This window comes from Neoarius graeffei, chromosome 3 (assembly GCF_027579695.1).
Source record: "Neoarius graeffei isolate fNeoGra1 chromosome 3, fNeoGra1.pri, whole genome shotgun sequence".
NCBI classification, from domain to species: domain Eukaryota; kingdom Metazoa; phylum Chordata; class Actinopteri; order Siluriformes; family Ariidae; genus Neoarius; species Neoarius graeffei.
The window spans coordinates 80,268,768-80,548,887 of NC_083571.1; the positions used below are offsets into that span (position 1 = coordinate 80,268,768).

General features: G+C 41.6%; 3 protein-coding genes across 8 annotated transcripts in view; 2 read left to right on the plus strand and 1 right to left on the minus strand.

Moving 5' to 3' along the window:
• The first annotated feature begins 19,409 nt into the window (after window positions 1-19,409).
• pde4dip (phosphodiesterase 4D interacting protein) lies at window positions 19,410-182,115 on the plus strand. 5 transcript variants are annotated; one of them, XM_060917440.1, is made up of 43 exons: window positions 19,410-19,837; window positions 28,324-28,376; window positions 29,815-29,885; window positions 65,028-65,141; window positions 67,326-67,402; window positions 76,803-76,923; window positions 78,401-78,439; window positions 79,349-79,491; window positions 79,590-79,746; window positions 82,387-82,440; window positions 98,625-98,762; window positions 101,884-102,003; window positions 108,702-108,794; window positions 108,903-109,112; window positions 109,585-109,743; window positions 109,890-109,994; window positions 110,100-110,237; window positions 110,321-110,500; window positions 112,372-112,566; window positions 112,675-112,941; window positions 114,915-114,981; window positions 121,127-121,239; window positions 131,281-131,453; window positions 131,552-131,756; window positions 137,316-137,409; window positions 137,510-137,623; window positions 139,987-140,323; window positions 141,883-142,118; window positions 142,202-142,256; window positions 150,300-150,535; window positions 153,363-153,503; window positions 156,767-156,985; window positions 157,074-157,205; window positions 161,174-161,293; window positions 161,453-161,645; window positions 161,757-161,881; window positions 161,967-162,077; window positions 163,892-163,978; window positions 168,189-168,361; window positions 170,115-170,246; window positions 173,331-173,469; window positions 173,632-173,678; window positions 178,687-182,115. In XM_060917440.1, exons 1-43 carry the CDS (start codon window positions 19,812-19,814, stop codon window positions 178,735-178,737), a joined length of 5,760 nt encoding a protein of 1,919 aa, XP_060773423.1. In that variant the 5' UTR covers window positions 19,410-19,811; the 3' UTR covers window positions 178,738-182,115. The 5 variants fall into 5 exon arrangements, with proteins under 5 accessions (XP_060773423.1, XP_060773420.1, XP_060773421.1 ...); XM_060917437.1 differs by having other exon boundaries at window positions 19,410-19,833; XM_060917438.1 differs by having other exon boundaries at window positions 19,410-19,833; window positions 76,806-76,923.
• Window positions 182,116-183,469: 1,354 nt separating this feature from the next.
• On the minus strand, window positions 183,470-239,470 carry slc25a24 (solute carrier family 25 member 24). The gene is made up of 10 exons (XM_060917443.1): window positions 239,025-239,470; window positions 222,544-222,670; window positions 213,193-213,280; window positions 204,742-204,853; window positions 195,701-195,859; window positions 195,386-195,538; window positions 189,747-189,854; window positions 189,463-189,630; window positions 184,432-184,582; window positions 183,470-184,168 (listed from the first exon to the last, which is right to left on the minus strand). Exons 1-10 carry the CDS (start codon window positions 239,205-239,207, stop codon window positions 183,987-183,989), a joined length of 1,431 nt encoding a protein of 476 aa, XP_060773426.1. The 5' UTR covers window positions 239,208-239,470; the 3' UTR covers window positions 183,470-183,986.
• Window positions 239,471-260,256: 20,786 nt separating this feature from the next.
• The window catches only part of elp3 (elongator acetyltransferase complex subunit 3), a 98,081-nt gene continuing 78,217 nt past the window's right edge, over window positions 260,257-280,120 (plus strand). The window contains exons 1-3 of one of the 2 annotated variants that reach the window (XM_060917444.1): window positions 260,257-260,415; window positions 261,518-261,617; window positions 270,754-270,892. In XM_060917444.1, coding sequence (XP_060773427.1) covers window positions 260,394-260,415; window positions 261,518-261,617; window positions 270,754-270,892 — 261 coding nt within the window. In that variant the 5' untranslated portion in view covers window positions 260,257-260,393. Of the gene's footprint in view, window positions 260,416-261,517; window positions 261,618-270,753; window positions 270,893-280,120 lie in introns of those variants that run through there. The other variant, XM_060917445.1, reaches the window with a different exon arrangement.

A 280,120-nucleotide genomic window follows, 5' to 3' on the forward strand; every position in this document is an offset into this window, starting at 1 on the left:
TGCCTCCAGGCAACATGAGAAATGTTGGCTTGCTGCAACAACAACAACAACAATAATAATAATAATAATAATAATAATAATAATAATAATAATAATTACTAGAAAAGCACTCGGAGAGCGCAGACCTCCACCAAGAATCCTTTAAAAAAAATCCTGGATCCAGAAGGTGATCCAGATCACCACCAAAATTTAATGGATTGTTACTTGTGCCCAGTCACACCTCTGGAAAAAATTTCAGAGCAATCCATTCATTACTTTTTCCGTAATGTTGCTAACAGACAAACCAACCAACCAACCAACCAACCAATCAACAAACAAAAAAACAAACAAACAACACTACCAAAAACATAACCTCCTTGGCGGAGGTAATAATAATAACTAGAATGCATTTCCAGAGAAAATGCGAAAGTGTGCTTGCTCAGGTACGCTGCCATGGCGACCCAGCAAGAGAGGTGACCGCACACCCACACGACAAGTTTTGTGTCAACACGCGAAAGTTTGGCCAAGACCAGAGGTGGAAAAACTGGATTGACAAAGTAAAAGTCCTGCTTAGGTTTTCCTTCTGCCTGTGCTCTCAACACAGGTGATTTCACCAATTAGCTCATCAACCTGGTTTAGGGGATGAGGTAATTAGGATCAGCTGGTTCATTGAATTGGCTGGAGCAAAAATGTGGCAGGGTTTTTACTTTCTGCACCCGGGTTTTTCCACCTCTGGCCAAGACACAAGGCAGATTCTCATACGGAGATGACAGGCTGGCAAGGTTCTTTACAGGGACATCCCAGAGCATCACTAACATGAAAACTTAGATGTAATTCTAAATCCATAAAGAGACATGACCCAAAGCATGTTCTTCCTTATTGTGGCGCCCCCTAGTGGCCAAATGACACCAAATTTGATGAGGATACATGAACTGGTGCCAAAAGTCATCTCAACAAATATGGTCTTGATACGTCAAAGCGTTTCTGAGATATGAGCCAAAATGCGTTTTTGCTAATTGTGATGCCCCCTAGTGGCCAAATGACACCATATTTGATAATGGTAGTTTGGATGGTATCCAAAGTCAGTCATGCCACTAAATATGGTCTTGATATGTCAAAGCGTTTCCGTGATATGAGCTCACTTCCTGTTTGGTGGCTTCACAATCGATTTTGATTGGCTGCCACGGGCGAACGCTTCAACATATGAGAGCGAAACGAATATCATTCATTAGGCATGGACTGGAGATCATGTGTGCCAAGTTTCGTGATGATCGGACAAAACATGCGACCAGGGTCACTCTAACTTCACTTTGGACAAAATTCAAAATGGCGGAAAATCTAATGAGGCGGAGAATGACGTCATAGGGTGCGTTGGAATCGTCTAGCTCCAAGGATTCCAATGGCACCAGACTTATGAAAATCGGACATATGGATCAAAAGTTACATGCATGAATGCATGTAAGACTGTGATCAGTTGGTGGCGCTAGAGCATGAGACGTACCAACATGAACTTGATGAAATCAATCAGAGTCCACTCCTCTATCAGTGTACCAAGTTTCATGACTTTACACCTTATGGTTTGGCCTACAGAAGGAAAAATCTGTTTTTTTTTTGCGTCGCGCGCCCATTCATTTCCATGGAGAAAAAATTAATCCTTTAAAAAAATCCTGGATCCAGAAGGTGATCCGGATCACCGCCAAAATTTAATGGATTGTTACTTGTGCCCAGTCACACCTCTGGAAAAAATTTCAGAGCAATCCGTTCATTACTTTTTCCGTAATGTTGCTAACAGACCAACAAACAAACAAACAAAATAAACAAACAAACAAACAAACAAACGCTACCGAAAACATAACCTCCTTGGCGGAGGTAACAAACCAACGCTACCAAAAACAACCTCCTTGGTGGAGGTAATAATGTCCTTAGTCCAAACTCCAAAACCCATCAAAATTACCATATTTAGAAATTAAATCTTGATTATGATTAAGTACTTTATTCTGTTTTAAAAAGAAATTAGCAGTACAAACAATGCAATAATACAATACAATACAATACAATAATAATAGGCGGCACGGTGGTGTAGTGGTTAGCACTGTCGCCTCACAGCAAGAAGATCCTGGGTTCGAGCCCCGGGGCCGGCAAGGGCCTTTCTGTGCGGAGTTTGCATGTTCTCCCCGTGTCCGCGTGGGTTTCCTCCGGGTGCTCCGGTTTCCCCCACAGTCCAAAGACATGCAGGTTAGGTTAACTGGTGACTCTAAATTGGCCGTAGGTGTGAATGGTTGTCTGTGTCTATGTGTCAGCCCTGTGATGACCTGGTGACTTGTCCAGGGTGTACCCTGCCTTTCGCCCGTAGTCAGCTGGGATAGGCTCCAGCTTGCCTGCGACCCTATAGAAGGATAAAGTGGCTAGAGATAATGAGATGAGATAATAATAATAATGTCCTTAGTCCTTTCTTCATACAGAGTTGAGTACCCAATACTAACCAACAGGTTGTTGTTTTTTTTTCATAAAAATATCACTTTTTTTCAATACTTTCCATTATGGCACAATGTTGCCTCAAAGCAACAAACTCCAAAATCCATCAAAATTACCATATTTAGAAATTAAATCTTGATTATGATTAAGTACTCTATTCTGTTTTAAAAAGAAATTGGCAATACACACAATACAATAATGCGGAACATAAAGGTGTAGGTTCCCAAACCATCAATGAAGCCAGATATAACTTGTTTTTAAGATAACCATAGCATTTTTCTTCAGTCTGTCTGAGTGCCAAATAGTTCCCAAATGGACATTTTCCTAAGTGCACAAGGTAGAAGTGTTTTTTTTTTTTTTTTTTACAGTATACTGATAGTGTGTAGGATGTAGGGGGATTCATATGAGAGCCACTCTGTATGTTTCATTTTCAAACTCAAGCTACAACATGGCCGAGGGGGGACTATAGATGCCTCGATGTTCAAGTTTTGTTTGTAGCAAGCAAGCTAGCTAGCTAGCTGTGATGAGTGTATATGTTTTCCTCTTCAAAACAGCAAACTACGTAGTCAATATATGTCATAGATTTAACAATCTAATACTGTATGTCTGAATGTTGACTGGTTGACTTGTATATAGAGGGTAACTCATTTAAAGGTAAGAAGTGTTGCTTTGTTTATTGCTGATGCTGTGAGCAGCCATGTTGATGTGAATTCGGGATTGAGGAGAATCTCTGAGTAGAAATTCCTAGTTGAGGGGGCGTTTTCTTTGGGTTTTTCTTAGTCTGAGGTCGTCTTATGAATTTCAAAATGACAAGTTATGACCTTTAGTTGATTGCTGCATTACATTTCCATATTGGAGCTCACAGGCCTGCTTGGGAAATTCCGATGATGTAGTGATATATAGGGTGGGTGGGTGTGCTTCTTCAGCTGTGCATTCAAGAGATGACAGCTTGCATTCTACTGCACTTTTTCAGCCCTCAAACAAATGGCAGGTTGACCCAAGAATGGAAAGATTAAAATAGTTGTGTTTATTATGGAACAGGGAACTGAGCGAAGGTAAGCTGAGACTGTTTATTCATTTCATAACTCTGAGATTTAAAAAAAAAACAACAACTTGAAATTAGGGATTTGAATACTGCATTTGAATCTTTCCCAGCATGCTTAGCAGGTAGGCTTAAATGCAAGCCAATTTTATGCACTGTTTATACATGAGGGTTAGACTTGTTTTTGACATTTAACAGTTATTCCATGAAATCGAGTTGTACATGAGCTGAAAGCCAATGAGGCACATAGCACCGAGTTGGCTATAAGCCATATACGACAAGACTGAGCGGAATAACTGTTTTATTCTGTCCACATTCACTGGATTTTGAGAAACAGAGCATTTTTATTTGTATTTTTTGCAAATTTGATAAATAAAAACTTTCTAAAAAATGTCCGACAAAAACATTTCTGCTTAGAATGTAAACAAACTGGCGAAATGACAGTAGCAATTTGTGAAAAATTCTATAATAATAATTCTTGAAAAAAAAATGATACGTTCTTGCCATCAAATACTTTTATTCCATATTTTGTTGCTTTTTTGTATTTTTTGGGGTTTTGTTTTTGAGTAGAGCTTTTATTTTGTCCTTGGTTGGTTCAGCAAAACACTCCACCATTTTGTTTTTCTCTAGTCATGGTATATGAGCTGATAGCCTAGTAGTAGAGTAGCCAATCAGAGCACACGATTGCTCATATCCAGTGAATGTGGATGGAATGATACAAATTATATCAGAATAGCTTCTGGTTATTTCTGGCAAAGGTTTATGACACAGTAAAGTCTTTAAGCTAGAACACACATTGCTGTAATGATGAAACACACGGTATATGCACAGCAGTAAACAAACTCGTTTTGACTGACTTACAATTTTGAAATGAAAGCATTCGTTTATAAATATGAGAAATGCTCTATCATCATAATTGTTATTCTCAACATTATGTCATGCTATGGTTTACACGTCCACCAAATTATAGTCCTCATGTCCACCTTGCTGTTTATATAAATACAGTGGATATAAAAAGTATACACACCCTGTTAAAATGACAGGTTTTTCTGATGTAAAAATATGAGACCACGATAAATAATTTCAAAACTTTTCCCACCTTTAATGTGACCTATAACCTGTAAAATTCAATTGAAAAACCATCAAATCTGTTCTGTGAAAAAAAAACATAAAAAAATTAAAAAATGTACAATAAGCTGGTTGCATAAGTGTGCACACCCTTAAACTGATACTTTGTTGAAGCACCTTTTGATTTAATTACAGCATTCAGTCTTTTGGGTTCACACCTACCATCCAATTAAAATGACTCTGATTAACCTCCAATAAAGTTCAGCTGTCCTAGTAGGATTTTCCTGACATTTACTCAGATGCATCCTCCAGCAAAAGCCAGGGTTCACAGAGAGCTTACAACGCATCAAAGGGATCTCATTGTTGAAAGATATCAGTCAGGAGAAGGGTACAAAAACATTTCTACGGCATTAGATGGAGCACAGTGAAGACAGTCATCAAGAACTGGAGAAAATATGGGACAACAGTGACATTACCGAGAACTGGACATCCCTCCAAAATTGATGAAAAGACAAGACGAAAACTGGTCAGGGAGGCTGCCAAGAGGCCTACAGCAACACTGAAGGAGCTGCAGGAATTTCTGGCAAGTACTGGTTGTGTACTACATGTGACAACAATCTCCCGTATTCTCCATATGTCTGGACTATGTGGTAGGGTCACAAGATGGAAACCTTTTCTTGCAAAGAAAAACATCCAGGCCAGGCTGAATTTTGCAAACAAACAAACAAACAAACAAACAAACAAACAAACAAACTCTCTCAAAAGCATGTAGGAAAATGTGTTATGGTCTGATGAAACCAAGGTTGAACTTTTTGGCCACAATTCTGAAAGGTATGTTTGGTGCAAAAACAACATAGTGAAGCATGGTGGTGGCAGCATCATGTTTTGGGGTTGTTTTTCTTCAGCTGGAACAGGGGCTTTAGTCAAGGTGGAGGGAATTATGAACAGTTCTAAATACCAGTCAATTTTGGCCCAAAACCTTCAGGTGTCTGCTAGAAAGATGAAGATGAAGAGGAATTTCATCTTTCAGCACAACAATGACCCCAAGCATACATCGAAATCAACAAAAGAATGGCTTCACCAGAGGAAAATTTAAGTTTTGGAATGGCCCAGCCAGAGCCCAGACGTAAATCCAATTGAAAATCTGTGAGGTGACATGAAGAGGGCTGTGCACAAGCGATGCCCTCGCAATCTGACAGATTTGGAGCGCTTTTGCAAGGAAGAGTGAGCAAATATTACCAAGTCTAGATGTGGCAGGCTGATAGACTCCTACCCAAAATGACTGAATGCTGTAATTAAATCAAAAGGTGCTTCAACAAAGTACTAGCTTAAGGGTGTGCACACTTATGCACCCAGCTTATTTTTTGTTTTTTTATTTTTTATGTTTTTTCCCTTAACATATTTGTTTTTCAGGTGAATTGTACAGGTGGGAAAAGTTTTGAAATTATTTATCGTGGTCTCAATTTTTTCTTTTTACATCAGAAAAACCTATCATTTTAACGGGGTGTGTACACTTTTTATAATATTTCTGGTCTCTGGTGATGTCCTGGCAGAACAAGCCCATTGCGCATTGATGTCTTGATGTATACGTACCTTGACGTTTACACATGAGATTTCCCAGGTGCTTTCATTACACCTGAGGATGAAATGGAACTTTTGGTAATCATTATTTGCAGAAACCTTACAATTTTGCTAGATCATATTTAACTGTTTTTTGTTCTTGTGTGTATTATTATTATTTTTTTTGTCAAATACCTTGGATTTGCCCACAACTGTAATTAAATTGTCATTCTCATGGCATCGTATCTGCTTCCAATTCCCTATAACAGACAGACACGGAGGGCTGCATGCACATGTTGTAAGAGTTAAAGAGCCTCATTAACAGCTTGTAAAAATGTGACAAAGTTAATTAGGGAGTACATCTCCTCTTTCCTCCATGCAGGAATGAAGGACAGGTCCTGTTTCTAATCAGCCTAAACGTCAGCCGTGAGGAAATCGCCTGGGTTTCATTTGATACAGATGGTTTAGAGTCATATTCTCTTGGTCTGATGTACCACAGCTAAACAGTTAACCTGTACCACCGTGTGCTTGTACCAGTGGATATACTGTACAGTACGAGTCCACTAACCCTGGCCTTTGTACTGTTGTCGACAAATTTCCAATGTCGGAATGAAATCCCGAGAGTTTTGCTAGAGTTGGGGCGTGCTCCCGTCATTACAATCATTTGGTGTAAGGTGGTCAGGATATCTGTCTTAAGTCGGTCTTTTGTTGTCTTGACATTCCAACTGTATTTAATAATATCTTTAGTCTTGGCTCATGCAAATAGATCCCCAGTCTTTGCAAAATCAAAGATAAAGTCATAAAATTGTTTGGTATAAATCGGGCATAACTCTGTGACTAATGACACATTGTGTTTAGATGTGAAAGGGTGTCAGACTTCAGGCTTTTAAAAATCTTTTTGGAGTCTTTCAAAGTCTTCTAATGTAAGACTACTTAGAAAAAAAATGACTGCAATTTCCTCTCTTATTAGTGTTATCAGTTTGAAGTAAAGCCGCAGATTATTCAAAATTCACTTGGTATCTTATCAGTACTCAGTTTTGGCACCATAACATCTGTACTTTACAACCTTTACTGGATTATCACAAAACTATGTATTCATTACTTACAAACATGTCGATCTTCTAATCTTCTTCTTTAATCTTCTTGAACAATCCATCCACTCCTTCAGATCTCCACCTTATTTCTTCACTTTGGTGACTGGGCCTTTTCTCAAGCAGCTCCCTTACTGTACAAGCCTCGTTTTTCCCCCTCACAATTATAGCAGATTTCAACCACAAAGTACAGAAACAAATTCATTATTTCCATTCACAAGTGTACCTACAGAAAGTACCAATGCTGAATTTATGACGTTAGTGCAAATCAATAATTGGTTTAAAGCAGTCATGACAGAAATGTGATGATATTTTCTGTGGCTAAAATTGGTTTTCATCTGGACTGTACACTGTTCAGCCCATCGACTGATAATGCTCCCTGCCACGCTGTAAAATTGTTTCAGAATGGTTTGAGGAACATGACAAAGAGTTCAAGGTGTTGCCCTGCCTCCAAATTCCATCCATCATCCATAACCACTTATCCTGTGCAGGGTCGCAGGCAAGCTGGAGCTGATCCCAGCTGATTATGGGCGAGAGGTGGGGTACACCCTGGACAAGTCGCCAGGTCATCGCATGACTGACATATAGAGACAAACAACCATTCACACTTACATTCACACATACGGTCAATTTAGAGCCACCAATTAACCTAACCTGCATGTCTTTGGACTGTGTGGGAAACTGGAGCACCCGGAGGAAACCCACGCAGACACGGGAAGAACATGCAAACTCCACACAGAAAGGCTTCCATCGGCCACTGGGCTCGAACCCAGAACCTCCTTGCTGTGAGGCGACAGTGCTAATCACTGCACCACCTTGCCGCCTTCCTCTGAATTCCCCATATCTCAATCCGATCAAGCATTTGTGGAATGGGATGGACAAATATGGCCGATCCATAGAAGCCCCACCTCACTGCTGCTTCTATGGTGCCAGATACCATACCACACCTTTACAGGTCTTGTCGAGTCCATGCCTCGACCTCTCAGAGCTGTTTTTGCTACACAATATTACGCAGGTGCTATTTTAATGTTATGGCTGATCAGTATACATTACAGCTTTATTAATACTGATTATGCAAAACTTTGTTCAGGTCGACTAATTTGATTGGATGAGCGGCATTCCATGAGTGCTTATATTTAGTATATTTGCACTGGGATGGTGGACATTGAAACCCTTAGCAACAGTGTGTTAACAACATTATCAGCAAACATGGCAAGAGATACATGTTTCATGAACATAACTTTGGACTTAAAATATGAAAGCAAGTCAGAGGAAGATGAAAAGAAAGACGGAAGGCAGTTTCATTTGCTGGATGTGCCTCTAACAGGAAGGGAGAAATGAACATGAGCTGGCTACCTAGCTAGCTAGCTGATGGGATAAAAGTGAATGTAGCTTCTTCATGGGAGCTTTGTATTTTATTTTCTCTCTCTTTTTTCCTTTGTGTTTGTGTAGTTTGATGTTTGTTTTTGTTTGAGTGTGGGATGGGCTGTCTATGAAATTTGGTTGTGGTGTAGCTCCGGACCCAGTTTTGGGCGTCGGTTCCCTCCAGGCCTTGGTTCGCTGTGGGTGATGCCTGTGCTCCCAGCTATGGACTGCAGTGAGCTCGTTGCTCATTTTAACATCGTGGTTGTCCAGCGCTCTGTGCAGCAGAGCTTTAGTGCTTGGCGTAATGTTCCGAGCGATGTTGCTTGGTGGCATCACGGCGGCTGTGCAGGCAGTTTGGGACATACCAGCGCTCTGCATGGCAGTGCATCTGTGCTCGCTTTGTGGATCCATGGCATGGTGTTCTGAATTATGTTGCCCGGTGGCGTCGCAGCAGCTGTGCTGGCGGTGTGGGACTTGTTTTCGTGCACCTTTTGGTGGGACTGTGGCTACTACACCATTGGAATGACATCTTGACCTCTATTTGGTGGACTTTTCTTTCTCACCATAATTGTAAAGGGACCTTGGGTTTTGAGAAAGGCACTATATAAATTGAACTTAATAATAATAATAATAATAATATTATTATTATTTTCAGGATCTGTTTTTGCTAGCAGTGCAAAAAAAAAAACAACAAATTTGGCCATATTGTGTCCAAAAGGTCACTTAGTCAACATTAATTGTTTTAAATGATAAAACTGTTATATAAAGGTGGCACAGTGGTGCAGTGATTAGCAAGAAGGGGAAGCAATGGCCTAATGGTTAGAGAAGCAGCTTTGGGAACAAAAGATCACCAGCTCGAGTCCCCAGACCAGTAGGAATGGCTGTCCAGGGTGTATCCTGTCTCTCATCTGAAGTCAGCTGGGATTGGCTCCAGCTCATCTGCAACTGACAACAGATAAGCGGTGTAGATAATGGATGGATGGTTGTATAAAGGCAATATTCCACTCACTATCATGCTGTTATACAGAATATTGGCACAGCTGTGATTACCTGCAGCTAAATCACAGCCATGCCAATATTCACTATAACCACACTCTAGCTTGTGCAAAATTTCTTAAATAATACATTGCATTATTGTGTTATACAGTATAGCGTGTACACTCACTTTAATAGGAACTCGTTCTTGGTTTTAAGATTCCTGTTCTTGGCTGCAGGTGGAACCCAATGTGGTCTTCTGCTGTTTCATGCTGAGATGCTTTTCTGCTCACCACAGTTGTAAAGAGTGATTATATGAGTTGCTATATCCTTCCTGGCAGCTCGAACCAATCTGGCCATTTTCCTCTGACCTCTCATCAACAAGACGTTTCCACTCACAGAACTGTTACTCACTCAATGTTTTTTGCACCATTCTGTGTAAACTCTCGAGACTGTTGTTTGTGTGTGAAAACCCCAGGAGATCAGCAATTTCTGAAATCCTCAAACCAGTCCATCTGGCTCAAATCAACACCCATGCCACAGTGAAAGATAGTCACACTTTGAGATCACAGTTTTCCCCATTCTGATGTTTGAAGTGAATATTAACTGAAGCTTTTGATTTGTATCTGCATGATTTAATGCATTGTGCTGCTGTCAAGGGATTGGCTGATTAGAGAACCGCACCAAACAGCAGGTGTATGGGTGTTCCTAATAAAGTGGATGGTGAGCATATAATGTATATCTCAGATTTATTTTTTTGCTTTATTTATTTACTATTTATTTAATATTTAGCTACCTGGGATATAGTGTATAGGGTCGTCTGACAAAGTTTTGGATTCTCATCTCATTATCTCTAGCCGCTTTATCCTGTTCTACAGGGTTGCGGGCAAGCTGGAGCCTATCCCAGCTGACTATGGGCGAAAGGCGGGGTACACCCTGGACAAGTCACCAGGTCATCACAGGGCTGACACATAGACACAGACAACCATTCACACTCACATTCACACCTACGCTCAATTTAGAGTCACCAGTTAACCTAACCTGCATGTCTTTGGACTGTGGGGGAAACTGGAGCACCCGGAGGAAACCCACGCGGACACGGGGAGAACATGCAAACTCCGCACAGAAAGGCCCTCGCTGGCCACGGGGCTCGTTCATCACTATTCTTGAAGGCCAACCAGCTTGCTGTGACTCCTGTCAGTACAACATGTGACTGTACTGCTTGCTAGCTATATTCCTGTAACTTTTTTGTTTGTTTGTTTTTGTATTGCATATTGTACTGCGAATTCATTAGTAGTTAGTACCCACAACCTCCAGAGAACTCCTCCTGCTTCGATGGGATATTGTTATTTGAAGAGAAATGGACTTGACCACTATGAAGATAGTGCTGAATTCAGATTATTGAGCTGTTCTTTTGGGGGATAGACATTATGAGACAATCTCCAACATGCCTAATGTATATTCGTGTTAATGATATGCATGATATTATTATTGCAACACCAATTCTCAGTTTCAACATTTGATACGTTGTCTCTGTACTATTTTCAGTGAAATATAGGGTTTCCATGATTTGCAAATCATCGCATTCTGTTTTTAATTTATGTTTGACAGAGCGTTCCAGCTTTTGTTTGGAATTGGGTTTTTGTTATTGTGCTCCTGATGGTGCAACAGAAAATAATCCGTCTTATTGTCAGAGAAACAGGCAACTTATGGATGCAATTGCTGGGAAGCGTCTGTAGCAAACTGGTAAACAAATCCAAATTGTAATCTAGAAGAGTGGTCAGATGAAGCGAATGGTTGAGTGAGGCACAGTTGGAGTGTCAGAGGAAAAGCAGAGATCAAAGTCGAGAAAGGCGGAAACAAAGTCGTTAACTGAGAGTCGTACAGAATTAAGTCAAAGGCTTGGTATGGTTAGGTGTGAAAATGTTGAACAATACTTCGCAGAAAGCATGCGGAAGGAGAGTGCTTAAACATGTTTCATGTTGATAGGGAAACATGATTCTGGTGTGGAACTGATTAGAATTCGGGAGAGGGAGGGCGGTGTGGAGCTTGCTGGGAGTTGTAGTCCACGGCGGCCATGTTTGGGGGTTCCACAAACTCGGAGCTTCTGCATTATTCATGACACCTATCATCTCATCAGGAGATTGCACATTTGAACATCAATCATGTTACAAGCAAAATTGGCCATGGGAGGGAAGGCATTTATTGTCTTCCCTGTCAATCACAAATGATCATGCATGCATGGCCATAGCCAGCTATGAGGCCACCGAGGTCTGGACCTCGGTCATTTTTAAGAGCTGAAAATCTGTCTTCTGTGTCTCTTTGGTGCATGCAGCTCTGAGACCAAGAACACAAAAACGAATGAGTGCGCGACTCGGGGGAGGAATGCAGTGCAGTAGACATGTTTTTTTCATGGTAATCATCAGCGCACGTTCATGAAGCTGTTAAATTTACATTTTCGAAGCAGCGCAGTTGTAGCCTACCTTGTTTGTGATTTTAAAAATAAATCATTCGATTAGCCAAAGCAATAGAGTGGAAAGTTTCAACTTATGTTTGCCTTCATCATCATCATCATTCACTGGTTTTCTGCATCTACAGTCATGGAAGCGTCCTACAGCTGCATTCAGTCTTTCTTCATCTTCTTCCACTGTGTCTCACATCCTGCAAGCTCCCTTAGCTCTCGGAGTTTCTTTTCTGTTGTAGGGGGACCTCGTCCTCTGTGCTTGAGGTTTGCCTTCAGCGTGCTGAGCAGATTTACACAATGCCTTCCTTTACGGGCCTTGTATCTGCTGGAGCCTAATACTGCAAATTCCAAAGCTTTTTGCGCAGGTGTGTCTTGTGGCATTCTAAAGATGTGTCCAAACATAGACCACCTGAGTTGATCGACTTTTACGGAGAGAGGTATTGTGTTGCAGATTCTGTATAAGGTGTCATTTGTTACCATACTCTTAGGCCACTGATGACCTATGATAGCACACAGGTGTTTACGGTGGCAGATGTCAAGCTTCTCTATAACTGCCTTTGGTGTTGCACAGCTGTTGCAGTTATATAGCATGAATGAGCCACAACAAGCATTGTATAGTTGTAGCTTCTTTGCCAAAGGAATCCTAGATCTTTGGATCCAAATCTTCCAGAATGATCTAAATGCAATGTTACCCATGATGCAACATGCCTCTACATCAGCAGAGCTACAGAGGAGGGAACCCAGGATTTTACTTTTCCTCCATTCCTCTTCTCCTCGTAGTGATTTGTCGTTCTCATCTTTCTCTGATGTATCAGCCAGGTAGACATGAGTGAATTCTGTTTTACCTTCATTCATGAACAGGTTTGAGTCCTTTAGGTTTTTGGCAGCAACAGGTAGAAGTCTTTCTAGTGGATCTTTTTCTTCGTCTAGGAAATCCGCATCGTCTGCATACTCCATTTCTAGGGGCATGCCCAGTTTAGAGAAGGGTGGATTAGGTCTCGTGGAAGATCTCCGTACAGTTTCTAGTGCAGCTGCAAGGTAGCAGGTGAACAACACTGGGGACAAGCTGTCTCCTTGTGGTGAACCGATGGTTGTTTCAAAGTCTGCCGAGTGTGTTGATCTGACTCGTACCTTCAGCTTGGTACCTGACAGCAGTAGCCTTACCAGTCGCACTTCATCATCACTGCACCCAGCCTGGTATAACACTTCTTCCAGGATTTTCGAACATTTTATAGTGTCAAAGGCACGTGACATGTCTCTGCCCATTTTGTGGAAGTCCCAGTGTTTGGACATGACAACAGAGATGAGCATGCGTTGGGCCCACACAATGTCTGCACAACTACGTCCCCTTTTGAATCCACTCTGATATGGCCCAGTGAAGTTGTCAATTTTGTCTCTGATGCGGTGGAGTGTGACAGTGGACAAAATTTTCCAGATACTGTTCAAGAGGGCAATAGGACGCAGGTTTGCAGGTGGACCAGGTGGTTTTTTGGGTTTGGGCAGAGCAGTGAGTGTTCCTTCACCGATGGCTTCTACTGGATGGTGTTGTACGAAGGCATAGTTCAAGATGGATGTAAAAACTGGGGATTTAATGTCGCTCCCATATTTGAATAATTCATTGCTGACTCCGTCAGGTCCTGGTGAACGCCCATTTCTCAAGGATTTTTGACTTTGTCCTCTGTAATTGGGGTTTCAAGAGGCCTAGGGTTACCTTGGAAAGGTTCTAGTTTTTCTAGAACTACCCAAGGCAAACATACAGTAGTTTTTCTATGTTTGCCTTGGGCCAGATTAAACCATTAAACAAGCTTAAATTATTCTTAGTCTTGCCACATACATGATTTTTTTTTCAAAACTGATGATATTCAGTTCAAACACCATTAAAAGTAATTTCAGGAATAGATGTCTTGTGTGACGTGTAATTCACCCCTCTCAGATTTAAATATGTTGAAAAATTTTCGGCGCGCACCATCATGGACCTCGGTGATTTTAAAATGCTGGCTATGGCCCTGCATGTATATATTTGAGCACATGTATGCGGAAGAGGGCAGTCAGTGCTTACACTATACAGGAACCCTGTGATGTGTGATGTAGCATGAGCAACAGTTCCAAAAGCTTGTGGCTTTCCATGTCTTGGAGAAAGCATGTGATATTCCTCACCCTCGCTAGCTGTTGTGTGATAGAGGAGAGCTGGGTAAGGGTAAAGGAAGGAAAGTGGGACCAAATTGGGAGAAAATTTATTTACTGACGATGCTCTGAGCAGATATGTTGATTTGACATCACTTGCTAAATTCAGAGTTGAGTAAAACATCCCAAGTTCCCAAGTAGGAATTCCAGGCATTTTCGTTGGGTTTTTCCTGGTTGGATGTTGGGAATTGTGAGTTACGACCTCTAGTTGATTGCAGCATAAATATAGGTTGCTAATGATGACTACTTTACCTGTACTGGGATACAGCAGTGTACATACATATCAACCTTTGGTCAATCAAACCTGTATAACCAACCTCCAAAATCCTTATTTCCCTTATAAAATCCTTATAAGATGCAAATTAAAATAATTTACCTAAACTTTGAATGATAATTAACAATGATATATCCCAGTTACTTTTTATTCAATATTAATAACAATAAACCTTCAGAATGAATACAAAGCTCCAATGTTTGACAAAAACACAAAGTGTCACTCTAATGTTCTGAATTGTACTTCATGACAGCTTTTTTAGCACTCTGCACCAATACCTCACTAGGCTGCACGTCACAGCAAATGTCTGTGTTGCTCTTACACTGCAGTAGGCCAGGTCAGTGTGTCTGCATTCAGGTTCTTTCTGCTCTCTGTGTGTATCTTCCTGACTTGAGAGAAAACTCTCTCACAGTCAGCATTACTGTGGGGTAAACAGAGCACTGCCTAACTTGAACTAAAACGCCCACTAACCTTGTGTTTTCTGTCTTTTCCAGTTGTTGGCATATCAGGTTTTGAGCGCGTAAATACTGTCATCAGTGGCTGATTTTGCCTTTGGCTTGCATTCCGCTGATGTAGTTTCGATTTGAAATGTTCTTTCACATCATACACTCCTGATGCTGCAACTTTGATGTCACGCACACACAGTGTGCAGTGTGCGTATGCGTTGTTTTTGGAGGCTGCTGGTTGGATTATGCCATTGAAAAGGTCCTTCCATTCAGGGAGAAACCTACCGCTGTATTGTGTTTTGAATTTCTTTGCTGGAGTGCCCATTCACAATCTTTTCAGTCGCTATTGAAAGTCGCTCAGGTGGAAATACGTTTTTCAAACAAAATGTTACTTCACGGCTGGCGGGATTCTCGCAATGCGGTGTGCGCATGATCAAAAGTGGAACGAAGTCTTGCTACCACAAGATAACGCGCGATTTCATAAGACTCTTTACTGGCTGTCTGTGCTTTCTGTGGTGTACAGTACGTTTGTAAATGTTATGCGCTCTTTTATCATCGAGGAAATTGATTATAACTCTAAATAAATATTGAAGTTTTTTTTAAAGAATCCGTATAACTTTATTTGTACGCCCGTATACTACGTTTATTGAATCAAATCCGTATAAAATACGGACATTCCGTATAGGTTGACATGTATGAGTGTAAGAACCCTGATTTTGCTGATGATTTTCTTTCTGTAAAACATGCCACAGCTGTTCAAACATTGTGACTTGCATTGGAAGTTTGGCTGCACAGTACAGACCGACGTCTTGGTAATTACAGGGTCACGGTAGCTCCTGGATTTCACATGCACACGTGTACACTCCTTTAAAAAAAAACTGTTACAAAAAGAAAAAAATAGAACCTATAGGCTTTTCCAAATAGCTTCCACTTCCCGTTTGTCCAGACTAGCCTTAATCTAACTATTATTATGAGCGCAATAAAACTGATCTTAGATCAGTGCAAACTTCATTCTCAGCATTCTTACAGTTCATAATGCTTTAAAGCAGCTGAGGACATACAATACCTCCATTCTCTGGAGTTAAGAAGAGTGAGATTTCACAGCCCGGCTTCCAAAGGCAGAATTACACACAAAGCTGGCCATCATGGGCTGGTGACTGAAGTGACTTTACTATCACTTTCATAAGAGGTGGATGAAGGAGCAAGAGAGGGCAGATGGTTATTTTTTACTTACTGATGTTTTTATGGTTGCGTAACAATGTCATGCCAAGAAGACGTTGAACACACAAACTGAGCTTCGAGGAATTTGTTCTCTTTGCTCTGGAATGAACCTCGGCTACTGCTTAGAAAATATCTACTGTAATATGGTGTGAGCAGAACTTGCCTGTGTGTGTTGTCGTGTCAAGGCATGTTGATTTGTCATTTGCGCAGTATGTCAAGGCAAACTCATGTACATGTTTATGACAAAGCTCACATAAATTATTTACAGTACATGCACATTATAAGGCACAGAGCACACAAAACACAAGAGCAACAACTGTCAACCTTATTTAAACAAGTATGAGTAAAAGAATAAAAATAAGTACAATATACAGAAATATGAATCCAAAATGTGCATACTTTTGTAAACAAAACAAAGTATTGCACTGTGCTAAAGTGACTCAGTAGCCTTGTTTCCATTAACCTGCTTTGAAACTGCGAACTAAAAAAATGAGTTATGGAAACACATGAGGTGGTTTCTCAGATGATTCAATGAAGCAACAGTTCACAAAATTGAAACGGAAAATTTTTTCACATTTAAGTCACATGACATGACACGAAGAGCAAATGGAAATGCTACTTTTCTGAAAAAAAAAAACAGCGTTCTATAAGAGCTATCACGAGAGGAGAAAACCAGCTTTAATCGCGTAACATCACTTAAAGGCCAACTAAGATGACAATTACTCTACCTGTTTTTTCTTATTTTAAACAAACAAATAGTGGTTTTCAAGCACATAAGAGCCCATTGTCTGACCGTTTACGACAGTAAACAACTTTAGTTAGCCAATTACTTTCGCATATTTTACACGGTATCGCTGCTCAGTTGATGATAGGAAATGTTCGTAAGCCCCCGACAGGTGACGTCACTCACAGTACACACCGCCATAATTAAGAGAAATAAGAACAGTGAGGATCGTTTGCGTTCACATTTTTTAAGCTTATTTGAGGTAATGGTTGGATCCAAGTGTTGTGTGGGAGGATGCAACAATGGCAGAAGTGAAAAAACTCGCCTGCATCAATTCTCAAAGGACAAAAACGTAAGAAGGTAATGGATAAATGCCATTTGCCGCACAGGGACAGACCTCTCACAGAGTGACTGGAATGGTCTTTCGGGTGCAAAAACAGCACATTCGCAGCTCATGTGCTCGGAACATTTTGAAGAAAATTGTTTCACTCAAACAACTCGGATGCACCGGGGATTAGGAATACCATACAAGCCAGTGCTGAATCCAGATGCGGTTCCCACAATCTTCAGCCAAAAAACGGACAAGACAAATGAGACAACATGGTCAGTAGTCCGCAAAAGAGAAGTTCAAAGGGTAAGAAAATGCTTTTTATGGCTTCCCTAACTTTTAATTAAGTGTGATACATTATTTTGAGTTCCTTTGGGCATAAACGTAATAATTGCTGATGCAGCTAAGCAGCTTGATGTTTGTTGTATGATGGGTGTCTTGCTTTGACTTAGTGTTGTCAAAAAAGCCTCGGTAATGACTCACTAAAACAACTCTATAAATATTATTCACTTGTGTGTAATCACATTAGTAATCGTAGAAAAAAAATCTAAAAACATCCTCTCTGTTGAAGACTGTGATTTGTATAAAGCCTAGACCTAGGTGACAGAATACCAGTATATGGCCTTCCGGTTACAAGTAAACGACTATACTTATTTCGGTATGATATATATCTAACGTTTCCATTAATTTGTCGCTTTAAATACATCATAAACATTTTCTAATAATTATTGGAAATATACTAACAACAGCTTGTACCATTAATGAGCAATTTTATTGAGAATATATTGAGAAAAACCCTTACCAGTAATTTTGACACAGTCAAATTTTGACACAGTCGCTGGTGCTGCGATTCTGACCCGTCATTCCCAGAGGACTTTTCTGTGTTCCTTTCTTCTGTAGGAATTGCACAAGGCTCGAATCGATAAGGTAATGCAATCATCGCTATTCGTGTCATTGTCCGAAATACTTGAGGAAATCAGTGAAGAAATGTCGCTGGCGCTATGATCCATTTTGTCGAATATGGCCGTGTACTGTAAGTGACCTCACACTTTACGGAAACCATTTGGAAAGCAGCTCGGGTGTCTCATCTCATTATCTCTAGCCGCTTTATCCTGTTCTACAGGGTCGCAGGCAAGCTGGAGCCTATCCCAGCTGACTACGGGCGAAAGGCGGGGTACACCCTGGACAAGTCGCCAGGTCATCACAGGGCTGACACATAGACACAGACAACCATTCACACTCACATTCACACCTACGCTCAATTTAGAGTCACCAGTTAACCTAACCTGCATGTCTTTGGACTGTGGGGGAAACTGGAGCACCCGGAGGAAACCCACGCGGACACGGGGAGAACATGCAAACTCCACACAGAAAGGCCCTTGCCGGCCTCGGGGCTCGAACCCAGGACCTTCTTGCTGTGAGGCGACAGCGCTAACCAATACACCACCGTGCCGCCCCCAGCTCGGGTGTTTCCGGCAACATTTCCACCTTTTTCCGTACAAGTGTGATATAATGCATAGTTTCAGCCTCATTTTACAAGTAAAGAGTTCGGGTTTGTGCGTAAGTCAGGGTTGCATCTCATTAATACACTATTTCAGATGTATAGTGAAAAAAAACGACACTGTCACCTTCGTAGAGCTTTAATGGAAACACAGAACATTCGCAATTGTGTTTGGTCGAAAATTTTTAAATATCGTTTCTATTTTGTGTAAAACTACAATGGAAACCTGCCTACAGACATAATGATCTTATATTTAGTTTGCGGTAATCTTAATAGGAAATATCAGATATATTGGACCACATTCAAGATTCCTAATTTTTATTTTTTTATTTATTTATCTATTTATTTATTTTGCAGTGTGTGTTAAAAGATGGTATATATACTGTAATTTCTTCCATTTCACCATATAAAATCACTAAAGTGTGTATTAATGTATCTTCAGCTGGGTGCTGTGGGTCTGTTCCTAAAAAGAGCAGCATAAGAAATCCGCATCACAGGCAGGAGGATAATGTGCATAAACCCTGTGTTTTATCTGTTACAAACCTGCCTGAACCTGTCTCTCTTCTCCCTTTCATCTCTCCACCCCCAGTACACACGGCCAGCGGTGAATAATCAAATGGCTGACTCTCATGCCTGAGCAAGAAGGCCCTGTATGGGTTGCACTCACACCTACACAGAGAGAATCCTGTCTATTGAGACATGCTAGAACAGATCAGCCTTTCAGAGAGAGCCAGGCGTCCTGTGAGCATGTGCGTGTGTGTGTGTGTGTGCCTGCCTTCACCTCACTGTTGTTTACCCCTCGGCACGTGTGTGTATGTGTGAGAGCGAAGCTTGCCAGGACTGTAGCTGCCCTCAGGTCTGAATCTGCCACGTCAGTTGACCATCTCTACTCGGCTGACCTGTGAGAAAGTCAGGCTGTACATACTCTGTGTGTGTTTGTGTGTATGTGTGTGTAGCCTGCGTGGTCAGTGGGAACTGGAATAAAGAAATCTCCTATAAAGGACTGGCCTGAGATCAGAGCGAAGGCAATTTTCTCTAAAGGAGTTCCTAGCTGGAGCTTGGTCTTGTCTGCACTTATTCAACCCTTCACACATGTGGTTTGGATTCAGCGAAGATGAGTGGCTTTCTCTACCGAGGCAGGTGAGACATTTACCGTCAGCACTCTGAACATGACTTCAGACAAAATGGCTTTTTTTTTTTTTTTAATTGCTGTGGTGTGGGTTGTCATTGCTGTTTGTGGGCAGTAATAGGGGAAAAAAGAAACAATTCTGAAGGGTTTTTTTTGGGGGGGGGGGGGTGAAGAATACAGATGTTATGATAACCTTATGAAGAAGTATATACTTGTGCAGAAAAGCTCTATATAATTTTTATGCGCTCACCCTGAACTCTAAAAGTTCTTACTTGCTGAAATATTTGCCAGAAGAGATAAAGCCATATTTGTTCAGTGCGCACACACACACACACACACACACACACTGATGACAGTCTTCTGTGAGATTTGACATTTCAATGCAACAGCACTGTTTTTTGTTTTTTTTGTATTTGGTTTTATTTGGCAGGGTTTACAGCTCGAGTGTTCTGCAGGTGATCTGAAATTATGATTTATGATGATTTTATTTGTGGGGAGAAGAAGATCTGATGAAAAATTAACTCACACACACATATACATGCTGACTCATACCTGAGAGGCTGGATCAGCAGACATCCTGAGACAACTGACACACTCTTTCTGTCAGCTGTTGATGTTCTTTTTCTCTTCTCATTCTTTAAATGAGATCTTCTCTAGCTTTTCGAGCTCTGATATGGCTCATGTAAATTAAGGCTAGTGTGAAGCTCTTCATTGACTCTGAGATCGAAGGCAGATGAGTTAATGGACACATTTTCACAGCGTCTGGTGGCTGTTATCATCTCAACAAGCCACATTTACGATGTGATTGTCGTGACTCAATCGGCTCTGAGGACGACATAATTAAAAGGAAGACAGGAGAGATCTTTATTGAGATTAGTGCAGCATTTTTCAGCTCTGTTTGCCATGTCTACTGGGTTGTTATTTGATATTAAACGCCACATGAATATGGCCTATTCTATAATTGCGGTTACATTTCAAGTGTTGACACGGTTAGTCGTCGTCAACTCTGTTGTCGCTCAACTGGGCGATCCATGGCCAGAATTGACGGTAACAGGGTTGACATTTCCCGCCATTTTGTCTCTTAACTCCACATGCTAACCTCCTCAAACTAGCTACCACAAGGCATGTATAAAAACAGAATTTTATGGATTTGAATCATATTATTGTTTTTAAAAAATGAATAAGAGATTCACTTCGATATCACGATAATAGATTTGATGAATAATTAATCTACTCTTGGTGTATCCTCAACATTTTTCTTCAAATTAATGACCAAAGAAACATAACATACCTCACTGCTTTTCAGAAGTTTCCTGCCAGAGGAAGTGACATCTCTTGGTGCAGGTGTCATGCGTATGATTTAAAAGTCTTTGTGGATTTTATCCATCTATCCATCCATTATCTCTAACCGCTTATCCTGTGCAGGGTCACAGGCAAGATGGAGCCTATCCCAGCTGACTACGGGCGAGAGGTGGGGTACACCCTGGTCAAGTCGCCAGGTCATCGCAGAGCTGACACCTAGAGACAAACAACCATTCACACTCACACCTACAGTCAATTTAGAGTCACCAGTTAATCTAACCTGCATGTCTTTGGACTGTGGGGGAAACCGGAGCACCCGGAGGAAACCCACGCAGACACGGGGAGAACATGCAAACTCCACACAGAAAGGCCCCCGTTGGCCACTGGGTTCAAACCAAGAACCTTCTTGTTGTGAGGCAACAGTACTAACCACTACACCACCGTGCTACCTCTTTGTGTATTTTATGCGGTTTTATAACAGCATTAACAGAGTTGACAAGAACATCGGGGTGGATAAAAAATATATTTGTTATGACTGAAATTTTACATAATACAGGAAATAGACTTTCTATGAAGTTGATTTTATAACAGTTAATAAAATAAGGGCCGGTATGGTGGTGTAGTGGTTAGTGCTGTCGCCTCACAGCAAGAAGGTCCGGGTTCGAGCCCAGTGGCCGGCGAGGGCCTTTCTGTGTGGAGTTTGCATGTTCTCCCCGTGTCCACGTGGGTTTCCTCTGGGTGCTCCGGTTTCCCCCACAGTCCAAAGACATGCAGGTTAGGTTAACTGGTGACTCTAAATTGACCATGAATGTGAGTGTGAATGGTTGTCTGTGTCTATGTGTCAGCCTTGTGATGACCTGGTGACTTGTCCAGGGTGTACCCCGCCTTTCGCCTATAGTCAGCTGGGATAGGCTCCAGCTTGCCTGCGACCCTGTAGAACAGGATAAAGATTTCTTTTGTGGAAAATAACAAAAGGTTTATCTCGGAGACGCAAAATATACCCCGAATTCAAGAATGAACTGTATGTGTGTTTTACACACACACACACACACACACACAGTTGCACTAGCATGTCTAAACATTATATTCAGTTCTGAGGAATACAATCATTCGACAAAAATAAGACATGTCCAGTCACATGTTTGGTCATGAGACAAGTGACATGCAGAAGCAAAGGAACTGTTATCTGACTCATGTCCTCCACCGAGTTCTCACTTGCAGCAGCGATACTGAGCTGATGGCCGTGATTCATCGAAGCTGCATGAAAATGAGCCAATAATAATAAGACAATGATAAGGAGACAATGAAAGGAAATCATTCAGCAGGCTTCAAGTTTCCAAGATCCAAGGAAGACAGGAGGAGAGAAGACGCTATCCTGGGAGCTGAAGAAAAAAGTAACACATTTTTAAAAAATGTAATTCAGCTAAGCTAATGCTACATTTGACTTCAGCTTGTAACTTGAAATTTCCAACCTATAACAGTAATTATGTCATGCTTAGAGCCGAGTGATTCACACTCATGAGAGAAGAGTGGCTTGAGACAATAACAGTGTGCACATGATGTGAAAATGCATCCATTAAATCCTTTTCTTTAAAATCATATTATAGTAGTACAGTATTTGCTTTAAATCTATCAATATACAGACATAATAATTGGTTAAATCTATGACATTGACCGAACAGTTAGTTGTTTTAAAGAGATGCAGTGGATGTAAAGAGTCTATAATGTCCCAGGTTACTGTAACGTAAAAAATGATACCAAGCTTAATCATATCAGATCTTTTCCCTCTTTTTTAATGTGAAATAGTGAAACCAACAACTTCCAAGTGAAAAACAAATAGAAAAAATGAAATATCCGGGGGGGGGAAGAAAACACTTGCAATAAGCTGGTCGTATAAGTATTCACACCCTATAACTAATACATTGTTAAAGATTAGATTAGATTAGATTAGATTAGATTAGATTAGATTAGATTAGATTAGATTAGATTAGATTAGATAAAACTTTATTGATCCCTTTGGGCGGGTTCCCTCAGGGAAATTAAGATTCCAGCAGCATCATTACAGATAAACAGAGAAAAGAAATAGAGAAAAACTTCTAGATAAATTAAAATAAATTAAGTATTTACATATACAAATATAAAAGAATAAGATATGGGGAAGAGAGGAAAGGGGGATGGGGAGAAGTAGGGTTAGGGTAAGTGTGCGTGTGTGTGGGGAGGGGGAAGCAGGAAAGATATTGCACTTTATATTGCACATTTTATTGCACATTGTCCGGTATTGCTTATTGTTAGGCTAGGCTAAGCTACTGCTCCTTCCCATCCTCTGTCCTCCTGTCACCCCTCTTCACCCCCAGAGAGGAGTTGTACAGTCTGATGGCGTGAGGGACAAAGGAGTTTTTAAGTTTGTTCGTCCTGCACTTGGGAAGGAGCATTCTGTCACTGAACAGGCTCCTCTGGTTGCTGATGATGGTGTGCAGAGGGTGACTGGCATCGTCCATGACGTTCAATAGTTTGTCCATAGTCCTCTTCTCTGCCACCATCACCAGAGAGTCCAGCTTCATGCCGACCACAGAGCCAGCCCGCCTGATCAGTTTGTCCAGCCTGGATGTGTCCTTCTTGGATGTGCTGCCCCCCCCAGCACACCATGGTGTAAAACAGGACACTGGCGACCACAGACTGATAGAACATCCACAGGAGTTTCCTGCAGACGTTAAAGGACCGCAGCCTCCTAAGGAAGTATAGCCTGCTCTGTCCCTTCCTGTATAAGTGATTGGTGTTACAAGTCCAGTCCAGCTTGCTGTCCAGCCACAGCCCGAGGTACTTGTAGGAATCCACAGCCTCCACCTCGACTCCCTCGATCAGAACTGGTCGTGACCTTGGTCTGGACCTCCCAAAGTCAATGACCAGCTCCTTGGTCTTCGAGGTGTTGAGCTACATATGGTTCCTGCTGCACCACACAGAAAAGTCCCTCAGCAGGCTCCTATACTCCTCCTCTCTGTCATCACTGATACACCCAACGATGGCTGTGTCATCTGGAAACTTCTGAATGTGACACAGCTCCGAGTTGTAGCAGAAGTCCACGGTGTACAGGGTGAAGAGAAGAGGGGCCAGCACCGTGCCCTGGGGTGCTCCAGTGCTGCTAATTACAGTGTCAGATGTGATGTCCTTCAGCCTGACGTACTGCGGCCTGTCAGTGAGGTAGCTGGAGATCCAGGTGACCAGGCAGGGGTCCACTCGCATCGCAATGGTGCATGACAAGCACCTTTTGCTTGTCATGCAGTACTCCAGTCTTTTTCAGTAAGAGTCTACCAGCTTGGTACATCTTGATTTGGCCATTTTATTCCACTCTTCCTTGCAAAAAATGCTCCAGATATATGATTGTGAAGGGATCTCCTGCACACAGCCCTCTTTAAGTCATTCCACAGGTTTTTGATAGGATTTAGATCTGGACTCTAACTAGGCCATTCCAAAACTTTGATCTTCTTCTGAAGCCGTTTCTTTATTGAATTGGATTAATGCTTTGTGTCAGTCTCGTGCTGGAAGGTGATTTTTCTTTCTTTCTCCATCTTCAGCTGTCTCACGGAGGCCTGCAGGGTTTTTTTTTTTATGGAGGGGGTTTCATGCTACCCTGAAATGCAATCGTGACTTTTTGGATGCTGAATGGAGAGTGTTTACATTTCTTGGTGGCACGATTTCAGTATGTACATTTCAAAAAATTAAAATAAGCCGATAGAGCGTTTGCAGAAAAGCAAAGGCGCCTATTGGATTTCAGTGTGGTATGGCATGATTTCATCATTAAATTGTGTGTAATGTAATCCCTTTGCATTGGCATTCTGGTTAGCGTTTGAACAAAATACAAAACAAAGAAATGATGATTTTGCCATTCTCTTAATGTCACCCAGTGACTGATATTGATGAGTTATGATTTGTCTGTACTGAAGAAGGTTGAATTGATAAAGTATGAGTGATCTAGAAATATAAGTTTTCTGTTGCCTAGGAGATTCTGCCTCACGGATATCCGGGAGCAACAATCACTGATGCAGACACAGTTGTTCAGAGATGTTTCTCAGTTTATTGTAGGACAAACATGAGTATATATATCTACATTCAAGAGTGTGGTATAGTGATATGATTGGAAGATTTAATTTCAGGAAGCTGAGTTGGCTGAGTGTGATAGGGTAGCTTCAACAGGTGATGGAAAATTACTGAGCAGGATAACCTTATGAAAAACTGAGAGCAGATGTGCAAGCAAAGATAAGTTTCAAGGATTTAACTGAAACTACTCAAAACAAGTTGCAAGCAGGCCAAATAAATATCTCTATCAGATATCCATTGCATTTCCACATGGCACAGTTTCTGCATGCTGCTCACTGTAACAATACACTGTGACGATTGTTTTTCTCTTCATCCCAAAAGTCATATTTGCATTTCAGGGTAGTATGAAATCCTCGCCACAGTTTTACCAAAATAGACTGGTATTTAAAGCTACCCATGATTCCATAGACTAGATTAGAGTCCCAGCTGAAAAAAAAGCAGCTCCATAGCATGATGCTGCCACCACCATGCTTCACCACGGGCATGGTGTTTTTTGGGTGATCAGCTGTCTTATTTTTGTTGTGCCAAATTTATCTTGGAGAATTATGCCTAAAATGTTCTACCTTGGTCTCATCAGATCATAAAACATTTTGTCACATAGTGTTGACAGCTACCCATAGCTCAGACAAGAGATTGTTATCACAAGCAAGAGGTGATCAGAACTTCCCAGATATTCCTGCAGCTCCTTTAATGTTGCTAGAGTTCTTTTGGCAGCTTCCCTGATATGTTTTCTTCTTCCCCTTTCATCAATTTTGGAGGAAGTTCCTGTCCTTGATAATGTCAGTGTGGTGTCTCATTTTCTCCATTCGTTGATAATGGCCTCAGAGGTGGACAAAGTACCCAACTTCATTACTTAAGTCAAAGTACAGATCACACTGGTCAAATGTGACTCCGATACAAGTGAAAGTTGTCCAGTCAAATTTTTACTTAAGTTAAAGTACTGAAGTACTTGATTTTAAAAATACTTAAGTATTAAAAGTACATTTTCTGTCAATGCATTGTTATATTATTGCCACAACACTTACAAAAGCCTCTGAAGCAACCTACTGGATTCACAAAATGAACGCATGCTGTGCCATCATGGTGGTTTAACGTTAAGCTAGCTAGTCAGTGACGCTCCACCTGACATGCTAGCAAACGCTTTTCAAACTCAAAATCATATTGGTAGCTAAGGTTACTAGAAAAGAAAGATTTCTAAATTTTTTTATTTGGCAAGATTATGCTAAAACATAAGCAGGTTTAACAAAAGCATGACTGGGTGAAAAGTTGGCAATATTACATCCATAGAGAAAAACTTCTGAAAGATATTTGTAATAAATTCCTCATATAGAAGAGAGTACATTAGCATCATCATTAAAAGTCTCATAATGTACTATTTAATGATCCTGAAAGATTTCTGAGCTTCCTCCATAACGACCTAAATGAGACATAGAGTCAAAGGAGTTTCTATTCAGACACATACTGTATGGTCAAAAGTCTATGGACACCTGCCCATCACACCAATATGTGGTTCTTTGGCCTCAAACAATTGCCACAAAGTTGGAACCACACAATTGTATAGAACGTCTATAGAATAGAGGCCCAAACCTGTTCCACCATAACAGTGCCCCTGTGCACAAAGTGAGCTCCATGAAGACATGGTTTGTTGATGTAGAACAGCTCTAGTGTCCTGCACAGATCCCTGACCTCAACCCCACCAAACACCTTTGGGATGAACTGGAGCACCGACTGCACCCCAGACCTCCTCATCTAACACCAGTACCTGATCTTACTAATGCTCTTATAGCTGAATGAATGAATCCACACAGCCATGCTGCAAAATCTAGTGCAAATGCATCCCCAAAGAGTGGAGGTTATTATAACAGGAAAGGGGGACTAAATCTGGAATGGTATGTTCAACAAGAACATATGCGTGTGATAGTCAGGTGTCCACATACAGTATGTCTGATGTGAATATAGAAGAATTGAAAAGAGGTTGTAGGTATAATGTAACTATATAGCTCTATAACTACACTGTAAAAAAAAAATAGTTGAGAATACTTGAAATTTCAAGGCAACCGTCTGCATTAAGAATTTTATGTTTTGCCAACGATGTGCCCATGATAATCCAAACTATGATAAAACTGTTATCTTTATTAAGAATTCTTAATTAAGTAAATTTTCAATTCCTCATTCTGCCAACATAGATTTCTCTTTTTGCTGAACAGTGGCATTCACAGTAGTGCAAGAAGGCAATTGAGGTTATCACAATTTTTTTTTTTAGATTTTTTTGGGGCTTTTTTCACCTCTATTTGGATAGGACAGCATAGAGACAGGAAATGAGCGGGAGAGAGACGGGGAGGGATCGGGAAATGACCTCGGGTCGGAACCGAACCCGGGTCCCCGGATTTATGGTATGGCGCCTTATCCACCTGAGCCACGACACCCCTGAGGTTGTCACAATTTATCATTAAACTATACATGCCTTTTTTCATTGTTCTACACAATTACAAAACTTCAATATTGAAATAAAGTTTTTAAAACCCACATCATGGGTATGGTGTCGTGGCTCAGGTGGCTAAGGCACTGTACCATAAATCCTGGGTTCGATTCCGACCTGAGGTCATTTCCTGATCTCTCTCCCGTTCATTTCCTGTCTCTACACTGTCCTATCCAAATAAAGGTGAAAAAAGCCCCCCCCAAAAGTCTGATAACCTCAATTGCCTTTTTGTACTACTGTGAATGCCACTGTTCAGCAAAAAGAGAAATCTATGTTGGCAGAATGAGGAATTGAAAATTTACTTAATTAAGAATTCTTAATAAAGATAAACAGTTTTATCATAGTTTGGATTATCATGGGCACATCATTGGCAAAACATACAATTCTTAATGCAGACTGTTGCCTTGAAATTTCAAGTATTCTCAACTATTCTTTTTTTACAGTGTATATAGAAGAGGCCTATGAAAGAAAAAAAACATGCAATTCCAGTAAGACTTGGGTCATGACAGATACTCCAGTGGCTTTTTCACATAAATAGGAGAATGTTGCTCAAAAAAGGATCTGCTATTACTAGAAAGTAAACAAGATTAAGAGAATAACTATGTTAATTTTTTTTCCCAGACACTCCAATGGGAATAGTGAGGCCATTCCTAAGAGCAGAACTCATATGAATGGTGAGTTTTCAGCCCCATTGACTTCTCTATTCACATTGCACTTCACTTCTTCCATGCGGCCACTCCTTTATAGAGATGAAGTGATGGTATTTCACACCTACACGTTTCTCACATGCACTCAGTCACTTTTCCAGACTCTCTCTCTCTCTCTGCCTCTCTCACCTCATTTTCACACCGAATAACATTCCTGTCCTACCACTGTAATTTTGCCAGTATGCGTTTGTACTTTCGGTAATAAGCTAATGGTTAAGAGTTACTTGTGTGAAAATTCTACTAAATAACGCTCGTTAATACAGTCACTTTTCTGGCCTGACACTGTGCAGCAATTCTTTACCTTGCACAAGGCTATGGTCGAGCGCTAGGCGCACTTCCAGTACACATCACTGGCACATATTAAAAAGACCTTTAATAAGTTCTAATGAGGTCTCTGTATGGGCTTTTTTTTTTAAAGAACTGTAAGAAATCCCTGCTCTGCCAATACTGCCGTGATTATGCACCCAGGGACCTCTCTTCTCCTCCTTTTTAGGAAAAAAAGAAACACATCATTGTAGCCCATTGAGGCCCTTCCTGGAACTTTCCCTAGTGGCTTTTTTAATGGTTTGGCATTATTCGGCTGTATACTCCTGGTTCTGTTTATAGAAAACTAGATGTGTGCATGAATGATGAGCTGACCTTTGTGTCCTGTTGTACCATTGTGTACATAAATCTGAAAGGAATTACAATATTCATTGGGGTGCCGCCTGGTACACACACTTCCTTTTGTAATCAGTGGATTAACTTGTTGTTTTGGTTTGTTTGTGTTGCATTGATCCACACCCACTTAAAAGTGCTTTAGTTTGGTGGTTCATTACAAATGTAATCATTTAACACGACTGAACGGAAACATTTGGTGATATTGGCAGAGTACTGGTTATTAGCATGCTAGACAACAAGTAAACTTTGTGCGAAACCTTACAGTAAATCTAGTTTGTGGTTTGTTGTGTTACTGATGGTCAGATACAAGTAGATATGAAACCAACTGCAAACAAATATTATAATTTTACAATTGGTGGTGCAGTGGTTAGCACTGTCACCTCACAGCAAGAAGGTTCTAGGTTCGAACCCAGTGGCTGACGGGGGCCTTTCTGTGTGGAGTTTGCATGTTCTCCCAGTGTGGGTTTCCTCTGGGTGCTCTGGTTTCCCCCACAGTGCAGGTTAGGCAAATTGGTGGCTCTAAATTGACCGTAGGTGTGAGTGTGAGTGTGAATGGTTGTGTGTCTCTATGTGTCAGCCCTGCGATGATCTGGTGACTTGTCCAGGGTGTACCCCACCTCTTGCCCTTAGTCAGCTGGGATAGGCTTCAGCTTGCCTGCGACCCTGCACAGGATAAGCGGTTACAGATAATGGATGGATAGAATTGTGAAATATCACAAAGTAAGAAAATATATTTCCCACACAGAATTCTCCAGTGACGAAACTGAGAAAGGACCTCCGCTGCTGCAGACCCACAGCCTGAGGGAGTTTGAGAAGGTAAGTTCTCGTATCTGCTTTTCCGCATCCAGTGTGTGAGTTTTCACAGTCTTGTATGTTTTGAGAGCAAATGTGGAGACAGAGCTTCCAAGTTCACGGTTTGCAACAACGAGGCACTTGTGTTGATGTTTTAAAGAAAATCCGTCCCTGATCTAAAACGTTCAACACGATCAGTATCATCAGCTGCATTTCATCATTTAGTGAGTCGTTTTTACTTCCATACCCAAAAGACATGGTGAAAAGTAAAATATCAGCACTGGCAAGTTCTTTCAAATCTTGTCACTTCTGCTCAAACTCAGCTTCAAAATGAAAGATTGCTGGAATCCCTTCAGCTTCCCTTCAGCTTCCCAGCAAATGGACTTGCACAAATATGCCTAACCAAATGGGTCTGATTTGCTATGACCTTCACAGCTGGATTCCGTAGAATGCACAGCTGGGTTCTAAGGGACGTCTCCTGAACAGAGGGGGATCAGCCAGGTCTAATGCACTGAACACATGACTGGATCTGCATGCAGAATGCCTTCTGGGAAGAGAGCCAGCGTATTATGGCTATGATATAACTTCAGTGGTGCTCCCTTCAATTGCTGGAGCCCTTGGTGGAAGGGTGCAATTTTTCTTTTTTGGCGGAACGTGAATGTGTGTGTGCGTCGATCTTATTTTCTTTTCTTTGTACTGCTTTCATGATTACAGAAATATATGCATGGCGTCGTCCTATTTGTGCAGAAGAGACAAAAACATGAACTTCCATTTTCATTATTTTGACAAACCTTTCGAGTGAGTAATTAATTTCTGTTTCAGAAATGTTCACATTGCTGTAGTTTTATCCATACACACATACATGGACACATACAGATAAGTGTTTTAGTTCATGTGTGTGTGTGTGTGTGTGTGTGTGTGAGATGCTATAAATAGACAGCAGTGATTTTATCCTGCTGGATGATAGAGCGGAATTTTGATTTGGCTTGAGCTAATGTGACACGTTCAGTCTGTAACCTACAGTCTATGGATCTGTCAGGGTAAAGAGACAATCTTTCCCTCCGCTAGCTCAAAAGAAACACAATCTTGCCAAAATACCATTTGTAAATGTCAAACATCTCTGCGGTGTGATGGAGAACTAGTTGGGGGGAAAAAATCAAAAGTCAAAATACGCTTTCTCAAATAGCACTTATTGCTGTGTTTAAGAAATATGCATATGGAAAGCATATGGCTACCTAAGAGGTGGACCTTTGGAGGTGACCACAAAAACATTTCGGCTGATATGAAGAGAAGGTTTGCGTATAATTTTGTCTCTTAAAACTTTAGGACAAATTATAGTTGTTAATCTGTTATTTTGCCCTTATTACAAAGGTTTGCCAGGAAGCATGAATTTTTGACAGGCTCTGTCAAGACCAGATTATTGCTTGCTTTTGCGGCCTGGCCGTGAACCATTCTACATTGAGCTGTCGTAATCAGCGTGGCTTTCGGGTACAGACAGAAAGCATAAAATTACTTCGACTTGAATGTTGCTGGAGCATTCAAGCTCACGTTAGTATCCTTCTTTCATTTTTGTTTGTTATTCATGCAAAATTAGGTCACTTTTTAAGCACAAGCCTTTTTAAGCAGCAGCTGTAATACTCATTTCTGCATCGCAAAATGTACTTCTGATCATCTGTATTTCTAAGATGGTTATTCCTGCCTGTGGATAGCTTAACCTCAAACCAACTGATCCAGAGAGGAGGCGTATAATGACTCGTATAACATGTAACCCTGTGTGTGGATCCTCTTCTCAGCTTATACATATGGAAATCCTTCCGTGCCCTCCAGCGCTTTTTTCCCCTTTCAACCATTACATTCGCTTTCCTCCAGCTTCCTCAAATTGGTCTGGATTGCTGGGTTATTATTCTCTGACATGAACGTGATACCTGATATGCTTGGTCTAAATTGCCTTCATTTCTAATATCGTACAGAACAGGAAAGACACAAAGGGGGTCAGGGAAGGGGACAGAGAGACATGGGAGGACATTTAGAGAGAGAGAGAGAGAGAGAGAGAGAGAGTGTGTGTGTGTGTGTGTACATACACACACACACACATATATATATATATATATATATATATATATATATATATATATATATATATATATATATATATATATAGTACTGTGCAAAAGTCTTAGGCACATATAAAGAAATGCTGTCGACCAAAAATAACTTGAAAATAATGAAATGAAATGCTTCAACATTTAAAAAAAAAATACTATAAACAGCAGTAAGCCATAATAAATGAAACAAAGTCAGTATCTGGTGTGAGACGACCCCTAGCTTTAAAAAAACAAACAAACACAGTCTCAGGTACAGTGAGTGCAGTTTGATAAGGAACTGAGCTGTAGGTTTTACTGAGCGTCTTACAGAAGCAGCCCCAGTTCTTCTGGACACTTTGACTGTCACACTCGCTTCTTCATTTTGCACCAAAACCCAGCAGCCTTCATTATGTTTTCTTTTTTAATCTGAAACGTGCTCTCTTATGGAATATGCTGCTCAGATGCAAACATCTTTTGTTCTGTAACATTTAATTTGTGCTGGAAAATGAACATTTGGACTCTAAAATGTTTTTGTACCGACTCGATAATGTAGAAGTCCATCCAGCCATTATCCGTAGCCACTTATCCTGTGTAGGGTCATGAGCAAGCTGGAGCCTATCCCAGCTGACTATGGGCGAAATGCAGGGTACACCCTGGACAAGTCGCCAGGTCATTGCAGGGCTGACACATAGAGACAAACAACCATTCACACTCACATTCACACCTACACTCAATTTAGAGCCACCAATTAGCCTAACCTGCATGTCTTTGGACTGTGGGGGAAACCGGAGCACCCGGAGGAAACCCACACAGACACGGGGAGAACATGCAAACTCCACACAGAAAGGCTCTCGTCAGCCACTGGGCTAGAACCCAGAACCTTCTTGCTGTGAGGCAACAGTGCTAACCACTACACCACCGTGCCAGTGTAGAAGTCATAAAATAGAAATCTATAACAAAGTTTGTATGAAAAAAATAGGGGACCTAAGACTTTTGCACAGTACTGTGTGTATATATATATATATATATATATATATATATATATATATATATATATATATATATATATATATATATACATAATGAGTACTTGCACCTCCTGTTGGTTGCAGGTTTTAAGATCTATCAGTGTTCACATTACACTGCATGCACCAGTCTCTGTCATCTCTCTGGTTCTTATATGTTGTGCAGACGGAGGGAGAGAGTAAGACCAGACCGCTTAATTGAAGCCAGGGACATGCAGTAAATCTGTAGCCTTCATCAAAGGGTCAGAGCCACCATGCAGAGTAAATTATGGAGACAGTCATTGTTGATAATGATAATATAGTGTTCAGAGCTAATCTAGCCCATAGCTCGGTATGGGAGAGACGTACCGTGGTGTTTTCTTTCTCTATACAACACAGGCCACTCCTCTGGGCTCTGAGGTTTAATTAGTGAGGGTGAATTAACGGTGTGGTGTTAAAAGAAACATTTTTTTATCATTCTTTTTTTCTGCATGCATATTCTAAACATATAGAATTGGCAGAGAGCTCAAAGTTAATTGAGAGCTTATACAGTACACCGACATTCAACTCTGTTTGTGTGTGTTTGAATTATTAAGCTGTTCTCTGTCTGTTTCTTTTTTACTTGAGGGGAATATGGAAATAATTAGAAAGAAAAATGCACAGATGGAACAGAAGGGAAAAATAGATATTGTATGAATTGGTTCGGCACTCGGTGGCCAACGTAACGCAGCAATTACTGTATGGTAGAGCACAGACGTTTACTGAGGTCAAACAGCCTATGGACCAAACTCTACTCTGTAAATCTTACCGACCACAGCCAAATTGTGCAGCAAAAGCAAGATAATAATGAAGAAAGATTTCAAATTTGCAGATTTAATGGGACCCCGGATGATGAACGGGCCGCGGTCAAATTCCTGAGTGACAGCCAGATCGACCGAGTCTTTTCCTCAATTGAAAATGCCACTAAATCATGGGGCAAACTGCTTTTAATTAAATGTAACCTGTCTTTCCTACATGCCAGTTTTCATCCATCAATGTTCTGAGTCATTGTACAGACACTGCAGGCTGGACTTTAAGCCCAGCTCTGACCCAACTCCTTCCCTCACAGCAGTCACTCTCCAACCCATCTGTCTGAATGCCTTGTTCCACTACATCATTCACTTTCCCTCTTCCTAATGATTTCCCAAAATACATTTTTGGATGAATATTTCACCCAAGTAATGCTCACATGGCATGAATGAAGCATTGTAACTAGTCATTAGTATGCTAATTGGCCGTTGCTCATTTTCACTCATTATTAGTAATATTAGGATTTTTTGGATGAGGTACATGTTTACATGTTTTAAATATATAACTGTGTGTGTGTGTGTGTGTGTGTGTGTGTGTGTGTGTGTGTGTGTGTGAGATGGCTGTGTGTAGAAAACCTGAATCAAATTTAAAAAAAAAAGGGGGTCCAGGTTAACAGATTGTATGTTTTTACAATGACTCACTTTTGTCCTGAATCGAAGTTCACAGCTCATAAATCTTTTCCTGATGGGCCGTTTGGCTTCTCTTTCCGCAACATAGAAATATGTGCTGTATAAAGCTTTTCAGTTCCGAACAAATCTCTTTATGCTGGACTGTCAAGACAACGGCTTTGAACTAAGAAAATGGAAAGCTGACTCGTGACATGGCAGGTGTGTGTGTGTGTGTGTGTGTGTTTCTTTACAAAAATGAGATTTGATTAAAGATTAAAAATTAATGATTTTAGCTAAATGTAAAAAAAAAAAAACCATGCAATATTGTGTGTCATTTTTCAAGCAGGTGTGAGATTTATGAATAAAAGTTTGGACCACGATTTTTATGCTTTTAGCTGATCCATTTAATCAACAACTCCAGTCGTATTCCTGAATTCTTTTCAGCTGGTATTCCTGTTTCATGCTATATTTACATTCTCATTTGTTCATACAACCCCGATTCCAAAAAAGTTGGGACAAAGTACAAATTGTAAATAAAAACGGAAAGCAATGATGTGGAAGTTTCAAAATTCCATATTTTATTCAGAATAGAACATAGACAACATATCAAATGTCGAAAGTGAGACATTTTGAAATTTCATGCCAAATATTGGCTCATTTGAAATTTCATGACAGCAGCACATCTCAAAAAAGTTGGGACAGGGGCAATAAGAGGCTGGAAAAGTTAAAGGTACAAAAAAGGAACAGCTGGAGGACCAAACTGCAACTCATTAGGTCAATTGGCAATAGGCCATTAACATGACTGGGTATAAAAAGAGCATCTTGGAGTGGCAGCGGCTCTCAGAAGTAAAGATGGGAAGAGGATCACCAATCCCCCTAATTCTGCGCCGACAAATAGTGGAGCAATATCAGAAAGGAGTTCGACAGTGTAAAATTGCAAAGAGTTTGAACATATCATCATCTACAGTGCATAATATCATCAAAAGATTCAGAGAATCTGGAAGAATCTCTGTGCGTAAGGGTCAAGGCCAGAAAACCATACTGGGTGCCCGTGATCTTCGGGCCCTTAGACGGCACTGCATCACATACAGGCATGCTTCTGTATTGGAAATCACAAAATGGGCTCAGGAATATTTCCAGAGAACATTATCTATGAACACAATTCACCGTGCCATCCGCCGTTGCCAGCTAAAACTCTATAGTTCAAAGAAGAAGCCGTATCTAAGCATGATCCAGAAGCGCAGACGTCTTCTCTGGGCCAAGGCTCATTTAAAATGGACTGTGGCAAAGTGGAAAACTGTTCTGTGGTCAGACGAATCAAAATTTGAAGTTCTTTATGGAAATCAGGGACACCCAGTGGCGATCCTAGAGTGATTTACTCCCCGGGCGAAACCCCCTGCTGGCGCCCCCCGCCCGTCTTGTTTTTTTTTCCGGGTTTTTTTGGGCGGGACCTTTTTTTTGGGGGGGACCGTTTTTTTTTGTTTCGCGCCCGCGCTCGTAAAGCGCCCCCCCCCCCCCCCCCCCCCCCCCCCATGTTGGGCTCTGTATTAGCCAACAGAATGTTAACAGCTTTACATGGTCGTTTAAACATTTCTCGTCGTGTGTTGTACGTCGCAGACACGGCCCGTCATAAATTTGCTGTTACCAGAATGGCAATGATCAAGTCGTAATGTATTACTTAAGACTCTGTGTAATGTCATAGTAGTGTAGTACTATGGTAGTAAAGTCTTTTTGATGACTAGTACAACGTTCCGCTGGCAGGATTGTGCATATTATGGGGCTACGACAAGTTAGGCACACACACACACTGATGACATCACCTGCGCAACTTTGGTATTGGGCTTCCCCATCCAAAATGTTCACCCCCCCGCCCGTCTTGTTTTTTTGGGGGGGGGTTTTTTTGGGGGGACCTTTTTTTTGTGGGGACCGTTTTTTTTTTCGCGCCCGCGCTCGTGCCCCCCCCAATGCCGCCCCGGGCGGCTGCCCGGTCGGACCGCCCCCAGGACTGCCCCTGGGGACACCGTGTCATTCGGACTAAAGAGGAGAAGGACGACCCAAGTTGTTATCAGCGCTCAGTTCAGAAGCCTGCATCTCTGATGGTATGGGGTTGCATTAGTGCGTGTGGCATGGGCAGCTTACACATCTGGAAAGACACCATCAATGCTGAAAGGTATATCCAGGTTCTAGAGCAACATATGCTCCCATCCAGACGACGTCTCTTTCAGGGAAGACCTTGTATTTTCCAACATGACAATGCCAAACCACATACTGCATCAATTACAGCATCATGGCTGCGTAGAAGAAGGGTCCGGGTACTGAACTGGCCAGCCTGCAGTCCAGATCTGTCACCCATAGAAAACATTTGGCGCATCATAAAACGGAAGATACAACAAAAAAGACCTACCGTAAGACAGTTGAGCAACTAGAATCCTACATTAGACAAGAATGGGTTAACATTCCTATCCCTAAACTTGAGCAACTTGTCTCCTCAGTCCCCAGACGTTTACAGACTGTTGTAAAGAGAAAAGGGGATGTCTCACAGTGGTAAACATGGCCTTGTCCCAACTTTTTTGAGATGTGTTGTTGTCATGAAATTTAAAATCAGCTAATTTTTCTCTTTAAAGGAACAGTCCACCGTATTTCCATAATGAAATATGCTCTTATCTGAATTGAGACGAGCTGCTCCGTACCTCTCCGAGCTTTGCGCGACCTCCCAGTCAGTCAGACGCAGTCAGACGCGCTGTCACTCCTGTTAGCAATGTAGCTAGGCTCAGTATGGCCAATGGTATTTTTTGGGGCTGTAGTTAGATGCGACCAAACTCTTCCACGTTTTTCCTGTTTACATAGGTTTATATGACCAGTGACATGAAACAAGTTCAGTTACACAAATTGAAATGTAGCGATTTTCTATGCTATGGAAAGTCCGCACTATAATGACAGGCGTACTAACACCTTCTGCGCGCTTCGGCAGCGCATTGATACGGAGCTCAGATATCAATGCGCTGCCGAAGCGCGCAGAAGGTGTTAGTACGCCTGTCATTATAGTGCAGACTTTCCATAGCATAGAAAATCGCTACGTTTCAATTTGTGTAACTGAACTTGTTTCATGTCACTGGTCATATAAACCTATGTAAACAGGAAAAACGCGGAAGAGTTTGGTCGCATCTAACTACAGCCCCAAAAAATACCATTGGCCATACTGAGCCTAGCTACATTGCTAACAGGAGTGACAGCATGTCTGACTGCGTCTGACTGACGGGGAGGTCGCGCAAAGCTCGGAGAGGTACGGAGCAGCTCATCTCAATTCAGATAAGAGCATATTTCATTATGGAAGTATGGTGGACTGTTCCTTTAAATGATACATTTTCTCAGTTTAAACATTTGATATGTCATCTATGTTCTATTCTGAATAAAATATGGAATTTTGAAACTTCCACATCATTGTATTCCATTTTTATTTACAATTTGTACTTTGTCCCAACTTTTTTGGAATCGGGGTTGTACATTACAACACAGTCAGGTGGAGAGAGAGCTGATGGAGTTGTTGGAACAGTTGGGTTTTCTGGGGTTTGTTTAGTTTTTTAGCAGAGTGAATGTATTTGGGTAGTGGTGGTGGCGGCGGTGGTGGTACCGGTATCACCAGGCGCAGTTCTTTTAGAGACCGTTATGATCAGGTTGTAATGGAGGCAGTGATGAGTGACTCCATATAGGTGGTGAAAGTCCACCGGTTACTCTCCAAGCGAGCATCAAAGACTTCAAATGAATACAAGCAGATTCAGGAAGCCAGTGAAGTCAACTGGTATAATAATACACTATCGGCCCCAAAGTATGTGGACACCTGACCATTACACCCATATGTAGCTCTTCTCCAATCTGTTACCACAAAGCTGGAAGCACACAATTGTAAAGAATGTCTTTGTATTCTGTAGCATTACAATTTCCCTTCACTGGAACTAAGAGACCAAACATGTTCCAGCATGACAATGCCCCTGTGCACAAAGCAAAGTCCAGGAAGATATAGTTTTGCCAAGTTTGGAGTGGAAGAACTCAGGAGCCGGACCTCAACCCCACTGAAAACCTTTGGGATGAACTGCAACCTAGGTCTCATCATGTCTCTTCAAAATCGGTACCTGATCTCACTAATGCTCTTGAGGCTGGATGAACACAAATCCCCACAGCCATGCTCCAAAATCTTGTGGAAAGACTTTGCAGAAGAGTGGGAAAGGGAGAATACATCTGGAATGGGATGTTCAAAAAGTACACGAGTGTTATGGTCAGGTGTCCACATGTTTTTGACCATATAGTTTATTTCAATTCAATGCAATATTATTTTATTTTATCTGCATAGCATTTAAAACAGTAGATGCTGTAATGAAGTAGCTTCGGGATATCGATTTAAATTTTGATCTGTAATGAGCGAAGTTAATAATGGAAAAGAAAAACCCCCTTAAGTCCATAAGGACACAATCAGGGCAGTGGTAGCTAAGTGCTTAAGGCATTGGGTTGCTGATCAGTAGGTTGTTCATTTAATTCCTTACAGTGCCAAGCAGTCGCTGTTGGGCCCTTGAGCAAGACCCTTGACTAACAACTGCTCACAGGAAAGCGTCAACCAAATAAGATAAATGTAAATGCAAACCTTGAGAGAAACCAGACTTCTGGGCGACACCAAATAATAGGATTATGAATCATTACAGTATATTGCTTCTTCTATTATTATTTTCTGATTTGTTTATTTTCTTTTTTCTTTTTCTTACTCTGACTCTGACTTTTCTGTCACAGTTCACCAGCAGGTAATGATACTGATTTCAGTGGGACATTTCTGTCCCTAAGAGATTGTGTATTGCATGTGAGATCATGCTTGGAGAACAGTTTTGCAATCTCGAGCACTGGTCCATGAGTGGCAGTAATCTGATTTCGAAAACCTTTCGTCTACTTTAACGACCCCACTCGTACTCGCTCACTCCTGTGAAAATGCTCTGACTGCATATGAAACACAAGAACTGAACGATCAAACCCTTGTTAAATTGCTTAAGCCTGGAGCAAATTAAAGTACAGTGGGCTAAAAAGCTTATTGTATGTTGTAGCAGGTACTATAGGCCTAACGGAGAGCCTGTAAGGACTGGACTGGCTAGCAGTGTTTGTAAATACCGCTACAATTATCAGTAATGTGCCACTAATAAGAAACAGATGAGAGCTTATTTAATTTGTCAGGAAGGGTAAGATTAAGCAAAGTGATGCTTGTCCTCTGCCAGGACCGTTAGGATGTGTGCCTGTGAATTAGACGCCAGCACGTTCACGTTGTTCTTGTTGCTGGTTTATTAAACTATAACCAGGCACTCAGCCAATCAGGAAATGCCGGCGGGTGGACACACTCTGGCTAATCAGATTTCAGATGGAGAATTTTCCAAAACTCCAGACTGGAATATGGCACACTGCTGGGTCACAATAAATCAAATCAAGGTTTCTTTGTTTCCACCAAGAGCATAATGATATAATGTATCTTGTGAACTCCCCAAACAATCATTTTATTATGATGTATACGAAAGCCAAATTAGTCCTGATTTTCTTATAGTGACATAAGTCTTGTTTTCATTTGAAAAGATTAGTGGTAAAAGACAAATTGCTATAAATCCTGCTAAGTAAATAAAGGCTTTAAAATGTGTGAGTACTTACGATATGTACAGTATATAGTAACCCTAATCCTATATCTAAAGTACCAGTCAAAATTCTGGACACATCTTCTAATTCAATGTTTTTTCTTAATTTTTATGAATTAAAAGTCACTTCGTGTCTTAAAGTAATGATGGCTGTCGTTTCTCTTTACTTAGTTGAGCGGTTCTTGACATAATATGGATTACTACAGTTGTGGAATAGGGCTATTTACTGTATATTTATTATTTACTGTTTGATTTTAAACACATTAAGAAGGCAAGAAATTGCACTAATTAGCTTTTGATGAGGCACAGCTATTAATTGAAAAGCATTCCAGGTGACTACCTCATGAAGCTGGTTAAGATAATGCCAATAGTGTGTAAAGGCCCTTATCAAAAAGAAGTATACTTCAAGTTCATTTTATTAAGTATACTTAAGTAAAGTTAAAGTATATTGCCTTAAGTATACTTTTGTGTACCAAGTATACTGATATTAATGTACTTACAGTGGAGCTTGAAAGTTTGTGAACCCTTTAGAATTTTCTATATTTCTGCATAAATATGACCTAAAACAACATCAGATTTTCACACAAGTCCTAAAAGTAGATAAAGAGAACCCAGTTAAACAAATGAGACAAAAATATTATACTTGGTCATTTATTTATTGAGGAAAATGATCCAATAGTACATATCTGTAAGTGGCAAAAGTATGTGAACCTTTGCTTTCAGTATCTGGTGTGACCCCCTTGTGCAGCAATAACTGCAACTAAACGTTTGCGGTTACTGTTGATCAGTCCTGCACACCGGCTTGGAGGAATTTTAGCCCATTCCTCCATACAGAACAGCTTCAACTCTGGGATGTTGGTGGGTTTCCTCACATGAATTGCTCGCTTCAGGTCTTTCCACATTTCGATTGGATTAAGGTCAGGACTTTGACTTGGCCATTCCAAAACATTAACTTTATTCTTCTTTAACCATTCTTTGGTAGAACGACTTGTGTGCTTAGGGTCGTTGTCTTGCTGCATGACCCACCTTCTCTTGAGATTCAGTTCATGGACAGATGTCCTGACATTTTCCTTTAGAATTCGCTGGCATAATTCAGAGTTCATTGTTCCATCAATGATGGCAAGCCGTCCTGGCCCAGATGCAGCAAAACAGGCCCAAACCATGATACTACCACCACCATGTTTCACAGGTGGGATAAGGTTCTTATGCTGGAATGCAGTGTTTTCCTTTCTCCAAACATAACGCTTCTCATTTAAACCAAAAAGTTCTATTTTGGTCTCATCCGTCCACAAAACATTTTTCCAATAGCCTTCTGGCTTGTCCACATGATCTTTAGCAAACTGCAGACGAGCAGCAATGTTCTTTTTGGAGAGCAGTGGCTTTCTCGTTGCAACCCTGTTATGCACAACATTGCTGTTCAGTGTTCTCCTGATGGTGGACTCATGAACATTAGCCAATGTGAGAGAGGCCTTCAGTTGCTTAGAAGTTACCCTGGCATCCTTTGTGACCTCGCTGACTATTACACGCCTTGCTCTTGGAGTGATCTTTGCTGGTCGACCACTCCTGGGGAGGGTAACAATGGTCTTGAATTTCCTCCATTTGTACACAATCTGTCTGACTGTGGATTGGTGGAGTCCAAACTCTTTAGAGATGGTTTTGTAACCTTTTCCAGCCTGATGAGCATCAACAACGCTTTTTCTGAGGTCCTCAGAAATCTCCTTTGTTCGTGCCATGATACACTTCCACAAACATGTGTTGTGAAGATCAGACTTTGATAGATCCCTGTTCTTTAAATAAAACAGGGTGCCCACTCACACCTGATTGTCATCCCAATGATTGAAAACACCTGACACTAATTTCACCTTCAAATTAACTACTAATCCTAGAGGTTCATATACTTTTGCCAGTCACAGATATGTAATATTGGATCATTTTCCTCAATAAATAAATGACCAAGTAGAATATTTTTGTCTCATTTGTTTAACTGGATTCTCTTTATCTACTTTTAGGACTTGTGTGAAAATCTGATGATGTTTTAGGTCATATTTATGCAGAAATATAGAAAATTTTAAAGGGTTCACAAACTTTCAAGCACCAGTGTACTTCTTGGGACTAAATTGGCCCACTTTTAGTTTATAAAAAGTATACTTTAAGTCTAAGAGAAGTAAACTTGGGTGGCATGGTGGTGTAGTGCTTAGCACTGTCGCCTCACAGCAAGAAGGTCCAGGTTCGAGCCCCGTGGCCAGTGAGGGCCTTTCTGTGCAGAGTTTGCATGTTCTCCCCATGTCCACGTGGGTTTCCTCCGGGTGCTCTGGTTTCCCCCAAAGACATGCAGGTTAGGTTAATTGGTGACTCTAAATTGACCGTAGGTGTGAATGGTTGTGTGTCTATGTGTCAGCCCTGTGATGACCTGGTGACTTGTCCAGGGTGTACCCTGCCTTTCGCCCGTAGTCAGCTGGGATAGGCTCCAGCTTGCCTGCGACCCTGTAGAACAGGATAAAGTGGCTAGAGATGAGATGAGATTTTATAGCATATTGGAAATATACTATTAGTTACTGGCTATATACATCTAGTCCACTTTTTAGTTTTGAAGTATACTGCAGTGACCCTTCTAGGTATACTATTAATTTTCTAGCCCTAACCCTTACCTCATGCACACTACCAGTAGACAACTTAAGTGTTTTGTACCTTAAGGTACAATGAAGTTATAAAGGTAAGAATTCACAAAATAACAACAGATAGTCAGGATTAATAACATATTCATTTTCTTTAAAAATCAAAATTTAAAGCAAGGTTGTATTACATGCCAAAGCATAAAAACATGGCAATGACAACTGAAATTAACATCCAAGCTCTAAAGAAAAATAAATAAATAAATAAATAAAATAATTATCCCACTCAGGGGGCGGCATGGTGGTGTAGTGGTTAGCACTGTCGCCTCACAGCAAGAAGGCCCTGGGTTCAAGCCCAGTGGCCAACGGGGGCCTTTCTGTGTGGAGTTTGCATGTTCTCCTCGTGTCCGCGTGGGTTTCCTCCGGGTGCTTTGGTTTCCCTCACAGTCCAAAGGCATGCAGGTTAGGCTAATTGGTGGCTCTAAATTGACTGTAGGTGTGAATGTGAGTGTGAATGGTTGTTTGTCTCTGTGTCAGCCCTGCGATGATCTGGTGACTTGTCCAGGGTGTACCCCGCCTCTCGCCCATAGTCAGCTGGGATAGGCTCCAGCTTGCCTGCGACCCTGTTGAACAGGGTAAGCGGCTATAGATAATGGATGGATATCCCTATCAGGAGAAATTTAAAAAAAAACTTTGATGAAATTTGACTTGTTTTTTGATTAAATTGTAAAAATTCAGATGTATTTTGGTGATGGCGTATAATGACAGCCAGTATGATTCAAGCCTGTCACAATATTCTCACCTTTGTTTTCAAATTTGTTGGCAAATAAAATAAGAGAAATGATTATCTGTCTCTTTGTGGGTTAATAACACTGTGTACATAAAAGATAAGTTTAAGTTCCAACACTGTTTACTCTTAAGCTATTCCACCCCAGAGCTGACCACAAACTTATGGGACATGTAGGTTTAAAAGATGGGATTTAGAACATGCTGCCATATATCACAAAGAAGCCAATATGTGTGAAAAAGAAGTATTTTATCGGCTACTATCAAAAGGATAAGCACAACTACAGGGCAAGTACACTTAAACATAAGGCACAAATATTTTAATACTTTATTACACTTTTGTTAAGTATATATTGATCAAAAGTTTAAGTTTAGGCTTAATATACTTAGACTTTTCTATATGCTTTTCAGTATAAGCCAAGTATACTTATGTATAACTTTATTATTCATATATGGGCGCTGTGTGAGATGGCTGCCTCTCCAGTAGCTCTGTAGTCCTTAGCTCTTTAAACCTCTTTTTTCCACCTTTTTTTTACTTTTCTGCTCTTCTTACGAAGACATAGTGTGTTTTACTTATATAACATGGATATTTTTAACTTTAACACGCAACCAGGAGCCAGTTTTCTCACTTATTCGAGAGAGGAGCTGCTGGCCCTGAAAACAATGGGACGAGCCGGGATACGACACCCCATCCCGGCCGAGTTGAGGAGGAAACCCAGGGGCTGCAAAGCTGGAGCTAAGCTAAAGGCTAGGCTAGCGGACAACCGGCGGCTCTACAAACCATCCATCCCCTCCGTTATCATGGGGAATGTGAACTCTCTGCCGAATAAAGTCGACGAGCTTTCCGCTCTGAACAACCAGCGGATTTACCAGGAGAGCAGCTTATTTATCTTTACGGAGACATGGCTAACACACCTTGTACCGGATGCTAACGTGGACCTGCGGGGATTCACTGCTGTGAGAGCCGACAGAGACGCTAACACATGTGGGAAAAGCAAATGTGGGGGACTCATCATTTATGTTAACAATCGCTGGTGTAACCCAGGACATATCTCCGTAAAGACAGTTTTATGTTGCCCGGACTTGGAACTGCTAGCCATTAGCCTGCGGCCATATTATCTGCCGAGGGAGTTCAGTCACGTGATCACCATCTGTGTTTACATCCGTCTGAGGGCAGACGCAGCCGCTGCATGTGAGAGGATTCACTCTGTCACAGCAAGGCTGCAGACACAGCACCCTGAGGCATTTATCATCATTTCTGGGGACTTTAATCACGCTACTTTGGACTCTACTTTGGCTGCTTTTTACCAGGCTGTGGATTGTCCAACAAGGAACAACAGGATAATTGACTTGCTGTATGCTAATGTGAGGGATGCATACAGAGCCACACCCCTCCCCCCACTAGGGAAGTCTGACCACAACCTGGTTCTTCTACAGCCGAAGTACACCCCCCTGGTTCAAAGGCAGCCTGCAACAACTAGCCCCATCAGGAGGTGGTCCCCTGAAATGGAAGATGCCCTCAGAGACTGTTATGACATCGTGGACTGGGATGTGCTGCTTAGCCCACACTATGAGGACGTAGACGGGCTGACACACTGTCTGATGGATTACCTTAACTTCTGTGCAGACGTGGTCTCCCCCGCTAAGACTGTACGGTGTTACCCTAATAATAAGCCATGGGTAACACAGGAAGTCAAAGCTGTCCTCAACAGGAAGAAGGCTGCCTTCAGGAGCAGGGATAGGGAGGCGATGAAAGCAGCGCAGCAGGAGGTAAAACGCTGCGTGAGGGAAGCTAAGGACAGCTACAGGAGGAAGGTGGAGCAGAAGCTGAAGGAGAACAGCATGAGGGAAGTCTGGGAAGGTGTGAAAACCATCACAGGCCACAATACAAAGACCAGAGTCATTGAGGGGACAGTGGAGAGGGCGAATGAGTTGAATGACATTTTCAATCGGTTCAACCAGCCCACATCCCCCCCCACCCTCTCCCTCACTGCAGCCATCTCTCCTTCTTCCCTCAACACACCTCCCCCCCAGTCATCACAGCAGCTCCCTCCTCCCCCTCCTCCCCCACCTCAACACAGACTCCTCCATGCATTACTGTAGACCAGGTCAGAGGTCAACTGAGGAAGCTTCACCCCAGGAAAGCAGCAGGCCCAGACAAGGTGTGTCCCCGACTACTGCAGACCTGTGCTGCTGAACTGGGTGAACCACTCCAATGCATCCTCAACCTTAGCCTGCAGCTGGGGAGAGTGCCCACCCTCTGGAAGACATCATGTATCGTTCCAGTTCCCAAAAAGAATCAGCCCAGCGAGCTGAACGACTTCTGACCGGTGGCACTCACTTCACATCTGATGAAGATGTTGGAGCGGCTCTTCCTCAGCCTCCTCAGACCCCAGGTACAACATGCCCAGGACTGTCTGCAGTTTGCGTACCGGGCAGGTGTTGGTGTGGAAGACGCCATCCTCTACCTGCTACACCGAGCCCACTCGCATCTGGATAAGGGAAATGGCACAGTGAGCATCCTCTTCTTGGACTTCTTGAGTGCCTTCAACACCATCCAGCCCCTATTGCTTCAGGACAAACTGAACAGGATGCGAGTGGACCCCTGCCTGGTCACCTGGATCTCCAGCTACCTCACTAACAGGCCGCAGTACGTCAGGCTGAAGGACATCATGTCTGACACTGTGATTAGCAGCACCGGAGCACCCCAGGGCACAGTGCTAGCCCCTCTTCTCTTCACCCTGTACACCGCGGACTTCTGCTACAACTCGGAGCTGTGTCACATTCAGAAGTTTGCCGATGACACAGTCATCGTTGGGTGTATCAGTGACGACAGAGAGGAGGAGTATAGAAGCCTGGTGAGGGACTTTGCTGTGTGGTGCAACAGGAACCATCTGCAGCTCAACACCTCGAAGACCAAGGAGCTGGTCATTGACTTTGGGAGGTCCAGACCAAGGTCACGACCAGTTCTGATCGAGGGAGTCGAGGTGGAGGCTGTGGATTCCTACAAGTACCTCGGGCTGTGGCTGGACAGCAAGCTGGACTGGACTTGCAACACCAAACACTTATACAGGAAGGGACAGAGCAGGCTATACTTCCTTAGGAGGCTGCGGTACTTTAACATCTGCAGGAAACTCCTGTGGATGTTCTATCAGTCTGTGGTTGCCAGTGTCCTGTTTTACACCTTGGTGTGCTGGTGGTGCAGCACATCCAAGAAGGACACATCCAGGCTGGACAAACTGATCAGGCGGGCCGGCTCTGTGGTAGGCATGAAGCTGGACTCTCTGGTGACGGTGGCAGAGAAGAGGTCTATGGACAAACTATTGAACATCATGGATGATGCCAGTCACCCTTTGCACACCGTCATTAGCAACCAGAGGAGCCTGTTCAGTGACAGAATGCTCCTTTCCAAGTGCAGGACGAACAGACTCAAAAACTCCTTTGTCCCTCACGCTATCAGACTGTACAACTCCTCTCTGGGGGGAGGAGGGGTAACAGGAGGACAGAGGACGGGAAGGAGCAGTAGCCTAGCCTAACAATAAGCAGTACCGGACAATGTGCAACATAAAGTGCAATATCTCTCCTACCACCGCCCCCCTTCTCCCCACCTTTTTTCCCCCTCCTTCCCCCCTTCCTCTCTTCCCCATATCTTATTCTTTTTATATATTTGTATATGTAAATACTTAATTTATTTTAATTTATCTAGAAGTTTTCTCTATTTTTCTCTGTTTATCTGTAATGATGCTGCTGGAATCTTAATTTCCCTGAGGGAACCCTCCCAAAGGGATCAATAAAGTTTTATCTAATCTAATCTAATCTAATCTAATCTAATCTAATCTAATCTAATCTAATCTAATCTAATCTAATCTAATCTAATCTAATCTAATCTAATCAGTATATTTCTGATAAGTAAATAAAAAGTAAACTGAAAGCATACTCTCTTGGTTTTAGTTTAAAAGAAGTATACTAGAAGCACATTTGAATAAACTTCTTTTTTGTAAGGGGCGTCATCATGGTAAACACTGGCTACTTTGAAGGCGCTAAAATATCAAACGTTTTTGTTTACCACATAATTCCACATATGTTCCAGATGTTATTTCATAGTTTTGATGACTTCAGTATTGTTCGACAATGTAGAAAATACAAAATACAGAAAAAACCCATGAATGAGTAAAAGTGTCTGTATACATATCCATCCATTATCTATACTGCTTATTCATTAGATGTTGTGGGTGAACTCGAGGTGAGCGGTGAGGTTCACCCTGGACACGTCACCACTCTATCACAGGGCTAACACAGAGATGAACAACCATTCACAGCTATGGGCAATTTAGAGTAGCCAGTTGAACTAATCTGCATATCTTTGGACTGTGGGAGGAAACCCACCCAATCACAGGGAGAACTCATAAACTCCACACAGAAAGGCCCTGGTTAGCCACAAGGTTCGAACCCAGAACCTTCTTGCTGTGAGGCGACAATGTTCACCACTATACACTGTATATAGGATATAAGATATAGTAATCATATATACCATGCACTGAGAGGCACCGGTAATTATGGATTTCCTGGCGTGACTGGCATAGTACTATTTTGTGAGGGGCGCAGCCCCAAATCCATAATTACCAGCAGTGCCTCTCAGTGCATGGTATATTTGATTTACAGTTAAGCTGGAAAGTCTGCACACCCCTTTCACCTTCTCCACATTTTATTATGTTACAGACTTATTCTACAATAGATTGTGTTCATTTTTTGTCACAAAAATTCTACACAAAATAGCCCATGATAAAGTGAAAGCAGGTTTTTAGAAAATATGCAATTTTATTTTACTGACAAAAATAGGTTACTTTGGGGTTACATATCTGTACACACCCTTAGCCTAATACTCGGTTGATGCACCTTTGGCAGCAGTTACAGCTTCAAGGCGTCTTGGGAAAGAAACTATGAGATTGGCACACTTGTTTCTGGACATTTTTGCCCATTCCTCTTGCCATATCCTTGCAAGCTCCATCAGGTTGGATGGGGAGCATCGGTACACAGCCATTTTCAGCTCCTTCCACAGATGTTCAATTGGATTCAGGTCTGGGCTCTGGCTGGGCCACTCAAGGACATTCACAGACTTTCTCCAAAGCCACTCCTTTGTTCTCTTGGCTGTGTGCTTCAGGTCATTGTCATGCTGGAAGGTAAACCTTCACCCCAGTCTGAGGTCCAGAACGCTCTGGAGCAGGTTTTCTTCAAGGATCTCGGTGTACTTAGCTCCATTCATCTTTCTCTCTATCAGGACTACTCGTCCCATTCCCGCTGCTGAAAAACATCCCCAGATCATGATGCTGCCACCGTAGGGATGGTATTAGCCAGGTGATGAGCGGTGTCTGGTTTCCTTCAGACGTGACACTTGGTATTCAGGCCAAAAAGTTAAATTTTGATTTCATCAGACCAGAGAATCTTGTTTCTCATGATTTGAAAGTCCTCTAGGTGCCTTTTGGCAAACTCCAAGTGGGCTGTCATGTGCCTTTTACTACGGAGTGGCTTCCGTCTGGCCACTCTACCATAAAGTCCTGATTTGTGGAGTGCTACCTGGATGGTTGATCTTCTGAAAGGTTCTATCATCTCCACAAGGATATGCTGGAGCTCTGTCAGAGTGAACCTTGGATTCCTGCTCACCTCCCTGACCAAGGCCCGTCTTCCCCGATCGTTCAGTTTGGCCAGGCGGCCAGGTCTAGGAAGATTCTTGGTAGTTCCAAACTTCTTCCATTTACGAATGATGGTGGCCACTGTGCTCTTTGGGACGTGTAAAGCTGCAGCAATTTTTCTGTACCCTTTTCCAGATCTATGCCTTGACACAATCCTGTTTCTGAGGTCTGCAGATAATTCCTTTGACCCCATGGCTTGGAGTTTGCTCGGATGTGCACGGTCAACTGTGGGACCTTATATAGGCAGATGTTGGCAATCCCCAATCATATCCAAGCAGTTGAATTTACCACAGGTGGACTCCAATTAAGTTGTAGAAACATCTCAAGCAGTATCAATGGAAACAAAATGCACCTCAGCTCACTTTTGGGTGTCATATCAAAGGGTGTGCACACCTGTGTACATGTGATATTTTACATTTATTTTTTAATAAATTAGTACAAATATCTAAAAACCTGCTTTTGCTTTATCATGGGCTATTTTGTGTAGAATTTTGTGACAAAAAATGAACTCAATCTATTGTAGAATACGTCTGTAACGTAATAAAACGTGGAGAAGGTGAAAAGGGTGTGCTGGGGGGAGTTGTGGCTCAGGTGGATAAGGCGCCATACCATAAATCCGGGGACCTGGGTTCGATTCCGGCCTGAGATCATCTCTCAATCCCTTCCTGCTCATTTCCTGTCTCTACACTGTCCTATCCAATAATAAAGGTGAAAAAAACCCCAAAAAATATCTTAAAGAAAAGGGTGTGCAGACTTTCCGGCTTGACTGTATATCCCTTATCAAAAAATTCCAAACTAAAATTCCCAACCCTTCATAATTCACTTAAACAAGATTGCAGTATTCCTTAAAGATGGCTAATCTATACTTTTTTTTGTATTCTTACTATCAGTTGATTCTATAAAATCCTCCAAATCCTCATCGTCTATGAGATTGAATCTCGGCATAAACTCACTAGAGGCAGCCATGTTTGTTGTTTACGTCAGAGCGACCTTCGATGTGCGCATGTGCAATGTACCATGCTATTGCCTGCCTTGCTAGGCATGATCATGATGCATAAATCTACACACATAGAAATGCTCGTGGAGCCACAGCTGTTATTCGAGTCGGCCATAGAGCTTGAAACTGTGATGTCAGTTCATGGTATATCTTGGATATACCATGACTGACTCGCACCATATCCTTTTTTTTTTTGACATCACGAGATACATTGCTTAATCAATGGTGGAACTATTTTATGTCACGTGAGCCATCCTTGGTCAATCCCTGCACTGGATTTTTTTTTTTTGATTAGGTATATAATTGCTAATATATTTCATTGAGACAGGAAAACTCTCTTCAAATAGCTTTTTATGTGTATGTGCATAGAGAAGCTAATATATATAGGTTATTTATGTTTAGAACCTCTTGTTCAGGTATTATTTCAGGGATGAAACCTGTTTTGTATCATAATTATACTCATAAAGACCTTTTTATAAATCTGCAGACATAGTCAGCCTTCTCAAGCAATCATCTCTCATCTCATCTCATTATCTCTAGCCGCTTTATCCTGTTCTACAGGGTCGCAGGTAAGCTGGAGCCTATCCCAGCTGACTATGGGTGAAAGGCGGGGTACACCCTGGACAAGTCGCCAGGTCATCACAGGGCTGACACATAGACACAGACAACCATTCGCACTCACACTCACACCTACGGTCAATTTAGAGTCACCAGTTAACCTAACCTGCATGTCTTTGGACTGTGGGGGAAACCGGAGCACCCGGAGGAAACCCACATGGACACACGGACATGGGGAGAACATGCAAACTCCACACAGAAAGGGTTTGAGCCACGGGGCTCGAACCCGGACCTTCTTGCTGTGAGGCGACAGCGCTAACCACTACACCACCGTGCCGCCCCTCAAGCAATCAAAACCAAATAATCATTTGGTTATTGTAGGTTTTGCATCGGTGTGTAATTATAAGACAGATAACCATTTTTGACACTCATGAAGAAAACAGCTTTGTTAAACACAAAAATGTAGCTTTAATGTAAAAAAAAAAGTTATAATTCGGATAAGTGTTAGGAGTAGAACAGTAGAACTGACATTATTTAACTGCAGTAATACACACGTCATAATTCGCAAAGAGTAATATGTGTGTGTGAGTAGAGTGGAGAGTGAGTATACAGACTGAATAGTGACAGTCAGTGCAGTGTAAATGACAGTAGGCCTGGAGCTTAACTGACCATAAAAAATCCAACTGAACCCATCACCTCCATTACTCTAGCACCCCCCTCTGGATTTACTGTACCTGTGCAACAGAGCAGCACTGATCACCTCCATCATTTATCGCTTGTCTCAGTGCCATGTACAATCTTTTATAAGCTGACCTTTAAAGGAGAACTGAAGTCATTTTTAAACTTGCTTTATTTCTTAATTAATGTGTTATTCAATTACTTTTTCGGTTTTAGTAACCTTATATTGTGACTCATATTGGCAACTAATTGCAATTAAATATTATACTTATTGGCCTGTTCGGTTTTTAGCCATGTTGAATTTAGTTCTTTTGGTCGATGGCAGGCGTCACTTATCCGCGCGATCCTCACGAGACTTGTGCGAGACTTCAAAACATGAAGTATCAGCCAGGTGTCAGTGCCACCATTTTGAAAACTGTTTTCCAAACGAAATATTGCACAAAAACGAGTTTAAATGACGATTACTGCCTACTTTTTTCAAACTTTCCTGATTGCTATCAAAACAAACAAAACTTCCGGCTTGATTACGTCAGCATTCGAAGGAGGGCACGTGCGTCTTTTGACAACTTTGGCAGATGTCGGTCACTTTGATTTCCGCTGTACGTTTTATTTCCGCCCTACGATGTCTCTCACAGGTCTCAATAAATCTCATTTACGGCCATTGCTTTGACATATGGACTGATATATTACAGAGCATATTTCAAACACTCATAACTTGCTATAGCAGCGACAAAATAGCTATCAGAAATGCATTTCTATATTTAATAAAATGAGATAAATATAATTTTGATAATAAAAAATTGCGGGCGGCACGGTGGTGTAGTGGTTAGTGCTGTCGCCTCACAGCAAGAAGGTCCGGGTTCGAGCCCCGTGGCCGGCGAGGGCCTTTCTGTGCGGAGTTTGCATGTTCTCCCTGTGGGTTTCCTCCAGGTGCTCCAGTTTACCCCACAGTCCAAAGACATGCAGGTTAGGTTAACTGGTGACTCTAAATTGACCGTAGGTGTGAATGGTTGTCTGTGTCTATGTGTCAGCCCTGTGATGACCTGGCGACTTGTCCAGGGTGTACCCCGCCTTTCGCCCGTAGTCAACTGGGATAGGCTCCAGCTCGCCTGCGACCCTGTAGAACAGGATAAAGCGGCTAGAGATAATGAGATGAGATAAAAAAATTGCCTTCAGTTCTCCTTTAAAACAAATAGAACACAACAGATGAAGCAGTCAGGCATGTGAGGTGTGTGCTGTTGTCCAGGTCACTGCGGACGTGTCTCCAGTCAGGACGTTTTTGCGGTGGTCTGTCTCAGACTGCATTTATAAGGCTTTATTTTGAAACGTGTTCTGCCACGGGCGATTCCTCTGCTTTTTAAAGAGTAAAGACTGCCTTTTGTTTCTCCATCCTGTTTGTTTAGCAACCACTCTCTTGATCGGGGCAACAGAGAGACCCAAGAAGACACTCAGAGAGAGAGAGAGAGAGAGAGAGATTTGGACATATCCTGTTTCATGTCTGTATAAGACAAAAGTGCTGGTTGGAAGAGTTGGCAGTGGTTTTGGTACTGGGTGAATTTGATCCCATAATTTAGACCCACCATAAACACATTGAATTAAAAGCAGCTTTGGGCTTTTGATCTGCGTCTAAGAAACCAATGCTCTGCTTGTCCTCGGTTAAACAGAACTTTGCCTCTAACATGAAAAATGCAGAGGAGGCCCTGTTTATGGTTAGGTCTGGGAAAATGTTTTGCTGGATTCGTTCAGTATACACAAAGGTGAACAATGATGCGTATTATTTCCATGTAATCCATGTTGGTTTATGTAAATCACAACACTGACATTTTTTGCTCTGAAAAATCAAACTTTTGTTCATGCAGTTACCAAATAGTGATGTCATTGCGATAAGATTTGGATGCTGGAGATACTCACTTCAATCAGACATGATTTTAACCTTCAGTGGAGGTTTAGTGGAGGAGGCCCAGAGTAAAAACCTGTAGTTATAAGACCAAGGTTGAAGATGAACTCCTATTTCTTTCACTCAGGCCTCCATTGGCTTTCTCAGCAAAGTTTACTGCAATAAATAAGGCCTTCCAGTGACTGACACACACACACACACACACACACACACACACACACACACACCTCATCCCATTTTTCCATTTCTTTCCATTGAGGTCACTTCCTGTTTGGCGGATGGTCAGAGCTAGCACCTCTGTATGTGCTCTGAAAGATGAGAAAAAGAGAGAGAGAAAGAGAAATGGAAAAGGGGATCACTGGAATACAAAAGCCAAGCCTCAGATGTCCTGCCAGTGGAGTAACACTCCAAACGCTTTCTCTCCTTTTTTCCTTTGGGTCCTCCTATATTCTCAAGCTTTAAAGAACCAGAGCTTTAGACATTTTGAACAGAAAGCCATCAGTTCATCATATTAATCAACACAGTGAGCAGCATTTGAAAAAAAAAATATGCAAAAACAAAACACAGAGACACCAAACTCACAATTTTTAGCTTTAGCGTGTGTTGAAAGAACAGGAAAGCTGATATAAGACTGGGATGGCGTCACTGTGTTCTCAGCCAGGCCTCATGATGGAGTGACCCAAGGTTTCTTCGAAGGCTTTATGGATTGTATGGTGGAGCTGAGCCATTTAAAATCCCTATCATCATCCTCTCTCATCACTGAAAACAAATGTGCATGTAATGTATGGGATGTTAACAGAGTGCTACTGATGATGTCCAATCTGAGGTGATGAACGAGATGATCTCCAGCCTTGATGGAAGAATCAGAAATAGAGATTATGGTGCTCTTGCATATAAGAGAGTAAGAGAGCACATCAGAAGAAGCTCTTAGTGGAAATTCTCTGCAAATTAACTAGAAAGTGGGCGGCACGGTGGTGTAGTGGTTAGCACTGTTGCCTCACAGCAAGAAGGTTCTGGGTTCGAGCCCAGTGGCTGACAAGGGCCTTTTTGTGTGGAGTTTGCATGTTCTCCCCATGTCTGCGTGGGCTTCATCCGGGTGCTCCAGTTTCCACCAAAGACATGCAGGTTAGGCTAATTGGTGGCTCTAAATTGAGCATAGGTGTGAATGGTTGTTTGTCTCTATGTGTCGGCCCTGCGATGACCTGGCAACTTGTCCAGGGTGTACCCCGCCTCTCGCCCATAGTCAGCTGGGATAGACTCCAGCTTGCCCACGACCCCGCACAGGATAAGCGGTTACGGATAATGGATGGATTAACTGGGAAGCTGATCGGAAGGGTTCTGAATAAAATGACAAAAGACGTCCATGTTTTTTTTTTTCCACTTTTAACCTCAGAGGTTGAAAATGACATCATGCTCCACTTCTGAGGTAAATCGAATGCCACGTTAGCCTATATTCTAGTTTACTGGTGCTATGGCGGTGTTATAGTGCACAGGTAAGAGAGAAGGAGTCCAAGCCTAAATCCTAGCCTCTCACTGGGAGTATCAATCCCACACAATGGATCTGAGCTATACTATAAGGCCATGTGTCATATAGCGTACTCAGGACCGGATGCTCTTCCTCTGGTAAGATATCACGAGCCAGAGTGGAACCGAGGCAGCAATGTCAGATCTTGGGCCAAGAATCCACAGGTCTGGCTTTGGGTTGCAGCTCGAAAAGCCATTTGGATGGTTTTGGATGCTTTGAGTTGCACCATGCTGGACTGTGAATTTGCTTGAGGTTATAAACAGTGGAGGGGGAAAAAAACGGAGTGAGACAAATAATGGCTATTGTGCTGTGTGTGAGTACCAGATGGATGAAATATTTCTGTTGAAGCTTTTCCAAGTCACTTTGGTGTGTCAGGTTTTGTAAAAGACTCAAGAAAAGCGTGCTAGATTTTAGGGCAGCCGTATGTCCCTGGTGTGGGTCCACGCCTTCTCCGTGCAAACCCTCCTAACACGCAGACTCACATACAGTATACACAGACGTTTCACTCCGACGTAGTCATCACTGCAGGGAACAAGGGTGTGGGTGTCTGAGTCAGACTCTGTTTTTCTGTCTGCACTGCGTTGTGCTGTGTGTGAATGTATGAGTGTGCGCATGTGTGTGTGTGTGTGTGTGTTTACACCGCTGTGCAGCTGGCACACTCTCTGGAAAAGCTCTCCTCCTGTCTCAGTAAGATGTTGGCAAAGGGGTAAAGTGCTCTCTCTCTCTCTCTCTCTCTCTCTCTGTCTCTCTCACACTCACACACACACACACACACACGCTACTGGCAATCTCCCTTGCCACCACATCTGGGAGCAATTTACCCACCGAAATGAAAGAGAAATGGGGGTAAAGGTTGTGCAGAAGAAAAGAATGGGTGTATTGGAGGGAAGTGAGACAGCAGGAAGGAGAAAGACAATAGTATTGAAGAAGAATCGCGTACTTAATCTCATTGTTGTCACAGAATCATAGCCGGCATGAAAAGGAACATCTTTCAATTGGTGTAGAAAATACAACAGAGATATGTTTCGAGTAACGTATATAACTGGGTGATATTATAGGTTACTGCGACCGAATTCCTTGCCAGTAGTACAAAATACATTAAAACGTGGTTTTTATTGTCCTTCCATGACATCCTGTATCCAGTAGACATAAGAACCCAGGATCATGGTGCGACACATAAGAATACAGTGGCACAGTAGCCAAGACTACATAAAGTGTAAATACAGTACATGACGATGTGTGACCAAACAAAGAATGCAAACAATAAATACACAGGACAATGAATGTCAGTGAACCAGGACATGAGAAACAGTGTGAAATCACCTCAGCAGCAATGCTACCTGATTACTTCAATTAAAAACAGCAAGCTACGGCTCCTACGGTACTCCTGTGTCACATGTTCACCACTGATTTCATGCCTGATTTACGTTGCTGTTCAATAAAGACACAGCAGTCTTCAGCATTTCAGTGTGTGTGTGTGTGTGTGTGTGTTTTACGTGAACATGTGTAGCATGCCCTTCAGCAATTTTAAAACCAACACTGGAAAATTGATATAAAGACAGAAGTTACTTCCAAACAATACTGTTTTACTGGACTGTAAAAAAAATTATAGCTTCTGGATTTGGTTTGAGACAGTCAGTGAACTTTGACCTTTTTTTTTTTTTTAATTAGGCTTCCTAATAAGTTGTCATTCTTAAACAGGTCCTTTGCATCATTTAATTGAACACACAGTATGTACACAGGGCGGCACGGTGGTGCAGTGGTTAGCACTGTCGCCTCACAGCAAGAAGGTTCTGGATTCGAGCCCAGGGACTGACGGGGGCCTTTCTGTGTGGAGTTTGCATGTTCTCCCCATGTCCACGTGGGTTTCCTCCGGGTGCTCCGGTTTCCCCCACAGTCCAAAGACATGCAGGTTAGGTTAACTGGTGACTCTAAATTGACCATAGGTGCGAATGTGAGTGTGAATGGTTGTTTGTGTCTATGTGTCAGCCCTGTGATGACCTGGTGACTTGTCCAGGGTGTACCCCGCCTCTCGCCCATAGTCAGCTGGGATAGGCTCCAGCTTGCCCGCAACCCTGTAGGACAGGATAAGCGGCTACAGATAATGGATGGATGGATTTGAAAGCATAGCCGATTGTCTCTTATTGGTCCCTGAAAGCTGTTCCGAGACATAATTTTCTGCTTTCTGGTCTTTTAAACAATGACCTCCTGAATTTATCAAAGAATTTTCCGACATCTGGTGAGCACATCGACGGGCTCAGCTCAATACATCACTTGAGTTCAAAAGAAAGAGGTCATTTGCAATTGTTTACAACTCAGAGACGTGGGAATGCTCATTTATTATCCTGATGCGTGTTTTATTCTGAAGTTTTGCTGCTTTTGAATAATAAAGATAATTTTAGGAAGCTTGTATTAATAGAAATAGTCCTCATGTTATTTAATGCTTCTACTTGAACTCTCACATCATATTTTAGGTTGTTTTTGGTTTGCAATAATTAAAAATATATTTTAAAAAATATGTAATAATTCCAGTGGATTACTGCTTGAAGTGAAACATTCAGTAAAAGGCAGTGGTGGATGAAGTATTCAGAGCCTTTAGTGAAGTAAACGTACTATTACACTATGGAAATACTCCACTACAAGTAAAACTCCTGCATTCAAAACCTTAAGTAAGTTTACCAGCAAAATGTTCTTAAAGTACCAAAAGTAAGTAAAATTGTCCTTGTTAGTGTTTTACGATATATATCCTCCTGGGAACCAAGAAAAAATGTGTCTCTCAATTTCTCTTTTGTTGTGATTTCCTTGCTAGGAATTTCCCAGCAACCCTCCTAGTCACGTGATATATCATTGGAAAGCCCAGGATGTACTCTTTACAAGACACCAGGATTCAAGTGAATAGCTTGAAAGAGGGTGTGCATGTAAAACAAATGTCAACTACAGAGGACACAAGTCTATGGGCTGGTTCTCAGGAGGATATATATATATATATATATATATATATATATATATATATATATATATATATATATATATATAAAATGTAGTGAAGTCAAAAACTACAATCTTTGCCTCTGTGCCGTAGTGGAGTAGGCGTATAAAGTTGGATAAATTGGAAATATTCATGTCCAAGTACTTCGAATTCGTACTTAAGTACAGTATTTGGGTAAATGTAGTTACACTCCACCACTGGCAAAAGCATATGTTATAAGAGTTCTGGAATCTCAACCACTAGATGGCCAAGATGACCTGGTTAAGGATGCACTGCCAAAAAAAAAGTAATCTTAGCAAGTGAAAAGATCTTGAATTCTCTTGTAAAATATCTTGTATCTAATATTTCCTATTATATGGTTACAGTAAACCAAATATAAGATGATTTTCCAAACTGATTTATAGGCATTTTTTAACCTAATTTCAAGCTTTAAAATGTTCTTAATCTATCTTCAAGAGCAATGCTTTCAAGCTTGTAATGAGTCAAATATCTCTCGAAACAGGTTTAATTATCTGATATTTGGTGAATTGTAATCTTATAATCTGATATTTTGTGATAACATTTTTTGCATTGTATTTACAGATTTACAAACCTTTGCATGCTGAAGTACAAATACAAGTCAATAATTAAAAAAAAAAGGGGTTTTGAGCTTTAATGGTTATCTGGGAGTGGAAAAGTAGAAATATGAAAGTGTGATAATCAGAAAATCAGCAAAAATATAATGGTGTAATTCATAATGACATATATACAGTACCAGTCAAGCATTTGAACATGTTCTAATTCAATGGATTTTCTTTATTTTTATTGATTAAAAGATATTTCATGTCTTAAAGTAATGATGGATGTCATTTATCTTTACTTAGTTGAGCGGTTCTTGACATAATATGGATTACTGCAGTTGTGGAATAGGACTATTTACTGTATTTTTATTATTTATTATTTACTGTTTGATCTCAAATGCATTAAGAAGGCAAGAAATTGCACTAATTACCTTTTGACGAGGCATAGCTGTTAATTGAAAAGTATTCCAGGTGACAACCTCATGAAGCTGGTTAAGATAATGCCCATAGTATGCAAAGCGTCATCAAGGTAAATGCATTCTACTTTGAAGAATCTAAAATATGAAAAACAGTTTGCTTTTTTAAACACTTTTTTTATTTTGAACATAAATATGTTATTTACCAGCTGGGAGGTCCATATCGTGAAATACTGTGACCGAGGTCTTGAAAGTACTGACTGAGGCCCTCTGGGCCGAGCAACAGTTACAGGTTTTTAGCTTTCTCCTGAAATGTTTTATTTCTTCTTCCTCAGGGTAGTAAAACTCGCTTTCGCTGTGAACACTGTCATTATCGCTATCCATGCTGTAAAATTAATGCTATTCTCCTGAAAAATGCGAAAATAAATGTTGATAAAAACTGCTACGATGTTTGTTGTTGTTGTGAATGAGCGAGTCTCCAGAGGTCCATAACCGGGGTCCGTAACTGGGGTCCGTATCGTAGGATACGGACCCGCTCGCCAGCCAATCAGAGCGCAGGATTTGATGGAAACCGGACCACAAAAAAAAATAATTCAATTTATTACATAGACATAAGTGTTTTACTAGGAAATACTCCACTCGTATTTTGCATACGATCTACATCTGGGACATGGAGAACCAAAACCATGACATAAATCTCTATGTCACTCGTGAGGAAATCGATGAATTGTTTTGATAACTTTGAGTACTTTTTGATTGTGAATGTGTCGATATAATGAAAAGAATATCACACGTTGGCTTGAAGATATGAAGTTTATCTCCACTTGTTGAAAAACTTGCATTTTTCATACGAAATACATCGTGGATCTGAGTGACATATTTAAATAACATTGGCTGGTATTGAGTGGTATATCAGATATATTTTGTCTTCGACTCGTTCAATATCATGCTAGCTGAATGGAATATATCTGATATACCATGAAAAAAGCCATTATTATTATTATTATTATTATTATTATTATACATACACAGTCGATGAAACAATTATAGATTTTAACAAAGAACAAAGAAATGCTTGTGTACATGCGGAGCAGAATCCTCTCTCATTGGATATTCACATCAGCTCCGACGTGTGACATCATGTTGTCTTGACAATCATACAATATAATAAACCATATTCAATGCTCATTCTCCATTGGGTAGAGTGATGTAATACACATAGGATAAGTGATGTGCTAACAATATTGCATGCTATCAAAACAAATGAATGAAACCCATTAGAAGGGAATAGAATACATGCTTTTATTCCATTGAAAAAGTGTCCTGTATGTGTAATAATTCCCAATATTTCACTCCCAATGATGTCATCAAAGTGAAATATTGAAATAGTGCTTTTCAAATAGCAGGTGTGCCTCGTCAAATGTTAATTAGTGCAATTTCTTGCCTTCTTAATGCATTTGAGATACACTCCCATTAACTTGTGTATTTTTTTTGTGGATGTGTCCATATAACATAATACAAAGAACATTACACAGTGGTATGAAGATATGAAGTTTATCTTCTCGTATTGAAAAATATATCACTTGTTCAATTCACTCACTCGTGAATATACAGTTAGGTCCATAAATATTTGGACAGAGACAACATTTTTCTAATTTTGGTTCTGTACATTACCACAATGAATTTTGAACAAAACAATTCAGATGCAGTTGAAGTTCAGACTTTCATCTTTAATTCAGTGGGTTGAACAAAAATGATTGCATAAAAAATGTGAGGAACTAAAGCATTTTTTAAAACACAATCCCTTCATTTCAGGGGCTCAAAAGTAATTGGACAAATCAAATAATTGTAAATAAAATGTTCATTTCTAATACTTGGTTGAAAACCCTTTGTTGGCAATGACTGCCTGAAGTCTTGAACTCATGGACATCACCAGACGCTGTGTTTCCTCCTTTTTAATGCTCTGCCAGGCCTTTACTGCAGCGGTTTTCAGTTGCTGTTTGTTTGTGGGCCTTTCTGTCTGAAGTTTAGTCTTTAACAAGTGAAATGCATGCCCAATTGGGTTGAGATCAGGTGACTGACTTGGCCATTCAAGAATATTCCACTTCTTTGCTTTTATAAACTCCTGGGTTGCTTTGGCTTTGTTTTGGGTCATTGTCCATCTGTATTATGAAACGCCGACCAATCAGCTTGGCTGCATTTGGCTGGATTTGAGCACAGAGTATGTCTCTGAATACCTCAGAATTCATTCAGCTGCTTCTGTCCTGTGTCACATCATCAATAAACACTAGTGACCCAGTGCCACTGGCAGCCATGCATGCCCAAGCCATCACACTGCCTCCGCCGTGTTTTACAGATGATGTGGTATGCTTTGGATCATGAGCTGTACCACGCCTTCGCCATACTTTTTTCTTTCCATCATTCTGGTCAAGGTTGAGCTTGGTTTCATCTGTCCAAAGAATGTTCTTCCAGAACTGTGCTGGCTTTTTTAGATGTTTTTTAGCAAAGTCCAATCTAGCCTTTTTATTCTTGAGGCTTATGAGTGGCTTGCACTGTGCAGTGAACCCTCTGTATTTACTTTCATGCAGTCTTCTCTTTATGGTAGATTTGGATATTGATACGCCTACCTCCTGGAGAGTGTTGTTCACTTGGTTGGCTGTTGTGAAGGGGTTTCTCTTCATTCTGCGATCATCCACCACTGTTGTGTTCTGTGGGCGTCCAGGTCTTTTTGCATTGATGAGTTCACCAGTGCTTTCTTTCTTTCTTTCTTTCTTTCTTTCTTTCTTTCTTTCTTTCTTTCTTTCTTTCTTTCTTTCTTTCTTTCTCAGGATGTACCAAACTGCAGATTTTGCCACTCCTAATACTGTAGCAATTTCTCGGATGGGTTTTTTCTGTTTTTGCAGCTTAAGGATGGCTTGTTTCACCTGCGTGGAGAGCTTCTTTGACCGCATGTTTTTTTCACAGCAAAATCTTCCAAATGCAAGCACCACACCTCAAATCAACTCCAGGCCTTTTATCTGCTTAATTGAGAATGACATAACGAAGGAATTGCCCACACCTGCCCATGAAATAGCCTTTGAGTCAATTGTCCAATTACTTTTGGTCCCTTTAAAAACAGGGTGGCACATGTTAAGGAGCTGAAACTCCTAAACCCTTCATCCAATTTTAATGTGGATACCCTCAAATGAAAGCTGAAAGTCTGGACTTTATGTCCATGTTGATTATATAATTATAACTTGAATATGTTTCAGTAAACAGGTAAAAAAACAAAATTTGTGTCAGTGTCCAAATATATATGGACCTAACTGTATTCGCCATTCAAAACTTAATATCTTCATACCACCATGTAATATCCTCTCTATATGTTATGTTATTTCATAGTTTTGATGTCTTCAGTATTGTTCTGCAATGCGAAAAATAGTCAAAATACAGAAAAACCCATGAATGAATGAGTAGGTTAATTAATATATATATATATATATATATATATATATATATATATATATATATATATATATATATATATATATGTGTATATATATATATATATATATGCAGTTATTCCATGAAATCGAGTCATACATGAGCTGATAGCCATGTACAACGAGATTGAATGGAATAATTGTTTTATTCTATCCACATTCACTGGATTTTGAGAAACAGAGAATTTTTATTTTTTTACAAATTCGATAAATAAAAACTTTATACAAAACGTCCGACAAAATCATTTCCGCTTAGAATGTAAACAAACCGGCAAAATGACAGTAGCAATTTGTGAAAAATGTTATAATAATAATAATAATAATAATAATAATAATAATTCTTGAAAAATAAAAAGGATACGTTATTACCATCAAATACTTTTATTCCATATTTTGTTGTGGGGTTTTTTTTTGGGGGGGGGTGGTTGTTTTCAAATAAAGTTTTTTATTTCTTCCAAGGTTGGTTCAGCAACACGCGCCACCATTTTGTTTTTCTCTACTCACAGTATATGAGCTGATAGCCTAGTAGTAGAGTAGCCAATCAGAGCACATGATTGCTCATATCCAGTGAATGTGGATGAATAAATACATACATCTATATATATAAACATATATATAAACCTTCTTAGTGAGACTCACAGGGATGGTATTTTGTTTGAAAGTAATGGTGTGTAATGGTGTACTCTGCATGCTTATTTCTTTATCTCATATACCCTTTACGTTTCCTCGTGTACATGTGCATACACTGTCTCTATTCATACTGTGTCCAAACAAGCCAAACTACAATTTTCATTACTATAGCCAAAGGGAAAAAAGAGCTGAAGATCTTCAACTGATCACAGGCTACTCCTTTACTTCACTGAACAGAGGGTCTTTTATACATTTAGGATTTGATTAAAGACAGAGAGACGATATTTTAAGACATGAATTCATCTAATAACTGAGATATGAGGATATCTTTAACTTATTAATCTCACTGCATGCTTAAGAAAGACATCATAAAGGTTGTGTTTCTGTTTTATTTGAGAAATTGGAAAGGCTACAAGCTGTTTTTCAAGCTGCTCATTTTTTTCTGTCGTAACCACAATGAAAATTACTTAGAGCTGTTTTGGCGAAGATTATAACTGTTGCTATTGATTTCCAAGCTATTAGGCGCTGACACAGGATTCATATTATTGATATTATACATGTAAGTATGTTTTCGATTCACGATCACATGAATCACTTTCCATGACATTGTCCTCCTGTGTCACGATAAATAGGTTAGTTGCTTTACTTGTTCACGACAGGCTGTCACTGATGGTAAGGGAGTGAACCCAGATCAGAATTCCACAGTGACAGCTGAAACAAGATGCTTGGCAAAAAATAACTCAGTGCTCCTGTCTGACAGGGCCTGCTTCGTACACACTCGAGCCTTTTTAATACCATACTGCCCCCTTATGCTGAAAGACTATAGCAAGGTAACTAACTAACCGCACAAATAAACACATAAAATGTACAGTGGGGTCCAAAATTTTGAGACCACAATAAAAATTTGGGATTTTTGTTTTCCATTTAAAACTTAAATGAAAAATAAACAGTTTGACAATTCTTTAAAAAAAAAGGAAAGAAAAGAAATGTACAACATCTTGGCTGTTCGATATTCAGTATTCATGTTACGCAATTTCGAGGTCACTATTTAAATTTATGCAAATGACAATAAATAGTGACCACAAACTTGTAGAGTCCACGTCAGCTCAACATGCACACTATCAATAAAGCAGAAGGGGGGAGAAACTAAATCCTGAGAAACTCTGAAATTCACGTAAATATTTCAAAGATTCTCCTTTTCACTCAAGTTGTTGCTGATAATATCATTTTGTCATGAAATTCTTTGTGCATGATACACTTCATGTTCGACAGCCGGCTCTTCAAACCTTGCAGGAAGATTAAACCACAGCTCATGGAGACATTTTCATTTCATGCATTCGATTAATCAGATGCACGTGTGCAATATGATATCCGAAACATCTGAAACAAGCTTTCTCTTTTAAAACATATGAAACACAAACCAGACTCTATATCTGGTGCTGATTAATGACCACTCTGACATGTTCAATGCGTCATTTTATTGTGCTGTGCTTACATAATTGTGTTAACACTGTGTGGGTGCAAAACTGTGCAGAATGTGCACTATAAGCTGTGGTGACCTACACACACACATACAGTACACACACACACACTTATACACACACATGCATGAAGAATACGGTCTCGTGAACCAGATAGAGAGACGGAGAGAGTGTGGGCCCCACATCCAGTTGTCTCCTGTTTGGTTTGGTGAGTTTAATACGTAACAGGATCAGCTAACACCAGGTGTGTGTGTGTGTGTGTGTGTGTTCGTTCCCTGGCAGAGATCCTTACGTTAAAAAAAGAAACACACCCTAAACCCTCCACCCTCCTAGACACCCCCCCCAAAACACACCAAACTTCTCTGAGCAGGAGGTCCCTCTATCTCACTTTACATCACTGTTGTTGTTGTTGTAGTTGACATTGATGTACAGTTAGACAGCACACAAAGTGTCGCGATTGTTTGTTTCATTTTGTCTGTTTTCTTAATTAATTTAATTACTATAGATTATTATTCTATTTTTTCCCCATTCATTTTGAGTGCCTTAGCATTTTATAACCAGTTTTTTTGACTTCTTGAGGCAGCATGGTGCGGAGATGAGGGGTCTGAGGACCCCACAGGGAAACACAGAATGACATTTAACGGCTATCGTACCATCTCGCAGCACCTCAATGACCTGAAGAAGGAGAACTTCAGCCTGAAGCTGCGCATCTACTTTTTGGAGGAGAAGATCCAGGGGAAGTTTGAGGACGGCGGCAGCGAGGATGTTCACAGGAAGGTCAGTAAAGCCGAATAAATCTAGTGGAGCAGCCAGTGAGATAGTAGAGTGTGTTACTGACTCCTGGTGGCATGGAATTTCCAGATTTTTTATCTTCGGTTATGTGTCTGTCAGTTATGCGGGACTTCAAAACTATCAAAAGAGTTCAATATTAGTGGAATGCAGGCTTGTTTGTGTTACAGATAATTTTTTTTAGTTGTTTTTGTTTAGTCTTGCTGAGAGACCCTTGTGAACGAAACATGAAAGGAGTTCTGCAGCCAGTTGTGTACATACTGAAAAATGGATGTGCTTTAGAAATGATACTGACACCAGGGACAGCAGGGAGCCATTTCATTGGTTTACTGGTCATTTCAAACTGCATCAGTGGCCAGAATACACAACTTTCATACACACTCTGCTGTATTCACACTTGGTCATGAAAATTTACTCTGATTTATACAGTAAGTAATGTAATTAATTCATATATAATTAAGAGCTCTCCCTGCTTTACCTTTGCCAAACTGATCTGCTCGAAATGCTTCGAAATGAATAGAGGCCCACTGACCCACATGCACTATATCAGAGCTAGCAACATAAAAGTTATTCTGGAGTGTAACTGTAACGGTGAATTTGGAGAAGGAGATTAGGAGAGACAGTACATATATGTGGTGGGGGTGAGCAGGTGGTTCCTGTCTATCCATCTATTTTTGTCCCACCTTATACCCAGCAGACTCTACTGCATGTGCACAGCTTTAGTGAGCAGTAACTAAGTAAAAACATTAATTTGGAGAAAAAAAAACCAACAACCCTGTGTGTATTTTGCAGATTAAAGCTAGACAACCTTTCGATTTCATAAAATCGGTGAAATTTAGTTCCCTCTGAAATTTGGTCATTGTGATATATGTTTATTTCTGTAATATCTCACAAAATATCAGGCCATTCTGTGGCTGGGAAGTTATTTAATTTGAGGGGATTCCCGAGCAAATAATGTGCATGAAATCGCTCGTTTCACGCAGTCAAGCAGACAGATGAAGTCCGTGTGTGCGCATGCGCAGGTTTACCTTTGACCATGCACTGACAGTTCCATCATTCTGTCGCTAAATGAACAGCTGATCACACCGAGGTGCTCGCTGACCGCCAATATTTATTAGTTTGGTCCTGTGTTTCCTTTCCTTCGCAACATAACGTCTTTTCTTCTCGTTTTTCCGTTACTGTAGTCGGTCTTCCATGTTTCATTCGCACACTCACGTCCACCATTGTTCTCTCCTGTTTCGAATTTGTATCCCACAATGCCTTGCATGAACTGGGAAAGCCCACCACGTGATGCATGACGTAGTATCTTGAATTGGGTCATGGTGAAGCAGGAAAAAATAGCGAAGAATTTAGAGCCACATGGCCCTAAATTCATTAATTGTTCTATTAAAAAAACCTTGGAAGTTTGTGATTCGAATTCAGTAGCTTTCAGTCCACTAAACAAAAATAATTGGGTGTCTGGGAAAATTCTTTTTATGACCTACACTTGAAAAATCTGAAAGGCAGTCTATCTTTAACCTGAACATTGCACTGCAGCTTGAGAGAAACAAACTAATGATTGTTTGCAACCTCTGTGAAGTTGGTGCTTGGAATAAAAATTTGTGCTCAAACGGTTTTCCAGAAATTAAACCATTACATGTTTGAATGATGTTTTAATGACAAGAGTAACACCTAAATGACCCTAAACACATCTAATTCATTTGTGCATGCAAAATAAACATATGTGCTTCATTAAAGGGGTTCCAGAGTGACATCATGTGTCAAGAAAATTGCTTTTAATAACATAAGAAATAATGAAGCCCATATGTTTAATTTGGAAATCGGACATGTTTGGAGTCATGTGGGTGTTAACTGGGTGCTGGGTCATTAAAATATCATTAAAACATTGAACTACTTCTCTAAAACTCTTTGAGCACAAATTTTTATTTTGCATGCATAAATGAATCAAAGTACTTTTATTCACATTCTTATCCTATGGGGTGTCAACTGCAAAAATGTGAAATAATAGTCTCATGCCACTTTTGGATATTTATTTTGCTCAAATAAAATGCTCAATAATAACACCACTAATAATGATAATACTAATAGTGTTTTTGGAAATGAGTGGGCACTTAAGTGTTAAATGGCATGGTGTTGCCAGATGATGTCCTGAAGCTCTATTGTGCTTTGCAGAACATTGAGCTGAAGGTCGAGGTGGAGAGCTTGAAGCAGGAGCTCTTGGAGAGGCAACAGCAGCTTGATAAGGCTCTGTAAGTACTGAGTTAGTCTTAAGGAGTCAGTATACAGTATATACAGTATATTTACACTTTAGTACATATGTACTGTACTTGTATATATGCAATGTTGCTGATACTAGTTTTGTACCACTTTGAGGGGCACTAGACTCTATTTTCACATTAGAAATGAACACACTTTAGAAATGAGTTATTGCCTGTGTCCGAAATCACTCACTCATTCACTAATGAGTTTATAATCTGTTTCTTCTTCCGTCCATTCACCCCAACACACTTTTTTTTCAGCACGACCACAATGCATGATGGTATATATTGCTTGGCTAGTGACCATCAGTTGTACACTACTTTTCACGGTATATTGTGGGATACTATGAGTCCACTATACAGAGTGTAATGATTCTCACTATACATTCAGAAAGCACTACAAAATGCCGAACTCACTATATAGTCCACTATATAGTGAGTAGTGAGTGATTTTGGACACAGGGGTTGTGTCTTAAAAAGTAAAAATGCTATACAACCCCGATTCCAAAAAAGTTGGGACAAAGTACAAATTGTAAATAAAAACGGAATGCAATGATGTGGAAGTTTCAAAATTCCATATTTTATTCAGAATAGAACATAGATGACATATCAAATGTTTCAACTGAGAAAATGTATCATTTAAAGAGAAAAATTAGGTGATTTTAAATTTCATGACAACAACACATCTCAAAAAAGTTGGGACAAGGCCATGTTTACCACTGTGAGACATCCCCTTTTCTCTTTACAACAGTCTGTAAACGTCTGGGGACTGAGGAGACAAGTTGCTCAAGTTTAGGGATAGGAATGTTAACCCATTCTTGTCTAATGTAGGATTCTAGTTGCTCAACTGTCTTAGGTCTTTTTTGTCGTATCTTCTGTTTTATGATGCACCAAATGTTTTCTATGGGTGAAAGATCTGGACTGCAGGCTGGCCAGTTCAGTACCCGGACCCTTCTTCTACGCAGCCATGATGCTGTAATTGATGCAGTATGTGGTTTGGCATTGTCATGTTGGAAAATGCAAGGTCTTCCCTGAAAGAGACGTCGTCTGGATGGGAGCATATGTTGCTCTAGAACCTGGATATACCTTTCAGCATTGATGGTGTCTTTCCAGATGTGTAAGCTGCCCATGCCACATGCACTAATGCAACCCCATACCATCAGAGATGGAGGCTTCTGAACTGAGCGCTGATAACAACTTGGGTCGTTCTTCTCCTCTTTAGTCCGAATGACACGGCGTCCCTGATTTCCATAAAGAACTTAAAATTTTGATTCGTCTGACCACAGAACAGTTTTCCACTTTGCCACAGTCCATTTTAAATGAGCCTTGGCCCAGAGAAGACGTCTGGGCTTCTGGATCATGTTTAGATACGGCTTCTTCTTTGAACTATAGAGTTTTAGCTGGCAACGGCAGACGGCACGGTGAATTGTGTTCACAGATAATGTTCTCTGGAAATATTCCTGAGCCCATTTTGTGATTTCCAATACAGAAGCATGCCTGTATGTGATGCAGTGCCGTCTAAGGGCCCGAAGATCACGGGCACCCAGTATGGTTTTCCGGCCTTGACCCTTACGCACAGAGATTCTTCCAGATTCTCTGAATCTTTTGATGATATTATGCACTGTAGATGATGATATGTTCAAACTCTTTGCAATTTTACACTGTCGAACTCCTTTCTGATATTGCTCCACTATTTGTCGGCGCAGAATTAGGGGGATTGGTGATCCTCTTCCCATCTTTACTTCTGAGAGCCGCTGCCACTCCAAGATGCTCTTTTTATACCCAGTCATGTTAATGACCTATTGCCAATTGACCTAATGAGTTGCAATTTGGTCCTCCAGCTGTTCCTTTTTTGTACCTTTAACTTTTCCAGCCTCTTATTGCCCCTGTCCCAACTTTTTTGAGATATGTTGCTGTCATGAAATTTCAAATGAGCCAATATTTGGAATGAAATTTCAAAATGTCTCACTTTCAACATTTGATATGTTGTCTATGTTCTATTGTGAATACAATATCAGTTTTTGAGATTTGTAAATTATTGCATTCCGTTTTTATTTACAATTTGTACTTTGTCCCAACTTTTTTGGAATCGGGGTTGTATATTATGGATATATTTCCTGTAGTCCAGTGCTGATGAATTGTGCTGGCTGTAACACACTCGTACTAATATGCTGTTATTTCTATAATAACACCTGATTCACAGACACCTCTATGGTAAACACTTTGCATAAGTGGTTTTTATTAAAAGTATATATTGTATCACTGATATATAAAGTTTCATTGAGGACACATTCATTCAAAGGTGACATATTATACCCCGTTTCTGCAAGCTGACACAGTTCCCTGAGGTCTTAAGGAAATGTCTGTGATATGATTTGGTCAAAATATCACAAGGATAAAACACCACAACTCCCTTCTCACACTGTCTAAACAGCCTTGTTCAAAACAGCCAATTTGTGAGCCTGTTCCTTTAAATGATAATGAGCCACTGCTCACCCCACCCCCTTTTTTGCCAGCCAATCAGGTAGCACGTTCCAAATGAATATTCATTCACAAAAAAGGCAGTTCTCAAACCATGAGTGTAGATACTCAGATGAAGGGGCGGGATCATTTTAATGATCTCCCCTTGTGACATCGAAAGAGGAAACAAATCTGAATGGCTTGTTGAAGCACATGTTATCTGAAACATACAGCTGAAATGAAACTGACTGGGTGTCTTATTTCAGAGTTTGTGGGTTGGTAGGCTCTAGAACCCCAAATATATGTGCGCAAGCACTGAAAAATTGAGTTGTTCATTTTTTCTTATGTCCCTTTTAACATAAAGCATGTATCTGTAACTCTAAGTCTTCCAAATGGAGCGGTGTATGATGATAACAAGCTGCATTTCTTGTCTCTTTAACTTCATGAGAGAGAAACAGGAGACTGTGGAGTGACTGGGGGTGACTGCTTATACAGTGCCTTGCAAAAGTATTCATCCCCCTTGATGTTTGTCGTTTTGCATTAAAAGCTGGAATTAAAATGGATTCTTCAGGGGTTAGCACCATTTGATTTACACAACGTGCCTACCACTTTAAAGGTGCAATTACAGCTGCAAGTCTCTTGGGGTATGTCTCTATTAGCTTAATCACATCTAGCCACTGGGATTTTTGCCCACTCCTCAAGGCAAAACTGCTCCAATTCCTTCAAGTTAGATGGGTTGCGTTGGTGTACAGCAATCTTCAAGTTATGCCACAGATTCTCAATTGGATTGAGGTCTGGGCTTTGACTAGACCATTCCAATACATTTAAATGTTTCCCTTTAAACCACTCCAGTGTCACTTTAGCAGGATGTTTAGGGTCATTGTCCTGCTGGACTGTGAACCTTCATCCCAGTCTGAAACCTCTGGCTGACTCAAACAGGTTTTCCTCCAGAATTCTCTTGTATTTAGTGCCATCCACCTTTCCTTCAGTCTTGACCAGCTTTCCTGTCCCTGCAGATGAAAAACATCCCCACAGCATGATGATGCTGCCACCATGCTTTACTGTAGGAATGGTGTTCTCAGGGTGTTGGGTTTACGCCACACATGGCATTTCCCATGATGGCCAAAAAGTTCAATTTTTGTCTCATCTGACCGACCAGAGAATCTTCTTCCATGTGTTGGGGAGTCTGCCACATGCTGTTGGGCAAACTTCAAATGTGTTTTCTTCAGTAATGGCTTTTTTTGGCCACTCTTCCATAAAGCCCCACTCTGTGGAGTGTACGGCTTAAAGTGGTCCTGTGGACAGATACTCCCATCTCCGCTGTGGATCTTTGCAGCTCCTTCAGTGTTATCTTTGGTGTCTTTGTTGAATCTCTGATTAATGCCCTCCTTGCCTGGTCTGTGAGTTTTGGTGGGCGCCCTTCTCTTGTCAGGGTTGTAGTGGTGCCATATTCTTTCCATTTTGCTATAATGGATTTAATGGTGCTCCCTGGGATATTCAAAGTTTGGGATATTTTTTATAACCCAACCCTGATCTATACTTCTCCACAACTTTGTCTCTGACCTGTTTGGAGGCTCCTTGGTTTTCATGTTGCTTGCTTAGTCGTGTTGCAGAGTCAGGGTCCTTCCAGAACAGGTTGATTTATACAGACATCATGTGACAGATCATGTGACACTTTGATTGCACACAGGTGGATCTTAATCAACTAATTATGTGACGTATGAAGTGAATTGGTTGGACCAGCAATTATTTAGGGGTTTCATACAAAAGGGGGTAAATACCTATGCACACTCCAGATTTCTGTTTTTTCATCTTCATTATTGTTTGTGTCACAATAAAAAAAAAAAAAGTGCACCTTTAAAGTGGTAGGCATGTTGTGTAAATCAAATGGCGTACCCCCCCCCCCCCCCCAAAAAAAATCCATTTTAATTCCAGCTTGTAATGCAACAAAACAGGACAAACACCAAGGGGATGAATACTTTTGCAAGACACTGTAGCTGTTATAGTGTGAGGAGATTCCATAATGTTAAATGTAACCATAAATGGATAAAAAGTACAACATTGTTCTTTAATAAATTGAAATAACCAGCATTGGCAAATTGCTGAGGTATAAGAAGAATAAAACACTTTGGGATATACTGTTATAAAAAAAATTAACAACTTCAGGATGGTAAGAGTGATTCTGGTTTGTTTCAGACCATGCCACATCACTCAGGTGTTGATTATTTTCCTAAAACAACACATCCCAAAATGTTTTATTTCTTACATATTATGTCCTTTTTTTTTTAATAACGATGAATATGGTATGAATCCGAATCATTATCTAAAAACTTATAATCACACCTACAGTATGAGGCATATATGAATGAAGTATGAATCTTTTTTACATACCATTCTTATTAGATATGCATTATTAATGATTATGCTTTTTTACCACTTGGAATGTTTCTACAGTTATGAATGTGATGTAATCAGCGTTACTTGACATCCATGAGTAAAGTGACACTCCTGAGGAAAGGCAGAAAAAAAACAGCAAATATTTCTGTGATTCAGTCTAATAAAAAGCAGCATGTGGGTCTCAGACACCAGATTTCTGTCCCTGCTTCTCAGAGGTATTTCAATCTGCTGCTGAATTTAACTGCTGATAAACTGATGCAAAAGGCCACAGGATAAGTGCCAGAACTACTTTTATCAGACACTTCTGCAGTGAAGTGGAAGCGGTGACATGATCCAACAGTTGCCTGATATTTCACTGTGGAACACGATTTGAACTTTCCCACATAAAAACACACACAACTGTACGGAAAACTGACCTTCTCTATCTCAACTGTCTCCGCATATACTAACCCTATTTCCAGAAAAGTTGGGATATTATCCAAAATACAATAAAAGCAAAAATCTATGATTTGCTAATTCACCTGAACTTTTATTTAACTGACAAAAGTACAAAGAAAAGATTTTCAGTAGTTTTACGAACCAACTTCATTGTACAACCCCGATTCCAAAAAAGTTGGGACAAAGTACAAATTGTAAATAAAAACGGAATGCAATAATTTACAAATCTCAAAAACTGATATTGTATTCACAATAGAACATAGACAACATATCAAATGTCGAAAGTGAGACATTTTGAAATTTCATGACAAATATTGGCTCATTTGAAATTTCATGACAGCAACACATCTCAAAAAAGTTGGGACAGGGGCAATAAGAGGCTGGAAAAGTTAAAGGTGCAAAAAAGGAACAGCTGGAGGACCAAATTGCAACTCATTAGGTCAATTGGCAATAGGTCATTAACATGACTGGGTATAAAAAGAGTATCTTGGAGTGGCAGCGGCTCTCAGAAGTAAAGCTGGGAAGAGGATCACCAATCCCCCTAATTCTGCGCCGACAAATAGTGGAGCAATATCAGAAAGAAGTTCGACAGTGTAAAATTGCAAAGAGTTTGAACATATCATCATCTACAGTGCATAATATTATCAAAAGATTCAGAGAATCTGGAAGAATCTCTGTGCGTAAGGGTCAAGGCCGGAAAACCATACTGGGTGACCATCATCTTTGGGCCCTTAGACGGCACTGCATCACATACAGGCATGCTTCTGTATTGGAAATCACAAAATGGGCTCAAGAATATTTCCAGAGAACATTATCTGTGAACACAATTCACTGTGCCATCTGCCGTTGCCAGGTAAAACTCTATAGTTCAAAGAAGAAGCCATATCTAAACATGATCCAGAAGCGCAGACGTCTTCTCTGGGCCAAGGCTCATTTCAAATGGACTGTGGCAAAGTGGAAAACTGTTCTGTGGTCAGACGAATCAAAATTTGAAGTTCTTTATGGAAATCAGGGACACCGTGTCATTCGGACTAAAGAGGAGAAGGACGACCCAAGTTGTTATCAGCGCTCAGTTCAGAAGCCTGCATCTCTGATGGTATGGGGTTGCATTAGTGCGTGTGGCATGGGCAGCTTACACATCTGGAAAGACACCATCAGTGCTGAAAGGTATATCCAGGTTCTAGAGCAACATATGCTCCCATCCAGACGACGTCTCTTTCAGGGAAGACCTTGCATTTTCCAACATGACAATGCCAAACCACATACTGCATCAATTACAGCATCATGGCTGCATAGAAGAAGGGTCCGTGTACTGAACTGGCCAGCCTGCAGTCCAGATCTTTCACCCATAGAAAACATTTGGCGCATCATAAAACGGAAGATACGACAAAAAAGACCTAAGACAGTTGAGCAACTAGAATCCTACATTAGACAAGAATGGGTTAACATTCCTGTCCCTAAACTTGAGCAATGTGTCTCCTCAGTCCCCAGACGTTTACAGACTGTTGTAAAGAGAAAAGGGGATGTCTCACAGTGGTAAACATGGCCTTGTCCCAACTTTTTTGAGATGTGGTGTTGTCATGAAATTTAAAATCACCTAATTTTTCTCTTTAAATGATACATTTTCTCAGTTTAAACATTTGATATGTCATCTATGTTCTATTCTGAATAAAATATGGAATTTTGAAACTTCCACATCATTGCATTCCGTTTTTATTTACAATTTGTACTTTGTCCCAACTTTTTTGGAATCGGGGTTGTATTTTGTAAATATAGTTAAGTTAGAAGTTAGAACTTAATGCCTGCAACACACTCAAAAAAATTTGGGACAGAAGCAAAATAAGACTGAAAAGTTTATAAGATATTCAAGTTACACCATTTTGGAAGTTAGTTTATTTGTATAGTTCTTTTAACAACAGACATTGTCGCAAAGCAGTTTTACAGAAAAATACAGACTTTAAACATACAAGTTAATTTTATCCCTAATAAATGTATTTATCCCTGATGAGCAAGCCTGAGTGAGACAACAGCGGGAAGGAAAAACTCCCTCAGAAAACATGAGGAAGAAACCTTGAGAGGACCCAGACTCAAAAGGGAACCCATCCTCATCTGAGTGATAACAGATAGTATGATTACAAATACCTTGGTTCTATAACGTTAGGTCTTTCAAAATCTACAGTCCATAATATTGTGAAAAAATTCAGGGAATTCAGAGACATCTCAGTGCATAAGGCAAGGTCAGAAACCACTGTTGAATGTGTGTGACCTTTGAATCTTCAAGCAGCACTGCCTGAGAAACCATCATGCTAATGTGACAAATATAGCCACATTGGCTTAGGAGTACTTCAGAAAACCGTTGTCACCTAACAGGGTCTGCCTTTTTAACCAGAAATGCAACCTGAAAATGTATTACACAAGGAGCAAGACATTCATCAATTCTATGCAAAAACGCTGCCGATTTCTCTGGGACCGAACTCATCTCAGATGGATTGAAAGATAGTGGAAACATGTGCTGTGGTCAGACAAGTCCACATTTCAGCTTGTTTTCGGGAAAACTGGATGTCAAGTTCTCAGTGCCAAAGGTGAACATGAGAAAGGTGCATCTGTGATGGTATGGGGGGCATCAGTGCCCATGGCATGGGTGGGTTGCATGTGTGTGTGTGAAGGTACCGTTGATGCGGAGGTGTATATTGGGATTTTAGAGAGACATATTCATCAAGGCAACGTCTCTTCCCGGGAAGTCCATGCTTATTTGAGCAGGACAGTGCCAGGCCTCATTCTGCACAAGCTGCAGTAGCGTGGCTTCATAGACAGAGTGTGTGTGCTTGACTGGCCTGCTGCCAGTCCAGATCTGTCTCCTATTGAGAATATATGGTGCATCATGAAGAGGAGAATTAGACAACAGCAACCACGGACTCATAAGCAGCTGAAGTCTTGTTTCAAGCAAGAATGGACAAAAATTCCAATTGTAAAACTGCAACAATTAGTATCCTCAGATCCTGTATGATTAAAAAGTGTTATTAAAAGGAAAGGTCATGTAATACAGTGGTAATAATGCTTCTGTCTCAACTTTTTTGAGTGTGTTGCAGGTATCAAATTCTAACTTTGTTTATATTTACAAAATACAATTAAGTTAAGTAAAACTATTGAAAATCTTTTCTTTGTACGTTTGTCAGTTAAATAAAGGTTCACGTGAATTAACGAATCACATATTTTTGTTTTTATCGCATTTTGGAAAGTATCCCAGCTTTTCTGGAAATGGGGTTAGTAGGTTTTAGGGATTTAACCTGACCTCTTTTCAACGAGCTTACGTCTTTAACCTTACATGTGATATCATTAGGTTGTACAGTATTGTTTGCTAAGTCACATTGCTTTCAAATGCTGCATTTAGATTGAATTGCTGATGGTGATGATGGTGAGGTGGTGAGGTGGATGATGACTCTTGCCAAACTCTTATTAATTCACCCAGCTGTGTTTCTGATAGACCTAAGAGCTGAAAGTCAGGGTCAGTTCTGATCCCGTTTTCTCAGTAAGTGGACAAGTTCAGTTTTCCCTTTATAGAGTACTAGTCTTTATGAAATAGTGCCTTGTTTGGTACTATAGGTCCAGTCCAACAGATTGGGACTAGGGACAGAGCTCTGATGGTTGTTAGGAGCAGACAGACGCAAGTCTGGAGAAACAACTCAACTGGAGCTTACCGATGAGAATCTCTCTCTCTCTCTCTCTCTCTCTCTCTCACTCACACACACACACACACACACACACACGAACATGAACACTAAGTCTGGTTGAGCCATGCAGAATGACAGCATTGGCCAGTCATCATGTTACGATGCTGATTCCCACACTGTTCACCATGGATGTGAAAATAGGGTCTGGATATTTTCTAGAATCTTAAAGATCTGATTATAGACATATACAATTTCACAGCTGTGCATTATACAATTACAAGGCTGGGATAGTTAATTATCAGATTCTTCCCAACAGCCATTTTTCACATTCCTGATTTTATTGTGTATTCCTTGAGTTGATTCAATGCCCCCCCCCGATTCACATCAAGGTTTCCTAAAGTTCATTTAATTCTTTGCCCTGAAAGCAGAACAGAGACGCCGACTAATCAGAATGGATCTGATGTGCCGTGTCACTGTGAGGAGAAACAGCAGGAGATCTCCCACATTCAGGAGGTCCTGGAGAACAAGATCCAGCTGTTGCAGGAGGTATTGTATATCACTATCAATGTGACAACCCTCCATTAACATAATTATTAAAGGGGCCAGATCACCCTTCCCAGAATCCTCTCCTCCAAGTAGCGTGACGCTATTTTCAATGCTCACAAAAACAATCTGCAACAATCCTTAACAATGTGCATAGATCTTAAATTGTAACGTGAAATTGAAGACATTTTTTCAAAATATTTACATTTTAAAGTTTTTCAACTGATCCATTCTGTTTTTGTTTGGTTATTCCGTTGTAATGGACCAGAACTGGCCTCGGCTAGTGGCACAGGAAGGGAAAGATATGGGATTTTTGTTCAAAGCTTCTACAAATAAGACATCGATGAAGAAAAAGTTCAAGATGGGTTTTGAAGGGATCACTAACAGTGACTTTGCGGAGGCTTTATTGAACAGAGCTAACAGATAGTGGTTACGTGCTTTCAAAACAAAAACAATGAGTTGGATTGTGGGAAATGTGAGCTGGTCTTTGTCTACATCTTAATCTAAATCTAACCTAAACATTGGTAACCAAAAGAAGAAGAACTTAAGCACAGTCAAATTCCTCTCTGCGTTTAACCCATGTAAAGCAATGAACACACACACCCAGAGCAGTGGACAGCTATGCTACAGTGCCCAAGGAACAGTTGCGGGTTAGGTGCCTTGCTCAAGGCCACCTCAGTCCAAGGCCGCCCCATGTTAACCTAACTGCATGTCTTTGGACTGTGGGGGAAACCGGAGCACCGGGAGGAAACCCACGCAGACATAGGGAGAGCATGCAAACTCCACACAGAAGGGCCCCTGTCGGCCGCTGGGCTTGAACCCAGAACCTTCTTGCTGTGAGGTGACAGTGGTAACCACTACACCACCGTGCTGCCCAACCTTTGGCTCTTTTAGTCTTTAGAAATAGATGCTACAGTATTTGTTTATGAAAAAAAGTGTTTTTCCTCATGAGGAACAGCCAGATTTTGGCACCAGGATGTAAAACATATATATATTAGTGGTGTCAAAAATGTTGCGTTATTAACGCATTAACTTGACTCAATTTTAACGGCGATAATTTTTTTATCGCGAGATTAATGCTCTGTGACATGATGCCATGCCCCACACAGCCAGAGTCCTCTGCCCTCCCCCGAAGAGCCATGGTGCTCGGCTTAGGTTTCGTTTTCCCATCGGCAGCTCCAGCCCCACTTTGCAGTGGCTGTGACAAGACGTGTTATGCTCTGCAATAAAAAAAAAAAAAACATTGGTACAACCAGTGTTCGAACTATGCCGATATTTTCGGGGGGGTCCCTTTTTTTCCCTTGGGGGGGTGCTTGCGCTTGTCTCAGAGCGCGGCTCTCCATCGCGCGCTCACTTCGGATATGCAAATGCTTCCCGTTACACACGATTGCTATGTCAATAAACATCATTTTGCCAATATTTTAGAGACCCCCCAACATTTCCCAAATCATGTTTTCAAGGGATCTCATGTCTGTTTCAGGGGATCTCGGATCCCCCGAGTACCCCCGTAGTTCGAACGGTGAGCAAGCCCATTCACTTTTTTATGCTGATAAGAGAATTACAATGGTTTTTCATGTGACAAAAATGTGCGATTAAATTGCGATTAATCGCGAGTTAACTATGACAGTCGCGACATTAATCGCGATTAAATATTTTAATCGCTTGACAGCACTAATATATATACATATATATATGTATATATACATATGTATATATAAACACACACACATATATATACACAGTACTTTGCAAAAGTCTTAAGCCCCTTATATTTTTTCATACAAATTTTATTATAGATTTCTATTTCATGACTTCTACATTATCAAGTCAGTACAAAAACATTTTTGAGTTCCAAACATTCATTTTCCAGCACAAAATTAAACGTTACAGAAAAATAAAGTTTGTATCTGAGCAGCATATTACACAAGAGAGCACTTTTCAGATTAAAAAAGAAAACATAATGAAGGCTGCTGGGTTTTGGTGCAAAATGAAGAAGCGAGTGTGACAGTCAAAGTGTCCAGAAGAACTGTGGCTGCTTCTGTAAGACGCTCAGTAAAACCTACAGATCATTTCCTTATCAAACTGCACTCACTGTACCTCAGACTACTATTTTTTTCAAGTAAAAGGCTCATCTCACACCAAATATTGACTTTGTTTCATTTATTATGGCTTACTGCTGTTTATAATATTTTTTTAAATGTTGAAACATTTCATTTCATTATTTTTAAGCCATTTTTGGTCTACAGCATTTCTTTACATGTGCCTAAGACTTCTGCACACTACTGTATATATTACAAGATCCATCCATGTCTCTAGTCAGTATTATATATTTGGAGATATTAAAACATCTATCCTTGTCTCCTCCCTCCATAACGTGCAATACACTTACAGAAGGAATTACTGACTTTTTTTATGATCTGGCTGTCAGGAGGCGAAACTTGCACAGAGTGAAGCTGAAAAAATGGCTTCTCTGGCTACCTCAGAGTCCCAGCGCTGTGTGGATCTGGAGAACAGGATGATGGTGATGGAAAGTAAAGAGACACAGGAGGAAATGCTGGCTGAAAAAGAGAGGTGAGCAGAGCAACAGTGAGTCAGAGTCATGTGAAAAGGTAGATCTAGGGTCGGTATACTGCATTCACATCTGCAAATCTGTAAATCTGTGCTCTCAGGCTGATTCAGGCATTAACAGAGGCTCTGGTCAGGAAAGAGGAGGAAGTAACATCTGTGCATGAAGAGAAGGACTCGCTTACACACAAAGTAAATCAGCAGGAGGAAGAGCTGCAGGTCTTCAGAAAGTCGCTTCAGCAGAAAGAAAAGGATGTAAAGGTATATGTTGCTGCGGCTAACTTGCTGAATCTCTATACCGTTAATGCAGCACTGAAATTTTGGAATCCATAACATAACATGACATTATCATTATCTGATGTTCCATGTCATATTGTGGTGCATATCATTAAAGAAATAAGATGCAAAAAAAAACCACTCACAAATACACCCACTTTATTAGGATGACTGCATCTGCAGGTTCAGGCATTTATCCAATCAGCCAATCATGTAACAGAAGTCAAAAGTCAAAGTCCCTCTCATGCCAGAATCTGGTCTTCCTAGGCAGTCTCCTATCCCAGTACTAACCAACTCTTTGAGGCATGACACCGATCTTCGTTTCTGTAGCCCTCAGCCTCTTGTCTATACAGCTAGGGTTACAGTGGGGGGCTAGTCCTCTGGTAACCGCTCGAGTTTGACTCCCCACTCACATCTGTATTGCAGCGTGCCTCGCCAGATGGTAGTAGGTGCCATTTTTATGATGGTCTTTAGTATGACCCGACCGCGAGTAGAAATCGCGATCTCCCTATAGAAAGGCAGACACACTAACCAATAGGCCAACTCGCGGTCATGCAACAGCAGTACGATGCATCAATTCATGCAGATACATATCAAGAGCTAGAAAATCAGCAGTTTCTGGAATACCAACAACCATGCCATGGTCAATGTTTCCGCTATTCTCATGTTTGATGTGAACATAAACTAAAGCTCTTGATCTGTGTCTGCAAAAATAAATCATACTATTTTTTTTTTTGCGGTCCAGTTTCCATCAAATCGTGGCGACTCGTTCATTCACAACAACAACAAACATCATAGCAATTTTTTGTCAACATTTATTTTCGCATTTCTCAGTATCTCATCTCATCTCATTATCTCTAGCCGCTTTATCCTTCTACAGGGTCGCAGGCAAGCTGGAGCCTATCCCAGCTGACTACGGGCGAAAGGCGGGGTACACCCTGGACAAGTCGCCAGGTCATCACAGGGCTGACACATAGACACAGACAACCATTCACACTCACATTCACACCTACGGTCAATTTAGAGTCACCAGTTAACCTAACCTGCATGTCTTTGGACTGTGGGGGAAACCGGAGCACCCGGAGGAAACCCACGCGGACACGGGGAGAACATGCAAACTCCGCACAGAAAGGCCCTCGTCGGCCATGGGGCTCGAACCCTGGACCTTCTTGCTGTGAGGTGACAGCGCTAACCACTACACCACCGTGCTGCCCTGTTTGAATTTGGTAAAGAAAAAAATAAATATATTATTTACCAGCTTAAGGTCAGTCCGTATTGTGAAATACCATGACCTCGGCCTTGAAAATACTGACCTCGGCCCAGAGGCCTTGGTCACTATTTTCAAGACCTCGGTCACGGTATTTCACGATACGGACCTCCCAGCTGGTAAATAATATATATTTATTGTACCTTTAGGTGTACAGTGACTTGTCACTGAGGCAGTACCCTCTAAGGTAGTTATTTGTACCCTTTATATACTGCTTGGGAACATATATGAGTATGCACCTTTTTGACCCTAAAAAGGTACACATAGTTACCTTGAGGTCCAATAATGAGCCCTAGGGAGTACATTAGTGTAGATTGTACCTTGGGGGACAGAAATGGACTCTGAATCTACCCCTATTTCTGCCAGTGTGGATTATGTTATACTGTATGTTGTGCTGCTGCCTTGTGATTGGCTAATTGGATAAGTGGACAGGATGGTGAGGGTATATGTCATCATTTTATGTCAATTCATTTTCTATACCGCTTATCCAGTGTGGGTCACAGGGGAGCTGGTTCACCCTGGGCATGTTACCAGTCTATCACAGGGCTAACACAGAGACGAACAGCCATTCACACTCACATTCACACCTATGGGCAATTTAGAGTAGCCAGTTGACCTTGGGGACTGTGGGAGGAAACCAGAGCACCCGGAGGAAACCCACACAGGCATGTGGAGAACATGCAAACACCACACAAAAAGACCCGAGTCTGCCGCATGTTTCGCACCCAGAACCTTCCTGCTTCTTTTAATTTCTTGTGGGCAAGAAAAACTATGAAACCCAAGAGTCAGAAAGGAAGAAAGTGTTTATTATCAGTGACACAATATTAAATGTGCAGTGTATCATTTATGTATAAACAGTTTCTGGTTCGGAGTCGAAATAAAACTCAAATGTAGTGTCAGTGTGATTACAGGCCAGTGCTCAACATTATTCTAACATTTGCCAAATGGCTGCGACGGCTCAGATATCTGCATGTATTTATAACCCCACACACACACACACACACACACACACACACACCACTGTATGTAGGTCAAGTGAGCACCACAGCATATACAAGACTACTGCAGTGTTTTGGGATTTTTTTCACAGATGAATTTATAAATATGTACAGCGGCTCTGTTTTCAATTCCATATGCACCCATTCAATTCCATATGCACCAAATATAAGGTACAATAATAATAATAATAATATTATTATTATTATTATTATTATTATTATTATTATTATTATTATGTCAAAACAGTCCAGTTCTTTGCCAGGATGCACTTTGTACTTTATGTTGCACATGAAAACAGATGGTTTATTTATCTCTCTCATTTTAATCAATTAGTAAAAATGTCACAAATCTTTTAACAGATTCTCAAGGAAGAACTGGAGTTTGGGAAAACTCTCAAGCAACTTGAATTGCAGGTCAGAACTGGTATTAATTTATCTATCGCGCTACAGTCATGTGAAAAAATGAGTACGTCCCATGGAAATTGTCGAATTTTCTCAACATATTGAAACAAACAAACGTTTCACTCTCTTTGATACAATGCCTAGAGAGAAAGGTGAAGTACTCCAACAAACAACATGTAAAATTGACATTTTATAGTAATTTTCATCATTTAAATTAAAAAAACAATCAAAAAAAGTAAGTACACTCTTACATTTATCACACTTTCAAGTCCATAAAATTAGACTCAGGTGTTCTAGATTATGTGCCATTGATTAGAACCTCCTGCAGGTGAAGGTGCAAGTGGAACCCGTATTATTTAAACCTGACATCTAGGGTCTGGTGTTCTCTTTGATATTGAAGAAGAACCCTTTATTTTGTCATATGCACACTCAACCACAGTGAAACTCATCCTCTGCATTTAACCCATCTGAAGCAGTGAACACACACACACACACACAAGTGAGTAATGAGCACACACACATACCCAGAGCAGTGGGCAGCTATGCTACAGTGCCCGGGGAGCAGTTGGGGGTTAGGTGCCTTGCTCAAGGGCACTTCAGCCCAAGGCCACCTAACTACATGTCTTTGGACTGTGGGGGAAAACGGAGCACCTGGAGGAAACCCATGCAGACATGTGGAGAACATGCAAACTCCACACAGAAAGGCCCCCATCATCGGACACTGGGCTCGAACCCAGAACCTTCTTGCTGTGAGGCGACAGTGCTAACCACTACACCACCGTGTATTGTGTCATCATGCCAAGATCTAAAGAGCTCTCTAGATCTAAAGACCTTAGAAAAAAAGGTTGTGGAAGCCTATGTATCTGGCGAATCTGGGATTTAAAAAGATCTCTAAACTATTACAAATAAATCATTCCATTGTAAGGATAATCATCAACAAATGTCATAGATTTCAAACAACTGCCAGTTTATCCAGGACTGGTCATTCCATTAAATTCAGCCCAAGAGCAAACTATCTGATGCTGAAAGAAGTCTCTAAGAAACCCAAAATTTCATCACTGTATCTACATGTAACTCTTGCAACTTTTGGTGTAAAAGTGCATACATCTACAATCAGAAAGAGATTGGACAAATTTGACCTGCATGGGAGGCATGCCAGGAAAAAGCCTTTGCTGTCCAAAAGGAACGTTAAAGAAAGACTACGGTTTGCCAATAGAGGCAAAGACCAGGCCTTTTGGAATAACATGCTCTGGACAGACTAATCAAATGTGTGGCGCAGACCAAAGATGGCTTTTCAGGAGAAGAACCTCATACCAACTGTGAATCATGGTGATGGAAATGTTATAGTTTAGGGTTGCTTTGCTGCCTCAGGGACTGGGAAGCATGCATTCATTGATTCAACCATGAATTCTTAATCATATCAAAGAGTGCTTGAAGATAATGTGAAGCCATCTGTTCAAAAGTTGAAGTTGAACCAGTGGTGGACTTTTCAACAAGATAATAATCTTAAGCACATGAGCAGATATACCAAGGAATGGCTCAAAAAGAAGAAATGGAGGGTTATGGAATGGCCAAGTCGAAGCCTAGATTTGAACCCTGTTGAAATGTTGTGGGGAGATTTGAAAAGGGCAGTAGATGCAAGAAACCCCTCAAACATTGCAACTGAAGAAATTTTTGCATGGAAGAGTGCTCAAAAAGTTCAGCAAGCCGATCTCAGAGACTGCTGTACAATTATACAAAATGCGTGCAAGAAGTCCATCCATCCATCCATTATCTGTAACCGCTTATCCTGTGCAGGTTCGTGGGCAAGCTGGAGCCTATCCCAGCTGACTATGGGCGAGAGGCAGGGTACACCCTGGACTAGTCGCCAGATCATCACAGGGCTGACACGTAGAGACAAACAACCATTCATACTCTCATTCACACCTATGGTCAATTTAGAGCCATCAATTAGCCTAACCTGCATGCCTTTGGACTGTGGGGTAAACCAGAGCACCTGGAGGAAGCCCACGCAGACACAGAGAGAGCATGCAAACTCCACACAGAAAGGCCCTCATCGGCCACTGGACTCAAACCCAGAACCTTCTTAGTGCTAACCACTACATCACTCTGCCACCCCACCTGCAAGAAGTGATATCTGTTAAAGGGGTCAGTACTAGCCTCTGCAGCCAAGGGTGTATTTACTTTCTCCACAGAAGAATATTACATCTATTGATATTTTTGTGAAAGAAATGATTGAAAGAGCTAATTGTCTTTGTTGTTTTGTTCAAGTATATCACCTTTATCTGCCAGATTAAATATGCGGATCATGATGATCCACTGTGGCGACCCCTAAGGGGAGAACCAGAAGAAGAAGAAGAGGAAAAAGACTGTATCAAAAGGGTGAAACGTTTGCTTGCTTAAAAATGCTGAGAAATGTCCACAATTTCCATGGGATGTACTTAATAATAATGAATATGAATGGGTTGTTAATAGGCAGTGAGAGACATCTAGTGGACTTGTTTTTAAGAGCAAGTGATTGATGATGCAGCAGGATTTATAAAACACACACAATCTCTTCAAACACCAAACCCTTCGGATTTGTCCAAACACTTAATTTTTATCTTTATCTTCTTGTATTTTTGTGGTTTTGAGATTCTAAGTCAAAGCATGAGATCAGTTAAATGTAGTGTTGCTTTAAACTGCTTGCAGAAAATGGTCATCTCTTTATCAAAAAAAAAAAAAATCCCAAATTCTTTTCATAAATAAAAGCATTTTCCACAGAGAGAGCCAGGCCAGTGTAAAAGTCATCATTTATCTACGCCAATGTAGCATTCATATGAAATATTTACATGACCTAACGTGAGTGCCATTTGTAATGTTTTGTCAGCAATTTTTTTTCTTGCTTTTCAAACATTGTGGTCACACTTTGCTTGGCCTTTTTAATTGGGACACGATAGAAGAAACAGTAGGCAGCTGAGACGGCCAATGAGTTTCTCCAACTCTTTGCTATTTCTGTCAACTGAAGCAATAAACAGTGAGATCATGTTAGTAAAGAAAAAAAAAGGCACTGATGCATTTGCTGATGAGGATAAATAGTTTTTTGATTAGGGCTTGTTTATGGGGGAGCACTGTTATGGCGTCCTGTCTCTTTTACCTAATAACCAGAGGCACTTTGGGTGATAAATTCACATAGTGACACCAAACAAACCTCCAAAATGTCCAAACTTTCCCTAAATACAAATGATATCCTTCTGTATGCAGTGGTTAATATGATACATACAGTATAACCATGTGCTTGGCTTGTCAGAAATGTATTTGTGAGCTGTATGTTAGCAAATGTGTCAGTACTGCTGGTGAAGTCATTTGTGTAATGAAGAAAGCATGAATTGCACTCATTTTCCTAGCGGAGACAGATATAAACGAAATAAAAGTCATGGTTAAATATAGACCTCTGGTCTGTCACACTGATTTAACACGGGAACATTTCCCTGAATTAACCCATCTTATATATATACATTTTTTTCTATCCACATTCACTGGATATGAGCAATCGCGCGCTCTGATTGGCTACTCTACTACTAGGCTATCAGCTCATACACTGTGAGTAGAGAAAAACAAAATGGTGGACCGTGTTGCTGAACCAACCGAGGATGAAATAAAAACTCTATTCGAAAACAAAACCCAAAAAAATACAAAAAAAAGCAACAAAATATGGAATAAAAGTATTTGATGGCAAGAACATATCTTTTTTATTTTTCAAGAATTATTATTATAGCATTTTTCACAAAATGCTACTGTCATTTCGCTGGTTTGTTTGCATTCTAAGCGGAAATTATTTTGTCAGACGTTTTGTATAAAGTTTCTATTTATCGAATTTGCAAAAAAAATAAAAATAAAAATGCTCTGTTTCTCAAAAACCAGTGAATGTGGATAGAATAAAACAGTTATTCCACTCAATCTCATCGTATATGGCTTATAGCCACTGTCAGCTCATGTACGACTTGATTTCTTGGAATAAGTGTGTGTGTATATATCTAATCTCATTATCTCATTATCTCTAGCCGCTTTATCCTGTTCTACAGGGTCGCAGGCAAGCTGGAGCCTATCCCAGCTGACTACGGGCGAAAGGCGGGGTACACCCTGGACAAGTCGCCAGGTCATCACAGGGCTGACACATAGACACAGACAACCATTCACACTCACATTCACACCTACGGTCAATTTAGAGTCACCAGTTAACCTAACCTGCATGTCTTTGGACTGTGGGGGAAACCGGAGCACCCGGAGGAAACCCACGCGGACACGGGGAGAACATGCAAACTCCGCACAGAAAGGCCCTCGCCAGCCACAGGGCTCGAACCCGGACCTTCTTGCTGTGAGGTGACAGCGCTAACCACTACACCACCGTGCCACCATACATATATATATATATATATATATATATATATATATATATATATATATATATATATATATGAACTAAAATATTTCCATCACTGAGGTTTCATGCAGAATTATTATGATTATTATTCTGTCATGTCACCATGTTGTGAATATCTGGTTCAGGACACAGGTTTCCAACCCTGGTCCTGGTCTACCCCCTGTCCTGTGCATTTTCCCAGTGATTTATTGGGTACCATAGTAGTCTCACAGCTCCAGGGCTCCCGGTTCAATCCTTGTCTCTGGTTACTGTTTGTATGGAGTTTCTCTTGTTCTCCTTGTCTATCTGGGTTTCCTCCAGATTCTCCAGTTTCCTCCCACTTCCCAAAAATATCCCAGTGGGTGAACTGGGTATGTGACATTGCCCTGGGTGTGAATGTGTATATGCAATAGACTGGCATCCCATCTTGAGTGTGTTCCTGCCTCATGCCATGTGTTCCTGGGATGAGCTTCAGATCTTTTTTTGTTTGGCTGTTCACATTATTTTTTAAATGTGGCCAATATCAGCTTCCAGTGTGAACTTGTTACGGTCCTGAACTGCCCCGGAAGCGCAAAAGAACAATAATAAAGACATCACATATAGCACTCTGTCATAGCTAAGTAAGCATGGAAGCCTGTAAAGTCAGCGTTTATGATTTAATTTATAAGTTGATGTGAAGTAGAAGCCAGTGAATTTGTGAGTAAATGAGGATAAGAACAAGGATGAGGAGAATGTGCAAACACAAAGAAATATCAGCAATCTGGATGTGAATTTTACATTTATAAATTTATGCCTAACGAGCAAGCCAGAGGCGATGGTAGAAAGGAAAAACTCCCAGAGATGCCATGAGGAAGAAACCATGAGAGAAACTAGACTCATTAGGGAACACAACATCAATTTTCATTTGATATTTCAGGATGTTAATGGTTAGTTTTGACTACATTTGTCAGCGATGTGATTCCCGCCAGCCCAGAATTGTGACGAATGTCGATCTAGAGCAGCATTTCTCAACTGGGGTGCCATCTGGCAGTGTCAGGAGTGCCGTCAAAATATCCTGATGTTGTTGACATAATAAAATAAAAAGAAATAATATAGATATGCTATTTCTTAGCTGCATCATTAACATAAAGTAAATTGAGGTCATATATCAAAGAAAATGGTTCACATTCCTTCCTCATGTCAACCCTAGGGTCAGTATGAAGATCTGTCGTAAATAGTTTTATTTACCACGCAATGCGTTACCAGAGCGTTGTTGTGTGAAGGTGCATAACTACTAACATTAGCAGTATAGAACGGTTTTTGAAAAGACTCTGGGTCTGAGCCATCAACATCATCATCTTGTGGTAGCTCAGCAGCGAGGGAGGTGGAGACCACCAGCAAGACGAAGAAAAGACAGTATGATGACAGCTACTTGTCGTTTGGGTTCATCTTTCCCGAGGATCCATCATACTCTCTGCCTATGTGCCTGATATGTGGTATGAAATTGTCCAACCAAGCAATGGTTCCAAGCAAACCGAAAAGACACCTGGCAACAAATCATCCATCACAGACCAGCAAGGGTGTGGAGTATTTTGTTTGTTTGAAAAATCAACACAGTCGACAAGAGCAAGTGATGATGAAGTGCGCAAAAGTGTCAGAAAATGCACTGGAGGTTAGCTACCTAGTGGCTGGGATGGAAGCTAAGGCTAAGAAGCCACACACGATTGCTGAGACAGTCATATTGCCAGGATGCACAGCCATCATAGACAAAATCCTCAGCCCACAAGCAGCAAAAGAAATTGCACAGGTACCACTGTCGGACTGTACAATTGGAAGGCAAATCAATGATATGTTTGCAGATATTGAAGAGGTGGTTTTTGAAAAAAAAAATCAGATTAAGTGGGAAATTTTCTTTACAAGTTGATGACTCAACAGACGTGAGTGGCCACGCACAGCTCTTGGCAAATGTTCGATTCACTGATGGGGACCAAATCAGAGAGAATTTGAAACAAAACAACAGAAGAGGAGATTTATCATGTGACAATGGCGTATCTTCAACGGGGGGGTTAAATTGGAAGAACTGTATCAGTATCCACACTGATGGCACTGCTGCCATGACGGGCAGTGCCAAGGGTTTCATCACTAGAGTCAGAGCGCAAAACTCAGAGGTCCGAACCACTCACTGCTTCCTTCACAGGGAGGCACTAGTTGCAAAGACTCTGCCGAAAAAACTTCCAGATGTACGGGACAGGAGTCTCATCTCATTATCTCTAGCCGCTTTATCCTGTCCTACAGGGTCGCAGGCAAGCCGGAGCCTATCCCAGCTGACTACGGGCGAAAGGCGGGGTACACCCTGGACAAGTCATCACAGGGCTGACACATAGACACAAACAACCATTCACACTCACACTCGCACCTACGGTCAATTTAGAGCCACCAATTAGCCTAACCTGCATGTCTTTGGGGGAAACTGGAGCACCCGGAGAAAACCCACACAGACACGAGGAGAACATGCAAACTCCACACAGAAAGGCCCTCGTCAGCCACTGGGCTTGAATCCAGGACCTTCTTGCTGTGAGGCGACAGTGCTAACCGCTACACCACTGTGCCGCCCCCATTGCAAAACACTAGATCTGATTTAGGATCACATGTGAAAGTGGGGGGCGGCACGGTGGTGTAGTGGTTAGCGCTGTCACCTCACAGCAAGAAGGTCCGGGTTTGAGCCCCGTGGCCAGTGAGGGCCTTTCTGTGTGGAGTTTGCATGTTCTCCACGTGGGTTTCCTCCGGGTGCCAGGGATCCCAGATGTCTGCTATTTAGCGGAATTCCGCTATTTTTCTAGCCAAAGTGGTGTTGTTGTTTTTTTTAAAATCTCTTGTATATCCGTTAAAAATATGTTTAAATAAAATGATCAGCAGAATACGTTCTGATTTGGTTTGCTTGTTTAGCGAGGTTTTTGTCAGCTTCGTTTGTTCTCGTTGACATTCGGGAACACTCGGAAGTTAAATTGATGTAAATACCACGAGACTGTACGCAATAGAACGAGAAAACAATATGGCTGCACCCATTTGCTAGAAAATGTGTTTTAACTCCGTTCGTGCTTTTGTTTCTAATGCGTTGAACTTAATTCAATATGCAGGGCTGTGAAATTTCCGCGGATTCTGTTGCGAAAAATATCATCTTCACAAAACGTCTATTTTTGCATTAAAAATCATTGGGGGGGGGGGGGGGTCTAGTCGGTTTTAATCATAGGTTTTAATCGCCTTGCACGAGACCGGTGGCTCAGCCGGACTCGCGGAGTTTTATGCCAGCTGAGCGTGGAACACGTCTTGACTGCGACTCAGGAGCAGTGTTGCCAGATTGGGCGGTTTCAAGTGCATTTTGGTGGGTTTTGAACATATTTTGGGCTGCAAGATCAGACATAGTTAAGATGCCATCAAAAAGGAAAGCTAAGGAGGTGTTTGAGAGAGATGCAAAGAGGGCTAGAAAAGAACACACACACAGACAGACTGAAGGAAAAGATGAAAAAGAACAAGTTTGCAAAACTGAAAGAGATGGTGTTAAAGAAAAGAAAATTAAAAGACTTTCATTAGATGCTGTTTGACAGACTATGAACATTTTGTAAATAGCTTTAATAGAGGAATGCAAATACTATAGAACTAATAACTAATAGCCTTACTGAAAGATGAATTGAAAGAAATAGCTGGGAGTGATGCAAAGAGGAATAGAAGGAGCCAGAAGTAAAAGAAAAGATGTAAATAATAGAAACATTAGTTTTTTTAAACTTTTGCTCTGTAGACAAGAGACATTGTGACAGATTCTTGGAAAAAGCCAGGACATAATACAAGAATTAAGTGTAATTTGGAAGACAACAGGTATCTCTCACTTAAATATTGAGCATGATTTTTCACAAAGTCATTTTGAAAGGCCCATCAAAGTTTTCTTTTATTAACATTTCTTTAAATTGTTATTTACACATTTTTTTTTACTTTTATTTTGATTAAGAGATAAAATACATAGGCACTTATTAGATATTTCAAGGTATTTTACATGGATCTTTCATTTTAAAAGAGAAAACTGTTGATAGGTATTTTATATGGCAAAATGAAGACCAAGACAAATATTTACTTGTTGAGATCAATTTTTTACTTGCAGGAAATGCTCAGAATACACCATATAACACCTAAAATGGCTTGGTGTCCGGCTTATGCTGGGGGGCTGTGCCCCCCAGACCCCCCCTTTTCCTCCGATTTCTTATTTACAATTTCACAGCCCTGAGTATCTCATCTCATTATCTCTAGCCGCTTTATCCTTCTACAGGGTCGCAGGCAAGCTGGAGCCTATCCTAGCTGACTACGGGCGAAAGGCGGGGTACACCCTGGACAAGTCGCCAGGTCATCACAGGGCTGACACATAGACACAGACAACCATTCACACTCACACCTACGGTCAATTTAGAGTCACCAGTTAACCTAACCTGCATGTCTTTGGACTGTGGGGGAAACCGGAGCACCCGGAGGAAACCCACGCGGACACAGGGAGAACATGCAAACTCTGCACAGAAAGGCCCTCGCCAGCCCCGGGGCTCGAACCCGGACCTTCTTGCTGTGAGGCGACAGCGCTAACCACTACACCACCATGCCACCCCAGCCCTGAATATGTCGTGGAAAAAAAGATATCGTCCATAAAAGAGATAGTGGAACAGTGTCCGGGTTAGAAGTATATTCTTCAAAGCTACATTTTCATCTAATTTTTATAAATAACAATTTTTTTTTTGCCACTTATGTCATTCATTACAAAATACGGTATCAAATAGATACACATTATTGTTAAATTCTGTTGCTTTTCTATGTTAAATCTATGTAAAAAATGTGTTCTATAGCATCTTTAAATGTTAAAATCTCAACAGCTTCAGGGGGCTTGCAGCGCCCTTGACCCCTGCTGATAGTTTCTTACATTCCTCTATTTTTTTCAATTACTGCCGGGATCCCTGGGGTGCTCCGGTTTCCCCCACAGTCCAAAGACATTCAGGTTAGGTTAACTAGTGGCTCTAAATTGACCGTAGGTGTGAATGTGAGTGTGAATGGTTGTTTGTCTCTATGTGTCAGCCCTGTAATGACCTGGCGACTTGTCCAGGGTGTACCCCGCCTCTCGCCCAAAGTCAGCTGGGATAGGCTCCAGCTCGCCTGCGACCCTGAACAGGATAAGCGGCTACAGATAATGGACAGATGGATGTGAAAGTGGCTCAGATCAGAATGGAAAAGATCAGTGCTGAGTTTCCCAAAAGCATCGTCGCACAATGAACACTCTTTGTCCTAGTTAAGATGCTCTTAGCGTTAAGAGGCTTTTGGGAAACCCACCACAGATTGTGTGTGGTTTGTAGTGTTCAGAAAACAGATCTGAGTCACGTAGGAACAAAAAACAAAGCAAAAAAAATCAGATTTGCACTCTGAAGGTAGCCTTATCTTAGAGCACTAATGTACAGACAGCACCAGGGTGAGGAGGATGTGCTTTAGGGAAGTAAGCTTCTCTCTGGACCATGTGACATAAAAAGGCACGAAAAGTATCACTTTCACTTCTCTGTTAGGAGAAAAGAAGCTAAAAAAGCGTATATGTTCAAATTTCGCTGTTAAAATCCTCATAAACCAGTACAAACGTGATTTGTAACGCAGCCATGATGTGCACTCTGACTCAGGCAGCGTCATTTATGTGTGGAACGACTGACTAGCGGTTCCGGCGTCGTCCATTTCCCTGCAGAGGGGAAATCATAGCAAAGAAATACTGCTAAACGCGGCTGTGTGTTTAGTATTAGGAATAAACCAAGTGGCAAAAGTATTATCGGGTAGGACATGTAAAGAATACTATTAGTAGTAGTATTTTTACTATTTATTAGTAAAGAAAACGAGAAATAAAAATAAAACGCGCCCCCATTTTTGTGCGAAATGGTACGTGCTGCTTTTCTGGCTGCTCTCGCGCTGCTGCTGCTTTAATGCCACATCACTGTATCTGTCAGCTGTGGGATTCGATCAAAAATATGAAGGTGTGTTCAGAAATCGGAGTCGCTGTTCAGGTTTGAGGTTGTATTATCAAGAAAGCGCTTTATGGGAGACTTCTGCTGCGATTCATGTCGTGTTTTGAGATGTGATGTATTGTGGGAGATGATGATGTGGAGAAGAACCTGACATGTCCTGTCCATGATGAGCTCACGCTCTAAATATGAATGGAAGGTGTGGTGAGAAGACAACAATAACAACAACAACAACAGCCGAGATTGTTATGACATCATCATAAATAACTTCAAGAAAGTATCTGAGAAGGTTATGAATGTTCAGGGACGAGTTCTGACATTTATTAAATGTGCCTTGGGACTGAACTGAAATGTAAAAGTGGACTATTTTAGTTGTATACACACATTACAAGCTGTAAAATTAGGTCTCCTCCTGATTATTTCGACCCAGCCGTCTACAGGATACCAAGATCCTACCAGAAGCTATAATGCTGGACTCCAAAACGAAGGACTTGTGTCGTATCTGTGCACGGGAGCTGTACGGTAACCAGCGCAGATGGATCTTCAACCCGACAGCCAAGCTGAGCCTGCAGGTGTTGCTGTCGCACGCTCTGGGAAGGCAGCTGGGCCGGGACGGGCGCCGAGAGTTTGCGTGCAGTAAGTGTGCCTTCATGCTGGACCGCATGTATCGCTTTGATACAGTGATAGCCCGGGTCGAGGCTCTGTCCATCGAGCGAATGCAAAAACTCCTGCTTGAGAAAGAGCGGCTTCGGCAGTGCATAGGCGGGCTCTATCGCAAAAACAACCCGGAGGAAATTGATTCTGAAATGGTTAAAAGCACAGCAGAGGCTTCACTTGTGGACACGCCGGCCCAGTCTGATATCAAGTACAGCTCTCTGTTAGAAGAGGATCTGACGTACTCTGTGTACGAGTGCTGGGCTGAGCATGATTCTCAGGAATGTGCTACAGGTCCACACCAACAAGCTGCACATCACCATCACCACCACCACCAGTGCCATGCTGGATCGGAAACTGGCACAGCACAGCGCTCCAGGAAGTGCAGGGGATGTACCACATTGCGAGTGGCTGACTCCGATTACGAAGCCATCTGTAAAGTGCCCAGGAAAGTAGGCAGAAGCACCTCATGTGGACCCTCAACCCGCTACTCCGTTAGCAATCTGGCCAGCACAGAAGAGACATGCCCTGAATCAGAACCTCGAGAGCCAGCCGCTCAGTCATCAAGTCTGACAGAGATCAGCCAAACTGCAGAAACTGCTGTCGAGGAAAACGTCAGTCTCAGTCCGGCAACATCGATCGAGTCTCTGGACGCTACGGGTGACGTCAGTCAGCCCTGCTCACTAGTCCATTCAGACCTCCTGCAGGGACAGATGGAGGAGGAGAAAGTCATGACCCAGATCTCCAGGTCAGAGCAGAGCCCCAAAACAGGACTGGAGCTGGCTCTCAGCCTGGTCAAAAGTTTCGAGTGCCGTCCAGTGCGGGTTTTTCGAGGCAGCCGACTGCCTGTCCCAATCAAGCCTGTAGCCACGCACCAAATCCCTCAGGCAGCAATGGACTGTTCGTTCTTTCTCCAACCTGCTGATATGGTTCCTCTCAGCATCCAGCTGGACCTGGCTGAGATCGAGGCACTTTGGCTGGATGATTTTGTTCCATGTGGAACTCTGGGCTTCCAGGAGGTAGTTGAGAAAATCACAAAGCAACTAAATTTAGTATGATACTCGTGATTATATTTCAACTTCATATCTGCTTGAAGCAGGCGGCACGGTGGTGTAGTGGTTAGCGCTGTTGCCTCACAGCAAGAAGGTCCTGGGTTTGAGCCCCATGGCCGGCGAGGGCCTTTCTGTGCGGAGTTTGCATGTTCTCCCCGTGTCCGCGTGGGTTTCCTCCGGATGCTCCGGTTTCCCCCACAGTCCAAAGACATGCAGGTTAGGTTAACTGGTGACTCTAAATTGACCGTAGGTGTGAATGTGAGTGTGAATGGTTGTCTGTGTCTATGTGTCAGCCCTGTGATGATCTGGCGACTTGTCCAGGGTGTACCCCGCCTTTCGCCCGTAGTCAGCTGGGATAGGCTCCAGCTTGCCTGCGACCCTGTAGAAGGATAAAGCGGCTAGAGATAATGAGATGAGATGAGATCTGCTTGAAGCATTGAAAAGGAGAAAGTTCTGGGGCATAGGGTCATCTTTTGCCTTTTTAGACGTTTGTGTGTCTGGAGAAGCCTCTTGGCTATATTTCCTAATTCGTTGATCACTCAGTGTTCTCTTAACAACACATTCACTGCCATGACAACTGTTGTTGCAGGCAACAGTGCTTACTACTACAAGCCAGTCCTTAGAGGAGTTTTCCCTTGTTGTGTCTTTAAATACTCACATACATACACACACACACACACACACACACACACCAAAAGTGTTTACTAAAGTAGTAGCACGTATAAGATTGCCTTTTCTTTCATCATCATCATTACCATAGTAACGCACTGGTCTTAGTATAAACCAGGGCCCAACCTAACTGATAAGGTATTTTTGGCAACGATACTGATTTTAAAAAAAAAAGGTCTATGATTTCCGATAACCGATATTATCGACCGATACCCACCTCGAAAAAAATCAAACATCTTCATTCATCTCATCATCTCTAGCCGCTTTATCCTGTTCTACAGGGTCACAGGCAAGCTGGAGCCTATCCCAGCTGACTATGGGCGAAAGGCAGGGTACACCCTGGACAAGTCGCCAGGTCATCACAGGGCTGACACATAGACACAGACAACCATTCACACTCACACCTACGGTCAATTTAGAGTCACCAGTTAACCTAACCTGCATGTCTTTGGACTGTGGGGGAAACCAGAGCACCCGGAGGAAACCCACGCGGACAACATGCAAACTCCGCACAGAAAGGCCCTCGCCAGCCCCGGGGCTCAAACCCAGGACCTTCTTGCTGTGAGGCGACAGCGCTAACCACTACACCACCGTGCCGCCCCACATCTTCATTCAAATAGAAATATATTAAAATATTACGAATAGTACAAAAATAATCAAGAAGGCCTAAATGTACATGGGGGAAAAACATTATGAACTGTGTATACAGCAAAATTACTTTAATTAGGCTGATATACATAACTATTGAAACTGGAAACATGCACATTTATTAGTTATGCATTTTTCAGGTATAGCTTACTTAATGAGAAAAATAATGTTGAATCCATCTCCATCACTCAAATATAGCATATATGCAATTTTAATATAACTACGAAATAATTTAGGAGACTTTATTCATTTATTTATAGAGGAACTGTACAAAATAATTTTACTTCAACTTTTTAAAAAATGCGATTTGTACATTTGTATGATATTTATTTGTGTGTACAACTGCTACTCCACTGCACTCTGCTTGGGTCAGCTGATTGTTGGGATTTGTGGCGTTCCAAACATTGTGTTGCCAACAGTGGAGTTGCAGTGTGCCCTCTGGTGGACAAACTAAGCAATGACAACACTCATAACATGGTTAAAACATAACATCGTCTGTCTTTTTGTTTCTTATTGTCATGTATCAGCTGTTATAAACGCCGATACAGATTTATCAGCAATTAGCTCAGATTGGCCGATAATATTTATCAGGTTTATTGGTTGGACCTTGGTATAAACCATGTGTTTAGATTATGGCAGTGCTACATTGGTGATAAAGCAGCAGGTGGGCATTAAAACTAGACGGCCTTTCAATTTCATAAAATCTGTGAAATTTAGTTCCCTCTGAAATTTGGTCATTCTGATGTATGTTTATTTCTGTCATATATATATATATATATATATATATATATATATATATATATATATATATATATATATATATATAATATAAAAACCCAGGCCATTCTGTGGCTGGGAAGTTATTTAATTTGAGGGGATTCCCAAGCAAATAATGTGCATGGAATTGCACGCTTCGTGCAGTCAAGCAGACAGATGAAGTCCGTGTGCGCATGCGCAGGTTTACTTTGAGCGTGCACTGACAGTTCCATCATTCTGTCGCTAAACGAACAGCTGATCACACCGAGGTGCTCGCTGACCACCGATATTTATTAGTTTGGTCCTGCGTTTCCTTTCCTTCGCAACATAACGTATTTTCTTCTCGCTTTCCGTTACTGTAGTCGGTCTTTCACGGTTCATTCGCACACTCATGTCCTCCATTTTTCTCTCCTGTTTCAAATTTGTATCCCACAATGCCATGCGTGAACAGGGAACACCCACCACATGATACATGACGTAGTATCTTGTATTGGGTCATGGTGAAGCAGGAAAAAATAGCGGAGAATTTAGGGCCACATGGCCCTAAATTCATGAATTGCTCTATTAAAAAAAAAAAAACCTACTAAAATTGGAAGTCTGTGATTCGAATTCAGTAGCTTTCGGTCCACTAAACAAAAATAACTGGGTGTCAGGGAAAATTCTTTTTATGACCTACACTTGAAAAATCTGAAAGGCAGTATAGCTTTAACACTGTGTCACTCATTCAAGATCCAGTGTTGGCTCTGGGTCTCTGGCTCTAGACTGGACTATCCAAGGCCAGCTTTAATCCATTAACACCACAGCATGCAGCACAGGACAATATCCCTTATACACTCTTCCTCCTTTGGGAGAGAACATAACCCTTGATCTCTGCTGTCTGAAATATAGATGAAAAGCAACAGACCACCATTAGGCAAATATATGCACAGGAATTACAAAAGACTTTTGCCATGAAGATAATTTTATGAATTTATGGATTTGGGCAGCCTGAGACACTCCTGAGAGGAGTGAAAGTAAGCGCAGATAGAGTCCGACTGAAAATAAGGAAATGAATGACGTGCCATCCAGGAAAAAGGGACTTCCTGTGGAAGGCATAGAGAGTGACTGTATCAGCGTAGTGTTAGCAACAGTGTAAACATACACACTTCTGAGATACCGTGCTATCTTTTAATCAGTAAAAAATTTAAATAACTGTAACTCAAAACAAATTTGACGAAGAAGTTTTTTTCCACTATTTTTAATGTTGTAAAATGAACATTAAAAAGAGATTATTTAAAAAACTTCCTTTCATTAAGTCATTTTAAACATGGCAAATAAGAGTATCATTTATTATTATTATTAGCATCCCTGTTTTCCTGGCAGTTTTTTTTAAAGAAACCTGTACATCATGTATCAGAGAAATGGTTTGAAATATCATGATATGATATTTTTTGTCATATCACCCAACTCTAATGCAGTCTGGGTAGTGTTGAGGATATGCATCGATATCTCATCTCATTATCTCTAGCCGCTTTATCCTGTTCTACAGGGTCGCGGGCAAGCTGGAGCCTATCCCAGCTGACTACGGGTGAAAGGCGGGGTACACCCTGGACAAGTCGCCAGGTCATCACAGGGCTGAAACATAGACACAGACAACCGTTCACACTCACATTCACACCTACGGTCAATTTAGAGTTACCAGTTAACCTAACCTGCATGTCTTTGGACTGTGGGGGAAACCGGAGCACCCGGAGGAAACCCACGCGGACACGGGGAGAACATGCAAACTCCACACAGAAAGGCCCTCGCCGGCCACGGGGCTCGAACCCGGACCTTCTTGCTATGAGGCGACAGTGCTAACAACTACACCACCGTGCCGCCCGTGCATCGATATGTATCTCAGAAAATATATTATGAATATTCATTAGGAAATTAAATCTATGAGAATAATGTGCAAAGGTAAATGAAATAAGAACGTACAGATTGGAGAATTTCATCTCTGAAACGTGTGTATGTGTGTGCGCTTATCAGAAGCTGATTGCGGAGCAGCAGGTTCAGTTGGTGCAGTATGAAAACGCAGCTGGTCAGTGTGTGACTGAACTACAGAAGGCCCAGCTACAGGTCCAGTCTCTCCAAACTAAGATCCGAGAGAATGAAGCAAAGAACAAGGTACCCAACCGTGTTATTGTTTCGGCTTTATTACAATCTTGATATGTAAAAACGGCTTTACCTCAAAGTTATTATTAAGTTGTTGTTCAGTTTTTTGTTAAAGTGCATTTCACGGGTAAATTCAGGAGCAAGATCAGTGGCGGCTCCTGAATTTTTTTTCAGGGGGGGCAATTTTCCCCCGTTATGTCTACACGGACCGTAAATGTCCACAGGACTGAAGTAAATTGACCTAGGTAGCAAATCAATTGGCCGAACTTGTTTTTGCCTGGTAAATTCAGATATCAATATAGACAATATCTCTTCTCTCCACTAGGTGGCAACACTGAACAAGTTAAAGGTGGCAAACTAAGATAGCCTAGTAAACTAGACCCACCCGCCTAGCGCCAAAAATATTTTTGCCCACGAGTGGCAAATATTCACATTTAGTCTGGCTTGCCAGGCTAAAACTAAGGAAGATTCATCGTGAAGCCTTGAAAGCAAAACATCACAATCAATTAATATTACATTACTCATTTATTTTCTCATATTATTCCAGTATTCTATAATAAGTAGACACAAATTCTTAATCTCATCTCATCTCATTATCTGTAGCCACTTTATCCTGTCCTACAGGGTCGCAGGCAAGCTGGAGCCTATCCCAGCTGACTACGGGTGAAAGGCGGGGTACACCCTGGACAAGTCGCCAGGTTATCACAGGGCTGACACATAGACACAGACAACCATTCACACTCACATTCACACCTACGGTCAATTTAGAGTCACCAGTTAACCTAACCTGCATGTCTTTGGACTGTGGGGGAAACCGGAGCACCCGGAGGAAACCCACACAGACACGGGGAGAACATGCAAACTCCACACAGAAAGGCCCTCGCCGGCCACGGGGATCGAACCTGGACCTTCTTGCTGTGAGGCGACAGCGCTAACCACTACACCACCGTGCCGCCCACAAATTCTTAATTATAAACATATTCTAATTTCTTCAATTCTAAAGAATGCAATTAAAGTGGCAGGATATAAATCCAAAACAAGTGTTTATTTAAGTTTTGAAAAAGATGAAGAAAAGCATAACCATCAAACAAACATGTGCAGCTTAATTATGTGTTTTTTTATATGGAATTGCACCATTTTAACAACAAATAATAATTCTAAATAAATTCTGCAGTTTTTTTTCCCAAGAATTCCTCCAGAAAGCCATGCCTTAAAAGGAAATTTAAAGTATTACAAGCATGTCAATGAACACAAAAGGCTTTAGTTATTTAGCTATATACACACAAGGTTACACAAGGTTTTGTAGTCAGTGCAACTTGGCTTAACAAGTTGGAAAAAAGGTAAGGTGCTGCTGGCTCCAATGAACACATACTGTACAATATATAAAAACTGAAAATATGCTTAATTTACACCAAGTCAGAGAGAACTTGAGGCTACTGAAATATTCCAAGCATGGCAATGTTAAACTGCCATTGGTAAAACAAAAACATGGCAATGTTAAACTGCCATTGGTAAAACACACACACAACTTTTGCCTAGTAAATTCAAATATCAGATATCACTGTACCGTCTGCTGTGCTACTTCCAGGGTGGAAGAGAACGCAAGGGTAGCAAAAAAGAGCACTGACTACATCACAGCCAGCTCGCCAAGTTTTCCGGTGGTACCAGTTCTTGTTAAAACCTCTTGAGTAGGTCTTTTCCCCCTTCGTAGACACTTGCTTGATGTTTAAATTGGGTCTAGGAGGTCCTAGCTGTTTGATTGCCGTTTTCTCCTCATTGGTACGACGACTAAAGGGAACTTCTTTCAGAGACGCTATCGTATTGTTGCACTCAACACTCGCCATATTCTTCATAGAATGTTCACACATTTCCCGCGCAAGTTACGTTTTCCAGCCCAAAATTATGTTCAAAACCCGCCAAAATGCACTTAAAACCAATCTGGCAACACTTGCGCGGCGCAACAGGCGTATGACGTAAGCATGCTGCTTGTGCGAGCACATAAAACCTAATAGAAAATGCATTGGGAGCAGGATTTTCGAAAAAAAAAACGTATGTACCATTAGTGTCAATGGGAGATTTTGGGGCAAATCTGAACCTGACAGAAATTGCCCCAAAAGGGCGTGGCTACACCAGGCGCGACCTTAGCCTGATTGGACAATGACATTACTGTTGGTAGTAGGAGTAGATAAAAAAAAAATCTCCCTCCCTGTTTGGGAGTGCGTCGCCCAAATCGCCCCTATTAACGAGCCGCCAGTGAGCAAGATCAATGTAATTCTCCTATTTTATATTAAACTTTGGTCAAATATCTGTAACATTCTGCATTTTGTGCAATTTTTTTACCTTGCGCAGTACCAGAAAAATTCAGCTGAAATCAAGCCATTTGAGGCGAATTGGTCCGCCTCTGAAAAAACTTGCCATTTGGATTTCCCGGCAAACATTGATTTTCGTGACGTCGCGTGTGGGATGCCTCCCTCTGAATCCTACGTCAGCGCTGGTTCGTTTATGAGAAAACGACCTGGTGGTTTTCTGCAAATTTCTTCAACGTTATCGCGTAATTATTAAAATGGTTAACAGATGTATCATAGGAGGGTGTAGCAACACCAATCTTGATGGGATTAGTACTCATCGTTTCCCAAAAGACCGGACAATGAGAGAGAAATGGGAGCGCTTGGCCTACACAGGCTGTGCACTGAAACCATGCAAAGCTCGCGCAGCCTGCTGGCGCTTCCGCAGGTAACGTCACAAATCTGGCTCCAGACTCCCTTGGGATTTTTCCAGATGCGTTTTGTTATTTTATTTTTTTCTGCTGTAGACAGATGGCCTTGTGCAAAATTACCCTTCTGGATGAGTGTGTAAAGGGACATACTTTCATATAAAAAAAAAAACAAAATTGGTCCAGAATATGCACTTTAAGCGTGTAACTAGTTTTGGGGTGAAAATTCCACTGAGACCTGGCAACCCTTTGAATGTGAATGCCTGGTCTGACACCTAATGTTGAATTAAGCATGTTTAATTTTTGTTAAAATGATTCGCTGCATGTGACACAGATAACCTTAAGGATGTGTTTTTGGTATCTAAGGAAGTACAGGATGTATACATGTCAGCTTTTCCTGATATTTCTGTGGATGTGCAGGAGCTGCAGCAGCGACTTGCAGTTATGGAGTGTGAGCTGTTCTCTTTCCGGGAGACAGCACGAGGACAGGAGAGGACTATCCAGACTCTAAGCGACTCTCTTAGCACCAAGGACAACGAGGTGTGTTCTCCTCCACAACTCGTGTCTCTTCGGGTATCTTCTGAACTGGACCACATGCAGGCGACACCACTGAAGATAATGCAGTCGTAAATCAAACAAACAAACAAAAATAGGTACCCTATGGGTACATGTGGCTACTGCTTATAAATAAAATAGTTTTCTGATACCATATCCATACAGTAAATATATATAATATATATAAAATTTACCAGCTGGGAGGTTCGTATCATGAAATACCGTGACCGAGGTCTTGAAAATACTGACCAAGGCCTCTGGGCCAAGGTCAGTATTTTCAAGACCGAGGTCATGGTATTTCACAATACGGACTGACCTTAAGCTGGTAAATAATATATTTATTTTTTTCTTTACCAAATTCTAACAGAAAATGAGAGCGCCCGAAAGGGAAACCATATTTATAACAAATCTGCTACAAGATGTGAGCGAGGACGACTCGTACACCTCGCCATTTTTCTTTGTTGCGGACATGAAAAAGTTGCACAGCAACATGTTTAGTTCTTCGCCAGGTATGTCTTCCACCTTTCGACGTTCAGTTAGGTTTCGACAGAACTTCTCAAAGACATCGAGGTTGTAGGTCGTCTTTTTTGTTGTATTTTCTGCCCTTTGCTCCTCAATAAACTACTGTATTTGGGGGCGTCATGGCTCAGTTGGATAAGGCGCCATACCATAAATCCGGGGACCGGGGTTCGATTCTGACCCGAGGTCATTTCCCGATCCCTCCCTGTCTCTCTCTCTCCCGTTCATTTCCTGTCTCTACACTGCCCTATCTAATAAAGGTGAAAAAAAAAGCCCCCCAAAAAATATAATATATCTTTAATAAACTGCTGGATTTGCTCGGCATTAGCAACAGTTACAGGTTTTTGGCTTTCTCCTGAAATGTTTTCTTTTATTTCGTCTTCATCAGGGTAGTAAAAAGACTGTCGTTATCGCTATCCATGCTGTAAAATTAATGCTATTATACTGAGAAATGCGAAAATAAATGTTGACAAAAAAATTGCTACTATGTTTGTTGTTGTTGTGAATGAGCGAGTCGCCAAAGGTCCGTAACCGGGGTCCGGATCGTAAAATATATATATACCCGTATATATATCGTGAAAAAAATAAATACATGTTATCAATTATACTCGCCTCATCTCTTGCAAGCATCACCAAGCTGTGAGCAGCATCAGGGCTTTGTTACAGTGCTGTGAACTATATCTATTTTCAAAATAGTAAGAAAGCACTTGTTCATGAATTGTCTTAGCCTAAATATCGGACAAAAAGCTCAAAAAAAAAAAAAACAACTTACAAAACATTTCATTTTACCTTTCAGAAGAACCAAACAAAAGCTGTGATGATCAAAACGTACAGCACCCTCCACAATTATTGGCACCCCTCGTTAAGATATGCTCTTAGGCTTCTAATAAATTCATTTTTTTAAATAATATAGGACAGTGCAAAAAAAGAGAAAAATCCAACCTTTAATTCAAGTGCATTTATTCAGTGGGGAAAAAAATCCCACATTAAGAAATAATTCTTTTACATGAAATCATGTGTGCCACAATTATTGGCACCCCTGATGTTAATACTTTGTACAACTCCCTTTTGCCAACAAGACAGCACTTAATATTCTCCTATAACATTTCACAAAATGGGAGAATACAGAGAGAGGGATATTCAACCATTCCTCTTTGCACAATCTCTCTAAATCGTCCAGAGTCCTGGGTCCTCTCTTATGCACTCTCCTCTTCAGCTCACCCCACAGGTTTTCAATTGGGTTGAGGTCTGCGAGACTGAGATGGCCATAGGAGGAGCTTGATTTTGTGTCTTGTGAACCATTTTTGTGTCGATTTGGCCACATGTTTAGGGTCATTATGTTGCTGAAAGACCCAGTGACGACCCATCTTCAGCTTTCGGGCAGAGGCCACCAGATTTTGATTTAAAATGTCCTGGTATTTCAAAGAGTTCATGATGCCATGCAGCCTAACAAGGTTCCTGGGGCTTTTGGAAGAGAAACAAGCCCACAGCATCACCGATCCTCCCCCATACTTCACAGTGGGCATGAGGTGCTTTTCCGCATACTCATCTTTTGTGATGTATTAGAGTGTTTGTTGCCAAAAAGCTCTATCTTGGTCTCATCTGACCAAAGCACACGGTCCCAGCTGAAGTCCCAGTACCGCTTGGCGAACTCCAGTCGTTTACATTTATGCTTGTAAGTGAGAAAAGGCTTTTTCCGTGCATGCCTCCCAAACAGCTTGTTGGCATGTAGATAGCACCTGATGGTTGTTATGGAGACTTTGTGACCCCAAGATGCTACTCTCTGATGCAATTCTCTAACAGTGAGCTTTGGAGAACTTTTTACTTCTCTTACCATCCTCCTCACTGTGCGTGGTGGCAAGATAAACTTGCATCCTCATCCAGGCTTGTTTGCCACTGTTCCGATTGTTTTAAACTTCTTGATGATTCCTCTGACTGTAGATATGGGCAGGTGTAGGCGAGTGGCTATTTTCTTGTAGCCATTGCCTGACTTATGAAGGTCGACACACATCTGCCTTACTTGAATGGTGTGTTCTCTTGTCTTTCCCATGTTGAAGAGTGGATAAGAGAAATAGGCCTCTGTGTCACATCATATTTATACCCCAGGGAAACAGGATGTGATGAATTACTAATTAAAGGTTCCTAGATACTCCGATCAACTTTATAAACTACAGTAGAAATGACAGAAATGCTTCAATTACATTTATTTTCTAGGAATTGTTATGGGTGCCAATAATTATGGAACAGGTGATTTTATGAAAAATAATTATTTCTTAGTCAGGGATTTTTTTATTATTTTTTTAATTCACTTGAGTTAAGGGTTACATTTTTCTACAATTTTCAGTGTGAGATTATGCTTCTGCAATAAAAATTGAATTTATTTTAAGGCTTTTAATGCATCTTAATCAGGGGTGCCAATAATTGTGGAGGGCGCTGTAAATTTTCTTAAAATAAACACCACTTACTTGATATCGAATCAGTAGCCTTGGCGAACCACAAGGTGAATTTCATTTATCTTTTTAATCTGTTGATTATCTTCCGATACTACGAAGTTATAACGAGGTTTTTCTTTTCGTTTCTGGTTCTGATTGGTTCCGAAGTTTATCAAGAAATAGAACGCATACATGTCAACCTTTGGTCAATCAAACTTGTATAACCAACCTCCAAAATCCATATTTCCCTTATAAAATCCGTATAAGATGCAAATTAAAATAATTTATCTAAAATTTGAATGATAATTAACAATGATATATCCAAGTTACTTTTTATTCAATATTAATAACAATAAACCTTCAGAATGAATACAAAGCTCCAATGTGTGACAAAAACACAAAGTGTCACTCTAATGTTCTGAATTGTACTCCATGACAGCTTTTTTAGCAGTCTGCACCAATACCTCACTAGGCTGCATGTCACAGCAAGTGTCTGTGTTGATCTTGCTGGAGTGCCCATTCAGAATCTTTTCAGTCGCTAGTGAAAGTCTCTCAGGTGGAAATACGCGTTTCAAACAAAATGTTACTTCCGGGTTGGCGGGATTCTCGCAATGCGGTGTGCGCATGATCAAAAGTGGAACGAAGTCTCGCTACCACAAGATAACGCGCGATTTCATAAGACTCTTTACTGGCTGTCTGTGCTTTCTGTGGTGTACAGTACGTTTGTAAATGTTATGCGCTCTTTTATCATCGTGGGAATTGATTATAACTCTAAATAAATATTGAAGTTTTTTAAAGAATCCGTATAACTTTATTTGTACGCCCGTATACTACGTTTATTGAATCAAATCCGTATAAAATACAGACATTCCGTATAGGTTGACATGTATGAGAACGGGTAATTGAACTTGATCAGGATAAGCGCTGATTGGTTACGAAGTTTTGCTATTGTTACGCTCATTCTTACATTCTTATACTTGTTCTTGTGCACCTTTGATAACGTAAGATCAACTGTTCATATCGTGAGATCATGATTCGCTGTTCTGGTGATTGTAATACTTATGCGCATGCACGATTGTTGCACTCTTCCATTCATACAGCACGATGACATAGTGGCTACCGCCTCTATATGAGGCAGTAACCACAAAAACTAGTGTGACAAGTAACTGCGTGCTGATTTAAAGGTGCAGGAGTCAGGATTATTTAAGACTGAATCTTTAGCTGTCAGGTAGGTGAATTGTCAAAATACTGGACAGACGTTTTTCTTTCTTTTCCAATAACGATACCCATACTGAAAACCATCCCATGTGTTTTTAAAAACTCCTGAACTTTTTAAATTATATTTTCATATATATATATCACTTCACTTATGGTCTGCATCACGTGTGACGACCGGAGGCTCTCATATGACGTCGCACGCGGCGCCTTTTGGAACGGTTGACTAGTGCATCCTCGGATAATTGGCGGCCATCTCTCAGTCTGCTGCGCCAGGCATCCCTGTCTTTAGAGAGATTGAACCAGGAGGAAAGGTCGAATCCGAAGGCTTTCAGGTCCTCCTTGATACAATCCTTCCAGCGCTTCTTCGGGCGGCCTCTGTTTCACTTACCGAACGCTAATTCGCTGAAGAGAAGCTGCTTTGGGATATGGCAGTCCTCCATGCGGCAAACATGGCCCAGCCAATGGAGCCTATTGAGGCGGCTCATAGTCTCGATGGATGAAGTTTTTGCTCTGTCAAGGACTTCCAGATTAGTTACCTTGTACCACCATCTGATATTCAAAAGCTGGCATAGGGATCGCTGGTAGAATCCTTCCAAGCTTCTGAGCTATATAATTTTTTTCTTTTTTAATGAAGAAATAAATAGCTAAAATATGACTTACACAAAACTGCAGATAAAAAAAAAAATATTTTAAATGCTTTCACTTCCATGACAAATATAACATAAAAGATAAAGTATAAATATAATCAGGGCGGCACGGTGGTGTAGTGGTTAGCGCTGTCGCCTCACAGCAAGAAGGTCCGGGTTCAAGCCCCGTGGCCGGCGAGGGCCTTTCTGTGCGGAGTTTGCATGTTCTCCCCGTGTCCGCGTGGGTTTCCTCCGGGTGCTCCGGTTTCCCCCACAGTCCAAAGACATGCAGGTTAGGTTAACTGGTGACTCTAAATTGACCGTAGGTGTGAATGTGAGTGTGAATGGTTGTCTGTGTCTATGTGTCAGCCCTGTGATGACCTGGCGACTTGTCCAGGGTGTACCCCGCCTTTCGCCCGTAGTCAGCTGGGATAGGCTCCAGCTTGCCTGTGACCCTGTAGAACAGGATAAAGCGGCTAGAGATAATGAGATGAGATGATCATCTGTCCATCCTGCAGAAGGGGGAGGAGTTATACAGTTTGATGGCCACTGGTAGGAAAGACCTCCTGTGGCGTTTTGTGGTGCTCCTCGGTGGCCTCGGTCTCCCACTGAAGATGCTCTGATATGACACCCCTGTGTCATGCAGGGGGTGGGAGGGATTGTCCAGAATACTGAGACGTTTCCTCAGCATCCTCCTGTCTGACACCTCCACCAATGACTCCAGTTCCACTCCCAGGACAGACCCAGCTTTCCTGATGAGCTTGTTGAGTCTATTGGCATCAGCTGCCTTCACCCAGCACACCCTAGCATAGAAAATGATGCTGGCCACCACAGAGTGATAAAATATCTGCAGCATGGAACGCCTGAGTCTCCTGAGGAAAAACAGGCGGCTCTGACCTTTCTTGTATAAGGCATCTGTGTTTTTTATCCAGTCCAGTTTATTGTTTATATGGACGTCCAGGTACTTATATGTTAGGACTTTTAAAAATTAAAAAAGTGATTACATTCTTAAATTTATTTATTATTATTTATTTTTATTTAAATTTGTGAAATCCAATCCCAATCTTTTCCACTTGTTAGTCGGACTGAATTCATTTCTTTTTTCCCCACCAACCCACCTCTCATTCTGGCCCATGTACACGAGCATGGCTCAGACATTCAACCATCCAAGTTCTAACAACATAAACTAATGAAATTCGGCTTGTAGCGATTTGCGAGGATGCTCTCGCTGTCTTGTTTTTCTTTGTAATGAGCTCTCATGGGATTTTCAGCTGGCCTTCCTTACTCTTCACATCGTATCACTAGCAGTATTAGCTGCTCAAGAGTTTGATGTATGTAATCTAGCATCACATACATTTCTATGAAGGTGATTCATCCAAAGTAAAACTAAGGAATAAAAATGTATCGATTCAATCCGTGATTTATGTAAAAGCAGCTATTCAGACAGTTCAATACTTTAGACAGATTGTGTTTACAAAGAAGTCCTGGAGGAACACCGCTAATCCTGCGTACAACTTCAAGTCCGGTAATAAACTCGCCAGCATTAAATGGTGCCATCTTGGATAAGCGCTTGCACTGGATTCCAATATATATTCCTTCCTGAACAAACGAAGTGAAGACGCACTGGGGGCGTGTCTATGTCTAAAAAAGACTGATGGGGCCAGTGTAAACCCAGACGAGCACTTTGCACCAGATTGCAGTTTTCCAAACAGCTACTGTACATGATATACTCGTGCTGATGCCAGAACATAAACAACGTCTTTTTGATCATGTCCTATTATATTTTTGCACATTTAAGGACGTATCAGTTGAGGGAAGATCAGTCTGTGTGAATTTCAGTGTAATATTTTTGAACGGGAGTGTATTTGTTTGTATTTTATTGGCCTAGATTGCTGACCTCCACCAGCTTCATGAAGAGCAGAAGCAGCTTTTGGTTTCTCTGAAGCAGCAGAACCAGCAACAGCAGCTGCAGAAGTTGCAGGCGAGAAGTTCATATGCGCTTTCATATACTCTTTCATGTACATTCTCATACACACTCATTTCTCAAAGTCAAGCATCTCTGAGAAACAATTTAAATGTGTGTGTGTAGACGTCCACTACAGCACCTAGTCCACTGCAGGCCGAGCTATTGGAGCTTCAGGCCTCTTTATTTTCAACCCAGCTGGAGCTGCAGAGCGTCCAAAGATCCCAGCGCCAGGCCCAGAGAAGAGAGGACGAGCTGGCACGTGCCAACCAGCGCCTCTTCGCCGATCTCCAGGGGGTGCAGCGCCATCGCCAGGAAGCTGAGAAACACAATCAGGTGAGAGCTGAAAAAGCAAAAGTAGGTATCTTCGTCTGTGTGTGTGAGAGATCTCATCTCATCTCATTATCTCTAGCCGCTTTATCCTGTTCTACAGGGTCGCAGGCAAGCTGGAGCCTATCCCAGCTGACTACGGGTGAAAGGCGGGGTACACCCTGGACAAGTCGCCAGGTCATCACAGGGCTGACACATAGACACAGACAACCATTCACACTCACATTCACACCTACGGTCAATTTAGAGTCACCAGTTAACCTAACCTGCATGTCTTTGGACTGTGGGGGAAACCGGAGCACCCGGAGGAAACCCACACGGACACGGGGAGAACATGCAAACTCCACACAGAAAGGCCCTCGTCGGCCACGGGGCTCGAACCCGGACCTTCTTGCTGTGATGCGACAGCGCTAACCACTACGCCACCGTGCCGCCCTTTGTGTGAGAGATATTAAATTAATTTGTCATTCCTCCATAGGAGCTGCTTGCGGCTCTGCAGAGAGCACGCTCAGACCTAGAGCAGATGGAGGAGAAGTGGAACGAGGGAGAGCGAGACAAGGAGAGAGAGGTGGAGGAAAGAGAGAGAACCATCAGGGAGCTGAAGACCAAACTGCAGCACAAAGAGCGTCTGCTGCACGTGAGCCGCAAACACACACAGCGCACACGTTAAGCGGTAGTCAGACTGGACTTATCTTCTCTCTACATTAATCGCAAAAAACATTTGATTCATGTTTAAGTACTGATTATTGATTTATGCTTCTTAATTCTACTCCTCCTCCAAAGGACTACACTGAACTGCTGGATGGACAGAAAGAAGCAGGCGGAAACAGAGACATTCTCGTCCACAAGCTCAAGCTGCGCATTCAGGAGAGAGACCGAGCCCTGGAGGTAGACACCTGTGCATAAACATACAGGACAAAAACGGTTTTCTGCTAACTTGGAATATGACAAAACAATAAAAAATACCTGTGATGGTTGTGTCCTTTTCTGAAGCGTGCAGTAGACGAGAGATTTGTGTGTGTGGAGCAGAAGGAGGCCGAGGTGCGCAAGCTGCAGCTGCTCCTCCGAGAGAAAGAGAGGGACCTGCAGAAACTGCGCTGTGTGCTGTCCAATAATGAGGAGACCATTACGGTATTATTCTCTCACACCCTTGTCACCCAGATTTAACTTTCTAGCGTGTCGTTTAAATGTCATATATGTTTGTTTTGTGTTAGAGTTTGGAGGTGTTGTTGCGAGGTAAATGTGTAGAGTTGGAGCAGGTGAGTGAAGCCTGGAGAGGCAGCCAGCGTGTCCAGCGTGAGTGTGAGGACAGACACAACTGCAGCATGAGTGAGAGAGACACACTCATCAGCCAGCTCCAGACAACACTACAAACACGCACGAAAGAGGCTGAGGTAAAGACTGGATTTATTTTGGTCTCAGCAACATGTATTTGTCAAACGAGGTCCTAATTGCTGTCATTCGGAGCCCCTAAGTCCCTTTTAAAAAAAAAAAAAGTTGATGAAGGGGCGGCACGGTGGTGTAGTGGTTAGCGCTGTCGCCTCACAGCAAGAAGGTCCGGGTTCGAGCCCCGGGGCCGGCGAGGGCCTTTCTGTGTGGAGTTTGCATGTTCTCCCTGTGTCCGCGTGGGTTTCCTCCGGGTGCTCCGGTTTCCCCCACAGTCCAAAGACATGCAGGTTAGGTTAACTGGTGACTCTAAATTGACCGTAGGTGTGAATGTGAGTGTGAATGGTTGTCTGTGTCTATGTGTCAGCCCTGTGATGACCTGGCGACTTGTCCAGGGTGTACCCCGCCTTTCGCCCGTAGTCAGCTGGGATAGGCTCCAGCTTGCCTGCGACCCTGTAGAACAGGATAAAGCAGCTACAGATAATGAGATGAATGATAATAATTATTTATTTATTTATTTATTTAAATTTATATATCCTTTTTTTATTTATATATCCATCTGTACAGCCAATCAACTGTCAGAAACATCTCATCATATTTATGGAGTTCAGGCTTCTGAATTTATTTATTCAAATATAGGATGTCCAACAATTAAGGAACATAATAATAATAATAAATATTTTTTTGAATGAATAAATAGATAGATAGATAAATAAATAAAGGATATATAAGTAAATAAAAATCAAACATTTCTTGCGCACCAGAAATGTGTGACTTTTATTTATTTATATAGCCTTTGTTTATTCCTCTATCTATTTATTTATTCATCCAAACGCATTTTATTTATTATTTTTATTTTATTTATTTATATATACTTTATTTCTTTATTCATTTATCTATTTATTTATTCATTCAAACACATTTATTTATTTATCCATCCCTTTATATATTTATATATGAGAGAGAGATCTGAACGGCCAATCAATTGTCAGAAACATCTCATCATGGGGTTCAGGCTTCTCTCACAGAGTTTCTTGTGCACCAAAAATGTTCAATTTTTATTTATTTATTTATCTGTGTTTTATATACGTCCCTTTTGGGGCTCCGTAGTGTCCTGTCCCACCCACCAATTAGTTATCATTGTACTGTTTGCACCCGTCCGTCATTTTTTCTGACAAATTATTTCTTCAAATGCAGGATGTCCAACAACCGAGGAACATTATGAAAATTAAAACTACATGTAGTTAATTTCGTGTTTATTATTTACAGCGTATGCTCTACACGCTCACCCTTACGCATTCTTCTCAGCCACTGCAGCATGCAAGAAAGTAAAAAATGCCCACTCTTTCATTTATTAAATACATTTGAATTCACACTTGTGATTTTTATTAAACCTATCCAGCCCACCTCTAGAGAAAAAAGAGAGAAGAAAACACCATGCATAAGAAGTGAAATATAAATCCTTAGGGAGAGCTAGGAATGTCCATGTCTAAGTGCAAGAAGATTTTATTGTTTGCTGTTTGAGAGTCAATCTAGTGTTTCCTAGATCTAAGAAAAGACTGACGTTGGTCAGCGAGTGCAGAAGTGCTGGATTCCAGTAGTAATGCACACCTCAGACATGAAGGATATGAACAGTAAAAGTGTATTGAAGTGTATTCACTTCACTCTGAAAGAGTTTAACAGGATATTCAGATTCAGTTGGCTGCAAAACTGTGCATCCTGAATGAAAAATTAAAAATGCATCTTTATATTTTACAATTCCAGTATGAGAATTCCAAATGATTAAAAATAAAATTTGCAAACACCAGTTCAAAAGGCAAAATGAATGTGTGTGTGTGTGTACTTAGTTATTGGAGTAACCGTGTCTCATGTCTCGCAGGAGTTAACAGCTGCTCTCCTCAGTAAGGTGCCACTGAGCTCCAGTGAAATTGTGGAGAAGCTGAAAACCCGGCTGCACACAAAGGAGCGTCTTTTCCAGGAGCTGCTTGCGGAGCACAGCCGACAGACACAGGAGCACCACACACACATCCAGGAGCTGCTTAACGCCATTCACACCAGGGAGCAGTATATCAAGGTGATGCATCACCACGCACCTCCACATATCCCAAAAGAGATCCCTGAAGGTTACAGATAAGACTGTAGATTCAGATGATGCTCCCTAAACTTCCACTCCATTTCCCAGGATTCAGCGGAGCGTGCGGGTCAGGTGATGTCAGAGCAGGCGGCGCGTCTGCAGGAGCTGCGCAGGCAGGTGGTGTCAGCAGGAAGCAGATCACCGACTCCATCAGAGCCTCCTGAAGATGCACAGCTCATCAAGGAGGAGCTCCAGTTGGTGCTTTCCAAAGAGAGGGAGGCGCAGAGGGAGCTGTCTGTCCTCCGCTCCACCTTAGCAAACAACCAGGAGCAGCTCCAGGCCCAGACTGCACAACTGAACGCTTTGAACCACACGGTCAGCACAGGCATCTAAACCAGTACCTAGTGAACTAGTAAATACGTGCCAGCCAGAGGAGTTAGGGTTAAAGCTGTTAGGTATTCACAGTAAACACAGGGAACTAGGATTATAATAATCAAAGGTTTGTTTGGGTTTTTTTTCCCCATGCCCGACATTAGAAAGTCAGTTTTACTATATGCAGTATTAACTACCTACATGATTGCATATGTGTATTTCATTATTAGAAAATGTACAGGGGTGGACAAGTCATTAGCCGGGTGCCTGGAACAAGGAGTGTCTAGCCTATAGACCGGTTTCACCCTCCTTGACAACCGTCGTCAAGGACGAACTCAGAGGACAAACAGTTACTCTGTTTACAGAGTTTAACTGCACGCAAAATCTTCTGACGTCAATGCTTTTTTTTTTCGTCCTACGTGGCTAATAAGAGCTTATTATCCAGATATTTTAATAAAATAGGTTATAAAGAGTCGAAGGATCGTTATTTGGGAAAAAAAATCTTATATTTCGGGAAAAGATCCATACGAGATTGGAAGATGATGTAGATTCATGGCCGAGCGTGACCTATATCCACGTGGGAATGTATTTGCTCTTCAAAAACAGCAGCTTTAAACCCAAGACTGCTGAATGAGCTTGAAATGCTATGAGAACTTTGCTTATGGATGGGTCAGAGAGGTGATCTGTAAGGTTTTCGGAGACAAACGATTGCTGATCGCGAAGGTAATTCTAAGGCCTTACGTGACTGTTCTCGCGGAGTGTATGTCCAAATCAAATCTTTATTTTCTTATGAATGCAAATATTTTCCAGGTTAACTATTTTCAGAGAATGTGCAGGCTATTTAGACCATTTTTACCTAAAACACTGACTTCTCGTTCATGAATTTCCTTAATATACATGTGGATACTATGTAAAATACTAATTATTAATTTACCTGATGTCAAATGGTCACTGCAGACTTGTATAAGGTTAACATTTTTCGAGTAAACATCGCTCAAGAGGTCTGCTCGGGATATGCGATGTAACCACGTACGTTGTATAAATCTTGCTGGGTTTTTTTAATTTTATTATTATATCTTTCAGCAGGAACTGAAGGTAAGCAGTAAAAACTTTGTTTATCGCTATTCAATCGATTTGAACACCCGTAAACCACACAAAAAACACTGTTTGTCCTCTGAGTTCGTCCTTGATGACAGTTGATAAGGAGGGTGAAACCGGTCTATTAGGGTTTTATTCACAGTTGCCTATAAATATTATATAAGAGAAAGCACTAGAGCTCAAGGACTTAAAGAAACTTTATCAGGGCTCTCTATTGCCGGGAGATTGCAAGTTCGAATTACAGATGATGCCTTTGCCATCCCGGGAGTCTAGAGAGCAAAACTGGCCGTGCTGTCTGTGTGGGCGGGATCTTGTTACTCTCCCGCCTGTCAGTCAGAGCAGCACTAGCCAATCGTGGGCTTCTGTGAGCTCATGTATGCAGAAGAGGGTAGATAGCTCTTTCTTCTGATTGTGTTGCGAAAGCTTGAAAAGATGCATAGGTTGACTTTATGTCTTACAGAAACACGTACAGTATTTTCGCCACCAACTGATGTTAGGACTTGTCATGTGATAGGTAGTGGGCGGGAACTGACAAGATGAAATTGTGGGGAAAATGGGGAAGTAAAAGGAAAAAAACGCTCTTACGAGAGGATAAAGACTGCGGGTACGCAGTTGTCCTTTCCACAGGAAATCATATACTTGTTTATTGTGTATTAGTGCACTTAAATAGCTAATTAACTGATTATACGTCATTATGTTTGATGCCAGTTCGGTTTTCAGGGACTGCTCAGAACCCTGGAGTTTACACGGTCTCTATGATCTCACAAATAAATGTATCATTGGTCCACCTCTGAACCGATAAACATATCGATTGTATGGAACACAGCTTGGCTTGGACTCTGCACTTTGCTGTATGTTTGTTCATCTGTCTTTAACAGAGTAAACCTGAGCATCCGGTATCTATGGAGACGGAGCAGGCAGCCAGCTCACACACAGATACTGGAGGTGGGCATGAGGACACTCACCTGTTTGGGCTATAATGACTTCTCCTATACTTACATTTTAGAGTGATTGTGTGTTATACTGCCTAAATAGTTTGTAGTCACTATAATGAGCTGCAATGACAACATACATGACGCATGTTCTGAGATTCTGTGTATGACTAACCTGAGTAACTGTTGTGTAAATGTTTATGGTAAAGACGGCTAGCGTAGGTTTAATTTTGCACAGTGTGATCTTTGATTCCGAGACTGAATATTCGCTGACTTAAATGATCTTTTTTTTTTATTAATGTAAATCTGTTGTGTTTTCCTTTATCTAGCAATGCTGTCATTTTTAAAGTTATATATTTATTTAATATATTTAAGTATAGAATTATCAGGCTAAGTTAAAATGTACTCTGCATTTTGTTTCTCGATTGCTGTTTCCTGCTTCAGTATGAACACTTTATGGTGCACTTAAGTGAATGATATATTTTTACATTGTGTTAAAATCTCGATGGCACGTTAGGGCCGTTGTAGGTAAAAAAAAGAAAAGGAAAAAATAATGGAACTGAGTGAGGAGGTAATATTACCAAAAAAAAAAAAACACTCAGAATTTCCGAGATTAAAGTCATAAAAATTTAGGAGAAAAGACTCGGATATTCTCTGAGATTTAAACAGTCTTTTTTTTTTAACTTAAAGGAACCAGATTGCTTCACTTTGCAAGGTTGGATCAATATTATTACACCACTGACATCACAGCTGAGCCGAGAATTATAGGAAGTGCGGTCTTTCCTCCTCGATCGTGCAATATGAAAAATTATTATACATACAGGACACTTTTGCCATGGAATAAAAACATCCTACGTGTATTACGTCACTCTACCCAATGGAGAATGAGCGCTGAATATGGTTTGCAATAGTGCATGGTTGTCAAGACATCACGTCACACATCAGAGCTGATGTGAATATCCAATGAGAAAGTTTTCTGCTGCGCATGTGCACAATCATTTCTGTCTTCGTTGGGAAAGAGAAAGACGCGTTGAACACCCGAAAGGCTACTAAAACTTCATTAGATATTCTTCACACATATTTACAAGAGAAAAACATACCAATGGACATCGAAAAACTGGAAAAGAGACACATCGGAGATGTAAAACTTGCACGCTAGTGAATGACTGTGACAATTTGTAAACAAACGTGGCTGCCAGGTTTGCTTCATTAAAAAGTGAAGATTTTGAGAGAATTTTGGCTGCCAGGTTGCTCCGTTCTGTGTAGCTGTCGATGTTGATTATAAAAATAACTAAGTCAATTACATTGGGAAATGAATACTTAAGTCTGAGTGAAAAATACTGTAGTGAGTATGCGTGGAAGAAAAGTCTGGAGACAGAGATCTTAGTTTCTCGGTTGTTAGCCTGTGCTACTTGCTCTTGATAGCACTGACTTGACTGCTTTATTAGGATTCGCTAACATGACTGATGAACACTACACCGGCTGGAAGGTTACTTCACTGCCGTTCTGACAGCACCGACTCGTGGGTGAGCTAGCATTGGCCTTTGAGTATGCTGATATGAAGATTATATTGATATAATAATAATAATATTCTCATCCCGTTCTCATTATCTGTAGCCGCTTTATCCTGTTCTACAGGGTCGCAGGCAAGCTGGAGCCTATCCCAGCTGACTACGGGTGAAAGGCGGGGTACACCCTGGACAAGTCGCCAGGTCATCACAGGGCTGACACATAGACACAGACAACCATTCACACTCACATTCACACCTACGGTCAATTTAGAGCCACCAGTTAACCTAACCTGCATGTCTTTGGACTGTGGGGGAAACCGGAGCACCCGGAGGAAACCCACGCGGACACGGGGAGAACATGCAAACTCCGCACAGAAAGGCCCTCACCGGCCACGGGGCTCGAACCCGGACCTTCTTGCTGTGAGGCGACAGCGCTAACCACTACACCACCGTGCCGCCATAATAACAATATTGGCTGGCTTTTTTTTGTGGTATATCAGATATATTCCATTCAGCTAGCAGGATACTGAACTTGTCTTTGACTCGTTCACTATCATGCTAGCTGAATGGAATATATCTGATATACTACTCAACGCCAGGCAGTATTATTTAAATACAGCTCAACTACATTTCTCAGAATGCACTGCAGCCGGGGAGCATGTGATTGATTCTTATGCTTCTTGGATGCACTAGGAGACGAATATACAAACCGCACAGTTTTGTTTATCCATGGTTTTTTGTTTTGTTTTTTTGTCTTATCTGTTTATAAATGTATAATTATTGTGCAAGAGCAGATTCCCGTTTCTTTCAGTGCATGGATTCTTCTCATCTGCCCAAATCTCAGTTACATTGAAACATCTGAGCCGGGAGTTATAGGAAATGCGGTCTTTCCTCCTTGATCGTGTAATATGGAAGTAAAAAGCTCTCACAGATTTTCAACTACATTTCCCAGAATGCACTGCAGCCAGGAAGCACGTGATTGTTATCTGAGAATATCCAAGTTTTTTTCTCATAAATATGTGACTTTTTAATCAGGAATTCCTGAGGGTTTTTTTTTCTTCTCACAAATTTACAACTTTATAATCTCTGAGAATATCAGAGTTTTTTTCTCTCAAATTTACAAATTTAATTCTAAAATTTTCTGAAATATTACCTCCTCACTCAAATTATAATTTTTTTTTGCCACTATATTCTAATCACTGGGACAAAAAAAAAAAAAAAACACCTTCTGTCTTGCAATTGCATTATTCTACCTATCCAGTCTTGTAACTTAGACACGAGATATGAACATACCATTATTTTAAAGCTTCTTTGTGAACTTGTGTATTAGTCAGATTCATCCTTAATATAGTGAATGGTAAGTGGTATGAGCTTTTGCATGTGAAATAACAGAAGCTGTTGTCACATGCATGTATGACTGTCAGTCATTTACAGGGTGAAGAAGTTTATTCCTGTAATAGAATTCATCATTTTAATACTAATATAGTCAATACTTGTGGTTCTGCTTTGTAATATGGCTTTGTAATTCAGAAAAAATGAGGAAAAAAAGATTGTCTGTCTGCTTCAGAGATCTGTCTGCACCTGTTCATACCTTAACTAATGTTTTGAGAAAACCATTTTACATCTATTTTTTTTTGCATAAATTGAAAACAGACACCAAACCTTCTTTGTGCATTTTACACCTTTTAGAGCTAACAGACATTGTAATAAATATGTGTGATTTTTATCATAAGTGAACCAAAGGTGCAAAATCTATTTTGAAATCCTTTCCTGAACCTTTTTTCTCCCTATATACACTATATGGACAAATGTTTGTGGACACCTGACCACAATACTCATATCTCTTTGCTGTTATAATAACCTCCACTCTTCTGGGAAGGCTTTCCACTAGATTTTGCAGCATGGCTGTGGGGATTAGTGATCATTCAGCTACAAGAGTATGAGTGAGATCAGGGACTGATGTTGGTGAGGAGGTTTGGGATGCAGTCAGAGTTCCAGGTCATCCCAAAAGTGTTCAGTGGAATTGAGGTCAGGGCTCTGTGTAGGACCTTCGAGTTCTTCCACTCCAACCTTGGCAAACTATGTCTTCATGGTGCTTGCTTTGTGCACGGGGCATTGTCGTACTGGAACAGGTTTGGTCCTCTTAGTTCCAGTGCAGGGAAACTGTAATGTTACAGTGTACAAAGACATTGGATACAGTTTGGGTGTGATCATCAGGGGTGCACAAACCTTCGGCCATATAGTGCACTCTATCCACAGTCACAAGCACAATCCATCAATAAACCCAATAAACTACACTGGAAACAATGTTTGTTCACAATCCACTCATAACCCACTGGCCCATATTACTACTATTTTATTATTATTATTATCTCATTCATCTCATTATCTGTAGCCGCTTTATCCTGTTCTACAGGGTCGCAGGCAAGCTGGAGCCTATCCCAGCTGACTACGGGCGAAAGGCGGGGTACACCCTGGACAAGTCGCCAGGTCATCACAGGGCTGACACATAGACACAGACAACCATTCACACTCACATTCACACCTACGGTCAATTTAGAGTCACCAGTTAACCTAACCTGCATGTCTTTGGACTGTGGGGGAAACCGGAGCACCCGGAGGAAACCCACGCGGACACGGGGAGAACATGCAAACTCCACACAGAAAGGCCCTCGCCGGCCCCGGGGCTCGAACCCAGGACCTTCTTGCTGTGAGGCGACAGCGCTAACCACTACACCACCGTGCCGCCTATTATTATTATTATTATACCCAAATAATCAAACAATAAGTTTCATTTATATCACACCTTTCTCAAGGTCACTTTAAAAAGCCCAACTTTAGTCAAATTAGCAAAGTTTCTCGAAGCCTTGCTCACTTTTCCACTGCAAATTTTCTCGACATGTTAAGTTCTCAGAAGCACAAAGGATTCTCCTAGCTAGTGATTTTAGTCCATTATCTCATTTGTACAACCACTGGTGTCAATTATTTTTGAAACAACACGCTTGAGAATTTCAACTATGTTTCTCTTAAGTGCTGAAAAAAAACCCTGAATGATCTGAAAATTTCTGACACTCCTGTATACCAGCTGTAACTGTATAGTAAAAGTAGCAGGGATTTATTTTCTTCTTTCAGTAGCGCAGTATTCATTATTATTATTATTATTATTATTATTATTATTATTATTATTAATAGCTGCAGTACAAAAAAAGATCAAGTGAAAATATCTTAAAATAATAGTCAAATGTAGGCATGTAACGATTCACCCTATTCATGATTCTATTTTCACATGATATTTAAAAAAAATAATAAATGAAGACATGATTACCAAAAAACTCAAGATTTATTTTCTTATTCTTTATAAACTTAATATTCTTTTTGTTCAATTTAAAAAATATTGTTTCACTTTCTTAATAACCAGCAATAATTACTTCCCCACATTTGTAAAGGTTGGAGTAAAATATAATAGCCTACTAACTAAAATATTCCTTTTATTAAAAATGAAAAATTAATAGCAAATAGACCTTTTATTAACAAACTTTGATGAACATTTTGTTCCCTCTATTTGCTTCTCGTTTCTTTAGCTTTCAGCAGTCTGTAAAAAGAGAGCTCTGATTTCTTGTTAAATCTACTTGTACAGTCAATCACACAACAGCTCTTTCCCATTTTAGATCTGTTTATTTTGTGTGTTTTTTCACGGCATTAGAGCTGTGTTACTTCTGCCTACAGTGAAGTCACATGCATTCCTACTATTGTACATTATTGTCTAATGTCTGTCTACTGTCTAAACAATGCAGTTACAGCTAGAAAAAAACTAGGAGATTATGCAGCATGATCATAATCGCAATTCTTTTTTTTTCCATCAATTCAAATCATCGTAAATTTGTATCACGGTTTATCGTCGCATTATATATCGTTACATGCCTAGTTCAAATGTTTCTAGTATTTTCTGTTATAAGATTACAGTAAACTTAATATGTGATTATTAAACCTATTTCGAGACATTTGTGCTACTTCCAAGCTTGAAATTTTGTTGGCAGATAGTTTTGTTAATTTTTTTTTAATCATTTATTTCTAGAAAGAAGCAAAATGATTTTGGAAAAAAACTGTAGCTTGAAATGTTGAAATGATTCAGAAATTTTATCACTGATTTTATAGTAATCTTATCAGAGGAAATGCTAAAAACAAGTGACTATAACCAAGATATTTTCACTCATGAAGACAGCTTATTTTTTTTGCAGTGTATGTTGGCACATATTAACAATACTAAAAGCACAATATGTCATTTACAGTTTTGTACTGCTTTTTTGTGGAATATCAGGACAGGAAATCACTCGTCAGGAAATATCTTGCTTCTGTGTACTCTTTCTTCCTGTCTGTGTGTAAACACCACTCTGTAATGAGACAGATTTGGCTTCAGCCAGGGTTTTAGTAGTTTGTGTGGTGTGCAGTGTGTTGAATGGACGGTGGGCTTCGTTGTCCAAGTAAGCCAAGAAACCCTGGTGGATCATGTTATCCTGTTTCCATGGTGATAAAACACTAGTATTTTCTATATTTGTGTGTGTGTGTGTGTGTGTGTGTGTGTGTGTGTGTGTGTGTGTGTGTGTGTGTGTGTGTGTGTGTGCTAACAGTGTCACACTGTCCTTCCAGACTCCACTTCAGACATAGACGAGGAGGAAGACGACTGCAATAGTGAATTCACAGAGAGTGCTGAAGAAGACGAGGGCTGCAAACTGACAGCACAGGCTTTAACCAATGCGCAGGTAGAACCCACAAACTGCACAAACAAAGATATTCATTCACAATGAGCTGACCATCAGTTTGTCTAATCTCACAAACCAGCTTTCACTGGAACTGTTCATTACTTTTACAAGCAGAAGCTTTTGACTGACAATACAATCAGCCCATCATGTTTATGGGTCCGTCTCAGAAACTGCTCTCTCATTTGGGACATTATGGTCAAAAAATAAATTTTCTAATATGACTTTTTTTTTTTTGCATTTACCTAACACTCAATGTTTCTTTTGTCATGTGTAATAAGAATAAAGATAGTATCTTGCTTTATCTGGCCTCCACTATGGAAATTTTTTTGATTACAATTCAAATGCTTTTGTAAAATTGATTTCCATATAAAATAACTCCATCATGAAGAATTAAAGCCCCTCCTTTACAGATGAGTGAAAATATTGAATAAATTTCATCTTTTTGATTGCTTGGTTTAAAAATGCCAAGTTATGATGACTGAATTGATTATTCACTTAAATATGAATAATATGATACATTTTGGGTATTTGATATGGCGAAATAGGACACAATGCAAAAATCAAGAACACACCGGAAAGATGAGAATAACGGCGCTGGTAAAAGAACAGCGACTGTACCGGCTGAAGGTCGCGCGGGTCTCTGCTGCAGCACGCGAGCAACAGAACATCACTACCGCACCGGACAGAGCGTGAGGCGGGGGCGGGGCAAAATGACTGGCTGTAGATTCTATCCAAAAGTTGGATCTAAATTGACCGTGGTTGCAAAATATTGGCCAAAAATACACAAACACTACGAAATATGAAAGTAAAATGAAAAAGAAACATTCTATTTCCTTATACTGCAAGACTAAAACAAAATAAAACTGTCGAAACTCGCCTTTTCAGTGATAACGTCCAAACAGATCACTCGCGTAACAGAGAGACCGCAAATGGAAGCGCGATCAACTTCTAACTGTTGGAGTGGAAAATTCCATTCTACACATGCAAATTGTTAATGTGTGTCCTTCCCCGCACACAAATAACACGCTACGGTAAAAAATAGACCACAACTCATTTTATAGCTCAGAAATTCATACAGGACCAGCTACCATCGTAACATATTCTGTAAGAAACATATTCTATACCTAACTTTCAGCTTTCGTTTTAAAAAACAAAATCGCAGATTTATAACTAAATTTTTATATGGCGTAGTGATTTTAAGTTACTACTTTTGGTGAGGTAGTGACCTTGACCCTGAGGCTTTCTGTTTAGATCAAAACACACGATTGTATTGGTTTTGGGTATGAGGAAAATGGAGTTACAACGGTGATCAAATATTTTGCCTGATGTTTTATTACGGTTATGATTATTCTGTGAGTGCACCAGTCCTTAGGTGTATAAAGTTACAACTTAAAATACAATTAGTGATAACTGTAGACTTTTCAGTGGACTACAACCTTTTTAAGGGAACGCAATGTAGTCAACCATTTATCATGTCCCAGATCAAGCCACCATTTTTCCACAAATTTGCAGGATTTTTGCCAAATTCTGAATAGAGTATTCACATCAAAGATTTGGTTTTATCTGTATTATTTCTTTCATCATTTTATTTCAAATTAAAACCATCACCGTTCAAAACCGTATAGTTTATTGACTGTGAGTATATTTAGTGGGGTACCCCCACAGTACCCAGTTTCTGAGTATTATATTAGTGTTGACTATTTACAGACCACCAAGACTTTCTGCACCACTGTTCCTAGAGGAGTTTGGGGAACTGTTGTCAAATATTTGTTTAGAGTTTGACAATCTTATTATTTCTGGGGATTTTAACTTCCATGTTGATAATCTAGATAACACGTATGCAAATGAATTTCTTACACTGATTGATGCCTTCAACCTAACACAACATGTACAAGGGCCAACACACTCCCATGGCCACACCCTCGACCGTGTCATCACTAAGGGTCTTAATGTATCTACTAGTGTCATGGACCTGGGTATATCTGATCATTTCTGTGTTTTCTTTGATGTTTCCATTTCCCCTCACTTTCAAAACAAGTCTGTGACTGTAAAAAAGAGGGTAATTACCAATGGCACAGCAGCTCTTTTTGAGCAGGCACTCTCAGAACTCCCATGTCAATCTTTAGATTGTGCAGATGATCTAATGGAAATTTTTAATTCAAGAATGAATCATATTATGGATGCTATTGCTCCTTTTAAAACCAAAAGAGTCATAGACAAAGGAAAAGCACCCTGGAAATTAAATCCAGCAGTTAAAATGTTAAAGAGGGAATGTAGAAAGTCTGAAAGAAAATGGCGTAAATCTAAACTCCAGATTCATTATCAAATCTACAAAGGGATGTTATGTAAATACAACTTAGAAATTTCTAAAGCAAGACAGTCTTTTTTTGCTGACATTATTAATAGGAATATCAACAATGCCCGTGTGCTATTTTCTACAGCTGAAAAGCTAACAAACCCATCAAGACAAATGCCTTCTGAATTTCTCTCAGTTAATACATGCAACAACTTTGCATCTTTTTTCAAAGGAAAGACTGATAAAATACGTATGAATATAGCCACACAAGTGCAAACACTTCAAAATCTGGAACCACTGGATAAAGAGAGAGGGGGTCGTAATACAATGTCAACATTTAGTTTAATTGATGTTGAGACTCTGAGAAAAGCAGTACAAAGTCTCAGCTCCTCCACATCTGAACTGGACATTTTACCTACAGTCTTTTTCAAATCTGTTGTTCACCTAATATCAGACGAGGTACTTCAGATTATCAACACCTCCTTACGAACTGGCATGTTTCCCTCATCTCTGAAAAAAGCAGTTGTAAAACCCCTACTGAAAAAGAATAACCTGGATGTCTCAGTACTCAACAACTACAGGCCCATATCCAATTTGCCATTTGTTGGTAAAATAATTGAAAAAATTGTTTTTAATCAATTAACTGCCTTCCTGACATTAAACGGATGTTTTGATAAGTTTCAGTCAGGTTTTCGTGCCAATCATAGCACTGAAACAGCTCTTACTAAAGTCATGAATGACCTACGTCTTAATTCTGATGCTGGTAAAACATCAGTCTTGGTGCTTTTAGACTTAAGTGCTGCATTTGACATGGTAGATCATTTCATACTGTTACATCGACTGGAGCATTGGGTTGGATTTACTGGTATAGTAATCAACTGGTTAAAATCTTACCTACAACAAAGATTTTTTTATGTGGCCATTGGAGGCCACAGTTCATCACCCGTGTCCTTGAACTGTGGGGTTCCCCAGGGCTCAATCCTGGGACCATTACTATTCAACCTTTATATGCTCCCACGTGGACAAATTATTAAGAATAACTCAATAAACTTCCATAGCTATTCAGATGACACTCAGCTTTACTTAGCTATGTCACCTAATGACAATGCCCCTCTTGAGTCTCTTCATAGATGCATTGACCAAATTAACAAATGGATGTCTCACAATTTTCTTCAGCTGAACGCAGATAAAACTGAAGTAATTATATTTGGCAAAAAGGAAGAAAGGCTTAGGATTGCCACTGTTCTTGAAACTAAGGGGCTTAAAGCAAAGGATACTGTCAAAAACCTTGGTGTCCTTATTGACAGTGAACTTAACTTCAACAGTCATATGAAAGTGGTAAAAAAAGTCTGCATTCTATCACCTAAAAAACATTTCTAAACTCAGGGGTCTCATGTCAAAGCATGATCTAGAAAAACTTATTCATGCTTTCATCTCCAGTAGGGTTGATTACTGCAATAGCCTTTTCACAGGTCTTCCAAAAAAGACCATCAAAGAGCTTCAACTAATCCAAAATGCAGCAGCAAGGGTTCTTACAAGAACAAAAAGGGTAGCCCATATCACTCCAATCCTAAGGTCTCTGCACTGGCTTCCAGTGAGCTATAGAATTGACTTTAAGGCATTACTTCTTCTATTTAAATCATTAAATGGGATGGGACCCAGCTACCTACTGGATATGTTTCAATTATATGCACCAACTAGGTCTCTAAGATCACAGGAGAAAAACTTGCTAGTAATACCAGCTGTCAAAACGAAGTGTGGTGAAGCAGCCTTTAGTTGCTATGCTGCTAAGCTTTGGAACCAACTTCCAGATGATATCAAAAATGCTCCTACTGTTGTTAGTTTTAAATCCAGGCTCAAGACAAAGCTGTTTTCAGATGCTTTCACTTGATTAATTTTTACCTAAAGTGTAATTAATTTCCTTTAACATAATTTCTTTTAATTTTGATTTTAATGATTTTACTTTAATTCTTTATTTTAATTTCTTTTTAATTTTGGATTTTAATGATTTCACTTTTACTTTAATTCTTTGTTACTGTTCTTATGCTTTTATTTTTTGTGAAGCACATTGAATTGCCTGTGTGTATGAAATGCGCTATACAAATAAACTTGCCTTGCCTTGCCTTCTGAGACAGACCCTTATACAACCCCGATTCCAAAAAAGTTGGGACAAAGTACAAATTGTAAATAAAAACGGAATGCAATGATGTGGAAGTTTCAAAATTCCATATTTTATTCAGAATGGAATATAGATGACATATCAAATGTTTAAACTGAGAAAATGTATCATTTAAAGAGAAAAATTAGGTGATTTTAAATTTCATGACAACAACACATCTCAAAAAAGTTGGGACAAGGCCATGTTTACCACTGTGAGACATCCCCTTTTCTCTTTACAACAGTCTGTAAACGTCTGGGGACTGAGGAGACAAGTTGCTCAAGTTTAGGGATAGGAATGTTAACCCATTCTTGTCTAATGTAGGATTCTAGTTGCTCAACTGTCTTAGGTCTTTTTTTGTTGTATCTTCCGTTTTATGATGCGCCAAATGTTTTCTATGGGTGAAAGATCTGGACTGCAAGCTGGCCAGTTCAGTACCCGGACCCTTCTTCTACGCAGCCATGATGCTGTAATTGATGCAGTATGTGGATTGGCATTGTCATGTTGGAAAATGCAAGGTCTTCTCTGAAAGAGACATCGTCTGGATGGGAGCATATGTTGCTCTAGAACCTGGATATACCTTTCAGCATTGATGGTGTCTTTCCAGATGTGTAAGCTGCCCATGACACATGCACTAATGCAACCCCATACCATCAGAGATGCAGGCTTCTGAACTGAGCGCTGATAACAACTTGGGTCGTCCTTCTCCTCTTTAGTCCGAATGACACGGCGTCCCTGATTTCCATAAAGAACTTCAAATTTTGATTCGTCTGACCACAGAACAGTTTTCCACTTTGCCACAGTCCATTTGAAATGAGCCTTGGCCCAGAAAAGACGTCTGCGCTTCTGGATCATGTTTAGATACGGCTTCTTCTTTGAACTATAGAGTTTTAGCTGGCAACGGCGGATGGCACAGTGAATTGTGTTCACAGATAATGTTCTCTGGAAATATTCCTGAGCCCATTTTGTGATTTCCAATACAGAAGCATGCCTGTATGTGATGCAGTGCCGTCTAAGGGCCCGAAGATCACGGGCACCCAGTATGGTTTTCCGGCCTTGACCCTTACGCACAGAGATTCTTCCAGATTCTCTGAATCTTTTGATGATATTATGCACTGTAGATGATGATATGTTCAAACTCTTTGCAATTTTACACTGTCAAACTCCTTTCTGATATTGCTCCACTATTTGTTGGCGCAGAATTAGGGGGATTGGTGATCCTCTTCCCATCTTTACTTCTGAGAGCCACTGCCACTCCAAGATGCTCTTTTTATACCCAGTCATGTTAATGACCTATTGCCAATTGACTTAATGATTTGCAATTTGGTCCTCCAGCTGTTCCTTTTTTGTACCTTTAACTTTTCCAGCCTCTTATTGCCCCGTCCCAACTTTTTTGAGATGTGTTGCTGTCATGAAATTTCAAATGAGCCAATATTTGGCATGAAATTTCAAAATGTCTCACTTTCGACATTTGATATGTTGTCTATGTTCTATTGTGAATACAATATCAGTTTTTGAGATTTGTAAATTATTGCATTCCGTTTTTATTTACAATTTGTACTTTGTCCCAACTTTTTTGGAATCGGGGTTGTACAACATTAATGCATTGAAAAAAAAGACAGTAAATATATCTTCAATATAGTTAAAGACTTCTAGAATTTCAGATAATATTTAAATCAACCAAATGTAAGATGATTAAACTCATTTCTTGTCATTCTTACTCATTTCAAACTTTTAATATTAATTGTTATTTTTAATCAAGCAGTTGATTGATTGTTTTATTTGTAGAAAGAAACAAAATTATTTGGGGAAAAAAAAACCTAAAGCTTACAATAAGCAAAAATGTCTATAATAATAATATAATCTTGTATTTGGTTTCTGGTAATCTTATAAAAGAAAATAACTCGAACGATGTAGGATTTTTAATACCTGAATAACAATATATCGGTCGATTATTCTTTTTTTTTTCCAGAAACACAACACAAAAACAAAGATGTTTTCTAACATTTGTCACCAATATAGCATTCAGTTTAAAAATAAACTTGTTTTATTGTCATAAATAGTATAACTATACTTACTAGTACTAAAACTAACATAGTAACAGTAGTACAACAAAATATATTAAAGTTTTGACACATAAGAGTCAAATGTATAAAAATATAAAAAAGTTATAAATTATAAACTATAATGTACAATGACTAATGAACATGAACATACATGAGCTCTGTTGTGGGCTACTCTGCTCAACTCTGCTTGGGTCAGCTGATTGTTGTGATTTGGGATGCTCCAGATGTACACTGATCAGCCATAACATTAAAACCACTGAGAGGTGACGCGAATAGCATTGATTATTTCATTACAATGGCACCTGTCAAGGGGTGGGATATATTAGGCAGCAAGAGAACAGTCAGTTCTTGAAGTTGATGTGTTGGAAGCAGGAAAAATGGGCAAGTGTAAGGATCTGAGTGATTATTTATTTATTTTTTATTATTTTTTTTTTTTAACAAAGGCCAAATTGTGATGGCTAGATGACTGGGTCTGAACATCTCCAAAATGGCGCATCTTGTGGGGTGTTCCCGGTATGCAGTGGTTAGTACCGAACAAAAGTGGTCCAAGGAAGGACAACCGGTGAACTGGCGACAGGGTCATTTGTGTCGAAGAGTTACTGATTTGCCTGGGGCACGAAGGCTAGCCCATATGGTCCAATCCCACAGAAGAGCTACTGTAGCAGAAACTGCTGAAAAAGTTAACGCTGGCTAAAACAGAAAGGTGTCAGCATTAACTTTTTCAGCAGTTTGTGCTACAGTAGCTCTTCTGTGGGATTGTTGGTAGATTGCTGTGGTATAAGGTATAAAACGCAGCACCAGGATAAGCTGTTATTAATCAACTTTGGAGTAGTAATGGATTGATTATTTTCATAAAACAGCAAGCCCTGTGGTGTTTTATTCCTTATTTAATCTTTTGACTGGGCGACACAGTGGTGTAGTGGTTTGCACTGTGCCTCACAAGGGAGTTCTGGGTTTGAGCCAGTGTTGTAGTCGAGTCACTAAACCTTGAGTCCAAGTCCAGTCTCGAGTCTCCAGTGTTCAAGTCCAAGTCAAATCCAAGTTAAAAAAAAATTCGAGTCGAGTCCAACACTCCAATTGCACCATTTGACGGTGGCTGTTTGAGCCCCATCAATTGTGTTGTGTTTGTTCCTGAACATGACGTATGAACAGGTGAACGTGCATTCTCTTTGTCAGGGAGTGTGAAGTATTCTGTCAGAGATGGTTGGGAGACGGATGTAAGTGCAGAAGGTGTGTTTATTAATACAAGTGAAGACAGGTAAACAATCCAGAACGGCAGGCAAAATCGTAAAATGGTGAAACAGGCAATAGGTTGAGCGAAGCACAAATAGGCTATTGTAGACTCGGCAGAATCAAAGACGAGAAACAGGAAATCAGGAAACCAAACAAGGAAATAAGGCTCGGTAATGTATCAGCAATGCAACTCAATACTTCGCAAAGTAAGTGTGTTTTCACAGTTTTTATATCGGTGTGCTGCTTGCGCCTTAATCCTGTGCAGGTGCGAATCGTTTACGGCACGCGAGAGTCTGCTTGGTGCATGCGCGCTGTCTGGAGTGCGCCCGAGAGTCTATCTGATGCACGTGCCAAGGCGCGCAGGTGTGACACTCTTATATGAAATTAGTACAAAATTACTGGAGATACACTACGGTTCAAAAGTTTGGGGTCACCCAGACAATTTTGTGTTTTCCATGAAAAGTCACACTTTTATTTACCACCATAAGTTGTAAAATGAATAGAAAATAGTCAAGACATTTTTCTGGCCATTTTGAGCATTTAATCGACCCCACAAATGTGATGCTTCAGAAACTCAATCTGCTCAAAGGAAGGTCAGTTTTATAGCTTCTCTAAAGAGCTAAACTGTTTTCAGCTGTGCTAACATGATTGTACAAGGGTTTTCTAATCCTCCATTAGCCTTCTGAGGCAATGAGCAAACACATTGTACCATTAGAACACTGGAGTGAGAGTTGCTGGAAATGGGCCTCTATACACCTATGGAGATATTGCACCAAAAACCAGACATTTGCAGCTAGAATAGTCATTTACCACATTAGCAATGTATAGAGTGGATTTCTGATTAGTTTAAAGTGATCTTCATTGAAAAGAACAGTGCTTTTCTTTCAAAAATAAGGACATTTCAAAGTGACCCCAAACTTTTGAAAGGTAGTGTATAAATATCTTATGCCAAATTATTATGGCATGTTACAAAAAAATAAAGAAAAAATCTGAGTCCTCATCTCCATTTTCTGAGTCTTGATGCAGTTAATGCACGAGTCCAAGTTCGAGTTATCAGTGCTCAAGTGTGAGTCGAGTCACGAGTCCTTAAAATTAGGGCACAAGTTGGAGTCCTGGACTCGAGTACTATAAGCCTGGTTTGAACCCAGTAGCTGAATGGGGGCCTTTCTGTGCGGAGTTTGCATGTTCTCCCCGTGTTTGTGTGGGTTTCCTCTGGGTACTCTAGTTTCCCCCACAGTCCAAAGACATGCAGGTTAGGTTAACTGGCTACTCTAAATTGCTCATAGGTGTGAATGTGTGTGAATGAGAGGAGAAAACCTCTATAAATTATCCAGTAGAAGGCAACAGGAAGCTACTACTGTAATTCTTCCCTAGTAACTCGGACCTGCCATCAGGCAGAACGCTGAAGAAGAAGAAGAATCTTGTGACTGTATCCTACTCCAGAAAGCTAACCTGTCACTGTGTGAAATTTTGAGAATTTGTTTTCCCACCAGAAGCTGGTGCACCAACATTGGCAGGTCACTTTATTAGGAACATCTGTACACCTGCTCTATCATCCAGTTACGCTGAAATCCATCAGACTCAGAACAAGGTCATATTTGTTTATCTATTATCTGACTTTGATAACCATATTAATAATATCTACATGATTAATGAAGAGCAACGGTGTACACTGTCAGGTTAACTGTCCTCGTCTTTGCTCATAACGTTATTACAGATCAAAACTTACAAAGCTGTTCAAACACAAAAGCTACATATCTACACCGTATAATAAAGTTTAGTTAAATAGAAAATAACTCAAAGGAAATTCTGGTTATCGTTGACTATGTGCTCGTTGCCATATTGCTGTCACGTCAGGTTTGTTTATGTCGTGACAAGATGAATGTTGCCAGACTTTCCAACTTGGAATTCCGAGTTGAATGACTGCACTTTTCAGTGTCAGAGGTTCGAGTTCCATACAATGGATTGCACCATTATCCAATCAGCCAATCATGTGGCAGTGGTCCAATACATAACATCATGGTCAGAGCTTCACTTAATGTTCACATCAGAATGGAGGAAAATTTGATTTCTGTGACTATGAAGAACATCACCTGGTCTTTGTGTGCACAGGTGTTCCTAATAAAGAGGACAGTGAGTATATGTGCAAATATGGGATTACAATCCTGAAGCTTGTGGACATCTAGGTAGAACGCCCCATCAGACACTCCATGGGCTGTAGGTAGAGCATGTGATCCTGAGACAACTGACCATCCAGTGAATCATTCTCTCGTCTTCTAATGTTGCAGGGTTCCGAGCAGTATGGAGGACCCATGCTATCTCAGAGTCCTACAGAGGTGGAGGGCCAGGGGCTGGCTGAGGTGAAGCTGCTAGTGGGACAGAAGCAGGCGGTGGAGCGGGAACTGTGGGAACTGAAGATCCAGCTGGAGAAAGCTGGCTTCACCTCTTTCTCACAGATGAGGTGTGTGTGTGTCTGTGTGTCTGTGCATATTGATTAAAACTCTAGAGATCACCATCATCCTGATGCGAAATGATGAAGCTGTCTTGATGTTGTCATAGGAAAGCATTGCTCAGCTTGCGTTCAGAGAATGAAGAGCTCCGAAACTTAGTGAAAACGAGTGAGGCAGAGAAGGAAGCACACAGAGCCTCAGATGAGAAAAGAGGAAGAGGAGTGCAGTGGCAGCCTCAACCCTGTGAGGGCAAGAAGAGATGCAGCAGAGTGCTTTGTCTCGACCCGGGAGTACAGCTTTCCCACTCCACACAGGTAGACATCGCTCAGAGAACTGTTTCTGTCACACGTTAATGAGAAGATATTTCTGATTTTTACTCGAGCTAATATAACAGGGTTTCTTCACCAATAATAACATGGACTGGAAAGCAGCCCCACAAGATTTGGAGGCTTCATGGGAACCAATAATACAGTAGTGTGCAAAAGTCTTAGGCACATGTAAATAAATGCTGTAGACAAAAGTGGCTTAAAAAATAATGGAATTAAATGTTTCAACATGGGGCGGCACGGTGGTGTAGTGGTTAGCGCTGTCGCCTCACAGCAAGAAGGTCCTGGGTTCGAGCTCCGGGGCCGGCGAGGGCCTTTCTGTGTGGAGTTTGCATGTTCTCCCCGTGTCCGCGTGGGTTTGCTCTGGTTTCCCCCACAGTCCAAAGACATGCAGGTTAGGTTAACTGGTGACTCTAAATTGACCGTAGGTGTGAATGTGAGTGTGAATGGTTGTCTGTGTCTATGTGTCAGCCCTGTGATGACCTGGCGACTTGTCCAGGGTGTACCCCGCCTTTCGCCCGTAGTCAGCTGGGATAGGCTCCAGCTTGCCTGCGACCCTGTAGAAGGATAAAGCGGCTACAGATAATGAGATGAGATGTTTCAACATTAAATAATACTATAAACAGCAGTAAGCCATCATAAATGAAACAAAGTCAGTATTTGGTGTGAGACGAGCCTTTGCTTTAAAAAAAATAGTAGTCTGAGGTACAGTGAGTGCAGTTTGATAAGGAACTGAGCTGTAGGTTTTACTGAGCATCTTACAGAACCAGCCCCAGTTCTTCTGGACACTTTGACTGTCATATTCGCTTCTTCATTTTGCACCAAAACCCAGCAGCCTTCATTATGTTTACTTTTTTAATCTGAAACGGCTCTCTTATGGAATATGCTGCTCAGATACAAACATTATTTTTCCATAATGTTTAATTTTGTGCTGGAAAACGAACGTTTAGACTCTAAAATGTTTTTGTACTGACTCGATAATGTAGAAGTCATAAAATAGAAATCTATAACAAAGTTTGTATGAAAAAAATACAGTGCCTAAGACTTTTATACGGTACTATATAGGATTATTTTTTTAAATAAAATAAGTTTAGGTCTTAATGATACTGTATATCAATCTTTCTGTTAAATTAAATTTAATTAAATTTGTGTAAATCTTTTTTTTAACACAATATGTAGATCTAAATGAAAGGTCCATTTTAAAAAAATAATATTAAATCATGTTAATTGTGGGTCTTTCAATGATCTGTCAATCTTTTTTTCAAAGACATTTAAATTATGTTAGATCTTCAAGCATATGAGCTGTCAATTTGACTAAAATCAAAAAGCTCACAGGTTCTTATAGATAGTTATTATATTCATATGTGTTGAGTCTACCGTTTCCCCGCTGCTCCTTGTTTTGCTCTTTTCTGGGGCCCAGTGTATGGAAACCATACAAAATCATTTTGAAATGGTCCTTAAAGGGGAAATACAGTGAGGGGAAATAAGTATTCAGACACGTTTATTTTTGTTGTTTACAAAAATAAACGTGTTTTTGTTGTTTACAGTAAAATACATCCAGTGCGTAACGTACAGTAGGGTGCATCAGTTGCCCCCTAAAAATAAAAAGTTCCTCCGATCATGATGCATTTTTGTTTTTATGTTCCTTTTGGTAAGAAAACACACTGGGTGAAATATTTTGACAAAATTCAAAAGTTTAATGGTGGCACCAGGAGCTCAAAGTTATGGAAAAAGCTGCTATTTTATGACTTTTATGACAAAAATTCGATCACTTTTCATGAAACATTATGGCACCTTATAGAGTATACCAAATATCTTAGATACACATTTTTAGTACATATTCTAAATATATTATCAAGCACAGTTTGAGTTTTAGCTGTTCACTGAATCATTGTTCAACTACTTTTAAACAATACAAATGTATTATGAATCACATTAATGCTTCTCAATCCCTTGCAAAGGTTCTTAACATGATCTCTGGGTCACAAGAAATCAATAAATGGAGTCCAACATTGTGATTCAAACCTTACGCGAAAACATAAAATAAGCGGGTTTTTTTGGCAAAAAATGAACCTCATGGTACCACCATTAGACTTTTGATTATGGTCAAAAAATTTTACAGGATGTCTTTATTGGTGAAAAGGAACACCCAAACAAAAATGCATCAGATTTTATGAAAGTGAGGGCAACTGATGCACCCTAACGTACAGTGCTGTGCAAGAGTCTTAGGCACTGTATTTTTTTCATACAAACTTTGTTTTAGATTTCTATTTTATGACTTCTACATTATTGAGTCAGTAGAAAAACATTTTAGAGTCCAAGCATTCGTTTTCCATCCATCCATCCATCCATCCATCCATTTTCTACCGCTTATCCTGAACCAAGTCACAGGGGTAGCAGCCTAAGCAGAGCAGCCCAGACTTCCTTCTCCCCAGCCACTTCCACCAGCTCTTCCAGGGGAATACCGAGGCGTTCCCAGGCCAGCCAAGAGATGTAATCTCTCCAGCATGTCCTGGGTCTGCCCCGGGGTCTCCTCCCGGTGGGGCATGCCCAGAGAACCTCCCTTGGGAGGCGTCCAGGGGGCATCCTAACAAGGTGCCCAAACCACCTTAACTGACTCCTTTCAATGTGGAGGAGGAGCGGTTCTACTCTGAGTCTGTCCCGAATTACCAAGCTTCTCACCCTTTCTCTAAGGGAGAGCCCAGCCACCCTGCGGAGAAAACTCATTTCTACCGCTTGTATCCACGATCTCATTCTTTCGGTCACTACCCATAGATCATGACCATAGGTGAAAGTGGGAACGTAGATGGACCAGTAAATTGAGAGCTTTGCCTTTTGGCTCAGCTCTCTCTTTGCCACAACAGACCGGTTTAGCGTCCGCATCACTGCTGATGCTGCCCCGATCCGTCTGTCCAACTCCCGCTCCCCCTTACCCTCACTCGTGAACAAAACCCCAAGATACTTAAACTCCTCCACTTTAGGTAGCAACTCCCCCCTGACCCGAAGTAGGCACTCCACCCATTTCTGTCTGAACGCCATGGCCACGGACTTGGAGGTGCTGATCCTCATCCCAGCCACTTCGCACTCAGCTGCAAACCTTCCCAGCGCATGGTGTAAGTCACAGATTGATGAAGCCAACAGGACCACATCATCCACAAAAAGCAGAGATGTTATCCTGATGCCACCAAACCGGACACCCTCTGCCCCTTGGCTGCACCTAGAAATTCTGTCCATAAAAGTTATGAACAGAACCAGTGACAAAAGGCAGGCCTGGCAGAGTCCCACATGCACCGGGAACAAGTCCGACTTACTGCCAGCAATGCGAACCAAACTCCTACTCTGGTCATACAGGGTCCGAATGGCCCGCAGTAGGGCCCTGAACCCCATACTCTGGAAGCACCCCCCACAGGACACCACAAGGGACATGGTCATAAGCCTTCTCCAGGTCCACAAAACACACGTAGACCGGTTGGGCAAACTCCCATGCACCCTCCAGTACCCTTGCAAGGGTAAAGACCTGGTCCAGTGTTCCACAACCAGAATGAAAACCACATTGTTCCTCCTGAATCCAAGGTTTGACTATCGACTGGACTCTCCTCTCCAGCACCCCAGTATAGGCTTTCCCAGGGAGGCTGAGAAGTATGATCCCCCTATTGTTGGAACACACTCTCCGATCCCCCTTTTTAAAAAGGGGGACTACCACCCCAGTCTGCCAATCCAGAGGCACTGCCCCCGACCTCCACGCAATGCTGAAGAGGCGTGTCAGCCAAGACAGCCCAAGAACATCCAGTGCCTTCAGGAACTCGGGACGAATCTCATCCACCCCCGGAGCCCGGCCACTGAGGAGCTTTTTAACTACCTCGACAACCTCAGCCCCTGTGATGGGCAAGTCCTCCCAAGCACCCTCAGACTCTGCATCCTCCTCAGACAACATGAAGGTGGGATTGAGAAGATCCTCGAAGTATTCCTTCCACCGCCAGATGATGTCCGTTGATGTTAACAGTACTCCATTCTCACTGTAAACAGTAGGGACAGAGCACTGCTTCCCCTTCCTGAGCCGCCGGATGGTTTGCCAGAATCTCTTCGAGGCCAACCAAAAGTCACTTTCCATGGCCTCTCCGAACTCCTCCCACACCCGAGTTTTTGCTTCAGTGACCGCCAGAGCTGTGTTGCGCTTGGCCCGTTGGTATCTATCAGCTGCCTCTGGAGACCCCCAGGCTAACCAAGCCCGATAGGACTCCTTCTTCAGCTTGATGGCTCCCCTCACTGCAGGTGTCCACCACCGGGTTCGGGGATTACTGCCACGACAGGCATCAACGACCTTGCAGCCGCAGCTCTGCATGGCCGCCTCAGCAATGGAGGTGCGGAACGTGGTCCACTCGGACTCAATGTCCCCATCCTCCCCCAGTATGCAATTGAAGCTCTGCTGGAGGTGGCAGTTGAAGAGCCGACGGATGGGATCCTCTGCCAGACGTTCCCAGCATACCCTCACTACACGTTTGGGCCTACCAGGTCTGTCCGGCCTCCTCCCCCACCATGTGATCCAGCTTGCCACCAGGTAGTGATCAATTGATAGCTCTGTTCCACTCTTCACCTCTCTTCATTTGTTTTCCAGCACAATAATAATAATAATAATAATAAACTTTATTTAAAGATGGAGCCAATTTAGTACCACTAATCTTACATTGGGCCATCTGATAATAAGAAATATACAATATATAATATATAAAATAAAATAAAAATAACTCAAGAATGCAAAAAAAATTACAAAAGAGAGAGTGAAAAAAATATATATATATGCACATGATTATGTATATGTGTGTGTGTGTATGTGTGTATAATATATATACACACACATATACATGTGTGTATATGAGATGGAGAGTGTGTTGTGAAATTTTGCATGGTGCACCTGTCCAGGTGTTTGGCTCCATGAAATTTAGGAAGCCTCTTTACCTTCTTCACACTATATTTGAAATCTTTCCAACCAATGAAAACATCTTTTCTAATGGGTGGCACAGTGGTGTAGTGGTTAGCATGGTTGCCTCACAGCAAGAAGGTTCTGGGTTCAAACCCAGTGGCCGGCGAGGGCCTTTCTGTGTGGAGTTTGCATGTTCTCTCTGTGTGGGTTTCCTACGGGTGCTCCGGTTTCCCCCACAATCCAAAGGTTAACCTGGGGTGGCCTTGGGCTGAAGTGCCCTTGAGCAAGGTACTTAGCCCCTGACTGCTCCCTGGGCACTCTAGTGTGGCTGCCCACTGCCCTGGGTGTGTGTGTGTGTTCACTGTTTCAGATGGGTTAAATGCAGAGGATGAATTTCACTGTGCTTGAAGTGTGCATGTGACAAATAAAGGTTCCTTTTTAATGACACCTGTTTGCTGGAATACTTATTTCCCCTCAGTGGAGCAAAGCCAAGCCAATGACGGTGCGACAAAAATAGTATTAGAGGAGAAGGATGGTGTTTTCCGATGTTTCCTTCTATAAGTTGGTGTATAATTTTTTATTTATTTATTTTGTGTCTGTGTGTGTGTCTGGATTTGGACCTGAAGCCAGTGCAGCAAAAGCTGCAGGAGAGACTTCTGGTGTCTAAACCCACCATGCAGACCCAAGCAGAGAGGCTCAGAGACTACAGAGAACAACTCAGTAAGTTTTTTCTTTTCTCGAGCTGTCAGGCTGATTTTAGTTGATATGCTACACAAAACAGTGCAATTTGAATTTAATGTCTTCTTTTCCACCCCGATAGAGATGCCAGTGCAGCATGACAGTAAGCAGGTACAGGTGGACCTGCAGGATTTGGGCTACGAGACGTGCGGCCGCAGTGAGAATGAGGCTGAAAGAGATGACACCAGCAGCCCAGGTCTCCTTACTCGTTCTTCTTTTTGTTAATCTTAATTGAGCCAAGTCGAGTGGGTTTTACTGTCATATTTCCAGCCAAATACACACACACACAGGATAAGAGCCAACCAGTGCAAAAACAACTGTATGTAAACTGTAGACTTTGGAGGAAGTGTCTGGAGAAAAACCATCAAAGTCTATAGTAATGAGTCTGTCCTGAGCAGTATTATGAAATCCCAGTGTGCATTGAATGATCATGGTAGTATGTTGTTGGGCAGGGTTTGATTAGACCAGGTGTGTGTTCGGAAGCAGCATTGTGTTGAATCCTCTGTTTGCCTTATGGAGGTACCTGTTGTGAAGACTGGTGGTGGTGGCATGGATGTTCTGGTACCTTCTACCAGACTGCAGGAAGGTGAAGAGTCCATGATAGCAGGGTTCTAACTAGACCAAAATATCAATGTAGTGGCACCAGTCATAATGGCTGGGGGTTCAGGGGCCGCCTTGGGCCCCCGAAAGCTCACAGGTTCTACATGCTCAGAGATGCATTCTCGTGCATTTCCTGGCACTGGCAGGCCTCCCTGAAAGTCACTCTTTTTTTGGTAATATTAATGAGTGGGGTTTTTTTGCCAAAAGTTGCTGTGATTGTTTTTGACTGAAGACTGATTATAATTAATATTCAACTATATTAGTGACATATTTATGGAATATGAATAAAACAACCAGTTGATGTTCACCAAGTATCAACTTTATTTTCAGCTTCAGCCATTCAATTACAATACATGACTATCCAGATCTAACTCATATCATACCTTCTCCTACTGACCGGTACTCCGACAGTTTCAATGCACTGTGCCAGGGACCGGCACGTATTACATGCATGGTGCATAAGCACCTCTTAACACGGATGGCACTTTACCGCAAACACAACATTAGGAAGGAGGTAAGCCGGACTAGCATGATCAGCTGCTTGGGCAGCTACTCACCGAGCGCTTACATGGATAAGGAGTGGAGTATGTCCGACTGTAGAACATTCGCATGGCGGCACGCTGTTGCCGCCACATGGGGATCACAAGAGAAAATAAAACAAAAGGCCACATTTTCAAGATTGACAAGTCTTTTTATTAGGTCAAATGTCACTGTGTCGGCAATATTATGAGTGTAGCAGTAAGGGAACCTTGCATATCGGCTCGATACGCTGAAAAGGCCTAGTTAGAACCCTGATGATAGGACTGGGAGGGGTCCACAATGCTGGTGGGAAAAAAGTGTCAATGGGGGGTAAAAAAAGACCGTGATGATCTTCTCAGCTGTTCTCATCATTCATTGTAGGATCTAGCAGTCTGAGACTGTCCAGTTTACAAACCAGACAGTCAGACAGCTGGCGAGGACATTAGCTCTTGCCCACTGCAGAAGGTGGTGAGGATGATGGATGAAAAGAGGTTTGCTGCTGAGCTTCCTTAGCTAGGCAGGTAGGGTTATGGGTTCAAGTGAGGTTCTCCATGATGTGCACACCAAGGAACTTGGAGCTTTTGATTCTCTCCACAGTTGTGTGATGATTGATATATATACATCAAAGGTGAATGTAAAAATTTTATTTTACTCTGATTGGTCAGCAAATGAACCTTATCTCTATTTGTGTCATACCTCACTGACTTCTTGTTTATATAAAATTCATTACGACAAATGATTGTTTTGAAGGTTGTGTCATGGCTGTGTGCAGACACTAGGGGGCGCATGAACCTAATCTATGACTATTACACAGTCACTGGGCACTTTAATAGGAACTTGTTCTTGATTCTAAGATTCCTGTTCTTGGCTGCAGTAGTGGAACCCAATGTGGTCTTCTGCTGTTGCATGCTGAGATGCTTTTCTGCTCACCGCGGTTGTAAAGAGTGATTATATGAGTTGCTACATCCTTCCTGGCAGCTCGAACCAATCTGGTCATTTTCCCTCTGACCTCTCTTATGAACAAGGCATTTGTTTCCACCCACAGAACTGTCGCTCACTCAATTTTTTTTTCTTTTCTTTTCACACCATTCTGTGTAAACTCTAGAGACTGCTGTGTGTGAAAACCCCAGGAGATCAGCAGTTTCTGAAATACTCAAACCAGTCCATCTGGCTCAAACCAACACCCATACCACAGTGAAAGTCACACTTTGAGATCACAATTTTTCCCGTTCTGATGTTTGAAGTGAACATTAACTGAAATTCTTGATTGGTATCTGCATGATTTGATGCATTGTGCTGCTGTTAAGGGATTGGCTGATTAGAAAACTGCATAAACCCGCAGGTGTATGGGCGTTCGTAATAAAGTGGCCGGTGAAAGATTTCCTGATATATAGAGAGTAGATATAGGTTCCTGACATCAGTTCCTCCATCTCTGTACAGAATTTGATGATCTCGAGCTGTGCACATCTCTCTCGTGCCGAGATGGCGCGTCCCAGTGGTGGTCTGGTCAGAGTGTGGCGCACCGGGCAGAAGGTGATGTTGTGTCTCTGCAGCAGCAGGTGGAAGATCTGCAAGTGCAGCTGTCTCGCTCCCAGGCTCTGGTGCTCAGCCTGCAGTCTCGCCTTCAGGATGTCACTCCAAACTCCACCCCCCGAAAGTTGAACCAGGATGGCAGGGAGCTGCAGGAGCTGGTGACTCGCGTATCCTCTCTGGAGGAACAGCTGAGGAAGGGCAAAAGTCATGCTGAGGAGGAGGTCAAGAGCTGTACCAGGACTGGGTGAGTAATAGATGCTTACATGCAGGTTGATAGTATACTTTTGTATTATCATTGCTGGGTGTAATTATTCCCAGAAATTTGAAAGGTTTTTGTTCACAAGTTTGAAGAAAAAAAAAATTCCAGTTATAAGAAAACATTCTGAAAAATTGTTTCTTAAACAAGATCACGCCACGTTCACTGCCTAAAGCTGTAGCATGTGACATACAGATATACATACTGCATCAATATTATATATTTGTCATTATTTCTGTTATATTTAATCTTACAATAATTAAAACACTTGATCCATGGTATGATAAAGTTTGAGGCTTAGTTAGTGTTAATGTAAAATCGATCTATAACAAATTAGAAGTAGTTGCAACCCCAAATTGAATGAACCTTAGTTGAAATTAATATTAAAACGTTCCATTTTAGGCCAGTTGTAGTAGCAGTTGTATTACACAAGATGCCACCAAGCAGCTGTTGCTCATTTTTCTGTCATTTTGACGTTGATTTTGCCCGAGCGAGGTTGTTATATTCGGTAAAGGAAAGTGTTACTTTAGTGATATGAGTGATATGAAAGAGTAGCGAGATCTAGCTTCTTATCCAGACCTTCCAATGCATCAGCTGACCAATTACAGTCCCACACACCAAAGAGCTGCTTAATAATTATATATACAACATATAAACCCACACAGTTGCACACAAAACCCCACTCTTTACAGCATACTACTCAGATGGATGACTTTAGACCTCAATGCTTCACGAAAGAGATCACCAACAATCAAATGTAAGTTCAAAACATGTTTGTTCAGATAAATGAGTATTGATTTGGTACTTAAATTTTAAGCTGGTTCTATAAAATTGAGAACTGAGTCACTGAAGTGAGAACTGAGTCACTGAATGAAGAACTCAGTCATTAATTGAGGCCTGAGTTACCAAATCAAGAACTGAGTCACTGCAGTGAGAATTGAGGCACTAAAATGAGAACTGAGTCACTGAGGTGAGAAATGAGTCACTGAATCAAGAACTGAGTCATTAAATTGAGAACTGAGCCACTGACTGGAGAGCTGAGTCACTGAATCGAAAACTGAGTCACTGAGGTGAGAACTGAGTCATGAAATTGAAAACTGTCTCGCTGAAGTGAGAACTGAGTCACTGAGGTGAGAACTGGGTCATGAGGCTCACTGAAGTGAGAACCGAGTCACTAAATTAAGAACTGAGTCGCTGAGTCACTAAATTGAGTACTGAGTCACTGAATCGAGAACTGAGTCACTGAGGTGAGAACTGAGTCATGAAATTGAAAACTGTCTCACTGAAGTGAGAACCGAGTCACTAAGTTAAGAGCTGAGTCACCGACTCAAGAGCTGAGTCACTAAATTGAGTACTGAGTGACTGAGGTGAGAACTGAGTCATTACATTGAGAACTGAGTCATGTAAGTTACTGAAGGTAGGTTTGGGGAAGATGCTGAATCAGCCGTACAGATCAAAATTGTAACAAATATTCTAGATTGTCTAAACCTATCTATCTCTATTTATTTATTTAAACAGGCTTTATATTCTTTCTCTGTGTATTGTAGGAAGTTTGACACACTGATCCAGGCTCAAGCTCGAGAGCTCTCTCACTTAAGGCAGCGAATGCATGAGGGCCGGAGTGTGTGTCACATCCTCACACAGCACATGGGAGACACCACCAAGTCCTTCGAGGAGCTGCTGCGGGCCAATGACATCGACTACTACATGGGCCAGAGCTTCAGAGATCAGCTCGCCCAGAGTTCAGCACTGGCCCAGAGAGTCAAAGCCAAGCTCAGTAGCCGTGAGTACACACACACACACACAAGCATAATTAATTCCCTCACACCATTTTGTAGAATGAAGATTTTCCTTTTTTTAACACAGGGGATTACTCTGAAATACCAGATGACAAGACGGGTCATGAACTGCTTGCGATCCGGTAAGTGCTACAACTACAGTACATGCACCCTGAGAGATACCCTGATGGGAGTTTCTCGATTGCACTGAGCTTCCTGACTTCTGTGGCTATTTTTTTTTCATGCCAAAATTCAAACAATCTTTGAATCCATGAGCATTGATTGTTTTGTTCTCAGACAAAATTAAATGTATACACTCAAACTGGGCGGCACGGTGGTGTAGTGGTTAGCGCTGTCGCCTCACAGCAAGAAGGTCCTGGGTTCGAGCCCAGCGGCTGGCGAGGGCCTTTCTGTGTGGAGTTTGCATGTTCTCCCCGTGTCCGCGTGGGTTTCCTCCGGGTGCTCCGGTTTCCCCCACAGTCCAAAGACATGCAGGTTAGGTTAACTGGTGACTCTAAATTGACCGTAGGTGTGAATGTGAGTGTGAATGGTTGTCTGTGTCTATGTGTCAGCCCTGTGATGACCTGGCGACTTGTCCAGGGTGTACCCCGCCTTTCACCCGTAGTCAGCTGGGATAGGCTCCAGCTTGCCTGCGACCCTGTAGAAGGATAAAGCGGCTAGAGATAATGAGATGAGATGAGACACTCAAACTGACACTGCCTTGGAAAATGGATTTACTTTCAACGGTTAAAATACTGTGTGCTTGACTTTCAGAAGGTCCGTAACATCTCACAATGCAGGATAAACTTGCACTACAAACCCTTCTCATTTACTCAGCTCTGTCTTTTCTGCTTCTTTCACATCTCAGCTGGTTATGGACAGAGCGACACACTGCATTATGTGTTTAGCGGTTTGTCTCTCCCTTTTGCATAATGCCTGGTTAGGTCACAGGGTTGATGCTTAGTGGAAAGATCACAGAGCCTTAAGGCACATTGCATTAACTCGTCTGATCAGCCTGAAGCGGTTCTCAATCCATCTTCACTGTGTGCATGGACACTGTGTGCAGGACTGTGTACTGGATCAATGATTGGTGGTCAACAGGAATTTCAGCAGAACTGGACTATAGATTAAATGAAATGATCTTTTTCCCCAGATAGAGAAGCCAGTCAATATTTAACCAGAAAAATCAATCCTCAAATATTTAATCAGCTGTTTCACTGAGCTAAGGGGAAAATGGGTTTGCACACAACATATTACATTTAGTAATAATAATAATAATAATAATAATAATAATACTGTATACTATGATGACATAAAAAAATACAGAGGGAGGTGGTAATATATTGCAAAAAAAACAGGCATAAATTTGTGAGAGGGTGGCACGGTGGTGTAGTGGTTAGCGCTGTCGTCTCACAGCAAGAAGGTCCTGGGTTCGCGGCCAGCGAGGGCTTTTCTGTGCGGAGTTTGCATGTTCTCCGCGTGGGTTTCCTCCGGGTGCTCCGGTTTCCCCCCACAGTCCAAAGACATGCAGGTTAGTCCGTGGGACAGGTGAGAGGGCTCGTCTGCAAATACTGGTGACGTTGCAGATGCAGCGCTTGTTATACGAGGTGTCAGTGTGGGTAGATTTCAATAATCTGAACAGACTGCCAGGAAAGGAAATAAAGCAAAGCAACTACATGAAGACATATGAATAGGTTAACTTGTAGCACTGTGTAAAAGTCTGCAGCACTCTGTATTTTTCCATACAAACTTTGTTATAGATTTCTATTTTATGACTTCTACATTATCAAGTGGCGGCACGGTGGTGTAGTGGTTAGCGCTGTCACCTCACAGCAAGAAGGTCCGGGTTCGAACCCCAGGGCCTTTCTGTGCGGAGTTTGCATGTTCTCCCCGTGTCCGCGTGGGTTTTCTCCGGGTGCTCTGGTTTCCCCCACAGTCCAAAGACATGCAGGTTAGGTTAACTGGTGACTCTAAATTGACCGTAGGTGTGAATGTGAGTGTGAATGGTTGTCTGTGTCTGTGTCAGCCCTGTGATGAGCTGGCGACTTGTCCAGGGTGTACCCCGCCTTTCGCCCGTAGTCAGCTGGGATAGGCTCCAGCTTGCCTGCGACCCTGTAGAACAGGATGAAGCGGCTAGAGATAATGAGATGATGAGATGAAACATTATCAAGTCAGTACAAAAACATTTTAGAGTCCAAACATTCATTTTCCATCCATCCATCCAGCCATCCATTTTCTACTGCTTATCCGGATCCAGGTCACGGTGGTAGCAACCTAAGCAGAGCAGCCCAGACTTCCCTCTCCCCAGCCACCTCCACCAGCTCTTCCGGGGGAATACTGAGGTGTTCCCAGGCCAGCCGAGAGATGTAATCTCTCCAGCGTGTCCTGGGTCTGCCCTGAGGTCTCCTCTCTGGGGCATGCCCAGAGAACCTCCCTTGGGAGGTCCTGTGGGCATGGGATTTTCTAGCTCTTGATATGTATCTGCATGATTTGATGCATCGTACTGCTGTTACATGACCATGAGTTGGCCTAATGGTTAGCGTGTCCGCCTCTCGATCGGGAGATCGCGAGTTCAATCTTTGATTGATTTGACATTATCAAGTAGGTACAAAAACGTTTTAGAGTCCAAACGTTCGTTTTCCAGCACAAAATTAAATGTTACAGAAAAAAAAGTTTGTATCTGAGCAGCATATTCCATAAGAGAGCACGTTTCAGATTAAAAAAGAAAACATAATGAAGGCTGCTGGGTTTTGGTGCAAAATGAAGACGCGAGTGTGACAGTCAAAGTGTCCAGAAGAACTGGGGCTGCTTCTGTAAGACGCTCAGCAAAACCTACAGCTCATTTCCTTATCAAACTGCACTCACTGTACCTCAGACTACTATTCTTTTTAAAGCAAAGGGTCGGGGTGTCGTGGCTCAGGTGGCTAAGGCGCCCTACCATAAATCCGGGGACCCGGGTTCGATTCCGACCCGAGGTCATTTCCCGATCCCTCCCCGTCTCTCACTCCTGTCCTGTCTCTACACTGTCCTATCCAATAAAGGTGAAAAAAAAGCCCAAAAAAATATCTTTAAAGCAAAGGGTCATCTCACACCAAATATTGACTTTGTTTCCTTTATTATGGCTTACTGCTGTTTATAGTATTTTTTTTAATGTCAAAACATTTCATTTCATTATTTTTAAGCCGTTTCTGGTCTACAGCATTTCTTTACATGTGCCTAAGACTTTTGTACAGGACTGTATGTAATAATGTAACACACTTTGTAGCATGTATAAGTGAAATTATATCAAATCAGAAAGGATTCAAAGTTTTTTTTTTTTTTTTTTTTTTTGGGGGGGGGGGGGGGGGTGTTTGTAATATTTGACATGGTGTTTCTTGCCATTCTGAAGGTATGATCATTCTGTTATCCAAATTAATAGAGCTGAGACATACTGTATACTGTCTTTTGGTCTCTTTTACTCTCCTTATTCATCTGCTCATTTCATACAAACGGTGATGTGACATAAACTAATTTGACTTTGCCGGTCACGTAGTGAATGATAATCTGAAGAGCACCAGTTCCATTATGTCACCAACAGTGCAATTCAGGGCACAGCTAAAGATTGGGTTTCAGGGATGAACTAGTTATTGGCGAATTCTTTTCTCTTGACCATTGTCAGAACCCCAGGGGCAGATGTCCTCTATCTCCTCCGATTGTGCATCTGTGTATGGCATTGACACATGGAGGCAGCGTCATTATTCAGAGTTGGGATTGTTAGTATACCGGTGGTTGCAGGAGATTCTAGATGATGGGAATAAGGTTAAGCTTAGCATTTTGGGAAATTAGAGAAGTTAAATGACAAGGGGAGGGAGGGGGACAGAGAGAGCGAGAGATCAACAGCATTACAGGACAGATGGTGAGCCAGATGAGCAGCTGGACGCCACCATATTTTAGTGCCAGTGCATTCGTTTTAGTCAGATTCGGAGGCTTATGTGCATTGGTTTGATGTCCTTTTGTGCCCCGCTTCATGAGACCATTTTGTCACATGTTTGCTGCTACAGTTACACTCACGCTGCTGAGATTAGGACAGTCTGTTGACTTAAGCACTAATCAGGTTAGATTATTAAACCTCACAAGAGAGTGAAATAGGTCAGAGGAGGCTAAACCAGAAAGGTAGAGAACAAAGAAGAGAGCAACTGGATGGCAGGACGAGTGAATATAGCGAGAGTATCAGGATTATTCTGGAAAGCAAGCGGATCTCTTTCTCGTTTCTCTTTGTTTTGTCTGTAAGAATCACATCCAGGGTTCCAGCTGTCACTCCTACAAGGATCGGCAAGAGCCGAAATCATTTAATTTACCCGAGGCGTCTCTAAGAACTTCATAAAAGCTTGTTTGGATTTTGAAGCTTGACTGCGTTTGACTGTTCAGCGTTTAAACGGATCATTTTTCTCCTTCACTAAAGCTTTCTGCTTCAAACCAGGAACTAAAACTGTACAGCCAAGAGGTTTGTTGTTTGAGTTCATGGAGAAGGATGTTATGCTTTAAGAAGAGCCACTTAGGAGCAACTTCCTCTGCAGCTAGCTGAAGGATCAATGAATCCTTAGGACTTGAGGCTTTTTACGTAAGCAAAAATCAAGTATACACCATCCATCTTTTCTTGGATATACATGAAGCCCAAACAACCAAACATCATCTGGGAATTGTTTGCTGTTTCTCTTTCTGAGAACAAAAGAAAGGAAGGGACACTCATTCTCCGCTCGCCGTTAGGCTAATCACCAGCTAATCGGCGTCACACAGCCTCGCAACAAGCTTCCTGTTCTGCATGTTCCAGCCGTCTAATGGTCGAGTCATTTGAGCCCGGGACAGGAGACGATGGTCCCGCTGTATCCCGGATGCCACAGCACACAGGCAAGCAGTTGGGCCGAGGCACCATGGGTCCACTCTGGAGATCCATGCTGTCTAAGTGCAGCCCGCTGTACCGCAACTCACTCTTCTCCTTCACTCTGTGGGAGAGTCGGGTGCAGGAGCAAGAGCTGGTATTGCTCAGAAAGCAGGTGGAGAGAGAAAGGAGGGCACTGCAGCACCACATGGACAAGTAAGAGAAGTAGGGAAAAGTGTACTTAATGGAAAGTTCGGTGATGGGAGTACGGTCGGTTATTTTGTGTGTGTGTGTGTGTGTGTGTGTTAGTTCCAGATTTATTGGCACCCTTTGTGGAAAAAAATGAACATACAACATGAACACATGCAACAAAAAGTTATATAGTGATCTTAAAGGAGAACTGAAGTCATTTTTAAACTTGCTTTATTTCTTAATTAACGTGTTATTCAATTACGTTTTCGGTTTTAGTAACCTTATATCGTGACTCATATTGGCAACTAACTGCAATTAAATATTATACTTATCAGCCTATTCGGTTTTTAGCCGTGTTGAATGTAGTTCGTTTGGTCCACGGCAGGCGTCGCTTATCCACGCGATCTTCACGAGACTTGCGCGAGACTTCGAAACGTGAAGTGTCCGCCAGGTGTCAGTGCCGCCATTTTGAAAACTGTTTTCCAAACAAAATATTGCACAAAAACGAGTTTAAATGACAATTACTGCCTACTTTTCAAACTTTCCTGATTGCTATCAAAACAAACAAAACTTCCTGCTTGATTACGTCAGCATTCGAAAGAGGGCGTGCGTGTCTTTTGACAGCGCTGGCAGATGTCGGCCACTTTGATTTCCGCTGTACGTTTTACTTCCATCCTACGATGTCTTGCACAGGTCTCAACGCATCTCGTTTATGGCCATTGCTTTGACATATGGACTGATATATTACAGAGCATATTTCAAACACTCATAACTTGCTAAAGCAGTGACAAAATAGCCATCAGAAATGCATTCCTGTATTTAATAAAATGAGAATTTTGATTACAAAAAATTTTTCCTTCAGTTCTCCTTTAAACATATAAAGATACTGTATAGTTTTATTTGAGCAATTTGTTCTCAACTAGTACAATTTTTCTTTTGCAAAATGATACTTTAAAAATTATTGGCACCCCACTACTACTACTATTGTTGTTGTATAATTTGGTGACGTCTCCCCAGGAAAGAACAATAACACTGAGCCTCTTCCTGTTTAATTTTTTCGGTGCATTACCTGATTTGTGCAGGTCAACAACCATCTATCTCTTTTATACTAAAAGCTGTAATGGATAACAAGCAGATTTTAATAGCTCGTATTTATGTCCAGGGCGACACAGTGATATAGTGGTTAGCACTGTCGTCTCACAGCAAGAAGGTCCTGGGTTCGAGCCCAGCGGCCAGCGAGGGCCTTTCTGTGTGGAGTTTTCATGTTCTCCCCGTGTCTGCATGGGTTTCCTCTGCGTGCTCCGGTTTCCCCCACAGTCCAAAGACATGCAGGTTAGGTTAACTGGTGACTCTAAATTGACCGTAGGTGTGAGTGTGAATGGTTTTGTCTCTATGTGCAGCCCTGCGATGACCTGGCAGCTTGTCCAGGGTGTACCCCGACTCTCGCCCATAGTCAGCTGGGATAGGCTCCAGCTTTCTCACGACCCTGCACAGAATAAGTGGCTACAGATAATGGATGTATGGATATTTACGTCCAAACAGAACATGTCATGGTCTGGAAGACTGACAACAATCCATATATTTTATATATAATATTCTTTAGAGCTGTCAATAACTTATTAATATCTCTAATTAAAAATGTTTATCAGAGAAAATATTACCGACGGCACTGATCCGATACTCAGGAGCAGTATCAGGCCGATCCAGCCAAAAAAACCCTGTGGATCGGAGATCAGAGAAAATCTGCCAGATATCCCATCCTGTAACACATGGTGAAGATTAGATTTTGATTTGGAAAAGAAATGAGGTTTTGGAATTGGAAATGTTCACAATGTGAGTGTATTTTTGTTTGAAAGAGTTTAACTACGAAGTGGTTCAGTTAAAAAAGAGAGAACGTTTTAAATGCTTAGTGGTTTTTAAGGAAAAAAATATTTGATAGTTTCCTACAACCTAGGGTCATATTTATTTTCTATAACAATTTTTCACTTTTGAGTTGATTGTACTATAGTACGTATGAGTGTAAGAAGAACAAACACATTGCATGAAAGACAAATAAGAGCAATACAGAAGACTGTGTGTGTGTGTGTGTGTGTGTGTGTGGCAGGAAGTCTGTACATATATACAGCATATATAGATGTCTGCCCTGCCTGCCATCAGTACAAGCTGGACTAAACCTTTTAAATAAACTGCAGTGAGTGTGAATGACTCCAGCTCTGAATGAGCTTGCAGTCCAAAATTAGCCTGAAGGAAATTATGCGTGTGCCATTATGTCCAGTATTATTCTATCCACATTCACTGGATATGAGCAACCGCACGCTCTGATTGGCTACTCTACTACTAGGCTATCAGCTCATATACCGTGAGTAGAGAAAAACAAAATGGCGGAGCGTGTTGCTGAACCAACCGAGGACGAAATAAAAACTCTACTCGAAAACAAAACCCCGCAAAAAAGTAACAAGATATGGAATGGAAGTATTTGATAAGAACATATCCTTTTTTTTTTCAAAGAATTATTATTGTAGCGCTTTTCACAAATTGCTACTGTTATTTTGCCGGTTTGTTCACATTCTAAGCGGAAATGATTGTCGGACGTTTTGTATAAAATTTTTATTTATCAAATTTGCAAAAAAGAAAAATGCTCCGTTTTCTCAAAATCCAGTGAATGTGGATAGAATAAAACAGTTATTCCACTCAATCTCGTCGTACATGGCTTATAGCCAACTCGGTGCTACGTGCCTCGTCGGCTCTCAGCTCATATACGACTCAATTTCGTGGAATAACTTAAATATAGCTTTGTCACATTTCATTTCATTCAAAACAGCTACAGCTAAGTACTGTACTTTGCTTTCATTACCCAAGTCAGTTAGTGATTATGCATGTTTTAAAGGAGGGATGTGGGGGAAAATGGATGTTTTAGATATTAAATAACTTTTTCATGAGATCCTTTTTGTCCACAGAGTTATTAATGCAGACAAAATGTCAGTGGAATCTCCTTCACTAATGAGTTCTGGAAATGTGGAGTGTAAATGGTTGTGCAAAGCTGTCTTGCAAAACCAGTGACGAATTCAAAAGTTGAATTCTTTTGACGTCTCTTGCTCTGTAGTTGTTTTGATCCCTGCTGTATTCTGCTCCACAGGTTAAGTAAAGAGCTCCAACAGAAAGACAAGCTCATTGAGTCACTGCGCTCCAAACTTGAGCAGCAGCAGCCCCATGCAGACCCACCCGGCAGCAGCCACTCCCTCTCAGGAGATGCTGACCATTTGGAGCGTTCATCCTTTGTCATGGACGAACAGGGTTCCACCAATGAAGACCTGGACTTAATCTCAGAACTGGACACTGTCAGTGAGTTTGGCCAGGAGGAGGTAGCTGATGGTACGCCACTCAAGCACACACAAACACAGTGTGTTACAGAAACACAATATGTGCAACGTTATTATTTTTTTTTATAATGTGCACATATACCATCCCAATTCCAAAAAATATGGGACACTGTGTAAAATATAAATAAAAACAGAATGTGAAGGTTTGCAAATCATGGGAACCCTATACTTCATTTAAAATAGTACAAAGGCAACATATCAAAACTTGGGACGGGGCAACAAAAGACTGAAAGTTGTGTAATGCTAAAAAAAACTAATTTGGTTAATTGGCAACAGGTCAGTAACATGATTGGGTATAAAAAGAGCATCCCAGAGAGGCGGAGTCTCTCAGAACTAAAGAAAGGGAGGGGTTCACCGCTCTGTGAAAGACTGCGTGGGCAAACAGTGGAACAATTTAAAAATAACGTTCCTCAATGTAAAATTGCAAAGAATTTGGGGATCGCGTCATCTATGGTACGTAATATCATTAAAAGATTCAGAGAATCTGGAGAAATCTCTGTATGCAAGACACAAGGCTGAAAATTGATATTGGATGCCTGTGATCTTCAGGCCTTGATGCGACACTGCATTAAAAGCAGACATGTGTCTGTAGTGGAAATCACTGTATGGGCTCAGGGACACTTCAGAAAACCATCATCTGTGAAAACAGTTCATTACTGCATCCACAAATGCAAGTTAAAACCAGATATAAACAATATCCAGAAACACCGCCACCTTCTCTGGGCCTGAGCTCTTTTACGATGGACTGAGGTGAAGTGGAAAATTGCCCCGAGGTCTGATGAATCAAAAGTAGAAATTCTTTTTAGAAATCATGGACACCATGTCCTCCAGGCTAAAGAGGAGAGGGACCATCTGGCTTGTTATCAGTGCGCAGTTCAAAAGCCAGCATCTGTGATGGTATGAAGGTGCATTAGTGCACATGACATGGGGAGCTTGTACATCTGGGAAGGCATCATTAATGCTGAATGATACAAACACGTTTCAGAGCAATATGCTGCCATCCAGACAAAATTTTTTTCAGGGAAGGCCTTCCTTCTTTCAGCAAGACAATGTCAAACCGCTTTCTGCACATATTAAAACTGCATGGCTCTGTAGTAAAAGAGTCCGGGTGCTAAACTGGCCTGCCTGCAGTCCAGACCTGTCTCCCATTTAAAACATTTGGCGCATTAGGAAGCGCAAAATACGACAAAGGAGACCCCGAACTGTTGAGTAACTGAAATTGTATATCAGGCAAGAATGGGACAACATTTCTCTTTCAAAACTACAGCAACTGGTTTCCTCAGTTCCCAAATATTTACAGAGTATTGTTAAAAGTAGAGGTGAAGCAACACCGCGGTAAACATGCCCCTGTCCCAACATTTTCTGAAATGTGTTGCTGATATCAAATTCAAAATGAGCATATATTTTTCAAAAAAACAATACAATTTCTTAGTTTCAACATTTAATATGTTGTCGTTGTACTATTTTTAATGAAACATAGAGTTTCCATGATTTGCAAATTATTGGGTTGTAGTAGAACACACTCAAAAGTGAGCAAGGTTGGAATTAAGTGTCGGTTTTGGGTGGCATGGTGGTGTAGCAGGTAGTGGTGCTACCTCATGGTCCCAGGTTCAACCCTGACCTTAGGTTATTGTCTGTGTGGAGTTTTGCATGGGCGTTGTGGCTCAGGCGCCACACCATAAATCCAGGGACCCGGGTTCAATTCCGACCCAAGGTCATTTCCCGATCCATCTCTCTATTTCCTGTCTCTACACTGTCCTATCCAATAAAGGTGAAAAAAGCCCAAAAAATATCTTTTAAAAAAAAAAAAACTTGCCAGTAGGTGAATTGGTAACTTTTTGGTATGAACGCGCGTGTGCGCATGGCACACCATCAAAAGTGTATTACTACCTTGTGCCCAGTGCTCCCAAGATAGGCTCCAGATTTCCCTTGATCCTGACCCTGACATTTGCTTAAAGTGCATATTCTGGACCAATTTCATGTTTTTTTATATGAAAGTATGTCCCTTACACACTCATCCAGAAGGGTAATTTTGCACAAGGCCATCTGTCTACAGCAGAAAAAAATAAAATAACAAAACGCGTCTGGAAAAATCCCAAGGGAGTCTGGAGCCAGATCCGTGACGTTACCTGCGGAAGCGCCAGCAGGCTGCGAGAGCTTTGCACGGTTTCAGTGCACAGCCTGTGTAGACCAAGCGCTCCCATTTCTCTCTCACTGTCCGGTCTTTTGGGAAACGATGAGTACTAATCCCATCAAGATTGGTGTTGCTACACCCTCCTACGATACATCTGTTAACCATTTTAATAATTACGCGATAACGTTGAAGAAATTTGCAGAAAACCACCAGGTTGTTTTCTCATAAACAAACCAGCGCTGACGTAGGATTCAGAAGGAGGTGTCCCGCACGCGACGTCACGAAAATCAATGTTTGCCGGGAAATCCAAATGCCAAGTTTTTTCAGAGGCAGACCAATTCACCTCAAATGGCTTGATTTCAGCTGAATTTTTCTGGTATTGCACAAGGTAAAAAAATTGCAGAGAATGCAGAATGTTACAGATATTTGACCAAAGTTTAATATAAAATAGGAGAATTACATTGATCTTGCTCCTGAATTTACCCGTGATATGCACTTTAAAATGTTTTGGGAACTGCTGCTGTAGACTGTTGTCCAGGAGAGATCTTGAAAAGATTTTTTTTTTTTTGAAGTTTCAGTAAAGTTTTCCTGGCTAAATCAAGATTATATGTATCATTTTAATGACACATTCTCACTTTTGCATCTTTTTGAAACTTCTCATCTCATCTCACCCTCTTCTTTATAGACTCCCTGCAGCCTGCGCCGTCACATCCATATCCATCCAACCCGCCATCCGTCACTTCTTCACACGACCACCAGTCCTCCAGCAGCTGTCCCAGCATGCACTGCAGCCCTCACAGGTTCATGGATGGCCAAATGAAGACAGGTAGGACACAAGAATGAACAACAGGAAGTTCAGTTGAATATTGGAACCTGTTCTCCAGGAACATTTGATGAGTTGTCACTCAGCGCGTTTTAACACTAAATGTGAGGTTCGGATCAGCTCATCCTACAATAGAGAAGTTTGACCAATACATTCTTCACTCTCAGAAAATAAAGTACATTATTCTGCCTTTAGAGGTACAACGGCTTGTCACTGGGGCAGTACCCTCTAAGGGACTTATTTGTACCCTTTATATACTTATTGGGATCATGTATGTACCTTTTTAGCACTAAAAAGGTACACATAGTTACCTTGAGGTCCAATAATGACCCTTAGACGGTACATTAGTGTAGACTGTACCTTGGGGAACAGAAATGGACTCCTACTCTACTCCTGTTTCTGACAGTGTTGGCCCCCACCTTTTCCACAGAGCTCAGTTCTGCCCCCGTACCCCAGAGCCCCCAATGCCTTTCTGCTCAGATGGCTTTTCTGCCATTTGACCCCCAAACACAACACCCAAGACCCCGTTCTAGCATCGCAGGGGGCTTCTCTCTAGCTGAGGTGCACCAGGAGCTGCAGAGGCTGCAGAAGCAGTTTGTGAACAGTGAGCATCTGCGTGTGTGCGTGTGTGTGTGTGTGTGTGTGTGAGAGAGACTCATTAACATAGACCAGCCTACCCTTATAAATTTAACATCCCTATCATTGCACTGAAATGACCTTTTCATACACTTACACACCCATGTCTGACAATTAAGCTGCTTCCCTTCTAGCAAATTAATGCAGGAATATAAAGCTATTAGTAAAGCAGAAATGGTAAGCAAATCAATTCTTTTATTTATTTTACAATCCAGCATGGCATGTTTCAAAAGGTTGTTCATAATCTTGCATTTTGTGTAATGATTCCATGGTCATGAATTAATTCAGACTAAATTTGGGTCATTTCAAATGGGGTTATGAAAAACTCACAATCTCCTCTTGAAATATGAAAGATTGATTTTGAATGCTAATAGTTTAAAATGTTACTGGGAGTGACATTCAGACGATAAATCGTGTATCAAATTTGATAATTTGAATCGACGAAATAAGAAATGAATCGTGATTATCATCAGGCTGTGTAATCTTAGTTTTTCCTAGTTGTAATTGCATTGTGTAGACAGCTGAAGGTGCAGTAACGTACAATTGCGGGAATGCATGTTACTTCACCATAGGCAGAAGTAACACAGCTCTAATGTCACCAAAAAAAAACCCAAATCTAAAATGGGACAGAGCTGTTGTGTGATTGACTGTACAAACAGATTTAACAAGAAGTCCAAGCTCTCTTTTTACAGACTGCTGAAAGTGAAAGAGAAGAGAAGCAAATGGAGGCAGTACAAATGTTTATAATAGTTTATTAAGGCATATTTGTCATTAACTTTCATTTTTAATGAAAGGAATATTTTAGTTAATAGGCGATTATATCTTACGCCAACCTTTACAAATGTGGGTAAATAATTATTGTTGGTGATTAAGAAAATTAAACAAGTGGGTTTTTTTTGTTTTTTTTATTTAACAAAAAGAATATTTAAGTTGATAGAGAACAGGAAAATAAATGTTGCTATTTTTGGTAATAAAATATTGTGGGAAAATCGAATCATGAACCCAATATAATGAATCGAATCGCATCGGGAACTGAGTGAATCATTACACCTAAAACCTATTATTTTTTTACTCTCCTGACAACGCTGCACTAGCATAGTTAGCAAATGAACAAATGTCCTTGTCTATTTACCTCTGCTAAACAGCGTTGTGTCTCAGATCACATACTTGCGTACGATTCCAGACCATTATTGAGTACTAACACTAACTTAGTGTTTTAATTTTTTAAAAACCTCTTCTTATGTCACGTTTTAAACCTACTGAAAGGTTTGGTTTGCATACCAGCCTTCTGAATTTTCTAGATTTAGTAAATACCTTTGAATGTAAGGTCAGCGTTTCTGATTTGAGACACGGCTCATGACAACGACAGCTGAAAGCTTTAAGAGAAACAAAGCACTTTTATCAGGAATATTCCGTTGGATTTTAATCACTTACGTCACACGTCCATTTGTTATGAACATGATAAAATGTTAATGTTGTATTAGCAGTGGGATAAAACAGTTATCTAGAGTGATCAAGGCTTCGTGTTGCAGAAAATTCGTAATATCCATTTAGGGACGTTTGCAAAAAAAGTTTAGGAATCCCTGAATTAATTGCAGGCAATAAATACAGATCACTAATCTGATATGTTGGTTTGTTTATCTGAAATTTTTCATGTTGCTTAACTAATGATTAATATGATTAGTCCTTAATAAGGGTTGTGATTTACACTGCTGATTGAAAAGCTAACACACGTGCACTGATTTAATGATTTCTTACAAGCTGTTTTGATCATCTTTACGACTCTCTCAACGCTTGTGTCAGTGATTAGACCTGTGACAGTGTCTTTCTAAACCATTAACCATGTTTATGTACTTATGTATGTGTGTATATTATATATATATATATATATATATATATATATATATATATATATATATATATATATATATATATAAAATATACACACACATACAGTACTGTGTAAAAGACTGAGGCACCATATTTTTTCATATAGACTTTGTTATAGATTTCTGTTTTATGACTTCTACGTTATCGAGTCAGTACAAAAACATTTTAGAGTTCAAACATTCATTTTCCAGCACAAAATTAAATGCTACAGAAAAATAAAATGCTTGGACGGTGGCTGTCACCTTACAACAAGGTTTTGGAAAAAGTGTTTGCATCTGAGCAGCATGTTACTGTACATAAGAGAGCACTTTTCAGATTAAAAAAGAAAACATAATGAAGGCTGCTGGGTTTTGGTGCAAAATGAAGAAGCGAGTGTGACAGCCAAAGTGTCCAGAAGAACTGGGGCTGCTTCTGTAAGACGCTCAGTAAAACCTACAGCTCATTTCCTTATCAAACTGCACTCACCGTACCTCAGACTACTTTTTTTTTTAAAGCAAAGGCTCGTCTCACACCAAATACTGACTTTGTTTCATTTATGATGGCTTACTGCTGTTTATAGTATTTTTTTTAAATATTGAAACCTTAATTTAATTATTTTTAAGCCATTTTTGGTCTACAGCATTTCTTTACATGTGCCGAAGACTTTTTCTCAGTACTGTGTATATTATATATCCTTCTGTTAACATTTGGTATTGTCCCTTAAAAATGTCTACATTTTCCCCTTTTTTCCCTTAATGCAGGTTTTAGCAGTGCTCACGTCAAACCCCTGCCACGTGTCTTTCACCAGACTGACCGCAGTGACTTTCCCCGACCATCCCAGAATGCCTTTCAGCAATCTCCTTTTGCTAGCCTTCATGCTAGCCCGAATATGGCATATGGGGCACAGCAACCAAGAGGAAGCGCTTATAATGATGTTTCCTCAAGCTCATCGGGTTATCAGTCTGGTGCACGTCACGCAGGTACTAACACTGTCGGAAACCTGTATGGAAGCTGATCCTTGTTCTTGCTGAGCTGATCCTTGTTCTTGCTTTCCATGGTGTACCACAGGAACAGACTTAATGGAGGAGCACCTGAGGGAGATTCGCAGTCTCCATCGACGTCTGGAAGATTCCATCCAGACCAACGAACGTCTGAGACAGCAGCTGGCAGAGAGACTAGACTCCAAGATACAAGATGGAGGTCTGAGAATCACGTTAACTATCAAACATTAGTATCTGGTGCTTTTGGTGGTTAGCGCTGTAGTTACAGTAAGACCACCTAAACCAAGACCAAGCCATGACCAAGACCAGAGTGTGCGAAGGGAGGTTGGGGAGGGGTGACAGCCGAGGGATAACAGGAAGAAAAATTTTTAATTAGCAATGAGTTATGTCATTGGTTGCATTTCAAGAAGGATTTGCATCCAATCACAGTAATGTTAATAAATAAATCAGACAATGCATGGGCAATTTAGTGAAATCCCACAGCTGTGGTCTTGGCAACCCTTATCAAAAAGAAGTATACATACTTCAAGTTCATTTCATTAAGTATATTTCCTTAACTATACTTTTGTGTACCAAGTATACTGATATCAATGTACTTACGGTATACTTATAAGTAAACTAATCTAATACTTTTTGGGACTAAATTGGCCCACTTTTAGTTTATAAAAAGTATACTTTAAGTCTAAGAGAAGTAAACTTTGAGTATACAACTAGTATTTTTTATTTTGTACTGCAAGTATACCACAAGTAAACTTCTATACTAATAGTTTACTAGTTCTATACTTGTAGTCCACTCTTTAGTTTACAAAAGCATACTTCATAGTATACTGGAAATATACTATGCGTTTACTTGTTTTATACTTCTAGTCCACTTTTTAGTTTACTAAAGTATACTTTGTAGTATACTGGAAATATACTGTTGGTTTACTCATTACACAGTTCTAGTCCACTTTTTAGCTTATAAAAGTATACTTTATAGCATACTGGAAATATACTATTAGCTACTGGTTATACATCTAATCCACTTTTTAATTTTGAAGTATACTGCAGTAACCCTTCTAGGTATACTATTAGTTTTCTAGCCCTAACCCTTACCTCATGCACACTACCAGTACACAACTTAAGTGTTTTGTACGTTAAGGTACAATGACGTTATAAAGGTAAGAATTCACAAAATAACAACAGGTACTCAGGATTCAGAACATATTCATTTTCTTTAAAAATCAAAATTTAAAGCAACTTTGTATTAAATGCCAAAGTATAAAAACATGGCAATGACAACTGAAATTGACATCCAAGCGCTAAAGAAAAAGAAATAAATACAAAAATGTAATTATCCCACTCAGGAGAAATTTAAAAATAAAAATTATATGGAACCACAGACATACCTAAGAGTCAACAATGCTGTCTAACCCAGCAAAGAGCAGTGACAGAAAACATGCTGCCGTATATCACAAAGAAGCCAATATGTGTGAAAAAGAAGCATTTTATAGGCTACTATCAAAAGGATAAGCACAACTACAGGGCAAGTACACTTAAATATAAGGCACAAATATTTTAATACTTTATTACACTTTTGTTACGTATATCTTGATCAAAAATTTAAGTATAAGCTTAATATACTTAGACTTTTCTATATAATTTTCCAGGACTCGACATTAACTTTTAAACCCACTTGCCCTGGGGGGCAAATATTATGATTTGCTCTGTATTTTGCGAGTACTCCTTTTTTTTTTTTTTTTTGGAAAACCATCAAATAGCTGTGAATTGCAACATAAAATGAAGATCACACATTGAGTTGAAGTTTGGTTATCGATTAAGTTTATTATGAAGTTTGGTTATTGGTTGCTTTTTACTTGTAATGGACAATAACAATTTTATCCAAAATAGTTTTTCCTGCCTTAGTTGATTTATTTCCATTTCACATGCATGCAGCTGTTGTAAAGTTCAGTGTGTGTAGAACTCTCTCAGACTGTACTGTCCTTACTCGATAATGTAGAAATCATAAAATAGAAATCTATAACAAAGTTTGTATGAAGAAAACAATAGGGTGGCAAGACTTTTGAACAGTACTGTGTTTGAGAATATATATAATTTCTTTTTTTTTGGATCAACGCCGTCACACCACAGATACCACGGCTGAGCCAAGCGTTATATGCAGTCTTTCCTTCTCAATCACGCAATATAAGACAACAAAGCGCTAAGAGATTTTTAACTGCATTTCCCAGAATGCACTGCAGTCGGGAAGCATGTGATTGTGGTCTCAAATAAAATCTAAGTACTTTTTCTTGTAAATTTGTGACTTTTTAATCTTAGAATTTGAGTTTTTTTCTCATAAATGTATTATTTTATAATCTCATAGAATATTTGATTTTTTTTTCGCTTTTGTAAATTTATGATTTTAATTTTGGAAATTTTGAGGTATTTTTTTTAAACCTATAATCGCCCTAATTCTCCATCCTAGTTTAGTTATCCAGAAAAATATCCAGTTTCAATCTGAACATATGGAGTGCTAAAGAGATACAGAAACAGATACACGTCATGGCATTGTGTTACACCCCTCATGCACACACGCCCGCACACACACACACGCACGCACGCACACATTCAATAAATGATATAGAAAAACAAAATAAATCTTTTCATGGTCTGTCTGGAACTCTCACCAGTAGATACAGATTAATAGATAAATAGATGTTCCACCCCTGTTTAAAGCTAGACGACCTTTCGTTTTCATAAAATCGGTGAAATTTAGTTCCCTCTGAAATTTGGTCATTGTGATTTATGATTATTTCTGTAATATCTCACAAAATATCAGGCCATTCTGTGGCTCGGAAGTTATTTCATTTGAAGGGATTCCTGAGGAAATAAAAATCATGAAATTGCCCGGTTCGCGCAGTCAGGCAGACAGAGGAAGTCCGTGTGTGCATGCGCAGGTTTACCTTGACCGTGCACTGACAGTTACATAATTCTGTCGCTAAACGAATACGTGATCACACCGTGGTGCTCGCTGAACGCCGAAATTTATTAGTTTGGTCCTGCGTTTCCTTTCCTTCGCAACATAATGTCTTATTTTTTTTGCAGTTCGGTTTCCATCTAATCCTGCGCTCTGATTGGCTGGTGAGCGGGTCCATATCCGACGATACGGACCCCAGTTATGGACCTCTGGCGACTCGCTCGTTCACAACAACAGCAACAAACATAGTAGCAATTTTTATCAACGTTTATTTTCGCATTTCTCAGGAGAATAGCATTAATTTTACAGCATGGATAGCGATAACGACAGTGTTCACAGCGAAACCGAGTTTTATTACCCTGAGGAAGAAGAAATAAAAGAAAACATTTCAGGATAACGCTAAAAACCTGTAACTTTTGCTAATGCCGAGCAAAAACATGGCTGAATCCTGAATGACTCAATTTTGTATAAATAGGGAACTACATAGGCGGCAAAATGTAGTTGTTTTCCTGCCATGGAAGTGCACTTGTATACCGAGGAGGAAGCCATTTGCATTACAGCCATGAATGAGGATTCAAAATGGCGGCTCGACTCGGTTTTCCCTTTCGGGCGCTCTCGCTTTCTGTTAGAATTTGGTAAAGAAAAAAATAAATATATTATTTACCAGCTTAAGGTCAATCCATATGGTGAAATACCGTGACCTCGGCCCGGAGGGCCTTGGTCAGTACTTTCAAGACCTCGGTCACGGTATTTCACCATACAGACCTCCCAGCTGGTAAATAACATATATTTCTTCAGGCTTTCCGTTACTGTAGTCGGTTTTCCACGTTTCATTCGCACACTCACGCCCTCCATTGTTCTCTCCTGTTTCAAATTTGTATCCCACAATGCCTTGCGCGAACAGGGAAAGCCCACCACGTGATGCATGACGTAGTATCTTGAATTGGGTCATGGTGAAGCAGGAAAAAATAGCGGAGAATTTAGAGCCACATGGCCCTCAATTCATTAATTGTTCCATTTAAAAAAAAACCTAATAAAATTGGAAGTCTGTGATTTGAATTCAGTAGCTTTCAGTCCACTAAACAAAAATAACTGGGTGTCTGTCTGGGAAAATGCTTTTTATGACCTACACTTGAAAAATCTGAAAGGCAGTACAGCTTTAAGCTTCACAGAATGTTACGTTTTGGTTTTCTATGTTTATCACTTATTAGGTGCTCCTACAAACATCTACATTCAGGGACTTGACTCTGTCAGTCAGCTGTCTAATGAGGTTCGAGTCCTTAAGGAGAAGAATCAGGTTCTCCAGAATCAGCTCCAGCAGGCGAGCAGAGGTGCAGCACACATCACATGCAGCAGCTACAGCATATACGTCTGACTCATGATCAAACACTAATTATTTGTATCATTATATCAGCATAGTCCATGCCGAATTACGTTGTGGTTTTGTGTTTAGTTCTGTCTGACCTGTAAATGTTTCTGTTCTTCTGAAGATGGCATGAAACAAGCAGAGAAACAGTTGCGGGACGCAGTCTTATTAGAGCACACCAGGATGAAGCAGGCAGAGCTGGAAGCGGAAAAGTGGGCGGGGCAGTTCAGGCAGTTGCAAGCACAGATGCGAGAGCAGACGCAGGTGGTTCTGCAGCTGAAGCAGGACAAACAGATAAACCAGGAGAATGCTAACCGGTATGGCTGTATGACATTGCAGCCATATTTAGCAAAACACAATGTTTTTTTGTTCTGGTGATCAAATGTGAAATCATTGACGCTTGACTGGGTGCGTGTTGGTGTATTCAGGCTCCAGCACGAAGTTAACATTCTCCAGCAGCAGCTGAGTGAGAGCAGACGACTTGTGTGTGAGCTACAGTGCAAATTACAGATTGACCAAAGGTCGCGTGACACCACCCAAAATGGCAGTGAAGGTAAACTGCACGAATAGACTGTATGTATTATCTACAACTTGGATCCTGATTGTTCCATGACACATTCTTATCTCTACACCTTTAGGAGCAGAAGTGCAGGAGCCGCTGTCTTACATGCACATGCTGGAGCAGCAGCTAAGTGACCGGGTTGAGCCAGACGTGCTCCAGTTTTTAGCTGGAAAACGACTCGTCCATGGTGAGAGAACCAACCAACCGGCCTCACTAATGACTTTTAAACCAAGGCGTAATAACACAGGAATGTATGCTGGCTCAGCGGATAGCGTTCACAGCTCCAGGGTCCCCAGTTTGATCCTGAGCTCAGCTTGCTGTCTATGTGTGGAGATGGACTGGTGTTTAGGCATGTAACCATTCACCCTGGTCACGATTCGATTTGATTCACGATATTGGGTTCACAATTCAACTTTCCCATAATATTTGTGAGAAAAAAATTAAATGATGAAATTTTTATTGCCCAAACCCCCCCCCAAAAAAACCCACACATTTATTTTCCTATTCTTTATAAATTAAAATATTCCTTTTGTTAAATTAAAAAAAAAACAACTTTTGTTTCATTTCCTTAATAACCAACAATAATTATTTACTTCCATTTGTAAAGGTTGGAGCAAAATATTATAGCTTATTAAAGGAGAACTGAAGGCAAATTTTTTATCATCAAAATTCTATATCTCATTTTATTAAATATAGGAATGCATTTCTGATAGCTATTTTGCCACTGCTATAGCACGTTATGAGTGTTTGAAATATGCTCTGTAATATACATCAGTCCATATGTCAAAGCGATGGCCGTAAACGAGATTCATTGAGACCTGTGCAAGACATCGTAGGACGGAAGTAAAACGTACAGCGGAAATCAAAGTGACCGACATCTGCCAACTTTGTCAAAAGACGCGCGCGCCCTCCTTTGAATGCTGGCGTAATCAAGCCGGAAGTTTTGTTTGTTTTGATAGCAAATCAGGAAAGTTTGAAAAAAGTAGGCAGTAATCGTCATTTAAACTCGTTTTTGTACAATATTTCGTTTGGAAAACAGTTTTCAAAATGGCGGCACTGACACCTGGCTGACACTTCATGTTTCAAAGTCTTGCACAAGTCTCGTGAAGATCGCGCGGATAAGCGACGCCTACCGTGGACCAAACGAACTAAATTCAACACAGCTAAAAACCGAATAGGCCGATAAGTATAATATTTAATTGCAATTAGTTGCCAATATGAGTCACGATATAAGGTTACTGAAACCAAAAACGTAACTGAATAACACGTTAATTAAGAAATAAAGCAAGTTTAAAAATGACTTCAGTTCTCCTTTAATTAAAATATTCCTTTTATTAAAAAAAGTTAATAACAAATAGGCCTTTTCTTAATAAACATTGACGAACATTTGTACTCCCTCTATTTGCTTCTCTTTTCTTTAGCTTTCAGCAGTCTGTAAAAATAGAGCTCCAATTTCTTGTTAAATCTATTTGTAGTCAATCGCGCAACAGCTCTTTCACATTTTAGATCCGTTTTTTGTGTTTTTCTTGTGACATTAGAGCTGTTACTTCTGCCTCCGATGAAGTCACATGCGTTCCTGCTATTGTACGTTATTGTGCCCTCTGCTGTCTAAACACCAAAATTACAGCGAGAAAAAAAAAAAAAGCTAAGCGATTATGTTGCCTGATAAAAATCGTCATTCGTTTCTTATTTCATTGATTCGAATCGTTACAAATTTGTATCGTGATTTATCATCACACAATATATCATTACATACCTACTGGTGTCCCATCAAAGTGGTCCTGGTTTAAGCTCCAGATCCAAGAACATGAACGAATCAATGTACAAATGAGAGGAGCCAGGACAGAAATGGGTGTGCTTAGTATTATCAAAAATCATGCTCAGTAGCAGGACAAGATCACACTCAGACCAGATCACGTCAAATAATTTGTGAGTTCCAGCTAGTGTTCAATTACATATTTGTACCACACATGTACAGGATTATGATTTTGATTCTTACAGACTCATCTCGCTCTATTCCTGTTTGGGACACGGGACTCTTAAATCCAGCCTCACCCGTCTCTGCTCAGCTTCAGTCTTCTTTTACTGGTGAGTAGTTGGCTCTTTCCTCATGAAAGATATAGAATATACAGTATATAAAGCACCTAGTCTTAATTAACCTGAACTTTCTGGAGTTTAGCTCCATGGACATGTCAAATGCGTAATCGTACTATTTATATGTAGATATTTGCCTGAGTTAGGATTGGGAGTTTAAAAAAAAATGGGGGAAGTTTCCCTAACATTGCCCTTTAGGGCTAAAAGATGAAATAAGAGATTCTCTAAAGCAAGAAACGTTGTCTCTGTACATGGTTTTCCCGAACTCACTTGTAAGAAAGTGTCTTCAGAGCAACAATACAAAGAGCCTCTTTGCAATGCGTGTCCCTGATATAGGCATTAGTCGATGCTAAATCCAGTCGATGAGGTCACATGGCGTTCATTTTTAACCAAAATACAATTAAATATAAAGTGTTTAAAATATGTTGATATTTTGTATCATCATTAAGAATTACATATAAATTGGCAATAAATATTTGAAACTATTTTATATTTTGGGCAATTTTTTTTATTCCAAGTGTCTTTTTAATTAAATAAACAAACATTCACACCGAAGAATGAGCAAATAAGCTAAATTAAGTAAATGTGTTCCCGTGCCCGCTCATTTCACTGTTATCCAAACATACAGTCAGGATTATTTCAACTGTTATCCACAATGCCAAGTTAGCAATATTCTGCCTTATATGAGTGCGCACAGAGCGAGAGAAGTTTTGATCTATGTGTACCTAAGGAGGTTAAATCATATTATATATATATATATATATATATATATATATATATATATATATAAATAAAATATCTCATATAAAAACAAGAGTGCTCTGGCAACTAGGCCATAACTCTGACAAAATGCAACGGAATTGAACGAAATTGGAATATGCATATTACCGACATATAACAAAGAATCCTGCCAAGTTTCATGAAATTCCTCCAAAAATTGTGAGAGGAGTTGATTTCAGAAGGCGAGTACCCTTCCCAGGATGGACGGACGGATGGATATCGCCACGACATAATCCCCCTTTGGGCCTTTCGGCCAGTGGGGGATAATAAAAATTGTGAGGGAATTTGATTTCAGAAAGCAAGCACACCTTGATGAAATTGCCAAAGTACAAGTTTGTTAATAAACAAGGGCATAATCCATCCATCCATTATCTGTAGTCGCTTATCCTGTCCTACAGGGTCACAGGCAAGCTGGAGCCTATCCCAGCTGACTACGGGCGAAAGGCGGGGTACATCCTGGACAAGTCGCCAGGTCATCACAGGGCTGACACATAGACACAGACAACCATTCACACTCACATTCACACCTACGGTCAATTTAGAGTCACCAGTTAACCTAACCTGCATGTCTTTGGACTGTGGGGGAAACCAGAGCACCCGGAGGAAACCCACGCGGACACGGGGAGAACATGCAAACTCCGCACAGAAAGGCCCTCGCCAGCCGCTGGGCTCGAACCCAGAACCTTCTTGCTGTGAGGCGACAGTGCTAACCACTACACCACCGTGCCGCCCACAAGGGCATAACTCTGGTAAAATTTTCCCAAATTAAATGAAATTTCAGTATGCGTATAACTGTTGTATAACAAAGCCTTTTGCCAAGTTTGGTGAAATTCCTCCACAAATTGTGAGAGGAGTTGATTTCAGAAGAACGTACGCCCTCATGAAATTATCAAAGTACAAGATATTTCATCAAGGGTCAAAACTCTGGTAAAATTTTCACAAACGAAATTCAATCGCAATATGTGTATTACCATCATATAACAAGGCCTTTTGCCAAGCTTTGAGAAATTCGTCCAAGAATTGTGAGAGGAGTTGATGTCAGAAGGCGAGCACACCTTCATGAAATTGTCAAGGAACAAGGTTGTAGGGATCGACCGATATGTTTTTTTCAGGGCCAATACCGATAATTATGGAATTGGGATGCCGATAACCGATATGTGCAACCGATAAATGTAAACATTATAATTCACATGAAATTAAACATGGCACACACTGACACAGACCTTCATATCCATGAAATGTATGTTTAATTGTAAAATTGAACATGAAATTTTGTGCAGGGAGATGCCAGCAGCATTTGTACAATAAAGTCAAACATTAGTTAGAATAAAATGAGAAATAAAATAAATATTCACCATTAAAAAAATAAATCCCTCCCTACTATATTACAGCTCACCATTTTCAGTGGAAAATAAATTAAAATACACTCTGGATTCTTTTACACTAAGAACTAAGTAAGACTTACCAACTTCAAGTAGTTTTTAAATAACAAATCAAGTGTAGGGAGCTGCCTGCAGCATTTTTTAAAAAGTAAAATCAAACAAAGTAGGCTATCACTCCCTATTAGGAGTCGCTGTTCCTTTAAGAGTATATCGCTTTCCGAATCAGAAGCGCTAGCGAGGAGAATCACTTGCGCAAGAATTATAAATACTAGTCACACCTGGCTTGTTTAAATGTTCAAATAGCGCTTTATAAAGTTACCTAACATATACAAGTGCAGTGCGCTTTTTGAGCACGAGTCACGTCATGAAGTTTACTCATCACCATAACAAATAGCCAGTAGGCTTGCGCTAGCCTACAGAACACAAACACTACGTTTTATTTTGTCTTCCCTTGACCACCTCTCTGTATGGTTTCCAGACGGGGATTTAAAAATGACTGCAGCCTACGTTATGCTGGGGACTGCTTACTATGGACATTATATGTAGTTTCAGCGAGACTAGTTGGTTGTAGGCTAATTCAAGTGCTTCCTTACGTAAGCTAAGTTTGCCTGGCTACACAGATGCAAATGGACAATTTTAACGAGTAGTAGATGAAGAATGTAAACATATAATGATGTTGTGCTTTTGCAACTTGTGTGTTTGTGACTTATTGCGGCAAAAGCAGCGTGTCCTTACCTTGAAGTGGGATCTGCTTCTGCCCGAGTGCCCATACGGCCGCCTTGAAACAGTTCACAGCGTTTAGCTACGCGTGTTGATTGGCTGTATCCCTTGTGCCGCTTCTGCCCGAGTGCCCGTACAGCCGCCTTGAAACAGTTCACAGCGTTTAGCTACACGTGTCGATTGGCTATATCTCTTGTGCCAAACAAATCAGATGTTGTGGTGGGCGGGACCGTGTTCTTGAACTCAGAGAGGCGAGTGCAGGAAAGGACGTGCAGTGACAGTCGCGTTAGGAACGAAATGGCTGCAAAAAGGCATGTTATCGGCATATCGGTGGAAATTATGGCTGATACCGATAACCCTAAAAATGCAGAATATCGGCCTGATATATCGGCCAGGCCGATTGTCGGTCAACCCCTACAAGGTTGTTAATCAAGGGCCACAACTCTGGTAAAATGTGACCGAATTGAACGCAATTACAATATGCATATTACCGACATATAACAAAGAATCCTGCCAAGTTTCATGAAATTCCTCCAAAAACTGTGAGAGGAGTTGATTTCAGAAGGTGAGCACCCTTCCCGAGATGGACAGACGGACATCGCCATGACATAATCCCCCTTCGGGTCTTTCAGCCAGAGGGGGATAAAAAAGGAGGTCAATTCAACCTCCTTAGGTACATGGAGATCAAAACCTAACTCTCTCGCTCTCTCCCTCTCTCTCACACACACACACACACACACACACACACACACACACACACACACGTTACAGGTGCAGAAATGTGTCTCATTTATGACACTAAATGAGAGAATCACTCGCCTAATGGAGTTAAATTTGATTAAAATGTAGCGATATCAATGTGACATTCCGATATCTAGATGTAATTCCATAACTTACTGAAATATATTCATAATGTTTTGCGAATATTTATTTAATAATTAACTCGATATACTTGCAATGTACAAGAAAAATAATTGAAGACCAGCAGCATATTCATTCAACACCAGTTTCCCCCGCTGACTGTGAGAGTCCCTCGGAGGCGTAGCACATTCTGTGTATTCGGCTGTGAGGATACAGTCTTTATTTTGAAAGCGTGGTCCAGGTCCATCATATATTCAGAGCCAACTAGAGGATTACTTGGGCTATGATGATGTTCGGGAAAACATTAGATCCACATTAGCTTGCCGAGGTAATTAAAGACACTCTTGGCCTTAAGAGGCTTTCGGGAAACTCACCCCAGATTGTGATAATGATGTGAGAGTATGTTAAGGGAAGTACTGAGTGATCTGTAATCGGAACAAACAAACCAAACCCCTGTACAGGATGTCACAAGGGTGAAGTCCAAGATGGCTCGTTCGCCTGCAGGACAGGGAGTCATGTTGTGGGCCACTGGGACAACTTCAGCGCCCTCCAGCAGCAGCTCCTGGAGGGCAAAGTGCTCATCTGCAAGATGGAGGCAGTGCTGCAGTCTAGCATGGAGATCAATCTGCATGAGGTCAGTCAGAATCCCAGCTATCCAAGAGATTCATGGGTGAGAAATTAAATTAAATTAAGAAGAAGAAACCTTTATTCGTCACATGCACACTTCAAGCACAGTGAAATTCATCCTCTGCATTTAACCCATCTGAAGCAGTGAACACACGCACACACAGAGCAGTGGGCAGCCACACCAGAGCACCCGGGGAGCAGTCAGGGGTCAGGTACCTTGCTCAAGGGCACCTCAGCCCAAGGCCGCCCCACGTCAACCTAACTGCATGTCTTTGGATTGTGGGGGAAACCGGAGCACCCGGAGGAAACCCGTGCAGACACGGGGAGAACATGCAAACTCCACACAGAAAGGCCCTCGCTGGCCACTGGGTTCAAACCCGGAACCTTCTTGCTGTGAGGCGACCGTGCTAACCACTACACCACCGTGCCGCCCAGGTGGGGTGGCATAGTGGCACGGCGTCAAGTAGCTTTGCTGCCCGACGGCTCCAAGGTCCCTAGTTCAATCTTGAACATGGATTACTGTCCATGTGGACAGTAATCCATGTTTTTTCCAATATCAGGTATTTATCCATGAGAGGATAAATACCTGATACTCCCTACCAGTCAGACAGAAGTGAAGAAGCCTTTCGGATGAGAGGTGAAACGTCTTCAAGAATCTTCAAGCAAGTCCAGTTGCTCTCTTTTACCACCCACAGTTACTATGACCTGGATGACTGAGAATCTTCACAGACATGTCCATGTGGACTTTCTCTGCATGTTCTCCTCATGGCTGCATGGGCTTTCTCCAGGTTCTCCGGTTTCCTCCCACCTCCCAGAAACATCCCAGGAGGTACAGTTGGCTAATTTAAATGGCTGTAAGTGTGAGTGTATGTGTGTGATGCCCTGTGATGGACTGGTCCCAGGATCAGCTTTGGATCCACCATGACCCAGACCAGAATAAAGCAATTACTGAGAGTGACTGACTTTCATGGATTGCTCTTCTCCATGGAGTGGTTTGGGAAGCCAAAGTTTGGTGACTTTCATGTCTTGTGAATTGAGGTAGAGGAGCTTCAGGCTTTGAATCAATCATAGTGCTTAGAGATACTGTATGGTGTTTGTCCAGTAAGCAGCAGCAGCACCTTTCTGGAAACATCACATTACATCTTGGTGTTAACACCGTGTTAACTAATTTCTTCAATTCAGGATCTGATTTCCGGGGCGGCACGGTGGTGTAGTGGTTAGCGCTGTTGCCTCACAGCAAGAAGGTCCTGGGTTCGAGGCCCGGGGCCGGCGAGGGCCTTTCTGTGTGGAGTTTGCATGTTCTCCCCGTGTCCGCGTGGGTTTCCTCCGGGTGCTCCGGTTTCCCCCACAGTCCAAAGACATGCAGGTTAGGTTAACTGGTGACTCTAAATTGACCGTAGGTGTGAATGTGAGTGTGAATGGTTGTCTGTGTCTCTGTGTCAGCCCTGTGATGACCTGGCGACTTGTCCAGGGTGTACCCCGCCTTTCGCCCATAGTCAGCTGGGATAGGCTCCAGCTTGCCTGCGACCCTGTGGAAGGATAAAGCGGCTAGAGATAATGAGATGAGATGAGGATCTGATTTCCATTTTTCCGGTCTGCAAATTAGCTCCGCCCACTGGCAGAACACAGCTTGCTTAGTTCTTTGTCTTTTCCTTACATAGGTTCAGCAGACATGGTGGAAGGCTTTTCAGTGTTTTTCTCTAAAATGACAGACTGCTCCTTTAATGTTTGGTTACATGTTCATGTTGTTCTCCATTCAGGGTTGTTTAAGCAACTTGCTGAGCAACACCAAGACCTTAAAGCGTATTCTGGAGGAGGTGGCTTCTGTCCTCAAAATATTCTGGAGGGCTGCTCTTCCTAGTGCTGAGACCACAACACCAGAGCATCAAAAGGTAGATTCCTAGTGCTGAGACCACACATACCCAACCAACACTGTGTCTTTCATGATCCTCTGTGATATAATCTATGCACTGGAGAAAGGACACATTTTCAAGAGAGAGAGAGAGAAGCAACTGCTACAATTATCGACACCTTAATCTTTTGGCTATTGCAAAAGTAGAATAATAGAATAGTAGAATAGTGCATGAATAGAATAGAATAAAGTGCATGAATAATTACTCAAACGTCCACTGGGGAAAAAAACAAGTTGAGTCCCGATTACTTAGCGTATCAGATCACATGACACCGTTCCACAATTCTTGACCACTTTTGTCCAGTTATCGACATCCAGATGATTATTTATTTTTTTAAAAATCAGTACGCGGTATTAAGTTAGCAAAACATAGTTTTTATTTTAAATTTGTTTTACACAGACATATTTAGTACAAAATATCTTTTATATAAATATATCAGTGTCGGTGCTTACATGAATGAGGAAGTAATTCTAATGTTTGTAAACAAATGAACTGATAATGTTTAACCTGTCAGAAAATCTTTTTGTTCCATTTTCTAAGTATTTTCATAGATCACATTTTGTTAATCATTCGTTGTTTGTATTAATTTCTAGTTTAGTAGTTTACCAATAAATGTCAACAGGCAATTGACATTGTGACCACATGAAAATCCAGGTCAAAGGTCGCATGTCATTCCTCGAACCAAAATATAAAATGTCTACTGATATTGTAATACATGGTACAACCCCGATTCCAAAAAAGTTGGGACAAAGTACAAATTGTAAATAAAAACGGAATGCAATAATTTACAAATCTCAAAAACTGATATTGTATTCACAATAGAACATAGACAACATATCAAAATGTCGAAAGTGAGACATTTTGAAATTTCATCCCAAATATTGGCTCATTTGAAATTTCATGACAGCAACACATCTCAAAAAAGTTGGGACAGGGGCAATAAGAGGCTGGAAAAGTTAAAGGTGCAAAAAAGGAACAGCTGGAGGACCAAATTGCAACTCATTAGGTCAACTGGCAATAGGTCATTAACATGACTGGGTATAAAAAGAACATCTTGGAGTGGCAGCGGCTCTCAGAAGTAAAGATGGGAAGAGGATCACCAATCCCCCTAATTCTGCGCTGACAAATAGTGGAGCAATATCAGAAAGGAGTTCGACAGTGTAAAATTGCAAAGAGTTTGAACATATCATCATCTACAGTGCATAATATTATCAAAAGATTCAGAGAATCTGGAAGAATCTCTGTGCGCAAGGGTCAAGGCCGGAAAACCATACTGGGTGCCCGTGATCTTCGGGCCCTTAGACGGCACTGCATCACATACAGGCATGCTTCTGTATTGGAAATCACAAAATGGGCTCAGGAATATTTCCAGAGAACATTATCTGTGAACACAATTCACCGTGCCGTCTGCCGTTGCCAGCTAAAACTCTATAGTTCAAAGAAGAAGCCGTATCTAAACATGATCCAGAAGCGCAGACGTCTTCTCTGGGCCAAGGCTCATTTAAAATGGACTGTGGCAAAGTGGAAAACTGTTCTGTGGTCAGACGAATCAAAATTTGAAGTTCTTTATGGAAATCAGGGACGCCGTGTCATTCAGACTAAAGAGAAGGACGACCCAAGTTGTTATCAGCGCTCAGTTCAGAAGCCTGCATCTCTGATGGTATGGGGTTTCATTAGTGCATGTGGCATGGGCAGCTTACACATCTGGAAAGACACCATCAATGCTGAAATGTATATCCAGGTTCTAGAGCAACATATGCTCCCATCCAGACGACGTCTCTTTCAGGGAAGACCTTGCATTTTCCAACATGACAATGCCAAACCACATACTGCTTCAATTACAGCATCATGGCTGCGTAGAAGAAGGGTCCGGGTACTGAACTGGCCAGCCTGCAGTCCAGATCTTTCACCCATAGAAAACATTTGGTGCATCATAAAACGGAAGATACGACAAAAAAGACCTAAGACAGTTGAGCAACTATAATCCTACATTAGACAAGAATGGGTTAACATTCCTATCCCTAAACTTGAGCAACTTGTCTCCTCAGTCCCCAGACGTTTACAGACTGTTGTAAAGAGAAAAGGGGATGTCTCACAGTGGTAAACATGACCTTGTTCCAACTTTGAGATGTGTTGTTGTCATGAAATTTAAAAATCACCTAATTTTTCTCTTTAAATGATACATTTTCTCAGTTTAAACATTTGATATGTCATCTATGTTCTATTCTGAATAAAATATGGAATTTTGAAACTTCCACATCATTGCATTCCGTTTTTATTTACAGTTTGTACTTTGCCCCAACTTTTTTGGAATCGGGGTTGTAGATATTTACAACAAACTGAAAAAAATCATCTGAATGGAATAGAAAAATCTGAATATTTCAAGCATGTAATTTTTTATATGCTAGAAATTTAATTCTGGTCTAATTTTATTTATTGCAATATGATTCCAAATACTCTATAAACATTCCATTCTGTTATGAATCAGAAAATATATATATATATAAATCACAGCACTTTTATTTTTTTAAAGCACTTCATCTACTTCAACAATGTTACACAAAGCTCGATCTATAACAGTTGTAAATGTCACTTAATTCCACAGGGTGTCGATAATGGTGGACATCGGTGAAAGTGATCACTTATCGACACCTCACGTGACTTCTCAAATGCACGTTTAGATACAAAAATGGCGACTGTCAAATGAGAGAGTAAGAAACAAAGTAGGTTTCGACAAGGAGATCATGAAATATTGGTGAATTTGATCAGTAAAAACATGTCCATGATCTTTCCACCATGCTTACCTGCAATGATAGCATCTGGGTTTTCCTCAAATTGCTGATCGTGCTAAAAAAATTCCATCTTTGGTAACGAGCTGCGTCATCAGACGACAAGATCAAAGGGCGAGGGGGGTCTTCTGGTTGATTAATTAACCAATAATAACTGTTGTAACTGAAACTCACTTTTGTAAAAATTTTTTTATTGGTAAATCTGAAAAGGTGTTGATAATTATGGACTGTTGATAATTGTAGTCGCCTCTGTCGTGTGTGTGTGTGTGTGTAGGAGCAAACTTTGAAAGAAGAACTTGTTTCTCTGAAGCACAAACTAGCTGAACAGGAACAGACCCTTAGAGATACGTTTGAGACCCTGAGAAATTCCAACCGCACCAAAGACAGCATGGAGCAATTCATCCTCAGCCAATGTGAGCTGTGATCACATCTCCTTCCTCTTCTTTTTTCCTATTTACACTGATGAGAACTTTGTTATTATTAATATTGCATGCACGACAGCGTTTGAGTGACTTCTCAGCTCTGGTTGTTTGTCACAATGCTCTATTCAGTGGCCTCACTTTGTCTCTTCGCAGTGTCCAGGACACGAGACGTGTTGAAAAAAGCTCGCACAAACCTTGAGGTGAGTCCATTCTGCCACACCTTCACAACCTCTCGTGTCATAAGCAGAGAAAGTGTTGAGGGCTGTGACACACCAAGGAAAAAAAAATCAGTTACTACAGAATATAACTGTAATAACCTTAACATATAGACCCCTTTCACTGACGTCACCCGAAACCGGAAGTAAACAGACCCTGCGCCATTTTGGAAGACCAACAAACTCGTGATTAGGGGGAAATAACGGCAGCGGTATGTGAACCCACGAGAATAAAGTGGAGTGGCAAACGACTTAAACAAATCTGAGCTGTTTTATTTATGATTTATTGGCCCAACAGTAGACTTGAAAGAAACCTGTGTGAGACTTGGCAAAAAACTGTGGATATAATGGATAAGTCTGTGCATGATCTGCGGACACTTTGAGGTAAGCAAACGCAAGAAATTCAGATTTAAAACATGCTAAAGTGGCCCCAAGTTGATAACTGTATGAGGAGCAAGCCTCCCAGACTTCTACAATTTATTAATAATAATAATTTAGGATGGTTTGGGGCTTGCTCGCTGCTGCCAGGTTGGTTGTTGAGTAGCCTGACTGTTTGTTTTTGTTTTTCTTGCGTGTGGTATCATTGTTGACGCGAGGTTGTTTTTTGAACATGCCAATGCAGACACGATTTCCCCTGATGAGTTATGACTTCAGACACGATGCGTGTGTGGAGGTGTGGAGTCCGCGTGATATGTGCGTAAGATAGGCTTCTCATGTGTTTGGAGATCCGCGCTCCGAGACAAGCGCAAGCACACACACCCCCAAGGGAAAAAAAGGGGCCTCCCGAAAATATCGGCATAGTTCGAACACTGAGTGTAGGCACTGGGTGTAAACAACAAATAGTTTACAATGTCTGGGTAGCAAACAGATGGCAGAATTGGTGTCAGGTCCTCCTTATGTTTCCATTCTCCCTTGCCCTGAGTCTTATCATATGGGTCAAACCCATCAATCACAGCCAGTTTCTCCACATACCGTGCCCTTTCTGCAGCTGGTAATGTACTCACATAACCAGAATTATCATCCATCGTGTCACTTTACTCTCGCTCGTACTTTGTTTTATATTGTGAGTGCATGTACTTGGTCTTCCAATATGGCGCCTAACAAAATCTCGCGGCGCGGTGACGTCATGTGAAAGGGGTCTATAGAACAGAAAACCTTCAGGGACCAGGTGTCAGCTCTCAAATTGAGAACTGAACAGAAACCACTGTCCTCCTTCTGACCTAGGAAGTCCATTGAGTAGAACCTCTTGTAATGAATTGTGGGTTGCACTTTTTCGGTCCCTGTGACAATCTCATGACAACCCAGTAATGTGATGAATGTTTTCACGCATCGGACCAGCTATAGGCCCAGTGAGTGATGTTTCAGTTCAAAGAAGGAAAAAGAGAAGACGAATGCCTTTATCTATCAAATATTCTTTACAATACAGTGAAAATGCTTTTCTTTGCATATCCCAGCTTGTTGGGAAGTTGGGGTTACCGTGATATGGTGCCCCTGGGGATTGGACCCCTGACCGCCTTTCTAATCAGAAACCCAGAACCTTAACTACTGAGCCACTACTTCTCCAAAAGTACCCCAAATTTAGGAAAGTGCCCCTCCTGCTGGTAATCCTGGTTCCTTCATGGGCAGGACGCACAATACTCTTTAGTGGTAGAGGGAGGAGGTGCAGTTTGGAGCCCCAATCTAAACACTTTGTTGACGGTCTTGGTCTGTATGCACATCTGGACAAGAAAGTATCAAAGTGTGCTCCCGAGTGGTCCAACAGAAAAGCATTCGCTGAATCCCAAGAGAGTAAAATTGGCCATACTCTCAAGGAGAGAGGAGTATCATAACCTCTCTTGTCAGTTACAGCCAATTAGTGAATCATGGGCATCAGTCAGCTCATGCATACGGAGGTGGGTGGATAGCACTTTCCTCCGTGTTGCATGAGCAAGCAGTTTGAAAAGATGCATCCGGATAGCCTTCACCCTCCCTGGTTGGTAGCTGTCGTGTGATATAGTGGAGAGCTGAGGTCATGGGAGAAAATCAGGAAAAAGTTCCGAAAAAGTATCAAAAAGTGATTTTCGCTGCCCCCAAAGATCAAATGGGTGAAATACACTCACCGGCCACTTTAATAGGAACCTGTTCTTGATTCTAAGATTCCTGTTCTTGGCTGCAGGAACGGAACCCAATGTGGTGTTCTGCTGCTGTATGCCGAAACGCTTTTCTGCTCACCACGGTTGTAAAGAGTGATTTTACGAGTTGCTATATCCTTCCTGGCAGCTCAAACCAATCTGGCCATTTTCCCTCTGACCTCTCATCAATGAAACGTTTGTTTCCACCCACAGAACTGGCGCTCGCTCAATGTTTTTTTTGTTTTTCGCACCATTCTGTGTAAACCCTAGAGACTGTTGTGTGTGAAAACCCCAGGAGATCAGCAGTTTCTGAAATACTCAAAGCAGTCCATCTGGCTCAAACCAACACCCATGCCACAGTGAAAGAAAATCACACTTTGAGATCATAGTTTTTCCCATTCTGATGTTTGAAGTGAACATTAACCGAAGCTCTTGATTTGTATCTGCATGATTTGATGCATTGTGCTGCTGTCAGATGGATGGGTGTTTCTAATAAAGTGGCCGGTGAGTGTATAAAACCAGCGTCAACTGACGATCACCTTCTGTTTGCTCGCGGTTTCATAAAAATGTTCTTGAACTCACTGATGTCATGCGTGTACAATCTACGTCCAAGTGAAAGGTTATACGACTGCAGGAGTCTGTATCCGTGAGTCAGTGTCACCCAAGTCGTAAAATTTGACTAAACAAAAAAATGCCTGTCAGGATCAGTATCAGAATTCAGTGCATTACTATATTGTCATCATTTTCACTGTAGTAATATACAGTATGCTTTGGAATACGACAGTCAGTGTATTTAAATGCTCTGCGCAAACATTTTCATCATTATGAAAGTAACAGAAGCGAACACAGCGTAACATCTGTGCAATGCCGTGTCCCTTTGTTCAATTTCACTCCGATTTTCCATTCCTGTTTCTCTTTTTCACTGTGAGTATTTCCAGAAGAACGAGCTCAGGATCAACTCTTTAGGCTGCTCCTTTTCTTCTCCCTCTCCCTCGTCTTTGTCCTTCACTCCTCCCTGGGCTACTAGAGGTACACCCCGGGCCTGTTTGGCCTGTGGGAGTATGCATGTGTGTGTCTGCGTGTTGGTGCACTTTGACATCATTCCATCCAGCCTTCACATAATTTGGCTATTGTTTTAAACTCTTGGCTTCTAAATTATGTGAGCAGAGACACTAGAGTTGCTTTGTCCATAAATTACTACAGAATGCTGATCTGTTTAATAAATCGCTGCATTGCATGTGCTGCTGATTAATTACAACCCCGATCCCAAAAAAGTTGGGACAAAGTACAAATTGTAAATAAAAACGGAATGCAATAATTTACAAATCTCAAAAACTGATATTGTATTCACAATAGAACATAGACAACATATCAAATGTCAAAAGTGAGACATTTTGAAATTTCATGACAGCAACACATCTCAAAAAGGTTGGGACAGGGCAGTAAGAGGCTGGAAAAGTTAAAGGTACAAAAAAGGAACAGCTGGAGGACCAAATTGCAACTCATTAGGTCAGTTGGCAATAGGTCATTAACATGACTGGGTATAAAAAGAGCATCTTGGAGTGGCAGCGGCTCTCAGAAGTAAAGATGGGAAGAGGATCACCAATCCCCCTAATTCTGCGCTGACAAATAGTGGAGCAATATCAGAAAGGAGTTCAACAGTGTAAAATTGCAAAGAGTTTGAACATATCATCATCATCTACAGTGCATAATATCATCAAAAGATTCAGAGAATCTGGAAGAATCTCTGTGCGTAAGGGTCAAGGCTGGAAAACCATACTGGGTGCCCGTGATCTTCGGGCCCTTAGACGGCACTGCATCACATACAGGCATGCTTCTGTATTGGAAATCACAAAATGGGCTCAGGAATATTTCCAGAGAACATTATCTGTGAACACAATTCACCGTGCCATCCGCCATTGCCAGCTAAAACTCTATAGTTCAAAGAAGAAGCCGTATCTAAACCTGATCCAGAAGCGCAGACGTCTTCTCTGGGCCAAGGCTCATTTAAAATGGACTGTGGCAAAGTGGAAAACTGTTCTGTGGTCAGACGAATCAAAATTTGAAGTTCTTTATGGAAATCAGAGACGCCATGTCATTCGGACTAAAGAGGAGAAGGACGACCCAAGTTGTTATCAGCGCTCAGTTCAGAAGCCTGCATCTCTGATGGTATGGGGTTGCATTAGTGCGTGTGGCATGGGCAGCTTACACATCTGGAAAGACACCATCAATGCTGAAAGGTATATCCGGGTTCTAGAGCAACATATGCTCCCATCCAGACGACATCTCTTTCAGGGAAGACCTTGCATTTTCCAACATGACAATGCCAAACCACATACTGCATCAATTACAGCATCATGGCTGCGTAGAAGAAGGGTCCAGGTACTGAACTGGCCAGCCTGCAGTCCAGATCTTTCACCCATAGAAAACATTTGGCGCATCATAAAACGGAAGATACGACAAAAAAAGACCTAAGACAGTTGAGCAACTAGAATCCTACATTAGACAAGAATGGGTTAACATTCCTATCCCTAAACTTGAGCAACTTGTCTCCTCAGTCCCCAGACGTTTACAGACTGTTGTAAAGAGAAAAGGGGATGTCTCACAGTGGTAAACATGGCCTTGTCCCAACTTTTTTGAGATGTGGTGTTGTCATGAAATTTAAAATCACCTCATTTTTCTCTTTAAATGATACATTTTCTCAGTTTAAACATTTGATATGTCATCTATGTTCTATTCTGAATAAAATATGGAATTTTGAAACTTCCACATCATTACATTTTATTTTTATTTACAATTTGTACTTTGTCCCAACTTTTTTGGAATCGGGGTTGCAGGAGTAAATACTGTATTATTCTAAAACACACATCCTCCTGTCCTAGGTGAAGTCTCAAACACTGGACGCAGCTCCTGTCAAGGACCGAGTACTGTGAGCGCACAAGGTCATGACTCACACATGCGTGTCTCGCAGCGATTTGGCTTGCAGCGCCCTCTTCAGATGTTCTCTGGCAGTGCGCGATCAACACTCCACACCTCTGCACCGACCCTGTGCTGAACGAGCTCACAGCTCCGGCCTGTAAAGCTTCCTCATTTAAAGCTTTTGAAACCTGTGCTCAGGTATCATCAGCGGGTCCTGTAGCTTCTGCTGTAGTTTAGATCTCAGGTGGCTTGATATACGGGTGCCTTTTCTTAAAGTGGTAACCATGAACAAGAAATAAGTGGTCTTATGACAGGCTGCTAGCTCAGACTTTGGTTATAGAAGATGAAAATGGTACATAGCTGTATTTGTTTGTCTGTGTAAAGGTGGAAACAAATTGCTATTTTCTGTTAACGTTCTGTTCTACTGTTAATTACGCATACAATGCCTTTAGATAGGGCAGTGCTGCCCAAACTGGTTCCCTTTTCTTCTACACAGGCCACTTTTTTACCCCCCTTACGTGAACCAGATCTTGTTGATAATTGCTGTGGGTAGACTGGGAGCAAAAAAAATGTGTTCCTGGAGGTGGGGCTGAGAGCCAGCCTGGAAAACACTGAGATTAGATTAGATTAGGCACTTGAACCCTATTAGAATCTCTCTGGATTAGGATTTGTTTAGGTTTAAGAGAAACAGCTATACCATTGTGTGTGCGTGTGTGTGTGTGTCCCGTTTTGTTACATTACAAGCTGGAATTAGAATAGATTTTTTGGAGGGTTAGCACCATTTGATTTACACAACATGCCTACCACTTTAAAAGGTGCACATTGTTGTTTTATTGTGACACAAACAAGAATTAAGATGAAAAAACAGAAATCTGGAGTGTGCACAGGTATTCACCCTCCTCAAAGTCAATACCTTGTAGAGCCACCTTTTGCTGCAATTACAGCTGCAAGTCTCTTGCGGTATGTCTCTATTAGCTTAATCACATCTAGCCACTGGGATTTTTGCTCATTCCTCAAGTTAAAACTGCTCCAACTCCTTCAAGTTAGATGGGTTGCGTTGGTGTACAGCAATCTTCAAGTTATGCCACAGATGCTCAATTGGATTGAGGTCTGGGCTTTGACTAGGCCATTCCAATACATTTAAATGTTTCCCTTTAAACCACTGCTAAAGCTACGCTGGAGTATGTTTAGGGTCATTGTCTTGCTAGACCATGAACCTTCGTCCCAGTCTCAAACCTCTGGCTGACTCAAACAGGTTTTCCTCCAGAATCGCCCTGTATTTAGTGCCATCCATCTTTCCTTCAGTCCTGACCAGCTTTCCTGTCCCTGCAGATGAAAAACATCCCCACAGCATGATGCTGCCACCACCATGCTTCACTGTAGGAATGGTGTTCTCAGGGTGTTGGGTTTGCGCCACACATGGAATTTCCCATGATAGCTAAAAAGTTCAATTATTGTCTCATTTGACCAGAGAATCTTCTTCCATGTGTTTGGGGAGTCTGCCACATGCTGTTGGGCAAACACCAAACGTGATTTTTTAAGCAATGTCTTTTTTTGGCCACTCTTCCATAAAGCCCCTCTCTGTGGAGTGTATGGCTTAAAGTGGTCCTATGGACAGATACTCCCATCTCCGCTGTGGATCTTTGCAGCAACTTCAGTGTTATCTTTGGTGTCTTTGCTGCATCTCTGATTAATGCCCTCCTTGCCTGGTCTGTGAGTTTTGGTGGGCGACCTCCTCTTGTCAGGTTTGCAGTGGTGCCATATTCTTTCCATTTGGCTATAATGGATTTAATGGTGCTCTGTGGAATATTCAAAGTTTGAGATATTTTTTTAACCCAACCCTGATCTATACGTACTTCTCCACAACTTTGTCTCTGACCTGTTTGGAGGCTCCTTGGTTTTCATGTTGCTTGCTTAGTCGTGTAGCAGAGTCAGGGTCCTTCCAGAACAGGTTGATTTATACAGACATCATGTGACAGATCATGTGACACTGACTGCACACAGGTGGATCTTAATCAACTAATTATGTGACTTATGAAGGGAATTCGTTGGACCAGCAATTATTTAGGGGGTGAATACCTATGCACACCAGATTTCTGTTTTTACATCTTAATTATTGTTTGTGTCACAATAAAACAATGTGCACCTTTAAAGTTGTAGGCATGTTGTGTAAATCAAATGGTGCTAACCCAACCCAAAATCCATTTTAATTCCAGCTTGTAATGCGACAAGGGGGACGAATACTTTTGCAAGACACTGTATATATGTGTGCGTGTTTTAAAATAAGACTAACAACACTGATGCGTTATGCTTTAACTACAAAAGAGACCGATTGTGCAATGCTATTATATACACAACTTCTTCCAAAGAGCAAGGACGCTGCTGCTCACTTTTTAACACTAACTCTGAACAGGGTCGGAAAAAAAAAAAAAGACCCTAAATAAAGAATTCTGCTGTTACTTCACAGACTTAGATCTGTGTTTGGTGCCGAGGCTCGGAGCCTCCCATTTCTGTCCCCGTATCGCGTTTAAGTGGATTGTGAAAAGCCTCCGTATTGATCAGTTTTGGAATGCTCAAATATCCTTTTAATATTTGGTCCAAAAGCAGTATCGTTTTATATTACTAATTGTTGTGTTATTGGATGAATTTTCTTGATGGACCATTTTTTGCTTTGCTTTTATTTTATTTTTTGTACCCAATGCCTATAAATTCCACATAGTAGAAAACAGATATAGTTGCGAAAGCCATTTGCCCTAAACTATTCGCAAGACAATCAGTGAGCGAAATTGGTAACGATGAGTTGAACCCAAGGACGGGATACAATTTATCTGCTGTTCAATATCTCATTAAGCAGGTAATCGACTTCAGCTTGAAGATATACAACCAAGTGCCATGAATGATATACTGTATTTACTGGGAGGCTCAACATGAACTCCTCTACTGTATAGTACACAGACCGGGAACAAGTGTTTACTACTGCACTTTACATCAAACGACCACTTTCATCGAAGAGTCCGTTCAGTCAAACTCACTGGTGAAGTTATGCCGATTCATACCAATTCATCTCAAAACACTAGACTCGTTTTTTTGCCAGTCATGCTTTTATAAAAACATTTAAAATCAATCCCACACGACTAATCAGCTCTAAGTACAATACAAGCAGTAAATAAATCGTAAGCAACAGAGGGACCCACGGATCAGTTGTGCTTTAGAAACCTAAACGTCATCACTGACGTGGGAAAGATGAGATGTGTGTCTGTGTATGTATATATATGTGTGTGTGCGCGCGCGCTCCGCCTGTCACTGTGGTTTATTCTCTATGCATGTGTTCTTTACAGAAACGGAGGTGTGTATATGGTCGGAGTTGTTTTAATAAAAACAGGACGATCACACTGACTTGCCTGTTCTTTATCTGATCGAATGAGCAGCACTGATGACTTCACACTTACACTGTTATGAAATCCTGCACCGTAAAACTCTCACAGCACTTTAAATTCTTCACATCAGTCAACTGCGATGAAATATTCAATAAATGATGGAGTTATAAAATCCTTACCCCAATAGATGGCACCACAGAACAGATGTCTCTCTTGACGCTCTTAATCAAGAGGCTGGATATTATCAGTTACGTACACAAGATGAAAATGAAACATCATGTTTATTGAAAAATTTTAAATATTCACTGTAATGTAAACAGGATTTTCTGATAATGAGGAAATAATTTGGATCAGTTTATATAAGGCACATTAAGTCTTTCTTTGGCAAGTGTGCAAAATAATCAGTAAGTGCATTTTTTTTAACCAACATGGACACATTTCTCTTTTAAACATTAAAGGATTGTCAACTAGAAGACGACTTCCAGAGTTTTTGGCTGTTTGCTATTTGAACTAGAACTCTGTTTATCTTTTAAAGAAAACCTCTAAACCTGAGAAAACTTGGACTGATTTTTTTTTTTAGGACGTAAAAAACAAACCAGAGGAAAAAAACCCTGCTTCACAACATCTCTTCCATGAAAATCCTCCAGCACAAAAGGTTCAAGGAACAGAGTCAGACTTTAAAGGAACAGTCCACCGTATTTCCATAATGAAATATGCTCTTATCTGAATTGAGACGAGCTGCTCCGTACCTATCCGAGCTTTGCGCGACCTCCCAGTCAGTCAGACGCAGTCAGACGCGCTGTCACTCCTGTTAGCAATGTAGCTAGGCTCAGCATGGCCAATGGTATTTTTTGGGGCTGTAGTTAGATACGACCAAACTCTTCCACGTTTTTCCTGTTTACATAGGTTTATATGACCAGTGACATGAAACAAGTTCAGTTACACAAATTGAAACGTAGCGATTTTCTATGCTATGGAAAGTCCGCACTATAATGACAGGCATACTAACACCTTCTGCGCGCTTTGGCAGCGCATTGATACGGAGCTCAGATATCAATGTACTGCTGAAGCGCGCAGAAGGTGTTAGTACGCCTGTCATTATAGTGCGCACTTTCCATAGCATAGAAAATCGCTACGTTTCAATTTGTGTAACTGAACTTGTTTCATGTCACTGGTCATATAAACCTGTGTAAACAGGAAAAACGCGGAAGAGTTTGGTCGCATCTAACTACAGCCCCCAAAAATACCGTTGGCCATACTGAGCCTAGCTACATTGCTAACAGGAGTGACAGCACGTCTGACTGACTGGGAGGTCGCACAAAGCTCGGAGAGGTACGGAGCAGCTCGTCTCAATTCAGATAAGAGCATATTTCATTACGGAAGTACGGTGGACTGTTCCTTTAAACACTGGCAGATGTGGACAATTTGGCGTCGAATAATTTACATCATGACACTTATATATATATATATATATATATATATATATATATATATATAAAAACTACATTATGAGACATTTTTCTTTAAATGTGAAAGTTCTACTTGGCAAATTCGGCTTACATGCAATAAATCCCTCAAATTGAAATCCAGCCTAAAAGTAGACCAATGTTTCGGGTATAAAATTTTCTATTTTCACAAGATATATGCGAATCATATTGCCTACCCCGAGTGGATACTCTGGGTTAGATGTTATCACGATGAATGATTGGAAAACTGGTTTGTTGGTATTCAGGAACTGAGCTCAGTTCCACTCAGGTGGTGATACGCTTTCGAAATGCGCTTTGGCTCATGCAACTTCCCAACAGTATTACCCCAACACACACACACCCCTTCCCCAACCACCCTCCACCCCTGGCTACACCCACCAATACACGCACACATACACCTCACTTTGAAATGCCTAGCCCAGTCTTCATGTACTCGTACACCACATAGCTGATGCTGACAGCAGGAATCACTTTCATGAAATTGGGCAAAATGCCACGGTACAGGCCAAAGAAGCCATCCTTCTCCAGAATCTTCTTTGTCAGTTTGGTCATGGACGCCTGCTCTGAGCCCTCCACGGACGCTGGATAAGAAACAGACAAGAATCACTCTCTCCACCTTCCCCCCCCCAACTGAACACATTTTAGTATCAATCCAAACAGGATTAAAAAGTACAACTTCTGAAAGATTACACAATAAAAATCAGCACACTGAGACACCCAAATTTCAACATGTTTTCCAACTAAAGTGTTTCTAGATCACTATAGTTTACTTGCAGTAAGATCTATACGTTGTATATGAATGTGCCTATGAATTTGTAGATTAGTACGCAAGGTGAAAGTTTACCCTGGGCCTGCATACGTGTCCGGATCAGGGCAAGAGGGTAACTGGCCAGCTGACCGCATGTGCTGGAGATCGTACCACACCCCAGCAGGACCAGTACTCCAGGGTTAGCAGAGTCTGTAGCATAGTGTGACAACCAGGCATTCTTCAGGGTCTGTGTGGAGAGAGGGAATGAAAAACAGAGAGAGAGAAAATAAAAGTCACCAATGTTTCTATTTTTTTTTTTCTTGTACTACAATAAAATGGCTTGGGACGAGAAAAGAAAACAAAAAGAAGAAGCACCAAAGATTCTAACAATATGCCATTTCTCTGTAACCCCTGCATGTACCCGCCCTCTTGTCCTCCACTGCTGCGTGGCCTGAATTTCTTTATTGGAACAGGCTTTTATATTTTATGACATATCTGCTTGAAGCAGGCGGCACGGTGGTGTAGTGGTTAGCGCTGTTGCCTCACAGCAAGAAGGTCCTGGGTTCGAGCCCCGTGGCCGGCGAGGGCCTTTCTGTGCGGAGTTTGCATGTTCTCCCCGTGTCTGTGTGGGTTTCCTCCGGGTGCTCCGGTTTCCCCCACAGTCCAAAGACATGCAGGTTAGGTTAACTGGTGACTCTAAATTGACCGTAGGTGTGAATGTGAGTGTGAATGGTTGTCTGTGTCTATGTGTCAGCCCTGTGATGACCTGGCGACTTGTCCAGGGTGTACCCCGCCTTTCGCCCGTAGTCAGCTGGGATAGGCTCCAGCTTGTCTGCGACCCTGTAGAACAGGATAAAGCGGCTACAGATAATTGGATGTTTCCAAGTTGGAAATACAATTATTTAAAAAAAAAAAAGTATACACACCCCTGTTAGAATACAAAAAAAAAAAACAACAAAAAAAAACAGGTTTTTGTGATATATTAAAAAAAAAAAAAACATACAGTATATCACATCATCTTTTGCCACCTTTAATGTGATTATAACTAACAAATTTGAAAAAAATTGTAATATTTTGTTGGGGGGGGGGGGGGGGGGGGGGACATTTAAACTATTGATTAGGAAAGTGGTACAAAACGATTTACAAAACATTCCGTGCACCATGGAACACTGTCAAGGCCATCATCAACAAGTGGAGAACACGGGGCACTACGGTGACGTTACCAAGAACAGATCCTCCCTCCAAAATCGACAAAAGGACAAGAAGAAAAATTATCATCATGGAGGCTGTCAAGAGACCTGCAGCAACACTGAAGGAATGCAGAAATATCTGGGAAGTACTGCACACTCCCTGCATATGACAACAATCTTTCATCATCTTCACATGTCTGAGCCATGGGGTAGGGTGGCAAGGCAGAAACCCTTTCTCACAAAAATAAATAAATAAATAAATAAATAAATAAATAAAGCCTGGCGGCACGGTGGTGTAGTGGTTAGCACTGTTGCCTCACAGCAAGAAGGTTCTGGGTTCGAGCCCAGCGGCCAACGGGGGCCTTTCTGTGTGGAGTTTGCATGTTCTCCCTGTGTGTTTGCTCCGGTTTCCCCCACAGTCCAAAGACATGCAGGTTAGGTTAACTGGTGACTCTAAATTGGCCGTAGGTGTGAATGTGAGTGTGAATGGTTGTCTGTGTCTATGTGTCAGCCCTGTGATGACCTGGCGACTTGTCCAGGGTGTACCCCGCCTTTCGCCCGTAGTCAGCTGGGATAGGCTCCAGCTTGCCTGCGACCCTGCACAGAACAAGCGGTTACAGATAATGGATGGATGGATGGAAAATAAAGCCTAAAGTCATATGGAAAAAGGTGTTGTGTTTTGGTGAAGCCAAGGTAGAACTTTTTGGGCATAATTCCAAATGATACGTTTGACACAAAAACAAGACAGTCATCTAAAGCAGCGTTTCTTAACCTTTTTTCAGTCATGGCACCCTTCAGAAGTATGCAAATTCTCAAGGCACCCCCATATAAAATATACGCAGTCACGCTGACCCCGGCAGTGACATGGGAAAGGGGGCCGTGAGACAAATTTTGATGATGCATGAGCCCGCGATGATCTGCATTAGTGTAACTATTGTTTTTTGGAATTTTAATTCATTTTATTTATTTAAATGTTAGAATATATAATTTTTTGACGGCACCCCTAACGAAGCCAGACAGTACCCCAGGGTGCTGCGGCACCCCGGTTGAGAAAGGCTGATCTAAAGAACACCATAACCATGGTGAAGCATGGTGGTGGCAGAATCATGCTATGGAGCTGCTTTTCTTCAGGTGCGACTAACTCCATCTTGACTAGAGCTCTAAACACCTGAAGATAAAGAAAATTTTCATCTTCTAGTACAACAACCACCACCCAAAGCGCTAATCCAAGTTAACAAAGGAATGGATTCAGAAGAACATCATGATCAACGTTTAGAAATGGCCCAGTCAGAGTCCAGATCTAAATCCTACTGAAAACCTGCGGAATGACATGAAGAGGGCTGGGCGCAGGAGATCCCCTCACACTCTGATAGATACGGAGTATTTTTGCAAGCAAGAGTGGAATAAAATTACCAAATCTAGATGTTTGTAGACTCTTACTCAAAAACGCTGTGTTACAGGAAAAAGATGCTTTAATTAAGCATTAGTTAAGGGGTGTGTACACTAATACAGCTAGGCTATTGTAAGCTTTTTCTTTGTCTTTCCCTCAAAGGTTTCTATTTGTTTCTCACTTGAATTTTAACGGGAGCTGTAATCATATTAAAGGTGGCATGTACCCTGGTTTAAATTTTTTTAATCACAAAAACCTGTCATTTTAACAGGGCTGTATAGGTATATCAACTGCTTTCTGACTTCGTGATCAGTAGGTTGTTCAGTGAGTGTAATGAATGCATTACGAATAACCGTGAAAGCAAAACGTTCTCATAGGTGGGAAATAATATACATCGCAGTGCTGTGCAAAAGTCTTTAGGCACCCTATTTTTTTTTTTTTCATACAAACTGTGTTATATAATTTCTCTTTTATGACTTCTACATTAGGGCGGCACGGTGGTGTAGTGGTTAGCGCTGTCGCCTCACAGCAAGAAGGCTCTGGGTTCAAGCCCAGCGGCCGGCGAGGGCCTTTCTGTGTGGAGTTTGCATGTTCTCCCCGTGTCCGCGTGGGTTTCCTCCGGGTGCTCCGGTTTCCCCCACAGTCCAAAGACATGCAGGTTAGGTTAACTGGTGACTCTAAATTGACCGTAGGTGTGAATGTGAGTGTGAATGGTTGTCTGTGTCTATGTGTCAGCCCTGTGATGACCTGGCGACTTGTCCAGGGTGTACCCCGCCTTTCACCCGTAGTCAGCTGGGATAGGCTCCAGCTTGCCTGCGACCCTGTAGAACAGGATAAAGCGGCTAGAGATAATGGATGGATGGATGGACATTATCAAGTCAGTACAAAAACATTTTAGGAGTCCAAACGTTCGTTTTCCAGCACAAAATTAAATGTTACAGAAAAAAAAATGTTTGTATCTGAGCAGCATATTACATAAGAGAGCACTTTTCAGATTAAAAAAGAAAATGTAATGAAGGCGTGGCAGCGAGGGCGTGGTCGAGCATTGGTTGTGAACGTCAAGGATGCAGGGTGAACCGGCACATAACGTGATGAAGTGCACCTGTGTCAAGTTACTCGCTGTATTAACGTGTCTCTTTCAGACAGTCAGGAATATATGAGAGAGAGAGAGAGAGAGAGAGAGAGAGAGAGAGAGAGAGAGAGAGAGAGAACGAGCGAGTGCGAGCTATGATACCCCATTGCATGTGTGTTTGTTCTGTGAATGGTTACTGAAAAGCATACTAAAATAAAAGAACTCTCCTGTTCTGACGCCTGCTTCCCGTTCCTCAGTCCCGGGTTTTGGCACCAGTGTAACAACTTTCTAACTTTGGGAAACAGAGGAACGGGAAGCAGGCTTCACAACAGGGGAGTTCTTTTATTTTAGTACAGTTTTAACTAACCATTCACAGAACAAACACACGTACGCGACGGGGTGTCACATCTCTCTCTCTCATTCCTGACTGTCCGAAAGACACAGGTTAATAGACAGCCAGTAATTTGACACAGGTGCATTTCATCACGTTATGTGCTGCTTCACCCTGCGTCATCATCGTTCACAGCTGACGCTCGACCATGCCCTCGCTGCTACAGAAGGCTGCTGGGTCTCATCTCATTATCTCTAGCCGCTTTATCCTGTTCTACAGGGTCGCAGGCAAGCTGGAGCCTATCCCAGCTGACTACGGGCGAAAGGCGGGGTACACCCTGGACAAGTCGCCAGGTCATCACAGGGCTGATACATAGACACAGACAACCATTCACACTCACATTCACACCTACGGTCAATTTAGAGCCACCAGTTAACCTAACCTGCATGTCTTTGGACTGTGGGGGAAACCGGAGCACCCGGAGGAAACCCACGCGGACACGGGGAGAACATGCAAACTCCGCACAGAAAGGCCCTCGCCGGCCACGGGGCTCGAATCTGGACCTTCTTGCTGTGAGGCGACAGCGCTAACCACTACACCGCCGTGCCGCCCAGGCTGCTGGGTTTTGGTGCAAAATGAAGAAGCGAGTGTGACAGTCAACGTGTCCAGAAGAACTAGGGCTGCTTCTGTAAGACACTCAGTAAAACCTACAGATCATTTCCTTATCAAACTGCACTCACTGTACCTCAGACTACTATTTTTTTTTAAAGCAAATGGTCGTCTCACACCAAATATTGACTTTGTTCCATTTATTATGTCTTACTGCTGTTTATAATGTTGAAACATTTCATCATTTTTAAGCCATTTTTGGTCTACAGCATTTCTTTCCATGTGCCGAAGACTTTTGCACAGTACTCTGTGTGTGTGCTGAAAAAGACCAGACAGCTAACACCTTGTCTCACACTACCGAGATATTCCGTGAGCCATTTTTCAACTGAAATTAATCTGTCAGATGTTTCCGTCCCAAAAATCCATTCTGTTGTCAAGTTCGGTTAATTGATTTGCACAGCTACAAGCCTTAACACTAGCCCTGAATACAAACATCTGCCATGTTCTATGGCTCTTGGTCGAGTAGAAACTGCACCTCATAGATAGCCAGGTCTATTCCTGCGTAGGGAATGATGCCCAGGATATTGGGAATGTAGCCTTTATAAAAAGCCTTCAATCCTTCTTTCTTCAGAATCTTCTTGGCACAGTCGAACATTCCGGAATATTGTCCGGTTTTCCTCAGAGTCAGTCTTGTCTTCATCACCTGGAGAAAACAAAAACTAAGAAATTATCCTCACGATTTAGGGTTAGTGTTTGTTCTTTGGATGAATACTGATCACATAAAATCACATAAGGCTTAGTTCTTGGTTATGCTCTTACCTCCATAGGGTAGATGGCTGTCTGTGCCGTGGCACCAGCCAGAGAACCTGCCATGAACCTCACGTGGGTCTGAATCTTCTCTCCTTCTGTAGACAGGAGCTTCTTGTACTAGTGAAGAGATGGTCAGTGAGATCATGGTCACGTTACTGGATCACTGTGCAAAGACACCAGCCTGGTAGTGTACGAGGGTTGTGATTTTTGCACTTTTCACAAAAAGTCTTATGCTGTGTTCACACTTATACCGGTACGAAAGTGGTATAACTATCGATACAAAGTATACCGGTACAGTTTAGTGCATCTGTCCACACTAGCGAGAAATGTTTGCGGTTTTCATTTACGGAAGTTGAAATGCGCGTGCGCGAAATGTTTCCGTGGTTACCGAGTAACTTCCTTCCGAGAATATGGCGGATGAAACAACGTGTGTGTGCTTTTTGTTGTCAATGTACAGTCTGTATTTCTGGTGGTCATTTATTCAGTCGAATCGTATAAAACGCGCGAGGCAGTTGAGAAAGAAACAAAGAAAACGAATCTCCCTTTCTCCCCCCTCACTTTCTCCCTCTTCCCTTCTCTTCCCCTCCCTTTTCCCCTCTTCCTCCCTCTTTCCCCCTCCCTCCCCCCCTTTCTTTGCTCCATGTAGCGCCACGGTCGTTTTGAGCCATTTTACAGCTGGAAAGCACGTGCGTATTGTATTGTATTGTATGCATAACCCGGAAAACGTAGGAATGGTTCATTGTGCTTGCGCATTATATTTGTATCGATACAGAACCGCTTCATCTGCCCACACTACAGCGAAGCGCTACAGTACCGATGCGAAACCCATACATTTTTGGGTTTCGTACCGATACAGTTATACCGCTACAGTACCGGTATAGTTGCTAGTGTGGACAGGTGTTGCGGTACGAAAGTAGTTTCGTATCGGTACAAAATCCCTAGTGTGGACAGGGTAATACTCATTCATTCATCTAGCAGTGTTAATGGAGAACAGTGAAATGCAATAGCTGAAGCTGGCAGCTAATGCCTGAGAGAAAATCCAGGCTGTATATACAAGCCCAAGTCAAGTCTCAAGTCTTTGAAGGGCGAGTCCTAGTCAAGTCTCAAGTCTCTTCTGGTGGTTATGAGCATTGCATCATCAGCTACCTGCCATCTAGTCTGCTTATTATGTTGCACTGCTATATCTAAGGAACTCAAAGCATCTACTACACCATCATCTATTAGCATACGCTATCAGCATTGATTATTTGTTTGATATATGAACACTTTAAACAGACTATCACAATGCAATATGAAACGACACACAACGAAAGCTTTCAAGTTAATAACTGTTTCTGCAACAGTTTTTTTTTTTTCAGTCTGCACCACAGGATATATGATGTTTGTCTGTGTTGAGCATCAATTATCAAAAAGCATTAAACAGTCAGTCATTTCTTTGTTGGCTGGATAGCAAAACCTTCTGGCTTAACATTTTTTAGTATTTACAGTATATTTTTGAAGAAAAACTTTGAAAGTGATTTTTTTTCCACTTTCTTATTGTTTAACAAACAAATAAATAAATAGTTACCAGGCAAAACAAACCTCGCCCGGTAGCACTTATCAATCAATCAAATTTTATTTATATAGCCCTTTACAATAACCAAAAGGTACCCAAAGTGCTTTACATCAAAGCCATAAAACAGAACACCAAAACACATAAAAACACAGGTTTTGACTGCGGAAGGTGCCACCGTGCTGCAGATTACCAAAAGCCTTTCAGAAGTATATGAAATAAAACAGACGAAACGAAGCACCCCTCAAAAACAAGACTCCCCTAGTCAGGACTGTATGCCAATCTAAAAAAGTAGATCTTCAACTTTGATTTAAAAAGGCCGGGATCAATAGTGGTGCGAATGTCGGGGGGCAGATTGTTCCACAGTCTGGGAGCAGCGACAGCAAAAGAACTATCACCCCACTGTTTATATCTCGACCTTGGAACTTCTAACAGAAACTGACCTGAAGAACGCAGGGCCCTACCATGATCACAGATAGTTAAAATCTCAGACAAGTAAGAGGGAGCCAGGCCATTGATGGCATTAAAAACAAACAACAGAAGTTTAAAATCAATTCTAAAACGGACTGGAAGCCAATGGAGTGACGACAACACAGGAGTAATGTGTTCACGTCTGGACATGCTTGTTAAAAATCGGGCTGCAGCGTTCTGTACAAGTTGAAGACGTAAAATTGAAGACTGGGGGGCGTCATGGCTCAGGTGGTTAAGGCGCCATACCATGAATGCGGGCGACCCGGGTTCGATTCCGGCCCGAGGTCATTTCCCGATCCCTTCCCGTCTCTCTCTCTCACGCTCATTTACTGTCTCTACACTGTCCTATCCAATAAAGGTGCAAAAAGCCCAAAAAAATATCTTTAAAAAAAAAAAAATTGAAGACTGGCTGAGGCCAACATACAGGGCATTACAGTAGTCCAGTCTCGAACTGATAAATGCATGAATTGCCTTCTCGAGATCCTGCCGACTGAGAAACGGCTTCGCTTTGGCCAAGAGACGGAGCTGAAAAAAGCTCGTTCTAACAACAGAACTAATCTGTTTATCAAATTTAAGTCCAGTGTCAAACGTTACCCCAAGACTTATGATGAATATGAAGGAAGATATCGTGAAAAAAATAGGTACCCTATGGGTACATGTGGCTACTGCTTCTCATCTCATCATCTCTAGCCGCTTTATCCTGTTCTACAGGGTCGCAGGCAAGCTGGATCCTATCCCAGCTGACTACGGGTGAAAGGCGGGGCACACCCTGGACAAGTCGCCAGGTCATCACAGGGCTGACACATAGACACAGACAACCATTCACACTCACACCTACGGTCAATTTAGAGTCACCAGTTAACCTACCCTGCATGTCTTTGGACTGTGGGGGAAACCGGAGCACCCGGAGGAAACCCACGCGGACACGGGGAGAACATGCAAACTCCACACAGAAAGGCCCTCGCCGGCCCCGGGGCTCGAACCCAGGACCTTCTTGCTGTGAGGCGACAGCGCTAACCACTACACCACCGTGCCGCCCTGGCTACTGCTTATAAATAAAATTGTTTTCTGATACCATGTCCACACAGTAAATATAGCACATCTACAGTATTTACTCTATGAGGCAGTAGCTACAAAAATAAAGCGTAATCCAAAAATGAGCAATTTAAAAATCAGAGAAGTAAAATATACCAAGTGTCTGTGCTTTATATTATTCTACTCTTACCTCTTACAGTTTTTGAAACTGAAACTTCTGAACCGAGGCTGACATACACACACTGTCGCCATGACCCAAACTCTTATTTCCCGGAAATGGCCCAGCGCTAGAGCTCAGTGGAACGCACTTTCCCTTTGTAATAAGCGTAAACATGTCTGTAAGCTATTTCTTTAGTCCATTTATTTCGAATGGTGAACCGAATTGTATATGCTCACTGGCCGTTTTAATCGGAACACGTGTATGCGCAGTGCGCGATCGTTATACTCTTACAGCACGATGACGTAGTGGCTAGCGCCTCTATACGAAGCAGTAGCCACAACAAAAATGATTTTGACCTTTTTGGCGACCTTGACCAGATGACCCTCAAAGTATTGGAGGTTCTATTTGAGACGAATGCCCATCTATCCTGAAAGTTTCATGAAGATTGATCCAGCCGTTTTCCTGTAATATCGTTAACAAAAAACAAAGAAACCCGACTGAAAACAATACCTCGCCCCCTGGTGGAGGTAATTATTATTATTAACAACAGGTTTTAAGCTAATGTTAAAATGGACATTAACTAACGTTTCTCAAGGTAACAGGAAAATATTGCTAACATTATTAGCCAAGCAACAGGCTAACAGCCATAAGCTATTTTTCAACAATATTTAAGAGTAGGCTATAATAGAGCCCTGCACTCCCGCAGGAGTCCCGCGGGACCCGCCGCAAAGCAGTGCGGCGTGGGACAAATTTTGAAAGCTCATTGCGGGCGGGAGAGGGAGTGCACAATGCGGGAGCGCACAATGCAGGAGCGGGCGGGAGAGGTGATAAGCTGCAGTCCCGCTAACTAAAAACGTGTTTAAAATAAAATTTATAAATTATTAATTTATGTCCATCATATATAATTTGTGCTGGATATTTTATTTGGCATTAATAAAAACATTTTAAGATGCCTAAATTTGCAGATGTGGTCTAATCTCGCGTACGTTTCCGATTCCTTTCCGCTCTTCCGTGTTTGAGATCTCCGATCATGGCAGAAGAGCAGAGCTCCTCTAGTGAAGCTCACAGTGCTTCGTGGTTTGAACTGTGTTGGTTCAAATCAACTTGGTTCAGACCAAGTTGGTACTACAGCTTTGGGAAACAGTCGTTTTTTGGATGTTAGTTAGTTCAAACTTGCATCGTACCATATTGGTTTAATGCTAACTTGGTTGGTTGTTTGGGAAACGCACCCCTGAACGTGAGCTGTAGATATTTATGCTCAAATCCACTCAAAGTAGGGGGTGGGGCACCATCACGCTGTGTCTTTAAATTATATTAATTTATTATAGGCCTACTTGTATTTCCTAGAATGTAAATGTGAGGAGTGACATATAAGCTATGTGCAATGTACAATATTCTTAATATCCACTGTAGATTTTGGTAGGTGTGTTGGGAATCTCTGTAAAGCCTCAGCTGCACATGCCGCCTGGCAACGCGCACCCTCGCTACATGCACTAGGTGAAGGATCGGTCAGTGGAGAGCTCAGCATGTTTAATTCCCCAAGCCAATGACAAGAACTTTCGTGAGAAATAACGCGAATGTCTGCATCATGCGGGATTTGTGGGCGGGACAAAATATGGCAGGCGCGGGCGGGAGCGGGACTGAAAATCATAATTCTTTGCAGGAGCGGGACTGCACAATGCGGGAGCGGGTGGGAGCGGGACTGAAAATTCTGTCCCGCGCAGACCTCTAGGCTATAACCGTCCTGTATAACCTCACTAACCTCACTGGGTCTCCAACTAAGGACAGTTTATAATCTACTGTTAATTAGCACATCCTTCTAACTTCTCAAACCCAGCGTAATGGGATCCTAATAAACCTGTATCGTTATGCGGTCAACAATAAACCTGTAGGATGACCTTCCTGTAGCTGACGTTGTTCATAAACATGTTTGCTAACCGTCCATAGACGCTAATCTGAACTTGTCTTTCACATTACCAAGTAACCGGCTGACCTACCCAGGTGTGTTTTGAGGTGTCTTGTAAACGTTGGCGTGGTTGATCCAGCATCCTGCGTTTTCACGCTGCACACCCTGCATGTGGCCATCCTTTTGTTTGCATTTTGAACAAAGGCATTACAGCCAAACCTCATCGCAAGCGGCGCAGTTGCAGGTGTGCTTGCTGCCATGGTTACAGTGTTGTTGGTTCTCGGTGGCCACGCGCATGCAAATTTACATATGATGGTAAGAGAAGGAAAGACAGCCAGCTCGCCAGACATTTCCTTTATGTTTATGTACCAAAACATAACAATAAAATAAAATAAAGCTTGTTCACGAGTCTGAGTCGAGTCTCAAGTCACTGCGTGTGCGACTGACAAGTGCCACTCAAGTCCAAGTTGTAAACTCGAGTACCCGTCTCTGATGGCTACTACAGATAAATGTTCATCTCTCACCTGCTCATATGCCATGAATTTGATGGCTGTTTCTGGGGCAATTTTCAGTACGTTGGCACCATTGCCCCGCCACAAAGATTTGATGCCACCCTCTTTAACCATCTGCTTGAACCCACTGATCAGATTGATCTTGTTGGATTTTGAGGCATGAACCTGTAACAATAAAACACAATGGCTTTACTTACTATTTATTCTTCATCATCGACCTCAGATGCCGTCTATTTCATCAAATACACTGAGAAGGTGTGATGTAAGCCCAAAACAGAGCACAAAAAATAAAAGAAATAGAGATAAAGCTGCTGCAATAGACTGTACCTGCATAAACACTTTCATTCGGTCCAGGGGAGCTGTTCCTGTGCGTGACACTGCTCCTGCCATCGCACCTGCAACCAGCTGCTTCCACCACAAACCAGTTGTCTTCTCCTCTTCTGTGAACTCATCTGGGATGGTGAGACTGTCACCTATATCCAACACCTAGGGCACAATGTGTACAAACCAGTAACACTAACACACTTCTATTCATTGATGAATGGGGTAGACTGGGGCCAAGAGTTATATATATATGAAAGTGGCAGGTGTGGTAGAGAAGGATGCGGAAGACAGGGAGCAATGGAGACGAAAGATCCGCTGTGGCGACCCCTAATCGGGAGCAGCCAGAAGAAGATGATATATATGATCTATTTTTCACTTTCCTGGATCCCGTTTGGTCACTTAACAAAGCCAAGATGAAATGATGCACATTACCAGTATGCCAAATTTACTAATCATGATCATTCCAAACTGGTTAATGTTCAAACACACCTGAGAACTTAATTAGACCAGCCAGACGGAGTTTGCGATAAATAAGCACTCCCAGTCTGTATAACTGGAGATATAATAAACTGTTTGTTGACACCTGACCATCATACCCATACAGTATGTGGTACGCTGTGGCATTACAATTTCCCTTCACTGGAACTAAGGGGCCCAAAATCTGTTCCAGCATGACAATGCCCCTGTGCACAAAGAGAAGTCCATAAAAGACATGATGTACCAAGGTTGGAGTGGAAGAACACAAATGTCCTGTACAGAGCCCTGACCACAACCCTACTGAACACCTTTGGGATGAACTGGAACACTGACTGAACCCCAGACCTCCTCACCTGACCTCACTAATGCTTTTGGTGGCTGAATCCTCAGAGCCACACTCCAAAATTTAGCGGAAAGCCTTCCCAGAGGAATGGAAGTTACTAACAGCATAGGGAGGATTAGATCTGGAATGGGATGTTCAAAAAGCACATACATGTGTAATGGCCATATAATATACAGTTCTGTACAAAAGTCTTAGGCACCCTATTTTTTTTTTTTTTTAAACAAACTTTGTTCTAGATTTCTATTTTATGACTTCTACACCACCGTTCAAAAGTTTGGGGTCACCCAGACAATTTTGTGTTTTCCATGAAAAGTCACACTTTTATTTCCCACCATAAGTTGTAAAATGAATAGAAAATATAGTCAAGCCATTTTTCTGGCCATTTTGAGCATTTAATCGAGCCCACAAATGTGATGCTCCAGAAACTCAATCTGCTCAAAGGAAGGTCAGTTTTATAGCTTCTCTAAAGAGCTCAACTGTTTTCAGCTGTGCTAACATGATTGTACAAGGGTTTTCTAATCATCCATTAGCCTTCTGAGGCAATGAGCAAACACATTGTACCATTAGAACCAGGGCTTTGAACTGGTTCAAGGAACGAAAACCGGGAACTTTTTCTATTTCACATGGAACAGAAACGAAACCAGAAACTTTATTATTTTTTATGTTCCGGAACAGAAACGCTTATTAAAAATAATGGTAACCGGTTAATACCGGTTTTTATTTCGTTCCTCAAAGTTTCTGTAGCCAACAAATAAAGTCATTCTTCTCCTGCGCAAGTTTCTATGACCCGCTGGGGTTCACTTCCTGTGTGATGTTCGCTGATTGAATGGAGAGAGCGGGGAGGTGGACTGCTATCACGTCTCCACGTGATAATAAGTGAGTAAGTGCATTACTCAGCAAGTGCATTACTGAGTGTCTGAGCAAAGAAGAGCCTGAACGTTGCAACCTCCCTATTGGCTGTTTGTAAAAACGTATCAATTGTTGCCCTTCCCACGGGAATCATCGCGGACTCGAGAGACGAGACCTGACGAGTTAGTTCGTTGGTAGCAGAACAAAATGTCTGGACACAAATCGGGTTTTCAGAAAAGGAAAGAAAATAAACAGAGGGTCGAAAATACAAAAAAGGGGGCAGAAAATGCAAAACGAGTTTTAAGGTAGGACAAATGGTTACTTTTTAAGGCAGCCCGCCGTGGCTGCAGGCTTTCAGTTGTGTCATTGAATGGTTAGTTTTCTGAGGCAGCCCGCCGTGGCTGCCTGCAGGCTTATTTATTATAGCCCATTTAGTTAAAATAGTTGATATAAAATGTTTATAGTTATGTGATGGTTGTCCTGATTTAGACTGTTTTTTTTTGGGGGGGTGGTTGCGCGATGTTGCACCCCGGTCCAGATTAGGGCAGAACCGGCCCTGGCTACATTTCAGGTGTAGTTTGTTTTATGTATGTACGTACTTGCATAGATGTGTACTTGGTCTTCCAATATGGCACCTAACAAAATCTCGCGGCGCGGTGACGTCATGCAGTAGCCCTCTATAGGGCCTGACTAGCCTTTGGTAACACACTAAACGAATTATCTTTCATTTTTGGCACTTTTTCTGTTTGTGTAGATGGGAAGACATACTGAGAATCCAAATCGCCAACATTTGAAATAATAATTGTTTTGAATTATTTCTTGTCTTATTTAATGAAGGTTGTAATAGAATTAGCCTACATTTGGCTTAAGCTGGATGAGACAGAGACATAATTTTATAGCCATTTGTTAAACAGCTGACAGGGAATGTAATTAACCGTTCCGGGAACGAAATTTTTTTGTTCTAACCGGTTCGGGAACGTCTATTTAATGGTGGAACCCAAAACCGGAAACGTTAAAATTCCGTTTCTGTTCGGAACGAACCAATAGGAAAAAAATTCTGGTTCAAAGCCCTGATTAGAACACTGGAGTGATAGTTGCTGGAAATGGGCCTCTATACACCTATGGAGATATTGCACCAAAAACCAGACATTTGCAGCTAGAATAGTCATTTACCACATTAGCAATGTATAGAGTGGATTTCTGATTAGTTTAAAGTGATCTTCATTGAAAAGAACAGTGCTTTTCTTTCAAAAATAAGGACATTTCAAAGTGACCCCAAACTTTTGAACGGTAGTGTACGTGTACAATATAAACATGCAAACCAGTTTACAGACTTATGGCCAGGTGTCTGCATACTTTTGGCCATATAGTGTATGTTAGGGTGATTTTTGTGCTGGACTAAGTAGTTCATACGGTGGTGTCATGGTTAGCACTGTTGCCTCACAGCAAGAAGGTTCTGGGTTCGAGCCCAGCAGCCAACGGAGGCCTTTCTGTGTGGAGTTTACATGTTCTCCCCGTGTCTGCGTGGGTTTCCTCTGGGTGCTCCGATTTCCCAAATGACCCCAAACTTTTGAACAGTAGTGTACATTATCGAGCCAGTACAAAACATTTTAGAGTCCAAACGTTCATTTTCCAGCACAAAATTAAATGTTACAGAGAAAATTTAAAAAAAGTGTTTGTATCTGAGCAGCATATTCCATAAGAGAGCACTTTTCAGATTAAAAAAGAAAACATAATGAAGGCTGCTGGGTTTTGGTGCAAAATGAAGAAGCGAGTGTGACAGTCAAAGTGTCCAGAAGAACTGGGGCTGCTTCTGTAAGATGCTCAGTAAAACCTACAGATCATTTCCTTATCAAACTGCACTCACTGTACCTCAGACTACTATTTTTTTTAAAGCAAAGGCTCGTCTCACACCAAATACTGACTTCGTTTCATTTATTATGGCTTACTGCTGTTTATAGTATTTTTTTTTTTAAATGTTGAAACATTTTTCTTTTTTTTTTTTGTCTACAACATTTTTTACATGGGCCTAAGATTTTTGCACAGTACTGTGTGTGGAGACTTGGAAACCATGATCAGCAAATTATCAAATGGCTAAAGCATGTAGTAAGGAAGTTTGGGAGCTGATATTTAAATTAAAAAAAAAAAAAAAAGCAAAGCAATGTTGGCTCCTGAGTGGCACAACAGACAAGCACTTGCTTTACTGTCACATGTTCAAATCCCAATGATGCGACACCCAACTGTGGCGAGGAGTCCAAGTCAAAAAATTGGCCCTACACTGTGGGCTAGAGCACCTGGCAATCAGAGAGACACTAAGCAACTGTAAGCATCTACACCCTCAACATTTAAACAAAACCTACAAGCATTATAATGCTTTGCAAGATTTCACCATCTCATTTGGGCAAACCTTGCTGGTTCTCAAATGTATTAAATTGATTGACTGGTGTTCATCCAACATATTACTAAATATTCAGTAGTGTATTTGCAGTATTTCTAACGCTACGTTCACACTGCAAGGCTTAATGCTCAATTCCGATTTTTTTGTGAAATCCGATTTTTTTGTGAGGTCATTCACATTAACAAATATATGCGACTTGTATGTGATCCTCAGTATGAACGAAAAGCGACCTAAAAGTGTTCCGCATGCGCATTGCAGGATACGACGACGTCACACGCAGTGAGCATGGCCAGTGTTTACGGAAGTAAAACCGCCCGGTTGCGGTATGACCCATCCAATCTAGCTCGAATAGCTGCATCCCCCCAAATGGAAATCAGCTCCCTAACCTCTGCGTCCTTCCATTGAGAAGATTCAGAACCTTCACAGCCCGAAGCGTCCCTCGCATTGATGTCATGCGCAGGGGCGCAGATACGTTTTTGGAACTGGGGGGGACAAAGCTGCCAGCAAACCAACCCCAACCCCGATATGCCTGTCAAACTTGTGGGTTACCATAGTAACCAAGCTCGAGCTCGCAACCTGTGCAGTCTGCGCAGCTCAACCAACCGAATATCAGTCTTTGTTTTGTTTTATGTGAGTTGTTGCAACTATGTATACACTGCTGTGCACCTCAATAAACCGAATGGTAATTAGTCTTTTGATTTTTCCGTGAGGTTTGCCTTATGCAAAGAAAGACAGCATAGAAGTTTTTTCCTCCCTATAAGTGGGAGGGACCGAACGAAGTGAATTTAAATCTGGGTGGGACGAATCCCACCCGTCCCCCCCTCTATCTGTGCCCGTGATTATGCGCCATGTTGTTGTAACTTTTTTTGAGAGACCCGCCGCCTACTTCAGCGCAGAATAGTGACGTTTGTGGCTTGTTGATGACGTGCAAGTCGGATGAATGCGACCTGGCGGTTCAGACTGAAGTCGCATATGAAAAGAGCGGATAGGAATCGGAATTAGGACCACATATCCAAACGGCCTGGGTCGGATTTGAAAAAAATCGGATCTGTGTCGTTCATATTGTCAATAAAAGATCGGATACAGGTCACATATGGGCGAAAAGATCGGATTTGAGTCACTTCAGCCTGCAGTGTGAACGTAGCCTAACATGCCTCCAAATGTTTAACTTTTAAATGAATGCATGTGGGCGGCACGGTGGTGTTGTGGTTAGCAATCTGGCCTCACGGCAAGAAGGCTCTGGGTTCGAGCCCAGCAGCAGACGACGGCCTTTCTGTGTGGAGTTTGCAAGTTCTCCCCGTGTCTGCGTGGGTTTCCTCCGGGTGCTCCGGTTTCCCCCAAAGACATGCAGGTTAGGCTATTTGGTGGCTCTAAATTGACCGTAGGTGTGAATGGTTGTCTGTCTCTATGTGTCAGCCCTGTAATGACCTGGTGACTTGTCCAAGGTGTACCCCGAATTTTGAAAAATTGGAATGAACTTAAGGTAGTGTTTACATTAGACCGTATCCGTCTCATTTTCGTCACGGATGCACTATCCGTTCACATTAAAACGCCGGGAAACGACTCCACAGGCGGAACAACTTGAATCCGCCAGGGCCCACGTATTCAACCCAGTTCGTATCTGATTCAGTGCTGTGTAAACATTGAGATACGAGGAAACGCAGTGCTGAGCTCTAGCTGACGTCGTCATTGGACAACGTCACTGTGACATCCACCTTCCTGATTCGCTGGCGTTGGTCATGCCACGTTGGTCATGTGATGCGACTGCTAAAAAACGGCGCGGACTTCACTTCCTGCTATTGTTTCCGCCTTGTATCACCTTTTTGTTTTTCATTAAAGAGTATAAAAGTATGAATATAATGCTTTGCCATTCTTAATGTTGTTCATGGTAAGATGCAAATACTGCCCATTGTGTAGTTATGATTGCCTTTAGGCTTGCCATCCTTCCACTTGCAAGTGGTGAGTGACTTGCGCATGCCCAATATGCACTGGGATCACACACACAGCGGCTCAGTCCCGAATCACTGCTCGTGCGCTCCACTCGTGCGCTCTGTGAGCTGCGCAGGGCCGGAGTGCGCACCCTCCAGAGGGCACTCGCTGTTCAGGGCGGAGTGATTTGGAGCGCAGCCGCTGAGGAGGACGCGCTGAGCCGCACTGACACATTTCAACTTGCGTGCCGTCTAATTAGTCATGTGATTAGCGTATCCGTGTATTGGCGTTGCTGTGTGCACGCGAATCGTGTATTGGTGTTGCTGTGTGCACGCGAATCGTTTTAAAAACGTTAATCTGATGATCCGCTGATACGGTCTAATGTAAACACCACCTAAGTGTGAAGCCGTACACGTGTGCACACATTTCCTGATTATAGCACTGCTGCTACATTTCTGAATTTAAAGGGACAACCCTTCATGACTGTCTTGAGAATTCACCAAATTATGTACAATAACTACGGAAGCCGCAAGAGGCCCTTCATATAATCTTTTTTTATTCACCTTGTTATCCCGAGATAACGACATAATTAATTCAGGATCTCGAGAAAACAAACACAACTAATTCGAGATCTCGAGAAAACAAAACAATTATTCCGTGATCTCGAGAAAACAAAACAATTATTCCGTGACCTCAGCTGGATCACTGTATCTCCGTCGGTAGAGACGAAGCCGGGCCAGTCTTCTGCGGAGGTGCTGCGGACTAATTTTGAAATGATCCCTTATTAAAAGACTTAATGCAATCTCTCCCTGTGTCAACCCCTGAACAAAATATTGCCTTATTAGGTGATCGATTATTCCTGACATTCTAATGACCAAAGTTGCGTCTATACAGAATGAGAAATAGCCCCAAAGTCAGCATATCACAAGTCTCTTGGCGCACCTGAATGAACCATTTCTCAGCTGTTTACTCGAGATCATGAAATAATTGTTTTGTTTTCTCGAGATCACGGAATAACGGTTGTGGTTTCTCGAGATCTCGAATTAGTTGTGTTGTTTTCTCGAGATCCTGAAATAATTATTATGTCGTTATCTCGGGATAACAAGGTGAATAAAAAAGGATTATATGAAGAACAGTATGTTGCTTTTTCCATAATCATAAGCCTATAGATTAAGCTGCATGTTCACATGGGGTTATACTGGAGCACTGTGGAACCTGTGGTAGTTTGGGGCATTGTTGGAGCACTGCGTTGTGGCATTGTGTTAAACAGAACGGTGCGATACGTTTTGTGCTTTACTCATCCACCGATCAACGTGACATTTCATCCCATCTGTCTCTAAGGTCAACCAGTACACCCTGCACAGCCCAAGGCCAACTCGGTTTCATATTATAACACTACAGTTAGTCTTCCTAATGACCACAATAACCACACCTCTTAGGAATAATTAACTTTCACCTCACTGCCTGTGCTTTTATGCCGTCTTGTGTAATGCTGTAATTCTGCTGTAACGCTTGTGCAATCTTTTAAAAGATGCACTTTGTGCTTATTTATAGCAGTCCATCTGAATATTTTACACAGGAAGACTGGCAGGTTTGGCTGGCAATAGTATTAAATTTGCACATACCTAATTAGAGTGGGCACGCGTGAAAGTTAACTTCTATTGCGTCAGAGCACTTACGAAGATGTAAACTGCTAAAATAAAATATGCCACACTACTTTAAATGGTAATCAAATTCCTGTAGATGCTTCACCTACAGGAGAATGGTGTGCTAAGTAAAGTCAATTAAACCACTCTACCATCACACACACCCCTTAAAGAAATATTTGTCTATCCTGATTTCTTTCATGGTTATAAAATGGCAGGTGAAGCTACTCAGAAGGCCACTTGTCTGTGTGTTTAATAGGGCTGTAACGATACACCCAACTCACGATTCGATTCGAATCGCGATTTTTGACCCACGATTCGATACGCCCACGATTTTTTTAAAAATGTTTTTTTAAAGTAGTAAATTTGACTTAACATTTACTTACATTAACTATTTAATAACAAATAATTCAGACCACTGCAGAGAATGAGTAATATGTATGCAAAAATGAACAAATGTATATCCAAAGATTGTTTTATTTCTCAAAATAATACTGTTGAGCCGGAAGCTCTGTTTTTTTCGGTTCTGAAAAAGTCATTTTTCCAAATCGTGTAAATCCGTTAAGATTTTTTTTGGGGGGGGTGGCTCTCTCACTGTCTCACTCTCATAGGGCCAATGATTTTCTGTGATCGTGGAAAACAGATGGAAATTACGGAATTTTTATGGTGAAACATTGCTCGCGTGTCAAACTGTAACTGCCGCAGAAGGCTTCCGCCCAAGCAGACATGCCTTCAGTGTTGCCAGATATTGCTAACGTTTTCCACCCCAAAATATGTTCAAAACCAGCCAAAAAGCACCTAAACCTGCCCAATCTGGCAACACTGCATGCCTTTCCGGTCAAGTGATTGTGATTGGCTTGTGGCACACCTAGCCAGCCAATGAGCTGCTTGTTTACAGATTCGCTCCCCGCGTCGCAACCAGAATGGCGACCGCTTAAAAGAAACGAATGCTCTACCAGTGGCGAGTGTGGACGTTGCGTGACTCGCAGAAGATTGTCGCAGGTCGGCGAAAAAACGACTTACTAATAGATATAAAAAAATAAAAGTAATTTAAGTAAGTTTAAAATGTAATTTAAATAAAAAGTAAAAGTATTCATAAATTGAAGTTTGGAAGCGCCTCTGTTTTTGGGCTGAGGAGAAGTTTGAAAGGGTGTACCACGATTCTGCCTTCTTGTATCGCGATACGGATCGTGGCTCTGCGTATCGCGATTTCGATACGCATATCGTTACAGCCCTAGTGTTTAACAAAGTAATGCATGTGTACGTGTTCCTCATTCATCACCTTTGCATCCAAAGGACAAATTCAGTTTAAAAAAAAAAAACCCACAACTCATTACCTAACACTCATGCCACATGAATGAATCTGTTCAGATCGCTCAGGAAAAGTGTGTGAGGTGCTTACAGTGGAGTGTTTCCAGTAACGTATGATCTCCTGCAGGTCGGTGGCTGGGTTGAAGAGGAAGTGCTGCCTCCATTCGTTCCACTCAACCGTCATCGTGCCATCCACATCAATGCTGGAAGAGAAAGCTCAACAATGGGGAGTTGTCCCTGAACATCTGGACATGCTTATGGGTTGTTTTACAATCAGGGTACAAAGTTTGTGTCGCAGGGGTCCAAAATTCAAATTGATTTAGGCCCTGTCCACACGGCAACGGATTCAGGTGAATCTGATAAAATTGTTTATCGTTTCGGCCTGGCGTCCACACGGCACCGGCGTTTTGGGTGCCCCACAACGATACTTTTTGAGAACGGGTTCCAGAGTGGAAAAATCTGGCAACGGCGCCGTTGCGAAGTCGTCTGGATGAGTAGAACGGATTTGTTTGCGATGATGTCACAACCACATGACTAGAACAAGCAGCACTCTCGCTGTTTTGTATGAACCACTGCATTGCATTCACTTTTGTATACAGCTTTTCTTTTAAACAAACAAGTAACTGAACCGTTTCTTGAATTTCTTTTTTTTATTGGATAAGACTGCTTTTCAAAATGTTCACACACAATATAAAAAGTTGTATAAATTATATAAAAATGCTTTTCAAAATGTTCACACACAATAAGAAAATTAAGTTATATAAAACTATGCACACTAATAAAACTAATTTGTACACACAGAAGGCACGATTTCCTCGCGTAGTCGCAGCCATCTTCTTCTTGTTGTGTGTTTGTTCCTGACAGTGCTTCACACCGGGTAGAAGAAGGGGTTTATGCGCATGCGTCTACTTCTTCTATTGTCCTGGTGTCTCTGATGGGACCGTCTTACAGCGCACGTAGAGGTGTGGTATGTGTATTGCATCGTTTTCAGCAAGCGTTGCGTTGCCATATGTACCTGATATTTTACTGATCCGTTGCCCATGTGGACGCGATATTTTTTTTAATAAAATCTCATTGCCGTTGTGTGGATGTAGCCTCAAACTGCTTCTTGTACCAGTTTTTAAGTGAAGGACAGTGTTTTTCTTGTACCAGTTTTTAAGTGAAGTTAAAGAACAGATTTCAGGTCATTTTTTGACATGTGTATGGTAGTTTTGTGTAATCTCCTATAAGATGGGAGAAACAAATTAAGTGATTCTCGGAGAGGACATTTTTTTTTGACAATTCAGAATCCACTACTTCCATAGTGCTTTTAAATATAAGGCTGTAAGCTTTGTGTTAGTTGTCTCTAATATTTATGTCCCAATATCTTGACCCCATTTTAGGATGAAAATAATCATTGTAGATATGTTATTTTATATTGAAAAATTAGCTGTCTCGGAGAGGACTTTTTTTTGACACAATTACATACTAATTTGATCAAAATAGTCTGAAAACTTACTGGCATTCAACATTAAAACTTAACTATGTTTCCAATGATATGGAACCAAATATTTGTTTTATGGTATAAAGAATGATTTAAGCGCATCCCTTTTGGAGCTACCTGTGGTCAAAAAAAGCACTTTTTCTAAATGACACGAGTAATTTTGCTAAATATGATATATATTGCCATACATTCACCAAAAATAACGTTATCACCAAATGTTTTTTTGCATGGTAAATAGAGCTATCACAGGGCTACAATAAACAACCAAGTTTATTTAGTCAAGCCTTTTGATATTGAAGATAAGTGTTAAATGTGATTTTTAGCTTGCGTACCCTGATTGCAAAACAACCCTTATAATCTCAAAACAATGTAAGGCAAGTTTATAGTTAAGCAACAGGATGGAAAACTCAAGGCACTGTTAGTCAGTCATTCATATTATACATGTATAGAACTTACCAACATTAAATCATACACGGAGCACTAAAGTGAAACAATATACACTGCATCAAAAAGTCAAAAGTATGGGCCTCCATTCTAATATTTAACTTCAGGTGTTTCAGTCACATTCATTGCTAACAAGTGCAGAAAAATCAACCACACAGCCACTCAGTCTCCAAAGATAAAACATTCTTTGGAGAGAATTCTGAAAGTAAAATTTTCTGAAGGGGCGGCACAGTGGTTAGCGCTGTCGCCTCACAGCAAGAAGGTCCGGGTTCGAGCCCAGCAGCTGGCGAGGGCCTTTCTGTGTGGAGTTTGCATGTTCTCCCCGTGTCCGCGTGGGTTTCCTCCGGGTGCTCCGGTTTCCCCCACAGTCCAAAGACATGCAGGTTAGGTTAACTGGTGACTCTAAATTGAGCGTAGGTGTGAATGTGAGTGTGAATGGTTGTCTGTGTCTATGTGTCAGCCCTGTGATGACCTGGCGACTTGTCCAGGGTGTACCCCGCCTTTCACCCGTAGTCAGCTGGGATAGGCTCCAGCTTGCCTGCGACCCTGTAGGACAGGATAAAGCGGCTACAGATAATGGATGGAAGTTTTATGAAAGTAAAGCTATTCCAAGCCACAGTTGAAAGCATGCTGCTATATGGTTGTGAGACCTGGACCATTACAAAGAAAATCAGGAAAGCCTTGGATGACTGTTACACCAGAATGTTGAGAGCAGTTTTGAATGCGAGCTGGAAATCACATATGACCAACCAAGAACTATATGGTGACATACCTCATCTCACAACTAAAATCGCTATCAGGAGACTGGCTTTTGCAGGACATTGTACAAGGGCAGAAGGGAGTGTGGTGTCAAAATTGGTTACATGGCAGCCTACACAAGGGAGAAGAACTCAAGAGCATCCCATGAAGACCTACACTGACCTACTACAGGATGACACCGGCTATGAGATCCAGGAGATTGAAACCAGCATTCGGGATAGATGTTTTTGGACAGCCATCATCAATGCCCGACAGCAAGAGTTGACGGAATGAGCGAGTGAGTAAAATTCACCTATCCTATGTTGCTTCGCTCACTACAGAGTTCCAAAGGAACTGGAAGAACTCAGGAAATGGGTTTCCATGACCCATGCACACAAATCTAACATCACTATGTTGCAACGCAAAGTGTCAGCTGAAGGGGTGTAGAGCACATCACCACTGGACTCTGGAGCAGTGGAAACATGTTCTCTGGAGATGGTGGATGGCAAGAGAATGCTGACTAACAGAAAAGTGCCAACAGTAAAATTTGGCAGAAGAGGGATAACAGTCTGGGGCTGTTTTTCAAGGTTTGAGGGGGAAGCCATGGCCAAATGGTTAGAGAAACAGCTTTGGGACCAAAAGGTCATTGGTTCAAGCCCCTAGACCAGCTCAAGTGCCCTTGAGCAAGGCGCCTGACCCCCAACTGCTCCGGCAAGAGTGGTGGTGTACCTTGTGTCTGATTAGCCAAAGAAAAACTGATGATGTGATTACGGAATCAGTTCGGGCAAGAACCCAGCTATAATTAACTAACTAATAAGGTTTGACCACTTAATTCTACTGAAGGGTATGTTATGTTAATACTACAGCATACAAATACATTTTAGTCAAGTCAAGTCTATTTGTATAGCGCTTTTAACAATGAACATTGTCGCAAAGCAGCTTTACAGAATTTGAACTAGGGATGGCAAAAACTAAAAAAAATCTTGACCGACCACCGAGCCTCATTAGCCGGTTAAAGTCGGTTAACCTATGAGTTTAAACAGGGATGCAAACGGCGCGCCTTTTGGCGGATGCCGCCTTTTTCACGGCTGAATCGTGCAGATCCGATTTTTTTTTTTTTTTTTTTGGGGGGGGGGGGGGGGGGGGGCGTTGGAGTGTCTGAATAATTTCATCAGAGTAAATTCTGTATTAAAATTACTAAATAAGCAAATGCCGTTACAGTCCATGAAACATAGGAAGTACAAGTATGAGAAGAAAACAGTAAATCAGAAAGCTCCGCACGTTTTTGCGGAAGCTGTGCAAATGTGTGCAACTTTCTGATTTACTGTTTTTTTTCTCATACTTATACGTCCTATGTTTCATGGACTGTAACGGCATTTGCTTATTTAGTAATTTTAATACAGAATTTACTCTGATGAAATTATTCAGACACTCCAACCCCCCCCCAAAAAAAAAATCAGATCTGCACGATTCAGCCGTGAAAAAGTCGGCATCTGCGCCTTTAGTTTGTGTGGAGAGATATGATCTGCAATAACATGCATTGTTGGCTACAGACCGAAACATACTTTCAGAATGCACTGGCCAAGGCAGGACTAAACTCGATGTGCCTTCTAATAATAATTAAAAAAAAAAAAAACAGAATAGTAATTTGTAAGCTAAAAAGCCTGTGTCTACACTTTTCTTTTGCCGAGTGGCAGCTGTCTTCAACTGGGGCGGGACATGAATGGGTGTTTCTGATTTGTCAGCTGTCGTCCTTACACCGCATGGCATGCCCCAAGCGTTTACAACACAGAATTCCAGGTTCTCCGCTCCAAAATCGGCAGCTTCAAAACGATTGATTTCTTTTGTTTTAACCGACAACCAAAAAAAAATTTAACCGGTTGACGCTGATTCGGTCAACCATCGGTCAAACGGTCATCGGTTAACATCCCTAATTTGAACGACTTAAAATATGAGCTAATTTTATCCCTAATCTATCCCCAATGAGCAAGCCTGTGGCGACGGTGGCAAGGAAAAACTCCCTCAGGCGACATGAGGAAGAAACCTCGAGAGGAACCAGACTCAAAAGGGAACCCATCCGGGCAACAACAGACAACATGACTACAACATTAACAGTCCTAACATAAAGTCAGCTTCATTGATGCTATAAACCCCCCACCGACGGAAACCCGAGCGCAAAACCATTCACGACAACCGTAGTCCCAAAGTGAGCAAGTCAACTGCAGTCCCCAGCCACAAAAGCACCACTGCAAGAGTCCAGAGCGTCCTCCAGGCGCGACCCCCAACTGTCCACATGGGGCCGCCCTTCACAGGAGTGATGCGATGAGACGCCAACCAGACACAGGGCACCAGAATGGATCAGGCAGGTCTGAGGAGCAGAAGAGGTCAGCATCTCGATCCCAGGACCGACATGTAACTAGTGTATGCTTCCAAGACAAGTGTATGCTTCCAACTTCGTGGCAACAGCTTAGGGAAGGCCCTTTCCTGTTCCAACATGACAGTGTACCTGTGCACAAAGAGTTTGGTATGGAGGCACTCCAGTGGCCTGACCTCAACCCCTCTGAACAGCTTTTGGATGAACTGGAACATCGATTGCGAGCCAGACCTTCTTGTCCAACAGCAGTCCCTGACTTCACTAATGCTCTTTTGACCGAAGGGACACAAATTCCCACAGACATGATCCAAAATGTAGAAAACCTTCCCAGAAGAGCGGAGGTGGTTATAACTTTAAATTAATCCCTACGGGGATTATACAGGGTGTTTCAAAAAAAATCTGAGATCATTTCACAATCTAATAATTTTGCCAATTCTCATTCAATTGACCTCAAATTTTAACAGCATGCGTGGAAACAGGTCAAAATTTTATGTTCAATGTTTTTTCTTTTTATCTTTTTCGGTACAGAAATGCCATTCACTGGAAAAGAAAAGGCGTTCTGTGTGTTAGAGTACGCTCGAACAAGACTGTGCAGCATGCATTTATGAGGGAATTCTCTAAAAATGCACTGTTCCTAGAAAAGACTGTTAAGAAAGACATGTTGCAGTGTGTTTGGCAGGAGCTCGACTACCGACTTGAAGTGTGCCGTGTCTCAGGCATGTTGAAAATTTGTGAAATCGTTCATTGAATCCACGCACCTTTGAATTTCTCATTCAAATTGTGAGAAATAAATCTTATATTGCTCAACGTTAAGCCTGTTCAGTTTCATTTGCCTAGACCATGTACTTTCTGAGGTATTTACATCTCAAATAATATCAATTTTTTTTTTGAAACATCTTGTATAGATGTGATGCTTGGGTGTCCAAATACTTTTGGCCATGTAGTGTGTAATGTAGACTACCGAAGATGAAGATTATATACTGGGTCATTCCATGTCAAATCAACAGAGGCCTCCTGACTGACCATCTTGGATTTGCTTCATCCTTTATGTAAGTAATGTCATTTTACCCAACAACTATTGTGCAAAATTTTGTTTTGGCGATATGGAAGCTTTAAAAATGGGGTCGTGCCCTGAATAAAGGCGTGTTTCTAAAAATAGCCATGTTCCAGGAGTCATTACTTTTGATGCTTCAAATTTTCAGGGACTGTTCGACACTATCTTCTTTTTGAAGTCTTTAACTTCTAAAATAGTTGGCCCAGAGTTGCACATTTGCCAAGCCATGGCTTGCTGAAAACTGTATATTGAAGGAGAACTGAAGTCATTTTTAAACTTGCTTTATTTCTTAATTAACATCTTATTCAGTTATGTTTTCGGTTTCAGTAACCTTTTATCATGACTCATATTGGCAACTAATTGCAATTATATATTATACTTATCGGCCTGTTCGGTTTTTTAGCTGTGTTGAATTTAGTTTGTTTGGTCCACGGTAGGCGTCGCTTATCCGCGCGATCTTCACGAGACTTGTGCGAGACTTCGAAACGTGAAGTGTCAGCCAGGTGTCAGTGCCGCCATTTTGAAAACTGTTTTCCAAACGAAATATTGCACAAAAACGAGTTTAAATGACGATTACTGCCTACTTTTTTCAAACTTTCCTGATTGCTAGCAAAACAAACAAAACTTCCGGCTTGATTACGTCAGCATTCGAAAGAGGGCGCGCGCGTCTTTTGACAAATGCCGGTCACTTTGATTTCCGCTGTACGTTTTACTTCCGTCCTACGATGTCTCGCACAGGTCTCAACGAATCTCGTTTACGGCAGTCGCTTTGACATATGGACGGATATATTACAGAGCGTATTCCAAACACTCATAACTTGCTATAGAGGTTTTCGACCCACGTGACCGTTGCCATGTCGACAAGTAGATGGCGCCATTTTGGCGGTCACAACAATGGCGACTCCCGCTAGATCTGTATACCTGTATATCTGTATCCCACATGATCTGTATACCTATGTCGTTAAAAACCCATCGCCATACACAGGTATTGATCTGAAAGCGTATAAGAGTTTGGATGCCTACAAATATTTTGTGTCAGGCTGGGTAACATGCCTACATCAGCGGGTCGTCCCTGGAGCCGGTGGTCGCCATCTGATTACAGCTAAGGTTTGTTCACATTTTCATTTACTTTCGTTCCTCAGGATGAACAAAATGTTATTAAATGTCATTGAAATAACTTCTTAGTCTGTTGAGACATGGCCCGTTATAAATTTGCTGTTACCAGGCAATGACCAAGAACTGTATTATTAGGGTCGGTGTCTGTGTTGTAGCAGTGTACTAGCAGCTAGCTGTTAGCACTAGCTAATGTCAACAACATAGCTAGTATGTTACTGTAGCAATGTTTACGTTCAGTCATTTGGATGGCTGTTAAAACCTTTCAGTCTCAAGTTTTTCCTTTACTGTATTTACTAGTTTACTGAGCTAGCGCGCTCGGGCAAGCTGGGAGCTAGCGCGCTCCGGCGCACACTAGTTCCCGGCCTGCCCGAGCGCGCTAGTTCCCGGCTAGTTTACTGAGCGCACTAGCTCAGTAAACTAGTAAATACAGTAAAAGGAAAAACTTGAGACTGAAAGGTTTTAACAGTCATCCAAATGACTGAACGTAAACATTGCTACAGTAACATACTAGCTATGTTGTTGACATTAGCTAGCTTGACCTTCAAAATGGCGGACACCGGGGCGTCACGTGACCCTGTGACGTCAGGTGAAAAACCTCTATAGCAGTGACACAATAGCTATCAGAAATGCATTCCGACATTTAATAAAATGAGATAAATAGAATTTTGATAATTTAAAAAAAAATAAAAAATTGCCTTCAGTTCTCCTTTAAAAATTATTTCATGCTTTGGTGCCCACTATAGTTTCACACTGAACCACATCAGATCTTTTACATGTTTATATATAATGCTCATGTTACAGTATAGTACTTTCTATCAGTTTCTGACTCAACTCTCTACCTGGTTTACAGCTCGATCCCAAATAATTCACTTTATCTCTCTGTGACCACACACACACACACACACGCTCAGGGTAATGAGAGAGGGAAGATCAAATGGATTATAGGCTCCAGTGATGCCTACGACACACAAACGTGTTTGGCTTTTTCCTTGCCTTATTGGGTCTCTTGAAACATTCCGCTGCTCGTCAGTATTTGTCATTTGGGATGCAGCTTATGGTTTTATCACTTACTCGAGCACTCTAGCAGCCTAAAGACAGTTTATCACTGAAAAGGTTGACTGAGTCATGAGTCTCTCACTGTCATTGTGTCAGCAAAAGCCCTCAAAGCAAAAATAAGTAAGCAGGTAAGAAAGTAAATAAATAAATTAACTTTTTAATTTAAATTTGTACAAAATGTTTGAAAGCAATTTTTTTTTTTTGGTACGACTCTTTGATGATATAAAGCTGACGCGTGCTCTGCGATCGTGTTAGTGAGTTTTGGTTTTATCACTACCTTTGAAGAATCTTCTCTGCTTTTTCCTTTGATATGTTCATCCCCAGCTCTTTAAATGCCTGTTGAATCTCTGTGTAATCAATGCGTCCTGTGGATAAAACAAGCAAAACAGAACACATCTTAACAAAAAAATATATATACATGAACACATACAAAGAAAGTACACCCTTTGAATCCTTCATTTTCATTTATCAGGACCTAAATAATTATTTGGTCCTCTCTAACTCCCATAAACAAACAAATAACCTCAGGTAAGAACAAAGAAAAGCACAACGGATATCAATATGTAGTCATTTTCCCCCCAAAAGTAAACCAACATTCAGAAACTAGGTGTGAAAAAATAAGCGCACCCTTCCTACTTCCACACTCCTGAAGAGAGTAAATAGTAGCCAGGTGTTACTAATGAAATCCACAAGGTTAATGGATCATCAAGAAGTGTGGGCACAAAGCAAAACTGTTGGCAGTTTGGTGTTCTGGAGCACTCAATTGTGTGTCTACATCATGCCAAGAAAACATGACATGAGCCCTAACCTCAGAGAAGCAATTGTTGCTCCACATCAATCTCGGAAGGGTTATAAGGCCATCTACACCCTTCTACAGTGAGAATGACTGCTTATAAATGGAGAGCCTTCAAATCCAATCTTCCCAGGAGTGGGTGTCCCAGCAAATTCAGTCCAAGATTAGACTGCTTAATGCTCAGAGGTATGAAGAAAAAGCCAAAAGCTAACCCACCAGAGAGAGACACACAATTTGGGCTTGTTTTGCAGCCACAGGACAACGATGAACTCCACTCCACACCAGAATATTCCTGAGACAAACATGAGGCCAAACCATGATACTACCACCACCATGTTTCACAGATGGGATAAGGTTCTTATGCTGGAATGCAGTGTTTTCCTTTCTCCAAACATAACACTTCTCGTTTAAACCAAGAAGTTCTATTTTGGTCTCATCCGTTCACAAAACATTTTTCCAATAGCCTTCTGGCTTGTCCACGTGATCTTTAGCAAACTGCAGACGAGCAGCAATGTTCTTTTTGAAGAGCAGTGGCTTTCTCCTTGCAACCCTGCCATGCACACCATTGTTGTTCAGTGTTCTCCTGATGGTGGACTCATGAACATTAGCCAATGTGAGAGAGGCCTTCAGTTGCTTAGAAGTTACCCTGGGGTCCTTTGTGACCTCGCCGACTATTACACACCTTGCTCTTGGTGTGATCTTTGTTGGTCGCCCACTCCTGGGGAGGGTAACAGTGGTCTTGAATTTCCTCCATTTGTACACAATCTGTCTGACTGTGGACTGGTGGAGTCCAAACTCTTTAGAGATGGTTTTGTAACCTTTTCCAGCCTGATGAGCATCAACAACACTTTTTCTGAGGTCCTCAGAAATCTCATTTGTTTATGCCATGATATACTTCCACAAACATGTGTTGTAAAGATCAGACTTTGATAGATCCCTGTTCTTTAAATAAAACAGGGTGCCCACTCACACCTGATTGATTGTCATCCCACTGATTGAAAACACCTGACTCTAATTTCACCTTCAAATTAACTGCTAATCCTAGAGGTTCACATACTTTTGCCACTCACAGATATGTAATATTGGCTCATTTTCCTCAATAAATAAATGACCAAGTATAATATTTTTGTCTCATTTGTTTAACTGGGTTCTCTTTATCTACTTTTAGGACTTATGTGAAAATCTGATGATGTTTTAGGTCATATTTATGCAGAAATATAGAAAATTCTCAAGGGTTCACAAACTTTCAAGCACCACTGTAAATGAATGCCCTCAAAAATCAGTATTGTAAAGAAGAGTGGGTCAAAATTTCTCTAAAAAGTATGTGAGAGACCGACAAACTCCTACAGAAAATGTTTACTTCAAGTTGTTGTTGCTAAAGATGGTTCTACATGCTACTGCCTTAGAGTGTACTTATTTTTTTCACCTGGTTACTGAATGTTGGTTTAATTTTTGGGAAAAAAAAACCCCGACATGTTGAAACCTGTTGTGTTTTGTCGGTCACCTGAGGCTATGGGTTTACTGAAGTTGGTAAGGACCACACCATTGTTATTTAGGCTGTGATAACGAGGTTAAAGAGGCGGTAAATGTTTGAAGTAGTACACAAAGTTTGCAGTGAAATAATGCTTTGGACAAAAGTCCTTCGTTAGCTGTTTCAGCAGAGAGTGTTTCTGAGGCTGTAGTGAAAACAGCGGATTTGCAAAATGCTCGATGATGTAATAGCTGTATTCAAAACAGGACATCGACATCAAGGATGCCAAGATGCAAATGTTCCAGTTGCAGCTTCTCTAGGCAGATCAATGACATCACAGTCCTCCATTCAGCCTCGTATTACTAACTCCATTTCAGCAGGACGAATATACAGTGTCTTGCAAAAGTATTATCCCCCTTGGTGTTTGTCCTGTTTTGTCGCATTACAAGGTGGAATTAAAATTGATTTTGGGGGGGGTTAGCACCATTTGATTTAGCGCCGAAGGATCTCCGAATGTAAATGCACTTTAAGTCTCGGTGAAGTTTAGGTTATGCTGAATTTGCTTCAATATTTCAAATTTTCTCGAGTGAGCATGCCCCCCCACCCATTTCTATATAATACCCTGATGGTTTGGGGTGATTAAGGTGGGCCTGGAGGTTTCTTTTCCATGAGAAAAAGAAACATCTGTCGAGCCACCCTATTCCACTGCTCAGACATGGGTGAGAAGAATATGAGAGATCATCACATGCAGGGAGTGAGCAGTAATTGGTCACGTGTCAATTTTCCCCATAGCAACAAGCCCGTGGTGGGCAAGCTAACTTGACATTCCTTGACAACCATAAGAGTTTGACTGGTGATGCGAAGCAATCCATTTCTAGAATAGCTGTTTTTACCTTTTCTGCTGTCTTTTTTGACCCGAATTTGCGTGTGTACTTGGAAAACGTTTGTGGTTTTAACTTCTGTCGTAAGTTAAAACAACTCATTGGCCGTAAAAGAGAGTTTTTGGACTCAAGTTGGTCGCCGCCGAAAGAAATTGTTTATCGAACAACAAGTACCAAAGGAAAAAGAAATCTAAAATCTGGTGTTGTACCTTCTGTTTTTAACTGGAGTGGTACTGTAAAGCAAAGAAGAAAAATCGTACAACATGTCGACAGGTAAGAAACTGATTCAAATACATAAGCAATGCTATGTTTGCAAAAGAAACAGTGCAAAAGGAGTTTCGAGCGAATGATAAAAGGTAGAAAAGGAGAAATTATGTTATAAACATACCTGAGAGATCCGCCATTTCGCACGTGAATTTCTTTCGGCGGTGACCAACTTGAGTCCAAGAAACGTTTGTGGTTTTAACTTCTGTCGTAAGTTAAAGCGAATCATCGGCTGTAAAAGAGAGTTTCTTGGACTCAAGTTCGTCGCCGCCGAAAGAAATTCACGTGCGAAATAGCGGATCTCTCAGGTATGTTTATAACTTATAATTTCTGCTTTTCTACCTTCATCATTCGCTCAAAACCCCTTTTGCACGGTTTCTTTTGCAAACGTAGCATTGCTTCTTATGTATTTGAATCAGTTTCTTACTTGTCGACTTGTCGTACGATTTTTCTTCTTTGCTTTACAGTACCACTCCAGTTAAAAACACAAGGTACAACACCAGATTTTAGATTTCTTTTTCCTTTGGTACTTGTTGTTTGATAATCAATTTCTTTCGGTGGCGACCAACTTGAGTCCAAGAAACTCTCTTTTACGGCCAATGATTCGCTTTAACTTACGACAGAAGTTAAAACCACAAACGTTTTCCAAGTACACACGCAAATTCGGGTCAAAAAAAAGACAGCAGAAAAGGTAAAAACAGCTATTCTAGAAATGGATTGCTTCGCATCGCCAGTCAAACTCTTATGGCTGTCAAGGAATGTCAAGTTAGCTTGCCCACCACGGGCTTGTTGCTATGGGGAAAATTGACACGTGACCAATTCCTGCAAACGGCCTATTGTAGATCAAGTCAATTTTTATAGCGCTTTTAACAATAGACATGGTCACAAAGCAGCTTTACAGAATGTCCGAGTTCTGTTTCAGCATGAGCTTGAATGTGATTGATTAACTGTGAGCACAGGCACACGCCCCATTATACAAGTGTGTACACACTTACGCATGTACTTTGCTGATATGCCAGCAACTCCTTTAATGTTACTGTAGGACTCTTGACAGCTTCTCTGATCAAGTTTTTGTCCTTTTGTCTATTTTGGAGGGACATCCTGCTCTTGGTGAGGTCACTGTGATGCCCCATTTTCTCCACTTGTTCATCCTCTCCTAATTGGCAGCTTTCCACAATGAGATCCCGTACATGCTCGGTAAGCTCTTTAAGGACCATGGCTTCAGCAGTCACATGAAACCAAGAAAATTCTGCAGAAACAGCTGATCTTTATTCGGGGATAATCAGAATCACGCCAGTGATGACCGGTGTACGATGATGACTTTTGAGCACGAGCTTGAATGTGATTGGTTAAAGGAGAAATGAAGGCAAATTTATCATCAAAATTCTCTCTCTCATTTTATTAAATATCGGAATGCATTTCTGATCGCTATTGTGTCACTGCTATAGCAAGTTCTGAGTGTTTGAAATATGCTCTGTAATATATCGGTCAAAGCGATGGCCGTAAACGAGATTCGTTGAGACCTGTGCGAGACATCGTAGGACAGAAGTAAAACGGACAGCGGAAATCAAAGTGACTGACGTCTGCCAGCGTTGTCAAAAGACGCGCGCGCCCTCTTTCGAATGCTGACGTAATCAAGCCGGAAGTTTTGTTTGTTTTGCTAGCAATCAGGAAAGTTTGAAAAAAGTAGACAGTAATCGTCATTTAAACTCGTTTTTGTGCAATATTTTGTTTGGAAAACAGTTTTCAAAGTGGCGGCGCTGACACCTGGCTGACACTTCACGTTTCGAAGTCTCGCACAAGTCTCGTGAAGATCGCGCGGATAAGCGACGCCTACCGTGGACCAAACGAACTAAATTCAACATGGCTAAAAACCGAATAGGCTGATAAGTATAATATTTAATTGCAGTTAATTGCCAATACGAGTAGGGCTGTGCTCACAGCTCGCGATACTCGATCATGCACGATACGATATCTTTTACTCACTTGAAAATCGAAAATCCCATATATGACATATTTCATGCATATCTCCCGGTTCTGTAGCAGGTTATCATCAATTTTCACTTGATTTAAAGCATGTTTTATGCCAGAAATCGACAGAAATTCATGCTTGCAACCTGTTCCAACCAAAAACATTTTTATTTACAAATGGCGCTTCCAGTTACTCAGGGCATGCGCACTAGAAATGAGCCTTTTTTTCATCCAAACTACTTTTTGAAACCCTCATTCTGATTGGCTGGCTTATAATACACCAGCCAATCAGAATCAGTGTCTTAAAGGAACAGTCCACCGTACTTCCATAATGAAATATGCTCTTATCTGAATTGAGACGAGCTGCTCCGTACCTATCCGAGCTTTGCGCGACCTCCCAGTCAGTCAGACGCAGTCAGACGCGCTGTCACTCCTGTTAGCAATGTAGCTAGGCTCAGTATGGCCAATGGTATTTTTTGGGGCTGTAGTTAGATGCGACCAAACTCTTCCACGTTTTTCCTGTTTACATAGGTTTATATGACCAGTGATATGAAACAAGTTCAGTTACACAAATTGAAACGTAGCGATTTTCTATGCTATGGAAAGTCCGCACTATTATGACAGGCGTACTAACACCTTCTGCGCGCTTCGACAGCGCACTGATACGGAGCTCAGATATCAATGCGCTGCCGAAGCGCGCAGAAGGTGTTAGTACGCCTGTGATTATAGTGCGGACTTTCCATAGCATAGAAAATCGCTACGTTTCAATTTGTGTAACTGAACTTGTTTCATATCACTGCTCATATAAACCTATGTAAACAGGAAAAACGTGGAAGAGTTTGGTCGCATCTAACTACAGCCCCAAAAAAATACCGTTGGCCATACTGAGCCTAGCTACATTGCTAACAGGAGTGACAGCGCGTCTGACTGACTGGGAGGTCGCGCAAAGCTCGGATAGGTACGGAGCAGCTCGTCTCAATTCAGATAAGAGCATATTTCATTATGGAAATACGGTGGACTGTTCCTTTAAGGCAACAGCATGCCGTAATGGCTGTTTGTTGTCTAATTAGTATCCAATATCTCTGTCATCTGTGCCTTTATTGTCCGGCTTTTGTTATTAAAACACAACAAATGACGAAGTACATAACATCTTTAGACATTTGGTGACCCAAACCTGAAGTTTGCTTGGATAATATCAACTGGAAGTGTCTCAATCGGTATGTTGTTATCAGTAGATTGTTAAGTTTCAATGCGCTCTGCTACAGACGCTGCAAGCCGCTAATTACGTCCCCCGTGTCTCCAGGGCCTCGTCTCGAGACTCATTGATTGCATAATTTTGGCGCCAAACGTATTCGCGCCTTCTGCTTACAATTAGTGCTGTCAAAGTTAACGCGATAATAACGCGTTAACGCGATCTCAATTTAACGCGATTAAAAAAAATAGTGCCGTTAACGCAAATTCTAATTTGGCCCTGCGAGTCACCCGTAGTTCCTGTTGAGGCTTGTCGCGCGCTGCTTCAATAAGAGTACGTGTGAGTGATGGAGAAAGGCATAGACATATAACATCCTCGCCGCCATATTGGATGGGGCAAAGTGGAGATTCTTCAACCGTCTCTGGTATAGCGTCTAGACAGTAGCCGAGAATAAAGATGCCTCATTCATGTGCTGCGTTTAACTGTACCGACAGGTTTACCGTCCAAACAAGATCACATGGGATTACCTTTCACAGGTGAGACTGGAAAAATACTTTTCAATACTGTTCCTTCAGTCTTCAGTTTCCCAGCTCAGCTCCACCGGGTAGGTGTAGAGTTATAAGCAGTGAGAATTAGAGAATACAGTGCCACACTATGATGAACGTTTTTGAACGTATGATGAATGTTTTTTAATTTTTGTTATCTGTTTTTATCTTCTTTTATGGCAAATACTTCTCTTCAAAAGAAACTAATGAAGAGTAAAATAAAACTTTTTTTATTTTCACAGTGATATGCACTTTATTTTTCATCCCTTGGTTTTCTCATCTAATATGGAAGTTATATGGATGTCAGTGGCTGTGACAAGACGTGTTATGCTCTGCAATAAAAAAAAAAAAAAAAAAAAAAACATTAGTACAAAGCAAGCCCATTCACTTTTTTATGCCGATAAGAGAATTACAATGGTTTTTCATGTGACAAAAATGTGCGATTAAATTGCGATTAATCGCGAGTTAACTATGACAGTCGCGACATTAATCGCGATTAAATATTTTAATCGCTTGACAGCACTACTTACAATACATTAAAGACATCGTTTAACTCGATATATCGCGATATATATGGTACGGTATCGTGAACAACTGATGGCAAACAAGCACAGCCCTAAATACGAGTCACGATATAGGGTTACTAAAACCGAAAACGTAACTGAATAACACGTTAATTAAGAAATAAAGTAAGTTTAAAAATGACTTCAGGTCTCCTTTAACTGTGAGCACAGTCACACGTGCCATTATACAAGTGTGTACACACTTACGCAGCCAGGTTATTGTAAGATTTTTCTTTCCATAAAATGTTTCCACTTGTCTTTCATTGGTTGCTGGGGAAGCCATGGCGTAATGGTTAGAGAAGCAGCTTTGGGACATAAAGGTTGCCGGTTTGATTCCCTGGACCAGCAGGAATCACTGAAGTGCCGTTGAGAAAGGCATCTAACCCTCAGTTGCTCCTCAGGCTTCTCTAGGTACATTATACACTGCTCTGGATAAGAGCGTCTGCTGAATGCCTGTAATAATGCTATATCAACACAAGGTGGAAAAAGCTCCGACATGTTTTACTTTGGATTTATTTTTTTACATCACAACAACCTGCAGAAACTCGAGCCCACCTACTTTGTTCTGAAGAATTCGTATGCTCAATTTATAAAAGACGCAGGCTACTTACTGAAACATAACATTCTGAGTCATGTAATGTTACGTGCAGCGCTCGAAACTAACGGTGTCCCGACGTCCCAGGGACCATAAAAAATGTCATCGGGACACAAAATTATCATATCTGGGACAATGGAAAAAAACAGATCTAGAAAAAAAGTTCTACATTAATATTATTTACAAAGCCGTAACACATACGTAGACATTCACCTAATTTGTCAATTTTAATTTTAAAACGTTAACAGCGAAAAATACATAGTAGCTACACTTTCGATGCACCTGCATCCATAGGCTACAGAGCAGCGCATTCTGTTCTAGAATCTTCGGCCAGAGTCCGCATTATATGGACTTGGAATGGAATTGCTACCGCACACGCTGCGCCGACTCTTGCCAGAACAAAAATGCTGAAGTGGTTGAAGCGGACCGACCGCGGGGAAGAAACTGAAAGCCCAGACATAACGTCTCCGGGACCTTCAGGATCCAAAGTGTCCTCGCCTGGTCTGCAGGCAACGCGAGCAACTGAATGAACTTAATGAACACTGTTAGACACGTTATAAAATACAACAGGAATGATGTGGATGATATTGACGGAAGATACCGTTCAACAGAATAAGTGAGTTTTCTTGGTGTCTTTCTAGTTCAGAAAGTTTAGTCAGTCAGCAGCACAACTAGGCTCGGACCTGCCACTATGCTGATGTTGCTAACATTTGCACCCGGCAGCGAAAGTTCATAAAATGGATAACGGAAAGTTCATAAAAATGGATAACGGTAATGGATAACGGAAAATTCATAAAAATGGATAACGGTAATGGTGAAAATTATAAGTTGGCCTTATAAGTGCCAACAGATATTCAAGGTATAAGTAGATGAAATGAACATAAAAGGGGTCTTATTTTCAGCTAAAGTGTACTGCAGATGTAGGGAGTTGAAACATTTTCTGAATGAGCTAGTTGGCCCCTTTAAATAAACGGGTATCTATTCATACAGTGAGATCGCCAAAGTTTAATAAACTGAAAATGCAATAACTGTAATTTTGAAGTAGATGATGTATAGGACATGTGTCGCTTGTGTCTTGTGACTTATTGTAAAAATGATATAAAGGGTTCAAAAATCGCATAGTTACAAATACAATAGTAACTTCATATGATAATATTAACCACTGGTTATTTCAGAGAGGAAAAAAATGGGGACACTATTGCTTCCATTCGGGACAATACAACACAGAATTCAGGACCACTGGGGGACACAAAGAAAAAAAAAGTTAATTTCGAGCCCTGGTTACGTGTCTTTAAAGAGATGTTGTAGTTTAAAATGTGGTATAAATGAGACATTCCATGCTTGAAATCTTACCATCTTTGTTTTTATCGAGACTCTTGAAAGTCAGATTGAGCTTTTTCTCATGTTCCTTCAGGTACTTGGAAAACTCGACAAAGTCAAGCTGCTGGTCTTTATCCGAGTCCCCGGAGGAAACGATTTTCTGGTACAAGAGAGAAGGAAAAAAAAAACAAAAAGCAAAACTCATTTAGCTTCCTAGCCTTCATGTAAGCTTTGCTGATTTAGATGGAAAGCAGTGTGCTTGAATCATTAACTTAACAAGACCCAAAGGACTGCTATACATTTTAAATCATTATTCCTTATACAACCCCGATTCCAAAAAAGTTGGGACAAAGTGCAAATTAAAACGGAATGCAATAATTTACAAATCTCAAAAACTGATATTGTATTCACAATAGGACATAACATATCAAATGTCGAAAGTGAGACATTTTGAAATTTCATGCCAAATATTGGCTCATTTGAAATTTCATGACAGCAACACATCTCAAAAAAGTTGGGACAGGGGCAATAAGAGGCTGGAAAAGTTAAAGGTACAAAAAAGGAACAGCTGGAGGACCAAATTGCAACTCATTAGGTCAACTGGCAATAGGTCATTAACATGACTGGGTATAAAAAGAGCATCTTGGAGTGGCAGTGGCAATCAAAAGTAAAGATGGGAAGAGGATCACCAATCCCCCTAATTCTGCGCCGACAAATACCGTAGTGGAGCAATATCAGAAAGGAGTTTGACAGGGTAAAATTGCAAAGAGTTTGAACATATCGTCATCTACAGTGCATAATATCATCAAAAGATTCAGAGAATCTGGAAGAATCTCTGTGTGTAATAGACTTGGATGTCTTGAGACCGGTCTCGTTCTCGAGACCGGTCTCGAGACCAATTTTTCGTGGTCTTGGTCTTGTCACGGACGCGACTGTCTGTGGTCTTGGTCTTGTCTCGGTCTCGCATCACTCTTGTCTTGGTCTCGCAGTTTCAGATCGATAGTGGTCGAAAAATTTGCAGCCAACAATATCCACAGTAAATATAATGTTGGATAATGCAACATTAATATTATTAGGCCTATTATTATTATTATTATTATTATTATTATTTTATTCCGCCTTTCTCACCCTTCATATAGGCTAACCAATCAATGTCATCCGTGTATTTTGTTGCGATTTAGATACTGGCGCTCACCCAATCAAAAGACCGCCACCAGCATGAAATGTTACGTGAACTCTGTCAGTCTCTCACACTAAAAGAGTTTTTCAGTCAGACATAGCCTACACAGTGATGTCCGCGAATTCGTGCATTATCAAATATGCATACACAGAGCACAAAGAGTTCCTCGCCACAGGTGGAAGGAAGAAACATTCTGCAAAATGCAAGTTTTGCAAGGTCTCGTTGACAGAGACAGCCGGGACAACATCTACATTCACCCGGCACCTGGAGCGGAAACACCCGGAGAGATAAGTTAGCCAGATGGTACTGGCCTCAAACTCTTTATCTCACTTTTCAGTCTTAGACGACCAGATCATGTATGCGTGGTGTTTTTATCGTGTGCTCCCTCACACGCCCAGTATAGATTATTAGGGACGGATTTTTTGGCAAAAGACTTAGGTGCTAAGCTAACTTTTCTGGTGAAGAAGTGTAACTACATGCTAAGTACAGATATGCTAATTAAGTTTCATCTGTGGGTCTCGGCTACTTAAACATTAACAGTTTTCACCAACGTTGGATATTTTGGCAAGTTCATTGAACAGAAAATGTCGAAACCATGTTAGTGAGTGAGCACTTTAACGGCTGGTGTAATGTGGTTTGTTGTCGACTTATATTTGGCATAATGGATGAGCCATTAAGGGTACCTAAGTTTAGGAGTCTTCTGTGTTGAACCAGTCCAGTGTGTAGGGACTACTAGCATGTTATTATGAAACACAATACTATTGTATAGCCTAGGTGTGAGCCTAATTACAGACTTAATTGAGTAGTTTTTTTCTGTTCCATTTCTTGTCAGTACAGTTATGTGTGATTCCTGTGATGCTCTCATTCTGTCCCTCTTACTCTCTCTAATGTTTTGTATTATTGTTTTTGCCTTACTGAACAACAGGCTTTATATCACTAGCAGTGATGTGCACATTTCTTTATATTGTCGGTTACAATATTTTATTTAAATGATATTGTTTTACTAAATAAATGTAACCATTTACTTTTGAATATCATCTGCATATCAAGTTGTTTTGACTTCACGAGCCTAATCCATTTCAGGATTATAATTGTGTATCTTCAATTTAATCTACAAATTAAGCATAATTAAAATCAGCTACATATTTCCCACAGTTGTTGAAGGTGTTTTATCAGATGACTTTTGGACCAGTCAGTACCAGTCATATCAGTCCTCAACAGCACACAAAAGTACTATAAAGGGAGTGTCAATCCTCTAATAGTGCAGTGACAGCCATCATGCAATTGTTACACATTTATCTCACTCAGTCTGCGGAACATTTACAGTGAGTGAGCTCAGTCATACACATTCATGATGTGCTCTTCTCAGCATTGTCTGTAGTTAGAATAATACCTTCTTTTACTGAACCTCTGACCTCAGTATGCTGCTCTTATTCTATTAATGCAAGTAACATCAACACTAGTTTTTTTCCGGTCTTGGTCTTGTTCTCGTCTTGACTTTGTCTTGGTCTTGACTCGATCTGTCTTGGTCTTGGTGTCGTCTTGGTCTTGATACACTCTTGTCTTGGTCTTGGTTAAAGCGGTCTTGACTACAAATCTAGTGTGTAAGGGTCAAGGCCGGAAAACCATACTGGGTGCCCGTGATCTTCGGGCCCTTAGACGGCACTGCATCACATACAGGCATGCTTCTGTATTGGAAATCACAAAATGGGCTCAGGAATATTTCCAGAGAACATTATCTGTGAACACAATTCACCGTGCCATCCGCCGTTGCCAGCTAAAACTCTATAGTTCAAAGAAGAAGCCGTATCTAAACATGATCCAGAAGCGCAGACGTCTTCTCTGGGCCAAGGCTCATTTAAAATGGACTGTGGCAAAGTGGAAAACTGTTCTGTGGTCAGACGAATCAAAATTTGAAGTTCTTTATGGAAATCAGGGACGCCGTGTCATTCGGACTAAAGAGGAGAAGGACGACCCAAGTTATCATCAGCGCTCAGTTCAGAAGCCTGCATCTCTGATGGTATGGGGTTGCATTAGTGCGTGTGGCATGGGCAGCTTACACATCTGGAAAGACACCATCAATGCTGAAAGGTATATCCAGGTTCTAGAGCAACATATGCTCCCATCCAGATGACGTCTCTTTCAGGGAAGACCTTGCATTTTCCAACATGACAATGCCAAACCACATACTGCATCAATTACAGCATCATGGCTGCGTAGAAGAAGGGTCCGGGTACTGAACTGGCCAGCCTGCAGTCCAGATCTTTCACCCATAGAAAACATTTGGCACATTATAAAACGGAAGATACGACAAAAAAGACCTAAGACAGTTGAGCAACTAGAATCCTGCATTAGACAAGAATGGGTTAACATTCCTATCCCTAAACTTGAGCAACTTGTCTCCTCAGTCCCCAGACGTTTACAGACTGTTGTAAAGAGAAAAGGGGATGTCTCACAGTGGGAAACATGACCTTGTCCCAACTTTGAGATGTGTTGTTGTCATGAAATTTAAAAATCACCTAATTTTTCTCTTTAAATGATACATTTTCTCAGTTTAAACATTTGATATGTCATCTATGTTCTATTCTGAATAAAATATGGAATTTTGAAACTTCCACATCATTGCATTCCGTTTTTATTTACAATTTGTACTTTGTCCCAACTTTTTTGGAATCAGGGTTGTAATTATAAAGTGTTTTACAAACAGAAAAGCATCAAATACAATGTACGTCTGACTTTTTCCCTCTTGTAGTGTTCTCACATTGAAGGCCATTCACTGGAAAAAAAAATCTTTTAAACGATAGTTCTCACCTGAGTTCAGGTAAATTTAAATTAACTTCATATAAAAAAGTTACTGTTCTGCTTTATATGTGAGGCAGCCTGGGAAAACTCATCAGAAGTCATTGGAATTAATACAATAATTTTAAAAATAGTCAACAGAACTGACTGAATTAATCAAGAAGAAGAACAACAACTTTATTCATCACACACTTGTGAAATTCCTCTCTGCATTTAACCCATCTGAAGCAGTGAACACACACACATACCCAGAGCAGTGGGCAGCCATGCTAACAGCGCCCGCGGAGCAGTTGGGGGTTAGGTGCCTCGCTCAAGGGCACCTCAGCCCAAGGCCGTCCCATATTAACCTAACCGCATGTCTTTGGACTGTGGGGGAAACCGGAGCACCCGGAGGAAACCCACGCAGACACGGGGAGAACATGCAAACTCCACACAGAAAGGCCCTCGCCGGCCGCAGGGCTCGAACCCAGAACCTTCTTGCTGTGAGGCGACCGTGCTAACCACTACACCACCGTGCCACCCAACAATCAGTCGAGAAGAGAGACGCTGTAGTACAATACCACGAGTGACTTTTACTTCAGGTGATGAGCCCGAGACTGATGTAGATGATGCTGATAATCAAAACGATAACTTGGTTCCCATTGCAAACTTTACACAAATATAAACGGAGCTTTCCCTGCATTTTCTCCACAATTTGGTCCATTAGCCGGCTCTCCCCTCTCACCTGCCAGATAGCAACCTGTCAGTACATTTTTTCCTGCTTCTGCACACTTTTTTTTTGCAACTAAACGTCTTATCTGTAGTGTGCAGGTGAGCTGAATCATTTTCTGTGTAGAATCAATTCCAAAGTTTTGGGTTTGTCTCTTCAGGTGTGTTGGGGGAAAATGCTGCCTCAGGAATACGTCTGACAAGACGGAGATATCAAGGACCGTTCAAAACTGATTGAACTCTCATTTCCTGTCTTCTAAGATGCTGGTATCTTTAATGCTGCCTATTACCCATAAATCTATACGGCAGATCACTAAAGCAACAGAAAAAAAATAAAAAAAGATGGTGGACTGAACTTCACAGAAAAGCGATTTTGAATACAAACATTTTGGGGGCGGCATGGTGGTGTAGTGGTTATCACTGTTGCTTCAGGTTCAGGTTCGAGCCCGGTGGTCGGCGAGGGCCTTTCAGTGTGGAGTTTGCATGTTCTCCCCGTGTCCGCGTGGGTTTCCTCCGGGTGCTCCGGTTTCCCCCACAGTCCAAAGACATGCAGGTTAGGTTAACTGGTGACTCTAAGGTGGTGTTTACGTTAGACCATATCCGTCTCGTTTTCGTCGCGGATGCACTGTCCGTTCACATTAAAATGCCGGGAAACGACTCCACAGGCGGAACAACTTGAATCCGCCAGGGCCCACGTATTCAACCCATTACGTATCTGATCCGGTGCTGTGTAAACATTGAGGAACGAGGATACACTGTGCTGAGCTCTAGCCGACGTCGTCATTGGACAACGTCACTGTGACATCCACCTTCCTGATTCGCTGGCGTTGGTCATGCCACGTTGGTCATGTGACGCGACTGCTGAAAAACGGCGCGGACTTTCACTTCCTGCTATTTGTCCCGAATCACTGCTCGTGCACTTCACTCGCGCGCTGTGTGAGCTGCGCAGGGCCGGAGTGCGCACCCTCCAGAGGGCACTCGCTGTTCAGGGCGGAGTGATTTGGAGCGCAGGATGCCTGCGGAGCTGAGCGTATCCGTGTATTGGCGTTGCTGTGTGCACGCGAATCGTGTACTGGCGTTGCTGTTTGCACGCGAATTGTTTTAAAAACGTTAATCTGATGATCCGCTGATACGGTCTAATGTAAACACCACCTAAATTGACCGTAGGTGTGAATGTGAGTGTGAATGGTTGTCTGTGTCTATGTGTCAGCCCTGTGATGACCTGGTGACTTGTCCAGGGTGTACCCCGCCTTTCACCCATAGTCAGCTGGGATAGGATCCAGCTTGCCTGCGACCTTGTGGAACAGGATAAAGCGGCTAGAGATGATGGATGGATGGATGGATGGATGGATGGATGGTCACTGAAACTTAGCCGCCGCCTTCTTCATTATTCATCGTCTGACAGACCGACCGACATTTCTCTAACTCATGAGTACCAACCTTTACTCCAACCCATAGATCTCCTTGTAGCTTTCTGTTCAGGTTGTGTTCTGCCTTGAAATTGGGGATTTTGTTGTGCAGTGTCAGGATCAGACTACACAATATTTCTCTTACATGATGGCCAACATGTCAGATCAGGCACATCTTGGTCTTGGACTGGTAACACTACAAGTTTGACCCTGACCAATCATCATGTCATCAGAGAAGAGGAGGGTCAGGAAATTATCAATCATGGCTATCAAGGAACATGTCATAGGAGTTTGTCAAACTAGGGGAGAAAATACAAAAAATTCTGACATGCGAGACTTTTCGTCAGGATGTCTTGGGGTGTCCCAGATGCCATATCATTGAGCTTTGATTATGTCGCGCTACAAGGCTTGTTCAGGGGCGTAGCCAGGATTTTTCAAAGGGGGTCATACACTGACTGGCAGCCTGAGTACGTACCCGCAGGTTTGTAAATGAAAAAATACATTGAATACATTTGAGAAAATAACGCGGTCTTTGCATCTTTCTTTCATCTAATGTTGGGAGTTGTCGGACAATGATTAGGCCAAATCAGCTTTATCCGGTAGTGTATAGATAGCGGCTCGACATCTTACCCTAGTCAACCGATGCAGCTTGACCATGCTTTTTAGTGCAATCGTGTTGTGCTTGCACAGAACTGGGTTTTCGCGCCCAAAGCACAGGAAGTCCATACAAGGTTACAGAAACCCTAATGAGACTGAAGTGACAATCTAGTTTAAAACTAGATAGAACTCGACGCCAACGGCGTCGATGGGGATGCCTCCGCCCGGTGGACTACACGCCTTATTAAGTTGTGATTTGGGGATGGACATTTGACCTCACAGTAATCTTGACCTGGTGAAATTACCTGTATTAGCCTTGGAGATATTGTGTTCACAAGGTTTTCGGACAGACATTTGACCTCACAGTGACCTTGACCTTAGACCTTTTGATCTCAAAATCTAATCAGTTCATGGTTGTCCCAAAGCGCACAAATGGTGAAAGTTTGGTGAAATTCCTTTCATTAGCCTTTGAGATATTGTGTTCACAAGGTTTCGGGACGGATGGACGCACGCACGCACAGACAGACGGACAACCCGAAAACATAATGCCTCCTGCACCTTAAGGTGGCGGAGGCATAAAAAAAAAAAAAAAACAACAAAAAGTTTAAAAAATTACACTGGGCGCTTTTCTAATATTCTTATGCAGCTATTGAAAAAAAATTTACTTTCTGACAAAGAAGGGGTGTCACGGGCACCCCAGCTACACCCCTGTTGTTCATTGTGTAGTCTGATCCTATCCCACCATAAGGCATTTATGACTCGTCTCTGGGTTTCCATTTGTTAATGGTGTTTATGAGGTAAAGGAGTAGATCTGGAGGGTCCTCAGACAGTGTGTTTTGGTAAACTGGGATGTATGGATGCTGTCAGTCCCCACTCGCTTGCTCACTCGAGTTTGTTGACGGTGTAATGGCTGCTGCTTTATGTCCCGGGGCTCCCTCATGCCTGTGTTACCTTCTGGCTCTCCCCCTTTAGTTATGCTGTCATAGTTAGTTTTGCCGGAGTCCCTGCTTGTACTCAGTGCAATATGTATACTGTTCCTACTTATTCAGGTGACATTGGGCATACCTAACAACCTGTGTTTTCTCTCCCCCTCCAAAAAAAAATCTGTCCCTCTGAGTTACATGTCGGTCCTGAGATCGAGATGCTGACCTCTTCTGCTCCTCGGACCTGCCTGATCCATCCTGATGCCCTATGTCTGGTTGGAGTCTTATCGCATCGCTCCTGCGGAGGACGGCCCCATATGGACAGTTGAAAGTCACACTTGGAAGACGCTCTGGACTCTTACAGTAATGCTTTTATGGCTGAGGACTGCAGTTGTCATGAACAGTTTTGCACTCAAGTTTTCATCAATGAAACTGACTTTATGTTAAAACTGTTAATGTTATAAGTAGTCATGTCTGTTGTCGCCCAAATGAGGATGGGTTCCGTTACGAGTCTGGTTCCTCTCGACTCAAGGTTTCTTCCTCATGTCGTCTGAGGGGGTTTTTCCTTGCCACCGTCGCCACCGGCTTGCTCAGTGGGGATAGATTAGGGATAAAATTAGCTCATGTTTTAAATGGGTCATTCTCCTCAGAATGTGCAGTTTGTGTCCCAGCTGTTTTTTTTTTTATTAAATGAAGAGATTTCCTAATAAATGTGTGTGTGAAAATAAAGACAATTATGAAACTCTCCCTTGATAAGTGTTAGTTCTCGGACCCAGATTGAAAATTTTTTTAAATCCCCTCATCAGAGTAGTCTCACCAGCCTATTTTGGCTGTCCCCAGTCTTGGCTCCTGTCAAAAATCTTAGGATTTTTAAATTGAAAAGCGCATAAAGTTAATCCAAACACTATCATTTATCTAATATACTTCATTTCAGATAATATGTAGTCAGTTAAGTGTTAATTAGAACGAATTTCTTACATTGGGGGGTAAATTTTGCCCTGTCCCTCAATTCCAGTGTCATTCCTGTTACTCCTTTCATTCCTGTTACCAGCTCACTAAACTCTATGGTTAGGTTGGTTCTATAACTCGCCAATAGGAGGTCCACATTCATAGTTGACCTTGAAAGTTCAATGGAGGGAGCATTTGAAGGATAAAGCTGGAGAAAGGTAAGTTCTCGTGTTTTTTTTTTTGATGGTTATATCAATTAGCAGTCATTACTGTTATGCCCAGAACTTCACAGAGACAATAGAAAATGTGGTGGTAAATAAATAAAGTACATTATGGAAGTGCCCGCTCAAGGAAGCAAGTGACCAAGGATGCATGCATGTCTTGTAGTGCAGTGTAGCAGGGGATATGTGCAAAATTGTCATTCCTGTTACTGCCATTCCTGTTACCCTGCTCTGGATAACAGGAATGACACTAAGGTAACAGGAATGACATAAATGGGTGTTTATTGATTGTATCATCTGTAAGGCCATACTTTTTATGAGTTAATGTTTCTTGGACTTGCCACCAGACATGCTAGAGAGGTAAAGGCCAAAAATAAAATAAAATAAAATTTTCATGTGTTTTTTTAAAGCCAAGTTGGGCCTAGGTCTGCCTGTCATGATCCATGTGGTCTGGCTAGTAATAATGTTATTTTAGATTTTCAGAATAGCGGGCAATGGCTGGCAAAATCAGTCGTGCTGAGAAGCAGCATCTGTATAGACAGAGGCGTGATGCTGACCCCGAGAGACGAGCAGAGTATCTAGAGAAGGAAAAACAACGATACCAGAAAAATAAAGAAACAGGGAAGAAGAAATCAATCCATGACTTGTCATCACGAGAGCAACGTTGCCAGAGAAAGCAATGGCGCAGAAATCAGCAGAGTTGTCGACGTCGCCAGAAGGATGCCACAGTCGCTATGGATACACCACAGGTTGAACCTGTGCAGAAGGAACCATTTGCAGTTGACGAAGCCCGGGAATACGATGATCCTGCAGAGAAGGAGCGTGAGGACCTCGAGTTGCCAGAACCCGAAGATCTGCAGCTGGATGACTTCATTTTAGTCAGATTCAATACTAAAAAAACATATGTCTTGTATGCAGGACAGATCCAACGCATCTATGCAGCAGAAGATGAGGATGAATCATCATTTGATGTACGTTTCCTGAGACGCAAAACACCCAAAACATTCACTTTTGTGTTCCCTACGGTCGATGACATATCAGAGGTTCCTTATGAGGATATATTAGGGAGGCTGCCAAAGCCACTAGTTCATGGTGGAACAGCCAGGGTGGCTCGTCACCTCATATTTCCAGTAGATCTAGACTGCTATTCAGATGTTCTGCGTTAGCTTGTTTTGGAGCAAACTAGAATACCCCCACTTGATGTCTGACCAAGCTATCAGCCAATGGAAGGCTAAATTCCATCGATCTACAGGGGGTTGAAACATGTTAAGGTTTAAGTTTTATTTCTTGTTTCATGATTCGGTGGTTTGCCTGTTACTTCCTTAAGTGGTGCTATTTAAACTAATTCAGAAAGCCAGAAGTGGACTGGCACTGAGTTTTTGAAATTAAGTAATTTCACAGGACGGTGTTGCCAGTTGTTATTTTTTTTATTAAAAATCCAGAAGTGTTTGTTTTAGAGAATTTATTTGTGTTACCTGTTTCATATAGCTTGTGACAAGTTATTTTAATGAATAAATCTTTTATGTAAAATTGAATGGATTTTTTCCGCATTCGAACATTAACACCCAGATAGGAGAAAGCCAGCAAAATAACTGTTCCGATTCACTGTACCCTGGCTTCCCCTAACCTACAGCTGCAGTTACATTGTATTATCCCAAATTATGACTTGTCTGTCATTCACTGAGAAGCATTGCTAAATAATGTAATTATGTCATTCCTGTTACTGACAGTCGTTCCTGTTACCAAGTTGTCATCCCTGTTACCGCTTGGTTTTAAAGGTCTGATGACACGTTTTTGACATCTTTGGCGATGTTTTATAACAAAAAGTAATTCCCGATGATCCATATTTTAATTCACGAAGGCGCCTATTTTACAAGTTATGATAAAAAACGCGGCTATTTGGGCAAATTTGACAGGGCTGCAGCACCCAGGAGACGAATGAGGAGGAGGAGCTATATGACGTCAGCGAAAGAACCTTCCTCCTAACTTACCAGTTTGTTGTTGATGCGACAGGTGTTCAGTTTGTCATTATTTTATTTTTTTATATATATATATATATATATATATATATATATATATATATATATATATATATATATGAATGAATGGAGTGATTCCACGCTTTTGGGTACTGAAATGGGGACATGAACTTATTTTTAAAAATTCACCTAAAACCATTTCTTTTTTTTTTACCATCAGGTCACAAAACATGTAATCTTTAATGAATGATATGTTAAAAGATAACTTTAATTTTCCGAGATGTAATAAAAACATATTTATATGCCAAAGTCAGAACGTAACAGAAGTGTTGTGGACATATATATTCTCAATTTTAACAATGTAGAATTACTTTTTGAAACATAGGAAGGTGATGTTTTAGCAAATATAATTAATAAACATGTGTAGTAGAATAAACATACACATTCTTTCAATAAGATTAACATGGTATATAGCTCGATTGTAATTAATTTGTAACAGACGCGAGATGGACAATCGTAACAGAAGTAATGTAACAGACATCATTTTGGAACTCATAGGCTTGACTTTGGCATATAAATATGTTTTTATTACATCTCAGAAAATTAAAGTTATCTTTTAACATATCATTCATTAAAGATTACATGTTTTGTGACCTGATGGTAAAAAAAGAAATGGTTTTAGGTGAATAAGTTCATGTCCCCATTTCAGTACCCATAAGCGTGGAATCACTCATATATTAGTGCTGTCAAGCGATTAAAATATTTAATCGCGATTAATGTCGCGACTGTCATAGTTAACTCGCGATTAATCGCAATTTAATCACACATTTTTGTCACATGAAAAACCATTGTAATTCTCTTATCAGCATAAAAAAGTGAATGGGCTTGCTCACCGTTCGAACTACGGGGGTACTCGGGGGATCCGAGATCCCCTGAAACAGACATGAGATCCCTTGAAAACATGATTTGGGAAATGTTGGGGGGTCTCTAAAATATTGGCAAAATGATGCTTATTGACATAGCAATCGTGTGTAACGGGAAGTATTTGCATATCCGAAGTGAGCGCGTGATGGAGATCCGCGCTCTGAGACAAGCGCAAGCACCCCCCCAAGGGGAAAAAAGGGACCCCCCGAAAATATCGGCATAGTTCGAACACTGGTTATACCAATGTTTTTTTTTTTTACTGCAGAGAATAACACGTCTTGTCACAGCCACTGCAAAGTGGGGCTGGAGCCGCCGATGGGCAAACGAAACCTAAGCCGAGCACCGTGGCTCTTCGGGGGAGGGCAGAGGACTCTGGCTGTGCGGGGCGTGGCATTACAGTCTAGCTGCTATCGTTTTTCTAAGCAAAGTCTCTGTTCCAAGTTCCTGGCAGTTTCAAAAGCTTATGAAAAACCTACATCATGTCACAGAGCGTTAATCTTGCAATAAAAAAAAATTATCGCCGTTAAAATTGAGTCAAGTTAACGCGTTAATAACGCGACATTTTTGACAGCACTAATATATATATATTATAGTTATTATTATGCCTTCGCGTTGTGTTGCCGGCTTTTGCTCCAAAACCTACAAGGATGGGGTAAGTTTATTCAAGTTTCCCAGAGATCCCGAGCTGCATGCGAAGTGGGTGAAGCAAGTCAGGCGCACTCGTGACAAGTGGGAGCCCTCACCAACATCCGTCCTGTGCTCCTAACACTTCGATTTGGAATTTTTTGACACCCTTCCCAGCTTAAAAGAATCTCTTGGGTGTTCAGTTCAGCACAAACATGTGCTGCTACCATCAGCAGTGCCTACAGTATTCCGGAGGGGGTCTACTAGTAGCTATGCCGGATCCAGCAGTCGCCTGGGACAAGGCGACTCCTCCAAAGACAGTCCTCCTGTCAGAACATGTGTTGAGAAACGACATAAGATAAAGGTACGTAGAGCTATAGAGTGCTCTGACATGATGCTAAAAATAGTAACACTGCGGTCTGCGCGGCCATCTTGGAAGTCACTCGCTCCAGAGCGCTCATAGAGTACACATCATTGAGTACACATTCATGATAATCATAAATATAATCATAAAGTCGGCGTGATATCAGTCATGTATTTGCTTGTGAAAGCTTGCGGCTTTCATGTAACTGCTGCCTAGCAACGAGAGGCAAAGGGTAAAGAGGGTAGGCTATCATAGATTCTATTCGGAAGAGATCAACACATGATTGCTTAAAAATTAGGTATTTTAACAATTTGCATCTGTTTTGTGATCATCGTGACACTTGTGTGTTATATAGAACTGTATGTCTTATCAGCACATCGAGGATCTTCCACCGGAGGCTTTAGCAAGTACTCGTAGCAACACTACACTTTACCCTTTGCCATGCGTTGTTAGGGAACGGTAGCAAGTACCCCGATGACCGACTTCAAGAATATGTAGAAAAAATTTAGAAATTATACTTTCCAAAAGTCATCTAAGCTTAGTGTATTGCATTTCCATTTATATTGTAGGTTCTTGCTGATGTTTTTGCGGAGTATGACGCAGCTACTGAATCAGAAACTGCAGAGTTTGTATGTACTAGTTGTGAACATTCACATTATCATCAATCTCATTTATTTAAAATCAGATAAAATCATGCCATTATGATCACTGCTTAAAGTACCAGTATTTGGTTGTTCTTTTGTTCAGAGGAAGAGCTAGCACTAGAGAGTTCACCGGCGTTTTCATGCGCCATTTCCATTGAGTAGAACAGCCAGTGAACCGCAGCGTGTTCTTCCGCTGACGTCACAGCATGGCCGCGAGCCACAGACCCAGTTTTCTTGCGCTGTGCAATTAAAAGTTGGATATTCGCGTAACAACAGCTTCTTTTCACGTAATTATAACAGAAATCTAACATGTTTGCCATATTGTATAGTTTATTTAAGAAATTGCATAGAGTCATGTTTGCGTCATCAGCACTTTAACCCTCTCGCCAAGTCTGTCGTAATTGCCAACTATCATCACCTGAACAGAATCAGCCATCAGGCTAAAGGCCAATTTATGCTGACAACCCAGTCCTCGCAGATAGCGTCGCAGACAGTGTCTGCGTAGCCCCCCCACCTTCGCAGACGCTCTGCGCGCACCTCCCAAAAATTGTGACCACCGCAGAAGCCTCGCAGACAGCGCCGCAGACAAGAGGGCTCTGATTGGTCCACTCTACATCCGCTGTACACGCACTTCCGCTTTCCTACTTTCCCGGTTTGGTTTGTTTTCACAACCGGCATTTTTATAAACACGAGCGAAGATGGAGCAGCATGAAGAGCGGTTGACTGAGGAAGTACGTACATCTATACGACTCCAGTTCTAGTCATTATAAAAAAAAAGTTCTAGTCATTATAAGTAACCGGAGGATAAACACTCCACTAACCACACCCACCAACTACTCCTAGCGACTTCGCGCCCCCTTGCGTTGTGCCGGTGAATAACATCGCGCACGCCTATTATCCCCGCTCAACAATAAATTACAACTGTCTGTGAAAAGCTATCTGCGAAAGCCTTGTCGCAAGAGCATGCAGAGGCCTTAAGACCTTTTATCCTGTAGTGTTTTTTTCAGATTGGCCATAGTCCAACCATACAGGGCTAATACTTCACTTTCATTTTTGTGCAAAACTGGTATTGGGGCATAGTTAACTCAGCAATTTGCAGTATAGTGTTAAAATCACTTGAGTTTTGTCTTTAAAGGAACAGTCCACCGTATTTCCATAATGAAATATGCTCTTATCTGAATTGAGACGAGCTGCTCCGTACCTGTCCGAGCTTTGCGCGACCTCCCAGTCAGTCAGACGCAGTCAGACGCGCTGTCACTCCTGTTAGCAATGTAGCTAGGCTCAGTATGGCCAACGGTATATTTTGGGGCTGTAGTTAGATGCGACCAAACTCTTCCGCGTTTTTCCTGTTTACATAGGTTTATATGACCAGTGATATGAAACAAGTTCAGTTACACAAATTGAAACGTAGCGATTTTCTATGCTATGGAAAGTCCGCACTATAATGACAGGCGTACTAACACCTTCTGCGCGCTTCGGCAGCGCATTGATACGGAGCTCAGACATCAATGCGCTGCCGAAGCGCGCAGAAGGTGTTAGTACGCCTGTCATTATAGTGCGGACTTTCCATAGCATAGAAAATCGCTACGTTTCAATTTGTGTAACTGAACTTGTTTCATATCACTGCTCATATAAACCTATGTAAACAGGAAAAACGCGGAAGAGTTTGGTCGCATCTAACTACAGCCCCAAAAAATACCATTGGCCATGCTGAGCCTAGCTACATGGCTAACAGGAGTGACAGCGCGTCTGACTGACTGGGAGGTCGCGCAAAGCTCGGAGAGGTACGGAGCAGCTCGTCTCAATTCAGATAAGAGCATATTTCATTATGGAAGTACGGTGGACTGTTCCTTTAAATCTGTTGAAGGGGACCAAAAACAAATTTATGATATCTGTTTTAGAATATTGGTGCGCTATACGAACAAGCTTGAAAATGTTGTATCCTGCTCATGTCCAGTAACAGGAATGACCCAAAGTCACCTACGGTCACTTTTGAAACATCTGTGGGAAGACATACATAAATTATTGAGCACTGTTAATGACATGTTTAGATGTTCACATATCCTGTGAATAATGAGACATATACACTAGGGCAAAATACAGTATTTCTACTAACTGAACTGAAGCTTCAGTAAAAGAGATTGCACGTTTTGAGGAGAATGACCCAAATCATTCAAATTCTGTAAAGCTGCTTTGCGACAAATGTTTATTGTTAAGGGCGGCACGGTGGTGTAGTGGTTAGCGCTGTCGCCTCACAGCAAGAAGGTCCTGGGTTCGAGCCCCGGGGCCGGCGAGGGCCTTTCTGTGTGGAGTTTGCATGTTCTCCCCGTGTCCGCGTGGGTTTCCTCCGGGTGCTCCGGTTTCCCCCACAGTCCAAAGACATGCAGGTTAGGTTAACTGGTGACTCTAAATTGAGCGTAGGTGTGAATGTGAGTGTGAATGGTTGTCTGTGTCTATGTGTCAGCCCTGTGATGACCTGGCGACTTGTCCAGGGTGTACCCCGCCTTTCGCCCGTAGTCAGCTGGGATAGGCTCCAGCTTGCCTGCGACCCTGTAGAAGGATAAAGCGGCTAGAGATAATGAGATGAGATGAGGTTTATTGTTAAAAGCGCTATACGAACAAACTTGAATTGACGTTCCACGGTCTGTGCTGTATATCTCAGAGACGAAGAAGAGGTTCGCTCTGAAACACAGCAGGCGTTTTTCTGTTTCATTCCTGAATCCTGACACACCTCACCCTTCAGGTTTTATCCCTTTTCCTGTACGGTATGCAATTCTAGGTTGAGCACACATCAGTAGTGTCTTCTACAGCGCAGAAATGTGCAGTTTATCAATCTTTATGGAGAAAAATATAAAATGTAGACTGTGAGGCTAATAAATATACTGTCCTGCTTGGAAGTGGAGGGTTTATTGATTACTTTGCAGGAGTTATTATCCACTTTGGCTGACTCAGTAAGCACACAAAAAAAAAAACATTTTTGACTTCTCAGCAGCAAGTGAACTCGGTTTGTATTTCTTTCTGATCAGCCTGGGCCAGTGTGGAGTGGGTCAGAGCTACTGGAGTGTAAGCCCGGTGCTGTGGTGGTCAGTATGGGGAGAAATGACTGACAGTAACTCGAGTGCATGCAGTCGGACTGTGCTGAAAGTGGAAAGCTGTTTCGAGTTTGCTCTGGATGGTTTGGGGATGTGGTTTACCTGAGCCGCGTCTGCCCCCACTGAGACGCCCATGTCGGCCAGGCCGGCCCGCAGCTCCGCTATGTCCACCTTCCCATCCTTATTCACGTCCAACCTGTCGAAAAGCGCCTCGAAGCTCTTGCTGGCCTCGTCGCTCAGACACCGAGCTTCGGTAAAAAACACTTTCTTCAGGGCCTGATACATTACAGCTGCTTTCACACACACACGAACAGCCTGACTGAGACAAAAACACGACCGCAGAGCTTTGTGGAGCTAATTCAGACAACTTCCTGGTCAGGAATGTCATCAACTCATCTGTTAGCTATATGCTAATGTGTGAAAGTGTAATCTGAGGCGGATATACTGATCAGTTAACGCGAATCGCCTTTAATCGGTGGTGTATCTCTCAGGACAGAAACAAGACACACCCAGCTAGATCCAACTACACACACACACACACACACACGCTTTACTACTTCCCCGAGTGTCGAATTACACCACCAGCCCACATTAACTCTTTCACTGCTCCTGTTTTTGGCCCAACTGGAACCCAACACTGGATGTTTTTGCTCTGTTCAGTCCCCACAGGGTTCCGCCGGCCTTTTTTATGATTGTTGCGGGGGTTTCCAAAAAATTGCGCTGAAAGTTTTGCGATTACATTGTGGGAGGAAGTGAAAGTTGCGAGAAATTATTGCGATTTTCTCTTTCTGGGGGCGAAGCTGCGCAGGCACCCATAGGGATTCTACTGTTTCTCATTATTATAGACCCTTTTCAGTCACGTGACCTTCGTAAACGCGACCACCATTTTGGACATGTAGCGGACTTCGGCTCGAATTGGTTTGAATGCGAGGAAGGCGACAAACGGAGAACATACAAGAAAAAAGGAGCGAGATGCAGAAAACACCTTCGCTATCCAGCGACGTAGGGCATTTACAGGGCGAGCAGAGGGAGAAATAACAACAGTAACGACACATTAGCAACGCCGTACAGAAATAACGGTTTATGGCACAGACCCTTTCGGTTCTCGCTCATCTAGCTGCTACAATGACTGCTTAGACTGCAACAATAATACCGAACACACATTTAAGTATCCGTCGTAAAGACGTGAAACTCGTCGAGTGACGAGTGTGTTCATTGATAAGCTAACACAATCTAAAAGTAGACATATGCCGCTTTTCCACTACAAACGCGGCTGAGCCGTGCCGTGCCGAGTCGAGCTGAGCGGGGCTGTTGGAGTTGCATTTCGACTACAACCGCGCTGAACCGTGCTGGCTGGAAGTGGGTGGACACATTGGGTGGAGTTAGCGAAAGTGGGTGGACGTCATGTGATGTCGTTAAGCAGCGCAAACAGTGACATCAGTGACAGTGGCGGAACAAGTCAGAGCCGGGCCGGGAGCGGGGCAAATGACCGGGCATTTTATTAAAGCTTATCATAACATCATTTTAGGCTACAAAATGTCCGCAACTGCGGTGTTTACCAATTTCAACACTACCGGGTGCAACTATGTTATTTAGTACATCAAGTCCTTCAAACGAACATGTAACTCAGAAACAAAAAACATTAGGATACTGTACATGGCTCATAATAAAACATCAATAGCCTATACTGCGCACATTATTTGAAGGGCATACGAATGAGCGCTCAGAGGTTGCAACGGTGACAGGAAGAGTCAGAAATAAAAGGAGGGCGGTGCAAACCTCACTGAATGCACTGTGTTTACCAATTTCAACACTCCGGGGTGCAACTATGTTATGGCCCTTTTCCACTACCCTTTTTCAGCTCACTTCAGCTCGCTTCAGCTCACTTCAGCCCGACACGGCTCGCGTTTCGACTACCAAAAACCAGCACGACTCAGCTCGTTTCAGCCCTGCTTAGCCCCTAAAACTCGCACCATTTTGGGGTAGGGCTGAAGCGAGCCAAACCGAGCCGACTGAGGTTGGGGGCGTGAGCAGACACTCCCCTGTGCACTGATTGGTGAGGAGGAGTGTCCTCACATGCCCACACACGCCCCGCGAGCGCGCTGGGATCTGTAAACACTGCAAACCCGGAAGGAGAATAATTATAAATTACGAGAATTTCTGAAGCCTTATGCGCCTCGCCTCATCTATACGCTCTTGCCAGTATCTGTCCGCGTTGTCGGTGACAACAAGCCACAGCACCGAGACCAGCAACACTAACGACTCCATGTCATCCATGTTTATTGTTTACTATTCGGGTCGTGAGACTACCGCTTAAAAGATCACTGAATCAGTGACATACAGAGCATCGTGGACGAGTTCGCGGAGCGCAAGGCTCGTCGTCTGCCCTTCAAATAATGCGCGCAGTAGGCTATTGATGTTTTATTATGAGCCATGTGCAGTATGTCGCCGAATGTTTTTTTTGTTTCTGAGTTACAAGTTCGTTTGAAGGACTTGATGTACTAAATAACATAGTTGCACCCCGGAGTGTTGAAATTGGTAAACACAGTGCATTCAGTGAGGTTTGCACCGCCCTCCTTTTATTTCTGACTCTTCCTGTCACCACTCTGAGCGCTCATTCGTATGCCCTTCAAATAATGTGCGCAGTATAGGCTATTGATGTTTTATTATGAGCCATGTACAGTATCCTAATGTTTTTTGTTTCTGAGTTACATGTTCGTTTGAAGGACTTGATGTACTAAATAACATAGTTGCACCCGGTAGTGTTGAAATTGGTAAACACCGCAGTTGCGGACATTTTGTAGCCTAAAATGATGTTATGATAAGCTTTAATAAAGGGCCCGGTCATTTGCCCCGCCCCCGGCCCGGCTCTGACTTGTTCCGCCACTGTCACTGATGTCACTGTTTGCGCTGCTTAACGACATCACATGACGTCCACCCACTTTCGCTAACTCCACCCAATGTGTCCACCCACTTCCAGCCAGCACGGTTCAGCGCGGTTGTAGTCGAAATGCAACTCCAACAGCCCCGCTCAGCTCGACTCGGCACGGCACGGCTCAGCCGCGTTTGTAGTGGAAAAGCGGCATTAGTTTGTACATTAAGTCCTTCAAACGAACATGTAACTCAGAAACAAAAAAACATTAGGCGACATACTGTACATGGCTCATAATAAAACATCAATAGCCTACTGCGCGCATTATTTGAAGGGCATACGGCGAGCCTTGCGCTCCGCGAACTCGTCCACGATGCTCTGTATGTCACTGATTCAGTGAGCTTTTAAGCGGTAGTCTCACGACCCGAATAGTAAACAATAAACATGGAGGACATGGAGTCGTTAGTGTTGCTGGTCTTGGTGCTGTGGCTTGTTGTCACCGACAACGCCAACAGATAATGGCAAGAGCGTATAGATGAGGCGAGGCGCATAAGGCTTCAGAAATTCTCGTAATTCTTCTTCTTCCGGGTTTGCGGTGTTTACAGATCCCAGCGCGCTCGCGGGGCGTGTGTGGGCATGTGAGGACACTCCTCCTCACCAATCAGTGCACAGGGGAGTGTCTGCTCACGCCCCCAACCTCAGTCGGCACGGTTTGGCTCGCTTCAGCCCCACTCCAAAACCGTGCGAGTTTTAGGGGCTAAGCAGGGCTGAAACGAGCTGAGTCGTGCTGGTTTTTGGTAGTCGAAACGCGAGCCGTGTCGGGCTGAAGTGAGCTGAAGCGAGCTGAAGTGAGCTGAAAAAGGGTAGTGGAAAAGGGCCAATACAGTACCATCACACTGCCCTGGCGCTGTGTACAGTTTACCTTCTATGGTTTGTGCACTCGCTAGTTGCCATTACCTTCTCCAACCGTTGTTAGAGATTACAGGGAACGGCCTGGATTTAAGAGACAAATACATGTTCCTCTTGTTTTGAACACTTAGCCCATGTTTACATTAGACCGTATCAGCGGATCATCAGATTAACGTTTTTAAAAGCGATTAGTGTGCACACAGCAACACCAATACACGATTCGTCTGCACACAGCAACACCAATACACGGATCCGCTCGGCTCCGCAGGCATCCTGCGCTCCAAATCACTCCTCCCTGAACAGCGAGTGCCCTCTGGAGGGTGCGCACTCCGGCCCTGCGCAGCTCACACAGCGCGCGAGTGAAGTGCACGAGCCACGATTCGGGACTGAGCCGCTGTGTGTGTGATCCCAGCGCAGATCACTTACCACTCGCAAGTGGAAGGATGGCAAGCCTAAAGACAATCGGTTTTTTTTTTTTTTTTGTTACATAGTCAAGAGAGGTGTCAGATCACTGGATCCAGTGTAAATAGCTGCCGGAGCCAACGCCCGAGGTTCCGGAGCGCGCTCCGGCTTGCTCCCCCTCAAATTAAGCGCTGTTTGTAGGACACTGCCTCTGATCTGTCCTACAGTCTACCAACAGCAAAGGAACACAACGCTAGCTAATGTCGTTAGCTAATAGCTACTACAGAAGAACAGAGGTTACAATGGGGTTATTTTAGCCTATTTGGTTACACACTCGCCACCACAGAATGTTAACAGCAATGTAATGCCTTTTCTGGCTAATTTTATTCGTCTTACCTCCAACAAAGTGGTCACTACACAAGCGCTGGTATGCCGAGGGCTGCCAATCTGTTAATGGCCGCTATCCATCTTCTCCGTCGGGATCTGATAAAATGATAACCCTTGCCTTGTTTGTTGATGGTTACTACATCCAGGTGCACAACAATATAGTGGCATGATGGAAGTCTTGCTGAAAATAAACACTTTCTTTGCTGCCGTTCCTCAATGCTGGCTGTGGTAAACTACTGGTAGTACACGTCCAAAATGGCGGCCGCGTTTGTCGTGACGTCACGTGAAAAGGGTCCATAGACCCCTTCGCATGTTTGAAACAAACCGACCGTTGCCAGGATGCGCGCGCAGCCTGGACTCAGAAACAATGGCGCTGCCCATAGACCGGCATTATGAGCGGTCAGATTATGCCAAACAATTGTCGTTACAAGATCGAGAATGCTACATAAATAATGCTGAGTTCATGTGCTATGGGAAGATGATATTTTCCAGTTGGGAAGTGGTATTTACCAGTGTGTTGTGTTCACATGCTTTTGTCGTTGACAAATTAAAGATGGTGGACCAGACTCAAGTTAGCAATAGTTATGGCCCTTTTCCACTACCCTTTTTCAGCTCGACACGGCTCGCGTTTCGACTACTTCAGAACAGCACGACTCAGCTCGCTTCAGCCCTGCTTAGCACCCAAAACTCGCACAGTTTTGGAGTAGGGCTGAAGCGAGCCAAACCGAGCCGAGTGGGGCTGGGGGCGTGAGCAGACACTCCCCTGTGCACTGATTGGTGAGGAGGAGTGTCCTCACACGCCCACACACGCCCCGCGAGCACGCTGGGATCTGCAAACCCGGAAGAAGAAGAATTATGAGGATTTCTGAAGCCTTATGCGTCTCGCCTCATCTATAGACCCTTTTCAGTCACGTGACCTTCGTAAACGCGACCGCCATTTTGGACATGTAGTGGACTTCGGCTCGAATCAGTTTGAATGCGAGGAAGGCGACAAACGAAAAACATAAAAGAAAAAGGAGCGAGATGCAGAAAACACCTTCACTATCCAGCGACGTAGGGCATTTACAGGGCGAGCAGAGGGAGAGGTATTTGCAAAAATTGAGGTTAGCAGGCTTAGAGAACGACGTTTACCTGCTTCCACCAGGATTGTTCACTGACGTACGGAAGTACACAAAGCCCTAGTCTTTACCTGACTTCGGCCCACATGATCTGTATACCTATGTCGTTAAAAACCCATCGCCATACACGTACACGCCAACGTCCGAGGTTCCGGAGCGCGCTCCGGCTTGCTCCGGGAGTGCTCCGTCCGAGGTTCCGGAGCGCGCTCCGGCTTGCTCCAGGAGTGCTCTGTCTGAGGTTCCGGAGCGCGCTCCGGCTTGCTCCCCCTCAAATTAAGCAGCGCGCTCTGGCTTGCTCGCCCTCAAATTAAGCAGCGCGCTCCGGCTTGCTCCGGAGCAAGCCGGCGCGCGCTGCTTAATTTGATGGGGAGCAAGCCGGAGCACGCTCCAGAACCTCGGCCGGAACACTCCGGGAGCAAGCCGGCGCGCGCTGCTTAATTTGATGGGGAGCAAGCCGGAGCGCGCTCCAGAACCTCGGCCGGAACACTCCGGGAGCAAGCCGGCGTGCGCTGCTTAATTTGATGGGGAGCAAGCCGGAGCGCGCTCCGGAACCTTGGCCGGAACACTCCGGGAGCAAGCTGGCGCGCGCTGCTTAATTTGAGGGCGAGCAAGCCAGAGCGCGCTGCTTAATTCTCGGACGTTGGCTCCGGCAGCTATTTACACTGGATCCGATGTAAATAGCTGCCGGATCATAATTACAGTAAACTAGTAAATCCAGTAAAGGAAAAACTTGAGACTGAAAGGTTTTAACAGTCATCCAAATGACTGAACGTAAACATTGCTACAGTAACATACCAGCTATGATGTTGTTGACATTAGCTAGTCAACAATAGCTACTACAGAAGAACAAAGAGGTTACAATGGGTTATTTTAGCCTATTTGGTTACACACTCGCCGCCACAGAATGTTAACAGCAATGTAATGCCTTTTCTGGCTAATTTTATTCGTCTTACCTCCAACAAAGTGGTCACTACACAAGCGTTGGTATGCCGAGGGCTGCCAATCTGTTAATGGCCGCTATCCATCTTCTCCGTCGGGATCTGATAAAATGATAAACCTTGCCTTGTTTGTTGATGGTTACTACATCCAGGTGCACAACAATATGGTGGCATGATGGAAGTCTTGCTGAAAATAAACACTTTCTTTGCTGCCGTTCCTCAATGTTGGCTGTGGTAAACTACTGGTAGTACATGTCCAAAATGGCGGCCGCGTTTGTCGTGACGTCACGTGAAAAGGGTCCATACGCTCTTGCCAGTATCTGTTGGCTATGTCGGTGACAACAAGCCACAGCACCAAGACCAGCAACACTAACGACTCCATGTCCTCCATGTTTATTGTTTACTCTCCGGGTCGTGAGACTACCGCTTAAAAGGTCACTGATGTCACTGTTTGCGCCGCTTAACGACATCACGTGACGTCCACCCACTTTCGCTAACTCCACCCAATGTGTCCACCCACTTCCAGCCAGCACGGTTCAGCGCGGTTGTAGTCGAAATGCAACTCCAATAGCCCCGCTCAGCTCGACTCAGCCCGGCACGGCTCAGCCCAACTCAGCCGCATTTGTAGTGGAAAAGCGGCATTAGTTAGCTATCGTTAGCAATAGCGTCTGCTCTGGATAGGTAAAAACAAACCATAACAACACATTTTTAAAGGAAACGGATTTCTAACGTATTATATTACACTTGTTAACGACGCAACATTGCATAGACACAAAAAACTACCCACTAGTACTAGTAAAAAAAACCTTTAGTAGCGTACAATGCTTAACATTCAAGTGTCTTGTACCGCTCGCCACCATGTTGAAAAGGTTAAAGTTCATCTCATCTCGGCAACTCGTGTATCAAAATTTTCTACGAGTTGCCCAGTGGAAAATACCACAAGAGGGGGCGTTCATGTGTGCTTTCCATGTCGGCGTTTGGTATTTACCATAATTCCCATAGCACATGAACGCTGCATAAGTTAACTCTAACAAGTGGACATCGCCTACCGGATCCGCATTTAATTAAAGAGCGGACGGACGATGTTAGTAAGTTCCCTGGTATACAATGGCCAGATATATACTCGTACCTTATTGACAAGACTTCAGTGTACACCCACGAAAAACTTCGTGCCTTCAAGTCTTTAGACGCATATGATTATGTTATGTGCGGGCATGTACAACTTGATTAACAATGGGACATTCATATTCATTTTGTTTTAATCAAATTATGCCAGTGATGTGATGGCAATGTGGCTTTAGCTACAACAGCAAATACCAACACTAAACAGCAATTTGCAGGAGGTAATGGCATGAAAGGAATGATAGTGTAAAGGCAGGGGTGTAGTGGGCGTGGTACGCAGGGGTACGCCGTCCACCCACTTCTCCCGAGGTGACAATTCCCCTGCTGGAAATTGTGAGAGGATGCAGTGCGCGAAGCAATTCGGTCACGCATGTTTGCTGGCCGTGAATGTGTGACCTGCTATGACGCTATAATGATTATGTGTGTGCTTGAGACAGCAGCCCCTCCCCTCTCTGCTCTCTCACTGGCCCCAGTCGGCATGGCGACGGGCCTGAGCAGGAGCGCCGAGTCACACAAGATCTTGTCAGTTTTCTGCTGTTTTTTGCTCAGGAGCAGGCCTCGAACAACGACGAATAACTCGAAAACGAAAGCAGCTATTCACAAAATTCTTTCACAGTGAGTGCTACAAGGGTCTCCTGAATACACTGATGTAATTTTTTTGTCTGTAGTCTTAAAAGTGAGGACACTAGAGCGAGTTAAAAATGAGTGACTTTTCTGTCACGTTCATAATGGGTGTCAATGAGGGGTGTCACGCAGACACGGGGAGAACATGCAAACTCCGCACTGAAAGGCCCTCGCCGGCCACGGGGCTCGAACCCGGACCTTCTTGCTGTGAGGCGACAGCGCTAACCACTACACCACTGTGCCGGCAGCATTATCTTTATATTATATATACATTATATATAATATATATTATAAGGTGTTTATGGGAAGGGTGTAATCTTTGGGGGGGGTTGTTTGTTTGTTTGTTTGTTTGTTATGTGTTATTTATATTGAGTTGTCTGTCTTGTAAGTTTTTTTTCTTTTTCTTTGTTTTATTGTTGAGCATTGTAATGCAGTGTATGAGTCCAAGACAAATTTCCCTTTGGGATAATAAAGTATATATCAATCAATCAATCAATCAATCAATCAATCATGTACCTTAAAATCATACACAAAAACAGAAAAACTTTTGACTTGACTTTATTGATCAAGAGACCATTATGTTTACATTTTTACATGCAAATGTGCACTTTTTCCTTTCGTTTTCTCCAGTAAGGAAGGACTTGATGTCATAGGTCTTTGTTTTTGAAATGTTTGAAAGTATATCAAACTTGTTTTCAACATTCTGTCTTGTGATTTTGTAAATGCATCACACTGTTGTGTACATACAGTATGAGTAAACTTTAAGGAGTATATTTCCAGTATATAAATAGTAAGTTACAAGTAATATGCCAAGCAAACTTAAAGTATAACAAGTAAACTAGTGAAATAACCAACATTTATAACAGTATACTTAAAGTATACAATAAACTAAAAATAGGGACTCGAAGTATATAACTAGTACAATGGCAGTATATCGATAAGTGTACTTGTGGTATACTTTAAGCATACGAGAGGGATATACCAAGTACATTGACAGTATATAGATGAGTGTACTTGTTGTATACTTTAAAGTGTACTTTTGCAAACTTAAAATGAACTTTAAAGTATACTGTTATAAACTTGAAATGTTCCAATTTAGTCAGAAAAAGTATTAAATTTGTATACTTTCTAGTACACTAAAAGTACATGGTCTGTAGTATACTTGCTATACTTATACTTAAGCATACTTAATAAGTATACTACTTTTTGCTAAGGGCTGCCATCTCATGCGTCATATAAAGCTTTTATTGTCTTGAGGAAAAAACTAGTCATATCAGTAGTTTAAGATTAAACTAGTTTTAATTAGGAGCTGCCAAGCTGTTGTTCTGTATTTTGAGAAAGTTATAGCAATATAATCTCACACTATTTCATCAAAAAGTAGCCTCCTTCCAGTTCACAGTAACAGGGTGGAGATTATGTGGGGAAAATTATCTAAACATACTGTATATTCAGTAACACAGTACATCTGTGTTATCAGCTTTAAAAACTAATCCACAGCCAGGGGAAATTTAAGTCTGTGTGTGTATGTATAAATAAATAATCCTTGTAATAAATTTAGGAGTTGTACTGCTACTACTACATTTCTACTACTACACTTTTTGCTACTGTGACATTTCTACTCCTACTACTGCTAATGCTGCACTTCTACAAGACCAGCTACAACACTTCTACAGTAATTCTATTATTGCTACTGCTATGTTTCTACTTCTACTACAACATTTCTACTATGGCTACTGCGACTACAACGCTTCTCCTACTGCTACTACACTTCTATGGCTACTGCGACTACAACGCTTCTACTACTGCTACTACAACACTTCTACTACTGCTACTACACTTCTACTATGGCTACTGCGACTACTACACTTCTAATTCTACTATTGTTACTACTACATTTCTACTTCTACCATAGCTACTGCTACACTTCTATGACTACTACTATGGCTACTGCTACTACTACGCTTCTACTATGGCTACTGCTACTAGTACGCTTCTACTTCTACTACTGCTACTACACTTCTACTATGGCTGTAGCATTGTTTTTGTGTATACACCAAAACTACGGATAAGGAGATTTAGGGTTGGGTTAATTATCGCTTGTGGAGTCACAATGGAAGTCTTTCACAATATCACAAACAACATATTTATGGGTTTTAGTACGATTATGGATCATCAATATTGTATTTCGAGCATTATTTTGTAGATCAAACGCAGCACACACACCAAACATTTTCCAAATCGAATTTACAATTTCGATGCCGGAAGTGCAAATTGGGAGTTTCGTTAACCGGATTTGTAAATCCAATATATACACAAAAACGGTTTAACATGGCTACTGCTACTACTACACTTCTACATCTACATTTTTACTTCTACTACTACTACCATACTTCTACTATGGCTACTGTTTCTACTGCTACTGTTGCTACTACTACATTTCTACATCTGCTATTACTACTGCTACTACTAGGTTTCTAATGGTCCTACTACACTTCTAATATTGCTACTACTATGCTTCTACTTCTACTATTACTACTATGTTGTTTCATGGTTTCTGTCTCATACTGATTACATAGACTATCCCTGTCAACCCATAGACTTTTGGACAGACTTGAAATGCTGTCTGTTTTTTTCCACTTCCAATGACTGAAATAGTCATGTTATGACTCATCTGTTCCATGGCAACATGGAAGGGCGGATGTGTTCAAAATGTACAAATGTAGGCTTGTGGTTCTGCTTCAGGGGTCTCTGTAACATAGCCATGGATTTATGTGGTGATGAGGACCAACCTCTAACTAAGTGAACTAAGTTAATAGGTCTAGTTGTAGTTTTAATTGACAAGCATAAATAATACCCCCTTGGCTCAAACTAATTTCTGTGGGTGAAGAGGTCAGAAATGAAAATCTCACATGGCTCCAACAAATAAATGCTTTTTGATGGTACAAATTTTCCTAGTGTTACTCATAATTCATTAATTCATTCATACCATGTCATTAATTCATTTGGTCACTCATCTTCAATAACCATTTTACAGGGCAGGGTCACTGTGCAGTTCATCCCAGTAATATTGGGCACCAGGCCTGGCTCCAGGTCCAGCCAGGGAGATGGGAAAATTATATAAATATATATTATATATTCTAAATATGCCCTGTGATGGCCTGGTGACTTGTCCAGGGTGTACCCCGCCTTTCGCCTGTAGTCAGCTGGGATAGGCTCCAGCTTGCCTGCAACCCTGTAGAACAGGATAAAGTGGCTACAGATAATGAGATGAGATATTCTAAATATCTTAATATAATGCATATTCTTGTCATAACACAAAATGTTCTCCCTCTTGGATGGGTGCACTAGTCTTCTCATTGAGTGGGCCAGGCCCACCCTGGCCCCCTGTAGAACCTGGCCTGTTGAGCACAACATGGGAGAATTCACCCCACGTCAATGTTCATACACCCACTAAGACCTCAGGACAATTTAGCTTAGCCAGTATGCCTACCTGCATATTTTTTGGACAATAGGAGGAAACCAGAGAATCCAGAGGAAGCCGACATGAACATGAGGAGAACATGCAAGACAATACCCTAAGTTCAAGATTAAAGTATAGACCCTGGAGTTGTGAGGCAGCAGTGATACTCATCCTCACCACCGTGCCACCTGCCTCATTTTTGATGAGTTGAAATCAAAAAGGGGGTCCGTGTCATTTTATTTGAACTCTGATTGGGGTTTCCTCCTGCCTCTAAAAACACATGTCGGTGATAAGGTCCTCTGTAGTATGTGTGTGTATGTGTGTGTGTGTCAAGGCCTAGGGGACACCTTGGCAATAAAGGAAGACGAAGACGTGCGCACAATTAATTACATTTATTTAAACAACAAAAATAATCATAAAGAGAGAAAAAAAGAGCAGCTGCCTGGATGTTAGAAGCCGAGCCAAAAAGAAAACAAAGGAGCCTCCCCTGGAACGTCAGCAGGGCGCTACTTATTGAGGTATTTCACCTGACGTCACAGGGTCACGTGATGCCCCGGTGTCCGCCATTTTGAACGTCAAGCTAGCTAATGTCAACAACAGTAGCTGGTATGTTACTGTAGCAATGTTTACGTTCAGTCATTTGGATGACTGTTAAAACCTTTCAGCCTCAAGTTTTTCCTTTACTGGATTTACTAGTTTACTGAGCTAGCGCGCTCGGGCAAGCTGGGAGCTAGCGTGCGCTAGCCCGCCGGCGGCCGGCGCGCGCTAGCTCCCAGCTTGCCCGAGCGCGCTAGCTCAGTAAACTAGTAAATACAGTAAAGGAAAAACTTGAGACTGAAAGGTTTTAACAGTCATCCAAATGACTGAACGTAAACATTGCTACAGTAACATACCAGCTACTGTTGTTGACATTAGCTAGTGCTAACAGCTAGCTGCTAGTGCACTGCTACAACTACACCGACCCTAATAATGCAGTTCTTGGTCATTGCCTGGTAACAGCAAATTTATAACGGGCCATGTCTCAACAGACTAAGAAGTTATTTCAGTGACATTTAATAACATTTTGTTTATCCTGAGGACCGAAAGTAAATGAAAATGTGAACAAACCTTAGCTGTAATAAGATGGCGACCACCGGCTCCAGGGACGACCCACTGATGCAGGCATGTTACCCAGCCTGACACAAAATATTTTTAGGCATCCAAACTCTTATACGCTTTCAGATCAATACCTCTGTATGGCGATGGGTTTTTAACGACATAGGTATACAGATCATGTGGGCCGAAGTCAGGTAAAGACGAGGGCTTCGTGTACTTCCGTACGTCAGTGAACAATCCTGGTGGAAGCAGGTAAACGTCGTTCTCTAAGCCTGCTAACCTCAATTTTTGCAAATACCTCTCCCTCTGCTCGCCCTGTAAATGCCCTACGTCGCTGGATAGTGAAGGTGTTTTCTGCATCTCGCTCCTTTTTCTTTTATGTTTTTCGTTTGTCGCCTTCCTCGCATTCAAACTGATTCGAGCCATGCCGTCCAAAATGGCAGCATCACATGACTTGGTCACGTGGGTGAAAAACCTCAATAGGAAGGCAACACTGCGCACCGGCCGATTAGATGTTAAGACGACACACCCACAGCTGCAATACCTGTAGTAAAAACTGAGAACAATTACTAGTAGCCCGCTAGGGCCGTCACAGTGTGTGTGTGTGTGTGTTGTGTAAAAAAACATTCTATATACACAGTACTGTGTAAAGGTCTAGGCACATGTAAAGAAATGCTGTAGACGAAAAATTGCTTAAAAAATGAAATTAAATGCTTCAACATTAAAAAAAATACTATAAACAGCAGTAAGCCATAATAAATGAAAGAAAGTCAGTATTTGGTGTGAGACGAGCCTTTGCTTTAAAAAAAAAACGTAGTCTTTGGTACAGTGAGTGCAGTTTGATAAGGAAATGATCTGTAGGTTTTACTGAGCGTCTTGCAGAAGCAGCCCCAGTTCTTCTGGACACTTTGACTGTCACACTCGCGTCTTCATTTTGCACCAAAACCCAGCAGCCTTCATTATGTTTTCTTTTTTAATCTGAATAGTGCTCTCTTATGTACAGTAATATGCTGCTCATATGCAAAAAAATTTTTTTCTGTAACATTTAATTTTGTGCTGGAAAACGAACATTTGGACTCTAAAATGTTTTTGTACCGACTCGATAATGTAGAAGTCATCAAATAGAAATCTAGAACAAAGTTTATATGAAAAAAATAGGGTGCCTAAGACTTTTGCACAGTACTGTGTGTGTGCATCCCATAGTCAGCTGGGATCGGCTTCAGCTTGCCCACAGCCCTGCACAGGATAAACGGTTACGGATAATGGATGGCTGTTTTACTGGGAATTTTTTTAAAGTATCTACTTGTAAATTTGGTATTTGGTTACTGGATTATGTGCAATAGTTATATGCGGCAGTTATATTGACTTAAGCCAGTGGAATGAAATTTTGTTCAAATGTGCATTCTGAATGTACAGATGAATGACAATAAAGTTATCTATCTATCTATCTATCTATCTATCTATCTATCTATCTATCTATCTATCTATCTATCTATCTATCTATCTATCTATCTATCTATCAAGCATATTTTTCATATAAGCTACATCCGGGACATGGAGAACCAAAACCGTGACATAAATCTCTGTACAGGTGGTCGTCGACTTACGACTGCGTTTGGTTACGACTGACCGGTTGTAAACCGATCTGGTCGTAAGTTGGCCTATGTTAAATGAACGTAAGTATATTGTGATGTGTAATGATATTGTAATCATCTTAAAGTCTTATTTTATCAACATTTTCTTATTTCATTACCTTGGCTCATTATTTGGTTTAAGTCAAACACTGCATACTACACTGCGCACAGTACAATTCGTTTAATATGTGCAAAACAAAAAATACAAAATACAGGTATGAAAAATAAAAAACATTTTAGTTTGAAACATACCAAAATACGAATGTAAAACATAGCAAAATACAAAACTTAGTGACCGTTGGCATCACTGGTGCTTGGCTGTGGGTCGTCTACGTCATCATCAGCTGTTGCAGCGCTCGGGCTGGCGGGAGGATTTGCTCGTTTCATAAATCAGGAGCTGGGGCGGAAACTGTATGACGGAGTGCGCGAGGGAGCGCGAGAGAGACTGCGCATGTGCCTGGAGCTGGGGCGGAAACTGTTGTACGCGGCGAGAGGCGCTGCCGGGAGCTGGGGCGGAAACTGTTGTACGCTCAGCTAGCTCAGCTGGGAAACACTTACCAGTCATAACCAGACAGTTGTAAAGTCGATCGGTCGTAAGTCGCCTAGGTTGTAAGTCGACGACTACCTGTACATCACTCGTGGGGAAATCAATGAATTGTCTGGATAAATTTGGTTCCTTTTTTTGTGAATGTGTCTATATAATAAAAGAAAATCACACATTGTCTTGAAGATATGAAGTTTACCTTCTCGTGTTGAAAAACTTGCATTTTTCATACCAAATACATTGCGGCTCTGCATGACATATTTAAATAAGATTGGCTGGCTTTTATTTCGTGGTACAGTGCCTTGAAAAAGTATTCATCCCCCTTGGTGTTTGTCCTGTTTTTTCGCATTACAAGCTGGAATTAAAATGGATTTTTGGAGGGTTAGCACCATTTGATTTACACAACATGCCTACCAATTTAAAGGTGTACATTGCTTTTTCATTGTGACACAAGCAATAATTAAGATGAAAAAACAGAAACCTGGACTGTGCATAAGTATCCCCCCCCCCCCCCCCCCCCAAAAAAAAAAGTCAATACTTTATAGAGCCACCTTTTGCTACAATTACAGCTGCAAGTCTCTTGGGGTATGTCTCTATTAGCTTAGCACATCTAGCCACTGGGATTTTTGCCCATTCCTCAAGGCAAAACTGCTCCAACTCCTTCAAGTTATGCCACAGATTCTCAATTGGATTGAGGTGTGGGCTTTGACTAGACCATTCCAAGACATTTAAATGTTTCCCTTTAAACCACTCCAGCGTAGCTTTAGCAGTATGTTTAGGGTCATTGTCCTGCTGTAATGTGAACCTTCATTCCAGTCTCAAACCTCTGGCTGACTCAAACAGGTTTTCCTCCAGAATTGCCCTGTATTTAGTGCCATCCATCTTTCCTTCAGTCCTGACCAGCTTTCCTGTCCCTGCAGATGAAAAACATCCCCACAGCATGATGCTGCCACCAACATGCTTCACTGTAGGAATGTTGTTCTCAGGGTGTTGGGTTTGCGCCACACGCGACGTTTCCCATGATGGCCAAAAAGTTCAATTTTTGTCTCATTTGACCAGAGAATCTTCTTCTTCTATGTGTTTGGGGAGTCTGCCATGTGATGTTGGGCAAACTCCAAATGTGATTTTTTTAAGCAATGATTTTTTTTTTGACCACTCTTCCATAAAGCCCGGCTCTGTGGAGTGTATGGTTTAAAGTGGTCCTATGGACAGATACTCCCATCTCCGCTGTGGATCTTTGCACCTCCCTCAGCATTATTATTGGTGTCTTTGTTGCATCTCTGATTAATGCCCTCCTTGCCTGGTCTGTGAGTTTTGGTGGGCGCCCTTCTCTTGTCAGATTTGTAGTGGTGCCATATTCTTTCCATTTTGCTATAATGGATTTAATGGTGCTCCCTGGGATATTCAAAGTTTGGGATATTTTTTATAACCCAACCCTGATCTATACTTTTTCACAACTTTGTCTCTGACCTGTTTGGAGGCTCCTTGGTTTTCATGTTGCTTGCTTAGTCGTGTTGCAGAGTCAGGGTCCTTCCAGAACAGGTTGATTTATACAGACATCATGTGACTGATCATGTGACACTTCGATTGCACACAGGTGGATCTTAATCAACTAATTATGTGACTTATGAAGGGAATTGGTTGGACCAGCTCTTATTTAGGGGTTTCATACGAAAGGGGGTGAATACCTACGCACACTCCAGATTTCTGGTTTTTCATCTTAATTATTGCTTGTGTCACAATAAAAAAGCAATGTGCACCTTTAAAGTGGTAGGCATGTTGTGTTAATCAAATGGTGCTAACCCAACCCAAAATCCATTTTAATTCCAGCTTGTAATGCAACAAAACAGGACAAACACCAAGAGGGATGAATACTTTTGCAAGGCACTGTATATCAGATATATTCCATTCAGCTAGCATGATATCGAATGAGTCGAAGACGAGTTCAATATCATGCTAGCTGAATGGAACCTATCTGATATACCACGAAATAAAAGCCATTATTATTATTATTATTATTATTATTCATACACATTAGATTGAACAATTATAGCAACAACAATTCTATCTTCCATATTTAAAAAAAGCAAATCTGCCGGCCATGTTTTTTTTACAAATTGTCACAGCAACTCACTAGCATGGAAGTTTTACGTCTCTGATGTGTGATATCATGTTGTCTTGACAACCATGCAATATCGTAAATCATATTCAACGCTCATTCTCCATTGGGTAGAGTGACGTATAATACAGGTAGGATAAGCGATATGCTAACAATATTGCATGCTATCAAACCAAATGAATGAAACATGCTAGAAGGGAATAGAATACGTGATGTTATTCCATTGAAAAAGGCAAGACAAGGCAAGGCAAGTTTATTTATATAGCACATTTCATACACAGTGGCAGTTCAATGCGCTTTACAGAAGTAAAAGCAAAACAGTAAACAATAGAAAATAAAATTACATAAAATAAATGGGGAAGAAAAATAATAAGAATTAAACAATAGTAAAAATAAAATAATAAAATGAAGTAAAAGTTCAGTAAAAAAAAACAGCAGAATAAAATAGAATAAAAGTTAAGTAAAGTTTAAAACATGCAGAGACTGTAAAAGTTAAGAAAGTTTAAAACGTAAAGATGACAATATTAATCAGTTAGCAGAAAGCATCTGAAAACAGCTTGGTCTTTAGTCTAGATTTGAAGCTGCCAACAGCAGGAGTATTTTTAATGTCCTCTGGGAGTTGGTTCCATAGCTGTACTGCATAGTAGCTAAAAGCTGCTTCACCACACTTTGTTTTAACAACAGGTTTTACCAGTAAATTTTGCTGCTGCGATCTGGTAGATCTGATCGGGTTAGGCCGCTGCAACATATCAGAGAGGTAATTGGGCCCTGTACCATTTAGAGATTTGTACACCAGCAGCAATGCTTTAAAGTCAATTCTGTAGCTTACTGGAAGCCAGTGAAGGGACCTTAGAATTGGAGTAATGTGCTCTGTTCTTTTTGTTCGTGTGAGAACCCTAGCCGCTGCATTTTGAACCAGCTGAAGTCGTTTGATGGTCTTTTTTGGCAGGCCTGTGAAAAGGCCATTGCAGTAATCAACCCTACTAGAGATGAAGGCATGTATTAGTTTTTCCAGATCATTTTTTGACATAAGTCCTCTTAGTTTGGAAATGTTTTTTAGGCGATAAAATGCCTATTTAGTGATTGCTTTCATGTGACTGTCAAAGTTTAGCTCGCTGTCAATGAAAACACCAAGATTTTTAACCATATCTTTTGTTTTAATCCCCTTTGTGTCAAGAATAGTGGTAATCCTGAGTCTATCATCTTTTTTTCCCAAATAGAATTCCTTCTGTTTTATCTGTGTTCAGCTGAAGAAAATTTTGTGACATCCAGTTGTTGATTTGATCGATACACTGGTAGAGACATTCAAGGGGGGCATAATCATTAGGTGATAGAGCAAAATAAATTTGGGTGTCATCTGCATAGCAGTGATACAAAATTGAGTTGTTCTTGATAATTTGTCCAAGTGGGAGCATATAAAGGTTGAATAGTAATGGTCCAAGAATCGACCCCTTGGGGACACCACAGGTCAAGGACATTGACGCTGAGGTACAATTTCCCATGGTAACAAAGAAGCTTCTATCTTTTAAGTATGATTTTAACCAATTGATAACTTTACCAGTCAACCCAACCCAGTGTTCAAGTCGATATAGCAGTATGTTGTGATCAACAGTATCAAAAGCTGCACTGAAGTGTCCTGTATGTATAAAAATTCTGATATTTCACTCCGATGACGCCACTCCCAGTGTTTTCCTGTTGACTAGGCACACATTTTCAAAATGGAGGACCAGTTCTAAATGAAAATTCTTTTGATTAATTTGCATATTTATTTTGTGGATCCATCCATCCATTTTGGCATACCACTACAGTGATGTGGCCACTCTGACGGCTTCAGCCATCAGTCTCTTGGGAACATTACAGTAGTGGTTTCCCTTTGCCTTCTACTGGATTATAATAGAGGTTTTCTCCTCTCAACAATTCACACACGCACATAGACAATTTAGAGCCACCAATTAACCTAATCTGCATGTCTTTGGACTGTGGGGGAAAACCGGAGCACCCGGAGGAAACCCACACAGACACGGGGAGAACATGCAAACTCCACACAGAAAGGCCCCCATCGGCCACTGGGCTCGAACCCAGAACCTTGCTGTGAGGCAACAGTGCTAACCACTACACTACCATGCTGCTATTTTGTGGATATGTCCGGATAATATAAAGAACATTATACGGTGGTGTGAAGCTATGAAGTTTATCTTCTCATGCTGAAAATATTTTCACTCATTTGCTTCGCTCACTCATGAGTATATTTACCCCTTGAAGATAAACTTCATGTCTTCATGCAATCGTGTAATAGCCTCTCTCTCTCTCTCTCTCTCTCTCTCTATATATATATATATATATATATATATATATATATATATATATATATATATATATATATATACAGAGAGAGAGAGACAGACAGACATGTTACTGGATATCGTCAAGTCAAGTTTGTTTGTATAGCGCTTTTAACAATAGACATTGTCCCAAAGCAGCTTTACAGAATCTGAATGACCCAAAACATGAGCCAATTTTATCCCTAATCTATCCCCATCCTCACATGGACAACAACAGACAACATGACTATAACATTAACAGTTTTAACATGAAGTCAGTTTCGTTGATGTTATAAACTCTTCATTAATGGAAACTTGAGCGCAAAACTGTTCATGACAACTGCAGTCCCACAGTTAGCAAGCCAACTGTAGTCCTCAGCCATAAAAGCATTACTGTAAGAGTCCAGAGTGTCCTCCAAGTGTGACTTTCAACTGTCTGTATGGGGCCATCCTCCACAGGAGCGATGCGATGAGACTCCAACCAGACACAGGGCACCAGGGTGGATCAGGCAGGTCCAAGGAGCAGAAGAGGTCAGCATCTCGATCCCAGGACTGACATGTAACTCAGAGGGACAGATTGGGGGGGAGAAATAAATATCTTAATGAATATCCAGTAGCATACGGGGCTGCAAAAGTAGGTATACAGTAAGGATTATTCCAGTATTACCAGAATTATAATAGTGGTGCAAGGTATAATTTAATGCTAGAATTTGTTTTTTTCATTACTGTATACCTACTTTTGCAGCCCCTGTATATATATATATATATATATATATATATATATATATATATACACACACACACACACACACACACATCCATCCATCCATTATCTCTAGCCGCTTATCCTGTCCTACAGGGTCGCAGGCAAGCTGGAGCCTATCCCAGCTGACTACGGGCGAAAGGCGGGGTACACCCTGGACAAGTCGCCAGGTCATCACAGGGCTGACACATAGACACAGACAACCATTCACACTCACATTCACACCTACGCTCAATTTAGAGTCACCAGTTAACCTAACCTGCATGTCTTTGGACTGTGGGGGAAACCGGAGCACCCGGAGGAAACCCACGCGGACACGGGGAGAACATGCAAACTCCGCACAGAAAGGCCCTCGTCGGCCGCTGGGCTCGAACCCAGGACCTTCTTGCTGTGAGGCAACAGTGCTAACCACTACACCACCATGCCACCCCTCTCTCTCTCTCTCTATCTATCTATCTATCTATCTATCTATCTATCTATCTATCTATCTATCTATCTATCTATCTATCTATATATGGTGGGGTTATTAGGGAACATTGGTTAAAGCAGAATAACATCCTACAATGGGGAAAACTTGTTTGAATTTCACTTCAAACTTATTTGTATATTTTCTGAATAAAGAAGGGAAATACTAAATAATAAACCCATTAAAGTGATTAACATTTTAGAAGGAAACTGAGTAAAAGAATGGGTTTGTTAACATGTTCATTAACAAGCTATCCCAAACTGCTCCATATTACACTTTTTCACTGTTATATTAGCATTAGCCTTACAGTATGTACCCTGCACTGCTTTTCTATCGTTTATTATATAAAATGGTCTGTACATGGCTTGAACATAAGTCCATATGTTCATTAAAATATCCAGCAACATGTCCACTGCTCATATGAGAACAGGCAGGAACCAGGTCAGACGGAATTATTAAAGGAGATTCAAAACTTTCTTCTAAAGAAAAAGAATGAACGGATCTGCCGTTAGGAAGAGTGAAACTGTCGTGAGTGCAACATTTTGCGACAGTTCCCGTCGCTTGGCGGCATTAAGCATATTGATGCCTGCATGCTAGCTCTGTTTACGTAGGTACATGTGCAGCTAGTTAGTTGTTTTTTTAAAGAAACAATCAAAAAAGTACATCGAGCTTTACCTTCATGTGAACTGTAGTCAAGATGGGAAAGCCGAAAAAGAAGAGTAAGTGATTCTGAATGTCGGAAAAACAACAAACAAACAAACCTAGCTGGCTAGCTGATACAAGTTTTGCAGTTGTTAACGTAAATTATGTCAGTGATTAGTTCATGCTTTGTAAGTTTTATTAAATCATATTTACATTATTAAATATGGTTTGGTGGGAAGTCAACTGGCTGAGAAAGTCCCTCATTGAAACTGTATATCTCTATATGAGAGAGAGTTTATAGAGATATAGAGAACTATCTCATATGAGAGAGATGTGTAGTGAATTGAAGTTATTCATCTCTCTCTCTCTCATATATATATATATATATATATATATATATATATATATATATGAGAGAGAGAGAGATATGTATAGTGAATTGAAGTTATTCATCTCTCTCTCATATATATATATATATATATATATATATATATATATATATATATATGAGTGATTCCACGCTTATGGGTACTGAAATGGGGACATGAACTTATTTTTAAAAATTCACCTAAAACCATTTCTTTTTTTTTACCATCAGGTCACAAAACATGTAATCTTTAATGAATGCTATGTTAAAAGATAACTTTAATTTTCTGAGATGTAATAAAAACATATTTATATGCCAAAGTCAGAACGTAACAGAAGTGTTGTGGACATATATATTCTCAATTTTAACAATGTAGAATTACTTTTTGAAACATAGGAAGGTGATGTTTTAGCAAATATAATTAATAAACATGTGTAGTAGAATAAACATACACATTCTTTCAATAAGATTAACATGGTATATAGCTAGATTGTAATTCATTTGTAACAGACGCGAGATGGACAATCGTAAGAGAAGTAATGTAACAGACATCATTTTGGAACTCATAGGCTTGACTTTGGCATATAAATATGTTTTTATTACATCTCAGAAAATTAAAGTTATCTTTTAACATATCATTCATTAAAGATTACATGTTTTGTGACCTGATGGTAAAAAAAGAAATGGTTTTAGGTGAATAAGTTCATGTCCCCATTTCAGTACCCATAAGCGTGGAATCACTCATATATATAAAATGAGAGAGAGAGAGATGTATAGTGAATTGAAGTTATTCGTGTCTCTGATCTCATCAGGTGATCTTAGCCGGGCTGAACTGATGATGATGACGATTGCAGACGTAATCAAACAGTTGGTTGAGGCTCATGAGCAGGGCAAGGATATCAACCTTAACAAGTAAGTGAAGTCCAAAAAAATGTGGCATGCAAATTCCTAATATGCACAAAAGAGAAGCAAACAGTAGGCTATACTGAGAATTTCTCCTGAAGATGTTTTAGGGAAGAAGGAGATGAGAGAGGATGAGAACCTAGTGATTATACAGGTGCTGGTCATATAATTAGAATATCATGAAAAAGTTGATTTATTTCAGTAATTCCATTCAAAAAGTGAAACTAGTATATTATATTCATTCATTACACACAGACTGATATATTTCAAATGTTTACTTCTTTTAATGTTGATGATTATAACTGAGGGTGGCACGGTGGTGTAGTGGTTAGCGCTGTCGCCTCACAGCAAGAAGGTCCGGGTTCGAGCCCCGTGGCCGGCGAGGGCCTTTCTGTGTGGAGTTTGCATGTTCTCCCCGTGTCCGCGTGGGTTTCCTCCGGGTGCTCCGGTTTCCCCCACAGTCCACAGACATGCAGGTTAGGTTAACTGGTGACTCTAAATTGACCGTAGGTGTGAATGTGAGTGTGAATGGTTGTCTGTGTCTATGTGTCAGCCCTGTGATGACCTGGCGACTTGTCCAGGGTGTACCCCGCCTTTCGCCCGTAGTCAGCTGGGATAGGCTCCAGCTTGCCTGCGACCCTGTAGAAGGATAAAGTGGCTAGAGACAATGAGATGAGATGAGAAAATTAGAATATTGTGAAAAGGTTCAATATTGAAGACACCTGGTGCCACACTCTAATCAGCTAATTAACTCAAAACATCTGCAAAGGCCTTTAAATGGTCTCTCAGTCTAGTTCTGTAGGCGACACAATCATGGGGAAGACTGCTGACTTGACAGTTGTCCAAAAGACGACCACTGACACCTTGCACAAGGAGGGCAAGACACAAAAGGTCATTGCTAAAGAGGCTGGCTGTTCACAGAGCTCTGTGTCCAAGCACATTAATAGAGAGGCAAAGGGAAGGAAAAGATGTGGTAGAAAAAAAGTGTATAAGGGATAACCGCACCCTGGAGAGGATTGTGAAACAAAACCCATTCAAAAACGTGAGGGAGATTTGCAAAGAGTGGACTGCAGCTGGAGTCAGTGCTTCAAGAACCACCACGCACAGACGTATGCAAGACATGGGTTTCAGCTGTCGCATTCCTTGTGTCAAGCCACTCTTGAACAAGAGACAGCATCAGAAGCGTCTTGGCTGGGCTAAAGACAAAAAGGACTGGACCGCTGCTGAGTGGTCCAAAGTTATGTTCTCTGATGAAAGTAAATTTTGCATTTCCTTTAGAAATCAAAGTCCCAGAGTCTGGAGGAAGAGAGGAGAGGCACAGAATCCACGTTGCTTGAGGTCTAGTGTAAAGTTTCCACAGTCAGTGATGGTTTGGGGTGCCATGTCATCTGTTGGTGTTGGTCCACTGTGTTTTCTGAGGTCCAAGGTCAACGCAGCCGTCTACCAGGAAGTCTTAGAGCACTTCATGCTTCCTGCTGCTGACCAACTTTATGGAGATGCAGATTTCATTTTCCAACAGGACTTGGCACCTGCACACAGTGCCAAAGCTACCAGTACCTGGTTTAAGGACCATGGTATCCCTGTACTTAATTGGCCAGCAAACTCGCCTGACCTTAACCCCATAGAAAATCTATGGGGTATTGTGAAGAGGAAGATGCGATACGCCAGACCCAACAATGCAGAAGAGCTGAAGGCCACTATCAGAGCAACCTGGGCTCTCATAACACCTGAGCAGTGCCACAGACTGATGGACTCCATGCCACGCCGCATTGCTGCAGTAATTCAGGCAAAAGGAGCCCCAACTAATGGCCCTTTTCCACTACCCTTTTTCAGCTCACTTCAGCTCGCTTCAGCTCACTTCAGCCCGACACGGCTCGCGTTTCGACTACCAAAAACCAGCACGACTCAGCTCGTTTCAGCCCTGCTTAGCCCCTAAAACTCGCACGGTTTTGGAGTGGGGCTGAAGCGAGCCAAACCGTGCCGAGTGAGGCTGGGGGCGTGAGCAGACACTCCCCTGTGCACTGATTGGTGAGGAGGCGTGTCCTCACATGCCCACACACGCCCCGCGAGCGCGCTGGGATCTGTAAACACCGCAAACCCGGAAGAAGAATAATTACGAATTACAAGAATTTCTGAAGCCTTATGCGCCTCGCCTCATCTATACGCTCTTGCCAGTATCTGTCCGCGTTGTCGGTGACAACAAGCCACAGCACCAAGACCAGCAACACTAACGACTCCATGTCCTCCATGTTTATTGTTTACTATTCGGGTCGTGAGACTACCGCTTAAAAGATCACTGAATCAGTGACATACAGAGCATCGTGGACGAGTTCGCGGAGCGCAAGGCTCGTCGTATGCCCTTCAAATAATGCGCGCAGTAGGCTATTGATGTTTTATTATGAGCCATGTACAGTATGTCGCCTAATGTTTTTTTGTTTCTGAGTTACATGTTCGTTTGAAGGACTTAATGTACAAAATAACATAGTTGCACCCCGTAGTGTTGAAATCGGTAAACACAGTGCATTCAGTGAGGTTTGCACCGCCCTCCTTTTATTTCTGACTCTTCCTGTCACCGTTGCAACCTCTGAGCGCTCATTCGTATGCCCTTCAAATAATGTGTGCAGTATAGGCTATTGATGTTTTATTATGAGCCATGTACAGTATCCTAATGTTTTTTGTTTCTGAGTTACATGTTCGTTTGAAGGACTTGATGTACTAAATAACATAGTTGCACCCGGTAGTGTTGAAATTGGTAAACACCGCAGTTGCGGACATTTTGTAGCCTAAAATGATGTTATGATAAGCTTTAATAAAGGGCCCGGTCATTTGCCCCGCCCCCGGCCCGGCTCTGACTTGTTCCGCCACTGTCACTGATGTCACTGTTTGCGCTGCTTAACGACATCACGTGACGTCCACCCACTTTCACTAACTCCACCCAATGTGTCCACCCACTTCCAGCCAGCACGGTTCAGCGCGGTTGTAGTCGAAATGCAACTCCAACAGCCCCGCTCAGCTCGACTCAGCTCGACTCGGCACGGCACGGCTCAGCCGCGTTTGTAGTGGAAAAGCGGCATAAGTATTGAGTGCTGTACATGCTCATACTTTTCATGTTCATACTTTTCAGTTGGCCAACATTTCTAAAAATCCTTTTTTTTGTATTGGTCTTAAGTAGTAATCTAATTTTCCGAGATACTGAATTTGGGATTTTCATTAGTTGTCAGTTATAATCTCATCTCATCTCATTATCTCTAGCCGCTTTATCCTGTTCTACAGGGTCGCAGGCAAGCTGGAGCCTATCCCAGCTGACTACGGGCGAAAGGCGGGGTACACCCTGGACAAGTCGCCAGGTCATCACAGGGCTGACACATAGACACAGACAACCATTCACACTCACATTCACACCTACGGTCAATTTAGAGTCACCAGTTAACCTAACCTGCATGTCTTTGGACTGTGGAGGAAACCGGAGCACCCGGAGGAAACCCACGCGGACACGGGGAGAACATGCAAACTCCACACAGAAAGGCCCTCGCCGGCCACGGGGCTCGAACCCGGACCTTCTTGCTGTGAGGCAACAGCGCTAACCACTACACCACCGTGCCGCCCCTATTCTAATTTTCTGAGATACTGAATTTGGGGTTTTCATTAGTTGTCAGTTATAATCATCAAAATAAAAAGAAATAAACACTTGAAATATATCAGTCTGTGTGTAATGAATGAATATAATATACAAGTTTCACTTTTTGAATGGAATTACTGAAATAAATCAACTTTTTCATGATATTCTAATTATATGACCAGCACCTGTATGCAGTTCTATACGACTAAACAGAGCACTGACTAAGATATATTAATATATGCCGTATATATAATTCATTATTAAATCATTTGTACAGCCAATAACACCATGCTACATATTACGCCTTGGTCATACTACAGCTTGCGATGCATTTGCGAATACTTGATGAAAAATTGGTCGCATCGCCACCAATCGTGTGATGCATGGCGAATGTTCTCCGAGCTTCACAAGTTGTTTTTTGTTGTCTCCGTCTCTTGAGTGGCCAAAAACGTTGCGAAAAATTTCAGTGTATGCACTGAAATTTGATGCCAATGTTCTCGTCGACAAACTAAGTGGTGAATACTCGCAGATGGGCTCGGGGAACCTTTGTCGAGCCTCTTGAGATGTATTTGTCTCGAATCAATGTCCCTGATGCTTGTGGGAGCCTCATCAACACAGCAGCCCAGCATAACCTAACCTTCACTGACACTTGAAAAGTGCATTTACATTCAGGGATCCTTTGGAGTGTGTTGTGTGTGCACTTGGGACCCAGTCGTTATTTGAGTGCAATCAGCATGTGCGTATAAGGACACTGTTTTCATCGAGCCTTTGTGAAGTATTCTGTCAGGTATGCGGCAGTAGATGGATGTAAGTGCAGGAAGAGTGTTTATTAGCAGGCGTGACATTTATTTACAGAAATAAAACGTGAGGCAAGGTCAGAGTAGCAAAACGCAAACGAAACCAAAACATAAAGCAGAGTATTTAACCAGAGTTATAAACATGGCTACAGTGCTCAGCGTAAATGAGTACACCCCCTTTGAAAAGTAACATTTTAAACAATATCTCAATGAACACAAACAATTTCCCAAATGTTGACGAGACAAAGTTTAATATAACATCTGTTTAACTTCTAACGTGAAAGTAAGGTTAATAATATAACTTAGATTACGCATTTTTTCAGTTTTACTCAAATTAGGGTGGTGCAAAAATGAGTACACCCCACTGAAAGTCTGGAGCAAAGCTAAATTGTCGACTACAAATGTCTAATTTAACAAGAATACAATCAGAGGTGAGTGTAATTAGTCATTACACAGGTGTCCAGCAGACAGTTGACTATAAAACGGTGTTACTTAAAGAAAACCCCTTCCCATTTCATGCTGTCAGCAATGGTACCACATGGAAGAGAAATGACACAAGACATATCTCATCTCATATCTCATCTCATCATATCATCTGTAGCCGCTTTATCCTTCTACAGGGTCGCAGGCAAGCTGGAGCCTATCCCGGCTGACTACGGGCGAAAGGCGGGGTACACCCTGGACAAGTCGCCAGGTCATCACAGGGCTGACACAAGACCTGAGAAAGAAAATAATTTCTTTACACCACAAAGGTGAAGGCTACAAGAAGATCAACAAAGCTTTACTTATCAGTCAAAATACTGTAGCAAAAGTGGTACAAAAATTTAAGAAAGATGGAACTGCAGCCATCTCACAGAGACGTCCAGGTCGTCCACGGAAGTTAACACCTCGACAGGAGCGTCTTCTGATGAGAAGGGTTGAAGAAAATCAGCATGCAAGTTCACTGCAGTTATCTAAAGAAGTAGAAAGCCAAACTGGGGTGACTATTTCCCGTGACACAATACGGCGTACACTGCGGAGGAATGGCATGCATGGATGCCGTCCACGAAAGAAGCCTCTCCTAAAGCCCAGGCACAAAAAAGCCTGCCTCGAGTTTGCCAGGGCCCATGCTGACAAAGATGAAGACTACTGGGACTCTATACTCTGGAGTGATGAGACCAAGATAAATGTTTTTGGAACTGATGGCTTCAAAACTGTATGGCGTCGCAAAGGTAAGGAATACAAAGAAAAATGCATGGTGCCTACAGTGAAACATGGTGGTGGCAGTGTCCTTATGTGGGGCTGCATGAGTGCTGCTGGTGTCGGGGAGCTGCATTTCATTGATGGCATCATGAATTCACAGATGTATTGCTCTATACTGAACGAGAAGATGCTATCATCACTCCGTGCCCTTGGTCATCATGCACTTTTCCAACATGACTAAACACACATCTAAGGCCACTGTTGGATTTCTGAAGAACAGGGTGAAAGTGATTCAGTGGCCAAGTACGTCTCCTGATCTGAACCCAATCGAACACCTTTGGGGAATTCTGAAGAGACAAGTTGAGCATCACTCTCCATCCAGCATCCAGTCGCTAAAAGAGGTCATTGTTGAAGAATGGAAAAAGATTGATGTTGCAAAATGTCGCCAACTTGTTCATTCCATGCCTAGAAGACTTGGTGCTGTCATTAAAAATCATGGAGGCCATACAAAGTACTAGATGCAGTAGTTTTTGTTGTAGGGTGTACTCATTTTTGCACCACCCTCATTTGAGTAAAACTGAAAAATGCGTAATCTAAGGCCCAATCCCAATTCTAATTTCTACCCCTACCCCTCCGCCTTCCCCTTGGCCCTTCCCCTTGAAACTGAGCTACAAGGGATAGGGCTTGAAATTCAACCCTTACGTATTGGGATAGCCCTTCAACGATCGCATACGTCATCGCGTACCTCCGTCAGCGTTTACGTTAGCAAAACGCGACGCGTCATTGGCTGCGACCAGCCGCTACAGTCAGAGCCAGAAATCTCTGCTGGCAGGGTGTGATTTGTTAACTAACACCACTGAATGGGATATCTTTGGCGCTTCGTGCACCACATCCGACAGAATGAGGTGTCAGAACACTCATGTAAACAATAAAAGCGAGAATAACAGAACAAAACATACGCAGTAAAGCAACCGAAAACAATACTCACTCCCAAAGCTTTTTAGCAGCAGCTTGGATTTCAGAAATCGCTGCTCATTCTCAGCTCGAAAGCGAATCAAGCGGCGTGTTTCCTCTGGATAACAACTTAAAACACGTAAATAATGGAGAAAATACATTTATGACAATCTTTCGCCGCGGGAACCGCCATCTTTCTGAAATCCGCATGAAATCTCGCTGAAATCCGCATGGCATTGTGGGAAATCACTCAAACCCCTTCGTTCGGAGTCTGCTCCAGGAAAATCTCCGTTTGGAGGGGTACAGAAGCCCTACCCCTTCCCCTACCCCTCCGCGTTAACTGGGATTGGGATGCCCCTACCCCTTCACGTGAACGCGCAAAATGGAGGGGAAGGGCTAAGGGGTTGGTCCAAGGGGTGAAATGGGATTCGGCCTATGTTATATTATTAACCTTACTTTCACGTTATAAGTTAAACAGATGTTAGATTAAACTTTGTCTTGTCAGCATTTTGGAAATTGTTTGTGTTCATTGAGATATTGTTTAAAATGTTACTTTTCAAAGGGGGTGTACTCATTTACGCTGAGCGCTGTGTATTGCTGTGCATCATCTCCCAAACGCCTCATTATCATCCATAACCCATCGCAAAGCATTGCGAGCTGTAGTGTGACTGTAGCTTTAATGAGACTCTCACCTTCTGCTCACCCATGAAGAGGAGGATGACCAAGATGATGATGATGAGCAAAATTGGTTCAAACAAGAACCGTTAAGGCCAATTTATGCTGACAACCCAGTCCTCGCAGATAGCGTCGCAGACAGTGTCTGTGTAGCCCCCCACCTTCGCAGACGCTCTGCGCGCACCTCCCCAAAATTGTGACCACCGCAGAAGCCTCGCAGACAGCGCCGCAGACAAGAGGGCTCTGATTGGTCCACTCTACATCCGCTGTACACGCACTTCTGCTTCCCTACTTTCCCGGTTTGTTTTGTTTTCACGACCGGCATTTTTAAAAACACGAGCGAAGATGGAGCAGCACGAAGAGCGGTTGATTGAGGAAGTACATACATCTATACGACTCCAGTTCTAGTCATTATAAGTAACCGGAGGATAAACACTCCACTAACCACACCCACCAACTACTCCTAGCGACTTCGCGCCCCCTTGCGTTGTGGCGGTGAATAACATCGCGCACGCCTATTATCCCCGCTCAACGATAAATTACAACTGTCTGCGAAAAGCTATCTGCGAAAGCCTTGTCGCAAGAGCATGCAGAGGCCTTTAGAATCACGACTGTATGCTTATTTGTTGAGGTGATTTATATATATATTTTTAAATGTAGGGAATAATACACAACAAACTGTGCTGTTAGAAGAAAATGATGCACGCCTGGGTGGTGTGATGCAGCACAACGTGCAACAGATTTGTCATGAAGACGGCCCTTTCCCGATCCCCTGAAGTGCTTTATTTTCATATACCAGCACTGTCTAAAGTGTGCTTAATACCACAGTGATTTACCAAAATTGATAATGTTTAATTTATTAATGAACAACACAAATTTTGATGGTTTAGCGTTAAATATAATGCTGTTGAATGTCCAAGACACAAGTTAGTTCCTGTACTCTCCTCCATTATAGCTGTGATAAGCAGTCATTCTCTCTCTGAAAATGCAGCCTGTCATATTACTTTTTTTTTAAAAGTTTTTTTGGGCTTTTTTCACCTTTAATTGGATAGGACAGTGTAGAGACAGGAAATGAGCTGGAGAGAGATGGGGAGGGATCGGGAAATGACCTCGGGTCAGAATCGAACCCGGGTCCCCAGATTTATGGTATGGCGCCTTAGTCGACTGAGCCACGACGCCCCAGCCTGTCATATTACTGATAAACCAGAAAACGCAAACTCCCCTGTCATGAAGACTTGTCCATGCTGGGAAACACTGACTGTTACAAAGCATTTACAACCAAGACTCATCTCATCTCATTATCTCTAGCCGCTTTATCCTTCTACAGGGTTGCAGGCAAGCTGGAGCCTATCCCAGCTGACTACGGGCGAAAGGCGGGGTACACCCTGGACAAGTCGCCAGGTTACAACCGAGACTCCTTTTGTAAATCCTAAATAAATATCCCCTGACAAAAATATCACCACATCAGTGATTATACATTGTACTTTATTAAACAGAAACACATTTGAAAAAAAATCTGTTTATTATTAGTCTTAGGTTATGCAGAATGCCTGTCAGACAAGTCCCTGTGAATGAGTTGTTGCTATAGAAACGATAACATTTTAGAATGATCGCATTCATATAAATCTATTCATGTGATAGCTGGAATGACTGTCCTAGCCGTACTGTTGTACTTTAAATAATGCATGCCTTTGGACGAATCAGCTTCGAGAATTCAAATGTGCTGTGCTTGAAGAAGACCTGCGAGTACTTATCATTCTGCCAGCCTCACGGTCTCAACAAAGTTAGTTAATCCAAGAATAAAGGTTGGTCACAAGCTGACACCAAATATAAATCCAACAGTAGGAAACTAACAAAGTGTACTCTTTCCTTCTAACTGGGTTGAACCAGAAACAAACGATGTGTTACAACTTTGCAGGGTGAAGACAAAGACCTCGGCGAAATATGGCCTCTCAGCACAACCACGTCTAGTAGACATCATCGCTGCGGTGCCACCCCAGTACCGACGAGCCCTTGTGCCAAAACTGAAAGCTAAACCCATTCGCACGGCCAGTGGGGTATGTTGTCCTCTTACCAAAGCCGTCAGAGTTTATGACTGATTTGATTCAAAACGTACAAAGAGAATCCAGAATTATTGCCACCTCTCCTAAAGATATACGTGTGTGTGTGTGTGTGTGTGTGTGTATATATATATATATATATATATATATGACACATAGCTCTGGAAAAAAAAAATTGAGACCACTTCAAATCAAGTTTATTTGTATAGCGCTTTTAACAATAAACATTGTCGCAAAGCAGCTTTACAGAATTTGAACGACTTAAAACATGAGCTAATTTTATCCCTAATCTATCCCCAATGAGCAAGCCTGCGGCGACGGTGGCAAGGAAAAACTCCCTCAGACGACATGAGGAAGAAACCTCGAGAGGAACCAGACTCAAAAGGGAACCCATCCTCATTTGGGCAACAACAGACAGCCTGACTATAATATTAACAGTTTTAACAGGTATAACCCTCAACTGTCCTCATGGGGCCGTCCTTCACAGGAGCGGTGCGATAAAACTCCGACCAGACACAGGGCACCAGGATGGATCAAGCAGGTCTGCTCTGGCTGGATGCTTGATTGGGTGATGGGAGCACACTCCTCAGCAATGATGAGATGCAGATGGGACCCTTAGGGCTGGCCAAGACAATTCAGTTACATTTCACCGGGTCTGGGACATGCGACAGAATGTCTGACGGCCGATTCCCTGCAGGCTACGATAGCCAGTCGAGGTCTCCACCCTCTCCACCAAAAGATTTCCTGTTGACTCCATGTAACTCAGAGGGACAGATTTGGGGTGGGGGGGAGGGAAAGAAAAAACAGATTGTTAGGTATGCCCAATGTCACCTGAATAAGTAGGAGCAGTATACATATTGCACCGAGTACAAGCAGGGACTCCGGCAACTAACTATGACAGCATAACTAAAAGGGTAGAGCCAGAAGGTAGCACAGGCATGAGGGAGCCCCGGGACATAAAGCAGCAGCCACTACACCGTCAACAAACTCGAGTGAGCAAGCGACAGCATCCATACATCCCAGTTTACCAAAACACTCTATGTCTGAGGACCCTCCAGATCTACACCTTTACCTCATAAACACCATTAACAAAAGGCTTGACTAAACAGATATGTTTTCAGCCTAGAGCTAAATGCTGAGACTGTGTCTGATTCCTGAACACTACTTGGAAGGCTGTTCCATAACTGTGGGGCTTTGTAAGAAAAGGCTCTGCCCCCTGATGTAGCCTTCACTATATGAGGTACCAGCAGATAGCCTGCACCTTTTGATCTAAGTAGGCGTGGCAGGTCATAGAGGAGCAGAAGTTCACTCAGGTACTGTGGTGCGAGACCATTTAGTGCTTTAAAGGTCAATAGTAGTATTTTATAATCAGTAAGAAATTTGATTGGGAGCCAATGCAGTGTGGATAAGACAGGCGTGATGTGGTCATATTTTCTAGTTCTAGTAAGGACTCTTGCTGCTGCATTTTGAACTAACTGGAGCTTGTTTATGCACTTATTGGAACATCCAGACAGTAAGGCATTACAATAATCCAACCTGGAGGTAACGAAAGCATGGACTAGTTTTTCTGCATCATGCAATGACATTAAATTTCTTATCTTTGCAATATTTCTGAGATGAAAGAAAGCTATCCGGGTGATGTTATCAATGTGAGTTTCGAATGAAAGACTGGGGTCAATAATCACTCCGAGGTCTTTTACTGCTGCACGTGAAGAAACAGAAAGGCCATCCAGAGTCACTGTGTAATCAGAAAACTTACTTCTAGCTGTATGTGGTCCTAGCACAAGTACTTCAGTCTTGTCAGAGTTAAGCAGAAGGAAATTTATAAGCATCCAGTGTCTAATGTCCTTAACACATTCCTCAATTCTATTAAGCTGGTGTCTCTCATCAGGTTTTGCAGAGACATACAACTGTGTGTCATCAGCGTAACAGTGGAAACTAATACAATGTTTACGAATAATATCGCCCAGAGGTAACATATATAGAGAAAAAAAGCAGTGGACCCAAGACAGAACCTTGTGGAACACCAAACTTTACCTCGGTACGTCTAGAAATATCACCATTTATATCAACATACTGATAACGATCAGTTAGATAAGACCTGAGCCAGGAGAGGGCCATTCCCTTAACTCCCACAACATTTTCTAGTCTATCCAGAAGAATGGAATGATCAGTGGTATCAAATGCTGCACTAAGGTCAAGCAACACAAGTAGCGAGACACAGCCCTGATCATACGCCAACAGTAGGTCGTTTACTACTTTAACCAGTGCTGTCTCTGTGCTATGATGAGGTCTAAATCCTGACTGATACATTTCATGGATGTTATTCCTATGTAAATATGAGCATAACTGCTGTGCCACAGCTTTTTCAAGGATCTTGGAGATAAAGGGGAGGTTTGATATTGGCCGATAATTGGACAGCTGACGGGGATCAAGGTCAGGTTTTTTAATCAGGGGTTTGATAACTGCTAGTTTAAAGGATTTGGGTACATAGCCAATCATAAGAGAAGAATTTATTATTTTTAGAAGTGGTTCAGTTACTCCACACCACTTCAATTTTTTCTTATATCAGTATCTCTGTATATGGCAGCCATTTCATTCCAGTGTCTGTGCTGGAATTCCAACACAAGCACACCTCATTTTACTTAATAAGGTACTGATTAGGTGATCACCCGAACCAAATGTTGTTTAACGAGGAAAAGTATAAAAACCACTGCTGTGGTCATCACTATCCTCTTGCAATAGGACCCATTTGGATGGCAAAAACAGTGCTATTTTTTTCCTGCTTCCCCGTGACTCAATTCAAAATGCGTCATCATGCATCACATGGTGGGTTTTCCCCGTTCGTGCAAGGCATTGTGGGATACAAATTTGAAACCGGAGAGAAAAATGAAGGATGTGAGTGTGCGAATGAAATGTGAAAGACTGACTACAGTAACGGAAAGCGAGAAGAAAAGACGTTATGTTGCGAAGGAAAGGAAACGCAGGACCACACTAATAAATATCGGCGGTCAGCGAGCACCTCGGTGTGATCAGCTGTTCATTTAGCGACAGAATGATGAAACTGTGAGTGCACGGTCAAGGTGAACCTGCGCATGCGTACACGAACTTCCTCTGTCTGCTTGACTGCGCGAAACGAGCGATTTCATGCATATTATTTGCTTGGAAGTGCCCGCAAATTAAATAACTTCCCAGCCACAGAATGACCTGATATTCTGTGAGATATTACAGAAAGAAACATGTATCACAGTGACCAAATTTCAGAGGGAACTAAATTTCACCGATTTTCTGAAATTGAAAGGTTGTCTAGCTTTAAAAAGAAAAATCTTGAATGAGAAAAAGAAGGGTTCAGTTCTGGCTTTACTGTCAGAGGGATCCAGTGTGTGTCAGGTTGCTTCCATCCTCAAAATTTAAAAAATGGTAGTTCATAAGAACAAGTCAAGTAGCAGACATTGGGGACAACAAAGTTACAGACTGGCAGAGGGTGAAAACGACTCTCCAGTGACCGGGATGATCGTCAACTCCTTCGAATGTCAGTCAGCAACTGGAGGATGACATCATGTGACCTAGAAAAAGAATGGCAAATGGCAGCTGGGGTTAAGTGCATGGCAAGGACGGTTCAAAATGGGCTCCTCCAGGTGGGGTTGAAGGCATGCAAAGCTAGAAAAAAGCCCTTCATCAGTGAGAAGCAAAGAAGAGCCAGGCTGAGGTTTGCTAAAGACCATAAGGATTGGACTGTAGAGGACTGGAGTGAGGTCATCATCTCTGATGAGTCCAATTTTCAGCTTTTCCCATTACCTGGTCATCTAATGGTTAGACGGAGACCTGGAGAGGTCTACAAGACACAGTGTCTCGCACACGTTATGAAATTTGCTGGAGGATCGGTGATGATCTGTGGGTGCTTCAGCAAGTCTGGAACGGGGCAGACTTTTGTTTGTGAAGGACATATGAATCAACCCATGTACAAGGTTACCCTGGAAGAAAACTTGCTTCCTTCTGCTCTGACAGTGTTCCCTGACTTTGAGGATTGGGTTTTCCTTCATGCCATGCAGTCAGGCCAATCAAGGGGTGGATGGAGGGCCACAAGATTAAGACCCTGTCATGACTAGCCCAATCTCCAGATCTGAACCCAATTGAAAACCTCTGAAATGTGACCAAGAGGAAAATAGATGGTCAAAGCCATCAAATAACACTGAGCTGATTGAATTTTTGCGCCCAACAGCAATGTGAAAGACTGGTGGAGAGCATGCCAAAACACACGAAAACTGTGATTAAATGTCAGGTTTATTCCACCCAATATGGATTTCTGAACTCATCCGAAGTTCAAACGTTAGTACTGTGTTCAAAGTCAAGTTTATTGCATCCATATCAGTGGAAATTACACTGCATACACCCACCGTCATGCCCACATAATAAAATAAAACTAGCCTCTGTTGAGGGTATACAGAGGCTATACCCTCTGTTGTGTTGTTTAAAATTGAATATGATCTTGATTTCTGTGCATTATTCAAGGTCTGAAAACACGTGGTCTTTATTATTTTGACCAGTTGTCATTTTCTGCAATTAAACGCTCGAAGTGACAATATTTTTATATGGAATTTGGGCAAAATGTTGTCAGTAGTTTATGGAATAAAACAAAAATGTTCATGTTCCTCAAACACGTAGTATCTATAAATAGTAAAACCAGAGAAACTGATAATTTTGCAGCGGTCTCTTAATTTTTTCCAGAGCTATATGTACGGTAAGTAACTAAGAATTAGAGGAATATTCTTTGACTTACCAGTGTAGTGGGAAGTTTTGTGGTGTTAGAGGAAAATAATCCATCCTGGAGTGGTGTGCTACATGCTGACACCAAGCAGCTTTTTTTTTTTTTTTTTTTTAGCTCGGTATACATGATTTCATGTGTGTATGCTGAAGCAGCGGTAACGTAACTGGTGTTATTTTATATACATCCAGAATATTTTAAAGTGACATTCACTAGATGGCACGTCAGAACCAAAGCATCCCAGTCTGTCTGGATTTCAAGTCAAACTGTGAAAAGATTAGTAATTTCATGCACAGGTGGCACGGTGGTGTAGTGGTTAGCGCTGTCGCCTCACAGCAAGAAGGTCCGGGTTCGAGCCCCGTGGCCGGCGAGGGCCTTTCTGTGTGGAGTTTGCATGTTCTCCCCGTGTCCACGTGGGTTTCCTCCGGGTGCTCCGGTTTCCCCCACAGTCCAAAGACATGCAGGTTAGGTTAACTGGTGACTCTAAATTGACCGTAGGTGTGAATGGTTGTCTGTGTCTATGTGTCAGCCCTGTGATGGCCTGGCGACTTGTCCAGGGTGTACCCCGCCTTTCGCCCGTAGTCAGCTGGGATAGGCTCCAGCTTGCCTGCGACCCTGTAGAACAGGATAAAGCGGCTAGAGATAATGAGATGAGAATTTCATGCACTGACGAGCTTTGTCTCTCTCTTTAAAACTTTCTGTTGTCATCGTGATTGTTGTTATTGGGCTGCGTTTCAAACCAAAAACTCTGACTTTACATTTAAAAATATGGACTAGTCTAGAAAATCCAGAAAGCTGGTGCAAAAACATATATTTCTGTTGGTTTTAAGCAGAGGTGGACAGTAATGAAGTACACTTTTTGAGTATCTGTACTTTACTTGAGTGTGTGTGTGTGTATATATATATATATATATATATATATATATATTAATATTAGTGCTGTCAAAAATGTCGCGTTATTAACGTGTTAACTTGACTCAATTTTAACGGCGATAATTTTTTTATCGCGAGATTAACGCTCTGTGACATGATGTAGGTTTTTCATAAGCTTTTGAAACTGCCAGGAACTTGCAACAGAGACTTTGCTTAGAAAACCGATAGCAGCTAGGCTGTAATGCCACGCCCCGCACAGCCAGAGTCCTCTGCCCTCCTCCCCCAAAGAACCAGCGCGGGCAGGGCGCGCTAGTAGAGATGGGATTTATGGCTCTTTGATGGGATCCGCATCTTTGTGATCCGTTCTTTGAAAAGAGCCGTTCAAAAGACTGGCTCATTTGGCTCTTTTTAAATATTTATTCAGTTTTAAGAAGACAGCGTCTAAAGAAGCCAGATCCCTCTGAACTGTAAACTCAGTGCTATCCCAGAAATAACTTCCTGTAATATGCAAATTTGGCCGCCTCTGATTGGACAGCGCGACGCATCAACAGGCAGAAAGTGTAAAAGTACAAAATGTATTAAGTGAGCTGAAACAGTAAAGATCAGATTCAATGCAATATTTATCAACGAACAACTTAAAGTTAATATAATAGTGTACTTTATATTATAATCAAGCATGTCAAGCCTACCGTCACTGTGTAACCTATCTCTCTCAAGCAGTAGATCACTTCACTCATGGTTCTCTTGCTAGCCCCGCGCCGGTGCTCGGCTTAGGTTTCACTTTGCAGTGGCTGTGTCAAGACGTGTTATGCTTTGCAATAAAAAAAACATTGGTATAAAGCAAGCCCATTCACTTTTTTATGCTGATAAGAGAATTACAATGGTTTTTTATGTGACAAAAATGTGCGATTAAATTGCGATTAATCGCAAGTTAACTATGACTGTCGCGACATTAATCGCGATTAAATATTTTAATCGCTTGACAGCACTAATATATATATATTTTTGGAAACTTATGACTTTAACTTCACTACATTTGAAAGACAAATATAGTACTTTTCACTCCACTACATTTCTATCAAGCTCCTCGTTACTCTTTACTATAAAGCAGCTTTAAAAGTGGATGTCTTTTCTTTTCTAAAACGTGCTTGTTTTTTTCCCCAGGTGACAGAGACAGACTGTCAGTAATCACTAGGGTCATGTCACGTCCACAGACTATAAAATCAAGTTCAATTATTTCTCAACAGCATTATTTGAGCACGATCAGTTGATGGCAGAATGGAAGGAGGCGGTTCTTCTGGGGAATGCACACGCCCATGGCCCATGAACCCATGTTTCAGTTTTCTAAAAGGATCAAAGATTCATTTCATTTAAAATGTTTGCTTTGTTTGCCAAAAACGAACCACATCACGGCCTACAAAATCTCACCGTCCAACCTGCTGAAGCATATTGAGGTATATAAACGTTTTATTCCAAGAGAAAGCTTGTAGTGAAGTTGTCTGTGCTTTTAGAGCCAGCGATAACGTTGCAAACGCAGCTATGCAGTCTGGTTAGTCACATGACTTTCTATGGATTTGCCCACCAAGTTGCCATCGCCTTGTCCACGGCTAACGTTGACACATAGCTAGTTAATGTTAGTTAGCATGTAAAAACAGAGTTACGCTAACATGAATAACGTTAACTTATCTGAAATGCTTTCAGAAATATATTTTCGCATAATCTTGCCAAATAAACAGAATGTAGAAATCTTTCTTTTCTATTAATGTTAGCTACCCAATATGATTTTGAGTTTGAAAAGCGTTTGCTAGCATGTCAGGTGGAGCTTCACTGACTAGCTAGCTTAACGTTAAACCACCATGATGGCACAGCATGCGTTCATTTTGTGAATTCACATTTCTGTCTTTGGTAATGCCATTAGGTTTTGTAAGCGTTGTGGCAATAATACAACGATGCGTTGACAGAAAATGTACTTTTAGTACTTTAAGTATTTTTAAAAGCAACTACTTCAGTACTTTAACTTAAGTAAAAATTTGACTGGACAACTTTCACTTGTATCGGAGTCACATTTGACCAGTGGGATCTGTACTTTGACTTAAGTAACGAAGTTGGATACTTTGTCCACCTCTGGTTTTAAGCCACTGTAATTAGTTAATGCAGTCACATATAAGTATTCAGTTTGAAACACAATGGGAGTTTGTTTAGCTGAGGGATATGAACGGGGGAAATTTGCCCCCCCAGTGGTCTATTCATTTTTTCCAGAGCTGTATATAGTGTGTGTGTGTGTGTGTGTGTGTGTCAGGGTTTGTTGTTTGAAAAAAAGAACAACATATTAGAATTAAATTGATAAATTTATTCCTTCATGAACAAGCCACAGGTGAGAGTGACAATGAAAACCCCCGAAGACAAAATGAGGACGAAACCTTGAGAGGAACCAGATTCAAAAGGGAACCCATCCTCATCTGGGTGACACCAGACAATGAGATTATACACTACCGTTCAAAAGTTTGGGGTCACTTTGAAATGTCCTTATTTTTGAAAGAAGAGCACTGTTCTTTTCAATGAAGATCACTTTAAACTAATCAGAAATCCACTCTATACATTGCTAATGTGGTAAATGACTATTCTAGCTGCAAATGTCTGGTTTTTGGTGCAATATCTCCATAGGTGTATAGAGGCCCATTTCCAGCAACTATCACTCCAGTGTTCTAATGGTACACTGACTACGTTTACATGCACGTCCAAATCGAGCTGCTGTTAGTAATCGAGCAAAGGGTCCCAGCAGGGGTGCCAGAGAAATCCAATCCTACATGCACAAGTGAAATTGGGCTATTGTGCAAGGTGCATTGTGCACCCGAGCCACACGTGGCGCTACACGCCCCATCGTGTTGGTACACTTCCGGTTGTCGTCATGAAGAAGAGCATAGTGTTGCCAGATACTGCTGACGTATCCCAGCCCAAAACATGTTCAAATCCGCTAAAATGCACTTAAAACACCCAATCTGGCAACACTAGCAGTTCCGTGTTCAAGCTGTTAGGCTTGCTCTAACAGACTATGGCTACAAACTGTCCGGCGCAGACCACTGTTTTGTAAGACAACTTATTTTGCACAATAATATTTTTCTAAAGTCCATTTTTTGCTTACAAAAAAAATATTTTTTTTTTGCTTACAATTTAACTCATGTCTTAATAAACACACAAAAAGTTCAGTTGTTTTGTTTTTATTGACATTCTTCAGATGTTGGACATATATACACACAAATACAATGACTTGTTTATGTACACAATTCACAGCTATGCAACAGCTGTACTTGGTGATACAGTAACTGTATTTGGTGATACAGTAAGTGAGCTAAATTTTAACAGTGCAAACAATGCCACAAAAAGAAAAGATTCATGCCGTTGTCATGATTCGTTGTCATGCCGACCGAGGCTGTTGTGTTTCCCGCTTGTGGTCTCGTCACTCGTCACTTCCGGAAGTAGCTCGACAACTAGCTCGATAGGGTATACATGCGCAAAATAGCTCAGCAGAAATCGCATAAACTAGGTCGTGTAGCTCGATTCTGAGAAATCAAGTTCGGTTCAATTTC

Bases quoted from the DNA above. Each gene is read 5' to 3' on its own strand.
- pde4dip (XM_060917437.1), top strand. From the start codon at position 19,790: ATGTGGTTTGGATTCAGCGAAGATGAGTGGCTTTCTCTACCGAG. The intron at 131,454-131,551 runs GTGTGTGTGTGT...ATGTTGTCATAG, and splicing joins ACCTCTTTCTCACAGATGAG to GAAAGCATTGCTCAGCTTGC. The intron at 163,979-168,188 runs GTGAGTAGTTGG...ACCCCTGTACAG, and splicing joins GCTTCAGTCTTCTTTTACTG to GATGTCACAAGGGTGAAGTC.
- slc25a24 (XM_060917443.1), bottom strand. From the start codon at position 239,207: ATGTATCAGGCCCTGAAGAAAGTGTTTTTTACCGAAGCTCGGTGTCTG. The intron at 189,855-195,385 runs GTGAGAGATGAA...TCTCTTCACTAG, and splicing joins AATTCATGGCATATGAGCAG to TACAAGAAGCTCCTGTCTAC. The intron at 189,631-189,746 runs GTAAGAGCATAA...TGTTTTCTCCAG, and splicing joins CAGCCATCTACCCTATGGAG to GTGATGAAGACAAGACTGAC.